The 284150-nt window shown below is 50.6% G+C and overlaps 4 protein-coding genes and 1 non-coding gene across 8 annotated transcripts; 2 read left to right on the top strand and 3 right to left on the bottom strand.

Annotated features, from left to right (window-relative positions):
* The first annotated feature begins 42181 nt into the window (after positions 1 to 42181).
* Positions 42182 to 198897, top strand: CELF6 (CUGBP Elav-like family member 6). The gene is made up of 14 exons (XM_048481863.1): positions 42182 to 42438; positions 54258 to 54340; positions 167273 to 167321; positions 176639 to 176751; positions 176801 to 176819; positions 178392 to 178471; positions 181212 to 181355; positions 182896 to 183034; positions 185639 to 185788; positions 187300 to 187362; positions 190851 to 190928; positions 191677 to 191820; positions 193509 to 193664; positions 197272 to 198897. The coding sequence occupies exons 1-13, from the start codon at positions 42255 to 42257 to the stop codon at positions 193634 to 193636; spliced, it is 1374 nt and encodes a 457-aa protein (XP_048337820.1). The 5' UTR covers positions 42182 to 42254; the 3' UTR covers positions 193637 to 193664; positions 197272 to 198897.
* A 12739-nt stretch (positions 198898 to 211636) lies between these two features.
* Positions 211637 to 251262, bottom strand: PARP6 (poly(ADP-ribose) polymerase family member 6). The gene is made up of 19 exons (XM_048482048.1): positions 251078 to 251262; positions 244762 to 245022; positions 241864 to 241941; positions 241146 to 241240; positions 240986 to 241061; positions 227008 to 227103; positions 225662 to 225740; positions 224765 to 224859; positions 224555 to 224674; positions 224301 to 224372; positions 223716 to 223783; positions 223416 to 223464; positions 222400 to 222515; positions 221083 to 221155; positions 219751 to 219820; positions 218681 to 218760; positions 214408 to 214471; positions 212717 to 212801; positions 211637 to 212205 (listed from the first exon to the last, which is right to left on the bottom strand). The coding sequence occupies exons 2-19, from the start codon at positions 244762 to 244764 to the stop codon at positions 212103 to 212105; spliced, it is 1422 nt and encodes a 473-aa protein (XP_048338005.1). The 5' UTR covers positions 244765 to 245022; positions 251078 to 251262; the 3' UTR covers positions 211637 to 212102.
* A 5160-nt stretch (positions 251263 to 256422) lies between these two features.
* Positions 256423 to 265571, bottom strand: LOC125424703 (SH2 domain-containing adapter protein F-like). Of its 2 annotated transcripts, XR_007243264.1 has the most exons (7): positions 265245 to 265571; positions 262908 to 263028; positions 262554 to 262778; positions 261942 to 262148; positions 258740 to 258869; positions 258026 to 258207; positions 256423 to 256561 (listed from the first exon to the last, which is right to left on the bottom strand). XR_007243264.1 is itself a non-coding variant. In XM_048482119.1 (6 exons), the coding sequence occupies exons 1-6, from the start codon at positions 265512 to 265514 to the stop codon at positions 258022 to 258024; spliced, it is 1077 nt and encodes a 358-aa protein (XP_048338076.1). In that variant the 5' UTR covers positions 265515 to 265571. The 2 variants fall into 2 exon arrangements, 1 of the variants encoding a protein (XP_048338076.1); XM_048482119.1 differs by lacking the exon at positions 256423 to 256561 and having other exon boundaries at positions 258022 to 258145.
* A 2088-nt stretch (positions 265572 to 267659) lies between these two features.
* Positions 267660 to 267731, bottom strand: TRNAH-GUG. Its single transcript has one exon. It is a non-coding gene; the product is annotated as a tRNA-His (tRNA).
* Positions 267732 to 268333: 602 nt separating this feature from the next.
* Positions 268334 to 283750, top strand: LOC125424534 (sodium/nucleoside cotransporter 1-like). Of its 3 annotated transcripts, XM_048481856.1 has the most exons (17): positions 268334 to 268435; positions 269301 to 269371; positions 269980 to 270068; positions 270827 to 271016; positions 272005 to 272146; positions 273144 to 273257; positions 274267 to 274344; positions 275800 to 275880; positions 276098 to 276178; positions 276662 to 276787; positions 277180 to 277310; positions 277632 to 277800; positions 279417 to 279614; positions 279844 to 279925; positions 280406 to 280504; positions 280771 to 280885; positions 283501 to 283750. In XM_048481856.1, exons 1-17 carry the CDS (start codon positions 268391 to 268393, stop codon positions 283625 to 283627), a joined length of 1938 nt encoding a protein of 645 aa, XP_048337813.1. In that variant the 5' UTR covers positions 268334 to 268390; the 3' UTR covers positions 283628 to 283750. The 3 variants fall into 3 exon arrangements, with proteins under 3 accessions (XP_048337813.1, XP_048337814.1, XP_048337815.1); XM_048481857.1 differs by lacking the exon at positions 280771 to 280885; XM_048481858.1 differs by lacking the exons at positions 279844 to 279925; positions 280406 to 280504; positions 280771 to 280885.
* The last annotated feature ends 400 nt before the right edge of the window (positions 283751 to 284150 follow it).

Genomic DNA, 284150 nt, shown 5'->3' with positions numbered 1-284150 from the left:
TTAAACCCAGTTCTCCAGATCAGAGTCCACCGCTCTTAACCGCTACACCACGCTGGCTTTTTTGGCGCCAGTTCTGCAGAGGCGTATCTAGGAAAAATGCAGTCCAGTGCAAAATCTGAGTTTTCGCGGAAGGCCCCTTGGGCAGCTGCCCTCCCCCACCACAACCAAACAACTTTTTTTTGCACCAGGTCATCAGGAAAGGAGGAGGGGTGTGGAGGCTTCCATTTTCTCCATGAGACTGGGGCGAAACGCATCGAGGATCATATAATCCCGACAGGAACCCCTGGGTGGTACTCCCTGCAGTTTTGTGGAAGACTCCGGTATTGTCTCTTAAGTAGGGCACTGCCCTGAGCCCTCTGGGGGTAGGGCAATTTATCAAATCGAATGAATGAATGAATGAATGAATGAATATGGTGTGGGGCTGCCTGCTTTTAACTGGCCTCTATAACCAGTGGCGCATTACCCTAGGCAGAAGAGAAACTGGAGCCCTAGGCAAAACTCTGAGTTTGATGCTCCCCATGGGCGGCCACCTCTCCCCACCGCGACTAAAGGCAACCATTTTTTCCACCAGGCCTCAGAAGTTTGGTTCAGGGGTCCAAAGTTATGCACCCTCGTGCTGCGTAGCCCTCATCTCTCTATTAGCTCCTCATTGGAAACAATGGGGATGGGGGATTACTCCCACTGGGGAGTCCATAACTTTGGACTCCCTAAACCAAAACCACAAATGGGTGATATCATCAGGAGATCTCCCGAAAATCCTGTACCCTGGTTACAGTGCTGTTAGCCCTAAAAATCCTCGCGCCTTCTTGCAGGCCAAAAAATGGAAAACACTGAAAATACAAAAAAATCTTACCAGCCAAACTAACTCCGTAGTTTTTTGCCGAAAATCCTTCATTACAAGTGCCTCTGGCAACTGCCCACTTTGCCCAATGGGAGGAACGCCTCTGTCTATAACCGATCCTGTTTTATCTGCCTGCCGTGGGGAACTTCCCCTGTGCGATGCTAATCAGACCTCTATGAGAGAGCAAGCCCTCTCGGATACATTTCCCCCCCTGCTCATTTAGCACCCTTGACTACACTCTTGAGATCCTTCTGTAACATTCGCTCACACTTTTCCCCCATAGTACTTCCAGCTCCACCCTGGTGGGGGGGCGGGGGGAACCAAGATACAGAACGACTTGTGGCCACACCCTTCTTGCAAACTTTGTGCGCGGCAGTGTGGGATCCGTGGTGAGATAGTCACGGACGCCCCGTTAAGTAGCGGTCGTTATAAATAGCTCGTTTTCCACACTTCGATTCTCAGAGGACTTTTGGAAGTTTAGTTTTTTTAAAAAAACAGCAACTGATGTGCTAATAAGTGCAAGTATGTGCGGAATGAGGGAGAGGGTGTCCCAGAGGAATTATCATCTGTATGATTCAGCCACCAGCGTGGGTAAACAACCCTATCGGGCATTTGCTGGAGTCTGGGCGCAGGGCTGCGTCTGTTCTGAGATGGATGTAACTTCGTCAGGGGCTGAGTCTCTCGGAGGAGACCTTTGCAGAGCCAAGGTTTTGTCTTCCTTGTTGGAAGTGAAGGACTTTACGCTGTTTCTTGCCTCAACCTACAGAGGGGGAGCTAGTGGCTAGATAGGGACCTAGGGATTTGACACACCTTTACTCTATCGAAATGCTGGATTCCTATCCCTTTGATGTTAGGATCGATACACTCAGGGACTTCCTTCCTTCCGGTTTTCTTCCTCCACCTTCTCACCACTTCTTCCTACCATGCCTAGAGAGAGGATGGATGCTCCTCGCATCCATCTCCATCCAGCTAGATTAGGATAGCATAGTGCAGTGATGGCGAACCTTTTCAAGGCTGAGTGCCCAAATTGCAACCCAAAACCCACTTATTTTATTGCAAAGCGCCAACACGGGCAATTTAACCTGAATACTGAAGGTTTCAGTTTAGAAAAAATGGATTTATCTCCACAGTAGCTGTTACTCAGGAAGTAGAAGCTTGGTGGCCTTACTTTCAGTCAGTGGCTTTGCTTTCAAGCAACCATTGCAACTCTTCCAGCTGGGAAGGCTCACAGGCTGGAGTCTGGTATTTCACTGGAGATGGATGCAACTAGGAAGAGTTTGATTCGGTGAAGACAAGCCCCTATTGCCGAGCTTGCCCCAGGCAAAGGATTGTGCTTTAGTTCTTGCATTAGTAAATCAGTGGGGTTTAACGAAGCGCTTAACACCGTGGGTTACCTACACTGCTTCCCAAAATTAGTACCTTAGATTTAATGTTATCAATCAACCCCAGCAGCCCAAGGCCGCTGGTGTAGTATGTGGGGGGGGGGTGACTCTGTTTGCGCTGCGTGCTGAGAGGGTTTCTGAGTGCCACCTCTGGCACCCGTGCCATAGGTTCGCCATCACTGGCATAGTGATCTCTATCTTCCTACTTTTCTATCCAGAACGGAGTTCACTAATAGAAATACTCTATTCGTTAGAAACTGCAACTGACTCGACTTTCTTTTGTGTAAGCTTGCGCGCGACCTGGGGATCCATCACACCTCACATGCACACGAGTAAGCGGCTTCTGCTGTGCTCTACAACCACCCGCGTCATTTGCTATTCAATTTTACAAGGGATAATCTCCAACTACCAGGAGCACTTATCCCAACATTCCTAAGGCCGTTTCCGCACAGCAAACGTAAAGCAGGTTGCAGCCATGAATCAGGCATGATCCCGGCGGCCCATTGAAGCTGGGCATCCCGGGTCAGCGAAAGTGAATTGCCCGAGGCGTATTCTCGCGACGAGGCAGTGCGATATTGTTTTTTATTTACCTCCCCACAATGTGTCGCTATGCAGACATGCACAAGTGATCTCCCCCACAGCCGTGCTGTCTGATGTCACGCCCCTTTGTGCCACCAGGGGATTTTTTTTTTTGGCAACCATTTGGCCAGAAAAAAAACTGCCTCCTCGTTCGGCCTGCCGTTCGAGTTTCATTCGAAGCGGCTGCAACCCCGGATTTCAAAAGCAATCGTATAGATGCTGATTCTTGAATAAACCATTTGAGGAGTAAATAACACAGAGGGCAGACTAAACTTTAGAGCTGATCCGCTTAACTCCCCAATGGTTTTTTTTTTTTTACCATTGTTATCCCAGGTTTATTGGCCTGAGCAGAAAGGGCCGAAGTTTGCATCGTGCTGACCCGGATAGCGCAGCGGTTCTCAACCTGGGGGTCGCGACCAGAGGTGGGATCCAACCAGTTCTCACCACTTCTCTAGAAGTGGTGACTAATTTGTTCTGAGAGCGTCGAAAGAGGGCTACTAAGAGCAACCTCCCACCTATGCCCAATAGGGACTGGAGGTATTATTATTGCAGCGGCAAGCGCCACTGTTCAAGAATCCTGCAAAAAGCCATCGGAACCTGTTATTAAAATTGCTGGATCCCACCACTGGTCGCGACCCCTTTACAGGGTCGAAACGAATTTTCACAGGGGTCGCCTAAGACTCTCTGCATCAGTGTTCTCCATCTGTAAAATAGATAGATGTTAGGGTTGGGGGTCACCACAACATGAGGAACTGTATTAAAGGGTCGCGGCATGAGGAGGAGGAGGAGGAGGAGGAGGAGGAGGAGGAGGAGGAGGAGGAGGAGGAGGAGGAGGAGGAGGAGGGAGGAGGAGGAGGAGGAGGAAGAGAGAAAGAAGAAGAAGAAGAAGAAAGAAGAAGAGAAGAAGAAGAAGAAGAAGAAGAAGAAGAAGAAGAAAGCAGCTGTTGAAAAGAAGAGAGAGGAGAGGAGGAGGAGGAGGAGGAGGAGGAGGAGGAGGAGGAGGAGGAGTTTGGATTTATATCCCCTTCCTCTCCCGCAGGAGGCACTCAAAGGGCTTACATAATCCTTGCCCTTCCCCTCACAACAAACACCCTGTAGAGGTCCGGTGCAGGGCTGAGAGAGGCTCCGGTGCTTTTCGTGACCTAGCCTAAGGTCACCTCAGCTGGTGTGTGTGGCAGGAAGTGTACAGGCTAATCTGAATTTCAGATAGAAGTTCTCCACAGTTTCAGGGCGGCAGAGCTGGGAGATCAAACCCGTTCCTCCCAGACATAGATACACTGAGCTCTTAACCTCACTGCCACGGCTGCTCCTGCGAGAACCACTGAGAACCCACTGCTTTAGTGGAAGGCGGGTTCCATGCAGATCCTGTCGCCAAATCGCCTCCGCCAGGCCAGAGCAGGAAATGCACCAGAAGTGATATGCTTTTCTTTACCGTTCCTTCTAAAAGTGACTCGCTGACGGGCTTGGCGTGCGCTCTCTCTTCAAGGTCCTCAGACCCGCTCGAAAAGTAGGGCTCCCAAGGCAGCCAAGCCCAGTTGGCAGCCCTGTTTTGTTTCAACTTGCCCACGCTGCACTGGATCGCTGAACTTGGAGAAGCCCGCCTTCCGCTCCAGATGCATGCTTCGCTAAATATGAACATCTCCCCAGCACAACGTTGCAGCCACTGTGTGTCCAACTGCCTGGTGGTTTGGCTCTGCGACCTCACGCGGAGTCCAGGGAACGAAACACCCCACCCCTCTGGTCTTTATCTCCCATTCTGCCGCTCGAAAATGACTGTTTCTAATTTCTCACATAGGGCTTGTCTGGGTAATGTGTGACTGTACAGAAAGTGTGAATCTTTCCGCGACTCTGGTGCTTAAAAAACAGGCGCTCGCTTTGTATTAGAAGAAAAAGGCAAGCATCTTTAGGAACATGGTTGCAGATTCCGTTCTCCATCACCACCATTTTTCCGCTATGCCTCCTGGTGGAGGGTAGTTTGCATGGGTAGGAAGCCGTTTTGGCAGTCGAGGCACAAGGAAGGTGTAGGACGGGTGGCTGGCCTGGGGTAGCGGTTAGAAGGAGCAGGTGCACTCTAACTGGGGAACCAGGCTTGATCTCCGCCGCCACTCTGCCATGAGCTGTGGGAGGCTTATCTGGTGAGCCAGATTAGCTTGTGCACTCCAACACATGCCAGCTGGGTGACCTTGGGCTAGTCACAGTTCTTTGGAGCTCTCTCAGCCCCACCTACCTCACAGGGTGCGTTTGTTGCTTGATAGAGGGGGAAGGGAAAGGAGATGGTAAGCCCTTTGAGACTCCTCTTACAGGAGAGAAAGGGGACATAAATCCAAATGACTCCTTTCTTTCTTCTTCTTGTTCTTCTTCTTCTTTTTCTTCTTCTTCGTCTTCTTCTTCTTCTTCTTCTTCTTCTTCTTCTTCTTCTTCTTCTTCTTCTTCTTCTTCTTCTTCTTCTTCTTCTTCTTCTTCTTCTTCTTCGTCTGGAATAGAAAGTAAACAGGAGGCCGCAGGAGCTTCCTTGGAACCCAGGGCCTGCATTAGTGACTGGCACTATTAGGCGTTTGCCAAGGCCCATGGCTCATCGAGGGGGCCCCATTGCCTACTGAGTCGGTCTCCCAGTGACAGAAGCCCTTAGTGGAGCTGGAGAAAACGCTGCAAGAGAATCGCACACCCGGCTGCCTTTTCCTCTGTGCAATGAGGCGTCACTCCACAAATCCCTGTGATATCATAGGAGCTTCTGGTAGAAGCTCCCTTTCCCCAAGGGAGCCAAGTCTTGGCTCTTGGCATGCCTTTTGAATATCAGTGGGGCTGATAGGAGTGAAAGAGAGCAGCCCCTCCCCACTGCACATAGGTGGGCTTTTGCATGTAATGTCCTGTTAGCTCCTTGGCCGTAACACCCTGACAGTTTCTCCGGCATGGCTGTGTTCCTGGGGAAATTGGGACCGCTTCTCCCACTTTGGACCGCCTCTGTCCCCCTTCCGCCTCGCAGAGAATAGTGCACTTTCGATCCCACTTTCACAGAATTTGTTTGCAGCGTGGGTGTTGCTATCTCGCACTTTGGTCAGAATCCAGCTGCAAAGTGCATTGAAAGTGGATTGAAAGTGCATTATTCTGCAGGTGCGGAATGGGCCAGAGTGACCCAGCCCTATGAGGAAAGGCTGAGGAAACTGGGAATGTTCCGTCTGGGGAAGAAGAGGCTGATGGGAAACATGATTGTTCTCTTGACGTATTCGAAGGGCTGTCACGTGACTTGGAGGAGGGCAGGAAGCTGTTTTTGTTGGCTGCAGAGGATAGGACTTGCAATAGTGGGTTTAAATTGTAGTCAGAAAGGTTCCGGCTGGATATTAGGGGGGGAATGACAGAAAGAGCTGTGTAACCGTGGAATTAGCTCCCCCAGGAAGTGGGGGAGCTCCATTCCCACTAGTAGCAGTCTTTAAGAAGCAGCTGGGCTAACATTTGTCTGGGAAGCTCTAGTCCACAGAGTGTAGAATTAGAAGCCTTCCAGGATGTTATGGACTACAGTTCCCATCATCCCCTGCCAGCATCATGCTGGGAGCTGCCGTCCATAACATCTGGAGGGCTGCGAGTTTCACACCTGTGCTCTAGGCCATAGGTGTCAAACTTGCGGCCCTCCAGCTGTTATGGACTACAGTTCCCATCATCCCCTGCCAGTGTCGTGCTGGCAGGGGATGATGGGAACTGTAGTCCATAACAGCTGGAGGGCCATGAGTTTGACCCCTGTGCTCTAGGCTGATCTGGAATTGAGCAGGGGGCTGGACTAGATGGCTTCTGTGGTCCCTTCCAACTCTACGATTCGGTTGTGTGGTTCTATGAAATCTGACTGTTCCTCCCGCACGGCCGGTTTCAGGGCAAAATCTGACCATTTTGCCGGTACAAGCCAGTCAAAAGCTGGAGCAGCTCTTCGTCTGTTTCCGTTCTGGTGGATTCTCAGTGGAGGCGTCAACCTTTTTATATTTGGGGAAGGAAAAAATCCACACGCGTCATAAATTGCCATGCTACATTTTTTTCAGTTACCGGGAAACAGAGAAAATTCAGAGGAGCAATTCCAGACATGAAAGAAACGTTCACGTGTGGGCCAGCCCTCAGACATGGGGCAGATCTCTGGGGCCGGCTAGCTCCCACCCCTCTCGTTACTAGGTGGGGGGGGGGGGACCAAAAAATCCCTTCTGCCGATGTCTCTATGGTTTTGCTTTTCATCCGGAAGACCAAAGATGAATGCCTGTTTTCAAAAGGGCAAAGGTTTACATTCCCGGATGGAGATAATCTAGGAAACTACAACAGAATGTTTTCTCCCTGCACGGATCATATTAAGAACATAAGAACAAGCCAGCTGGATCAGACCAGAGTCCATCCAGTCCAGCTCTCTGCTACTCGCAGTGGCCCACCAGGTGCCTTTGGGAGCTCACCTGCAGGATGTGAAAGCAATGGCCTTCTGCGGCTATTGCTCCCGATCACCTGGTCTGTTAAGAACATAAGAACATAAGAACGAGCCTGCTGGATCAGACCAGAGTCCATCTAGTCCAGCACTCTGCTACACGCAGTGGCCCACCAGGTGCCTTTGGCAGCATTTGCAATCTCAGATCAAAGAGGATTAATCTGGCAGTTTATAAAATCACCACAACTGGATGAATCGTTTTTAACAGGAAGAGGAAGAATCCCTTTCTTCAGAGAAGCACTTTTCTCCTCCCAAAACACATCGCCTAAAACAAAGCCCTTCCATTCTTATTTTTGGAGGCCCTCCTCTCGTTCCATTGGTTGTTGCCTAGCGATGCATCAGCTATACCTGTTCTGCCAGCTGACTCCGACTTCCGGTGATCTTCAGTGGCACGTGCCCAAATTCTCTACGTCAGTGGAATTGTAGAGGCAACGTCAGAAAGTTATCCGAGCTGGCCAATTGCCCCATGGGGGGCTGTATTCGAACTGTACTGAAATAACGGTTAATAAGGCTTTGCCGGGCTGTGTGTTTATAGCTCTAAACAGGCCCCTGGGAAGGCGCATCCCATATCTTTGTAACCATGGCATAAAATCCATAACCATACATCAGCTTAAAGTGCCCCTCTCTACTCCGCTAATGCATTTATTAATTATCAACGGGGGTTCTCTGCCTTGCTGCAAACTGTGAGTCAGATCTAGACAGTGGAGAGGGATTTCACTACCTTGACGGAATTAAAATTGGCAGCATATGCTAGACATTTCGGATGTTCCAAAATGGACAGGTTTTATGTTGTTGAGACACACTGTTTTACCTGCCTAAGCTGTGGTTGGACAAACAAAAGCAGATCTCGAGAGAAGTTTGCTTGCATACATGCCCTGATGGCTCTTACGAAACTTTGGAACATTTTATATCTGATTGTAACAAGATGAGTGAAGGACGCAAACTCCTGATTGGCCCTCTTCTCTGTAAATACCCGCCGTTTCTATTTTAACAACTGGATCCGTGGAGAGGATAACTCTAAATACGGCCAAGTTTGTGCAAGAGGATGCAAGAGGGTTTAAAATGTTTGAATTAGTGATTGTTTTAATTCAGCACAGATTTCAACTTCACTCCGTATTTTCTATTTTGTACGTTTGCCGGTTTTATCTTTAGATGATGGTTGGTCAATAACTGTACTAAACTGGTGGAACGGGCTCTCAAAGGAGATTAGGGCCCTGTGGGGCTTGCAGAGTTCTCCAGGGCCTGTAAGACGGGCCTGTTCCGCCAGGCGTTTGGCCAGCCTGGCTAAAGTACATCTGCCACCATTCCATCTGGCCTCCCGTGGGCGCAAGGGTGGGGAGGGAGGGGGAGTCCGATGCCATCTGATATTAATATATGCTATTAATATATGCTGCCACAGGAGGTGGTGATGGCCACTAACCTGGATAGTTTTAAAAGGGGCTTGGACAGATTTATGGAGGAGAAGTCGATGTATGGCTACCAATCTTGATCCTCTTTGATCTGAGATTGCAAATGCCTTAACAGACCAGGTGCTCAGGATGATGATGATGATGATGATGATGATGATGATGATGATGATGATGATGATGATGATGATGATGATGATGATGATGATGATGATGATGATGATGATGATGATGATGATGATGATGATGATGATGATGCTGCTGCTGCTGCTGCTGCTGCTGCTGCTGCTGCTGCTGCTGCTTGGGAAGTGTCCGACGTGTGATGTAATACAAAATCCAGCATATTGATCTTGTTTGCTGTGTATAACTGTTTTTGTATCAATATAATAATAATAATAATAATAATAATAATAATAATAATAATAATAATAATAATAATAATAATAATAATAATAATAATAATAATAAAAACATCTGTCAAATTCAGAAGGCAGCCCTGTCAAATTCAGAAGGGATCCGCATGAATACTACGCCGATACATTACAACTTCCTAGGCTTCTGGGTGAGGCTCGAATTGTAATGAAGGCCAACAACCAGCTAAAGATCTGGCAGCTGTGGAATCAATAACAACAACAACAACAACAACAACAATAATAATAATAACAATAATGATGATGATGATGATGATGATAATGATAATGATAATGATAATGGTGACAGCAGAATTGATGAGAAGCAACCAGAAAAACTTACACGATACGAGGATTTAAGGATTGAACTACAAAGACTCTGGCACAAACCAGTAAAGGTGGTCCCAGTGGTGATCGGCACACTGGGTGCAGTGCCTAAAGACCTTGGACGGCACTTAAAAACAATCGGCGCTGACAAAATCACCACATGTCAGCTGCAAAAGGCCACCCTAGTGTCCGACGTGTGATTTAATACAAAATCCAGCATAGTGACCTTGTTTGCTGTGTATAACTGTTTTTGTATCAATAAAATAATAATAAGCCTACTCACAGTGGAGAGCGAATTCAACCGTCCTGCGCTCTCCTCTGACTGGGATCCGTTTCCCATGCGGCAGACAACCGGAGAGCTTCCCAAGAGTTGCCTACATGCCAAACACAATTGTTTTGGAAGCGTTTGTGGGGCTGCTTTGTTTGACAGCTCCGATCGCCAGATGGCACTGTTCCCCTGTTGGGACGGGGAGCTCGCCACGGAAACAAACTCCTCGTCTTGGAAAGAAATCCACTGATGCTCTTTTAGGATGGGAGAGGTTGGCAGGGAAGCTGTAGCCATTATGGGGAGGGGGTTCCTCTCTGCGGACGACTTGTCAAGCAGTTGCAGAGATCTCGAGGGAAGCCAAATCTGGGTGGACAAATTCCTGGAGATAAGAGAGTGGAAACTGGGGAGGGTGGAGTTTGAGTAGGGAGCGACCTTAGCAGCATATAGTGCCATAGATTAAGAACATAAGAAAGAGCCAGTTGGATCAGACCAGAGTCCATCTAGTCCAGCACTCTTCTACTCGCAGTGGCCCACCAGGGGCCTTTGGGAGCTCACCTGCAGGAGGTGAAAGCAATGGCCTTCCGCTGCTGCTGCTGCTCCTGAGCACCTGGTCTGCTCAGGCATTTGCAAGCTCAGATCAAGGAGGATCAAGATTGGGAGCCATAAATCGACTTCTCCTCCATCAATCTGTCCAAGCCCCTTTTAAAGCTATCCAGGTTAGTGGCCATCACCACCTCCTGTGGCAGCATATTCCAAACACCAATTACACATTGTGTGAAGAAGTGTTTCCTTTTGTTAGTCCTAATTCTTCCCCCCAGCATTTTCAATGGATGCCCCCTGGTTCTAGTATTGTGTGTGTGAGAGAGAAATTTCTCTCTGTCAACATTTTCTACCCCATGCATAATTTTATAGACTTCAATCAGATTCCACCATTAGAAATTGTCATCCCCCCCCCCCCCCGAGGAACAGGTCTCTGTCACCTGGAAATCAGTCATGATTCCAGAAGAGCTCCTGCCCCACCTGGAGCAGGGCGACTCGACGCCCAGATGATTTTTAAAAGGCCAGTTTCCCTCTTAGGGCAACACTTGTTCTAGGCTTTGCACCTGCACTGAAGAAGAAGAGGCGGCGGCGGAGGAGGTGGAGGCTTAGCTGGTGAACCAGATGTGTTTCCACACTCCTACATTCCTGCTGGGTGACCTTGGGCTAGTCACAGTTCTCTCTGAACTCTCTCAGCCTCACCTGCCTCACAAGGTGTCTGTTATGGGGAGAGGAAGGGAAAGGAGCTTGTAGGCCACCTTGAGTCTCCTTGCAGGAGAGAAAGGTGGGGTATAAATCCAAACTCTCCTCCTCCTCCTCCTCCTCCTCCTCCTCTTCCTCCTCCTCCTCCTCCTTGGTTGCCCTGGCTACCCTACAAATCTCCTTTTGTATCCTAATCTGTGTGAGGGTTTTTTCCCCTCCCATGATCTTCAACTTTCAAAGATGGAATGTCACCATCATTCCAAGACTACCTTTGTATCAGAGGCAATACTTTGTATGGTGTAGTGGTTAAGAGAGAGTGCGCTCTAATCTGGAGAACCGGGTTTGATTCCCCACTCTGCCACTTGAACTATGGAGGCTTATCTGGTGAACCAGATTAGCTTGTGCACTCCCACACATGCCAGCTGGGTGACCTTGGGCTAGTCACAGTTCTTCGGAGCTCTCTCAGCCCCACCCATCTCACAGGGTGTTTGTTGTGAGGGGGGAAGGGCAAGGAGATTGTAAGCCCCTTTGAGTCTCCTATAGGAGAGAAAGGGGGGATATAAATCCAAACACCTCCTCCTCCTCCTCCTCCTCCTCCTCCTCCTCCTCCTCCTCTTCTTCTTCTTCTTCTTCTTCTTCTTCTTCTTCTTCTTCTTCTTCTTCTTCTTCTTCTTCTTCTTCTTCTTCTTCTTCTTCTTCTTCTTCTTCTTCTTCGTGGCGATGTCATCTACTCATCCAACAGGAGCCAGGACTTCTCTTCAGACATTATTAGGATTTATTTGTAAAATCTGTATCGGGCCTTCCTGCCCTTACAAGAGTCACCGAGGTGGGTTAACAATTTAAAATGCGCATGATAAAAATCCCATAACAGAATCACTAAAATCAAACCTGCCTCCCAAACACATTGTTAACATAATTAACAGAGTTGGAATACACCCAAAACACAGTTAAAAGACATCCAAAACTGAGTTGAAATACATACAAAACATAACATTGCTTAGGAAGGAGGGATTATTGAAGGAATGCCCAATGAAACAAAAAAAAAATTCTTCGTGCGCTGTCAGGAGACAGCAACAGGAGGGGGGTGGAATCAATCTGTCTGGGCCTTCTCATAAACTGCCACCAGCTTAATCTCAGGGGCTGAAGAATTCTGCGATCCGTCCGACGGTTGCCGCGGCTAACAGCTCGGTTGCCACCTGTAACGGGCGAGCTCTCAAAGAAAGCCGATTGAGAAGGCTCGGGCGTCCCTCTGAGCCACAGGCAGCTCAGACCCAGACGTAGGAGAGAAACTCGGAGCATCCACTTAGCAGGGTTACAGGTGGCCAGGTAACAATCGGATGCTGCAGCCAGGAGGATTCTCATTGGCGGTTGCCATGGCGACGTGCAACTGGTGGCTGGCTCCTGTTGCTGTGAATGGAATCTTGGGCTCGCCTGCACTGCTTCCAAGCCGGCGTGAAAGGATGCCGCCCTATAGATTCCTACATCCCAGCTGAGGGTTCGAGGATGCACTCTTGCCCATGTGCCACCTGCACACACAAAGACTCGCCGGTATACATACGTGTGCATGCCCAAATGCACACCGGTCGTTCAGAAAATGCCTCCCACTGAGCCTCATTTCTCTGGTTTCTGCATTTTCTAAATCTCCCTCCTCCTCTCTTCACTTTGCTCTCCTCATTTTCAGTAAGATGTTTGCTTTTCAGTGCAAGCTTATTTTTCCCCCCTCTGCCGGCCAGAAGCTGCAATTATATTTCTGTTCTTAGTTTTGTTTTTAATCCACACCACAGGCTCTTTCAGTCCGCCTAACTCACCTAATCTAATGTTTGTATAAACTACCAGTTGTTCTCCAAGGTCTTTTCGAAGAGCAGCTATTCTGGGACGTTCAACACGGGACCTCCCACACGCATGGCCCCAACGTGTGGGTTATGCTGTCTGATTCTCCCACGCCTACCCTGTTTCCAGTGGTGGGATCCAAACATTTTGGTAACAGGTTCCCTCGCCAGCCCCCCCCCCCCTCAGCAAAGGGGGCAGAGGCGTACCTAGGCAAACCTGAGCCCTGGGCAAAACCTGAGTTGGATGCCCCCTCCCCATGGGCAGCCACCCCACCACGACCCCCCCCCCATTTTTTTTTGCACCAGGTCATTTCTAAATCATCATCACATTATAGAAAATGCCCCAACTCACCAATCTGAACACAGCAATGGTGAAACACACAGGTTCTTTGATAGAGACTGGTGAGATAAAAGGTACGAAAGGCTGAGAATCAATGAATTGCAGGACCTGAAAGGGATTAACCCAGTTCAGGGAATTACATTATTAGTCGCAATTGCTATATGGAACCTTCACGTTCAAAGGCAGTATGCCTCTCGGGGAGGCGAGGGCGTGGAGACAGAAAAGCGGACCTAATTAGTAACCCCCTCTCGGCACACACAAATAATTAGTAACCCACTCTTGGGAACTGGTGAGAACCTGCTGGATCCCATCTCTGCCTGTTTCCCCAAATATAAGACATCCCCAAAAAATAAGACATAGTAGAGGTTTTGCTGAAGTGCAAAATATAAGGCATCCTCTGAAAGTAAGACATACCAAAGTTTTTGTTTGGAAGTATGCCCGGCAAACAGAACACAGAAAATTAAGACATCCCCTGAAAATAAGACATAGCGCATCTTTGGGAGCAAAAATTAATATAAGACACTGCCTTATATTCGGGGAAACATGGTATATGTACAGGTCATTCTCTAGTGGAACCTCTGACGCTCCTCTTATCTTGCTCTTGAGCCCTTCCGAAAAGTTTGATCTGAATGCACCGGTTCGTCCATTTTGGAGTTTGCCAGCCATGGAGAAAGGTCAACTGACAGGGAAGCCATTAATTTTTGCTGTCTCCCTTTTGCGCTCAAATAACTTAAAAATGGGTTTTTAAAGGCAGCAAATTTGGCTGCGGTTGGCTGTCCAATGAGGCATGCACAAAGGCATTTGGGTTAGAGAGGAAATCGCAGGCAGGAAGGCAGGCAGGATTATGGAGTGTGGTGCGGAATGGCTGGCCGCGCGATGGATCGTACCCAGACATGTGAGCACAGTTCCTGCCCAGTGACTGTGACCCCAGTTCCTTACACCAACGGAGACTAGCAAGGCGTAAAAGACAGTGAGACGTGCTTGGGGAGGATGCAGGAACCCATGATTGGACCTGACAGCGTTTTGACCGCATTGTGCCTCGACTTTCCCTTCAGTTCAAATTCATCTCCCAGCCTAATGTAGTGGCTGAGAGAGTGAAGGCCAAACCTCATGCGACACGGGGAATGTGTGCGCAGAGTGGGTCGCTGAGCCGCCAGAAGCCCCCGTTGCATCTGTGCACGTTTGAAACAGATGGCTGTCGTAATGCTGAGAAAGGTGTCTTCAAGCTACCCTGGAGGTAGAGTTGCTAACCTTCAAGTGGGACCTGGAGTTCCCCGGGAATTGCAACTGAGCTTCAGAGTACATCAGTGACTTCCTTTGGAGGAAATGGCAGCTTCAGAGGGCGGTCTCTCTGTGACATCACATCCCCAGTTATGGTTGCCAACTCTGGGTTGGGAAATTCCTGGAGATTTGGCAATGGAGCCTGGGGAGGATGGGGTTTGGGGAAGGGCCTCAGTAGGGTATGTTGCCATAGATTGGGGGAATTGAGCTCGGGGTGAGTTAGCTCCTGCTTCAGCATCATGATTCAGTGGGGTCAGGGGCGTACTGTCTAGGCCCTATGGGGACATGGGGTTTTCCATCCTTGCATGTATAGTCAAGCTGCAAAAGTGCGCCGAAGGCATACTATCTATGGGGCACACATAGACCTAGGCACTGGCACCAACTCCGGGTGGTAGACCTGGACACCACCAGCTGCTCCAAGCAGTAGACCCGGACTCTGGCATGTGTCCTGGGGCAGTAGACCTGCTCGTTGGTGTGAGCGTCGGGAAGTAGACCTGGACTCTGGCATGAGCCTCGTGCAGCAGACCTGGGCTCTGGCATGCACTTCATGCAGTAGACCTGGGCTCTGGCATGAGCTCTGTGCAGTAGACCTGGGATCTGGCATGAGCTACAGGCAGTAGACCTGGATGTTGGTGCGGGCTCCTGACAGTAGACCTGGGCACTGGGGCAGGCTCCAGGTGGTAGACCTGGGCTCTGGGCTGTAGACTGGGCACCTGCCAGGGGAGCAGAAAATTCAGATTTTGTCTCCGGGTTCCATTTTTCCTAGATCAGGGGTAGGGAACCTGCGGCTCTCCAGATGTTCAGGAACTACAATTCCCATCAGCCCCTACCAGCATGGCCAATTGGCCATGCTGACAGAGGCTGATGGGAATTGTAGTTCCTGAACATCTGGAGAGCCGCAGGTTCCCTACCCCTGTCCTAGATACACCTCTGAGCGTGGTGTAGTGGTTAAGTCAGCGTGGTGTAGGGATTAGGAGTGGTGAACTCTAATCTGGAGAACCAGGTTTGTTTCCCAACTCCTCTTATTATTGAAAAATTAAAAGATAAGGGAAAAGATAAAAATGCAGAAAATGGACCAACAAGGAGGAAAAACAAAACAAAAGTTGGAGGCTGTTTCCAAGAGCATAATTCACTCACACTTTTTCCCAGAACTAGTAGGTATAAAATGCAGACCCTTCCAGTCCCCCTCTCAAATTCAAGATTCCCAATATCTGGGCAGATTAGACATTCTTAGGGGCTTTCCCCACTACAGAAGGGAGCTAAGGTCGACTCGGTTCCCTTCAGCGGAGGGCGATTCCAAGCTGTCCCCACAGCAACTGAGTTGGCCCCCTGGAACCGAGCTAAGTGGGCGGGATCATCTTGGTGCCTCTTTCGCTCCACGATCGTGATTGGCGCTTGTGTTACGGCGGGAAACAGGAGCGTTCTTTCTTTTTTTTACAGTTTGCCCGCCAACGACTCTCCCGTCCTGCGCATGCCACAAAAGCGGCTCGTGATTGGTTGAACGGATGAGGTGTCATTTCGACGCTTCCCCACTTCGAAGCGGTATTGACCTTGTTCCAGCAGAAAAGTGTAGTTCATAACTGCGACAAGGATGTCGCAGCTCTGGGGGGGGGGGGAACTGAAACAAAACAATGTTGAGCTCGGTGGCAGTGGGGATTCGCTGAGGCGAACCTAGGTAGAAACCAGCTCAACTCTGTCAGTGGGGAAAGCCCCTTAGAGCATCATCCACAACTAACATCATATCCTCCCCAAATTGAATCTGCCCTGAGCACCACCTCCCAACCTCCCAGCATTTGCCTCGGAAGGGTTGGGAAGCTAAACATCTCACCTAAACATCAGGGGAAACTTCCTGACAGTAGGAGCTGTTCGACAGTGGAATGCACGACCTCAGAGTGTGGCAGAGTCTCCTTCTCTGGAGGTTTTTAAACAGGCTGGATGGCCATCTGTCAGGAGTGCTTTGATTGTGTGTTCCTGCATGGCAGGGGGCTGGACTGGATGGCCCTTCTTGGGGTCTCTTCCAACTCTAAGATTCTACGAACACTGCCTGCAATTGAACAGTCCCGCTAACCATCGCTGAACCACGGTTTTGCCTTACTGCTGAACGGGAACCAAAATATGTGCACCGTTTGGAACTATCTGACGTGTTACATAAAGCCTTGCCATTACGTAAGTGCTCTACACATGCTTATTGTTTCTGTCTGGAGAGAGAACTCCGGGCAGCGATGACAAATCTCAGGCGAACTCTTTCCAGAGGGCACTTTGGGCGGCTTTCCTCCTGTGAAAGACAATTTCTACTCACCTCATTGGCAATCAGAGCAGAGCTGTGGCACGGCCCAAGACCTTAATTACAACAGAATAACCTGCATCTCCTGATAAGGGGCTCAACCGCCGTGTCCTGTCTGCGTACCGAATGAGTCAGGTCTCCGATGAAAGCCCGACCCAAGGTCAGAGTTGCAGACATGGGGCAGCGTCCTTTGGGGGAGGGCGAAAGACTCTTGGTGAATCTCCAGGTGAGCGAGTCGGTGCAGAACCTGGTGGGGCCAGTCCCAGGTTCTGGAGACCCCTGACAAGCCGTTTTTCAAGCCCGGCCATTGCTGAGAAAGCAAACGGATAGCTCTTGGAGAGCAGCAGTGGCGTAGGAGGTTAAGAGCTCATGTATCTAATCTGGAGGAACCGGGTTTGATTCCCTGCTCTGCCACCTGAGCTGTGGAGGCTTATCTGGGGAATTCAGATTAGCCTGTGCACTCCCACACACACCAGCTGGGTGACCTTGGGCTAGTCACGGTTCTTCGGAGCTCTCTCGGTCCCACCTACCTCACAGGGTGTTTGTTGTGAGGGGGGAAGGGCAAGGAGATTGTAAGCCCCTTTGAGTCTCCTGCAGGAGAGAAAGGGGGGATATAAACCCAAACTCCTCCTCCTCCTCCTCCTCCTCCTCCTCCTCCTCTTCTTCTTCTTCTTCTTCTTCTTCTTCTTGCCCTTTGTTCACCTAGCAAAGATGGAGGGAAGGAAGAAGAGATGACTGGGTGCTGAGGAAAGGTGGGTGAGCCAGTCCTTCCAGGGGAGTCCTTGCTGCCACCCAGTTTTGGGGTGGGGGGAAGGCTGCAATCAATCACTTCGTTGGCACAGGAGCAAGCCCCTCCCAAGATCTCAGTGCCTTGGCAACTGCCCAATAATGTTGACCCCAGATGAAGAAGAAGAAGAGTTTGGATTTATACCCCTCCTTTCTCTCCTGCAGGAGACTCAAAGGGGCTTACAATCTCCTTGCCCTTCGCCCCTCACAACAAACACCCTGTGAGGTAGGTGGGGCTGAGAGAGCTCCAAGAAGCTGTGACTAGCCCAAGGTCACCCAGCTGGCGTGTGTGGGAGTGCACAGGCTAATCGGAATTCCACAGATAAGCCTCCACAGCTCAAGCGGCAGAGCTGGGAATCAAACCCGGTTCCTCCAGATTAGATACACAAGCTGTTAACCTCCTACGCCTCTGCTGCTCCTCCAGATGCCAGAAACCAGATCCTGGTTGACTATTGGGGTATCACACACAAGAGAGCCAGCGTAGGATTTTCTTGGAAAGTGAAGAGCAGTTGCACTCTAATCTGGAGAACTGGGTTTGATTCCCTGCTCTGCCTCTTGAGCTGTGGAGGCTTATCTGGTGAACCACATTAACTTGTGCCCTCCAACACATGCCAGCTGGGTGACCTTGGGCTAGTCACAGTTCTTCGGAGCTCTCTCAGCTCCACCCACCTCACGGGGTGTTTGTTGTGTGTGTGTGGGGGGGAGGATATTGTAAGCCCCTTTGAGGGTCCTTACAGGAGAGAAAGGGGGATATATATATCTACAGAAAATGGTGCCAAGGGCAAGCCAAGGACAGTCTTCCCCCCCCCCCCTGAATTGGACAGGTCTCCCACATTTTGGTGACCAGCCCTCTGGTGGCCAGGTCTACCCATTGCTTTCAATGGCAAGTAGACCTGCTCTCCGGAGTGCTGGGCTACCTGCCATTAAGAAGGACTGGTAGACCTGGCTCTCCAATCTACTCTACCCTCATTTGAAAGCAACAGCTAGACCAAGCTGCCTCTAGAGGCCAGGTCTATCAGTTCTTCTTAATGGCAGGTAGACTACCTCTTTGAGCAGCAGTGGGAGATGGAGGTTGCCAGGGTGTAGCCTGGAGGAGGAGGAGGAGGAGGAGGAGGAGGAGGAGGAGGAGGAGGAGGAGGAGGAGGAGGAGGAGGAGGAGGAGGAGGAGGAGAAGTGGCTGCCCGCTTTGCAAAGAGACAGCCTGGGGCTCACAACCTAGCTTGCCCCACCCTAGATACGCTAGTGTTCAAAAGGCCCTGTTTTCATTTTCCAACATTTCCAGTTGAAAGGACCACTCAGAAGGACTTTCACCTGGAGATCCTTTTTGCTGGAAATGGCAGGAATAGAACCTGGGGCCTTCTGCGTGCCAAGCTGGTGCCCTACTGTAGATATCTTGTGCTTATCCTCAGCAGAGGGAACGGCGTCACCGCCTTTGAACAGTGCAGCGCTCCTTTTAGACCCTTGCTCGGCAACTGAAAGCAAGAGGCAGGAGGCAGCTGTCATCTGCATCCGTTTGCACAGAGAGGCATCTGATCAGGACCAAAGCTCAGCGGGCTCCCCGTTTGCTCGGGCGCCAAGATCCAATTTTGGAGCGTCCCCCTCCCCTTCCCGTCTGTGCCAATGCTGCAGACTTGCATTCCCCCAAAGCCTCTTTTTTGTTTTTGCGAAGAGGAAGGCAAATGCCGCAGGCTGCCTCCCTGCCAGGCATACCTGAGCGAACGGCTGACCCGAACCGCGGGGAAGCGTGGTCCAAGAGAACATATTTATCCCACTTAATTACAGTCTCTGGGACTGCGCTGGGCAGCTGTGCCAAGGCCGAACGGTGCCAGGCACTCCAGCCGAGGGACTGTTTGTTTGACTGAATCTTCAAAACCGACGGGCCGGCAGAGCAGATGGTGCGGCCGATTCCTCTCCCCAGCCAAGTAATGACGGTCCCCAAGGAGCTGGCAATGGCTTGCCTCTTAAATGGCCAGGCGCCTCCCCATATTTCCAAGGCGGCCATTTTGTTCCTGTCTCCCCGCCGCCCCCCGCCCCCCGCCCCCCGCCCCCCACTCACCTCTCCAGAAATACCTGCAAGTGAGCTCAGCAAATACCAACAGACTCTTTCCTGCAGCGTCCAGTTCAGCATCTTGGGAGGGCTACACCTAGAAATATGTTTCTTGGGTTGCTAGATTTGAATCCGGGAGCATCTTACAGACTGAAAAATTTTGGAGATGGGGTGGAGTATGAATTTTGACTCCTGGAGGTTCGAATCTCTCAAAATTCTGTTGGTCTCTACAGTGCTACCGGACTCGAGCCCAGTTGTTCTACTGTGAACAAGCCTTTTTGTGTGTGTTTTGTGTGTTGTGGTCAGAGTATGTGTTGTTCTTTCTTGCTTTGAATGGCTCTGTAATGGCCTAGGCTAGTCCAATCTTTTATTCTATTTTACTGCATTTATATCCCACCCGTTCCTGACTCAGCCCTGGTTAGTGCTTGGATAGGAGCCCCCCCCCCCCAAAGAAGCCAGGGTGGTTGTGCAGAGGCATACAATGGCAAACCACCTCTGGTCATCTCTTGCCTTAAAAACCCTACAGGAATGCTACAAGAAGCTACACAAGGATGGTCTTGGTTAGTATTCAGATGGGGAGATCACCAAGGAATTCCAGAGTGGCTATGCAGAGGGAGGAAATGGCAAACCACCTTTCCATGTCTCTTGCTTTGAAAAACCTATAGGAATGCCATACGCTATACAAGGATGGTCTTGGTTAGCACTCGGATGGGGAGATCAACAAGGAATTCCAGAATGGTTATGCAGAGGGAGGAAATGGCAAACCACCTTTCCATGTCTCTTGCTTTGAAAAGCCTACAGGAATGCCATACGCTATACAAGGATGGTCTTGGTTAGTACTCGGATGGGAAGATCAACAAGGAATTCCAGAGTGGTTATGCAGAGGAAGGAAATGGCAAACCACCTTTCCATGTCTCTTGCTTTGAAAAACCTACAGGAATGCCATAAGCTATACAAGGATGGTCTTGGTTAGTACTCAGATGAGGAGATCAACAAGGAATTCCAGAGTGGCTATGCAGAGGGAGGAAATGGCAAACCACCTTTCCATGTCTCTTGCTTTGAAAAACCTACAGGAATGCCATAAGCTATACAAGGATGGTCTTGGTTAGTACTCGGATGAGGAGATCAACAAGGCATTCCAGAGTGGCTATGCAGAGGGAGGAAATGGCAAACTACCTTTCCATGTCTCTTGCTTTGAAAAACCTACAGGAATGCCATAAGCTATACAAGGATGGTCTTGGTTAGCACTCGGATGGGGAGATCAACAAGGAATTCCAGAGTGGCTATGCAGAGGGAGGAAATGACAAACCACCTCTGCATATCTCTTACTTTGAGAAGCCTAGAAGCTGGGTGCAATTGGACAGTGCTTCCCACCACCGAGATCCATTTCTTTGCTTTAGTTGCTTTTGATCCCTCGATTGTTCTTTTAGTTCTTTTTTTATATATGAAAAAAAAAACAGTTAACCTTTTGCGCCTGCACTTCAACACGCTGCAGTTGGATTTGCAAACTGCCTTGCAGGCTTTTTTAAACGGGCAAGATATAAAATCACACCAATAAAAAAAATCCGGAGGGATGGTTCTTTCCCTAGGAAATTTTTTGGCCATGCTGCTCCAGCTAGGCCTGTCTGACCTTTTCGTATTTCCAGACAAGGCGCAATGATTTTATACAGAAATGGGAATTAATTGATACAACCGAATCTCCGTTTAATTCACAACTAAACTCAACAGCCAACCCCCCAGCCCCCAGCCCTCGCCCTTATCTTTTATCATCTTAACCTGAGCAGGGAATTATTGATTCCTCCCGCTCGTTGCGCCGAGAAATACATTTGTCCTTCATTCCTCACTTTGGTAATTACTTTTTTAATCTCATTTTTTGACACACGAGATTTTGTACAAGCGCCGCCATCAATTTTATCCCATTTGCTTTCTCTGCCGGCTCGTCCTCACTCGGGGTAGCGCATGCGCGGCCGACCCAAACAGGCATCGCAAACAGACACCTGGCTGGTGGAAAACTCGCTCGATGCGCCTCCCTGCCACCTGGTTTCCCTTCCTTTTAATTAAGCCTCAGTGTTTTCAATTAGTGTGTGTAAATTTGCCATAGCCTTTCATTCGTCTCCTCCAAGAGATCGGGCCCTTCGTTCCTCTTTCCTGTCTTAAGAGGAGGACGGCCTCCCTCCCGACACCTGTTCGTTCACTCGGGCAGCCTCTTCAGATGTTCAAAGAGCATCGAACGAATGTGCTGAAAAGACTTGTGACAGGGGCAGCATGAACTGCCCTGACCTATTTACTTCTTTTGTGCAGGTGACGGAGTCTATGTGTGTACAGTTGCGCAGAGGTTCTGTCCTCTTTGGCATGCTCAGGAACCTGGTAAGGAGATGAATGCGCCAGATGAATACTTAACCATCAAACATCTACCTTCCACATTGGCTCAGTGGAAGAATATCTGCTTTGCACGCGGAAATGTCTTTAGGAAGGGGGTTGGCCCAGATAGGACTTTTGCCCAGCAAGGATTCTGACTTGGAGGTTTGATTGGTTGTACAGGTGTGTTTTTTAGATTTTATTGTATTTATTTTTTATTGTATTTTTTTATTTGTAGCCTGCCCTCCCCCGCAGGGCTCAGGGTATAGTATAAAACAATACGAACAGCAATCATAAAAACATAATCAGCATAAAATCAGTAATAACAGATGGCATCAACCCAACCTTCTTCTGTGTCCCCGGGAGGCCACTAACGACGAAATTAATTCAATTCAAACCCGGCTTTGTGTGTTTTTTTTAATGTTTCTTTTTTTAAAAAAAAATTTAATGTTTCTTTGGTGGCAGCTGCTACCAAAGTCCACAAATCTACACTGTGCCACTGAAGTTACGCCGTGGCAATCATTTTGTGGCTGGCTCCTACAGCAGCCATTTTGTGGCCTCCATCTTGCTGCTACGCCCACAGTTCCGTGTCCAAATTCCAAGCGCGCCCTCAGACTCCAAAAGTTTGAGGACCCTTGTGGAACTGAATTCACACCCGCCTATGATATTTCCTGTTCAAAATGCCCCCAAGGCCAAAATAACCTTTGCCCTGTTCCAGGGCTTAAAGATATCTCTGCGAAAGGCACGTCTGTTTGTAAAATCAACAGAACGAAGGAAAACAGTAGGGGGAAATCCCCCCCCCCCTTCCAGCACTGGATATTCCTGATCACTGGTACCACGTTGAAAGGACCAATTACGCACCTGGAGCTCCGGTCACATCTGGGGTAGTCTGATGCTATGACGGTAACCAAGTAGGTATGTGCGTCTGCCCCCCAGGTTGAGCCTGAGCGGCTGTGACAGATTTAAACAAGGGTCACCCAGCTAAGGAAATTAGCCCGGACACCTCTCAAGTCTAGCTAAAGGGAAGTGGCTGCAGGCCCGGTATTTTTGCAACTCCCATCAGAACCTGTCAAAACAAGGAGATTCTTTGCAACGCCGGTACCTCCATATCCTCACGGGCACCGCGGACGCCTCCCTAGCCAAGTGACAGATCGGAAGTGACTGTGTCCTCAGCTGGCCCGCCGCTACGTCCCAAAGGATACGGCCACTGTCCGGGCGAATGTCGCAATCAGAGCGGGCCGTGTAATCTTCTGCTTGGTACATCTGTCAGTCACACAGTTAGCCCCCCCCCCCACCGCCCAGCGAGGTCGGATCACATCAGCGGGCCTCCTATCAACTTGCGCTGGATGGAAAAACCACGCAATCGATAAGTGCCTCCGAACAGAACCCGAGATAACACTCCGGCAGCGGTGTGATTTCTTGCCAAACTTTAAAACGGGAGCTGGCAAGGCAAGGTCATCTTGCAAGGGCGGGGGGGAGAGAGCAATGGGGTAAATTCTTGCCTCGCAACTCCAAACTGGGGCCCAGCTAAGGCTATAGCGGACAGCCCAATTAACTCCCTGGTTGTGTTCTTTCCCTAGACACCAGGAAATGATGCACGGATGCAGGTGTTAATGCACAAGTTGCTCTCCTACCTGTACGACTCTGGTTCTCCTGTGGCTATCAGATGAAAATTTCCCTTTACAAGACTACTTGTAAGCAGCAGTGGCGTAGGAAGTTAAGAGCTCGTGTATCGAATCTGGAGGAACCGGGTTTGATTCCCAGCTCTGCCGCTTGAGCTGTGGAGGCTTACTTGGGGAATTCAGATTAGCTTGTACACTCCCACACACGCCAGCTGGGTGACCTTGGGCTAGTCACAGCTTCTCGGAGCTCTCTCAGCCCCACCTACCTCACAGGGTGTTTGTTGTGAGGGGGGAAGGGCAAGGATATTGTCAGCCCCTTTGAGTCTCCTACAGGAGAGAAAGGGGGGATATAAATCCAAACTCCTCCTCTTCTTCTTCTTCTTCTTCATTATTATTATTACTATTATTATTATTACTATTATTATTAAGTTTTATATACCGCCCTTCCCCGGACGGCTCTGAGCGGTAGAGCACAATTTAAAACATATAGGTAGAGCACAATTTAAAACATAAACAGTTTACAAATGTAAATTTTCCATGTCCAAGTGGTTGATCTGCCACTGAGCGACAATTTCTCTCCCCCCCCCCGAGCCATAATCCCCCCCACTTCTACTGCGTGAGTTCATAGAATCATAGAGTTGGAAGAGACCTCAAGGGCCATCACGTCCAACCCCCGGCAATGCAGGAACACACAATCAAAGCACTCCTGACAGATGGCCAACCAGCCTCTCTTTAAAAACCTCCAAAGTAGGAGACTCCACCACTCTCCCAAGTAGTGCATTCCACTGTTGAACGGCCCTGACTGTCAGGAAGTTTTTCCCGATGTTTAGGTGGAATCCTTCACCTTGAACCCACGACTCCTGGTCCTATGGAACAGCTGAAAAAACACTTACTCCCTCACCAACATGACATCCCTTCAAATATCTCAACAGGGCTATCCTTCTACAGCAGTGGCAGTGGTGTAGGAGGTTAAGAGCTCATGTATCTAATCTGGAGGAACCGGGTTTGATTCCCCGCTCTGCCGCCTGAGTTGTGGAGGCTTATCTGGGGAATTCAGATTAGCCTGTACACTCCCACACACGCCAGCTGGGTGACCTTGGGCCAGTCACAGCTTCTCGGAGCTCTCTCAGCCCCACCCACCTCACAGGGTGTTTGTTGTGAGGGGGGAAGGGCAAGGAGATTGTCAGCCCCTTTGAGTCTCCTGCAGGAGAGAAAGGGGGGATATAAATCCAAACTCTTCTTCTCTTCTTCTTCTTCTTCCTGTTGCAGAAGACCTAGATTTGCAAAGACCCATGTTTGCTGAGTGCCAACACAAGGACTTTGAACAAAAGGTCCCGTGCCTCCGAATTCACATACACCCTTTTCTCCTTGTGGCTGGAGTGTGCGGACAGAAGCCATTTATAATCATCCCAGGCCAGGTTCGGAGTAAGCACATGTAAACACACTAGCTCGAAAGGGCGCATCACATTGTGAAAGGCGAAGCCGAACTCCAGACAGGTGCTGAGAAATGACAAACTATTATTATTATATGAGATGGGCCCAACATGTTTTGAAAATGATCTTTGGGGTTGAAAGCGCCTTGATCCATCTTGTTCCGGGAGCAGCTGTTCAGACAGTTCATTTGAAGGATATTATCTCCAAGGATATTTTCGAAACACAGGGGTCATTCCCCGGTTCACCGTCATTTGTCATCTCTCTTGTGTTTTGCTAAAGGCGGGTCTCTTCCTCGTTCTTCGTTTCCTCTTTTGGACACAGCAAAACACCCTCTAACATCTCTTGAGATGAGAAGTCTGAGTCGTACATCTGCCCTTCGTGTTTTCGACCTGCTTGTCCTCTAAGGAACTCAGCACAGCATGTGTGTGGTTCCTTCCACTTCCATTTATGTTCACAACACCCCTGCAAGGTAGCTCAGGCTGAGCAGCAGGGACATGCCCCAGGTCAATGAGCTTCAGAGCTGAATGGAGATTTGAGTACAGCCCTTGCCTTCAGTCTGACCAGTATACCCTACAGCACAGGTGTCAAACTTGTGGCCCTCCAGATGTTATGGACTACAGTTCCCATCATCCCCTGCCAGCATCATGCTGGCAGAGGATGATGGGAACTGTAGTCCATAACAGCTGGAGGGCCACGAGTTTGACATCCATGCCCTACAGGACAGGGTACACCCTGCTCTTCCTGCCGGTTGCCCCCCCAAACAGCATCTCCAATCCGAAGATGAAGAAGAATTTGGATTTATACCCCTCCCCTTTTTTCTCTCCTGTATGGAGTCTCAAAGCAGCTTACAAACTCCTTTCCCTTCCTCTCTCCACAACAGACACCACAAAGGTAGGAGGGGCTGAGAGAGTTCGGCGAGAACTGTGACTAGCCTGAGGTCACCCAGCAGGCTTCATGTGGAGGAGTGGAGAAACAAATCCAGCTCTCCAGATCAAAGCCCACTGCTCATGGGGAATAAAACCCAGTTCTCCAGATTTGAGTCCACTGCTCTTAACCACAACATCACTTTCAAACGTATCTCCCTAAATTGAGCACGATAGATATTTTGGTTCATGCAAACCATTATATTTATTCTCTCTCTCTCTCTCTCTCTCTCTCTCTCTCTATCTATCTATCTATCTATCTATCTATCTATCTATGGATGGATGGATGGATGGATGGATGGATGGATGGATGGATGGATGGATGGATGGATGGATGGATGGATGGATGGATGGATGGATGGATGGATGGATGGATGGATGGATAGATGGATAGATGGATGGATGGATGGATAGATGGATAGATGGATAGATAGATAGATAGATAGATAGATAGATAGATAGATAGATAGATAGATAGATAGATAGATAGATAGATAGATAGATAAAAAGTCTCTCCTCATAGGGCATGGGCCATTTTGGTCGCCCTCCTCTGGACCCGTTCCAGTTTGTCAATATCATTCCTGAATTGCGGTGCCCAGAACTGTACACAACATTCCAGGTGAGGTCTAATGCAGAACAGTGAAGTACAGTACAGTTACATCCCTCGGTCTTGACACTACTCAATGTTGTGGTTTTAAATGGAAATTCACCTGGAGCAGAACTGTGAACTGTGAACAGGAGGGCACAGAGATGTTTGCTTAGAATATTGCTATGCCATCTATTCAGGGTCTAGAACAGTGGTTCTCAACATGTGGGTCGCGACCCCTTTGGGGGTCAAATGACCCTTTCACAGGGGTTGCCTAAGACTCTCTGCATCAGTGTTCTCCATCTGTAAAATGGATAAACGTTAGGGTTGGGGGTCACCACAACATGAGGAACTATATTAAAGGGTCACGGCATTAGGAAGGTTGAGAACCACTGGTCTAGAACATAAACCTATGGCATAACTATCCAGGCGAAGTGATGTCTGTTGCCAGGAGCTGTAATTCCAAAGGATCACGGAGGCTGCCATCCCTAATTCTCAGTGTCCTTACTATTGCTCAAAGACTTGTATTTCAGCATGGGGACGCTAAACACATACCTTCTTCCCTGATATTACTAAACGGGTAGCAAAATTCTGTCTATTCATTATGAAAAAGAAAAAATGATATGAATATGGCATCCCCCTTAGATATTTTTGTTTTGTCTAGTAATTTTATGCTGTTTGGTGTGTCTACAAAGTATAATGATATATAGATGGATAGTGCTGGAATACGGGAGAGAGATCTGCATTCTTGTTTTGTTGTAGATATTTTGGAGATTTGTAATATATTTGGTCATTGACTGTAAATAAAGTCGTCTTCGTCTTCGTCTTCGTCTTCTTCTTCCATTAAAAGGCTAAAAAATTGCCGCATTAAAATTAAATTAAATTAGGTAGGTAGATTAAATTAGGTAGGTAGGTAAGCGTCGTCGTAAGGTGGAGTAGATGCCAGGTAAATGGGTGGGTGGGTGGGTGGAGTTAGGTAGGTGGAGTAGATAAATGGTGGATCGTCGTGGGTAGGTGGGTGAGTGGGTGGGTGCAATTAGGTGGAGTGGGTGGGTGGGTGGGTGGGTGGGTGGGTGGGTAGGTGGAGTGGGTGGGTAGGTGGGTGGGTAAAGTGGGTGGGTGGGTGGGTGGGTGGGTGGGTGGATCGTCGTCGTCTTCTTCTTCTTCTTCTTCTTCTTCTTCTTCTTCTTCTTCTTCTTCTTCTTCTTCTTCTTCTTCTTCTTCTTCTTCTTCTTCTTCTTCTTCTTCTTCTTCTTCTTCTTCTTCTTCTTCTTCTTCTTCTTCTTCTTCTTCCCTGTGGAAGTGGACTCTCAGGAAACGGCAGAGCGGCCACACATGCAGACCCTCGTCCAAACATGCCCGCTATTTCTGGAGAGCCTGGGTTTTTTTAAATGATTAAATTCCTAATTATCTGTTTCCTTGTTAATTAGGATTGGAAGGATAACTGGTTGAGGAGGGGGGGTGCTAAAGAGGCAATTAACCAGTGAAAAAGCTTCCTCGCCCTGGTGGGTCCCTCTCTGGAGCTTGGCTTGCAAAGCCTCTCCACCGGCTTGGAGCTTCTCGTCCTTTCCCGTTTCCTGCTCAGCACCAGGTGCAGATCACGTGCAGCCAAGGCGGGGCGCTCTTCACGTGCAGCTCCTGTTGGCTGCCGGCCTATCTGCGTCTCTCGCAGAGGTGTGCTTGTCAGTCTTAGCCGAGCGTCAGATCTTGGCTGGAGTCCCATAATAGAAATGGTACTGGAACCAAGGAGCAGCAGTGATGTAGTGGTTAAGAGCAGGTGTACTGTAATCTGGAGGGACCGGGTTTGATTCCCCGCTCTGCCGCTTGAGCTGTGGAGGCTTCTCTGGGGAATTCAGATTAGCCTGTACCCTCCAACACATGCCAGCTGGGTGACCTTGGGCTAGTCACAGCTTCTCGGAGCTCTCTCAGCCCCACCCACCTCACAGGGTGTTTGTTGTGAGGGGGGAAGGGCAAGGAGATTGTCAGCCCCTTTGAGTCTCCTATAGGAGAGAAGGGGGGGATATAAATCCGACTCTTCTTCTTCTGTTTTGGTTCCTAGGAGGGAGCACAGAGAATTGATTCCCACCCTTTGCACTTTTTAACACTCTCTTTTCCATTTCCTGCAGATGAATGGGAAACTTCCACTAGCTAGAATGTGGGTCCAATTTACATAGGGTGCCTGTTTTGCGTTGGGAAACGCTTGAAGATGTTAAAAGGAGGAGCACAGCAAGAGTAGGGTTTGGGGAAGGGGGTCTTGTGGCAGCACACCACAGGAGGTACAGCGTGGTGTTGTGGTTAAGAGCAGGTGCACTCTAATCTGGAGAACCGGGTTTGATTCCCCGCTCTGTCACTTGAGCTCTGGGGGCTTATCTGGTGAACCAGATTAGCTTGTGCACTCCAACACATGCCAGCTGGGTCACAGTTCTTTCAGCCCCACCCACCTCACAGGATGTTTGTTGTGGAGGGATGGGGAGGGAAAGGAGATTGTAAGCCCCTTTGAGTCTCTTTACAGGAGAGAAAGGGGGGTATAAATCCAAACCCTTCTTCTTCTCTTCTTCTGTGTTTCTGATTTCAGAATTATTTTTGCTATCAAAATGCCTGCCTATGGTGACCCCCTGGGGTTTCTAAGGCAAGAGATGTTCCAGGTGGTTTGCCACGGCCCGTCCCTGCCTAGCAACCCAAGAAGGCCAGCGGGCAATACACAAAAAGTTTAGAAACTCAAAAATGCATAAAATATATGCACAGTATTGTATAATATCCACATGTTTTGTCAAAAAGATACACAATTTATTTTTAAAAGTCAAATAAAAGAATAAGAAAAAAAATCAGATTTCTTCTCTGGTGGGAAGGGAGGGCCAAAATGATTGTCACAGATTTCCAGATCGCAGGAGGCGCTGCACCCCTCGCCCCGACGAGCCGGAAGGAATAACTGTACTTACGTTTGCTCCGGTTCTTTTTTGAGATTTCTGGTTGGTTTCAGACCCTTACAAGTCTAATTCTATTTCATGGTTTATCGAATGTCCAAACATTGATTATGTTGATTGGCTCTGTGTGATCTGCCTTGAACTCCAGTGAGAAAGGTGGGCTATATATAACATGAATAAATAAAACCCTCTAAGGTGTGATGAATAGTAAAAGAAGAAGAAGAAGAAGAGTTTTGGATTTATATCCCCCCTTTCTCTCCTGTAAGGAGACTCAAAGGGGCTTACAATCTCCTTTCCCTTCCCCCCTCACAACAAACACCCTGTGAGGTAAGTGGGGCTGAGAGAGCTCCGAAGAACTGTGACTAGCCCAAGGTTACCCAGCTGGCGTGTGTGGGAGTGCACAGGCTAATCTGAATTCCCCAGATAAGCCTCCACAGCTCAAGTGGAAGAGCGGGGAGTCAAACCCGGTTCCTCCAGATTAGAGTGCACCTGCTCTTAACCACTACGCCACTGCTGCTCCTAAAAGAAACAAATCCAATTATTAAGATTTTTTTAAAAACCCTATACAATATAAAATATTAGACATAACAGATAAAAGCACAAAAATCGTAGTACTGAAAGACGACAACCTAACATCTAAATACTGTAAAAATGTTGATTTCTCGGCAGCAGTTGTTCAGAATGGCAGGTCATATACATGTATATTTTTAAAGCAAGACAAACGAGGTTAGAAATAGAAACAGTGATCTAGCAGATGAGAAAACCAAAAGATGCCTCAAATAAAATTAAAAAAAATTTAAAATCCAGATTATTAATTGCATAATTTCACCGGTACGGAATGTGCGACTTAAATCCAGACTCCCCTTTTTCATATTGACATGAACGTATCTGGACACCTATAGTGGCCTATCCCCGAGTAAAGAAATCTTGCAGTTTTCAAAACCGTTTCCGTTCCCCCTGCTTCTTTGCGTGTCCGTATTCAGCAAAAAAAAAACCATCCGAGCCCTGGCAAGAGCATCCAACGAAGATAGGAACGCCAGTGTTCGGAATGTTCCGCAGGCACAAAAGAGGATCAACACGTAGATGAATATTTAATATTTCATTCATAGTTTCCTACCATCCTTTCCCCCAAAACGTTCTCCTTCGAACAGAACTCTGGCGTACGTGAATTCCGATCACCTCTGGCAACGGCATTGAATCCGCTTCTCTTTTCTATATCTTAAACCGTTTCCATGGCGCCTGAAGCCACGGCAGGGCCCTGTTAAAACAATTCCCTGTAACATTCAGGCGAACGGCAGACAAAAGATTTTTCGGAGAACAGAATATGCCAGACAGCAGTCGAGATACTTTTTGCTTTTTGCTTTTTTTCGGTGTACCTGATAAATAAAGCTCTTCGCTTTCTCCCTTGTAACCACCCCTGTGTTCAGTCGAAGAACTGGGCAGGGGAAAACGCAACCGTTTCTCAAAGTACCTCTCTTCCACCAAGTTAAATATAAGATTGTTTTTGAGCAGATGGCATGTCGCTTCTATGAAGATCCAACCCATATGTATAAAGAGAGGCGATCGGGGCTTGCTCGGAAAGACGGGGCAAGAAAGATCCTTTTCAGCATATGGGGGTTGCCTGGCAGATAAGTTCAAGAATTTTGGCAGAAGGCGGTGGACAGATTGGAAAAGATGGCAGGTTATGGCAGCCTGCCCGGAGGCCCAAATTAATGTAGCTGCACAATATTTGGGGAAATGTTATCCTCCGGAATATATTTTGATTTGTTAATTGATAGTGGGATGGGGAAATGATGTGTCGTCTACCCTTGGAGCAAAAAGCTCCTGTAAACATAGTGGTGTTCATCGAGTGCTATTAAAAGAACAAGATTATTATTGTTGTTACATTATGGGGAGCTGTGAACTTGGCGATGTTCCCTTGGAGGAAGAAGAAGAAGAAGAAGAAGAAGAAGAAGAAGAAGAAGAAGAAGAAGAAGAAGAAGAAGAAGAAGAAGAAGAAGAAGAAGAAGAAGAAGAAGACGAAGACGAGGAGGAGGAGGAGGAGTTTGGATTTATATCCCCCCTTTCTCTCCTGTAGGAGACTCAAAGGGGCTTACAATCTCCTTGCCCTTCCCCCCTCACAACAAACACCCTGTGAGGTAGGTGGGGCTGAGAGAGCTCCAAGAAGCTGTGACTAGCCCAAGGTCACCCAGCTGGCATGTGTGGGAGTGCCCAGGCTAATCTGAATTCCCCAGATAAGCCTCCACAGCTCAAGCGGCAGAGCGGAGAATCAAACCCGGTTCCTCCAGATTAGATACACGAGCTCTTAACCTCCTACGCCACTGCTGCTCACCACTGCTCTTAACCTCCTACGCCACTGCTAACATTGCATTTTAACAGAAGGAACACCTGTGCTTTCGTTTAGCTTTTTGCTTGTTCTATTGGTTGGGAAATTTCTGGAGTTTTTTGGGGGCGGAGCTTGAGGAGGGCGGAGCTTGGGGAGAGGAGGGACTTCATTGGGGTATAATGCCGTAGAGTCCATTTCCCAGAGTGGTCATTTCCTCTAGGTGAACTGCACTGCATTGTTAGCACCTTCCTAAATGTTATCTAAAGGAGCCGCGTGGCGCAGTGGTTAAGTGCTTGCAGTGTTACTCACACAGTCAGGAGTTCGAGCCCCCTGTGGGTCAGATATCCTGGCAGCTGGCTCATAGTCAACTCAGCCATCCATCCATTCCTTGGTCGGTAAATGTTTACCATAGCTAGGAGGGGTAAAGAATAGCCGGGGAAAGCAATGGCAAACTACCCCACAAAAGCAGCTTGCCTATGGAAATCACTGCTTGCAGTGGTACCCCAGGGTCGGAACCGCGACTGAAGGGGAAACTTTACCTTTTAAAATGTTATCTGCACGACCCTGCTTTGCCTGTTGGCCTGAGTTCTAATTATGGCACATAAAAATACCAAGGGAAGGTAATGCGTCTGATGAGACTCAGATTCAGGTTTTTTGGGGGGGCAAGAGACTGAACTCAGCATCCAAGAGACACTGAATGGAAAAACAATTATGTGTAGAAGGACAGACATTCTACTCTCTGTGCAGCGGAAAGGCTGGACAGGTGACTCCAGGTGATTCGTGGTCTCCCATGACCACGGACGCCGGCGGAGCTGTTGGAAAAGGACGCCTAATCATGCCTATTTTGTAAGACCTCACATCCATTATTTTTTAATTCCCTTCCAATTAAGCTTTATTAAACTTTAACTTGTTAAATATTTCATTCTGTATTGCAGTAATAAACTGTTGCTGACTCTTGTAATATTTGCCCGTGTTTAATAACCCGCTTAACGGTCTCTGATGGCTGGCCAAAAATACATCCCCGGCTTCCTTCTTAGGGTAACAAACTGTGGGGTTCTCTCCTCTTTTGAGCCTTTTATGAGACTCCCCGTTTCTGGACTCGGTTTCTGAGCCAGCTCAGAGACTCCTGCTATCCTTTCCCCAAATGTTCTGTTCAAGGGACCTTGATCGGTGCTCCAGTTTACCTTGCTGCAAGAGGAGTGTCATTAAAAATGGTACAAAATGGCCCCAGAGAGTGGAAACGGGCCCAAAATCTGTGACCACCACTCTGCCCCATCCAAAAGACTTTCAAATTATAAGAAGGGTTAGACTACAATGAGCATAGCCTGGGTTCAAATTTCCACTAAGCCCAGGAAGCTCCCTGGGTGACCTTGGGACATTCTTTCTATCTCAGCCTGTCCTACTTCACAATACTGTTGTGAACATAGAAGAAGGGGATGACTCCTACTAGTTCTTCAGAGGAAGGATGGGATAAAAAATGAGATAGATAAATATTGAGGGCACACAAAAGAAGTAGAGCGCAGAAAAACAGAACAAGAGCACTGTTGTTGTTTTTTTCAAAAAAAAAAACCCTAGCCTACAGGGAGAGCGTTCTGTGGTCAGGGTGCAACCACCAAGAAGCCCCTGGTTGCCTCCATCCTGACACCATCATGGTGGCTTCTACCCAGTCATTCCATTGGCTCACCTAAGTCGTATCTGGTTTCAGCTCTTAAAGCAGATACAATTCTTTCCTGAATTTCTGCTAACTGGGGAAGAGGACTGGAGCTGTGGCTTAGTGGCAAAGCCTCTGCTTTTCATGCAGAAGATGCCAGGTTCGATCCCCGGCCACTCTCGATAAAAGGTCAGGTTGTCAATGCGAAGGACCTCTCTCTGCCTGACATCCTGGAGAGTGGCTGCCAGTAAGAGAAAGGGGGGATATAAATCCAAACACTCTTCTTCTTCTTCTTCTTGCTTCTTCTTTCTTCTTTCTTTCTTCTTCTTTCTTCTTCTTCCTTCTTTCTTCTTCTTCTTCTCCTCTTTCTCCTCCTCCTCCTCCTCCTCCTTCTCCTCCTCCTCCTCCTCAGGTGTAAGGATGGGTCCAATCCAGGATGGGTCCTCCTCCTCCTGAAGGAGATTCAGTGGGGCTAACAATCTCTTTTCCCTTCCCTTTCCCCCCCCCATGAGGTGGGTGGGGCTGAGAGAGCTCCGAAGAACTGTGACTAGCCCAAGGTCACCCAGCTGGCATGTGTTAGAGTGCACAAGCTAATCTGGTTCCCCAGATCAGCCTCCACAGCTCAAGCGGCAGAGCGGGGAATCAAACCCGGTTCTCCGGATTAGAGTGCACCTGCTCTGAACCACTGCCCCATCTGCAAGCCCCTTTGTGATTGGTCTCCCCCTCTCCCATTCCTATGGGTTAAAGAGGGAAGGGTGAGCAACTGCTACTGGGGAGCCAGCAGCAGCCAGGCTTTCAACCGACCGCCGTCTTCTCACCATCCCTCATTTTTAATGGGTTCAGTGTTCTATGCAGGAACATTAAATCCCAACCAAGCCATGCATGGAGATTCCTGGACACGCACATGGGCCGAAAGTCTGAGAAATGAGCATGTCCTTTGCCCAGCAAGAAAAGGAAAAGAGGAAAGGGGTGTTATAGAAACTGGTACAGAGCCTAGTGGACATGGGGGAGGGGGGGAATAAGAGCCAGTGTAGTATAATGCAGGGGTCCTCGACCTTAGCCCCACCCACCTCACAGGGGTGTTTGTTGTGCTGGAGGGAGAGTAAGTCTCCCCTTTGAGTCTCCTTACAGGAGAGAAAGGGGGGATATAAATCCAAACTCTTCTTCTTCTCCTCTCCTCTCACCTAGAGGTCAGAGTCAATCCCAGGAGGTCTCCATACCCCGCCTGGAAGTTGGAAACTCCGCTGAAGAGCTCCTCCGCCCGGGTCAGGCAGCCTGGTTACGCCAAAGGTCCCAGGCCTGACAGGGTGTCAATCCTAGCCTCGCGCGCAGTCGAGAAAGCTCTCCGCAGAGCCCGTTGGCTGGCTTATAACTCTGCTATTGAATTATTGACAGCCGGGATTCATTTAATGAGCTAACCAGCTTTGCTGGAGGCGAGCGGCTGTCCTGCTTCCTCCCTGTCCATCAGGGCGCGCGACGTGGAGCTGGTTCCCAGAGGTGTGTGTGTGTGCGGTGTGTGTGCTGAATGTATAGCCAACGCCAACCACAGCCGGAGAAGCTGGAAGCACGCTGGGTGCACGGCAGAACCCCGGGCCTGGCTCGGTGTTTCTGCTACTCCCCGCGGGATGTTCACGGAAAGGTCTTGTGCATTCTATCTTATAGCCGAGGTAATTCTCGGCCTTCTCATAAAGAATGCATCCGCGGGACTCGTTGAAAACAAGGGCCGGGTGTCTGTCTGATCTCGCCCCCAAAGCTTTATTTATTTAAACATTTATCGCCTGCCTTTTCTTGGGGTTCAAGTTGGCTTACAATACTTTTTTTAAAAAAAAAAAAGAATTCCAGTTAAACACAGAAGACAAGAGCAACCCCAAATCTCTTCCTCCTGCTGCTCTTAAAGGATATTTGCCATTCAAACCTTCTCAAAAAAAAAAACCCCTGGGAAATAGGCGGGGCTTGCAACCCCGCCCAAAGATCTCAAAGAAGAAGAAGAGTTTGGATTTATACCCCTTTTTCTCTCCTGTAAGGAGGCTCAAGGCGTCTTAGAACTCCTTCCCTTCCTCTCCCCACAACAGGTACCCTATGAGGTAGGTGGGGCTGAGAGAGTTCGGAGAGAACTGTGACTGGCCCAAGGTCACCCCAACAGGCTTCATGTGTAGGAGCAGGGAAACAAAACCAGTTCGTCACATTAGAATCCGCCGCTCATGTGGAGGAATTGGGAATTGAACCTGGTTCTCTGGATTAGAGTCCACTTGCTCTGAACCACTATACCACGGTGGCTGTCCCTGAATGGCCTCTTCAGAGAGGCCATTCCACTTTCTTCTTCTTCTTCTTCTTCTTCTTCTTCTTCTTCTTCTTCTTCTTCTTCTTCTTCTTCTTCTTCTTCTTCTTCTTCTTCTGAGACGCCATCCCACCTCCTCCTCCTCCTCCTCCTCCTCCTCCTCCTTCTTCTTCTTCCTCGCCATTCCACCTTCTCCTCCGCCTCCTCCTCCTCTTCCTCCTCCTCCTCCTCCTTCTTCTTCAGAGAGGCCATTCCACTTTCTTCTTCTTCTCTCTCAGCCCTCCCTCCTCTCTTCCTCCTCCTCCTCCCTCCTTCTTCAGGAGAGTAGCCATTCCACTTTTCTTTCTTCTTCTTTCTTTCTTCTTCTTCTTCTTCTTCTTCTTCTTCTTCTTCTTCTTCTCTCTTTCTTCTTCTTTCAGAGACTATTCCTCCTCCTCCCTCCTCCTCCTCCTCCTTCCTTCCTCCCTCCCTTCTTCTTCTTCAGAGAGGCTGACTCCTGACCTTCTTCTTCTTCTTCTTCTTCTTCTTCTTCTTCTTCTTCTTCTTCTTCTTCTTCTTCTTCTTCTTCTTCTTCTTCTTCTTCTTCTTCTTCTTCTTCTTCTTCTTCTTCTTCTTCTTCTTCTTCTCCTTCATAAGATGCTCTCCTTGGCTAGGTCCATCCATCAGGAGCAACCGTGTCTTCGTAATCCTTTGTCCTCTCTGCTGCAAACTCCTGGTGGTGAAAATTCCTTCGAGCCATCGCCGTCTCTTCTGCTGTGAGCAGCATTCACCCAGACTGCTTCACTGAGATAATATATATAGTGAAATATATATATATTTCATTATGTATAGTAATTATGATGTCTTTTATTAGACTTGCCAGAAAAGAGGAAGATTGCTCTGCCCTCGAGACTTCCCGTGGAGTACTTTCAGGTCTGAAATTCTCCTGAGCTTTTGGTCCTTTCTTCTCAACTAATAAGAGATGTCAGGATTGCCTTTCCCACACTCTAGTTAATTTTACAATGTGGCAGGCATCTGGAAGCCGGCAGAAAATTGACGACTGGAGCGGCGGCTGAGAGCTCTTCCAGTGGACAGAAAAATAAGGAAAGGCAGCGGGTAAATGCAAAGAGAGGGTAGGACAGGGGCGCCCAGGTTTGGACGGAGGCGCCTGCATGGCACAGAAGAGATTGGCGCATGCCTGCGCATGATCAGCGATGCTGCCTTTCAGTGGCTTGCATACTAATTTATTGGGGGGTTTACTCTGCATTCAAGAAGAAGAAGAAGAAAAAGAAGAGTTTGGATTCGTATCCCCCCCTTTCTCTTCTGTAAGGAGACTCCGAAGAAGAAGAAGGAGAAGAAGGAGAAGGAGAAGGAGAAGGAGAAGGAGAAGGAGAAGGAGAAGGAGAAGGAGAAGAAGGAGGAGAAGGAGAAGGAGGAGGAGGAGGAGGAGAAGAAGAAGAAGAAGAAGAAGAAGAAGCAGAAGAAGAAGAAGAAGAAGAAGAAGAAGAAGAAGGGAGGAGGAGGGGAGAGGGGGAGATGAGGAGGGAGGAGGAGGAGGAGGAGGAGGAGGAGGAGGAGGAGGAGGAGGAGTTTGGATTTATATCCCCCCTTTCTCTCCTGCAGGAGACTCAAAGGGGCTTACAATCTTCTTGCCCTTCCCCCCTCACAACAAACACCCTGTGAGGTAGGTGGGGCTGAGAGAGCTCCGAGAAGCTGTGACTAGCCCAAGGTCACCCAGCTGGCGTGTGTGGGAGTGTACAGGCTAATCTGAATTCCCCAGATAAGCCTCCACAGCTCAAGCGGCAGAGCTGGGAATCAAACCCGGTTCCTCCAGATTAGTTACACGAGCTCTTTAACCTCCTACGCCACTGCTGCTCCTTACAATCTCCTTTCCCTTCCCCCACCCCACAACAGCTCTCTCAGCCCCCACCCACCTTGAAGGTTGTTTGTTGTGGAGCAGGGGTCTTCAAACTATGGTCCTCCAGATGTTCAGGAACTACAACTCCCATCAGCCCTGCTACTTGGCCATGCTGGCAGAGGCTGATGGGAATTGTAGTTCCTGAACATCTGGAGGGCCATAGTTTGAAGACCTCTGTGTGGAGGGAGGAAGGAGATTGTAAGCCCCTTTGAGTCTCCTTACAGGAGAGAAAGGGGGGATATAAATCCAAACTCTTCTTCTTTCTCAAGGGCCAAAGCTCAAGAGCCCTAGTCATGTAACTTCTACCCCTCCTGGCCGCAACCCACTTCCCTTGAAACCCCACAGGGCTTTAAAACATAAGCACCAGATCCCAGACGATCTGCTTTCTTGATCCCGAGCAAGGATTTGGCCAACGCGCTTCAGCTAACTCCAGTTCGTCTTTGCACATGCCCGCGTACGTGTGCTGATATATGAATTTGGGCACGCATGCATCTGAGTCCATGACATCTCATAGCCTCAGTGCATTCCCGAATGCCATTCAGTCTTGCCTGCTGAAAACAACGGCCCCTTGTGAGGCAGGTGGGGCTGAGAGAGTTGGGAGAGAACTGTGACTAGCCCAAGATCACCCAGCAGGAATGTAGGAGGGCGGGAACACATCTGGTTCACCAGGTAAGCCTCAGCCACTCAGGTGGAGGAGTGGGGAATCAAACCTGGTTCTCCAGATGAGAGTCCACTTGCTCTTAACCGCTACACCACACTAGCTCTCTTGAAATCTCACACTTTGGAAATCTTGATGCTCTCCAAGGATCTACCAGACTTAAGAACATAAGAACTAGCCTGCTGGATCAGACCAGAGTCCATCTAGTCCAGCATTCTGCTACTTGCAGTGGCCCACCAGGTGCCATTGGGAGCTCACATGCAGGAGGTGAAAGCAATGGCCTTCTGCTGCTGCTCCTGAGCACCTGGTCTGCTAAGGCATTTGCAATCTCAGATCAAGGAGGATCAAGATTGGTAGCCATAGATTGACTTCTCCTCCATCAATCTGTCCAAGCCCTTTTTAAAGCTATCCAGGTTAGTGGCCATCACCACCTCCTGTGGCAGCATATTCCAAACACCAATCACATGTTGCGTGAAGAAGTGTTTCCTTTGATTAGTCCTAATTCTTCCCCCCAGCATTTTCAATGAATGCCCCCGGTTCTAGTATTGTGAGAAAGAGAGAAAAATTTCTCTCTGTCAACATTTTCTACCCCATGCATCATTTTATAGACTTCAATCATATCCCCGCTCAGACGTCTCCTCTCCAAACTAAAGAGTCCCAAACGCTGCAGCCTCTCCTCATAAGGAAGGTGCTACAATCCTTCAATCATCCTCGTTGCCCTTCTCTGCACTTTTTCTATCTCTTCGATATCCTTTTTGAGATGTGGCGACCAGAACTGAACACAGTACTCCAAGTGCGGTCGCACCACTGCTTTATATAAGGGCATGACAGTCCTTGCAGTTTTATTATCAACTTCTTTCCTAATTATCCCCAGCATAGAGTTTGTCTTTTTCACAGCTGCCATGCATTGAGTTGACATTCCCATGGAACTATCAATTAAGACGCCCAAATCCTTTTCCTGGTCTGTGACTGATAGCACTGACCCCTGTAGGGTGTATGTGAAGTTTGGATTTTTTGCCCCTATGTGCATCACTTTACATTTTGCTACATTGAACTGCATTTGCCATTTCTTAGCCCACTCACCTAATTTATCAAGGTCCGCTTGGAGCTCTTCGCAATCCTTTGTGGTTTTCACCACCCTACATAATTTGGTATCATCTGCAAACTTGGCCACCACGCTACCCACCCCTACTTCCAGGTCATTAATGAATAAGTTAAAGAGCACTGGTCCCAATACTTGAATCTAGCTCCTTGACCACAGAGCACTGCAGTTGGTTTCTGAAACACACACAACTAGGTGTCTTTCATTCTGCATAAGCCATCTACCTTCCCCTTGTCAGTCGGCAAGTGAAGGGAAAGAACCAGCAACGTGGCTGCCGCAGTAAAATGTACACATTTTTCCCCTAAATGGTGAAGGCAATTCCCTCCTGGGCTCTGCCGCATGAAGAAGTGGTCCTTTGAGGCCTTGAAGTGGAAGAAAAGAAGGCTCAGTGCAAAAGAAGCAAATCCACCCACCAATAACAAGATTGGCTGAAATCTAGGGTGGTGGTGGAATTAATACCTTCCTAAAGATTCTTACAGCGCCAGAGCCTATTCACCCTGTCCGTTGTTATGCATTTTGTATAGGAAACAAACTGGCAATGTTCCCCCCCCCCCCTTGGGAAGAAACTGAGTTTGACATTGTGGTTGAATTAGGATCTGAGTTCGTATCCCTGCCTCTGCCGGGGAAACGCGGGACAGCCTCCCACTTTGAGCTGAACCTACCTTGCAGGGTTCTTGTGAGGATAAAATGGAGGAAAGGGGAATAACGCAAGCCGCTTTGGGTTTGCAGTGGAGGGAAAGGTGACGTATAAATCAGGTAACATGATATAATGGTATTCTTCAGATGTGAACCTTCACTGAAAGCCAGGTTGGCGGATTAGATGGTACCCTGTTTCCCCGAATATAAGACATCCCCTGAAAATAAGACGTAGTAGAGGTTTTGCTGAAGTGCGAAATATAAGGCATCCCTCGAAAGTAAGACATAGCAAAGTTTTTGTTTGGAAGCATGCCCAACGAACAGAACACAGAAAAATAAGACATCCCCTGAAAATAAGACATAGCGCATCTTTGGGAGCAAAAATTAATATAAGACACTGTCTTATTTTCGGGGAAACACGGTAGATTAGAATAGGGATGGCCAAGTTCCAATCTCTGTTCTGTCACAAAGGTTTAAATGGCTGAAAGCACCAAGTAAGCTCTGTGGTAGTGTGGGAATTTGAACCCAGGGTCTCCCGGATGCTGGCCAAGGGACCATATGATGTAGAGGAAGACCCAACATAAAATGGATCGACACTGTCAAGGAAACCACGGCCTTCACTTTGCAAGACCTAGTGAGGCATGATAGAATGACCGGATGTGTTGGAGGATGTTCATTCCAAGTGTCGCCAGAAGTGACTCGACGGCACCCAACACAAAATGGAAACCTGGGAGGGAAATCAAAATACGCACAGTCGAGCTGTTGAGCTGAAACTCATTTCCATTGCTGTAACAACATGACACACAGCCATCATTTATGATGGAGTTAGCTTATGAAATTATACTATTTGACAAATTTGTGGGGTTTGACAAAATTGGGGATCTACCTAGAACTAAAGAGAAAGTGAGAGAGCTGAAATCGGTTGCGGATGATATGTTGGCATATTTACTTCAGTTTCCCACCATGTGAGAGACTGGGGAAAAAATTGAAAATACAAATTTTGCGATAAAAAGAAAGGCACGATTTGGGCAGCAACTGCCCCCTATATTCCAATAACATTATCCACATGTTTGGATATCGAGCTAAAGTTTGTATCAATGGACTCTTCAGTAGTGTATAATTATTGTACACATTCTACCATCTACCTATGGACAAGACGAGTCACATTTAATGAACAACCATATCCTTGGAAATAGATTGTGCGTACACACACACACACACAATATACATGAATTATGATTACCAAACACTGTGGGTGGTTTACGTTAAAATCAAATTATACATATGCTGAGATATCTGAAAAGCCATTCCCAAAGAGAAAACATTCCTAGGTTTTTTTTCTCTTTTCAGGTCTCTTCAAAATGTCCACGTTTGCTGTTGGAAAACAGGGGTGGGGAGGAGTCCTCTGAAGACACGCCCATCATTTTTTCCCCTCCTAGAGCTTCACATCTCTACTTATAAATAAGAGATTTAACGCATGCTCGGAAAGGTCGAAAGCTTGCGCGTGTGCGTTTCCTGGCATGTGTCAACTATCTTCTCGGAGTCAACAAATACACGGAGAGAGAGAGATTTCTACTTTGAGTAAACAAACAGTAAAAAAAGAAGGCACGCCCACCATCGTGCAAACAGGATACTACCCCCCCCCCCCCAACACCCACAAACTGGAAACTTTGCACGTTTGCTTGGGAATAAGCCCCGCATCACCTCCCGGGTTGTGGGAGGGTCGGTGTTCCCTCCGTGAATCAGAACCGCTGTTGCTTCGGCTTTGCACGGCCGGATCCATCCAGCACAGGGCTCTCTTTCCTCCCATTGGCCGCCTCGGACCCCCGGGAGTGGGGGGGTCCCAGCCCCCGAAGAGCCCGCTCCCCACCCTGTGTGCGCCCTGCCGGCTCCCTCGCACCCCCGCTTCGGAGAGGAGGAGGAGGAGGGGGCTGCTTCCCAGGACGCGCGCTCCCGCCTGCCCTCGGAGCCCCTCCCCTCCGCCCGGCGGCCCCCGCTGATTGGCCGCGGCCCCCTTCTTATGCAAATCGGGGCCGTCCGGCTGACGTCAGCAGGCCCAGCGGCAGGCAGGCAGGCGCGCCCAGGGCGGCGAGGGGTGCGCGCAGCGGCCGGCCCGGCCAGGGAGGCCAGGGGAGCGGGCGGGGCGGAGGGCGCGGGGCGGCCCCCTCCCCTGCTCCGGCGCAGGCGAGGCGAGGCGAGGCGGGCGAGGCAGGAGCCGGGGCGGGGCAGGGACCATCATGGCTACTCTGGCCAACGGGCTGGCAGCGCCGCCGCCGCCGCCGCAGCAGCAGCAGCAGCCTCCCCCCGGGCCGCCGCCCCCGCCGCCGCCCCCGCCGCCGCCCCAGGCGGAGAGCGCGGCGGCGTTCAGCACCGCGGACAGCGCCGGCAGGATGAACGGGCTGGCGGCCGGCCAGGGCGGCCCCATCGCCATGAAGGACCACGATGCCATCAAGCTGTTCGTGGGCCAGATCCCGCGCAACCTGGAGGAGGGCGACCTCAAGCCCCTCTTCGAGGAATTCGGCAAGATCTACGAGCTCACCGTCCTCAAGGACCGCTTCACCGGCATGCACAAAGGTACGGCCAGGTGGGGTGGGGTGGGGGTAGGGGTGGGGGGGCAACAAAAGGCCGCCCGGCCGGGCCACTGGAGGAGGGGGCCGGGGGAGGCATGCCCACCACGCCGTGCCCGGCTTCCTCTGCCAGCAGCTGCCTCCCTCTCCCAGGGCACTGGTGGCCTCTGTAAGCACGGACGAGGGGGATGCGCCTGTGCGATCCACCATCTCCTCCTCCGGTGCCAGCTCTCTTCAAAACACAGACATGTGACGAGGCACTGTGGGGGAAAGTTAGGCCACTCGGAGTGAGGGGCAAGAGGGAGTTTAGTGTCAGGAGGCGCACAAGACCTGTGGGGTGGGTGGCCAAGGTCGGGAGACCGTTCCTACAACTGTTCCAGGAAATCAGCGGTCTTCGGGATCGGGCGTGGGGTCGCCCAGTTTGGCTGGCCCCTCACGTTTCCACCTTTAAGTTATCAGGTTATTTTCACCTTTAACTTACTAGCGGTTAAGTTGTTATGTTTGTAAAGCTGGGCTGCGTGGAGAGAGCGTGCAAACAGAGGGCTTGTGAGAAAACCAACGGGGGCCCATGGAGAGTTGGGAAAAGGGGGCCTTTGAGAAACGTCCACCAAAAGTCTTTGGAAGGGGTTTCCATAAGGCCTCCTGCCCCCGTGCAAAGTTTGGTCCGCTTGGAAGGTGTGCTTATTGGTGCAGCAGGCTGGCAGGAGTGGGTATCGGCAGGTAACTCTGGTGCATGAATGTGCGCCCCAAGACTAGTCAACATGGACAAGGAAATGTAGCTCAGTTGCAGCTGGCATCTAGAGAAGGTGGAACAACCTACAGAGATCTACTCAGGCCTGTTAAATGGGTCTTCCTCCCAGAAAAACATTGTTAGGACTTAATTGACAGGGTCCCCAATCTCCATCCCTCTTGCTGGCTTCATCTGCAGGCAAAGTTGGAAAGCGAAGAGTGTCTGGGTGATTGTAGGTTTCCTGTTATCTCCAGAAAACATCCTTGAACTAACTTAATTATAGCCTCCTTCCCCTTCTAAAAGCGTGTTTTCGTTTTTTCAAATTGGATGAAGTACTTCGGATCTGAGAAATACAAACTTTTTCTTTGACTTCGGATCTGAGAAATACAAACTTTTTCTTTGCCTTCAGCCCCCAAAATCCAGTGCTGAGCAAGAGATCAGACAGGGCTGTTTGGGCATTACAGGTCCCTGAGTCTGTTGGATTTCTGAAGGCAGAGGGAAATCTGAAATGCAAAGTCCGGATAAAACAGACCCAGGAGGTATGCTTAAATGCATGAAATCTGTCCCAGTGGGAGCAGAACTGGTCTCCACACAATCGACAGCAGCAGAGGCGGGGGAAAAGAACACTTGATAATAAAACATCACTTAGGATGTGTGCTAGCATACACAGTAATAACCAGTGAGGAGCATATAAGGAATTATACTGGGGGAAGCAATTGAGAGAAGTGCCCTTCTCTTTCAGGATATAATATATCCTTAGATGTTCAACTAGGTCTTTTGTTGGTAGATCAACTGTCCCCAGTTGTTATGTGGCTCCCAGTATGCAGTAAACCAGTTCAGCCCTTACCAGGCCTCAAGGCAGACGGGGAGACAGTAACATTTTTTAAATCCTACATACCTGGAGCGTCTTCTCAAGAATGCTATCCTATTGATAAATGCATGATGAACTATCAAGTTTTCCATTAAAAGGAGCCTTCGCACCTTTTAAGATGAGCATTTTGCTTTTCGTTGAAGGTTGTGTGAATAGGTAACGGGAAATGTCCTGGAGTTACCTCAGAGGTCCGTGGTTGTTTTTTTTCAGTCAATACTAGAAAAAAACCAAGCACCCAACAAAAAGCGGATGGGTGAATGAAAAGAAGCCAGATCAGATAGGCTCTGGGTTCGAGGCCTGCGTGTTCTGGCTTGCATGCTTTTCGTACTGTGGATTCTTCTTCTCACGAGTCGCTCCACCTTTTTCCGAAACCAAACTCTTCTCCAGAGATAAAATAGCCCCTGTGTCTCCAACCAGCCCTTTCTTGTTCCAGGAGTCCAGGAGAAATTAAAATAACAACACATGCTTAGTTCTGTAGCACTTTGAGTATCCCGAGGGCTTACCCACACTTCTTTTCTCTAATCCTAAAAAGGCACCCTTTGAGAAAGGCCTATGTTATTATCACAATCCTCACCTTGCAGGCAAATACTTGAGGCAGAGTGACTTGACCAGGAATACCCTAGCAAATCAGTGGCAGAGAAGAGATTTGAATTCAGAGCCACTCACCCATACCACAATACGTTCTCTAAGCTGTATCAAATCTTACACCATGACTTTGTGCATGTTTATATGGAAGTAAATTATAACAAAATCTCTGGGACTTCCATGCAGGGGCGTACCGCCCGGGGCACATATGGGGTTAAATGTTCCCCGGGCTGCAGCCATTTAATCTTGTGGGGCAGAAAATTGCCCCCTCCTCTCCCCCCCCCCCCGGGTCCATACACTGACATCAAGACCTGGTGCAAAAAAAGTTGTTTGGTCGTGGTGGGGGAGGGCAGCTGCCCATACGGGGAGGGGGGAACTCACATTTTGCGCCGGGCTACATTTTCCCTAGATACGCCTCTGCTTCCGGGTTACTGTATTGATGATTGGGTTGTCCATTCCTTAGGAAATGCAGTCCTTCCATTCGATTCTCTTCCAGTGGTGGCAGGTGGATAGCATAGAACATTTCAGGGCAAAGCCTGCTTTTCAACCACAGAACAGCCTCAGTGCCAGCATCTTGCTTTTATAACTTTTTTCAGGCCATCTTGGAAAAAAAAAAAAGCATCCCTTCTGGATCCTGTATGAAGTGACGAGGCAGCAGATGGTTTTCTCGACTGCAAAAAAAGAAACAGTAAATAACTTGTTGTCAGAGAGAAAGCGAGACTTTCATTTCCCGTATCTCCTAAAGATGTTCCCGGAAATGCTCTTTGAAAATATCCATTCCAGTCTAGTTCAGGCATATGCACTAGAGACTGCAAACAGAGAGGAATGCAGATCGTGGCAATAAGCAGAAAATATCAAAACGTGGAAGGCTTATTTTTTTTTTTTGTGGTCTCCGAGCAAGCCACCAAACCAGTTTAAACAGTGGTGAAATTGGGAAGCGCTGTCTCAGCACAATAAAGAAACCTGTGCATCATCTTCTAAGTATCAGGCGTTAGGATTAACGGGAAGGCTTCGGGGTGAAGGCTCAAAGTGGTTTCTGAAAAGTCATATGAACGTTTGGATTAAGGGTGATGGGAAAGGGCTGTGTCCAGTGGTGGGATTCAGCTGGTTCGCACTGCTTTGGCAGAACCGGTTGTTAAAATGGTGCTTGTAAACAACCAGTTGTTAAATTATTTGAATCCCACCACCGGAACCGGTTGTTAAATTGTTGGAATCCCACCACTGGCTGGGTCTGAGAGGAAGAGGCTCTGCTTTGCACGTGGAACGTCCCGGGTTCAATCCTCAGCCTCTCCATTTGAAAGGGACCAGGCAGTAGGTCATGTGAAAACTCTTCATCTGGGACCTTGGCTCAGTGGGAGAGCTTCCGCCATGCCTGCAGAAAGCCCCAGGTTCGATTCCCGGCGTCTCCTGTTAAAAGGACCAGGCAGTTGGTGGAGTGAAGGACTTTTGCCTTAGACCCTGGAATGCTTCTTCTCATCTAAGTAGAGCATCTAAGAGAGCAGCAGTGGCATAGTGGTTAAGAGCAGGTGCACTCTAATCTGGAGGAAGCGGGTTTGATTCCCTGCTCTGCCACCTGAGCTGTGGAGGCTTCTGGGGAATTCAGATTGGCCTGTGCACTCCGACACATGCCAGCTGGGTGACCTTGGGCTAGTCCCAGTTCTTCGGAGATCTCTCAGCCCCACCTACCTCACAGGGTGTTTGTTGTAAGGGGGGAAGGGCAAGGAGATTGTAAGCCCCTTTGAGTCTCCTACAGGAGAGAAAGGGGGATATAAATCCAAACTCCTCCTCCTCCTCCTCCTCCTCCTCTTCTTGTTCTTGTTCTTCTTCCTCTTCCTCTTCTTCTTCAAGTAGGCAATAGTGAACTTGAAGGACCAAGTGTCTGGGTCAGTGCAAGGTGTCTTCATCTGTGTAAAGGTGGCTGTGATCCTTGGCATGCAAAATCATGCTGGAGACTCCTCGTCCGTGTCAACTCTTCAGACAGCACCCGTCCCTCTAAGTAAACAGGGGGAGCCGTTGCCTTTCTTGCCTTATCTCAGTTGAATTCTGTCCACGTTGCTTTCTTCTGTTGCTTAATCTTCTCTGCCCTAGATATTCGTAACTGTGCAGGCCTGAGTGGAAATTAAACGCTCCCTCTCCTTTAAATATATCGCTTGATTGGTGCAATTATGTGCCGTCGTTCATCTCATTAAAAAACGCTCCTTAATTTGGTTCATCTGTCCAAGTTCGCATCTCCCTTCTTGACAGAGGCGAGGATGTAGGCCGGACAGAACTTTTGGGATGGCCTGAAATATGTCTCAGCAGTTCTGCGTCTTTCCCCGTCTGCGTCCTGGCAGCTCGCAAGACTGCCATTTCGTCGTTCTCCAGCCCTTCCTATTTGGAAGGCGAGATGGTTGCCTCTTATTAAGAGCTATTAATACTTAATCACCTCGCAGATTTAATTGTGCCAATATTAAAAATGCATCAATGTCAAATTTCAGTCATTAAATATTTACATCCAGGAAGGGAAAACTGTTTTGCTGATGTTTTTAATATCGTTTTAAGGAAACGTTGTACGGGATGTCTCGTTTTGTTTTGTTTTTTAAAAAGGTTGCCGAAGGAAAAACAGATAGCGATGCACGTGGCGTGTTGTGAACCTCGCAAAACCGTGGCTGCTTGTGTCTCGCAGGGGGGTCGGCAACTTGTCTTCGCCTGGCTGCATTTTAGAGGCCGTAGAGGCAGGCGGCGTTTCTGTCCTGGGCGTTTGTGTGTGTGTTTTTCTCGGCAGCTTTGCACAGCTAGCGCACGAACGGTCCGGGCGAAACCACGCTAACCTGATTCATGACAATGCAGACTTATGAAACTGCCACCGAGCTCCTTCTGGGAGTAAGAACTCATGAGTGTGAGTCACGTTGCACCGTCTTCCTTTCCGTGCCTTTCGATTCACAGCATGCGCCGCGGCTCCCGGAGTGTTACTCACACACCTCGACAAGCCCAAGGCAGCCCAGAGTCACTAACCGTTGCATCAGGGCTGGTAGGCGGCAGCGCTGATAACTGCTATGTGGGGGCACTATGGGAAACAGCTATCCTTACTCTGTCATTTGGGGACTAATAGAGAGCCAGTGTAGTGTAGTAGATTGAACGGCAAGTTAGGACCGTGGGCGACCTGGTTTCGAACCCCCACTGCTGCCGTGGAAGCTTGCTGGGTAATCTCCGGCCCATCCCGAACTCTCGACTTGGCCTCCCTCGCAGGGTTGTTGTAAGAAAGTGGAGGAGAGGGATGTTCTAAAAGCCGCTTTGGATCCCAATAGGGCAGTGATGGCGAACCTTTTCTAGACCGAGTGCCCAAATTGCAACCCAAAACCCACTTATTTTTCGCAAAGTGTCAACACGTCACGTCAATTTAACCGGAATACTGAGGTTTTCCTTTAGAAAAATTGGTTGGCTCCGAGGCGGGCGTTACTCGGGAGTAAGCTTGGTGGTCGTCGGTGGCTTTGCTTTGAAGCAACCGTGCAACGCTTTGAACGGGTGAATCACAACCCTAGGAGGGTTTACTCAGAAGCAAGCCCCATTGCCAGCAGCCGAGCTTACTCCCAGGAAAAGGATCACATTTTAGTTCTTCTCATGGAAATCAGTGGGGTTTAACAGTGCTTAACAGGGTTACCTATCCTGCTTCCCCAAAACTAGGTCTTAGGTTTAATGCTATTAATCAAGCCCAGCGGCCCAGGCCAGCCTAGATGTCTCTGCGTGGGGTTATTTCCCCCCCACATGATGAACTCTGTTTGCGTGTGCCCACAGAGAGGGCTCTGAGTGCCACCTCTGGCACCCGTGCCATAGGTTCACCATCACTGCAATAGGGAATGAAAGTGGGATATAAATAAAGAAGGGAGCAAGCTTGTTTTCTGCTGCTCCAGAGACTAGGACCAGGAGGACTAATGGGTTCAAGGTGAAGGAAAAGGGATTCCACTTAGACATCAGGAAAAACTTCCTGACAGTAAGGGCTATTCAACAGTGGAATGCACTGCCTTGGAGTGTGGTGGAGTCTCCTTCCTTGGAGGTTTTTAAAGAGAGGATGGATGACCATCTGACAGGAGGGCTTTGATTGGGTGTTCCTGCATTGCAGGGGGTTGGACTTGATGGCCCTCGGGGTCTCCTCCAACTCTATGGCCCCTTCCGCATACGCGAAATAATGCCTTTTCAAACCACTTTCACAACTGTTTGCAAGTGGATTTTGCTATTCTGCACAGCTGCCAAGTGCATTGAAAACAGTTTGAAAGTGCGTTATTCTGCATGTGCGGAAGGAGCCTGTGATTCTCTGATTCTAAATGCAAACACAACGCATGATTTGGGGGCCTGATACAGCAAGTCTTCAGGGTCAGCAACCCCTGGTGCTTATGCCTACATCTGACCATTTTGCCCGGCCCCCTTGGGCTGTATCTCCCCCCAAACAACTGAGCCTTGGCACCCAGAGTCGGCTGCCCCTTCCAAGCAAACCCTTTCTCCAAATTCGAAAACTCGGAGACCCGGTGTAGTCGATGGGCAAGACGTTCAGAAGATGCAAAAGGGAATAGTTCTTGATTCAACAAGTCATTAGCTGTTCAGTTCACTGCCAGTGGGGGGGTAGTGATGGCCAGAGTTGTTGCCATCAAGTCGCAACCAACGTATGGCAACCCTGTAGAGCAGTGATGGCGAACCTATGGCACGGGTGCCAGAGGTGGCACTCAGAGCCCTCTCTGTGGGCTCGCGCAAACAGAGTGCCCTCCCCCCCCCCTACATCTAGGCTGGCCTGGGCTGCTGGGCTCAATTATTAGCATTAAACCTAAGACCAAGTTTTGGGGAAGCAGTGTAGGTAACCCTGTTAAGCGCTGTTAAACCCCACTGATTTTCATGCAAAGAACAAAAGCACAATTCTTTACCTGGGAGAAAGCTCATTTGCTGGCAATGAGGCTTGCTTCTGAGTAAACCTTCCTAGGGTCATGATTCACCCATTGGAAGAGTTGCACGGTTGCTTCAAAGCAAGGCCACCGACTACCACCAAGCTTACTCCTGAGTAACGCACCCCTCGGAGCCAACTGTTTTTTCTAAACTAAAACCTCAGTATTCAGGTTAAATTGCCGTGTTGGCACTTTGCAAGAAATAAGTGGGTTTTGGGTTGCAATTTGGGCACTCGGTCTCGAAAAGGTTCGCCATCACTGCTGTAGAGTTTTCAAAGCAACAGATGTTGAGAGGTGGTTTACCATTGCCAACCTGTGTGTAGCAACCCCGGACTTCCTTGGTGACCTCTTATCCAATTATTGACCGGGGCCAATCCTCCATAGATTCTATAATCCAATGAGATCGCACCGTCCTGGGTTATCCAGGTCAGGGTGCAAGCATGTTTCGGTGAGAAATAATTAAACTCAGCCACCTCAGGTAAATATTTGAACAACCATGCAGTTTGGGTAGAGGTAAGGATAAAAGCTTCTTATGCCGTGATTGACTCGGGCCCCTTCCGCACATGCAGAATAATGCACTTTCAATCCACTTCCACCATTGTTTGAAAGTGGATTTGCCATTCCACACAGTAAAATCCGGCTGCAAGGGGCATTATTCCGAATGTGCAGAAGGCACCTCTCTGCAATTTCGTGTTGGTTAGTAGCTAAATCATACAGGTGGAGGGAGAAAGGGATAGGATAGCTGCATAGCTGAAAATATGACATAAAAACAGTTGGTAATAATCTTTTGTTACAGTAGCCAAAACAGGCCTCTTTTCTATCACACAACACTATGCCACAGAATCTGAGTTGGTTCTGTAGGCCTTTGGCCTCTGCATAAATAATGGTTGTGAAATAATTTTCATTCAGACACACATGCCCAAAATCTATTTTAGACGCTACCATTACACAGAAAAGTGCGTTGTTTTCGTTTGCTTCAAACACGATGCTGTTCTCCGGCGATGCAGTGAATTCCGTGATTATCACCTCATGACAAGAAAGATCAGACCATATTGGCTAGGTCATTCTGTGAAGAGAACGGAAGTGTTATTTTTAAGGCAGCTTTTCTAAATTCCGGAGTTTTGGTCCAAGAGTGTGAACGAGGTGCAACCGAGTGAACTTAACACAAAATCTTGGGGCCCCATAAAACGAAACTGGGAAAACACCTCAGATGGGAAGCCTGGTTTTTGAATAACCACCTTTCCTGTTTGTTTCTTATTTATAAGGCACGCTCTTGCGATATTTTCTTGAAGGAGTTCACTCACGAGCTCCCTCACCTCCATTATATATCTCTCACACAGAGAGAGAACCTTATAGTCAGAGGTGGGATCCAGCAGGTTCTCACAGGTCCCCGAGAGTAGATTACTAATTATTTGTGTGTGCCAAGAGGGGGTTACTAATTGGTGATTTTGCCACGTGATTTTTGCCTTAGTTACGCCCCTCCTCTCAGCAGTAGCGCGCAGAACTTGAAGCAGTCTAGCAGGAGGTGCACCGGCGTGCGTGGCAGCCTGCGTGCATTCATTTCCCGCCCAAGGACTGGTGCACAGCCCTGCCCAGGAATGCCCCGGCCCCAGAATGCCCAGCCACGCCCCCATCATGCCCCGCCCAGCCCCATTGGCGCTACACTGCAGTTTGAATCCCACCACCATGGGAACCTGTTACTAAAAATTTTGGATCCCACCACTGCTTATAGTTGTCAAATGCATCCACCCACAAATGCATCCACCCACAAACTCTCTCACGCAGACCTTGCGGTTTTCTCACAGAACCTGGCACCGGGCTCCTCTCACAAACGGGACACACAGCCCCCTGTTATCCACCCTTCATTTCTTCCTGCCACAGTACCTTCACAAGCCCCACTCCCACAGAGGTATTTCTTTTTCACTCAGGCCCCTTCCGCACATGCAGAATAATGCACTTTCAATCCATGTTCACAACTGTTTGCGAGTGGATTTTGCTACGCCGCACAGTAAAATCCAGCTGCAAAGTGCATTGAAAGTGGATTGAAAGTGTATTATTCTGCATGTGCGGAAGGGGCCTCACTCTCTCACACTTCAACCCCCATGTTCTTTCACATCCAGGCACCCTCTTTCTAGAAACACCCACTTATGTCTCCACACACACACAGGTTTCCCTTCTATCACATATCACACACACATACAACACACTGGTTCCCCTTCTGCCTCACCCCATCCCTCCCGCCCTCCATGACATGTAGGATTTTGGTGTGAAGCTTTGAAGGTATATATGGCCAGTGGTGGGATCCAAAAATTTTAGTAACAGGTTCCCATGGTGGTGGGATTCAAACTGTGGTGTAGCGCCAATGGGATTGGGTGGGGCACAACGGGGGTGTGGCCAGGCATTCCGGGGGCGGGGCATTCCTGGGCGGGGCTATGGCAAGGATGCAGCCGCTGCACCGGTCCTTGGGCGGGAAACGAATGCACGCAGGCGCAGGCTGCCATGCACGCCGGTGCACCTCCTGCTAGACTGCTTCAAGTTCTGCGCGCTACTGCTGAGCGGAGGGGCGTAACTAAGGCAAAAATCACGTGGCAAAATCACCAATTAGTAACCCCCTCTCGGCACACACAAATAATTAGTAACCTACTCTCGGGAACCTGTGAGAACCTGCTGGATCCCACCTCTCTATATGGCTTAGGCCAAAGGCCCCTTCCGCGCATGCAGAATAACGCACTTTCAATCAACTTCCACAGGTGTTTGCAAGTAGATTTTGCTATTCCACACTGTAAAATCCTGCTGCGAAGTGCATTGAAAGTGGATTGAAAGTGCATTGTTCTGCATGTGCGAAAGGGGCCGTTTCCCTTCCCTGCATGTTCTCTCCCTGTGATTTAAGATCAGGGGAAAAAGGTCTAAATTGAACACCAGTATCTTCTAATCTACCTTGATAAGTACCTTTTTCACCAGCTGCCCCTCTGTTATGGAGATATACCAGAAGCGACTAAAAGGGCCAATAAGAAAGGCTCGCTTTAACACATGCTTATTTCGTGAAAGCTTTATGTCTTAATCTGCCGGAATAGTACTGTACAAATCCTCTTTGATTGCTGCTATTGCTGGGACAGATTGTTTTCAAAGTCAATTTCTTTCTCCCTGTATTGTGTTACTACGCAAGCCACCTTGAGGTCCTTTGTTGTTCTTGAAAGATATTTAAAAAATAAATGAAACACACAGGAGAGAGAGGTGGCTCTCGTCGCCTTTTGGAAACCGAAAGAGCGTCTGACATACCAAATGGAAGTAAATTTCAGAGGGCTTTGGGGCCTACCTGAGCAGGTTTACTCAGAAGTAAGTCCAATTTTGTTCAGGGGACCATAGCCTTAGGAAAGGTTCTTGGGATCACAGCTTAGTCCATTGAAGCAAAGCCAGGAAGGAGTCTGGATGTGTTTTAAAGACAGCCTGAAGAACCTTACAATCTCATGTTGGATTTGTCTGTTCAAAGATAAGAACATAAGAAAGCCTGCTGGATCAGACCAGAGTCCTTCTAGTCCAGCACTCTGCTACTCGCAGTGGCCCACCAGGTGCCTTTGGGAGCTCACATGCAGGAGGTGAAAGCAATGGCCTTCTGCTGCTGCTCCCAAGCACCTGGTCTGCTAATGCATTTGCAATCTCAGATCAAGGAGGGTCAAGATTGGTAGCCACAGATCGACTTCTCCTCCATCAATCTGTCCAAGACCCTTTTAAAGCTATCCAGGTTAGTGGCCATCAAAGATAACTGAAACCAAAGTAGAATAACCCCATGTAGAATAACCCCATGTAGATGCTCCTACTTAACTGGGAAATCGCACCCTCTGGCAACCGACAACCAGATACTAGATCAGTGGTTCTCAACCTGGGGGTCGAACGACCCTTTCACAGGGGTCGCCTAAGACTCTCTGCATCAGTGTTCTCCATCTGTAAAATGGATAAATGTTAGAGTTGGGGGTCACCACAACATGAGGAACTGTTTTAAAGGGTCGCGGCATTAGGAAGGTGGAGAACCGCTGCCCTAGAGGCCAGCACCCCTGTTTGAGCAATTTATAACATTTAACATTACAGCATGTTACACCCCCTCCGGGGATGGGCGGTATTATTAAATTGAACCAGTAAATAAAACACATAAATATTATTCCGTAAAAGCACATAAACACACAACACCAGAACCAGAGCGGAGGGCGAGGAAGAGACTCCACAGGAAGCCACACTTTATTTCCCACAATCCAACAGCTCTCCAAAAGACGACTGACCCTTTTAAACCAGCCCGGCGCAGGGCGGTCAGAGAAAGATCTGACGCTCTAATCTGGCTGCTCCTTTACTAATCCCAGTGTGTTTGCCTGGGCCGCCGATTCCAATTAACCAGACCCTGCTAATCTGGACCAATTGCCTTAAACTGAATCCCTGCTGGACCGTGCGCTGACCTCCAGCCACGGCGATGCTCCACTCCGCTCCACGAGGAGAGGCCCGGCTTCTTGTGAAGGGAGTATCCAACTTTGCAGATGGAGCAGCATCTTCTTGGGGAACGTTCTTTGTCATCGTACGTAAGCAGAGGTGGCCTTTCCTCTCTCTGCTTCCCACTCTGGAAGACGCACCGCAGATGGGGGTGAGATTGGGGCACGGCGGCCCCTCGGTGGGTGCGACTGGTTGCATATAATGACACTTGTGGGTGATAACACTCTTTCTCTCCCGTCCCTCTTTCCCTCCAGGCTGTGCCTTCCTGACATACTGTGCCAGGGATTCAGCGTTGAAAGCCCAGAGCGCGCTACACGAGCAGAAGACATTACCCGGGGTGAGTACATGGTTTCTTCTCCGGCACGGCCGGTACCATCTTCCGGCGGAGTCCCGAGCAGGGCTTTTTAAAGCACGGCACGAATCAAGCAGTGAGCGGGAAGAGTTTTACGGAGAAATGGCTCTTTCTCCTCGCTTGGATCTCTCTTTGGTTTTAGAGCACGGCCCATATTGTAGTTGAAGTCGGCCCGCGAGGGTCGCAAGGAAGAGGCGAGACGCAGCGATATCATCCGGTGGAGAGAGCCAAAGGCAGGAAGCGTGATCCGTGGATCTGGCAACTCTACCGTAGTTTGGTCCCTGGCACCTTTTATTAGGGTTTGCCGAGAGGCGGGTCGGGAGGCGGGAGAGTGGGAGAATACTGTACAGAACATGACTCATGGGGCTGCGTACGTGAGAGAGGAAACGTTCCTGTCTGGGCCTAATCCATACCTGGGGGTATGCACCCCTTTGTCCCTTTGTCCGGGACATCTTGTGACAGTGAGTCAGGCATCTCATGACCTATGACTCATGGGGGTCTTGTGACAGGTGACCGTGTGCGCCCAGAAGGGCACAGATGGCGCAGGCATTCCTGCGCTCTGTCTGAGGCTCTGCTGGGTTCACGGGGCTCACCCCTACAGTAGTCTTTGCCAACTTGCTACGAACACATCGGTTCTGGGGACTTTCGGTGAACCGAATTCACGGCCCTGTCTCTTCGTCAGGTCGTGCGCAGGCTGGTTTCTCCACTCTGCCGATGATCCACGTCTCCTCAGAGTAATTTGGACGAAACATTTCGCTCCGTGTTGTGTTTTCTTAGAGCAGAATCGGGACAGGAATTGGTTCCTAGGGCAACAGGTCCTCAAGATGTTTGGGAAACGTGCTATGTTATACATTCATTGTACTTTAGTGTGCTTCTGGTAGGATTCGCCACCCTGATTTTCTTTGAGGAACATTCATCCAGTTTTCCCCCCATTGCCCCCATCTGGGTCCACACTGGGCCTGATCTTAGCTTGCAGAAATCCACTTCGTACTACAGTTCTGGGACCACCAAGATACGCTTTCCTCCTTCTGTGAGCTTGTTTGAACATGATGCTGTCTCGGTGTCAGGTCTATAAGAACATAAGAAAGAGCCTTGCTGGATCAGACCAGAGTCCATCTAGTCCAGCACTCTGCTACTCGCAGTGGCCCACCAGGTGCCTTTGGGAGCTCACATGCAGGAGGTGAAAGCAATGGCCTTCTGCTGCTGCTGCTGCTCCCGAGCACCTGGTCTGCTAAGGCATTTGCAGTCTCAGCTCAAGGAGGATCAAGATTGGTAGCCAGAGATCGACTTCTCCTCCATCAATCTGTCCAAGCTCCTTTTAAAGCTATGATTAATTCAATGACAGACTCCGGATTTCATCAATCAGAAGCCTTTATTGGAACCAGGGGTCTGCAACCTGCGGCTCTCCAGATGTTCGTGGACTACAAATCCCACTATGCTGGCAGGGGCGGATGGGATTTGTAGTCCATGAACACCTGGAGAGCCGCAGGTTGCAGACCCCTGATTGGAACGAACATTGAACCCCTGGCTTTTGCAAAGCCAGTTCTGACCCGCTCCCCAAATGCCCATAGCTTTATTACCCCTGTTGTCCACTCCCTCCCCTGCCCCCAACTACATAAAGTTAAAGCAAGAAAAGTAGAGGGAACCGAAAGTCCATTCCCAAGGTCTAGAGAGCCATCTGGCTACCCCTCCCTTTGCAGAGAAGCCAGAGATGCCGCTGTTATCTATGGTTTCAAGCACAGAGATAAAGAAGAAATGGATGGAGAGATTCCGTAACCCAAAGAGGCCCCAGACATTAAGTGCACACTGACACTCAGTACCCTGGAGGTGTGCATATTTATCCCAGTATGCCCAGGCCTTATCGTACCAGCTTCCCAAAGCCTGCAGAGATCTCCTGCCTCTTAGCTTTCTAGGTGCAATCTAATCTGGAGGAGGGCAGGTGCAATCTAATCTGGAGGAGTCGGGGTTGATTCCCCGCTCTGCTGTCTGAGCTGTGGAGGCTTATCTGGGGAATTCAGATTCGCCTGTGCACTCCCACACACGCCAGCTGGGTGACCTTGGGCTAGTCACAGCTTCTCGGAGCTCTCTCAGCCTCACCCACCTCACAGGGGGTTTGTTGTGAGGGGGGAAAGGGCAAGGAGATTGTAAGCCCCTTTGAGTCTCCTACAGGAGAGAAAGGGGGGATATAAATCCAAACTCCTCCTCCTCCTCCTCCTCCTCCTCCTCCTCCTCCTCTTCTTCTTCTTCTTCTTCTTCTTCAGGATCACCCAAAGAGGCATACTTTGTAGAGAGGCAGGAGCCGTGAATTCCTCACCGTGGTTTGGGATTATTCCACCTCGTAGAGTAGCAGCCTGAGATGTCTCAAGAGAGGCGTTGTCCCTGGGTAGCAAGAAACAGACTGTGTTGGCGACAGGATGACAAAAGCAAAGGATACATAAAGAACCAAGCAAGCTCCTGTTTGGTTTGGAAACACATTTTTTTTTAAAAAAAAAAATGTGTCGAATCCCGTGAAGTGTTCATTTCTTCCTCAAGGTTTCCTAGATGTTATTCTGGGCCTCGAAGATAAGCTGCTAGATAAATCTGCTCTGGTTGCAGGAAAGATTGTGGGGAAAGAATAACGTTCGAACCGGTGTGGCTTCCTCTCTCATGCCCACGATGCTTTTAGCGTGTAGCTGAACAGGGTTGCTGTGCGTCAGCCGGAGCCTGATGTCGCTTTCCATGGAATTTTAGGGTTTGCCTCAAAGCCAGTGAAAACCTGTCGTGTTTCTATTTATACTCTGTTGGGCAGCCCTTTGTAACGGAGCTTTCATTCCACACCGGAAGCGAATGGCGAGCATTATTGTGAACACACTAATAAAAGGTGTAGATAACGTGACCCAAATTCATATGGCCCAGGTCACTTAGACCTGCTTGGATCGGCCAAGCTTCTCTTCAGAATCGGGGAATGATATTGCTTACCCTCTATACCAGGGGTCTGCAACCTGCGGCTCCGGAGCCGCATGCGGCTCTTTCAGCCTTATACTGTGGCTCCGCATGACCTGGAGGTCAGAGGGTAGCGTAGGCGTGTCCCTCCAGCCCTCTAGAGCAGCGCTGGAAGGAAAGGTGAGTGGAGTGACCGAACCGGAGGGGGCTCCATGCGTGAGCGCACCGCTTTTGAGTCCCCTCCACTCACCTCTACTTCCAGCGCTGCTCTGGAGGGCTGGAGGGACGCGCCCATGTTGCCCTCCAGCCACTGGAGGTTGGACAGTAGTGTGTCTGTGTCCCTCCAGAGCTGCCGCCATAACCCCTCTGCCCCACAGAGTTGGCTGCCTGCTCCATTGGGCAGAGGGGGTTTCCCTGCCCGGCGCCGCTGCCTCCCGCAGTGCGAGATGCGGCAGCACCGGGCAGGCCACAAATGCCATCCCCCCTCTGCCCCACGGAGCAGGCAACCGTCGGGCAGAGGGGGCTTCCGTCAGGCAGAGGGGGTTTCCCTGCCTGGCGCCTCCGCCTCCCAGCACTGGAAGGAAAGGTGAGTGGAGGGGCTTAACCAGCTCAGTAGATCTTCAGGGCCATGGAAAACGGGTCCAAATGGCTCTTTGGGTGGTAAAGGTTGCTGACCCCTGCTCTATACTGTGGGTCAGTGATGGCGAACCTTTTCGAGACCGAGTGCCCAAATTGCAACCCAAAACCCACTTATTTATCGCAAGGTGCCAACACGGCAATTTAACCGGAATATTGAGGTTTTAGTTTAGAAAAAACAGGTGGCTCCAAGGCATGCGTTACTCGGGAGCACACTTGGTGAAACAACCATGCAACGCTTCGAATGGGTGAATCACGACCCTAGGAGGGTTTACTCAGAGGCAAGCCCCATTGCCAGCAACCGAGCTTACTTCCAGGTAAAGGATCATGCCCAGGCCAGCCTAGGTGTGTGTGTGTGAGACGGGGTGATTTCCCTCCCTCACATGATGAACTCTGTGCACACATGCCCACAGAAAGGGCTCTGAGTGCCACCTCTGGCACCCGTGCCATAGGTTCGCCATCGCTGCTGTGGGTGGTCTAGGTTAGCCTGTTCTTGGAAGCTGAGCAGGGTTAGCCTTGGTTAGTCCCTGGATGGGAAACCACCAATGAAATTCAGTGTTGCTACATAGAGGCAGCCAATGAAGAAGAAGAATTCCCCGCTCTGAGGAAAGGCAGGCTAAAAAGGAGACAGTATTCTAGATGGTGTTGGATTGGGTTGGATTGGAGAGGCTCAGGGCGGTGAACAACAACATAATAGCAGCAGCAATAATCATGACAACATACAACAACCATCAATAAACATAGGATCAAACATAACATCATAAATATCATAAGCATAACATTGTGGATATAACTCATAAATATAGCAGCATAACAGCAGTAAACATAGCACTATAAATAGAACATGGTAAGCAGTAGTAAACATAACCTTATAAATAACAAGCATCAATGGACAAACATCATAAACTGTAAGCAACAATATTCTAACGAGCATAACATCATAAAACACCATAAAGACAGCGTCATAGACATGACATTATAAACAACATGAAACATAACATTATGAACCACAGCATTAAACCACAATAAATACGGCATTAAACGTAGCATTATAAACCACCACCACAAACATCAAAACTGTAAGCCAACGTAATCAGTATAGACAATAAACATGGATGCCGCTAAGGTGCTATTCTAGATCAGGCTTCAAGAAGAAGAGTTGGATTTATATCCCCCCTTTCTCTCCTGCAAGGAGACTCAAAGGGGCTTACAAACTCATAAGAACATAAGAACATAAGAACAAGCCAGCTGGATCAGACCAGAGTCCATCTAGTCCAGCTCTCTGCTACTCGCAGTGGCCCACCAGGTGCCTTTGGGAGCTCACATGCAGGAAGTGAAAGCAATGGCTTTCTGCGGCTGTTGCTCCCGAGCACCTGGTCTGTTAAGGCATTTGCAATCTCAAATCAAAGAGGATCAAGATTGGTAGCCATAAATCGACTTCTCCATAAATCTGTCCAAGCCCCTTTTAAAGCTATCCAGGTTAGTGGCCATCACCACCTCCTGTGGCAGCATATTCCAAACACCAATCACACGTTGCGTGAAGAAGTGTTTCCTTTTATTAGTCCTAATTCTTCCCCCCAGCATTTTCAACGAATGCCCCCTGGTTCTAGTATTGTGAGACTCCTTTCCCTTTCCCCCTCACAACAAACACCCAGTGAGGTAGGTGGGACTGAGAGAACTCCAAAGAACTGTGACCAGCCCAAGGTCACCCAGCTGGCGTGTGTGGGAGTGCACAGGCTAATCTGAATTCCCCACATAAGCCTCCACAGCTCAGGCAGCAGAGCGGGGAATCAAACCCGGTTCCTCCAGATTAGAGTGCGCCTGCTCTTAACCACCACGCCACATGCTGACAAACCACCTCTGATCATCTTTCGGCTTGAAAACTCCAAAGGATTGTCATAGCTATGACTTGATGGCCTGTTTCGCCACCAGACGAATCACAAGCCGAGGGCCAGGTTTAATAGAATCAGTGATTCAGACATGGGCCTGAATTATTCCCTTGCAATCTGTCCTGGTGTAATTTAGAGTTGAAAGAAACCCTGGAAAACTGCTGGGCGGTTTTGAATTTGTCTTCCTTGGGTCCAGCTTTTAGATCTGTTTTCTGGCAGTTTTCTCATAGCCGGCAGTATAAGGGAATGATGCAGGAATCTACCTTGAGGTTGTTGTTGTTGTTGTTATTGTTATTATTATTAATTCAATTTATTAGACCGCCCTACCCCCGAAGGGCTCAGGGCAGTTTACAGGCAACCAAACACAATACATTGCAACTAAAACAATAGAATAATCCCAATTAAAACAATAAATACAATAAAAACAGTAGCAGCAATATCCCAACCTTGCTCTTCCCTTTAAATCTTGAAGTGAAACCTGTAAACTTCTTTGGGCAAAGAAAAGCCACGGCCGGATGGTGTAGAATCTGCAATTTGGTGCCAATGATGAATTCACAACGGTTTGATTTTTGTTTTTCACGGCAAAGAATGCGTTCAAGAACCGACCTTCCCTTGCACGTGACGGCTGGATTATCTTGAGCCTAGCGCCCCGTAAATCCCATGGGCTCATTCCGCACATGCAGAATAATGCACTTTCAAACTGCTTTCAATGCTTTTGAAGCTGTGCGGAATGGCAAAATCTACTTGCAAACAGTTGTGAAAATGGTTTGAAAACGCATTATTTTGCATGTGCGGAAGGGGCCATGGATAATTTATTTGCACTTTTTTAAAAAACAAGCGATCTTTTGAGCAGTTTTGATAGGGGGTGTTGAGCACAACGCCCGACCTGGGAAGGAGCTTGCACGCACGTGCAGAATAATGCACTTTCAATCCACTTCCAATGCACTTTGCAACTGGATTTTACTGTGCGGACTAGCCAAATCCACTTGCAAGCAATTGTGAAAGTGGATTGAAAGTGTGTTATTCTGCATGTGCGGAAGGGACCTTTGTTGCCTAACTGAGCTTACAAATGTTGCAACAAGCAAACCACGCATTGTTGGTGGGTAGATGGAAGAGGGCATTGTCGGGGGTAACCCCACAACTATGGAGCAGCCTTCCCAAAGAGGCGTGCTCCCTTCCTTGCAACCTTTAGGAGACAATTAAAGAAGGTTTTATTTAGGACTGCCGTCGGTGAAGTTTAGTAGCCCTTTAAATTTTGCACTTTGCTTTTTTATCTTTTTAGAACGTATCTTATTTGATGTGGTCGATCTATATTTGTAAGCCACTGCGAGCTCTACAAAGAGAAAGGTGGCTAATAAATGTCTTAAATAAATTAATCAGATCAGCGCATGAAACCTGCGGTCCGCTTGTAGCCCGACGACTGTTTTATAGGTATCGTTTCGGGCGGCCGAACGCCGTTGCTCGCCGCGCTTGGCGGGGTCTTGGCTTGTTTCAATATTGATATACTTATAAATGGTTGTTTTTAATGAATTTACAGCGTTGTTTTTACTTAGCGAGCCACCTGAAACTAGCCTGTGGAGAGAGGCAGTGCATCAACGTTTTAGATAAATAAATGAATTGCATCTGGGGGTTTGGAAGCTGGGCTGGCGGAAAGAGGGAACTGTAAACTCTTCCACAAGCACTTCCAGTCAGTCAGTAAATCTTGGCCAGGAGGTATAGCAGGAATTGTAACATAGACTGAGAGAAACAGACTCGGGCCGTGTTTATACTGCAGCCGTAACAGGAATCCACAAAGAAATTCCGAGAATTCTAGGTCCCTCGCGGAGGAAGGGATAATTCCTGCTACTCACGAAACAACAATTCCCACGGTAACTTAGTGAAAGTTGCGGCAATTAAACCAAATTTGAACTAATTTGTGTTTGGGATGTCGACGCACTCTGGTGTATTCTCCGTGCCTCCTATTTTATTCCGTAATATTACAATTAATTAATGGTGGGAAATAGTTGGAAATGTACGTTTGTCAGGCATGTCTTGGTAATAGCTTCCATCTTGTGGAAAAACGTGCTTGAGATGGTCATAATTCCTGGAAAATTGGGGGTGGTGGCAGTGGAGTGGAGTGGAGAATTTTGGGAAGGTATTTCATGTAGGATCTAGGCTGCCAGCCTCCAGGTGGGGGCTGGAGATCTCCCAGGATTCGAATTGCTCTCCAGGCAATAGAGATCCATTTTCCTGGAGAAAATGGCTGCTGTGGAAGGCAAACACTCTGCCTGCCGCTGGCCTTTGTGATAGCCAGGTTCCCCAATAGGTCTTAATGGTGGGTAGACCAGCCCTCCAGGGAGCTAGTTCTCCCACTGTGCTAAGTGCTTGGAAGACCTGGTCTCCGCAAAAGCCAGGTCTAACAACAATCCATAAAAACGGGAAGACCAGCCCTCCAGAGGGCTACAGTGGTAGGTAGGCCTGGCCTCCTGATACGGTATGATTGTGGGTAGACCAGCCCTCCAGAGGAGATGGATCTCCCACGGTGGGAAGTGCTTGGCAGACCTGGTCTCTGCAAAAGCCAGGTCTAACAGCGATCCATAACGATGGGTAGACCGGCCTTCCAGAGGGATACAGTGGTAGGTAGGCCTGGTCTCCATGAAAGCCTGTCCTAAGACAGCGGTCTGGTGGGGTAGACCATCCCTCCAGGGAGATGGTTGTCCCACTGGGGAAAGTGCTTGGTAGACCTGGTCTCCGCAAAAGCCAGCTCTAACTGCGGTCCATAACAACGGGTAGACCAGTCCTCCATGTGGCTGCAGTAGCAGGTAGGCCTGGCCTCCATGAAAGCCCGCTCTAATGCGTCATGACGGTGGGTAGACCTGCCCCCAGGGAGATGGTTATCTCACTGTGGGAAAGTGCCTGGTAGACCTGGTCTCAACAAACGCCAGGTCTAACAATTCATGCCAGTGGGTAGACCAGCCCTCCAGATGGACACGATCCTAGGCAGACCTGGCCTCTGTGAAAGCCTGTTCTCCCAATACTTCGTAATGGTGGGTAGACCAGTCCTCCAGGGAGCTGGTTACCTGCAATTGAAGGTAATGATAGACCTGACAACTGGAGAGCTGGTCTTCCAAGATGGGGAACATCTACTGGATTGGGGGAAGGAAGGCAATTTTAGTGCTTACCCTGGGCACCATTTTCTGCAAATACGCCCCTACGTTGCCTCCTTTTCCTCCCCAAATCTTGCCCTCCCCTGGATTAACCTTCCAAATCTCCAGAAACTTCTCGATCCAGAACTGACAGCCTTTGTAACATCTCCAGGTTTGTCAGCAATGAAGGTGAACTGCATCTCTATGGGCCAAAGAGCAGAGGTGGATCTAGGAAAAATGGAGCCTGGAGACAAAATCTGAATTTTCTGCACCACCTCCCGGCAGGCGGCCAGGTCTACTGCCCAGAGCCCAGGTCTACCCGGTCTGGAACCCATGCCAGAGTCCAGGTCTACTGCTCGGAGCCACCCCGCCCCCACAGTGTCCAGGTCTACCACCCTAGCTGGTTCTGGCGGCCAGGTCTATGTGCGCCCGGGGACATGGGTCCCCATAGGCCAGTGATAGCGAACCTTTTTGACACCGAGTGCCCAAATTGCAACCCAAAACCCACTTATTTATCGCAAAGTGCCAACATTTAACCTGAGTACTGAGGTTTTCATTTAGAAAAAACGGTTGACTCTAAGGCGTGCATTACTCAGGAGTAAGCTTGGTGGTAGTCGGTGGCTTTGCTGTGAAGCAACCGTGCAACTCTTCCAAAGGGTGAATCACGGCCCTAGGAGGGTTTACTCAGAAGCAAGCCCCATTGCCAGCAACCGAGCTTACTCCCAGGCAAAGGATCATGCTTTCGTTCTTTGCATGAAAATCAATGGGGTTTAACAGCGCTTAACAGGGTTACCTACACTGCTTCCCCAAAACTAGGGCTTAGGTTTAATGCTAATAATTGAACCCAGTGGCCCAGGTCAGCCTAGATGTGTGTGGGGGGTCGACTCTGCGCGTGCCCACAGAGAGGGCTCTGAGTGCCACCTCTGGCACCCATGCCATAGGTTCGCCACCACTGCCATAGGCAGTACGCCCCTGCCAAAGAGCCATTTAAAGCAGTGGGTTTTCATGGGGAAGATGGGCTACATACGAAGCAAATAAATAAAATATCACGTGATGCTGCCTAACACTGGATCAGAACATTTGTGTGTCTTATCCAGTCTAGTCAACAATGACTGGCGAAAGTTGTCACCGAAGGGGCCTTCTCAGTACTTGCGTCTGGATATTGCAGCTCTCGAACTCTGGACTTCCAGCATGCAATGCAGATGCCCTAACACTCAGCCGAGCTGCTCCTCGCAACTGTTCCTATAACTGAGAACCCCTACAATAATTACTGCACTATTTTTCAAAGTGTTGCCATCTCAGAAACAAACAAACACACACCCTTCCAGTTTCGATTCCTTTTTGGAAGGTGCATTAAACCCAATCAGCCTATCTATTTCTGACACAAAAACGAAACTTTCTCAACCCAATCCAGGACAGGCAAAACTCTGTAGGAATTTTTCACCGTGTGGTTGCATGTTGGGAGAGTCCTTTCAATGTGCGAACACTGGTTGCCGTTCTAGCCTCATTCCTATCCCTTGTTGGCTGCCCCCCTCCCTCTCTCCCCTGGTCCTTGCTCACCTGACAATTGGAAGACATTTCATTTCTTTTCTGTCCAAACGGGTAAATCATTCCACGCTGATCCAATGATCTCATCTATTTAGTTAGCTTTATTGCTCAGATAGCCTTTTAAAATCTGGTTGCATTACAATGGTGATTTGCAGTCAAGGATGCGTGCTTCTCTGGGTCCCCCGAGGATATTCCCACAATGCATCAGACAGAAGATACTGGTAGTGACTCGCTTTCGTAGAGAACTGTCACCGTCTCTATGATTAAGGGTCTAATGCTATACCCAGCCGGGGCGATGGTTCATCTAGCGCCGTGTTATCCACACGAGTGGCAGCAGAACCAAAGCCTCAGACTTTGCCAGCTGTAAAACTTGAAATATCTTAACTGGAGAGAAATTTGAGGCTTTCAATATGCAAGCTGTGTGCTTTTGTACTGAGCGTGCCCACACAAGCTCGGGGTGATATCACACCGAGCAACAACAAAAAATGCAAACAGATAAGAGATCCAGGGACAGCATAACTGAGCGAATAAGGTCATGATATATAAATCACAGTTGTGAGCCTTGCCAATCAGAGAGTCAGTTCCTACAATGAGAGCCAGCGTGGTGTGGTGGTTAAGAGCAGGTGGATTCTAATCTGGAGAACCAGGTTTGATTCCCCACTCCTCCACTTGAGTGGCTGAGGCTTATCTGGTGAACCAGATGTGTTTCCGCACTCCTACATTCCTGCTGGGTGACCTTGGGCTAGTCACAGTTCTCTCCCAACTCTCTCAGCCCCACCTACTTCACGAAGTATCTGTTGTGGGGAGAAGAAGGGAAAGGAGCTTGTAAACCACTTTGAGTCTCCTTACAGGAGAGAAAGGTGGGATATGAATCCAAACTTTTCTTCCTCCTCCTCCTCCTCCTCCTCCTCCTCTTCTTATTGTTATTATTCTTATTATTATTTCATCCTTCTGTTGTTGCTCTCACCCATTCAGAGTCACTATATATGTTCATGTTATTCTTTACTTATTTTTTATTTCTGCCCTATATTTCTTCTGAATAAAGACCCCAAAAGGGTTATCACAGCATTCTCTCCCCCCCCCCATGTATAATCACAACAACAATCCTATGAAATAAGTTATGCTGAAAGTGTGTTTGGCCCAAGGTTGCCCTGTGTAACAGAACGTGGGTTCAAATTCAGTTATTGTAGATCCTAGTCTGATGTTCTAACCACTAGGCCATGCTGTTTTTTGAACCTGAAGGTTCTGTTTCCCTGCCATAGGAAATAGCCCTTGATGAGAGACCTCTCCTCTACAGATTTTCCAAACGCTAAGTAAGTGCCAATGAACTCAGCAAAAGTTGCCTTCAAATAAATGTGCCAAGGATTACAGGATAAAAGAAGGAACAAATACTCTACCTAGAAGATTTTTAAAATACTAGGGTGTTGAAGAGACATGGAATGGAGCAGCAGTGGCGTAGGAGGTTAAGAGCTCATGTATCTAATCTGGAGGAACCGGGTTTGATCCCCAGCTCTGCCACCTGAGCTGTGGAGGCTTATCTGGGGAATTCAGATTAGCCTGGGCACTCCCACACACGCCAGCTGGGTGACCTTGGGCTAGTCACAGCTTCTGGGAGCTCTCTCAGCCCCACCTGCCTCACAGGGTGTTTGTTGTGAGGGGGGAAGGGCAAGGAGATTGTCAGCCCCTTTGAGTGTCCTGCAGGAGAGAAAGGGGGGGATATAAATCCAAACTCTTCTTCTTCTTCCAAGTAATCTAAGATTTTAGCCATTTCGAGGCACTGAGTTCTATGCCGTCCTTGGGCATGGGGTCATTTTGTCTCCGGATCTACGGCCGATCCATTTCACTGGGCGACTCAGCCCCAAATTCGAGGGAGCTGAAAGAAAATGAGGAGAGAGAGAGAAAAAAACCCTTCTCTCCCCATTTTTCTCAGCTTAGTGTTCTCCCTGTGAGTTGTTGGGAGCACAGATGAATGAGATAAGTAGGGTAGAGCCATTTATATGCCGAAATGTGCTATGGAAGTGATGTATAATGACAATAACGTATACAATGGCGGTATTCTCTGTGGGGAGGTAACCACAGGATCCTTTTTTGAGGTGGCTATTATGAGCTCAAGCCCAGGGGGAGCAGGAGAATTTCTTCCCTTGTTGGTTTTCGACTAGGAAGGAGAACAGCACATTTGCAGGGGGAAGAAAAATGGTCCCTGACACATTCCCCCCCCCTAATTTGAATTTACTTGCAAACTCACAGATTTATATCCTCTTAGCAGCAAGTTTTTTTTGTTATGGTTCCTGTTTATGAAGGCTGTTGGATCGAGGGAGTTATAGGTGGCGGGGGCAGGGGGCGGGGGAACCGACCCAGGTGTAAAATATGCAGTTGGGCTGTTCAGTATTCCGTTTCATACACAGCTGTATCGTTTCGAGTGTGGTCTGTAATAAATGCCAGCAGAGAATTTGGAATGACTGCACCTCAGAAGGTTTCTCGGGCCCCTTCCGCACACGCAAAATAATGCGTTTTCAAACCACTTTCACAACTGTTTGCAAGTGGGTTTTGCTATTCCACACAGCGTCGAAGAGCACTGAAAGCAGTTTGAAAGTGCATTATTCTGCATGTGCGGAATGAGCCTCGGTTCTATCCATGCAAACTTCAGCCAAAAGGATTGGGTGGTCAGTGTTGGGAAAGATCTGTGCTTGAGGCCATGACTCAGTGGCAGAAGAAGAAAAAAGTTTGGAGACTCAAGGTGGCCTACAAGCTCTTTTCCCTTCCTTTCCCCACAACAGACACCTCGTGAGGCAGGCGGGGCTGAGAGAGTTGGGAGAGAACTGTGACTGGCCCAAGGTCCCCCATCAGGAACGTAGGAGTGCGGAAACACATCTGGTTCACCAGATAAGCCTCTGCCACTGAGGAGTGGGGAATCAAACCCAGTTCTCCAGATTAGAATCCACCTGCTCTTAACCAATACCCCGCACTGCCTCCCAAAGAGTGGAGCACAGGTTTGCATGAAGAAGGGCCTAGGTCCAACCCCCCAGCATGTCTGCTGCAAAGATCTCAGGGAGCAGGGGGGGTTTTTTGGGGGGGGGAATGTGTCTATGCCCAAGACTCTGGAAAGCTGCTTCCAGTCAGAGCAGGCAATTCTGTGTCAAATGGCTCATAAGTTTGGAGGTAGAGCGTGTTCAGAGAGTTCCAGCTTCTATCCCTGGCATTGATAGCTACAAGATCTCAAGTGTTGGGGAGGACCCTGGTGAGGTGCTGCCCGCCAGAGTAGACGATACTGAGCTGTGAGGAATAAGATGGCCCAAGGTTTGCCTCACATGCTTTATAGGGCAGTTTTAGGTAAAGGTCCTTGAGTAGCAAAGGTTGGAGGACTCTTTGCTTCCCAGATGCTACCAGTCAGAGCAGGAAATAAGTAGCTTTGCATAAGTAAGAACATAAGAACATAAGAACTAGCCTGCTGGATCAGACCAGAGTCCATCTAGCCCAGCACTCTGCTACTCGCAGTGGCCCACCAGGTGCCTTTGGGAGCTCACAAGCAGGAGGTGAAAGCAATGGCCTTCTGCTGCTGCTGCTCCTGGGCACCTGGTCTGCTAAGGCATTTGCAATCTGAGATCAAGGAGGATCAAGATTGGGAGCCATAGATCGACTTCTCCTCCATCAATCTGTCCAAGCCCTTTTTAAAGCTATCCAGGTGAGTGGCCATCCCCACCTCCTGTGGCAGCAAATTCCAAACACCAATCACACGTTGCGTGAAGAAGTGTTTCCTTTTATTAGTCCTAATTCTTCCCCCCAGCATTTTCAATGAATGCCCCCTGGTTCTAGCTTCGCATGTAGCTTCGCATGAGTAGCTATTTATACATAAAAACCGAGATGGTCTCTCTGTCCTGGGGTGATTTATCCCCTTTCTGCTTTTTTCAAAAAAATACAGCTCAATGTTTCAGTATAAATATTTGCACAGAATTGCGCCAGGGAAGCGAGGTTGGGGCGAGATTGATATTCTCCTACCAGGTGACTCTGAATAAATATCTTGGGGTAATTGTACTGTTTAATTTTCCCTTTGTGATTTTTGAGCGGCTCTGTGCGCCTGCCATTGGTTGAGCCGAAGTCATGCATAAATAATGTATGGTGCAGGAGTTCTTTTTTTAAAAACCGGCAAATTGCCAGAGGAAACCATTTACATGCTCCTTGGAACGGCGCCCCCGTGAAGTTGGATTTCCAAAGTACCATTTGAAATTGTCCAAAACTCTGAAGAGCAAAACCTGATTGATTTATGCGTGCCAAATTTTGAGATTTTTTTGTTTCGGATCAGGTGGAAAGTTAGACCGGTGTTTGTCCAGGGTTGTTGTTTTTGATGTGATGAACGCCGTGGGGCAGGGGGTTAGAGCTGTGGTTCTCAACCTTCCTAATGCCGCGACCCTTTAATACAGTTCCTCATGTTGTGGTGACTCCCAACCCTAACATTGATCCATTTTACAGATGGAGAACACTGATGCAGAGAGTCTTAGGCAGTGGTTCTCAACCTTCCTAATGCCACGACCCTTTAATATAGTTCCTCATGTTGTGGTGACCCCCAACCCTAACATTGATCCATTTTACAGATGGAGAACACTGATGCAGAGTCTTAGGCAGTGGTTCTCAACCTTCCTAATGCTGCGACCCTTTAACACAGTTCCTCATGTTGTGGTGACCCCCAACCCTAACATTCATCCATCTTACAGATGGAGAACACTGATGCAGAGAGTCTTAGGCAGTGGTTCTCAACCTTCCTAATGCCACGACCCTTTAATATAGTTCCTCATGTTGTGGTGACCCCCAACCCTAACATTTATCCATTTTACAGATGGAGAACACTGATGCAGAGAGTCTTAGGCAGTGGTTCTCAACCTTCCTAATGCCGCGACCCTTTAATATAGTTCCTCATTTTGTGGTGACCCCCAACCCTAACATTTACCCATTTTACAGATGGAGAACACTGATGCAAACAGTCTTAGGCGACCCCTGTGAAAGGGTCCTTCGACCCTCAAAGGGGTCCGGACCCCCAGGTTGAGAACCGCTGGTTAGAGGGGTGTCTCCGTGTCTCTGGTTAGGGAGTTTGAGGCCCACTGGTATTTTAAGAGGAACAGTATGGTCCTAGTATTCAAATACTATCTGAAAGACGACCTTCTCCCACACTATCCAGCACATTAGTTGAGATCTGCCTGCCCTGCTGTCTATTTTCCAGCCTTCAAAGGTGAGGTGGGTAGCAACTAGAGACAGGGTATTTTCGGTGGTGGCACCTTAGGACAAACTAAAGACAGGGTGTTTTCGGTGGTGGCACCTTAGGACAAACTAAAGACAGGGTGTTTTCGGTGGTGGCACCTTAGGACAAACTAAAGACAGGGTATTTTCGGTGGTGGCACCTTAGGACAAATGGCCTAGCAGAGAGGGCACCAAATAAAGGCTGTAGCCAGGGGAAGTCTTAGTCACTGGGCAATATGGGCAGGATTTATCCTGCAGGCAGGCAGGCAGGCAGGCAGGCAGGCAGGCAGGCAGGCAGGCAGGCAGGCAGGCAGGCAGGCAGGCAGGCAGGCAGGCAGGCAGGCAGGCAGGCAGGCAGGCAGGCAGGGTGTGGTCAAAGCCCAGTCTTGCAGGACAAAACAGGCGGCAGATAAGAGCGTAGTCAGAGGACAGTCCAATGAGTCAAGGGGCCGGGATTCTGCAAAGAGCTAATCCTTATCAGGTAGAAAGTTAGACAGGTGTTTGTCCAGGGGAAAGGGGCCCACTAGCCCAAGGATTAGAGCCCAGGTGTCAAACTCGCGGCCCTCCAGATGTTATGGACTACAGTTCCCATCACCCCCTGCCAGCATCATGGGAACTGTAGTCCATAACATCTGGAGGGCCGCGAGTTTGACACCTATGGATTAGAGGATAGAAGGGCTGACTTAACACGTCCCATCTGGGGCTCGGGCAGTAGGTTTCCAGTGATGGCCTCCACCCACTTCGCTCAAAACAAGACCACCCCTTGCTTTGCCATGGGGATGGGATGAAGCTCTGACGGTGGGCAGAACATCCTTTATTCACTTCATCTACACACTACCGTCCTCCCAAATGGGGACTGGAGGTAGTTTATAATTTTTCTCCCCTTCCCCATTGCATCCTTACAACGACCCTGCGAGGTAAGATTGGTGGAGAGTGTATGACTGGCCCACGGTCACCCAGCAGGGTTCTACGGCAGAGCAAGGACTTAAACCTGGGCTTCCCAGATCTTAGTATTGGTGTAGAGGGCCTGATGGAAGCGGGGAGAGGGACAGAGATCTGGGCTCACTTTCTCCTTGAGTTGCTTCTAGGTACGGGGGTGTGTGTGTGTGTTAACATTAGGGAATGTGGAGCGGCACAATTTCTCCTGCATACTTTGTGAAGTTGTCCCTTCCTAGGAGGGCTGTATTATACCACGTTTGGGCGGGTTTGTTTTCCCTTGATCTTGTAGACCGAGCGCCGGCAGCACGGATGCAATTTTATTTTTATTTTTGTGCATCGATGCTATTTTCTGTGTCGTGGTCGCAGCCTCGGCAGGGTAAATGCCACCCCTGGGACTCGACGTCTCCCGGCCCGGGGTGGCCGGGCGGTGGGGAAACTCAGCCGATGCTTCCTCTGGTTCTGTTCCCCATTGCCCCTCGCGCGGAGATCGTTGGAGGAGGCTCGCGTCCCCTCTCCAAAGAGGTTACACGCAAAGCGATTGACCCGCTGTTCTAATTGCTTGACATTCTGTTTAGTAAACCCTAATTATTGGAGCCGGGAGTTAAATGGGAGGCTGTTAAACCGGGATTGACAGCTGAGGCTGTGGATCTAATTACAGGCGTTCCTTATGCACGGAGCCCGGCTGGCGCTGACACTGTTGCCGTGGAAACAGGCACAGCATGCGCGGTGCAAAGGAAGCTTGTCACCCAGTCAGGCACACTCCAAGCTCCACCAGCTCACGTGACTCCGGTTTTCCAGCAGAGGTAGCCCAAGGCCCAGCACGACTAGGAAGACCAGGCGGATCACAGGCCTAGGCTGTGCACCTGCTCATGGTTTGAGTTGCATGAACTTCGGAAGAGCGGCCCGGATCTTCTGCCTGGGAGAAGATGCGCTGCTTAGTCCTCTGAAGGTGCATGGATGCATCCCTCCTGGGAGTATACTCTCTGTGCCCTTCTGCCCTTTGCTGATTGGCTCAGGCTAACTTGATCTTATCAGGTCTCAGAAGCTAAGCAGGATAAGCTCTGGTTAGTAATTGGATGGGAGACAACCCAGGAACGCCAGGATTGTGGTGCTGAGGAAGCCAATGGCGAAGGAGAAGGAGAGGAGGAGTAGTAGTTTGGATTTATATCCCCCTTTCTCTCCTGTAAAGAGACTCAAAGGGGCTTACAAACTCCTTTCCCATACCCCCTCACAACAAACACCCTGTGAGGTGGGTGGGGCTGAGAAAGCTCCGAAGAACTGTGACCAGCCCAAGGTCACCCAGCTGGCCTGTGTCGGAGTGCACAAGCTAATCTGGTTCCCCGGATAAGCCTCCACAGCTCCAGTGGCCGAGCGGGGAATCAAACCCGGTTCCTCCAGATTAGAGTGCACCTGCTCTTACCCGCTAAGCCACGCTGGCCCTAGATAAAGGCTGTTGATGAAATAAGATCTTGTTAGTCATGAAGAAGAAGAAGAAGAAGAAGAAGAAGAAGAAGAAGAAGAAGAAGAAGAGTTGGATTGATATCCCCCCTTTCTCTCCTATAGGAGACTCAAAGGGGCTAACAAGAGGCTGAAAGATTCCTGTTGTTAAGACTGTGAACCAGTCTGACCAGATCTTGGGTTGCAGAGCTGTGGGAAACTGACTCCGCAAATATGCTTTGAGCATGAGGAACCTCAACACGCTCACAGTGGGAACATCCTGTACTCTTGTTCGTTTTTGTAGCAGACAAATAAGATCTCATTCAAAACGGCAATTTACGGCCACGGGAATGAGCTCTTAGCAAATCCGAAAGCACTTTGACTGTGGCCTCCAATTATCTCTGTGGGTGGGACCGGTGTGCTCGATACGGCTCTCTGCTTTTTCGCTGGACTCTCTGGCCCTTGGGGTTTTATATATATCGTCCATGTTCCACGAATCCCAATCTTCCATCCTCGTCTTGACAAAATAAGGACACCAAGAACAATCAAGGAGTTGACGTATTCTCCCAAGGAGGAAATGCTGTCATTTGGCGAGTGGGAGAGCTTTTTTAGTCCAGAATAAATGACTTTTTTCTAAAGTTTTCTAAAATTAGGCCTGGTGGGGATCAAAGAGGCAAGAGACCTCTCTGATACCACCTGGACTTACTGCCCAATAACATGAATCAGTGGTTGATTTAGGATGGGTAAAAGAGCATAGTTTTCAAGTAAGGCATTGTTTCATCTGTGGAACTCACTGCCACTAGATATAGGAATATAGGGATTGGATTGGAGTAATGCAGGTGAGATTTTTTTTTTTATCCCGAAAAAGGAACCAGGAAAAATGAAAAGAACAGAGAGAAGAGGAAAAGAAAGGCATCCATTTCTTTCCTCCCTGTCTATGTGCGGTAGTTTGAGCCATGGAAATTCTACTCATTTTCCCCAGCACAGCTCCAGTGATTGGAAGTCGACCACAGAGAAGAAGAGGAGGAAAAGTTTGGATTTATATCCCCTCTTTCTCTCCTGCAAGGAGATTCAATGGGGCTTACAATCTCCTTTCCCTCCCCCCACCCCACAACCAACTGTGACTAGCCCAAGGCCACCCAGCTGGCATGTGCTGGAGTGCACAAGCTAATCTGGTTCCCCAGATAAGCCTTCACAGCTCAAGTGGCAGAGTGAGGAATCAAACCCGGTTCTCCAGATTAGAGTGCACCTGCTCTGAAGCACCACGCCACTCTGGCTCTTCATGGTCTGTGCCTCGCGATGGCTTTCTCCCTTTACGCCTCTCCCCCTTTCGAGTGGCCCATTTCGAAGGGCATTAATGAGGTCGCAAAGAACATAGGGTGGCAGGGGCAAGAGAAGGAGAGGGAGAGAATGGGCCCAGATCCATGCAATCTGCGTCATACTTTGCGCACAGCGTTGCACCTGCTTTTACTCCTCTCTGGCTCTCCCTGCTGGGTCTCTCCGGGGAGCTGTTCTTCAGCACTCTGCCCCAATCCCAGCCTCTTTCCCCCAGAAGCGCCTGACCTGCAACCCCCCCTGGCAACTGCCAAAGCCCTCCTGTTGACTCTTCCAAAGAGTGGTTCTGGTGGATTTTCCGGGCTGCGTGGCCGTGGTTTGGTGGATCTTGTTCCTGACGTTAGTATCTCGGCTGGTTGTTCAGAGGTGTATCACAGAGGGAAAAGTCTGTTAACACTGTGTTTCCAGTGAGAAGGGAGCGTTTAGTGTAGAGAAGAGTCCATAACCCAGGGTGTCCAAATCGCTAAGCGTTCGACACGATTGGTTCCCCACCCTGGGACATGGACAATATACCACACTAGACTTTCTCCTTTCTCACTTAGACACAGTGTGTACCATAATTCTCTCTGTGATATCTCCTGAAGATGCCAGCCACAGATGCAGGCGAGACGTTAGGAACAAAATCCACCAGACCACGGCCACAAAGCCCGGAAAACCCACCAGAACCAGTTGAATCCGGCCATGAAAGCCTCCAACAATACATCTTCCAAAGAGATTTGCATGAGACCCCTGTTCCTTAGGCACTTGCCTGCGTGGGCGGGATTAGGCAGAGCTGGGAGAGAAAGGGGAGGGTTGAAAAACCCCTCCCTCTGCAAGATGCAGCCAGCGTTGGAGCGTGGTGCTTTGGAAAGCGAACGGGATGGCTTGCCATGTGTTCCCCGTGGGTGGATTTATTTATTCGGCGCAATCCCCTGTTGCCTCTTCAGAGTCTTGCTTGCGGTGACAAAGTCCCCCTTGGGCCTTTGACGGGTGCCATTCGCAGGACAGCTCTTTGTAGTGGTAGTTGGCTTAGTCACCCTCTCTGGGGTTCCTCAGTTGGAGGAACCCGAACAGCTTTGACGGCTCAGACATACAGTGAAACTGCTATATCCAAACCCGGCAAAAAAATGACAACAACCCCACTGGGCTGGGAGTTTTAATGCTTTTTTAAAAAATTAATGTTTTCTTTTTATGTTCGTTATTTTTATTTTGTAAGCTTTCTCTGGCAGGCTCCCCGGAGAGGCAGCTTACAAAGTAAATCCGCGGCACATTCTTTATTCTCCATGCTGCAGATACGGGTTTTTCTACCATATTCTGAAACTATTCTTCCAATCCTTCCTTCCTTCCTTCCTTCCTTCCTTCCTTCCTTCCTTCCTTCCTTCCTTCCTTCCTTCCTTCCTTCCTTCCTTCCTTCCTTCCTTCCTTCCTTCCTTCCTTCCTTCCTTCCTTCCTTCCTTCCTTCCTTCCTTCCTTCCTTCCTTCCTTGTTTTTGTCCTGAGTATCCAGATTAGTGAATCTTTCTGAGGAACACAAAACATGCTGTTTTATAACACGCATGATGTTGTGATGTTGTCTGGGGGCTTGGTTCTCATAAGCAAGTTTTTAGACAACTTTGGGTCTGGGGCCAAGTCTCTAGCCATGAGTTGCAAGGAAATACGATCACAAAAGGGGGATGAATGCCCCTTTTAAAAGTAATATAGTTGACAATAGAGGGGCCAAAGACCCTGTAAAAATAGGTGAGATAAATAGCCTATGGTTACTGCCCTCGCATCTGTGGCTGGTTTTAAACCAACTTGCCCATTTTATATGCGTGATAACCAGGGGTGTATCTATAAAAAATAGTGCCTGGGGCAAGGAGTAGAAAGTGCGCCCCCCATGCCAGTGAAATTCTACCCCCAGCATCCTCTCTCCTGCCCCTTGCTTGCCCTGTGCTCCCCCACCCCCCACCAGAGGTTTGTGTGTGAGTGCAGTGCAGAGCTTTTCTTGGAAGAGCTACCACTGCTCCAATCGCTTCAGCTTTTCCCCCCCCCCCCCCCCCCGTGTGACTAAATGGCCGCAACCCGGGGACATTTGACCCCATTTGGTCCCCTGAGCGGTACGCCCCTGGTGATAACAACCTCCTTGTATTTTTAGCTCTACTTCCATACTCTGCAGCTGGCAACTTTCAATTAGCTGACGTCTAAGCGAATCCTCATATGTACAAACGAAAACCGCTCATTGTCTCTCTCCTCCGGGAGGTGCGGAATCCCTGATTCTTGCACGCATTTTAAAATTAAATGTTTACTTAAGTGCTTTGAGGAGCCGTAACCGTTTTTTTTTTTTTTTGCAAAACCAAGACAGCTCTTGAAAATTAGGGTTCCTGATTTTGCCTTGTGCGTCCCGAGTGAAGGTTCCGTTCTCCAGGTGCGGATGTTCCAAGACGTACAGGTACCTGTGGTCTGTTGTCGTTAGAGTTAGCAGCTGTCCCGTGCGTCCTGGAACTCTCCTCGAATTACAGCGGGTCTACAGAGATCAGTTCTGAGGAAGTGGTGGCTTTGGAAGGTGGGAGGTATATCATAGAATCTAAGGGAGACAGACATTTTCTGGTGCTATTTCCCAAATTTCCAGGAAGTCCACAAGTTAAGTCGCACCCCCCTCACCCCCCCCCCCCGGTTGCAATTTTGCCCACTCTGGACCTTAGGCTGCAGTAGTGTTCTCTGTCTGATCTCAGATACACAGTTGCGTTCACACGCTCAGTTGTTAGTCTGCAAGTTGATATGGTTTTTCTTTGGAAGAGCTTGGTCCTGCAGGTTTTCCATTCTCTGCAGGTTTTCCACATGATTGAAGTCTATAAAATCACGCACGGGGTAGAAAATGTCGACAGAGAGACATTTTTCTCTCTTTCTCACCATACTAGAACCAGGGGGCATTCATTGAAAATGCTGGGGGGAAGAATGAGGACTGACAAAAGGAAACATTTCTTCACGCCAACGCGTGATCGGTGTTTGGAATATGCCGCTACAGGAGGTGGTGATGGCCACTCACCTGGATAGCTTTAAAAAGGGCTTGGACAGATTGATGGAGGAGAAGTCGATCTATGGCTCCCAATCTTGATCCTCCTTGATCTGAGATTGCAAAGGCCTTAGCAGACCAGGTGCTCGGGAGCAGCAGCAGCAGAAGGCCATTGCTTTCACATCCTGCCTGTGAGCTCCCAAAGGCACCTGGTGGGCCACTGCGAGTAGCAGAGTGCTGGACTAGATGGACTCTGGTCTGATCCACCAAGGTTCTTTCTTATGTTCTCGGAACCCAATTTTGATCGAAACCCAGTTTTCATTGCTGGAGCAATACGCAAGCTTCAACGCTATGCAGAAACCTTCTTTAGGCCTCGGAACCATTTGGAAGCCTTTGTTGCTCACATTTGGGAATAGTGTGCTTGGCTGTGGAGTGGCACGCGAGGGTGTCCTGAGGGTGTTTTTGCTTTATCTGCTTACTTCATTTATGTCCTACCCGGAAAGGAGATAATGAAGATTGTAGAAAACAGCACGGGCCAAGCAGTATAATACCTGCAACAAAGGAATAAGTGCCTTGAATTTTTCATAGCTGCCAAGACTGCAATTGCCCTGACCTAAATAGCTCAATCTCAACAGATCTAGGGAGCTAAGCAGGGTCGCCCCTGGCTAGTATTTGGGGGGGAGCACAGAGGCGGGCTGTGGCAAACCACCTCTGAAAGTCTCTCGCCTTGAAAATCCTGTGGGGTTGCCGTACGTCAGCAGTGATCTGACAGCACTTTGCGTCACCACCAAGACTGCAACCCTATTCCCTTTATAAAAAGGCTCTCCTGAACCATCCTGTTTGGCACCTCTGATGGAAGGATAACAGCTTCTTATGCCATGATTGACTTGGGCCCCTTCCGCACAGGCAGAATAATGCACTTTCAATCACAATGGTTTGCAATCACAATCCTTAAAGTGTGCCCCTCTTGCTCCTTTTACGCCAGGGTCCCTTTCTATCGATGGGACCCGCCGTTCCCCCTCTTGGGGAGGGGTTTAAATATGGGTTTCACTGGACACCTTTTTATTTCTATTTTATTGTACTAACCGCTGTTTTGAAAGGGATTTCGGGGTCTTATTTTAAAATTGATGGAGCTTGCGTCGTTGTGATTTATGTACATGTAGTTAAACTTTGCTCCCTCTGTCTGGTTGTATTGTGGTAGACTTTTATGTTGTACACCGCCCAGAGCCCTCTGGGGATAGGGAGGTATAGAAAACCAACCAACCAACCAACCAACCAACCAACCAACCAACCAACCAACCAACCAACCAACCAACCAACCAATCAATCAATCAATCAATCAAATGGATTTTGCTATTCCGCACAGTAAAATCCAGCTGCAAAGTGCACTGAAGGTGGATTGAAAGTGCATTATTCTGCCTGTGCGGAAGGGTCCTCAGACTTGCAAAACAATGTGTGGTCTTTGTATTGTCGAAGGCTTTCACGGCCGGAATCACTGGGGTGCTGTGTGGTTTCCGGGCTGTGTGGCCGTGTTCTAGCAGCATGAAGATGCCTGCCACAGATGCAGGCGAAACGTCGGGAGAGAATGCAGCTAGAACACGGCCATACAGCCCGGAAACCACACAGCACCCCAATGTGTGGTCTGCTTTGATGGTGACTAATAAAACCTATCTTCAAAGGTCAAAAAACAAGCCAGAGTCACTGGCTGAGGTGAAGGGCATTTCCTGGACTGCAGTTTTGGCCTGTTCGGTTACCTGTAGTCCCTTACTCGAGAGGAAAGCCACAGGGGCAGAGATCCTTGCTGGGTTTTCTGGGGGGCTCCATTGGGCCATCTGTCAGAGGGGCAGATGCGCTGAAATATTCCCCAAGCCACAAACCGTGGCCATCGATCTCCTCCTGGCGTGTGTGTGCGCTGTTCTGCTTTATGTGGGTTTCGACCTCCTGGCGCTTAACAAAGTGAAAATAAATATTTAATTATTCTCCTAAATAAAAATCGATAGCGCTGCTGGTTGGCTAAGTAAATCGTGGGGCCCATAAATTTTCCCCACACGCGCCTTGCAGATCTTTCTGTTAATGGCTGTTTTAAAGGGTGCTGCACAGAAACTATAATTAAAAGTGGGAGGGAGAGGCATCACCCCCCCCCCCCCGGGGAAACTTGAGATAGGACTGGAGATTTCCTGGTCAGGATTTAGCTTGGAGTTGAATCCTGGAATAGACGGTTGTTGCTGCTTGTTCGTGATACGTTGGAATACGATGAAGACATATAGGTCAAGGGGGTGGGGAAACGTAGTAGTAGCCAACCTCCAGGGGGCAACTGAACATCTCCTGGGGTTATTACTGATCCTTTGGTGATGGAGAGCAGCTCACCAGGAGAAGGCAGACTCTACGGCACTATACTCCAATGAATTTCCTCCCCTCTCCAAACCCCACCCTCCTCAGGCTCTGCCCCCCAAAATCTCGAGGTATTTCCCCACCCACCTAGGGGAAAGGGTGGGCCACGCTCAGCCTATACCAGAGCCAGCGTGGGGTAGTGGTTAAGAGCAGGCGGATTCTAATCTGGAGAATCGGGTTTGATTCCCCCACTCCTCCACCTGAGTGGCGGAGGTTTATCTGGTGAACCGGATGTGTTTCCGCACTCCTACATTCCTGCCGGGTGACCTTGGGCTAGTCTCAGTTCTCTCAGAACTCTCTCAGCCCCACCTACCTCACAGGGTACCTGTTGTGGGGAGAGGAAGGGACAGGAGTTTGTAGACAGCCAGCGTGGTGTAGTGGTTAAGAGCAGGTGGGTTCTAATCTGGAGAACCGGGTTTGATTCCCCCACTCCTCCACCTGAGTGGCAGAGGCACTATACTCCAATGGCACTATACTCCAAGGCTTCTCTGCCACTATACTCCAAGGCTTCTCTGCCAATGGCACTATACTCCAAGGCTTCTCTGCCACTCAGATTAGAATCCACCTGCTCTTAACCACTACCATGTTAGCCAGATGCCCAGTTCGTTCTGCCACTCAGCGATGAACCTTGACAATTATATATTGCCAACTGCTCTTGCAGAGCCATTGGGTAGGAAAGTGATGTGTTTTTGGCATGGCGGTCAAGCTTTTGGGAGGGACATCTGAAAACAGGAAACAATAGATTCCCCCCCTCCCCAGTGCCTTGGTGGAGCCTAAATTAATTTTGAATGCTGCTAAGGAAGCTTTGCAAGAGAGAACGGTGGTTGTTCGACTGAAGCAATGCAGTAAAGGAGGCATCTAAGGTGCCATGGCTCAGGGCTAAAATAAATCAGATTGCAGCCTGCCATGAATACCAAAGAGCCATTGGCCTGGTTTGGCTTGAGCGGGAATAAGAAGAGTTCGTATTTATACCCCTCCCCCCCTCCTTCTGTCCTGTAAGGAGATGCAAGGCGCCTTACAAACTCCTTCCCAACAATACAGGGAACAGCACGGCACGGAGGCCCCTTCCGCACAGGGAGAATAATGCACTTTCAATCCACTTTCTGTGTACTTTGCAGCTGTGCGGAATAGCAAAATCCACTCGCAAACCATTGTAGAAGAAGAAGAGTTTGGATTTCTACCCCACCTTTATCTCCTGTAAGGAGACCTTACAAGCTCTTTTCCCTTCCTCTCCCCACAACTGACACCGGGTTTGATTCCCCGCTCTGCCACGTGAGCGCTGATCTGGTGAACTAGATTAGCTTGTGCGCTCCAACACACGTCAGCTGGGTGACCTTGGGCTAGTCACAGCTCTTCGGAGCTCTCTCAGCCCCACCCACCTCACAGGGTGTTTGTTGTGGGGGGGGGAGAAGAGAAAGAAGATTGTAAGCCCCTTTGAGTCTCCTTACAGGAGAGCAAAGGGGAGGATATAAATCCAAACTCTTCTTCCTCTTCTTTTGCATTTTATCTAGCTTGGTCCACCAGATCCATTTACTGGCAATGCCGGGGGTTGAACCCACGGACCACTGGCAAGCAAAGCTTGTACTGAATCACAGCACCACCCAGAGGCCCATCCTGGCATAGCTTCCTGGGATCCTTTTAAGTGGCAGCGCTGGGAACCAAGCTTTTCTTCCCGCAAAGAATGTGCTGTACTGCTGAGTGAGAAACCTTCTCTAAAACTGAAGCCTAGAATTAAGTATGTGTGTGTGTGTGAGAGAGAGAGAGAATAAATTACCACAGTTCACTGCAAGCTCAATTCTGTAGCTTGTATGCAAAGAAATAAAAGCAAATTTGTACATTCTTGCTTGCTTGGAAGAAAGCATTTCACTGCTACTGGTCACCAGAGACAGCAAGAGACTCTGCAGCCCTAGTCTTTGAGCATCCTCAGCTCCACCTTCTTGAGGGCTAGAAAGTTGCTGGGTTTTTAAAATGGCCATCTGAGATTCTCGGGTGGTCTGAACACTGTTGCATGAGTCGTCTCTTGGGTAGTAAGCTGGGAATAAGGCCGCGAAGCAGGGCACGTTTGGTGGTGATGCAATGGAAGTGTGGCAATGCAGCTGTTGGGTGATGATCAGAAAGTGTTTAAAAAGAGCTATATAGCATCCCAGATCAAGTTGCTATCCTTTGCATGTTGCATGCATCGGTTTGCATTTATTTTCATCTCACTTTTCTGCCCCAAATCAGCTTACAATCTCGCTGTTCCGCTCTCATAAGAACATAAGAAAGAGCCTGCTGGATCAGACCAGAGTCCATCTAGTCCAGCACTCTGCTACTCGCAGTGGCCCACCAGGTGCCTTTGGGAACTCACATGCAAGATGTGAAAGCAATGGCCTTCTGCTGCTGCTGCTGCTCCAGAGCACCTGGTCTGCTAATGCATTTGCAGTCTCAGATCAAGGAGGATCAAGATTGGTAGCCATAGATCGACTTCTCCATAATTCTGTCCAAGCCCATTTTTAAAGCTATCCAGGTTAGTGGCCATCACCACCTCCTGGGGCAGCATATTCTCAACAACACTCCAATTTGGCTGAGAGAATGTGACCACCTCAGGGGCACCCATGGTAGAGTGGAGATTCGAACTCGAGTCTCCCAGCATCCTAGTCTGGCGCTCCATCCGCATCTCTCATTTCCTGGGGGAAGGAGCTCAGTTGAAATTAGCAGGGCTTGCTTCATGTGAGCAAGGAGCCTTTGGGGCCTCTTCCTGTGACATCATATGGATGGTGCCCACCTATGGTCCAATCAGGGCAAAGATGCCACGCGTCATCTTGCCCTGTCCTTGCTTCACAGGGTTCCTCTTTTCAGGATTCCACCCACGTGCCCAGCGGCAGAACAAACCCAGAGGTTCAGATAATCCGGAGCATTTTTACATCCCTTTTGTGTCAGGATATGTAAATTTGACATTTGTATCCAAGAGTCTCCCTAAGCCCCTGAAATCCGATCAGCCAAATGGGAGCAACTCGGTGTGTCCAATGCGGGCACGTGTGGGCGGCGGCAGAATAACTGTGCTGAGTTGTGCTCGGCTCTCAAGGCTCTTTCTTAGGCGCCCAGGATAATGCCAGTCAGGAAAGAATTTTCCTTTGGGTCCAATTGGTCCTGAAATCTTTTTGCCTTCTGCTGAGCATAAACGGAGGGTATACTTGGGGGCACTGAGGGAGTAGGGAGGTGAGCTATTTGTGAATTCCTGAATTGTGGTTGGAATAGATGACCCTGGAGATCCTTCCAGCTCTATGAGAGCCAGCGTGATGTAGTGGTTAGGAGTAGGTGGATTCTAACCTGGAGAACCTGCTTTGATTCCCCACTCCTCCATCTGAATGGCAGAGGCTTATCTGGTGAACCAGATGTGTTTCCGCACTCCTACATTCCTGCTGGGGGCTGGTCACCGTCCTCTCCGAACTCTCTCGCTTTGTGATCTCAAAGTAATCACTTTGAGAGGTTTGCTTTATCCTGCAAGAATAATGGAGTTGAGAACCTTTTGTTGTTGTTTTTTGTTGATACCGCTGTTGTTCACCACCCTGAGCCCTACAGGGAAGGGTGGGATATAAGTCAAATAGTAAAATAAAAGTAAAGTAAACCTAACTATTGCAATAGGTTGTATTGCCAGGATCTGGGATTCGAATTCACATAGAAAATGTGTTTCAGTACCATGGACAGCATCTATCGCCATGGTGGATTCGGGAACTAGTGTGTTCTTCCTGAAAACTCAAAGAGTTGGTCTGTCTGTGTTTTGAGAATGTGTCCTCTTACGCACATGGGTAGGAGCATTTCAGAGGCTTGAGTTCAGTTCCTTAGTGCTATTTGCGGAAAAGTAGGTAAATGCGTTGTTCTAACTTTGCATTCTTTGTAGCATTCATTGTGCTGTTTTTACTGCATTGTGGTTAAAGTCGAACAAGGATCAGAGAGACGCTGGACTGTGCTCAAGGGGGGAGAGAGAGAGGCTGTGTTGTGACTGATGGGACTCCCCAACCCAGCCTGGGATGTTCCAGAATTCAAGATCTAGATGTGGTGTGTTTCTCCGATCCGATACGTGCCGTCCCTCAAATACATTCCTGTTGGAAGAACCCAGCAACGCCTTAGCAATCTGGATTTCTCTCCCACCTTCCCCCAACATTTTAAAATCAAGATTTAGCAGGCTGCTTGTTGTGAATTTAGAACTGATGAGTCAAAATGTTTGGGAGCTCAAATGTATGCAAAAGGTAGTAGTAACCCTGGCCCTCTCTGCTTTAATAAGCCAGCGTCATGCATGATTAAAATATTGGACAAGGATCCAGGAGACCTGGGTTCAAATTTTCACTGTGCCACGAAGCCTGTAAGATGATTCTGGACTAGTTATTCTCGCTTAGACTGGACTACTGCACAGGGTTGTTGTGTGGGGGGTATGATGAAGAATGGAGCTCCATTTTTTAATTCATTCATTCATTCATTCATTCATTCATTCATTCATTCATTCATTCGATTTGATAAACCGCCCTACTCCTGAAGGGCTCAGGGCGGTGTACAACAGCAAATAACAAGACAATAAAACAAATCGAATAGCCCCAATTAAAACAATACAAAACCTTAAAACTATAGCAGCAGTAACCTACAAAAAATGAATGATAATAAAAGTCGTCTGGGATCAAACCCCAGTGGACAAACCCTGGGTGGGAGGGGGTAGGCAGATGGTCAGATATATAGCTAGTGCGTGGGCAACAAAAGAGGGGTGGGCTCAGCGGCCGCCCCCCCCCCCAAAAGGCTAAAAAGGAGATACTATTTTAGATGGTTTGGGATTGGATTGGAGAGGCTCAGGGCAGTGCACAACATAACAGCGGCAGCAATAATCATGACATCATACAACAACCATCAATAAACATAGAATCAAACACAACATCATAGCATCATTTGAAAACACTGAAATTCTGGACCATTCAGAAGGTTCCTTTGTCAGACTGCACAGGGAGACCATTGAAATTCACAAACACCAAGACAATTTCAACAGAAAAGAAGAGACTTTGAAAATTAGCAAAGCTTGGCTACCAGTACTTAAAAACACCAAAAGCAAACCCCAAGGGCATGCTAAGTTCATGAACAATGGACTCCACCCAAGCACAGGATTTGCATTCACCAATACTACTGCTGCTGCAGGGCATGAAAATGTGAATCACTCCCTGGACTGATAAGCCCCACCCACAATACAATATTATCAACCACATCTTTGCATAACAAGTTCCACCCAAACACTTACTGATTGGTTCCCCACCCTGGGACATGGACAATATATACCCCAAACATTTCCTTCTCTCTGGACACAGTGTGTAACAGACCTCCCTCTGTGATACACCTTTGAAGATGCCAGCCACAGATGCAGGCGAAACGTTAGGAACAAGATCCACCAGACCACGGCCACACAGCCCAGAAAACCCACCAGAACTAATAACGTCATAAGTATCATTGTGGATATAACTCATAAATATAGCAGCATAACAGCAGTAAACATAGCACTATAAATATGACATTGTAATCAGTAGTAAACATAACCTTATAAATAACAAACATCAATGGACAAGCATCATAAACATAACATCATAAAACACCATAAACACAGTGTCATAGACATGACATTATAAACAACATGAAACATAACATTATGAACCACAGCATTAAACCACAATAAATACAGTATTAAACATAGCATTATAAACAACCACAAACATCAAAACTGTAAGGCAACGTAATCAGTATAAATCAGGGGTCTGCAACCTGCGGGTATCCAGATGTTCATGGACTACAATTCCCATCAGTCCCTGCCAGCATGGCCAATTGGCCCTGCTGTCAGGGGCTGATGGGAATTGTAGTCCATGAACATCTGGAGAGCCACAGGTTGCAGACCCCTGATATAAATAGACAGTAATAAACATGGATGGCGCTAAGGTGCTATTCTAGATCAGGCTTCAAGAAGAAGAAGAAGAGTTGGATTTATATTCCCCTTCTCTCCTGCAAGGAAACTCAAAGGGGCTTACAGACTCCTTTCCCTTCCCCCCTCACAACAAACACCCTGTGAGGTAGGGACTGAGAGACCTCCAAAGAACTGTGACTAGCCCAAGGCCATCCAGCTGGCATGTGTTGGAGTGCCCAAGCTAACCTAGTTCCCCAGATAAGCCTCCACAGCTCAAGCGGCAGAGCGGGGAATCAAACCCGGTTCTCCAGATTAGAGTGCCCCTGCTCTTAACCACTACACCACACTGTCTCAAAGGCCTACTCCTCCTCCTTATCAGAAACACCTTAGCAATCGGCTTGTTTTGCTCTGCATCAGGTGTCTCTGCCTTCCGCGGAACAAGGACTTTGTTCTTTGTTATTTGTTCAGTGCTCTGATACAGGATATTGCAGGTGATGGGGAAGGGAATTGATTCCCCCACCCCATCGAAAGAGAGGGAGCGGCAGGGACAGCACTAGATAAAGATGCTTGAAGCCGCTTCAGTGGGTATTCACAGATCTAATAACGGAGCCTCCACCTGAGTCCCTTCCTGTCACTCATGTCAACATCACGGGCAAATGTTATTAAAGGGAAGGTCAGAGCAATCTGGCACTTGAATTGTGTGCTCTGTGGGGAGTGGGGGAGAGGTGGTGGGAACGCCGCGTGTCGAGCCATTTCTTCGCAGCAAAGCGGCACATGAAAAGCCCTGCAGGACAGGAAACGAGGCAAGCCGCCGGGCTGAACTACGGATAATAGTCAGAACAGTCGGTAAAGAATGTGGTGTACCCCTGACCTTTTGAGATGGTTTGAAGTGAATGTCAGGTGGTCCCTTTCTATGAGAGGTGGTCTGCTCCCGCCATGCATTTATGTCGTATATGGGTGTAGAATAGCGTTATTGCCGGAGAGGGGCCAGAACGTAATGAAGTTCACTGTTTGGGTGGTATTTCCAGAAGTCTGCCGTGCAAGATACAGGAAGAAATATGACTACCCTGGCCAGTCCTGGTGAATCCCCTGTTGAAAACTGCATCCCATTTTGGAAGGAAACAGGGAGAGATTCATGTTGAGACAAAAGCCCTGTCGAATGTTCAAAGCGAGGCGCACGAAGAGTCAAGGAATTTGGTGTGTTTACTTTGCAAGATAAGTAGTTGAAGGGCAGATGGGGGGGGGGCATTTTCAATCATCTGAAAGGTTATCGCAGAGGAGACAGATCGCAATTGTTTATCAGAGCCACCAAACGAAAGCAGGTGGAAATTTCATTCTCTGGATACTAAGGAAACAAGCGTTTGGGGTGTTTTCAGGGGATTGGGAAGCCAATGTTTATCTAGAGGATCTGGGCGGATTTTTGTTTGAACTTTTTGATATGTTGACTTGAAAAGACTTGATGAGATTTCGTGGGCTGCCTGTTGCAGAACGGGTTCTGCCGCCTTGTTATTGATATGGAAAGGAAGAGTCAATGGATTTTTTTCAGGTTCATGCCGAGAGCACACCTCAAGAAAACCTATTCGATCGCAGCTGTAATTCTATTGTGAAAATTTGGCTGGCTTCGAGTCATCGGCAGTCTTCCGCGTCTCCATTGACACCTGTCCTTCGGCTTCATCGTTTTTTGGAAATGAATCTTATTAGCAAGTCTTCAGCTGTTATCGTTTGCAGTCAGAGGAAGCAATAAGGTCACTGAGGCTCTTAGGAGAGGCGCATGCCTGTTTCAAGCGAGGTTTTCTTTTTTTTAACGATGGGTTTTGGAAACACGTCGGTTTTGCATTCAGGGCGGCAGCCGCCGTTCTGTTCGCCATCTCTCATTGTATCTGCCGCAGATCTCGCATTGGAAACTGAAGCAAACATTTGCTGCAAAGTTAATAACCATCAAATTTGGCTAATTTGAATGGCTTGTATCAACACACAAAGCCCTCGGTGGATCTGCATGCTTTGCTAACAAAGGTCTCTGGAGCCTTTTGGAAGTGACGCAAGCAGAGCAGAGGTAATAAATGCAAGCCTGAATGAAGTACTGAACTGCTCACAAGTGAAAATAACAGGTTCCAATGAATGTCAGCCACTGCAGGGATTGATCTAGCAGGGGTCTGCAACCTGCAGCTCTCCAGATGTTCATAGACTGCAAATCCCATCAGCCCCTGCCACCAGCAATTGGCCATGCTGGCAGGGGCTGATGGGAATTGTAGTCCATGAACATCTGGAGAGCCGCAGGTTGCAGACCCCTGGGTTAAGGACTTCTCCTCCACACCAGTCAGTACTTTCTTAGAGTTTAGCCTTAGAGACACTATAGCCGTGGCGGCGAACCTATGGCGCTCCAGTTGTTCATGGACTAGAATTCCCATCAGCCCCTGCCATTAGTAATTGGCCATGCTGGCAGGGGCTGATGGGAATTGTAGCCCATGAACATCTGGAGAGCCGCAGGTTGCAGGCCCCTGGCACCTTCGGAGCTTGCACAGGTGGGCTGCTGGTTGAAAAAAAGGAAAAATGGGTTGTTCCAGCTGGGAGACTAATTTAGCCATCCATGACCACACACACATATACAACTGAGGAATTTGGTACTGCTAAATGGATAGTTAAGGGTAACTGTTGGATGTCTGGGTTTCCTGAGGGTTTGTGGCTCAGTGGGAGAGCATTTGCTTAGTGTGCTGAAGGTACCAGGTTCAATTCCCAGTTTCTCCCAGTAAACATACCTGGTGACGTGGAAGACCTGGGACCCTGGAGACCTATGGCCACCCTGAGTGTACAGTGCTGAGTAGACAGTACTTGGTGGACTGATGGCCTGATTCAATGTAAGGCAGCTGCATGTATTCATATACTCCTTGATATGAGTGACAATTCCCAGAGAAACATGTTAGGACCTTCCTATTCTGGGATGTGGCCTCTTCAAAGGCACACACACACAGGCACATAGAATCATAGAGTTGGAAGAGACCCCAAGGGCCCTCAAGTCCAACCCCCTTCCATGCAGAAACACATAATCAACGCATTCCCGACATATGGCCATCCAACCTCTGTTTAAAAACCTCCAAAGAAGGAGACTCCACCACTCTCCGAGGTAATGCATTCCACTGTCCAACAGCCCATACTGTCAGGAAGTTCTTCCTGATGTTTAGGTGGAATCTCTTTTCCTTCACCTTGAACCCATGACTCCTGGTCCTAGTCTCTGAGGCAGCAGAAAACAAGCTTGCTCCCTCACCAACGTGACATCCCTTCAGATATCTCAACATGGCTATCATGTCACCTCTTCACCTTCTCTTCACCAAACTAAACATCCCCAGCTCCCTAAGTCTCTCCTCATAGGGCATGGATTCCAGACCTTTTACCATTTTGGTTGCCCTCCTCTGGACCCATTCCAGCTTGTCAATACCCTTCTTGAATTGTGGTGCCCACACCCTACCACACCTTCAGGATAGCCTGGATCCTTCACAGTAAAGCTTGGAGGCCTCTCCCCAGAAAAAAAGATCCACTTCAGGGATTTCCTCGCTCCCCATGATCACCTGCAAGAATCTCTATGGAGCATGAACCTAGGCAGAGACAGATCCTCTGCCTTTCGTCCTGAGGCTGTCCCATTTAATTGCCGTACTTGGGATAAGGGAAATGAGGGCTAAAGTCTTTGGAGCCACCAACTCTTGCTGGACAGCTCCTTTGCTGTCTAGAGTGCTGCTTCCCAGAGTCCCAATCATAACTAGCACCATGGATAGCTCCTAAAGCTGCTATGTTTATCAGTGATCCCAGCCGATGGAGCTGATGAATTCTAGACTTCCATTCTACTTAAGTTTGCTCCCACCATATTTCCTGCCGCGTGCCTGCTTCCTTTCCTTCTGCAGTTTGCCAGTTTTTAGGTTTCAATCAATCAATCAATCAATCAATCAATCAATCAATCAATCAATCAATCAATCAATCAATCAATCAATCAATCAATCAATCAATCAATCAAGAGACCTTTATTAGGCATCAACAATACAAGCTAGAGAACAAACCAAAACATTTGAACCCCATTAGTTGGTTAATAGGAGCCGCGTGGCGTAGTGGTTAAGTGCTTGCACTGCCACTCACACGGTCAGGAGTTCGAGCCCCCTGTGGGTCAGATATCCTAGCAGCTGGCTCATGGTCAACTCAGCCATCCATCCATTCCTTGGTCGGTAAATGGGTACTTAGCACACAGCTAGGGGGTAAAGAATAGCCAGGGAAAGCAATGGCAAACAACCCCGCAAAAACGGCTTGCCTGTGAAATCACTGCTTGCAGTGGTACCTCCAGGGTCGAACACAACTGAAGGGGAAACTTTACCTTTAGTTGGTCAATCCATTAGTTAAAAATTCAGCTACCAGCTCTACTATCTCAGCTGACCGTTTGTCCAAAAGAAAGTGTATCCAAGATATTGTAGGACAATCCTTTACATGGGAGGGTAATATATTTGGAGAAATCTGGTCTACAACCAGCATGATTAGGACAAATGCATACAATATGTTCTACCATTTCAGTAGTATTAAAACAATTAGAACACATCCGTTCTTGATGGGATATCCTTAAAAACTGCCCATTAAGGACAGTTTTTAGGTTACCGGGCGCCAGAGTGACTTTGGCTTCTTTTTGGCCTGCTCACAGGACAATTATTGAGAATGGCTACACATTCAAAATGATACATAATCACCCCCAAGTGAACCAGGAAATGAATAGAGGGAAGCAAGACGAAAAGAAACGGAGTCTCCAGTGGTCCGGATGTGATCTCAAAAAGTTGGAGGTGGAGGGAATATTTCTCGCTCCGTCTTTTCCAGCTCCAACCCCCTCTCCCTTCCAGCTGTAATCCACACACAGCTGCTCCTGCGATGCAGTTAGTGGAAGATTTTATGACCTCGCCTGATGTTATTGGAGCAAGGCCACCCTGCTGATATTCACTTCTGTTGCTTGTTAGAGTGAGTTGAGCTAATGAAGGAAGCCAGGGCTGAGAAAACAGCTTTCTGACAGCCACATGCATCTCGGCGGAGGGTGGAGAGGAACTGTTGGTTGGTTGGGGTTCTCCTCTTCTTCTAGCTAAGTGCATGATAACAGCCGTTTAGCAAACAGCTGGGTTTCTGTATTTTTCCTGGGACCTTTGACCATTTGGCTGAGCCAGCATGATGTAGTTGTTAAGAGCAGGTGCTCTCTAATCTGGAGAACTGGGTTTGATTCCCCACTCTGCCACTTGAGCTGTGGAGGCTTATCTGGGGAACTAGATTAGCTTGTGTACTCCAACACATGCCACCTGGGTGCCCTTGGGCTACTCACAGTTCTTTGGAGCTCTCTTAGGCCCACCGACCCCACAGGGTGTTTGTTGTGGAGGGGAAGGGGAAGGAGATTGTAAGCCCCTTTGAGTCTCCTTATAGGAGAGAAAGCGGGGATATAAATCCAAACTACTACTCTTCTTCTTTTCCTCCTCCTCCTCCTCCTCCTCCTCCTCCTCCTCCTCCTCCTCCTCCTCCTTCCTTCCTTCCTTCCTTCCTTCCTTCCTTCCTTCCTTCCTTCCTTCCTTCCTTCCTTCCTTCCTTCCTTCCTTCCTTCCTTCCTTCCTTCCTTCCTTCCTTCCTTCCTTCCTTCCTTCCTTCTTCTTCTCATCAAGTTCTGTTTGGCTGTGGCAACATATCCATTGGCTCAGTAGAAATTTGCTAGCTCTGTTTGTGGTTGGATGCAAGTTTGAGTAAGTCAAGAGAGGAGAAGGTCAATCAACACAGATCTATGTTATATAAGCTAGGATTCCTGGGGCTATCCAGGTTAGGGTTCACACAACATAGCTTTTTGGATATCATAAGACTGTCACTGGCCAGGATGGGCCAGGCTAGCCTGATCTCATCAGATCTCAGAAGCGAAGCAAGGTCAACCCTACCTAGTACTTGGATGGGAGACCACCAAGGAACACCCAGATCGTTATGCAGAGGCAGGCAATGGCAAACCACCTCTGTTGGTCTCCTCTGGCTTGGATGGCAAACCACCTCTGTTGGTCTCCTCTGGCCCAAGATAGCCTATCTTATCAGATCTTGAAAGCTAAGCAGGGTCGGTGCTGGTTAGTGCTTGCATGGAAGACCACCAAGGAACCTCCGGATCATTATGCAGAGGCAGGCAGTGGCAAACCACCTCTGTTAGTCTCTTCCCTTGAAAACCGTACTGGGCTGCCATAAGTCACCTGCAACTTCACTGCACTTTGCACTAGTCCTATATAACCTTTATTAGGCATAAAAAATAAGAACAAGTGTAGAATAAATGGATATTAAAACAAGACCAAGTTCTCGTCTGCGCACTTTGCATTACAGAGCAACGTGGAACTCCAAAGCTGAGCCTCCTGGGGTTTAGTACCGGATGTCATCCACTTAATTAATTAATTATGGAAAGGTTACTGCTGCTACTGTTTTTTATTTATTTATTTAAATTTATAGACCGCCCCATCCCCGGCCCATTTATTGTTGTTATTGTTTTAATTGGGATTATTCTATTGTTTTAGCAACAATGTATTGTGTTGGGTTGCCTGTAAACCACCCTGAGCCCTTTGGGGGTAGGGGGGTCTAATAAATTGAATGAATGAATGAATGAATGAATGAATGAATGAATGAATGAATGAATGAATGAATGAATGATGATGATGATAATAATAATAATAATAATAATAATAATAATGTGTCTGATGTGTAATGTAATACAAAATCCAGCATATTGATCTTGTTTGCTGTGTATAACTGTTTTTGTATCATCATCATCATCATCATCATCATCATCATCATCAATACCCAATTGTTTCAATTCAGAATTTTCAAGGCGGCGAGCCATCATTTTAAAAGTTTTTTTAAATTTAGACGTAAAATACGACAGCACTGTCCAAGGAGGAGTAGCACAGTACACCATAAAATAAACTCAACCAAGAAACACATGAGAAACAAACAAAACAAAACCCTTTGGGAGACAGAGCATCTTCAGAGAGTGTCCCAGGTCCGAATTGAATCCACAGCTTAGCAGCCAGTATAGAAAAAAAGCTTTCTCCACCATCAGCTCCATGGCAATTGAGGTGAACAGAAGATTTCGAGCACTTGATCTTAAAGAGAGGGGAAGCATGTACGAGAGGAGATTTGTTTGCTCTCGGTGCAGCAGGCTGGGCGGCTCCTGCCCTCAGCTGAACCCCAGCTAGGGAAAGCAAGCAATATATATATATTTTTTAGAAAGAAGTCATTTGAGGGGAGCTTGAAGGTCATTCGGGGGAACGAGCAGCAGGGTTTCATCAGATGCCACCTGATGCCGAGTTCCTGGTGTGTAGTTAAGATTAATGCGTATTTTGAATTTGTTTTTTTTTTTTAGACATGACTGTTTTAAAATAACACCAGGAGCTAAAAACGGGGAGGGAGTCGATAGCCGTTCGCAGCAGTCAAAATCTTTTTTAACCGTGGATGCCGTTTGTCTACAGTGTAAGGCTAATATTAAAATTTAACACGACGAGTGAATCAAATCCCCCCGCCCATTAGCAGCTTGGCTTCAGGACCTTGGACAGCGACTGCCACAAAACACGTTGTCTGGAGAGCCCAGTTATGTTTTACAGCCAGCAGAACTACGTAATTTTGTGATCATTTTAAAGGATATTCCCCCCCCCCCTTTCGCAGATGCTGGGCCTGTATTTTCTTGGTGAGGGGGAGGGAAGGAAATCAAGGTAGAGAGGGTTTCAAAAAAATATATCTTCCCTTGATGCCATTTTCCCCTCTGAAAATCACTACCTGAATGCTGTTTTACTCTCCCTGGGGGAAAAGAATTACAGTTATGAACATTTATTTCTTGTTCCCCTCACACAACCGTATCCTGCCATTTCAATTCAGAACAATAAATACATTTCAAACCACAGCGAAGGGAACTAGACACCACACTGACCATATCACCCATGCATAAACCACAACATGTAACAGTTATGCCTTACTTAGTAAGTATGACGTGTGTGTGTGTGTGTGTGTGTGTCTGTCTGTCTGTCTGTCTGTCTGTCTGTCTGTGTCTGTGTGTCTGTGTGTCTGTGTGTCTGTGTGTCTGTGTGTGTACCCATATAATATATATAACTCTGCTCTGGGTAGCCCAGGTTATCCTAATCTAATCAAATCTCAGAAGCTAAGCAGCGTAGTTCTTGTTAGCACTTGGATGAGAGACTATCTTGGGCTAGTCACAGTTCTGTTTGAACTCTATCAGCTCCACCTACCTCATATGGTGTCTCTTGTGGGGAGAGGAAGGTAAAGAAGCTTGTAGGCCACCTTGAGTCTCCTTACAGGAGAGAAAGGTGGGGCATAAATCCAAACTACTACTACTACTACTACTACTACTACTACTACTACTACTCTCTTCTTCTTCTTCTTCTTCTTCTTCTTCTTCTTCTTCTTCTTCTTCTTGTTCTTCGTCTTCTTCTCCTCCTCCTCCTCCTTCCTTCTTCTAAGCAAGTCTTCTTCTTCTCCTCCTCCTCCTCCTCTTCTTCTTCGTCTCCTTCTTCTTCTCCTCCTCTTCTTCTTCGTCTTCGTCTTCTTCATCTTCTTTTCCTCCTCCTTCCTCCTCCTCCTCTTCTTCTTCGTCCATCTTCTTCATCTTCTTTTCCTCCTCCTCCTTCCTCCTCCTCCTCCTCCTCCCTCCTTCCTTCTTCTAAGCAAGTCTTCTTCTTCTCCTCCTCCTCCTCTTCTTCTTCGTCTCCTCCTTCTCCTTCTCCTTCTCCTTCTCCTTCTCCTTCTCCTCCTCTTCTTCTTCGTCTTCGTCTTCTTCATCTTCTTTTCCTCCTCCTTCCTCCTCCTCCTCCTCCTTCCTCCTCCTCCTCCTCTTCTTCTTCATCTTCGTCTTCATCTTCTTTTCCTCCTCCTCCTCCTCCTTCCTCCTTCCTTCTTCTAAGCAAGTCCCTGGTTGCAATGCAGAGGTAGGCAGTGGTAAACATCTGAGCATCTCTTGCCTTGAAACCCTGCAGTGTCCGCTTAAGTTGCTTGTGCCACGATAATAACGTCTGTGTGTACATGTATTTACTTTACAACAAAACAGCATAACATATAGAAATGCAACAAACACAGCATAATACAGACAGTGCAAACATTACAAATAGGACTTGCCACACCATAAGGTATGTCTCTTTGAGCAGTCTCTTCGATAAGGACCGTCATCATGGCCTCTACTGTGCCATTTTTTTTCCTGCCCTCAAAAACCTGAGTGGAAAGGGGAGGTTTATTTTGTCTCGGTTTCAGAGGCAACGTTCTCTAAGGTCAGCACAGGGTTGGAATGTTAATGGGGCAACCTTTGACTTCCGGTTAGAACCTTTGCTTGTTACTAGGGGATGGTAGAAGGATGGGGTCAGCTGGCTTGCCTGTAATTGACCACAACTTGCTTTATATCCTGTCAAGGGTGAGGGCCGTTTGCCTCATTAGATCCCGGAAGGGTGCCTGCGTCTGCTAATAGGAACATCAAGGTTCTTCGGTCAGCTGGAGACCTGGTTCATTTGTTTACATCTGCTTCCACCTGTCCCAGGTGCTTCATCGTGTGACAAAATTCTTGACAGCCTGGAGCATCCTATCCACAGCCGTGTTTGACCACAAATCAGGCATATTGAAGAAGAAAGGAGGAGGAGGAGGAGGAGGGGGGGTTGGATTGATATCCCACCTTTCTCTCCTGAAAGGAGACTCAAGGTGGCTGACAAGCTCCTTTCCCTTCCTCTCCCCACAACAGACACCTTGTGAGGTGGGTGGGGCTGAGAGAGTTCGGAGAGAACTGTGACTAGCCCAAGGTCATCCAGCAGGAATGCAGGAGTGCAGAAACACCTCTGGTTCACTAGATAAGCCTCTGCCACTCAGGTGGAGGAGTGGGGAATCAAACCCAGCTCTCCAGATTAGAATCCACCTGCTCTTCACCACTACACCATGCTGCCTCTTGCTAGATGACACTTTCCACCACTTTGGGTGCCATCCAGCAAGGCCCTTGTGGTTTCAAGGGAGTGCGCAAGACTGTGTGTTGAAGAGGCTCAGTTTCCTGATCGGGAGAGCCATGTGCCAGCAGTCGTGAATCAAGAACGAGGATTGTCGGGCCTGAGCACTTTCCTCTCTATGCCAGGCTGGCAGCAGAGAGAGGTACACCAGTCTGTTCTTGGCTGTGCTGCAGTCCCAAGACTGCAGTGCAGATGGCCGGAGAATGATCTTTGCCATCCCAAGATCAGCAGAAACGAAGTGAGGCGGAGAGACAATAGGATTCTGTTTTGCCCAATCGAGCTGGTAGAAATGGGCTGCCCCGGCCATGGATGCCCCTGGCCACAATAACCTGCATAGCCCAGGCTAGCCAAACCTCGCCAGACCTCGGAAGCTAAGCAGGGTCAACTCTGGTAAGTGCTTGGATGGGAGACCACCATGGAAGTCTGGGGTGGTGATGTCAAGGCAAGCAATGGGAAAATCACATTTGAGAGCCAGCGTGGTGTCGTGGTTAAGAGCAGGTGGACTCTAATCTGGAGAACTGGGTTTGATTCCCCACTCCTCCACCCGAGTGGCAGAGGCTTATCTGGTGAACCAGATGTGTTTCCGCATGCCTACATTCCTGCTGAGTGACCTTGGGCTAGTCACAGTTCTCTCAGAACTCTCTCAGCCCCACCTACCTCACAAGGTGTCTGTTGTGGGGAGAGGAACGGAAAAGGAGTTTGTAAGCCTCCTTGAGTCTCCTTACAGGAGAGAAAGGGGGGTATAAATCCAAACTCTTCTTTTTCTTCTGATAGTAGCTCGTCTTGAAAACCCTACGGGGCTATGACATGACAGCATGACCACCAGATTACTTTCATGAGCAGCTGTCTGCCAGGGATCAAACTCGGTGTTTATCGGGGTGTTGTGGGGTTTCCTGGTTGTATGGCCGTGTTCCAGTAGCATTTCCTCCTGACATTTTTCCTGCATCCGCGGCTGGCATCTTCAGAGGATCGGTGTTTATTTTTTCATTTCTTTTTCCCCAGTGGAACCCATTATACCCCACGGACGTCCCTCCCCTTCCTTAACCTCACTCTCTCAGGCTCCGCCCTCCTGTCTCCCGGTATTTCCAAACCCAGTGGCTTGTACTGTTCTCTGCGCCTCAACTTCTTCCCCAACAAAACCTTGCAAGGTAAGCTAAGTTGAGAGTGGGTGATGAGTCAAAGGTCAAAGGTCACCCAGCAGGCTTTCACGGCAGAGTCATAAACTGAACCTCGAGTCTTCCAGATTCCCTCATCCAGCGATGTAACCACTGCGCCACACTGGCTTTCAACATCTATGTGTGTGCAACCATCCAGTAGCCCCATGTTTTGACGCACGCTGCCTTTCCGTCACGTACCTCGGCGCCTTGCTGGAGTGAAGGGGGAGAAATGCTCATTCTCATTTGCACAAGTTCTTGAAGGGTAGGTGAACACGCACGGCCCTGCCTTTAAAGTTGCAAATTCTCGGCAAGATCAAAAAGACCTCTACACGGATCACATCTCTCTAAGTTAGACAAGAAGCGTTTTTCACCTGCTCTCCTGTAGCGAAAATGAAGTTTTCATTAGAATAGACCTTCGGAAGAGACGCCACATTTGCCTGGTTTGCAATTGTTCACAGGTTAGAAATTAAAAATATTTAGTTGCATGTAAAGAAGAAGAAGAAGAAGAAGAAGAAGAAGAAGAAGAAGAAGAAGAAGAAGAAGAAGAAGAAGAAGAAGAAGAAGAAGAAGAAGAAGAAGAAGAAGAAGAAGAACAACAACAACAACAACAACAACAACAACAACAACAACAACAACAACAACAACAACAACAACAACAACAACAACAACAGCAGCAGCAGCAGCAGCAGCAACAAGAACAAGAACAAGAACAAGAGTTTGGATTTATATCCCCCCTTTCTCTCCTGTAGGAGCCTCAAAGGGGCTGACAATCTCCTTTCCCTTCCTCTCTCACAACAAACACCCTGTGAGGTAGGTGGGGCTGAGAGAGCTCCGAGAAGCTGTGACTAGCCCAAGGTCACCCAGCTGGCGTGTGTGGGAGTGCACAGGCTAATCTGAATTCCCCAGAGAAGCCTCCACAGCTCAGGCGGCAGAGCTGGGAATCAAACCCGGTTCCTCCAGATTAGATACATGAGCTCTTAACCTCCTACGCCACTGCTGCTCCGACCCCCTCTCCCCCCCTCTCCCCCCCATTATTTTTATTGCTTTCAGATTTTAGTCTATTGTTTTGTATTTCCCGTGACTTGGGATATTGAATGTATATCTGTTTCATGATGAGTCTCGACTGGACGCTCCCTTCCCCTCTTCTTTGTTCTTAGTATTTCAATCCTTTTGGTTTACGTTTTCCTAGCGAACAATACAGTTCGTAACAAGGCCCTTACTAGTGAGTTACGCTGCGATGATGCTGTTTGCCATTTAAAAAACCCCCAATAAGTTTGTCTGTGGTCAGACTCAAAGAACAGGAATCCCTTTTCATGCCCATAAAGCGGCCTTACACCCGAGCCGCGTTCTCACACTATGGGCTATTGAGCCAATCCTCAGGGTCTGCAACCTGCGGCTCTCCGGATGTTCATGGACTACAATTCCCATCAGCCCCTGCCAGCATGGGGCTGTTATAGACCCAGCCGGGCCTTCTGCTCCCGCCTGAAATTGACCCCAGAGCAAAGACATCCACGCTCCACAGAATCCCTGCGCCACTGCCTGCCCCCTTCCCCAAGACCCCGAGAAAGGTCCTTCCAGAAACAGAGGACTGGCTACCCCCATGATACTATTGGTCTAGTTACGGGTGCTTCTGCTTGTAAGAGATTGGTGCAGAGAGAGGGGGGGGGGGAGAGAGAGAGAGAGAGAGAGAGAGAGAGAGAGAGAGAGATTACATAACAGCCAGGATTGGCTGTCCCAGTAGATTATCTGCACACAAATGCACATCTGGTGGACATTTGCCGTTAGCGTTGAGCGGGGCTGTCCTCCGCTCCATGGCCGCATGTGGTTAGGTTCAAGGCAATGCAATTGTCCTGCCCTCACTGTATCTATCAGCCTGTTTATCGGCCCCCCCTCCCTCCCTCTGACCATTTACCCATCCTTTACATGAACAAGAGGAGGACATCTAATTGCATTTCTCCGCTGTTTGGGTGTTCCTGACACCGCTCGTCACCGCGTTATCTTTCCCTGCCTGTAGCTTGGATGTATTAACTGGATCCAGGACAGGCGGACTGTCTCTTCGGTTCCACATTAAAAGCTTTGGTAGATATAAATGACTCTCGAACTGATTTTTTTCTCTCCTTTCCCTGCCCCTGGTCGGGAATTAAATATATAAAACACTTTGGCCAGAGCGCATCAGAAAGGAATCGGGGGGCAAGGATTGCATTTGCTGAAATGGTTTTTCTGGGGCGACTGTTTTCCATTTAACCAGCATGAGTTTTGGGGCATGTCTTAAAGGCGTCGTTGCTCACAGTGTACCCTTGAATTCCTCTTGTTGTAAGAGCCCTAGCTGGATCCACACACCGCTGGTGCAATCCCCCATGCCGGGAGCAGCGCACATGTATCTACATCCAGTGCCACAACAGTCTTTCTTAAACACCCCCATTCATGTTGTTTTTCTTTCGAGAGGTCACAGGAGCAGAAGCAGAGCTGCAGAGGTTCTCTCAGACACATTCCCCTACCTTGCAAGACCCATTTGGTCTGCAGTCCACCTTCTGAAGCAATCATTTCCTCCAGAACTGGAATAAATATGAAATAATCAAGGGATTCATGTCAGAGAAGAAGAGAAGAGTTTTGGATTTATACCCCACCTTTCTCTCCTATAAGGAGACTCAAGGTGGCTTGCAAGCTCCTTTCCCTTCCTAGGATCCTAGAATCATAGAGTTGGAAGAGACCAGAAGGGCCAGCAAGTCCAACCCCCTGCCATGCAGGAACACACAATCAAAGCACTCCCGACATATGCTGATCCAGCCTTTGTTTAAAAACCTCCAAAGAAGGAGACTCCACCATACTCCGAGGCAGTGAATTCCACTGTCCAACAGCCCTGACAGTCAGGAAGTTCTTCCTAATGTTTAGGTGGAATCTCTTTTCCTCACCTTGAATCCATTACTCCGTGTCCTAGTCTCTGAGGCAGCAGAAAACAAGCTTGCTCCCTCTTCGACATGACATCCCTTCAAATATTTAAACATGGTTATCATGTCACCCCTTAACCCACGCTTCTCCAGGCTAAACATCCTCAGCTCCCTAAGCCTCTCTTCATAGGGCATGGACTCTAGACCCTTTACCATTTTGGTTGCCGCTCCAGCCGGTCAATATCCCTCCTGAATTGCGGTGCCCAGAACCGTACACAATATTCCAAGTGAGGTCTAACCAATGCACAATAACCTCCCCCCCCCCCCACAACAGACACCTTGTGAGGTAGGTGGGGCTGAGAGAGCTCCAAAGAACTGGGACGAGCCCAAGGTCACCCAGCAGGGATACAGGAGTGCGGAAACACATCCGGTTCACCAGATAAGCCTCCGCCACTCAGGTGGAGGGGTGGGGAATCGAACCCGGTTCTCCAGATTAGAACCCACCTGCTTGTAACCGCTACACCACGCTGGCTCTGGAGGTCTGTTATAATTCCAAGAGATCTCAAGTTTCCCACCTGGAGGTTGGGAACGCCACCTCTGACCCTCCAGCCGCAACACTTCAGAGGGAAATCTTTTTGGAAGCAGAGATTAAAGGATTGGAATTGACTGTTAATGAATGGTCACTCATCCCAGCAGCTTGAGTGTTCTGTCTCATCTTATAGAGGAGTGAAGTCGGCTGGACTTGTGTCTTCTTGGCAACATGTCCTTCTGTTAGGAACCTTCCGCACGTGCAGAATAAAGCACTTCCAATGCACTTTGCAGCTGGATTTTACTGTGCAAAATAGCAACATCCACTTGCAAACCATTGTGAAAGGGGATTGAAAGTGCTTTATTCTGCATGGAGCAGCAGTGGCATAGGAGATTAAGAGCTCATGTATCTAATCTGGAGGAACCGGGTTTGATTCCCAGCTCTGCCGCCTGAGTTGTGGAGGCTTATCTGGGGAATTCAGATCAGCCTGTGCACTCCCACACACGCCAGCTGGGTGACCTTGGGCTAGTCACAGCTTCTCGGAGCCCTCTCAGCCCCACCCACCTCACTGGGTGTTTGTGGTGAGGGGGGAAGGGCAAGGAGATTGTCAGCCCCTTTGAGTCTCCTGCAGGAGAGAAAGGGGGAATATAAATCCAGACTCCTCCTCCTCCTCCTCCTCCTCCTCCTCCTCCTCCTCCTCCTCCTCCTCCTCCTCCTCCTCCTCCTCCTCCTCCTCCTCTTCTTCTTCTCTTCTTCTTCTTCTTCTTCTTCTTCTTCTTCTTCTTCTTTTTCTTCTTCTTCTTCTTCTTCTTCTTCTTCTTCTTCTTCTTCTTCTTCTTCTTCTTCTTCTTCTTCTTCTTCTTCTTCATGTGTGGAAGGGACCTTAGATGTAAATCCAGGGGCCCCTTGAAGACCGACAAGAGTTTCAGGGTGTAAACCTTTGAGAGTCAACACTCCCTTCTTCAGACATGAGTAAGAATGAAGATCTGAGTCTTTTTATCACAGTCAGAAGGTGGAGGAGCGTTGTGTAGAAGCAACTCAGGATGTAAAGGGACCGTGCATATTGTAAATAGCTAGTTCAGAGCGGAGGAGAAATGCTCGGGGGCAGAAAATTAGCATTGGAGAATCCTCTGTCCCTATGCAGCCCTGGGGGCGTCCGTGGTTCTGAACTTGTGAGCTCAGTTGTTCTGTGTTTATTTTCAACCTCTGCAACTAATTTAGCTGCCAGGGTTGCTCCAGCAAGCCGGGATGCCGCGAGGAGGGAAAACGTTAACCTTTGCCTCTCCTGCGATTTGTTGCTGGGTTAAAAAAAACAAAACACTCCCAGCTCCTTTTTGGCCACTGTTTCAGAAATTAAATGTCAGATTCAAGTTTTCAATATTCTCCCAGATATTCAGAAGGGAGGGTTTTTTTCGGGGGTGGGGGTGGGGGGAACAGACATTTCATTCAGACTATAGAGAGAGCCTTTGGCACAGCTGGAAGCATTATCGAGGAGAGACTCAGGGAGCTGGGGATGTTTAGTTTGGGGAAGAGAAGGCGAAGAGGTGACATGATAGCCATGTGTAGATATTTAAAGGGATGTCATGTTGGTGAGGGAGCAAGCTTGTTTTCTGCTGTTCTGGAGACTAGGACCAGGAGTCATGGGTTCAAGGGGAAGGAAAAGAGATTCCACCTAAACATCAGGAAGAAGGAGGAGGAGGAGAAGAGGAGGAGGAGGAGGAGAAGAAGAGGAGGAGGAGGAGGAGGAGAAGAGGAGGAGGAGGAGGAGGAGGAGGAGGAGGAGTTTGGATTTATATCCCCCCTTTCTCTCCTGTAGGAGACTCAAATGGGCTTACAATCTCCTTGCCCTTCCCCCCTCACAACAGACACCCTGTGAGGTGGGTGGGGCTGAGAGAGCTCTGAGAAGCTGTGACTAGCCCAAGGTCACCCAGCTGGCGTGTGTGGGAGTGTACAGGCTAATCTGAATTCCCCAGATAAGCCTCCACAGCTCAGGTGGCAGAGCTGGGAATCAAACCCGGTTCCTCCAGATTAGATACACGAGCTCTTAACCTCCTACGCCACTGCTGCTCCTGTAACTTCCTAACAGTCAGGGCTGTTCAACAGTGGAATGCACTTCCTTGGAGAGTGGTGGAGTCTCCTTCTTTAAGGTTTTGAAAGAGAGGCTGGATGGCCATCTGTCAGGAGTACTTTGAGCATGTGTTCCTGCATTCCAGTTGGTCTTGATGGCCTTTGGAGTCTCTTTTCCAACTCTATGATTCTACGGTTCTTAGGATGGGTCTAAGCCGGAGCAGCCTCCAGCTCAGGTTCTGTGCTTGGGTGCAAAGCTCAGAAAGTAGCTTCTCCCTCCTCCCTTCCCAAAGACGAAACGTTCTGGTTGGTTTCAGAGATTGGCGTGTCTCCTTTCCTGTTCTGGACCGCATCTCTCCCACACACACCGGTGCAGCCTTGCCTTTAATATGGGCTCCAGAGGTTCAGTGCATTGAACACCCTCCCGCTCCCAAAAAAACCCCCCAGAAACCTGTGTAGAACCATCTATGGAGAAACTGGAATTGCCGCCGCACGTATCAACAGCATTGCAAGAAAAAAAGGGGGGAAAACTCTGATCTAAACCAGGCAGCTTCTAACAGCAAGCTTAGAATGAAATTCCCCACCAGTATCCTAGGAAACAGAGAACATGCATAATCATCAAGACTGAGGCCAGATTAATCATTATGTTAAGCATGCGATGGTTTCAGGCCCAGCGATATAAGGACCCCCCCTCCAAAAAAACCACAGAGCTGTTACGTGGGAGATTCTATTTGTGCTGTACCCCCCTCTGTGGTCCAAAGATCCCAAACCCTGGTGGAGTTTTGTGTGTGTGTATGTTCAAATCACACCTTATGGCAGTGAGGGCGAACCTTTTCGAGACCGAGTGCCCAAATTGCATCCCAAAACCCACTTATTTATCGCAAAGTGCCGACACGACAATTTAACCTGACTACTGAGGTTTTAGTTTAGAAAAAACGGCTGGCTCCGAGGCGTGCGTTACTCAGGAGTAAGCTTGGTGGTAGGTCGGTGGCTTTGCTTTGAAGCAACCGCGCAACTCTTCCAATGGGTGAATCACGACCCTAGGAGGGTTTACTCAGAAGCAAGCCCCATTGCCAGCAACCAAGCTTACTCCCAGGTAAAGGATCACTTTACTCCCAGGTAAAGGATTTAGTTCTTCGCATAAAAATCAGTGGGTTTTAACAGGGTTACCTACACTGCTTCCCCGAAAGTAGGTCTTAGGTTTAATGCTAATAATCGAGCCCAGCGGCCCAGGCCAGCCTAGATGGGGGGGCTCTGCGTGTGCCCACAGAGAGGCCTCTGAGTGCCACCTCTGGCACCCGTGCCATAGGTTCGCCATCACTGCCTTATGGGATAGCCTTAGAGAAGTCACTCTTCCAACGGGCGCAAAGAGGCTGGCTAGCCTTGTAGGGGCGTTACAAGGACTGAGGTCAGGCGCATGAGATACTTGGAGCGTTGAAAGCGCTCTGTCCATGCAGAGGGATTGCGACCACGGTGTGCTGTTACCCGAATGAGTAAGAGGGAAATGATGTCAGGAGGGAAATGATGTCAGACCCGACGCTGCAGCCGGTGGGTTGTAAAGGTAAGCGTGTCGATTTCAACAGGGAAGAGCTGGATGTGCCACTCCGAGCTCTTTTGAGAGGATAACAGCGTGCTAGATGGCAGGATGCAGAGATTGCTTTTCGATGTCACGTTTGCTAACGGAATTAGGAGTTATTGTTGTTATAAGCTGATTCTCCTGTAGACCTCTGACTTGTTCTCTTCTTGGAGAGTCGCTGTCTTCTCAGATCAGCGTTTGGGGGGGGGGCATTATGGGCTGCAGTGAGAGGGGAGAAACAATGCACATTCAATCCAATTTCGCAATCGATTTGTTTATTCTGCACCGTGAAATCCAGCTTCGAAGTGCATTGCGATGGGATTGAAAGTGCCTTCTGAACTAGGTGTTTGTAGGACCCTGAAGAAGCTGTTGTTCTTTGGATTTGGACCGGGAGCCCACCCAAGATCATTTTCCTAATGCCGGTTAGTGCCCAGCATTCCATTCATCTGGCAATTCCGAACCCTTCGCATTGAGATGCTAAATCCGTCCTGCTAATTTAGGCAGAAGGCAGGCATTGGCCACCTATGGCATTCTCTCTCTTCTTGGGAATAAAATGCAAATGACCGAGAAGGAGGGGGAAAGCACATTTCCACTTCAAAGAACTCCCCAGCTGTTTCTGTGGGCCTTACGTGAGGAACAGTTCAGAGATTTGCCCGGACGGGGTGGATGTCCATGCCTCGCTTGGTTCCTCTGAGAGGAGTCACAGGATTTTCCTTATCTTGAAATTCCATCCCCCTCCCCCTTTTCTTCAACCTGTTTCTATACCACATTTCCCAAAAAGCTCAGAGTGGTTCCTAAGAATTCCATAGGCCATAAATAATTAAAACGTCATCGGAAACGTCAAACAAATCAGCATAAAGCCAAGATTCAGCCAGAAGATCTTCTAAATAAAATCTGCCTTTTGCTTTTCTTTAAACTGCAGAAGAGAAAGGACATCTTTGGGGGAAGGGCTGTGGCTCAATAGTAAAGCATCTGCCTAGCATGCAAAAGGTCCCGGGTTCGAATCCCGGCGTCTCCAGTCAAGAGAAGAAGAGGAAAGAGTTTGGATTTATATCCTGCCTTTCTCTCCTGCAAGAAGACTCAAAGGGGTTTACAAACTCCCTTTCCCTTCTCCCCACAACGTACACCTTGTGAGGGTAGGTGGGGCTGAGAGAGTGCCAAAAGAACTGTGGCTGGGCCAAAGTCGCCCAGCAAGAATGTAGGAGTGTGGAAACAAATCTGGCTCACCAGATAAGACTCCGCCGCTCGTGTGGAGGAGTGGGGAATCAAACCCAGTTCTCCGGATTAGAGTCCACCTGCTCTTAACTGCGACACCATGCTGATCTCAATACCTGGCAGCAGGTGATATGAAAGATCTCTGCTCAAGACCCTGGAGAGCAGTCTGAGTAGACCAGAGGTGTCAAACTCGCAGCCCTCCAGATGTTATGGACTACGGTTCCCATCACCCCTGCCAGCATGGCCACGAGTTTGACGCCTGTGGATTAGACAATGCTAAATGGGAGAGGCTGTGTCTTAGTGGCAGAGCAACTGTTCAGCATACAGAAAATCCCAGGTTCGAACCCCCGCATCTCCAGATAAAAGGACCAGACAGTAGGTGATGTGAACGCCCTCTGCTTAAGACCCCGAGGAGTTTCTGCCCATCCAAGTAGACAGTACTGGCCTCAATGCACTGATTCAGCATAAGGTGTAGTTGTTAAGAGCAGGTGGATTCTAATCTGGAGAACCGGGTTTGATTCCCCACTCCTCCACCTGAGTGGCGGAGGCTTCTCTGGTGAACCGGATGTGTTTCCGCACTCCTACGTTCCTGCTGGGTGACCTGGGGCTAGTCACAGTTCTCTCAGGACTCTCTGAGCCCCACCTACCTCACAGGGTGTTTGTTGCGGGGAGAGGAAAGGAAAGGAGCTTGTAGGCCACCTTGAGTCTCTTTACAGGAAAGAAAGGTAGGGTATCAATCCAGACTATTATTATTATTTGTTTAGTTGGGCAGTTGGGAGCTATTCTTCCACACGATATCTGCTGGATGACCTGGGACTAGTCACAGTTCTCTCTGAATTCTCTCCGTTCCGCCTATCTCACTGTCTGTTGTGGGGAGAGGAAGGGAAAAGAGCTTGTAAGCCACCTTGAGAGAAAGGTGGGATATAAATCCAAACTACTACTACTACTACTACTACTACTACTACTACTACTACTACTACTACTACTACTACTACTCTTCTTCTTCTTCTTCTTCTTCTTCTTCTTCTTCTTCTTCTTCTTCTTCTTCTTCTTCTTCTTCTTCTTCTTCTTGGCATGCATTTGCTTGGCATGGGAATCATCTCCAGTTAAAAGCCTCAGGTAGTAGGTAATGGGAAAGGCCCTGGGCAGCGGCACCCAGCCAGAGTAGACAATACTGGCCTAAACAGACTAGTCCTCTAACAGTGTAAGACAGCTTCCTGGGTCCATTTAACAGCAAGAAGGGCCCTTTCTCCACATGAAGCCGTCTTTACCTCTCTTAGGCTCATTCCACACATGCAGAATAATGCACTTTCAAACTGCTTTCAGTGCTCTTTGAAGCTGTGCGGAATGGCAAAATCCACTTGCAAACAGTTGTGAAAGTGGTTTGAAAACGTATTATTTTGCATGTGCGGAAGGGGCCTTATAGTTCTTTCCTAAATGGAGTTACACCTTTCCCCCATCTGAGAAGGGTGGTCTTTAACAACAACCACCACCTTTATTTGGCATTTAAAAATAGGTTCTAGAGCATTGCCAGACATTTTTGAAATACAAATCGAGAGTACATTCAAAGCGCAGACAGGAAGACTATATAGCACTGTACATTACTTAGAAAGTTCTGTCACTTGTAAAAGAAATTTTGCTACTTTTTCCAAGAGCACGACATCTGTGTTGTTTAACAGAAGCTCCACAACAGAACAGTCAGAGTCACGTTCAGATTTGTCTAGGGCAGGGATAGGGAACCTGCGGCTCTCCAGATGTTCAGGAACTACAATTCCCATCAGCCCCTACCAGCATGGCCAATTGGCCATGCTGACAGAGGCTGATGGGAATTGTAGTTCCTGAACATCTGGAGAGCCGCAGGTTCCCTACCCCTGGTCTAGGGCCAGCCTGGGAGAGAAATTCCTAATGGCCACATATCTCGGACAGTCAAGAATAATGTGAGCAAGAGTCTCCACTTGATTTTTACAGTGTGGACAAACCCGATCCTGGAGAGGTATGGATAAGTAGCGACCCTTTGTAATGGCCAATGGAAAGGTATTGGATCTGGCCCTTGTGATAATCCATCTCTGTTGGGGTTCAGTTAATAATTCAAGATATTTAGCTATGTGCCCCTGTTCCGGTATTATTCCAACAGAGAGGGGTGAGCATGATTTATTTGCTTGCCCCAACAAGATATGATATTCCTGTTCTAGAAGTTTACTTTTCAAGGTTTGGAAACTTTCTCTGGGTGTCAGCATACAGAGAAGGGTGGTCTTCGATGCACTGTTGGAGTGGGGAGCAAAAGCAAGTCTGATTTAAAAAGACTGTTCCATTTATCCTCCAAATTGAAGTTAAACATGACCCACTTCAGGTGCTGAACTGCGAGGCTGGCCTATGCATTCATTCATTGTCATGCAATTAAAATGTTTATTGGTGTGGAAAACTGATAAGCTCACTTTTCAACCGAACAATTCTCAAGGGAGGAGTCTGGGGGAAGAGCAGAAATGGAACGAAAATACTGTTTTTTTAAAACACAGCTCTCTGAAGAAGATGTGTAGGAAAGACCCCCCTCCCCCTCCCAGTACGTGAACTCATAGATCCAAACACTGGGGCCACCACCAAAAAAGTCCGTGACAGTCATTAATTTGATCACAGATGGAGCCATCTGGGAAATAAAAGGTTCTTTTTGCTTTCTAAATTAATCTTGTTTGCTTTCGTCCTGCAGTGTTTTGCTTGGGGTTCAAAGGACGCTAGGAAGCTTTCACTCTATGACATGGTTTCGAATCCTCCCATTTCGCAGATGGGGAAACCCAGGGTGTCTCGCCCAAAGAATGAGACCATCACGCAAATGAGACGTGAGCAATCCTAAACAGAGTTACACCCTTCTAATCTCACTGGTTTCAGTGAATATAGAAGGATGCGTAGGGTAACTAGATTCTGGTCTGTGAGCATCCTAAGAGATCAACAATATTTGGGGGGTTGGGCTTTGACTCTCAATTCCCAGTGGTGACTGAAAGTGCTGCCAAGTCATCGCTGTAGTTAGGGCTGTAGGACTTTCAGAGCAAGAGATATTTGAAGGTGGTTTGCCACTGTCGAAAGCTTTCACGGCCGGATTCAAATGGCTGTTGTGGGCTTTCCGGGCTGCGTGGCCGTGGTCTGGTGGATCTTGTTCCTAACGTCTCACCTGCCTCTGTGGCCGGCATCTTCAGAGGGGTATCACAGAGGGGAGTCTGGACACAGGGTATAACACACTTCTCTCTGCGATACACCTCTGAAGATGCCAGCCACAGATGCAGGCGAAACGTTAGGAACAAGATCAGTGGTGGGATCCAACAATTTTAGTAACAGGTTCCCATGGTGGTGGGATTCAAACTGTGGCGTAGTGCCAATGGGACTGGGCGGGGCACGACGGGCTGGGCCGGGCATTCCATGGGTGGGGCATTCCTGGGCGGGGCTGTGGCAAGGACGCAGCCACTGCACCGGTCCTTGGGCGGGAAACGAATGCACGCAGGCGCAGGCTGCCACGCACACCGGTGCACCTCCTGCTAGACTGCTTCAAGTTCTGCGTGCTACTGCTGAGAGGAGGGGCGTAACTAAGGCAAAAATCACGTGGCAAAATCACCCATTAGTAACCCCCTCTCGGCACACTCAAATAATTAGTAACCTACTCTCGCGAACCTGTGAGAACCTGCTGGATCCCACCTCTGAACAAAATCCACCAGACCATGGCCACACAGCCCGGAAAACCCACAACAGCCAGTGGTTTGCCACTGCCTACCTCCACATGGACTCAGAGAGTTCAGAGGCTTCATGTGGAGTAGTGGGGAATCGAACAGATTCCAGTCTACTGCTGTTAACCACTGCACGACACTGTCTCTCTCAAAAAGCCCTCCTTCCCAAATTTTGTCGATCCCAGCAGTCAGGGCTACGGGGCCTGAGCCGAGCTGTTCTGCATGTCTTTTGAAACTGCCTGCTTCGGATGGCTCCGCTGTTTTCTTCCTTTTATCCTCCGGAGCACGGAGGTCTGACAGCAGAGAGACAAAGCGTGAAGCTGTCAGACGGCAGCCAATGAATAGGTTGCATTGATAGGGTGTTTCCGAAGGAGAGAGGCCGTGAAGGAGAGCCCAGTTGGCTACTGGATTGACTGGGGGCCGCCAGCCTTCTCGTCTCTAGCCAACAGGGCAAGCTGCCGGTCACCGGCTATTTTGGTGTGTTGCCAAAATGGATCAGATAAACCCATCTGATAGGAATCGGTCCGAGGCTCGGCTTCGGGCTCCTTTGTGCTTCCGAGTTGGGTGTTTTTTCCCCCTAAGAGACACTGACCCAAAAGCCTGGCGTTAGATTCCTTTCTATTCCGTAATGCATCTTTGATGGGCTGATACGTTTCTCTATGGTTGCCGCGTGGGTGATTTGTTTCTTTGTCGGAAACGTCGCCAGGAGCGGAACACGACGGAAAACGGGGCCGGCCGGCTGCATTTGGACAGCGTGAAGTTAACTCGCAGCCCTCCAGATGTTATGGACTACAGTTCCCATCATCCCCTGTAGTCCATAACATCTGGAGGGCCATGAGTTTGACACCTGTGAGCTAAGAGGTAGAGTCCAGAGGTTCTTCTAGCACAGTGATGGCGAACCTGTGGCACGGGTGCCAGAGGTGGCACTCAGAACCCTCTCTGTGGGCACGTCTGCACAGAGTTTGTCATGTGGGGTGGGAATTGCCCCCCCCCCTACATCTAGGCTGGCCTGGGCCACTGAACTTGATGTCCGTGCACTTCAGTGAGCAGGGAGGACTCGGTTGGCAGGCCTGGTGCCTGTGCTCCAGGTGGCTGCTGCCTGGGGGGGGGGGGGGAGAGGCAGCAGAGATGCTAGAGAGGCGCAAAGCAGCACATGTGGGACTTGCTGGAGGCTACAGCAGGCTGACCCCTGCTTGAGGGGGTTATTCAGGTTAAATTGCCGCATTGGCACTTTGCAATAAATAAGTGGGTTTTGGGTTGCAATTTGGGCACTCGGTCTTGAAAAGGTTCACCATCACTGTTCTAGCATAAACAGCTCTGCTTTTTGCTCTATGACTAAGTCCTGTGGATGCTTACCTGGCAGTAAGTGTTCCATTGTAGTAGTAGTAGTAGTAGTAGTAGTAGTAGTAGTAGTAGTAGTAGTAGTAGTAGTAGTAGTAGTAGTAGTAGTAGTAGTAGTAGTAGTAGTAGTAGTAGTAGTAGTAGTAGTAGTAGTAGTAGTAGTAGTAGTAGAGGAGGAGGAGGAGGAGGAGGAGGAGGAGTTTGGATTTATATCCCCGCTTTCTCTCCTGCAGGAGACTCAAAGGGGCTGACAATCTCCTTGCCCTTCCCCCCTCACAACAAACACCCTGTGAGGCAGGTGGAGCTGAGAGAGCTCCGAGAAACCTTTACCTTTGAGTAAATATTCAAGGGTTTGGATGCATGCCCTCGTTCCTTCCCTTCGTCCTGTAGGTTCTTTTTTTCCCCTGTAAAAAACTCCTTGGGGCTGGGAATTCGTTCAGACGATCACTTTTAAATCTGATATCTGTAAGTGCAAGTCGTCGTCACAGTTAGGGTCAGGGAAGAGAGGTATTTTGGCTGGCTTTGGGGGTTTGCTCTCTTGCGACTCTGGCGGAAGGGCTGCACGTGTTATGGGGTGGCCCTATGACTCAGTGCGGCTTTTGCATGCAAAAGATTCCAATTCCGATCCCTGTCATCTTTTTATCTATTTACGCATTTGCTTATTTTTGGATTTATAGGCCGCCCTGCTTCTTACAGGCTCAAGGTGGGCTTGCGGTAACACTTAATATTAAAACACAGCCATTTTCAAATTTCAGGCATGATAACTCACGATTGTAAAATCAGACTAAGGAAAGGGAGAAAGGAGCAAAGCAAGATAGAACAACGGACAAGGGACTTCTGTTACAAGGCTCTTGTATAGTCCTGAGGCCCCAGAGAGCAGCTGCCAGCCAGAGTAGATGATACTTCACAAGGACGTTCACAATGGTTTGCAAGTGGATTCTGCTCTTCCGCACAGTAAAATCCAGCTGCAAAGCGCACTGAAAGCGGAGCGAAAGTGTTTTATTCTGCATGTGCGGAAGGGGCCTTCATATCCCGCCGCTTTCTAAGTTTATGGCTAAGCAAAGCAGCAGTGTGCAGGCATTTTAGTGTGTTGACATACAGACTCCCCGTCTCCAGCTGGTGTGTGAATGTGCTGTTGACTTTGTCCTCCTTATAGACCTTCTTGGTGAGATCCAGGTGAGTCCAAATCCCCTGCAACTGTGCTCCCTGAGTCGGGGGAGGGGGGGTTGCTTTGAACGTTAACAGCTCTCCTTCAAAAACTGCCTGCATCTGGTAAACAAACACATTTGGGGGAAACTTCCAGCTTAGCTTTCACCAAGATATCTTGGATATCCTACTCATGAGAACTACCGTGTTTCCCCGAAAATAAGACAGTGTCTTATATTAATTTTTGCTCCCAAAGATGCGGTATGTCTTATTTTCAGGGGATGTCTTATTTTTCTGTGTTCTGTTCGTCGGGCATGCTTCCAAACAAAAACTTTGCTACGTCTTACTTTCGGGGGATGCCTTCTATTTCGCGCTTCAGCAAAACCTCTACTACGTCTTATTTTCTGGGGATGTCTTATATTCGGGGAAACAGGGTAGCTCTTTGGGACTAGAATAGAATAGAATAGAATAGAATAGAATAGAATAGAATAGAATAGAATAGAATCTTTATTGGCCAAGTGTGATTGGACACACAAGGAATTTGTCTCCGGTGCATATGCTCTCAGTGTACATAAAAGAAAAATACATTTGTCAAGAATCATAAGGTACAGCACTTAATCATAAGGTACAGCACTTAATGATTGTCATATAGGTCTAGTAAGCAATCAGGAAACAATCAGTAGTAATGAAAACATAAAATGTAAAATCATAAAATAAAATAAAATAAAATAAAATAAAATAAAATAAAATTTCTTCTTCTTCTTCTTCTTCTTCTTCTTCTTCTTCTTCTTCTTCTTCTTCTTCTTCTTCTTCTTCTTCTTCTTCTTCTTCTTCTTCTTCTTCTTCTTCTTCTTCTTCTTCTTCTTCTTCTTCTTCTTCTTCTTCTTCTTCTTCTTCTTCTTCTTCTTCTTCTTCTTCTTCTATTGGACTAACTCCCAATAGACGTCATTGCAATAGCAGAGCCAGTGTGGCGTAGTGCTTCGAGTGTCACGCTAGGATCTGATTTGATTTGATTTGATATTTAATTTATATACCGCCCTCCCCCGGAGGGCTCAGGGCGGTGCACAAAAACAAAATAATACATAATAATACGCAATAACATAATCATTCAAAATCATAAGGCTAGCACCCACATTCAGTAGTCTCCCAGCCCAACAAATTCAGACAATAATGTCATCAGGTTAACTAGTCACAACAAGTAAAATCAACATATAATAGCACCAACATTAAACATAACATTTCATAATCGCAGCAGAATAATAATCACAAAATCCCAATAACCAAACATTTCACATAGCATCGCAAGACAACAGGATAAATCATTACATAGCAGCAATAACAGAACATTACACCGTAGCATAACTGAGAGACTTGAGTTCAACTCCTGCCACGGAAGCTTGCCGGGAGATCCCGGGCCATTCTCTCGGCCTACTCTAACTCACCTGCCTGTTGCGATGAGGGTAGAACGGAGGAGGGGAGATGGTGCTACTCATTGTGGGTAAAACTGGGGTATAAATTTCTGAGGAAATAAACTCAAAACCCCAGGCACGCTGTGCGGATTGCGCCAAGAGCCATGTAGCCCGGAGGGATGCCGGCGCCACGTCGTCGGTGTCTTTCTTTTGACTGCAGGAAACATTTAAATGTGTTGTTTACACTCATCACGCTGACAATGAATCTTCTGGGGACTGTCTGCAGATGCTTCTGTTACCCATAATAACCACAGAAAGGGTGGCGTGGCACATCGCCACCCGCCTCCTTTTATGGGTGGGTCATAGCTTGCACATGATGCCCGTGTTCCTGAGCTTTCAGAGGCTCCTCCTGGACTCAGAAGGGCCGGCTAAAGGTGCCGGTTTCCGTCCACACCTGCCTCCTCTCTGGTGATGTTTTCCGCTGGAGTTTCCAGGATCAGCTGAAGATGCCTTTGGGGGAGGCAGGGCACTTTGGACAGCATTTGTGTGTGTTCTACATGCACCCCTATGAAATCACAGGATGGGCACTGACCTTCTCAGGATGTCAGTAGAATCATAGAGTTGGAAGGGACCCCAAGGGCCATCAAGTCCAACCCCCTGCAATTCAGGAACACACAATCAAAGCACTCCTATCAGAGGGCCATCCAGCAGTGGCGTAGTGGCTAAGAGCAGGTGCACTCTGATCTGGAGGAACTGGGTTTGATTCCCCGCTCTGCCGCCTGAGCTGTGGAGGCTTATCTGGGGAACTAGATTAGCCTGTGCACTCCCACACACGCCAGCTGGGTGACCTTGGGCTAGTCACAGCTTCTCAGAGCTCTCTCAGCCCCACCTACCTCACAGGGTGTTTGTTGTGAGGGGGGAAGGGCAAGGAGATTGTAAGCCCCTTTGAGTCTCCTGCAGGAGAGAAAGGGGGATATAAATCCCAACTCCTCTTCTACTCTTCTTCTTTAAAATCCTCCAAAGAAGGAAACTCCACCACACTCCGAGGTAGTGCATTTCACTGTCGAACAGCCCTGACAGTCGTGAAGTTTTTCCTGATATTTAGGTGGAATCTCTTTTCCTTCATCTTGAACCCATGACTTCTGGTCTTGGTCTCCTGAGCCGCAGAAATCAAGCTTGCTCCCTCACCAACACGACATCCCTTCAGATATCTCAACATGGCTATCATGTCACCTCTTCACCTTCTATTCCCCAAACTAAACATCCCCAGCTCCCTAAGCCTCTCTTCATAGGAGCAGCAGTGGCGTAGGAGGTTAAGAGCTCGTGTATCTAATCCGGAGGAACCGGGCTTGATTCCCTGCTCTGCCGCCTGAGCTGTGGAGGCTTATCTGGGGAATTCAGATTAGCCTGTACACTCCCACACACGCCAGCTGGGTGACCTTGGGCTAGTCACAGCTTCTCGGAGCTCTCTCAGCCCCACCCACCTCACAGGGTGTTTGTTGTGAGGGGGGAAGGCCAAGGAGATTGTAAGCCCCTTTGAGTCTCCTACAGGAGAGAAAGGGGGGATATTAATCCAAACTCCACTTCTTCTTCTTCTTCTTCTTCTTCTTCTTCTTCTTCTTCTTCTTCTTCTTCTTCTTCTTCTTCTTCTTCTTCTTCTTCTTCTTCTTCTTCTTCTTCTTCTTCTTCTTCTTCTTCTTCTTCTTCTTCTTCATAGGGCATGGATTCCAGACCTTTGACCATTTTGGGTCGCCCGTTCCAGCCTGTCAGTGTCCTTCTTGAATTGCTGTTTTTGTTTTGTAAAACCCCAAGTAGGTAGTCCTCACTGCTCAAGAGAACGGGGAATTCTTACTCAGCATTATCTGCCCAGAGGCTTCCAGTGGTCCTTGGGTATTTTTGCAAGCCGACTCCTCCGGTTCCCCTCTTTGCTGGCCTACCACCCTCCCTCGCTCTGCCAGCCGCTCAGTCGCCATATCCTAACCCCTTTTCTCCCCCCGCCCGGTGCCCGTTCCCTTCTTCCTTCGCCATCTGCTGCTCCGACGCTTCCCAAAGACATCTCGGTTTAAAAATGGAACAGCACAAATCCCGACGTACATCTTTTCCGTTCTGCTTCCAGAACTGGAGTTTCCCCGGTCTGAGGTTTGGGGGCTGGGGAGCCTGCCAAGTAGACCCCCACTGGGGTGAAGGCCCAAGCCGTCCCTGGCACTCTTGTCGTCAGGCACAAATTCGACGATTTGGGGAGGGGGAGTGTTGAACATTGGCCAAGGGGGGAGCAATAAGCGGGGAAGGGGGGGTGTTGGAAGAGATGGCGAGCCGGCCGAGCCAGCTTTCCTTGGCGAGGCACCGTTCCCCACGCCCACCCATCCCCCATCCCTGCCAGTGGCTGACACTGTGATGTATTCAACAGCACAGCCTGCTCGGGGTGTGTGAGTGTGTGTGTGTGTTTGAGTGGGTGTGCGTGTGTGTGTGTCTGTGTGTCTGTGCGCCTATGTGCCTCTGCCTTCCTCCCTCGGCAAAGCAGCAGTGGCAGCCGCCGCCGGAGGAGCCGGGGACCATGCAACTCTCTCAGCTGGCGGGCCCCCTCCCCAGCCGGGCACCCCTTCTCTGGATGCCAGCTGGCTCCAAGTTCCTCTGCATCGAGGTAGGCGGCAGCTTCGCGTCTCTTCTTTTGCCCCCCCCCCCCCCGTCTTTGTCTGGCTCTTTCTCTGGCCTTTGTCTGGAATCAAGCTGAGGCTCGGTTAGCCCAACCCGCCAGACCCGGGACTGGCGACCGCTGGGACCTCCTGGCCCCCATGCCTGGCTGACCAGGTAGACTCCTCCCTGGGGGGGGGGGGGACTGAGGCTGGAGCAGAGCATCTGTTGTGTGTCAGAGATCCCTGGGGGGTTCCCGCTGAGAGAGGGGGGTGGGACTGAGACCCAAAACATCTGGGATTGGGGAAGGGAGATGTCTTTTGCTCTGTTTTGGGGGGGGGGGATCTTGTTTGGAGGGGGGATTTGCTGGTATTTCTAGCAGCGCATGCCCCTCCAAGGGGGGGGGGGGGTTGTCCAGATATCTCCTTGGGTTTTTGCCTCCCCCCCCCCCCCCCAATCCCTGTCTGTGTGTTCTCTGGAGCGCCAAGGGACAGTTGTCTCTGACCTGCCGGCGATTCTCAGTGTGATGTTTGAGGGCACGGGTGTTGAACGGGACACATGGGCAAATGTGTATTTGGGGAGTTTGCGTTAGCCGGAGGAGGCCCCTCTGTGCGGGTGTGGTGTGTGCACAACTAATATTGTGCGAGTCGAAATGGAAAGGGTTGTATTTTTTTGGGGGGGGGGGAGGGGGGAGTAGCCAGCTTTTGGTTCTCTGTTTCCTAGGTGCCCTTTTTAAAAAATAAATAAAAACAAAACAGTGATCCAGTTTCGGTGCCTTTCCTGTTGTGGCGGTAGGGAAGCCAGGAGTGAAGGTGTGGTTTTGGGGAGGGGTGGGGGTAGCAGAGGGAGAATGCAGGAAAGGGAGGGGCCAGCACAGGAAATCCCCTCTTCCTCACCTGCCCTCTGACAACAGAGAGGTCTACGCTGGAGTAGAGCTTTAGTGGCCAGGAGGCCAGAGATCAGTGGCAAAGCGGGCGGGAGAGCCGAGTTGGGAATGTCCTGTGCCCAACAATCTTCCTCCATCATAGTCTTGATCCCCCAATTGACCCTTTGGGCTGGCCTTCTGCTCTGCCACAGGGACGTGCCCCCTCCACTGCATGAGGGCGGGCGACATCTTGTTTGTAATTTTTATTTTTACAAAAATTGCCAAGCTTCTCCTTCATTCACGTTCCTCCCCATCTTGTTATTCAGCTGGCAACGCTGCATTAATCTGGTTTGGGGTTCACATAGTCAAGAAAGTCACTGGGGGGACCTCGTCCAGACGTTGAGACGAGGCTGTCCCTTTGTCCTGCTGTTGCCCAGGTAGCCGTCTCAAACAGGTACTGAGATCGCACGGCGTTTACAACCTTGCGGTGGTCCAGGACTTCACTGGTTCCACATTCCCCAGAGGATAACTTCTTCATCCTCGTCATCTTTGCCCAAAATTTCACTGATGGCTCTTGTGGACACTCCTACAGCACCCCCCCCCTCAAATTCAGAAGCTGTTCCCGCAAGACTCCTTTCTCTTTTCTTGCTGCCCAGAGGTGACAAACCCAGCGTGACAGGGGCTTCAAAGTCGGGTTCTTTCTTAAGGTGAAGGATAGCTTCGAGGCAGAATAATCCTCGCAGGGAGTCATAGCTTTGGGAATCGTGGCTTCCGGGGAGGAGAGTATAGGGTTGCAAGAAGGCCACTGCAAAGGTTTAGAAAGGGGTTCCCAAAATATGTGCTGCTTCTTTGGTTCTCCTCAACGGGGTGTGGTCTTATGTTTCTGATTTTAGAGAAGGTTACTTGGGTTGATGGTGTGTGGACTGCCCCAAGAGAGGTGGCATATGCATGGTTCGAAGAAATAAAACAGGTAGGCCGGTTGGAGGCTTTTAAAATGGAACTTCAATGTGCAAGAGCAGTATACCTCTGAAGAGCAAAGGCTGGGCGCAGATAACAGGGGAATGCTGTCTTCTTACTAGGGGAAAAGGCAGGGTATAAATGAAGTCAATAAATACATATTCAGACCAACTGTTCATCTAGGAGCAGCAGTGGCGTAGGAGGTTAAGAGCTCGTGTATCTAATCTGGAGGAACCAGGTTTGATTCCCAGCTCTGCTGCCTGAGCTGTGGAGGCTTATCTGGGGAATTCAGATTAGCCTGTACACTCCCACACACGCCAGCTGGGTGACTTTGGGCTAGTCACAGCTTCTCGGAGCTCTCTCAGCCCCACCCACCTCACAGGGTGTTTGTTGTGAGGGGGGAAGGGCAAGGAGATTGTAAGCCCCTTTGAGTCTCCTGCAGGAGAGAAAGGGGGGATATAAATCCAAACTCTTCTTCTAGTTGTCAATTCTTCTGCCATGCAAGTGGAAAAAACAAACAGGAGGCTGACTTGATCATAAAATGTCTGTCCTAAAATTTGTGAAGTTGATGCCCAACATTGAAGCAGCATGAGAACAGGAACATTTGGTATGTAAAGCAGGGAGGTCTAGTGTATGAGATGTTAGGGTGCAAAAAAATGTGATATATTGGGATTCTTTAAAGGAAGAAGGCAAGTATGAGGAAAATTGGGATTCTCTAGTGGGAGGGTAGATGGGAAGGAGGCTACAGGCATGTTGAGATTCTCTAGTGGGAGGATGGATGGGGAGATGATAAGGATGTTGAGATTCTCTAATGGTAGAAGTGTTGAGAATGAGATTACAGGGATGTTGAGAGATTACAGGGATGTTGAGAATCTCTAATAGGAGGAATGTTGAGGAGAAGATTACAAGAATATTGAGATTCTCTAATGGTAGGAGTGTTGAGAATGAGATTACAGGAATTTTGAGAGATTACAGGAATGTTGAGAATCTCTAATAGGAGGAATGTTGAGGAGGAGACTACAAGAGTATTGAGATTCTCTTATGGTAGGAGTGTTGAGAATGAGATTACAGGAATGTTGAGAGATTACAGGAATGTTGAGAATCTCTAATAGGAGGAATGTTGAGGAGAAGACTACAAGAGTATTGAGATTCTCTAATGGTAGGAGTGTTGAGAATGAGATTACAGGAATGTTGAGAGATTACAGGAATGTTGAGAATCTCTAATAGGAGGAATGTTGAGGAGAAGACTACAAGAGTATTGAGATTCTCTAATGGTAGGAGTGTTGAGAATGAGATTGCAGGAATGTTGGGAGATTACAGGAATGTTGAGAATCTCTAATAGGAGGAATGTTGAGGAGAAGACTACAAGAGTATTGAGATTTTCTAACTGAAAGGTTGGTGAGGAGGAAATATAAGCATTGTTGGCTTGGATTATTAGAGAATAGGGGTGTGCATCTGGCTAAAGCTGAACCCAAAAAAACCTGAGATCATGTTGAACCTTTTCAACATGATTCAGGCTGCTTTGGACCTTCTGCCAATGCTGTTGCCTCCCAGCTGCATGTGGAGCTCAGAGGCAGCAGGAATTCATCAGATTCATGTTTAATAGACCTGAAAATTAAATGCCAATAAAGGTTGTTGAAGTTGACCTAAAATTTAAAAAAAACAAAATTCTGAAAAAGCTTTTTTACTTTTGGGGGTTTTTTTGGAAAATTTTGGGGACTACTAAACCCCAAATTACTGGGGAAAACCAGTGCATATCCCTAGCTAGGAGGTTTTGGAAATCCGTAGAGCAGGTGGGAGAAATGGACTTTGGGAGGCCCATATTGAGTTTGTGGATATCTGTGGCCCGATATGCATAGATGTGCCAGGCCCATTCCAACAATACCTTCCTTGTCTTGCAAAAGTCAAGCTTATAATGCCAGAGCAAGTTGCTTATACATCTTTGAAGCCCAATTTCCAGAGCTGCTGTTCCTTCTCCATACAGACTCCCAACCCTGACTTTGGGTTGTTTTTGCTCAAGGAGACCTGGAATTAAGGTTATGATAACTGAGATATTCTTGTCCCAGGGAACGCATGACTGTATGTAATGGGGATTGGTGCTGATGAACCTCAGACACAGGAGAAACTGGGCTGGGTGTTCCACCTCTTAGGGGTAGCGGTGCTTTGACAGCTAATTTCAGTCATCAGCCTTGGTCAATAAGAGCCGGATCTTATGGCAAAATCCCTCTAAAGCGATCTTTCCTACAAAACCCAGGGTAAAAACCTGATTCTCCTTCCACCAAGGAACCCAGGCCTAAGTACATGAATCTGGAAAAGGCCCCTGTTCTTCCCCAACATCCAGTGGCACCTTAAAGACTAATGGATTTACGGTGGCATAAGCTTTCCGTAGCCATAGTCTATCATAGGCTCATTCCGCACATGCAGAATAATGCACTTTCAAACTGCTTTCAGTGCTCTTTGAAGCTGTGCGGAATAGCAACGTCCACTTGCAAACAGTTGTGAAAGTGGTTTGAAAATGCATTATTTTGCATGTGTGGAAGGGGCCATAGTCAGAGATTTAAAGTGTTTGCTTCCCTGGTCCACTCACTTTCTCCTTCTGTCATCAAAGTTGTGCGGAACTCAGGCCCCTTCCACACATGCAGGATAAAGCACATTCAATCCCACAATTGTTTGAAAGTGGATTGTGATATTCCGCACAGTGAAAATCCAGCTGCAAAGAGGATTGGAAGTGGATTGAAAGTGCATTATTCTGCATGTGCAGAAGGGGCCTTAGATAGCAGAATAAATGCTTAAAAGCAGCAGTGGCGTAGGAGGTTAAGAGCTCGTGCATCTAATCTGGAGGAACCGGGTTTGATTCCCTGCTCTGCCACCTGAGCTGTGGAGGCTTATTTGGGGAATTCAGATTAGCTTGTACACTCCCACACACGCCAGCTGGGTGACCTTGGGCTAGTCACAACTCTACGGAGCTCTCTCAGCCACACCCACCTCACAGGGGGTTTGTTGTGAGGGGGGAAGGGCAAGGAGATTGTAAGCCCCTTTGAGTCTCCTGCAGGAGAGAAAGGGGGATATAAATCCAAACTCCTCCTCCTCCTCCTCCTCCTCCTCCTCCTCTTCTTCTTCTTCTTCTTCTTCTTCTTCTTCTTCTTCTTCTTCTTCTTCTTCAAAAAATCATATCAGATCATAGATTTAATGTATATACCACCCTCCCCCGAAGGGCTCAGGGCGGTGTACAAGAAGAGTGACAATATCAATAGCCATAGCATAAACATCAGTTAGGCATAGTCAATCAACAACATCCAATAAGCATAACATTATGAATAGCCAGATATCAGGCAAAAACATCATGAGCAATTAGCAATAATCATAACATGACACATTATAAAAATATCGTAAGCATACTATCCCAAAATGGAAAACATCGATAAACATGGCATATTAGAATATAATGTAACAATGTAAACCACAAGGTAACAATAATCATAACAGTACACATAGCAAAGAACATACCGGCATAACGGTACCGGCATTTAGCATCGTTTAACAAAAATATCAATAGTCCTAACCTAACAAATGATGAATGTAGGGAACCTGCTCCATTTTCACCGGTGTGAGATTCTTGCATTTTACATTCGAAGGAAAAGTAGGGAAGGGGATTCTTTTGCAGTAGGGTGCGTTAGGAAGTTGGTCTCTCTGCAGAAAGTTCAAGAGCTGCTTCTCTAAAGTAAATGCTTGGGAAACAGGTAGGTGGGTCTATGACCTGCCAAGGTAAGCAGTGGAAGAGAACCACTGAGGACACCCAGCCAGAACTGCTGAGTCGGGCCGCGTTGGGCTTGAGCAGTGAATACAGCTGCCTTCTGCTGAGTCATCTTTGGCTCCATGCAGCTATCTTCTGTTTACTCTGACTGGCTGTGTTTCTTCGTGGTTTTTGGTAGAGAAAGGACTCTCCCCCCCCCCCCCCCCAGCGTGGGATCCATCAGAGCCCCTTTAACTGGAGATGCCAAGGATTGAACTTAGGAACTTCTGGCTGCCGGAAAAGACAGTTTGTTCTGCCCACCTGGATACACATACAAACCAACTGAATTTATTTCAGTCGCACCCAAAAGAACCACATTCAGATCCTTGTTGTCTAAATCCTTGTTATACGAGTATAGATCAACCGTATCGTTTTTCGGCAGTTTCACCTTATTCCAGTAAATAGCGAAAGGTCTTCGTCACTGAACTTAGCTCAGTCGGCAAAAGTAACCTTTTAGGATTCTTCTTACATAGTCGTACGCTGAAATTTTTATCCATAAGCATATTAAACCAACATTTCCTTAAGCATACCTCTATGGGGGCTCTTCCTTTGTGTCCAGTATTCCTCGGTAAATTTCACATGGGTGGCCACGCGGGTGTGTAATTTTTGAGCGCAGTAGCATTGGAAAGACAGGGTTTAAGCTCTGGAGAGTCAACTCCCTTCATTGCATGTATATCTGAAATCTGAAGAAGAGAGCTTTAACTCTTGAAAGTTTATACTTCAGAAACCTTGTTGGTTTTTAAGTGCTCCTAAGCTCCAATCTTGCATTTCGCTGTAAGTAACCTCATAACTGTTGCTTACCATATAGCTCAAGATGGGCTGTGTTTGGCTATATTAGCTTGAGAAAGGTATCAGAGGTGGTAAAAATTGCCAATCTTTGAGGTTTTGAGTTTGCTTCTCCTTTTATTAGTTGGGGATCAAAGCCCACCAATCCTGGTGTTGTGGTTAAGAGCAGGTGTACTGTAATCTGGAGGAATTCCCCACTCTGCCGCCTGAGCTGTGGAGGCTTATCTGGGGAATACAGATTAGCTTGTGCACTCCAACACACGCCAGCTGGGTGACCTTGGGCTAGTCACAGTTCTTTGGAGCTCTCTCAGCCCCACCTACCTCACAGGGTGTTGGGGGGGGGGGGAGGGAAAGGAGTATATAAGCCCCTTTGAGACTCCTACTGGAGAGAAAGGGAGGATATAAATCCAACTCTTCTTCTTCTTTTTATCTATATCATATCTGTGGAGGAGAATATCAGTAACAAACATGACATAGTCTGTATCTATCAGATTATTCACATCTGTCCCCTCTTCTGTTTTATTCTCACAACAACCCTTTCGGGTAGGAATTGGCTCAAGTGGAGACTGATACTCCAATGGGGGATTCGCACTCAAGCCTTCCCATTCCTGCTGAGGTTCTCCAACCATCACGCGCGCTCGTAGAAGCTCATCTATTGATACGCCAATACTTCTGGTAAATGATTGTCATTAGATGAGTTTGTGCGAAGGATTTGTGTGCCCTGCAGGGCTGTCGTCGTGACATCTGTCAATTAATTGCACACAGTCGATCAAATCAATTAAACCCAGCTTATGCTCGCATTTACACAGGTTTGAAAAGATGCACTTCCTTTGTTTTGCGATTGTGTCATACAGAGGCATTCCTTCCCATGTGCGAGAGAAGGAAAGATGCTCCTAAAATTGCGCCTGTCACGTTAACAAAATACTTTTTTTCCTAAAAGTGTCGCTGCCCAATTAGTCGGAGGCACCTTCTTAATTGATCACCAAAATAAGCATTATGAATCTAACAGATGAACTGATAAAATGCTGCCATCCTAACGCATCCCTGTTTCTCTGTGTTAATTCATTAGCATGTCTGTTAGTGGAGTGAAAATAGTCTGGGCCGACAACATTTTTAGCCGTTTTTCCCTCCAACGTGTTGCCTACCTTACAACAGTTTTGTGAGGTAGGCGATACCTGTCGCACATGCCTTAGGATCAGTGGTGGGATCCAAAAATTTTTGTAACAGGTTCCCATGGTGGTGGGATTCAAACTGTGGCGTAGCGCCAATGGGACTGGGGGGGGCACGACGGGGGCGTGGCCAGGCATTCCGGGGGCGGGGCTGTGGCAAGGACGCAGCCGCTGCGCCAGTCCTTGGGCGGGAAACGAATGCACGCAGGCGCAGGCTGCCACGCACGCCGGCGCACCTCCTGCTAGACTGCTTCAAGTTCTGCGCGCTACTGCTGAGAGGAGGGGCATAACTAAGGCAAAAATCACGTGGCAAAATCACCAATTAGTAACCCCCTCTCGGCACACACAAATCATTAGCAGCCTACTCTCGGGAACCTGTGAGAACCTGATGGATCCCACCTCTGCTTAGGATACAATGGAAGGGGCAGCGTCCTTTGAATGCCGAGTCAATTCATGTCTTATAACGGGCTTTGTGATGGTGCCTGAGAACTGGTTATAGGTCTCTGTCACTGGTACACATTGCAAATTACTTAATGCAGATGAATTACTCATAAACACCATTTAACCATATTGTTATGCATAATTAGGGTCGTTAGACACACACACACACAAATAGCAAAGTGGTTTTTATTTCCTATCCGTGCTTGCAAGAGAAGTGGGTATTAAAAATCTTTTTTTAAAAAAAGGGGAGAACAGAATGTCTTAGTTGCACAGTGCCAGTTCAGAGATGTGTGCGTGGCACGTGGTATATAGGCTTTCTTGGACTGTACCATGTAGGAATATGGGAGGTTGCTCCTGCCTCTACCAAATGTGCCAACATGGGTAATTGTCTCATGTCGCCTTGTTATAGATGGATGAACCAGCTATGAAAGCAAGGCAGACTGGTTCTCATAAATGTGAAGCAGAGGAGTCTGGTTTCATGATATGTTGCAAAAGAGGACAGATGTTGATGGAAATATGGCCGAAATTGTTCCCGCAACTGCTGGGGCTCGTAGGAGTCAACTCTGAGTCTGGGGATAATGCATGGTCCTTAATTGCTGATTTTTTTTTTGGTTTAAGTGAGCAGCAGTGGCGTAGGAGGTTAAGTGCTCGTGTATCTAATCTGGAGGAACCGGGTTTGATTCCCCGCTCTGCCGCCTGAGCTGTGGAGGCTTATCTGGGGAATTCAGATTAGCCTGTGCACTCCCACACATGCCAGCTGGGTGACCTTGGGCTAGTCACAGCTTCTCAGAGCTCTCTCAGCCCCACCTACCTCACAGGGTGTTTGTCGTGAGGGGGGAAGGGCAAGGAGATTGTAAGCCCCTTTGAGTCTCCTACATGAGAGAAAGGGGAGATATAAATCCAACTCTTCTTCTTCTTTTTATCTATATCATATCTGTGGAGGAGGATATCAGTAGCAAACATGACATAGTCTGTATCTATCAGAATATTCACACTTGTCCCCTCATCTGTTTTATTCTCACAACAACCTCTTCTTCTTCTTCTTCTTCTTCTTCTTCTTCTTCTTCTTCTTCTTCTTCTTCTTCTTCTTCTTCTTCTTCTTCTTCTTCTTCTTCTTCTTCTTCTTCTTCTTCTTCTTCTTCTAATTTGGGCAATTATTTCATGTAGAAGACTGGTGAATCAAACTACCAGTTCTGTTGCGATCTCCTTTGACTGAGAATGGCTGTCCAGGAAAGGACCTTTTGCTTCCCGGAGCTGGCAGGAATTGAACCTGCATACAAAGCAGGGACACTGAGCTACAGGGGCCCTGCTGTGCTTCCAATCCAAAATACAGCTTGTTGTTCTGAATGCCCATCCCACCTTTCGCTCCGAACTATCTGGGAGACCACCCATTGTGGGTTGATTCTACTTCTCTCCTGGCCTCCTTGCCCACAGATGTGTGTTGAGCTGGGATTGTATGTGGAACACGGATTGTTGTGCTGAAGGTGTAAAAGAACTTCCCTTACAATGTACCCGCCTTCCAGGGAGATCCCAGAACATGTGGTGTGGTTGTTTTGCGTTGCATTTGAGATCAAGTGGGCCTTCAAGTTAAGCCGCTGTGCGGTTTGGAGCTGTGTGGCTGCGGCCCGCCCCTCATTTCAATTCTGAAAAATTCTAATGTTCAAGAGAGTTATCGTGTTACCTTTGAATCTATGGCATGGCAAAATGGCAGGTTGACCCCAAGACCACCATTTTTTCCCTTCTACAGGTCAAATGACTCAGACTCGCAAAAATTACGCTTGAATAAAATGTTGCACAAAGCGTAAGGACTTCTGCTTAATTTTGTGGCAACACACCAGTGTGACAACCCACCTGAAATTTTTATCCAGGTGTAATGACCGTATACGGTGCCTGGGGTCTGGAAGCATCCTTTCATGGTGTTCTGTAGACCTGGGTGTGGACGGTACAGTTTCCTGTGAAGAGCTCTGCTGGATCAGACCAGTGGTCCATCTAGTCCAGCACTCTGGCTCACACAGTGGCCAACTAGTATCTCTGGAGGGCCAACAACAGGGCCTAGAGGCTGAGACCTTCATAAGAATATCAAAAGAGCTCTTCTGGATCAGACCAGTGGTCCATCTAGTCCAGCATTCTGGCTCACACAGTGGCCAACTAGTATCTCTGGAGGGCCAACAACAGGGCCTAGAGGCTGAGACCTTCATACGAACATTAGAAGAGCCCTACTGGATCAGACCAGTGGTCCATCTAGTCCAGCATTCTGGCTCACACAGTGGCCAACTAGTATCTCTGGAGGGCCAACAACAGGGCCTAGAGGCTGAGACCTTCATACGAACATTAGAAGAGCCCTACTGGATCAGACCAGTGGTCCATCTAGTCCAGCATTCTGGCTCACACAGTGGCCAACTAGTATCTCTGGAGGGCCAACAACAGGACTTAAGAGGCTGAAGCCTTCATAAGAACATCAAAAGAGCTCTTCTGGATCAGACCAGTGGTCCATCTAGTCCAGCATCCTGTCTCATAGTGGCCAACCAGTTGCCCTGGATGGTCAACAAAGAAGACCTAGATGCCAAGTCTTCCTTCAGATATTGCTTCCTACGTCGTATCAGAAACTGCCCATAGGGCTGTGCATCCAAAAGCTGAGCTAAAAATAAACCCAAGAAAGCCATGTTGGCTTTTTGGGGTGAATTTCAGCCGGGGGTGGGGGTAGGGTGGCCATATAAGAGACCCAAAAGGCGGATCCTGAAAAATGGGGAATATTTTCAGCATTTTTGGACCTCTTATGCCCCATTGCCATTAAGAACAAAAAAGAGGGGGGAAAACCCCTTCCCCCTCCCTCCTATTTACCTGTAGCAGCAGCATAGTGCTGAACGCTAGACTCTGGGAACGTGGAGTGGAACTCAGTCCCTGAGTCCCTGTTGAACTCAGAGGCGCTAAATGCAATATTTTTCGGGTTTTTTGGAAATTTCCAAGACTATTCAACCCGAACTGAAACCATACCAGACAAAATGGCGTGTGCCCCCCGGCTGGCTGTGAGCGAAGAGGTCCCCTTTAGTCGCAGACAGATTAATTAAATAAACAACGTCCAGTAGCCACTGAGGGATCTCTCTTTTGTGAATCCGTCTAACCCCCCTGGTAAAGACACCCATGCTCGTGGCCATTACCGCAGCCAACGTCCCACAGTTTAATTACTCATCAAGTAACGGGGTAGCTACGGCATCCTATCGCCCAGCCAAATAAAGCAGAAGTTTCGGACAGTCACAGGATTCGTTTCGCATGCTGTTTTTGTGAGCCAGAGCATCTGAACGGAGCCGCGCGCCGTTCTGTCTCCTGCCTTTGAGCTGGCATCTGCCCATTTGGGTGTGGCAGAGCTGAGGCAAAGGGATCTGATCGACACCGTGGGGTGCCCCCCCATCGCTCCCCCCCTCCCCTTCCATTGCTCCCAGCCATGCTTGATTTTCCCTCTCTCCCCTCACCCCTCCCAGTGAGATCACCGCCCTGTGCCAGCGACGATCCAAACAGGCTGCCTCTCTTTCCGCCTCCCCCTGCATTCCCCTCAGCCCGTTCTCGGCTCCCCGCTAGCGGAGGCGGCTATTAATAGAGCACTGGATTTATCGAAACAGGCAAGCCGACTGCAGCACTTTCCTCTCAAGAGAGGGTGCCCCGAGCGAACGGGCAGCATCTATCGGGCAGCGTCGGGAAAGCGCATGGCCCGGCAGGGGTGCGGAGGGCAGGCCGACGTGGCAGGCAACCACGGGTCGGGGGAATCTGCGCAGGATGGCGTGACAAGTTGTAGCCACACCGCCGGGGAATAAGCACAGTTGGCGTTAAGGTACCGCGTGCGGAGGGACGGGACCTGACGTTCATGGATAGCGCCAGCGTGCCAAGGTAAACACCACAAATCCTCCCTCTCGACCCAGGGGAAAGCCCCTATTTTCTGGTATCCGTCACTGGCGAAGCATTGTCTCCGTTTAGCCAGGACGCTTGTCCGTTGCGAAGGCGCTCTGTTTGAAAGGTCAGTGTCAAAGGTCAGCTTGTCAAAAGGTCAGCGCTAAAGGTTTAGCTCCTTCCTGAAGGTCTCCAGGACGTGAAACTCTGAGCGGGGTGGGGTCGGATGCATTTTATCTGTCGGTCACGTGCGTGGAAATGCATGTGCACGAACGCTACGGCACAGTGCAGAACGTGCCCTTTTGTACACGACTGGGGTATACACTGAGCTACTCATAGCATATTGTAAGGCAATTTTGTGTGTAGAGGACAGACTAAGGAGAATGAACCAACACCACTGACAGAAATTGGAGTGGAACCTGTGATATGTCTCTGTGCGAGCATGTTCTCGTTTTCATGCGCAGAAGGTTGGAAGTTTACAACCATCAGGAACAAAGTACTACTGAATGACATGCTGTGAGAAGTTACAGTTTGGGGTGACAATTTGAAAGTCTTTCCCTTTCCAGGATTGTATCAGCGCCCCGATCTCTTTTCCCCCTTCTTTCTAAATAGCTCTCAACATTCCCTCTATTTGGGGGCATATTTAGTCTTCATCGGCCCTGACTTTTTTGGGGAGAGGGGTAGGTGAGCGGGGGAGCTTGCCAATTAACAGGTAATATTTCCCTGCACATTCGCAGAGTTTACTGAGTGTTTAGGTTTCCGTTCCCTGGTCCCTGAAGGGCCCCATTGCATGGAATTTGTGGGGCAGCCGACCGGTTTACTATTAGAGTGATTCATAAGCAGCAGTAGGTGGCCTTTTTCTCAGAAGCGCTGTCGTCTGTAAAAATGCAAGCAGCCCCAGGTAGCAATGCTACCTTTCTCGGCCGGGACTAGAATTTACATGCAGGCCTCAAAGTCCTAGGCAGGATCAAGGACCGGCCACCACCAGCCGTTTTTCAACAGCGTCGCCGTAAGTCGTTCGCAACGGGTGGTGAGCGCTAGACAGGCGCCGAGCATTTCTATTTAGCACCGTGGACAGATCTGAATTTACAACTCTCCTTGTCCCCGCGACTCCAGTGGGGAACAGCCAATTTGGAACGCCGGAGTGAAACGTCTTGTTAAAAATCCAGCCCGGTGGCTCAGATTATCGACGTGTCGGTGCTTTGTTTGCAGGCCGCGAGTGACTTCTTGAAGGGTCAAGCAGAAGGGACGTGGCGGTCGGTCTTTTAGTAGGAGCTTAGTTATGCGGCAAGCTGGGGCGGTACTCTGTCCGCCAAGCAGGGAATTGGTGGCCCCCGACCCCAGTATGTTGGCACTCACCTTGAACTCTTAGTCCAAGTTTAGGAAAGAGGCAGGCCTCAAAGAGGGTTTGGAGGCCTGGATGTCTCCACTGGCGATCACATCCAGCCCCTCTTTCGCTTCTGAGTTCTAGCCTTGGTGTGGTGAAGAAGAAGAAGAAGAAGAAGAAGAAGAAGAAGAAGAAGAAGAAGAAGAAGAAGAAGAAGAAGAAGAAGAAGAAGAAGAAGAAGACGAAGACGAAGACGAAGACGAAGACGAAGACGAAGAGTAGTTTTGAATGTATACCCCACCTTTCTCTCCTGTAAGGAGACTCAATGTGGCTTACAAGTTCCTTTCCCTTCCTCTCCCCACAACAGACACCTTGTGAGGCAAGTGGGGCTGAGAGAGTTCAGAGAGAATTGTGACTAGCCCAAGGTCACCCAGCAGGAATGTAGGAGGGCGGAAACACCTCTGGTTCACCAGATAAGCCTCTGCCACTCAGGTGGAGGAGTGGGGAATCAAACCCAATTCTCCAGATTAGAATGCACCTGCTCTTAGCCGCTGCACCACACTGGCTCTCTTCTGGAATCTTCTATAGCCTTTGTCCAATCACTGCAAACTGACTGCTTCTAAAAAAAACAACAGCGTTTCTCAGGTGCTCAAGGGTAGAACATTGATGAACCTCCAAGGTGAGGAATTGTTCTCCACGTGCCCTTTGCTAGAGCATGGATGGTGTGTTTAAGATGCTCCTCCCTAATAGGCTCTAAAGATGGCGTTTGAGCATGGAAGTGTGGTGTAGTGGCTAGATCAGAAGACCCAGTTTCAACATGCTGACTGGGCCATGAAGCCATGTGACCTTGTCATGCTCTCTCAGCCTAACCTGCCACGCGTGCTCCTGAGAATAAAATGGAGGGCAAGAAGGAGGAGGGTTTGGATTTATCCCCCGCTTTTCTCAACCGTAAGGAGCCTCCAAGTGGCTTACAAACTCTTTCCCTTCTCCCCACAACAGACACCTTCGATGGGGTTGAGAGAGTTCCGAGAAAACGGTGTCTGGCTCATGGGCACCCAGCAGGCTTCATGTGCAGGAGAGAGGAATCAAGCCTGATTCTCCACAGTCTACCATGCTGAACCATTGCATCACACTGACTCTGTGTATGTGTCCCGGAGCTTTTTTTGGAGAAGGGGCAGGCATAATTGTCGGGCCATCTGACACTCAGCCAACAGGGCATTTTGAGATTGTGTGACTAGTTTGTGGGCATGATCCCAAAAGTTCCTCTGGCTGGTTTAGGAAAAGATCGAACGTAGCCCCCTTGTCAGAATAGAAGTATCTTGGGGGGGGGGGGGAATCCTGTCCTGCTAAGAAACTCCAAGCACCACACGTATTCCTCCACTCCCATTTTGTGCTCACAACACCCCCGTGAGGCTGCTTCGAGCCAGCGTGGTGCAGTGGCTAAGAGCAGGTGCATTCTAATCTGGAGAACCGGGTTTGGGTCCCTGCTCTGCCACGTGAACTGTGGAGGCTTATCTGGGGGACCAGATTTGCTTGTGCACTCCCACACACGCCAGCTGGGTGACCTTGGGCTAATCTGAGTTCTTCGGAGCTCTCTCAGCCCCACCCACCTCACAGGGTGTTTGCTGTGGCGGGTGGGGGGGGGAGGAAAGGAGATTGTAAGCCCCTTTGAGCCTCCTTGCAGGAGAGAAAGGGGCGATGTAAATAAAAACTCCTCTTCCTCCTCCTCTCCTCCTCTCCTCCTCTCCTCCTCCTCTCCTCCTCCTCCTCCTCCTCCTCCTCCTCCTCCTCCTCCTCCTCCTCCTCCTCTTCTTCTTCTTCTTCTTCTTCTTCTTCTTCTTCTTCTTCTTCTTTGGCTGAGAGAAAGTAACTAACCCAAGGGTATCCAAGGAGCTTCAGAACATAATGAGACTTGAACCCAAATCTTTTAGGTCCAGCTGTCACTTTCAAAGCACTGCCCCACACTTGACACGGAATGGAATGAGTTTCACGGTTGTAATTTTTTTCTTCAAGGAGCAGCAGTGGCGTAGGAGGTTAAGAGCTCGTGTATCTAATCTGGAGGAACCGGGTTTGATTCCCCGCTCTGCCGCCTGAGCTGTGGAGGCTTCTCTGGGGAATTCAGATTAGCCTGTGCACTCCCACACACGCCAGCTGGGTGACCTTGGGCTAGTCACAGTTCTTCGGAGCTCTCTCAGCCCCACCTACCTCACAGGGTGTCTGTTGTGAGGGGGGGGGGAGGGAAAGGAGTTTGTCAGCCCCTTTGAGTCTCCTGCAGGAGAGAAAGGGGGGATATAAATCCGAACTCCTCCTCCTCCTCCTCCTCCTCCTCCTCCTCCTCCTCCTCCTCCTCTTCTTCTTCTTCTTCTTCTTCTTCTTCTTCTTCTTCTTCTTCTTCTTCTTCTTCTTCTTCTTCTTCTTCTTCTTCTTCTTCTTCTTCTTCTTCTTCTTCTTCTTCTTCTTCTTCTTCTTCTTCTTCTTCTGACCAAAACAGCCTGTGAAGCGGCCTCTAGTCTGGGTGAGATCAGAGTGGGATCCTCTATCCTTCCTGATGTCTGTTGTTGTCTCGGGGTCATCAGTCGTTGTCCAGAACGTTTGCCGCACCTGACTTCAATGGAATTCAATGCAACATCAATGGTAGCTGTTTCAAACACTTGGCAGGAGCGATAGCAGCCGGCAGGCCATTCGCTGAAATGTGACCGGCCCTGCCTCGGTGTTAAATGGCTTCCTTTCGCAAGAGCCGGAAGCAGCTTTTTTTAATGGGATTGGAAATGAGCCATTTGAGTCAACAGCTTTGTTTTTAAGTCTAGTCAAGATAGGTATCGGACTACAGATTCTCCAACTTGGGCGTCTCGAGCGCCCATAAATCAAGGGGAAATGTTTGCCTCTCTCCAGATAGAGCTAATATAAAGCAAAGACATGTTCTACTCGGTAATAATATTTAAATAGAGCATGTTGGAGGGTTTTTTTTATATTTTTGCCCCTTGCCCTGAAGGTTTTGCGTGAATACAGCTGAAAAGATGGGCGCTTGGAAGGGACCTAGAATTTCATGAGACGTTCAGAGTGATAGTTGACCCGATGGACGAAGCGTTCGTACCTCAGCTGCAACAATATCCTGTTTCCCCTAATATAAGACATCCCAAAAAAAAATAAGACATAGTAGAGGTTTTGCTGAAGTGCGAAATATAAGGCATCCTCCAAAAGTAAGACATAGCAAAGTTTTTATTTGGAAGAATGCCCGTCGACCAGAGCATGCAGCTGTGGAGCGGAAAAATAAGACATCCCCTGAAAATAAGACATAGCGCATCTTTGGGAGCAAAAATTAATATAAAACACTGTCTTATATTTGGGGAAACACGGTAGGAGCCAACTCTGCATTCCAAAAGTACACAACATAACAATGAGCACATAGGTAATATACACAAGTGCCGATCGTTTCCTGTTCTGTAGAGACGTGTGTGCCAGAAGGCTGCTAAATGGGGCAACCAGCAGCCAAGATTGGGCATACTGGGGGGAATATGCATAAGGCAGAAAAATGTTACCTTGAGAATCAGAAAACCAACCCCCCCCCCCCCCAAGGTCTAAAGAGAACAAACTTGTTGATTGTCCTCTGGGAGGTACGCAATTCTTTGGGCAGTTGTCCATCAGTTGAAGAAGGGGGAAGAATTAGGACTAATAGGAGTTTAGGAGAATTAGGAGCAGCAGTGGTGTAGGAGGTTAAGAGCTCGTGCATCTAATCTGGAGGAACCGGGTTTGATTCCCAGCACTGCCGCCTAAACTGTGGAGGCTTATCTGGGGAATTCAGATTAGCCTGTACACTCCCACAAACGCCAGCTGGGTGACCTTGGGCTAGTCACAGCTTCTTGGAGCTCTCTCAGCCCCACCCACCTCACAGGGTGTTTGTTGTGAGGGGGGAAGGGCAAGGAGATTGTAAGCCCCTTTGAGTCTCCTGCAGGAGAGAAAGGCGGGATATAAATCCAAACTCCTCTTCTTCTTCTTCTTTATTTATTTATTTATTTTTTAAGCTTTTATACCGCCCCATCCCCGGAGGGCTTCTTCTTCTTCTTCTTCTTCTTCTTCTTCTTCTTCTTCTTCTTCTTCTTCTTCTTCTTCTTCTTCTTCTTCTTCTTCTTCTTCTTCTTCTTCTTCTTCTTCTTCTTCTTCTTCTTCTTCTTCTTCTTCTTCTTCTTCTTCTTCTTCTTCTTCTTCTTCTTCTTCTTCTTCTTCTCTCTTCTCTCTTCTCTCTTCTCTCTTCTAATAAAAGGAACCATTTCTCCACGCAACGTATGATTGGTGTTTGGAATATGCTGCCACAGGAGGTGGTGATGGCCACTAACCTGGATAGCTTTAAAAGGGGTTTGGACAGATTTCTGGAGGAGAAGTCGATCTGTGGCTACCAGTCTTGATCCTCCTTGCTCTGAGGTTGCAAATGCCTTAGCAGACCAGGTGCTCAGGAGCAGCAGCAGCAGAAGGCCATTGCTTTCACCTCCTGCAGGTGAGCTCCCAAAGGCACCTGGTGGGCCACTGCGAGTAGCAGAGTGCTGGACGGGATGGACTCTGGTCTGATCCAGCAGGCTCGTTCTTATCTTTTTATGTTCTTAAGGCAGGGCAAAAATAAGAAAAGTTTGGGTTTATATCCCCCTTTTTTCTCAATCGTAAAAAGTCTCCAAGCGACTTACAAACTCCTTCCTGTCCCACAACAGACACCTTGTGAGGCAGGTGGGGCTGGGAGAGTTCTGAGAGAACTGTGACTAGCCCAACATTGCCCAACAGGCTTCATGAGGAGCAGAGAGGAATCAAAACCAGCTCTCCAGATTAGAAACTGCTGCTCAAGTGGAGGAGTGGGGAATCAAACCCGGTTTCCCAGATTAGAGTTTGCCCTTCTTAACCACTACACTGCAGGGGAGAGGAAATTGTCTTGCTCTGAGAATTTATAGTGGCCTCAGACCTTGTAGTAACTTAATAGTTACCCAGTGCTTACTCTGAGAGTGTGGGGAAGATTTGGGTTGGACGGAAATCTGTCAATCATATATCACCAATGCCTTCTCTGTCATCTCAACCAGGTTTTTTTAAAAGATGCTTTTATTTCTGTCCTTTCTTTCCCATGATCTTCTCTGCTCTGATCCCTCAATTGTTTCCTTCCCCTGTTGCTGATCAATGAGGTTGTCATTTTTCAGCTAGTAATGAATGCACTCTCAATGTGGCTGGACACTTCACAGCGGTGACGGTGACCCTGCTAGCTACCGAAACATCCCTCTCAGTCAGTCAGGTCTACTGTTTGTTATCCTCAGTTTTAGTCTGGTTCGCTTCATAGAGAGATGGTCGCGGTTTCCTTCCACCCGGCTCTCGGGAGTTTAGGATGGGCTCGCCCGTGGGTCTCCGCGCCGCCATTTTGTCTTCAGAAGAACCCACTGAGGTCAGTTAGGCCCAGATAAATTCCTAGTGAGCTTCATCTCTGAGGAAAAATTGGAACATAAAGTTCCCTATTCTTAATCTGACACTATGACCATTATTTGCACCGAGTGCTGTCAAGTCACAGATGACTTCTGTCAACCCAGTAAGAAACGAACATAAGTTGCTTGCCACTGCCTTTCCCTCAGAGGCGTATCTAGGAAAAAGAGAGCCCAGAGACAAAAATCTGAATTTTCTGCCCCGGTGCTCTGGTCTACTTCTCAGAGCCCAGGTCTACTTCCAGAAGCCCATGCCGGTATCCAGGTCTACTGCCCACAGCCAGTGCTGGCGGCCAGGTCTGCTGCTGCGCCCCATGCTGGTGGCCAGGTCTACCGCCCCCACGTGCCATGCCGGGGGTGTCCAGGTCTACTGCTGAATCCCATGCTGGGGTGTCCAGGTCTACTGCTGGAATCCCTTTTTTGCTGGTGTCCAGGTCTACTGCCCCCTGAAGCCCACGCTGGTGGCCAGTCTGTAGCCCGCAGCCCGTGCTGGTGTCCAGGTCCACAGCTGCACCCCCCCCCCGTCCTGGTGGCCAGGTCTACCGCCTGCAGCAACCGTGCTGGTGGCCAGGTCTATTGCATGGGGGGGGGGCATGCTGGTGTCCAGGTCTACTGCCCGGAGCCCAAGCCAGCATCCAGGTCTACTGCCTGGAGCTCGTGTTTGGCATCCAGGTCTACTGCTCTGAGCTCACGCCAGCGTCCAGGTCTACCGACCGGAGCTGATGCCAGCTCCCAGGTCTATGTGCACCCAGGGACAAGGCCCTGCTTTCCCATCATAACAACTCTGTTGTTCTTGGGTGGTCTCCCATCCAAGTAGTAACCAAGGCTGATTCTGCTTAGCTTCTGAGATTTGGCACGTTCTGGGTAATTTGGCCCATCTAAGCCAGGGCCCAACACTTCCTAGAAAAACTGTGGTAATGGGGTCCAGGGACAATTCCTGAGGAGAATGGGGACGTTAGTCAGCTGAAGCTGAAACACGTAGGAGTCTTGTGTTATCTTATCATAGGTTGGAGGGGAAGTTGGGTTGTCTTCTCAACGTGTGTCTTTCAAGTGCCCCAAAACTCCTACGCTTGGGGGAGAAAATAGAGGTTCCAGCCAACAGGAGTCTTGTGTGTAACTTGTGCCATCCCTCACAAGTGTGTAACTTGTGCCATCCCCCACAGATAGCTGAGGTAGCTATCTGGCCTCACTTCCATCATGGGACTTCACCTTTCCATGAGTCCAGGAGCATTCCACCCAAACCTACTTAGCTTCAGCACTCTAGAGGGACGTTTAGACGTTGGGGTAGTGAACCCAAACTTTGGCCCCTTCCGCACATGCAGAATAATCCACTTTCAATCCACTTTCACGATTGTTCGCAAGAGGGTTTTGCTAATCCGCACAGTAAAATCCAGCTGCAAAGTGCACTGAAAGTGGATTGAAAGTGGATTATTCTGCATGTGCGGAAGGGGCCTTTATCTGCCATCTGCCTTGTTCAGAGAAACAGTAGAGGAAGAGGGGTTTTAATAAACTCTCTTTTTGGGCATGCCAGTCCAAACTGAGATGATGGTTCCCAATTTGGAATGCTCCCCTGTACAGAGAATCAAACATTTCTGGCAGAAAAGATCAGTCACAGACCAGGAAAGGGATTTGGGCGTCTTAGTTGATAGTTCCATGGGAATGTCAACTCAATGCATGGCAGCTGTGAAAAAGGCAAACTCTATGCTGGGGATCATTAGGAAAGGAATTGAGAATAAAACTGCAAAGATTGTCATGCCCTTATATAAAGCAGTGGTGCGACCGCACTTGGAGTACTGTGTCCAGTTCTGGTCGCCGCATCTCAAAAAGGATATTGAGGAGATAGAAAAAGTGCAGAGAAGGGCAACAAGGATGATTGAGGGACTGGAGCACCTTCCTTATGAGGAGAGGCTGCAGCATTTGGGACTCTTTAGTTTGGAGAGGAGACGGCTGAGGGGGGATATGATTGAAGTCTGTAAAATTATGCAAGGGGTAGAAAATGTTTTCTCTCTTTCTCTCTTTCTCACAATACTAGAACCAGGGGGCATTCATTGAAAATGCTGGGGGGAAGAATTAGGACTAATAAAAGGAAATACTTCTTCACGCAACGTGTGATTGGTGTTTGGAATATGCTGCCACAGGAGGTGGTGACAGCCACTCACCGGGATAGCTTTAAAAGGGGCTTGGACAGATTTATGGAGGAGAAGTCGATGTATGGCTACCAATCTTGATCCTCTTTGATCTGAGATTGCAAATGCCTTAACAGACCAGGTGATCGGGAGCAACAGCCGCAGAAGGCCATTGCTTTCACCTCCTGCATGTGAGCTCCCAAAGGCACCTGGTGGGCCACTGCGAGTGGCAGAGAGCTGGACTAGATGGACTCTGGTTTGATCCAGCTGGCTTGTTCTTATGTTCTTATGTTCTTAAGAGCTGGACATTAGTCCAAGCAGCCATTCAGAGACCATCGGTAAATTGTTCGAGAGGATAGGAACTACTTTCAGCACCAAAGAAAGAAAACCAACGGGGTAAAATTCGTGTCAAGCCACAAACTCATCTGAGCTGCTTGCTCCCTTGGCCAAAGTTTTTTTTTTTGCCCGCTTGCTGCGTTGCATTGTGGGAAAACCCCAGGGCTGCAAGAGGCAGGTTTCTTAGGACAGGCTCCCAAACCCAGTTTCGTGACGCTAGAACATCTGATAACCTGTTGTCATCAACCATGTGGGAGTTTCTACAAGCAGGATCGCTTGTCGATCTTGTCAGATATCTTCGCTTCCCCCAAGGAACTGGACCTGGAGATGATTATGGGACCGGTTTGAGTCGGAAGAGTCCCCAACTGCCACCACGACAGGGGTCGTCTGGCCCAGTTCTCTCCCTTTGAAGGAAAGTCCCCGGTGTGTGGTTTTTTTTCCAGACAAGAACCTCTCCAGTATCTTGTCTGACAACGCTCAGATTTCCGGCTGCTTGCACAAGGCCTCTTTGTCACGTACGCACTTTCCCTTTGTCACAGGCAGGGAGGGAAGGAACAGTGCCGTTTAATTCAGACCACGAGGCCAGAACAAACTGTTAGGAACACTGTCTGAGGGAGATCGGGATAACAAGATGGCCAGATGTCTGGGTGGCTGTTTTTAAAAGACACACACACACACACACACACACACACACACAGTGACAATGCCCTTTCCTCTTGCTCGCTGCACTTGAGGTGAAACCCTCACTGAGGCAGAGGAGGGGATATACTTGGAGTACTGAAGACCCCCCCCCCCCCCCGAGTACTGAAGAAACATTTCAGGGGTTTGATTTTAATTCGTATCCAAAGAATTAGCTGGTTTTGAGAACAGGGACAATTTCTGAGTCCATACAAAATGGGTGGCCTTTCATCCTCCTTCGAAGGTGGCGGTGGGCGGTGCCATCGAGTCTAAGATGGTGGCGGGCGGTGCCATCGAGTCACAAGTTTCATTTGGGAGGAAGTGGCTGCGTTCCCCTTCCTTTTATTCCGGGAAATATATCAGGTGTCCCACTGAAGAAGAAGAAGAAGAAGAAGAAGAAGAAGAAGAAGAAGAAGAAGAAGAAGAAGAAGAAGAAGAAGAAGAAGAAGAAGAAGAAGAAGAAGAAGAAGAAGAGGAGGAGGAGGAGGAGGAGGAGGAGGAGGAGGAGGAGGAGGAGGAGGAGGAGGAGGAGTTTGGATTTATATCCTCCCTTTCTCTCCTGTAGGAGACTCAAAGGGGCTGACAATCTCCTTGCCCTTCCCCCCTCACAACAAACACCCTGTGAGGTAGGTGGGGCTGAGAGAGCTCCGAGAAGCTGTGACTTGCCCAAGGTCACCCAGCTGGCATGAATTCCCCAGATAAGCCTCCACAGCTCAGGCGGCAGAGCGGGGAATCAAACCCGGTTCCTCCAGGTTAGAATGCACCTGCTCTTAACCTACAACTAGGAAGATAGACTGCTGTCCAAGCGTTCTACACAGCTTCTATTTTGACTTATATTTGTACCCTACCTTTCTCTTCAAGGGAGATCCAAGCAGCTTACGACAGTGTTCTCCTTTCCACCACCTTATCTGCACAACAGTCTTGTGAGGTAGATTAGTCTGAGAGTGTGTGACTCGCCCAAGGTCATCCAGCAAGCTTCCCTGACCCTGTCCTCTCCAATCTGGCCCCCCAGATCTTAGTATTTTGCTTTAACCACTACACGACAGCGTTGTGTAATAGTACAGATTTGTTGGCTGAACGGCACGGTTTTGGAGTCTCTGTTTTTTGATCTGACACGCTTCCAAGATTTATCCCTTTGTCACATGGAAGGCAGAACATAAAACTTGGCTGAGTCTGTTGGAACAGTCATGCGATTCCTCTGTGACTGATGGGTTGCGCGAAGAAAGTCCTTTGGTTGAATTCGGTCATTTGGCGTTACGTTGATTCGTAAAGAGGTGGTGACGCGGTACCTCCTCTGAACTCTCGGATATCGGTGTGGAATTTGGTGCACCTGTTCAGGCGGCAATTCCACGTTCCAAGTGTGAATCAAAGGCCCCTCCCGCACGTGCAGAATAATGTAGTTTCACTCCACATTCACAATTGTTTGCAAGAGGATTTGGCTGTTCTGCACAGCTGCAAAGCACGTTGAAAGCGGATTGAAGGTGCATTATTCGGCATGTGCGGAAGGGGCCGAAGCCTGACCTTCGCTCCTTGTTCTCAGAGGCCAGGAAGACATAAAATTCATGTGAGACCTCTTCCTTGAAGTATTGGAAGGGAAGATGATATGCAGGTTCAAAACACTGTTCTGAGTTTCAAGTCCTCATGCCGTGTTTCCCCAAAAATAAGACAGTGTCTTATATTAATTTTTGCTCCCAAAGATGCGCTATGTCTTATTTTCAGGCGATGTCTTATATTTCTGTGTTCTGTTCGTTGGGCATGCTTCCAAACAAAAACTTTGCTACATCTTACTTTTGGGGGATGCCTTATATTTCACTTCTGCAAAACCTCTACTACGTCTTATTTTCAGAGGATGTCTTATATTCGGGGAAACGGGGTATAAAGCAGTGGTGCGACCGCACTTGGAGTACTGTGTTCAGTCCCAGTTGCCACATCTCAAAAAGGATATCGAAGAGATAGAAAAAGTGCAGAGAAGGGCAACGGGGATGATTGAGGGACTGGAGCACCTTCCTTATGAGGAGAGGCTGCAGCGTTTGGGACTCTTTAGTTTGGAGAGGAGACGTCTGAGGGGGGATAGGATTGAAGTCTATAAAATCTTGATCCTCCTGGATCTGAGATTGCAAATGCCTTAGCAGACCAGGTGCTCGGCAGCAGCGGCAGCAGCAGCAGCAGAAGGCCATTGCTTTCACATCCTGCATGTGAGTGTAACCTCTATCTGTGGGTTCTGTGGGGCAGAACTTGGAATGAGTTTGCAACAACAAATTTTAAAAACAAAATGGTTTACTTTCTTAACATATAACATCAAACATCAACATTTAACATCACACTTCAAGGTCCTGTTCAGGTTGCATTTTCAAGTCCTTCTAGTTACCGTCTTGTAATGCCAAGTCCATTTCTTCTTTGCAAGTGGGTTGGCTCCTGAAGACTCCAAGGGCTTGATGAACAGGATTCAACATGATGAAGGTTTCCAGGAGAACTCCCACCCATTACAAACATAAAAAGAAACCCTGAAACAATAAACTCCAACATTTACAACATAGCAAAAATAAACTACCACCTTTCCAGTAGTTCCCAACAATATTGCAGTTTACCTTAACAAGGTGTTTAAGGGCTTATACAACCAAGGTCCGAGTCTGGTAGCCTTGTCTCCTCCAAACTACATGAGCTCTGCAGCCTCTTGCTGCTTTTGGTCTCCACCCCTTTCTGGGTCAACCCATTCTGAGCATGGGGGTTACATGAGCTCCCAAAGGCATCTAGTGGGCCACTGCGAGTAGCAGAGCGCTGGACTATAAAAAGTCTATAAAATTATGCATGGGGTAGAAAATGTTGACAGAGAGAATTTTTTCTCTCTTTCTCACAATACTAGGACCAGGGGGCATAAATTGAAAATGCTGGGGGGAAGAATTAGGACTAATAAAAGGAAACACTTCTTCACGCAACGTGTGATTGGTGTTTGAAATATGCTGCCACAGGAGGTGGTGATGGCCACTGACCTGGATAGCTTTAAAAGGGGCTTGGACAGATTTATGGAGGAGAAGTCGATTTATGGCTACCAATCTTGATCCTCTTTGATCTGAGATTGCAAATGCCTTATCAGTCCAGGTGCCCGGGAGCAACAGCCGCAGAAGGCCATTGCTTTCACCTCCTGCAGGTGAGCTCCCAAAGGCACCTGGTGGGCCACTGCAAGTAGCAGAGAGCTGGACTAGATGGACTCTGGTCTGATCCAGCTGGCTTGTTCTTATGTTCTTATGTTCTTATGGACTAGATGGACTCTGGTCTGATCCAGCAGGCTAGTTCTTATGTTCTTCAGTTTCTCCCAAGGAATTCCCAAGAAGCAAAGCTGCAAGGCAAAAAAAAAATGTTACCCTCTCAAAGGTCGGTTTGCTTGGAAGCAGGCCTCCCTGAGTTTGGTGGGACATACTCCCAAGCAAGCATGCAAAAGACTCAGGCCTTTCTTCTTCTTTTCCTTGTTTGCATGTTGATACGCTACGCTTGGTGCATGCACGCGGCCCCCACAAACAGCTTACAAAGCAAACGAAAGCATGCCGTGAGATAGGCATCCTAATAAAAAGCGCCTTTGCGAGGAGAACAGCCGTCCAACAGCCAGATACGTTTCCAATTAAAAACCGCGCTGCCAACTGCTCCGTCACCAGCAGAGAAAGGCGAGTCTCTGGACAGGATTCGCCAGGCAGGGCTCGCCATCTGCTATTTTGGGCTACGGTTCCCAGCCTCTCGCGGAGAGCGGTGCCAGGAATTGGCGACTCGGAGCGCAGATTGGCAGGCTTCATTGTATATCTAAAGGGAAGCAGGAGGGGGCCAAAGTTTGGGCCAGGGCAAAGGGTGAAAGCTCGGGTCGACAACTTTGAAGTGGGAGCTCGGAGATCCCCAGAATTATAACTCAGCTCCGGAGCTGGGGGAAATGGCTGTTTTGGAGGTTCACCTCTGTAGCATTACCCTCTAAGGCAGTGATGGCGAATCTTTTCGAGACCGAGTGCCCAAACTGCAACCCAAAACCCACTTATTTGTCGCAAAGAGCCAACACGGCAATTTAATCTGAAGATTGAGGCTTCACTTTAGAAAAAATGGCTGGCTCCGAGGCGTGCATTACTCGGGAGTAAACTTGGTGGTAGTCGGTGGCTTTGCTTTGAAGCAACCATGCAACTCTTCCAATGGGTGAATCGTGACCCTAGGAGGGTTTACTCAGAAGCAAGCCCCATTGCCAGCAACTGAGCTTACTCCCAGGGAAAGGATCACACTTTAGTTCTTCGTATGACAATCAGTGGGGTTTAACAGCGCTTAACAGGGTTACCTACACTGCTTCCCCAAAACTAGGTCTTAGGTTTAATGCTAATAATCAAGCCCAGCGGCCCAGGCCAGCCTAGATGTGTGTGGGGGGGACTCTGTTTGCACGTGCCCACAGAGAGGGCTCTGAGTGCCACCTCTGGCACCCGTGCCATAGGTTCGCCACCACTGCTCTAAGGTCCCACCTTTTCTCAAACTCTGCCCATGCCTGCCTCCACGCCCAAAACACCAGGAATTTCCCAACCTTGAGTTGGCATCCCTAGATGAACCCAAGGCCGAGAGGAGGACCCAGAAACAGGGAAGCCGTTTTTTCACAGGGCTCACCTGTCGTCAGCCACCCAACCCCCCTTTTCCCAATATGGCCAACCTGAGAAATGACTAGATCAATCAATCAGTCAGCATTTATTACAATCAAGAGATCAGTCAGCAACAGTTTGACAGCACAATTTGCATATAAATATTAAGAGAAATGAATATAGCTCTTGAGCAAAACTAGGCTGAGTGTCCTCAACGGGGAAAGGGGGCTATTCAGATCAGCCCAGTAATGGCTCACCTGTTGTGTAGGAGGCGGCATTGACTTACCAGCTCAGGATGGGGAAATGCCTCGAGATTGAGGGGTGGGGGTGGAGCCTGCAGAGGGCGGGGTTTAGAGGGAGGAGGATCCTAAGCAGGATAAAATGCCATAGAGTCCGCCCTCCAGAGCAGCCATTTTCTCCAGCGAAACTGGCTCCAGTCATCTGGAGATCACAGCAGGAGAGCCAGCGTGTTGTAGTGGTTAAGAGCAGGTGCACTCCAATCTGGAGAACCGGGGTTGATTCCCCGCTCTGCTGCTTGAGCTGTGGAGGCTTATCTGGGGAGCCAGATTAGCTTGAGCACTCCAGCACGTACCAGCTGGGTGACCTTGGGCTAGTCAAAATTCTTTGGAGCTCTCTCAGCCCCACCCACCACACAGGGTGTTTGTTGTGGGGGTGGGGAGTGGAAGGGAAAGGAGATTTGTAAACCCCTTTGAGTCTCCGGACAGGAGAGAAAGCGGAGATATAAATCCAAACTACTTCTCCTCCTCTTCTTCTTCTTCTCCTTCTCCTTCTTCTTCTTCCCCCTCCTCCTCTTCTCCTTCTCCTTCTCCTTCTCCTTCCCCTTCCCCTTCCCCTTCCTCTTCCTCTTCCTCTTCCTCTTCCTCCTCCTCCTCCTCCTTCTACTTTTTCTTGTTCTTCTTCTTGTTCTTCTTCTTCTTCTTGTTCTTCTTCTTCTTCTTGTTCTTCTTCTTCTTCTTCTTCCAGGCCCTACCTGGAAGTTGACAACTCTAATGAGACAGGAGTGAGACAGTGTCCCTTGCTGGTCCCTAGCCAAGTCTGTGCTCCATAGTCCTCGCAATGGGTTGAGGGAGCTTCTGGGGTTCAGCACAGCTGATTCCTATCTGCCAGCAACCCACTGAGAGCTCCCCCTTTGAGTTAGTCCCTCCAGCCAGTGGTGGGATTCAAATTATTTAACCACTGTTTGTTTACAAGCATCATTTTAACAACCGGTTCTGCCGAAGTGATGCAAACCGGCTGAATCCCAGCACAGCTACCATCCCTGTTTTCCAGTATCACCATCTCTCTTTTTCTTGATCTTGAGGGCCAGTACGGTGTACTGCTTAGAGCCCTGTGCCAGAATACAGAGGATGCAGGTTCGAATCCCCACTCTGCCACGAAAGCTTGTTGAATGACTCTTTGGGCCAGCCATGTGCTCTCAGCCTGGCCCACTTCACAGGGCTGTTGTGAAGATAAAATGGACGTAAGCGGCTTTCAGTCCCCATTGGGAAGAAAGGCAGGCTACAAACGGAGTAAACAAATGGAAATCTGAGCAGGTGGAGGGCAGGTGCCGGGATTCGGTCTGGCTGTCCTCTTCCGATCCTCGTTGTGACAGATGGTTGAGAGAGGAGCATGACCGGTGGCTGAACCCAGTTGCTGAGTTTCAAAATTGCATTAGCTGGCTCGTGTGCCCTTAAAAAAGCAAGCAGGGAAGTTGAACTGTCAAGCGGCACCTCTGCTGAGGCAGGAACACACACAGTGGTGGGATCCAAAAATTTTAGTAACAGGTTCCCATGGTGGTAGGATTCAAACTGTGGCGTAGCGCCAATGGGGCTGGGCCGGGCATTCCGGGGACGGGGCATTCCTGGACGGGGCTGTGGCAAGGACACAGCCGCTGCGCCAGTCCTTGGGCGGAAAACAAATGCACACAGGCGCAGGCTGCCACGCACGCCGGCGCACCTCCTGCTAGACTGCTTCAAGTTCTGCGCGCTACTGCTGAGAGGAGGGGCGTAACTAAGGCAAAAATCACGTGGCAAAATCACCAATTAGTAACTCCCTCTCGGCACACACAAATAATTAGTAACCTACTCTCGGGAACCTGTGAGAACCTGCTGGATCCCACCTCTGAACACACACATCTAAAATCACCGTCTTGGCGCCTGGGGCTGATACCAGCAGATGCCCCCTCCTGTGAAGAGCAGGTTGCAACCAACAGTCCTCTATTGGTGACTCACTCGGCCCTGGTTTGGTCAAAGGGCGTCCAAAGATCTTTTGCCCAATGGATGGCTTCCTTGTTGGCTAGATGAGAGCCAGTGTACGGATAAGAGATTACAATGTCGGACTAAGGCCCCTTCCACACATGCAGAATAAGGCACTTTCAATCCACTTTCAATGCACTTCAAAAATACACTTCCAAATGATTGTGAAATGAAAGCGCTTTATTCTGCATGTGCGGAAGGGGCCTAAAACTTGGGAGGCCGAGATTCGTCTCCCCACTCAGCTCACAGACGGACCTCGGGAGAAATTGTGGGCTAGCCTACACCGCAAGGTGGTGGTAGTGAAAATAGAACAAGGGGGAAGAGAACGCAGGTACGCTGAACTCTTTGGAGGACAATGGGGGAAAATGATGCCCTGTGCCACTCTTAGATTTTTCTCAAAGAGAATACTGTTGGTTTTAAAGACATGATTTTTACCGCGACGCAATTCTGCCCATATCTCTTCCTAATGGGGCACTGGAGACAGTATAGTGTAACGGTTAGAGCCCAGGTGTCAAACTCGCGGCCCTCCAGATGTTGTGGACTACAGTTCCCATCATCCCCTGCCAGCATGGTGGCCCTGCTCTGCCATGGAAGCTCTTTAGATGACCTTGGGCCCATCACACAATCTCAGCCTAGCCTACCTCGCCAGATCGTTATGAGGAGAAAACAGAGAAAAGAAAAACGACGCCAGCCATTTTGGGGTCCCGTTGGGGAGAAAGGCGAGATATAAATGAAGGTAAATAATAAATGAAGCTGGTTGTGTGAAGCCAAGAGCAGGGGAAACAAAAATATTTATGTATTTTGGAGCGTACTCTGCTTTGGGGGGAGAGGAGGAAACGGAGCCAGATTCCGTGCCAAGAGAAACAAAGTTCTGTGATCGGAATAGATTATGTAAATGCGCACCGCGGGACTGCATAGGGAACGAGAGAGTCTAATCCTAAATCAATGCCGTTCTTCCTCTGGAAACGCTTTGTCTAGACCAGGGGTAGGGAACCTGCGGCTCTCCAGATGTTCAGGAACTACAATTCCCATCAGCCCCTACCAGCATGGCCAATTGGCCATGCTGACAGAGGCTGATGGGAATTGTAGTTCCTGAACCTATCTAAGGTTCCTAATCCCTGAAGCTTAACCTTCTGTGCAAACGGGCCTGGGCGGTTTCTTAGCAGAAGGCCAGAGGCCTTTGACTTCAGCTAGATCTTTAAAGGAGGCTCCGTTTCGTTTAGGTCAAGTAACGGGTTGGGCAATTCTCAGTGGTTTACGGGTGGAGGGATGGGATGCTATGGAGTCCGTCCTCCGAAGCTGCTGTTTTCTCCAGGGAACGGTTCTCTGTTGTCCGGAGATAATGCAGGGGGAACTCTAGGCCCCAACTGGAAGGTGGGGACTCTCAATACCAATGGCGTAACTAGGGGACGTGCAGGGGGGCTGGAACACCAGGCACCACTTCCTTGGGGCGCATTGCAGGCCCACGCCCCCCATGCAACTGCACCCTCGTCCCAGCTCCCTCTGGGGTTCAGGGCAGGGGCGCAGTTGAATGCTGGTGAGTGGGGCTCTTCCCATCTCCATCTCCATGAAGAGATTGGGGGCAGAGCGAATCCCACTCACCAGTATTCAACTGAACCCCAGTCCTGAACTCCAGGGGCCTTTTGATAAAGCCATACCCCTTGCCTTACAGGTTCCCCACCATTTAAACAGTGTCCACTTCCTGACTCACTCCATCAAGACCAAACTGGATGACGATGGAGCCCAGGATTAGAAGATCCCGGGCTGCTTTCACAACGGGTGGGGAAATGGGGCTATTTGCTTGGAGAACCAGCGTGGTGTAGTGTCAAGAGCAGGTGCGCTCTAATCTGGAGAACTGGGTTTGATTCCCCGCTCTGCCGCTAGAGCTGTGGAGGCTGATCTGGGGAGCCAGATTCGCTTGTGCACTCCAACACATGCCAGCTGGGTGACCTTGGGCTAGTCACAGTTCTTCGGAGCTCCCTCAGCCCCACCCACCACAAAAGGTGTTTGTTGGGGGGGGGAAGGAGCTTGTAAGCCCCTTTGAGTCTCCTACAGGAGAGAAAGGGGGGGTATAAATCTCTGCCGCCTGAGCTGTGGAGGCTTATCTGGGGAATTCAGATTAGCCTGTACACTCCCACACACGCCAGCTGGGTGACCTTGGGCTAGTCACAGTTTCTCGGAGCTCTCTCAGCCCCACCCACCTCACAGGGTGTTTGTTGTGAGGGGGGAAGGGCAAGGAGCTTGTCAGCCCCTTTGAGTCTCCTGCAGGAGAGAAAGGGGGGATATAAATCCAAACTCTTCTTCTTCTTCTTCTTCTTCTTCTTCTTCTTCTTCTTCTTCTTCTTCTTCTTCTTCTTCTTCTTCTTCTTCTTCTTCTTCCTCTTCTTCTTCTTCTTCTTCTTCTTCCTGTTCTTCTTCCTGTTCTTCCTCTTCTTCTTCTTCTTCTTCTTCTTCTTGTTTTTCTGATGCTTTTTCATAAGGTATCTTCTGGTCTATCCAAACTCCTCCTCCTCCTCCTCCTCCTCCTCCTCCTCCTCCTCCTCTTCTTCTTCTTCTTCTTCTTCTTCTTCTTCTTCTTCTTCTTCTTCTTCTTCTTCTTCTTCTTCTTCTTCTTCTTCTTCTTCTTCTTCTTCCTGTTCTTCTTCTTCTTCTTCTTCTTCTTCTTCTTCTTCTTCTTCTTCTTCTTGTTTTTCTGATGCTTTTTCATAAGGTATCTTCTGGTCTACCTTTTTGATGTCACCTGTGGAAGGTGCAGGGCCCTCCAACAGGGAGGGGAAAGGAAACGACAGCATCACTTATTTGCAATATGATCCCTACCCGTTGTAACGTTGTCCCTATCCCCAAGTTTCCCCTGAAGCCAAACAGTTGAACGAGCGAAAGAGCAGCTCGAAAGCCTCCGCCCAGCTCGCCGACTGTGCAACAAAGCAGCCTGCGCTTTCTCATTCCGGACTCCGAAGTGGGAGCGGAGGGAGGGAACGGCAAACAGCGATGACTCAAACTTGCAGCCGCCTCTGCTGCAGTGGAGAGAAGCAAAGCCTCCGGGCGACGGCCCCGGCCTCCCCGGGAAAAGCTTCCCTTTGGCTCCACTGTGGCTGGGATCCCAGCCAAGGGGCTGGCCGGTGGCAACAGACTGGAGGGGAATGGTTTCTCTCGGCTTCCGTGGCTGCTTGTACGATGGGCCGGCGTGGTGTGGTGGTTAAGAGCAGGTGGATTCTAATCTGGAAAACCAGGTTTGATTCTCCACCTGAGTGGCAGAGGCTTACCTGGTGAACTAGATGTGTTTCCGCATTCCTATATTCCTACTTGGGCTAGTCACAGTTCTCTCAGAACTCGCTCAGCCCCACCTACCTCACAAGGTGTCTGTTGTGGGGAGAGGAAGGGAAAAGAGCTTGTAAGCCACCTTGAGTCTTCTTACAGGAGAGAAAGGTGGGAGATAAACCCGAAACTCTCTCTCCTCTTCTTCTTCTTCTTCTTCTTCTTCTTCTTCTTCTTCTTCTTCTTCTTCTTCTTCTTCTTCTTCTTCTTCTTCTTCTTCTTCTCCTCCTCCTCCTCCTCCTCCTCCTCCTCCTCATGTGGTTGGCTGCATTTCGAGTTTCTTGGGAGACAAGGAGAGAAGAAACGTAATCCGCTTGAGTTCCCGGATGGAACCAACCTCCAGGTGGGGCCGGGGGGGGGGGTGGTTCTCCGAGAAGTCCAACTGACCTCCAGACAGAGATCAGCTCCCCTGGGATTAATGGTTGTTTCTGAGGGTTGATCTCTGCCACTGCAACCTTGCTGAGCTCCGTCCTCAGACCCTGCTCCTGGAATTTTGCAGGCTGGAGTTGGCAACGCTGACGAAGGTGACAAAGCTGCTTGGATGGCAGCTCCTGGAAGTCCCTCACGTCACCCGTTGTTGAGCAGTTGTCAATTTCTCAAGCCGTGGGCCAAACCGAGCCCCAGGATTGCGGGTCTTACCTTGCCCCAGCCCACTCCGTGGTTACAAGTAGGGCTTTACTTGGGTTGCCTACTCTGACTTGGGGGTGGAGCTTAGGGAGGGAGGGGCTGGGGGAGGGAGGACCTCAGGGGGATATAAAACCATAGAGTAAACCCTCCAAAGTTTCCATGATCTCCAGGGGAAGTGATTTATCACAGAGATAGAAAAAGTGCAGAGAAGGGCAACGAGGATGATTGAGGGACTGGAGCACCTTCCCTATGAGGAGAGGCTGCAGCGTTTGGGACTCTTTAGTTTGGAGAGGAGACGTCTGAGGGGGGATATGATTGGAGTCCATAAAATTATGCATGGGGTAGAAAATGTCGACAGAGAGAAATTTTTCTCTCTTTCTCACAATACTAGAACCAGGGGTAATACATTGAAAATGCTGGGGGGAAGAATTAGGACTAATAAAAGGAAACACTTCTTCACACAACGTGTGATTGGTGTTTCAGGGAATATGCTGCCACAGTGAGGTGGTGATGGCCACTTTAACCTGGATAGTTTCTTTAAAAGCGGGCGTAATGGACAGATTTCTATGGCAGCTTCCAAGTGCGATCTATGGCTACCAATCTTGATCCTCCTTGATCTCAGATTGCAAATGCCTTAACAGACCAGGTGATCGGGAGCAGCAGCAGCAGAAGGCCATTGCTTTCACATCCTGCATGTCAGCTCCCGAAGGCACCTGGTGGGCCACTGTGAGTAGCAGAGATCTGGTCTGATCCAGCTGGCTTGTTCTTATGTTCTTATGATTTCTATCGACTGGAGATAAGCTGTAATTCTGAGATATCTCTAATGCCACCTAGAAATGGGAAACTCTCAGAAATGGCGTTTTAAGTGCTGCGAGAGGTGGGTGGAGGCTGGAGCGCGTTGCTAGGAAATGGATTTTAAGCTGGAAGAAGGAAGATGCCCTTCTTGGCACAGTGGTTAGGGCTAGGCCCATTGGCACGAACTGGCATTTGCCTCCAGCATTTGGCTACCTTGCCCGTAATGAGCAGCAAGTCTGCGCGGTGGTGATGGGAGAGAAAGCCCTGGGCTAGGCCTGCAAGAAGACCAATGAGCCCGCCAGAAGAAGGATGGCATACAAGTGTCATCATTCAAATCAAACCAATGAGAGACTTCCCTGCAAACGGACCCCAATGTTCAGAGATGGTCTATGGCGCAGACCAGGGGTGGCCAACCTGTGGCATTCCAGATGTTCATGGACTACTGTTCCCATCAGCCCCTGCCAGCATGAACATCTGGAGTGCCATAGGTTGGCCACCCCTGGCATAGACCCTTTCTGGGCCGTACCACTTTTCATCTGCCAAGGCAGGGAGGGGAGAACCACACGCTTGAACATTCTCCTGCGTGTAAACACAAGGAACTATCTGGAATGGGTTGGAGGCTGGCGCTGTGTAAATTAGGATCCCGCCGTGCGTATCTCCCGCGTCTTGGTGTCCGCAGCAGTTGCAGCCTCGTGCCCCACCGTCTTTCCTCTCCCCCCCCCCTCGTGTTCTCATATAGGTTAGTTGGTCCCCCTCGGTTTGGCTTACATAAGACGGCCTGACATTTATAAACATCAGACAGTCCCAGAGAATCAATAGAGTTTAATAACCAGCGAGCAAAGCCAAGAGAGACACATCAGAATGACACCGGCCTGTTCAGTAAATGTTATTCTAAATCATACTCACTGGAGTTTTATTACATTAAGCATATAGCAACCAGGGGCCGAGGAAATAGATTCCATCAAAGGCCATTTCACTCAGCAAGATGATTGGCAGCTCAGCGACGGGCCTCACCTGCTCTCCCTCCCTCCCCACGACAGAAAATGCACTTTCTGAGGTGCTGTGTGGTTTCCAGGCTGTATGGCCATGTTCTAGCAGCATTCTCTCCTGACGTTCCACCTGCATCTGTGGCTGGCATCTTCAGAGGATCTGATAGGAGGAAAGGAAAGCAAGTGGAGTATATATACCTGTGAGTAACAATTAAGTTAGCAAGGTCAATAGGTGAGGGCATCTGAATAGAAGTAGCCTGGCAAATGAGTAACAATGAAGTATGTAGCATGTGAGTAACAATGAAGAATAGCAAGGTCAGTAGGTGAGGGCATCTGAATAGAAGTAGCCTGGCAAATGAGTAACAATGAAGTATGTATCATGTGAGTAACAATGAAGAATAGCAAGGTCAGTAGGTGAGGGCATATGAATAGAAGTGGCCTGGCCTTTGTTCCCTTTGATTGTATATTGTCTATAGTCATACTGTGTTTGTGTGGAGCTGATTAGTCGCTGTCTTGACTCTAGTGTTTTTCAACACTGGCAGCCAAGTTCTGTTCATTTTCATGGTTTCTTCCTTTCTGTTGAAATGGTCCACGTGCTTGTGGATTTCAATGGCTTCTCTGTGTAGTCTGACAGAGTGGTTGTCAGAGTGGTCCAGAATTTCTGTGTTTTCAGATAATACTCTGTGTCCAGGTTGGTTTATCATGTGTTCTGCTATTGCTGATTTTTTTTCTTTCTGTCCACCACTTTCTGTCCACTAGGAAGATTCCCCACAGAACTGCTGAAGCCCACAGCACCATTGGGAAACTTTGCTCCCAAATACCAATAAATACCAATATAGCCAGTGTGGGGTAGTGGTTAAGAGCAGGCGCACTCTAATCTGGAGAACCGGGTTTGATTCCCCGCTCTGAGCTGTGGAGGCTTATCTGGTGAACTAGATTAGCTTGTGCACTCCGACACATGCCAGCTGGGCGACCTTGGGCTAGTAAAATATATATATAGTGAGCCAGAGACAGTATCTTGTTTAAAGAAAGGAAAAGAACCTGTTTGGCTCTAGTGCGAACTATACGAATCTATTTGGATGAAAATAATTTAAACATTTATATACCAGAACCACAGCTCTTAATCAACAACAACAAAACTTTTTGTTTTATAATATAAATGTTTAAATGACCTTGGGCTAGTCACAGTTCATCGGAGCTCTCTCAGCCCCACCCACCTCACAGGGTGTTTGTTGTGGGGGGGGGGGAGAGGGAAAGGAGATTGTAAGCCCCTTTGAGTCTCCTTACAGGAGAGAAAAGGGGGGATATAAATCCAAACTCTTCTTCTCTTTCTTCATCCGCTGTAGCTGTCCTGTGTTCTTTGACAGAGCTCTTTAATATGATTTTCTATCACAGTTGGCTTAGGGCGCCCCCTGTAGGGTTTTCAAGGCAAGAGTAATTCAGAGGTGGTTTGCCATTGCATGTCTGTGCTTCATACCCCGGTATCCCATATCCCATCCAAATACTTGCCCAAGTCAAGGCTGAGTGTGTGTGATAGGGCAGTCAAAGAAAGGGGGGAAATATCCAAACCCAACCTGAAAAACCAGCTAGGAACCAAAGAGGTGGAGAAATCCAAAAGAGACCTCTTCAAATATATTAAATATGCAGTTATTGCACCGTGCTTCACTCTTAATAATCAAAGGCTAGACATAAACATCTGAATGAAATCTATCTGTATCTAGGAGCAGCAGTGGCTTAGTGGCTAAGAGCAGGTGCACTCTGATCTGGAGGAACCGGGTTTGATTCCCCGCTCTGCCACCTGAGCTGTGGAGGCTTATCTGGGGAATTCAGATTAGCCTGTGCACTCCCACACACCTCCACTGTTGAGAAATGGCTTGGAGGTTCTTTTCATGCCAAATGCCAGGACAGGTAAAGAGACCGGCCAGTCTTAACAATACAGAGGCCCCTTCCGCACGTGCAGAATAATGCACTTTCAATCCACTTTCACAGTTGTTTGCAAGTGATTTTGCTATCCCACATGGCAAAATCCAGCTGCATTGAAAGTGGATTGAAAGTGCATTATTCTGCACGTGCGGAAGAGGCCGGAGGACTGGCATTTATGGACTAATGCAGGGTTGGCAAATCCAAGCACGTTTGTGTTTAGCCCCCATTCCTCAGCCCCTTCCGCACGTGCAAAATAATGCACTTTCAATCCACTTTCACAATTGTTAGTGCAAGTGGATTTTGCTATTCTGCACAGTTGCCAAGTGCATTGAAAGTGGATTGAAAGCACGTTGTTCGGCATGTGCGGAAGGGGCCCTAGTTGTGCAAATGCCTTAGCAGACCAGGTGCTAAGGAGCAGCAGCAGCAGCAGAAGGCCATTGCTTTCACCTCCTGCCTGTGAGCTCCCAAAGGCACCTGGTGGGCCACTGCGAGGAGCAGAGTGCTGGACTAGATGGACTCTGGTCTGATCCAGCAGGCTTGTTCTTATGTTCTTATGTAAATATGGGCCACAGCTGTTTCGAGAGAGGCCTTCTCCAACTGGGGTGTCTGTCAAAGTAGATATTTGGGCATCTGAAAAGGGTGTTAGTGTATGTTTTGGTTTTCCCTCCCCAACCAAATTTCCCAGTGCCTGCTTTCCACTCCACCTGGGTCCTTCCCCATCACCGTTTTCCCCTACTCCGCCCCATCGTGATTATCGCCTGGCAAAGTAAATTGTTCATCTGTGACTGCCGACCCAGTTGCCATGGCTACCCTATCAAGCACACGGACCCGTCTCCCGGGCAACGCAGGGGAAGCACCGGCTGTTGCCCGGGCAACGCTTATAATTGTAGTGCTCATAGGAAGGGGAGGGAGGGGAAGAAAAGCAGGCCAGCAAAGCATGAAATTGCTCAGTGGGTTTGGCGGAGGGAACAATGAAACAGCAAAACAGCCCCGTCCCCGTCGGGCGTGCACAAGAGGAGCCGGGGGCAGCCCCTCTGTGTGTGCGCGCAGGCACGCGTGATGCTCTCGAATCGGGCCTTGTTACGAGGGCGCGTCTTGTGCGACCGAAATCGAAATATTTTTCTCTGCAGTGAGCTGTGGATCGGCAGGGCAGAGGTTCCCGACACCAGCTCCCTTCCGAATTCATCGCAGTCCAGCGGTGCCTTCGTGTCCCGCCGCCGGAGTATCGGGCCCAGCTGCCAAAGCTGGGATTTCTCCGGGTTTCGGGGACGTCATTCTGAGTCACGGATGCCATTTTGGTCAGAGAACCAGAGCAGCGCCGTGATGAGAGCGTCGCTGTAGGGCTGTCAGCCTTCAGGTGGCAGCTGGATCGTTTCCTGAGCTTGTAGCTTATCTCCACGTGACAGTGACAGTGGCGTACCGCCCGCGGGGACAGGCGGGGTCAAATGACCCCAGGTGCAATGGTGGGAGGGGGCGCAAAATCGCACCCCACCCACCCTCCTCCCTGGCACCAACTGAGAAAAGCTGGGTCGGCATGGGGGAGGCACCTAAAGACAGAGCCGGCCTGCTGCCGCGGCGCCCATCCAAGCCGCCTCCTTCCCTCTCCAGGCCCTCGGGGGCAGAGCTCGGGGGCACTGCCAGCCTGCTGCCACTGCAGTGCCCCCCCGAGCCCCCTAATAACCCACCCCCGAGCTCAAGGATATGGGAAGGCGCTCAGAGCAGGTTTTGTCCCCGAGCGGCATTTTCCCCAATACGCTTCTGGATAGCAATCAGTTCAAATAAAGCAGTGATGGCGAACCTATGGCATGGGTGCCAGAGGTGGCACTCAGAGCCCTCTCTGTGGGCACGCACACACAGAGTTCGTCATGTGATAATAGTGTAATTATTTCAGGGAGATTATTAGCATTAAACCTAAGACCTAGTTTTGGGGAAGCAGTGTAGGTAACCCTGTTAAGCGCTGTTAAACCCTACTGATTTTCATGGGAAGAACGAAAGCATGATCCTTTACCTGGGAGTAAGCTCGGTTGCTGGCAATGGGGTTTGCTTCTGAGTAAACCCTCCTAGGGTCGTGATTCACCCGTTCGAAGCGTTGCACAGTTGCTTCAACGTAAAGCCACCGACTACCACCAAGCTTACTCCTGAGTAACGGATGCCTTGGAGCCAACCGGTTTTTCTATACTAAAACCTCAGTATTCAGGTTAAATTGCCGTGTTGGCACTTTGTGATAAATAAGTGGGTTTGGGGTTGCAGTTTGGGCACTCGGTCTCGAAAAGGTTCGCCATCACTGAAATAAAGGAACTGACCACTTTGAAAGGTGGATTCTTCTGGCAATCTACCCCACGAAGACCACGCCTCCCCAAATCCCACCTTCCTCAGCCCCCACCCCCCAAAATCTCCAGGAATTTTCCAACCCGGAGGTGGCAACCTTTCTTCTGCTGCCGAACATGCCACTGGGAACCGGCTGGGTCCCTTCAACCTGCCTGACTCCTGAGTAGATTTCCCCGAGGCCATATCATATATGTGAATTGTATGAGGTTAGATCCTGGCAAGGTTTTGTCGCTTCCCAAACGCCAGCATCCCCGACCCCAAATCTCCAAGAATCTAGTTTTGACAACTGTCTGAAGCCAGCAAGGCACTTCTTCTCTTCTTAAACAGGAGTACAAAAAGAGGTCTGCTTAACACTGGTTATTCGTGGAGAGGTGTCGCGGCTCAGGGGCAGAATCATAGAGTTGGAAGGGGGCATGCAGTCCATCAGCCTAGAGCAGGGGTCTGCAACCTGCGGCTCTCCAGATGTTTGTGGACTACAAATCCCATCAGCCCATTTGGCCATGCTGGCAGGGGCTGATGGGGTTTGTAGTCCAGGAACATCTGGAGAGCCACAGGTTGCAGACCCCTGGCCTAGAGCATCCCAGAAAAGTGTCTGTCCAGGCGCTGCTTGAAGAGAATCTACTTGGCTTGCAGAAGATCCCAGATTTAATCCCTGGAATCTCTAGTTCAAAGGGTGAGGCAGTAGGTGAAGGAAATGCCTTGGCTTAAGATGTTGGAGAGCTACTGCCAGGATGGGTGAACTTACTTGGCCAATGGTCTGAAGCATGTTCTTGTGCTGTTTTTTACAAATAATTCATGCATTCCGTTTTGCCACAGACACTGAGTGCATACCAGCTAAAAACTAAAACACATCAGTGCATTATGTAGTGGTATAGTGGTTAAGAGCAGGTGGACCTTGGGCCAGTCACAGTTCTCTCTGAACTATCTCAGCCCCACCTACCTCACAAGGTGTCTATTGCGGGGATAGGAAGGGAAAGGAGCTTGTAGGCCACCTTGAGTCTCCTTACAGGAGAGAAAGGTGGGGTATAAATACAAACTCCTCCACCACTCCTCCTCCTCCTCCTCCTCCTCCTCCTCCTCCTACTCCTTCTTCTTCTGGGGAATTCAGATTAGCCTGTACACTCCAACACACGCCAGCTGGGTGACCTTGGGCTAGTCACAGCTTTTTGGAGCTTTCTCAGCCACCTCACAGGGTGTTTGTTGTGAGGGGGGAAGGGCAAGGAGATTGTAAGCCCCTTTGAGTCTCCTGCAGGAGAGAAAGGGGGGGATATAAATCCAAACTCCTCCTCTTCCTCCTCCTCCTCCTTCTCCTCCTACTCCTCTCTTCTTCTTCCTCCTCCTCCTCCTCCTCCTCCTCCTCTCTTCTTCTTCTTCTTCTTCTTCTTCTTCTTCTTCTTCTTCTTCTTCTTCTTCTTCTTCTTCTTCTTCTTCTTCTTCTTCTTCTTTTTCTTCTTCTTCTTCTTCTTCTTCATGGGGAATTCTGAAAAACAAAGCTGTCCAAACAAGGATGAAGTCAGTCCCTCTCCGGCCTACAAAACTTGTAGACCGTCTCTCCTGCGCTGATTCTTTCCCCATCTCTGTATTCTCAGGAACTCTTTTGGGTTCATCCAGGGACCAATCATCAATTCCCGTGTTGTCCTGCACTGGCCCCCCAATTCACAGGGAGCAAAGATGGATAGTGTCTGCTTTGGAGAATCTTTCCAACTGCGCTGGCTCATTTGAGAGTCATTTATCTAATTTCATGCAGGGCCTGTAGGGTTCTGCAGAGGCCCATGCGGCAAGTGGTCCGGAAAAACACGCAGGAGAGATACATGGATCATGCCAGGAACTGTCTGGCTTGAGCAGCCTATTGTTAGGTTGGCGCCATGCCCTGGAAAGATCCCGTTGGAAGGGCACAAACAGACCCATCGGCGAAAAGGTTATCTTAGGAAGGTTGCAGCCGGGCTATCGAGAGCCAGAGCCGTGTGCTGCTGTCAGGTTCTATGACTGGAGTCAATGACGGACTCTGGATCCTGGATCAGAAGTCTTTATTGATAACGACGACACAGACCTGGTTTCCGAAAGGCGGTTCTGATCACTTTTGCAAAGGCCCCGGCTTCATCCCCGTGCAACGACCATAAACTTCCCCTCCTGGGAGAAAGATACAGCGGAAAGAAAGAACCACTGGGGAAGCATTAAAGTGAAAGGAAATGAAAGGTCCATTAACACAGAAGAGGAGATTCCTTTCTTCCAAGGAGGCGTGAGTGCCCACACTTGAGATCATCCCTTGGATGGAAGGAGGAAACACATCCTGACAGCTACCCACAATTTATGCTGGCATCCGCAGTGGCGTAGCGGTTAAGAGCAGGTGCGCTCTAATCTGGGGGAACCGGGTTTGATTCCCTGCTCTGCCGCCTGAGCTGTGGAGGCTTATCTGGGGAATTCAGAGTAGCCTGTGCGCTCCCACACATGCCAGCTGGGTGACCTTGGGCTAGTCACAGTTCTTTGGAGCTCTCTCAGCCCCACCTACCTCACAAGGTGTTTGTTGTGAGGGGGGAAGGAAAGGAGACTGTAAGCACCTTTGAGTCTCCTACAGGACAGAAAGGGGGGATATAAATCCAAACTCCTCCTCCTCCTCCTCCTCCTCCTCCTCTTCTTCTTCTTCTTCTTCTTCTTCTTCTTCTTCTTCTTCTTCTTCTTCTTCTTCTTCTTCTTCTTCTTCTTCTTCTTCTTCTTCTTCTTCTTCATGTTACACAACTAGATTGCCTGATTATGAACAAGTTGAAAGGCCCAGATACCTTGAAGCAACATTGCCATTAAAGTATTCCTGGCTGACCCAAACTGAAGGCTTGTGGCTCAGTGGTAGAACCTCGGCCTGGCATGCAAAAGGTCCTGGGTTCAATTCCCGGCATCTCCAGTTAAAAGAACCAGGTAGGACATGATGTGAAATGCCTCTGCTTGAGACCTTGGGGAACCATTGCCAGTCTGAGTAGACAATAATGACTTTGTTGTTGTGGGTTTTCCGGGCTGTGTGGCCGTGGTCTGGTGGATCTTGTTCCTGACGTTTCGCCTGCATCTGTGGCTGGCATCTTCAGAGGTGATTCACAGAGGGAAGTCTGTTTCACACTGTGGAAGGTCTGAGTCAGTATAATGTACTATCATTCATTCATTTTTTAAGCTCCAGATGTTTGCACTGCCTAGCTAAGATGGGAAGGAAATAGGGTTGAAGAAGAAGAAGAAGAAGAAGAAGAAGAAGAAGAAGAAGAAGAAGAAGAAGAAGAAGAAGAAGAAGAAGAAGAAGAAGAAGAAGAAGAAGAAGAATTGAATTTATATCCCTCCTTTCTCTCCTGTAAGGAGACTCAAAGGGGCTTACGAACTCCTTGCCCTTCCCCCCCTCACAACAAACACCCTGTGAGGTAGGTAGCCAAGCCTTGAAAACACAGCACTTCAGTCAGCCTTAAAAATGTCTCACAAAAACAAGGGAGTTCTCATCTTCTTCCTATCGGACTTCAGTCTTTTGGGGAGGACACCTTTGCATCCATAAAGAAGAGTTTGAGGAAGAAGAGTTTGAATTTATACCCCCACCTTTCTCTCCTGTAAGGAGACTCAAGGTGGCTTACAAGCTCCTTTCCCTTCCTCTCCCCACAACAGGCACCTTGTGAGGCAAGTGGGACTGAGAGAGTTCTGAGAAAACTGTGACTGGCCCAAGGTCACCCAGCAGGAATGCAGGAGTGCGGAAACACATCTGGTTCACCAGATAAGCCTCTGCCACTCAGGTGGAGGAGTGGGGAATCAAACCCGGTTCTCCAGATTAGAATCCACCTGCTCTTAACCACTACACCACGCTGGCTCTCGAAATGGTTGCGGCATGTTTACAGAGGGTTGCCAAACATTTCCCAGAGCTTTAGGGGTGGAGCTTAGCGACAGTGGGATTTGAAGTGGAGAGGGATGAGATACCATAGAGCTGTGGTGGCGAACCTTTGGCACTCCAGATGTTATGGACTACAATTCACCATGCTGGCAATTGACCATGCTGGCAGGGGCTGATGGGAATTGTAGTCCATAACATCTGGAGTGCCAAAGGTTCGCCACCACTGCCCTAGAGTCTATCTTCTGAAGCTGCCATTTTCTCCAGAAGAACAGATCTCTATGGTCTAGAAATCAATAGCAATTCTGGGAGAAATTGAGGATTAAAAACAACAACAGAGTCGTAGAAGTATCTACTTCAGCATTTAACTTCCTGTCACTGGCAGGACAGTTACAGCCGAAGGATTATTTTTGTATAGCGTGAAGAAAAGACACAGAGGTTTGTTCCTGCGTGACTACCCACGCATGCATCTTTTTGTCAGAAAGAACCGGCGCGTGTTCACTAGACATGTTCCGCTGCGCACGCTTTTTATGGAACGGCTCAGTGTTCATGCTAAGAAAAATGAAGCGTGCCCAGACTGTACGCACATTCACTGTAATGTGTATGCACAGTTGGTACCGTGTTTCCCCGAATATAAGGCAGTGTCTTATATTAATTTTTGCTCCCAAAGATGTGCTATGTCTTATTTTCAGGGGATGTCTTATATTTCTGTATTCTGTTCGTCAGGCATGCTTCCAAACAAAAACTTTGCTATGTCTTACTTTTGGGGGAATGCCTTATATTTCGCACTTCAGCAAAACCTCTACTACGTCTTATTTTCCGGGGATGTCTTATATTCGGGGAAACAGGGTAGCAGGGGCGTACTGCCCGGGAGGCAAATAGGGTCAAATGTCCCTGGGCTACAGCCATTTAGTCACATGGGAGGGGCGGAAAATCGCCCCCACACCCCTCCTCCTTCCCCCTGGGTCCTAGTGCAGAAAAATTTCTTCAGTTGTGGTGAGGGAGGGTGGCCGCCCATATGGGGGGGGGGGGGGGGAGAAAGCTCAGATTTTGCACCAGACTACATTTTCCTTAGATACGCCTTTGGTTGGCAGGGAGGAAAAGAATCGGAGACACTTGGAAGGCATTTAATTCAGGGAATTGTTTCCCCATCCTGCCTTCGCAGCAGAGTATTTCACCGGCTCGTGAAATGAAGTCGCAAACTCAGCTTGGGGCTGGGGTGGGGGCCCCTGCGACAGGTGGTTCCGTGATTCAGTGTTTCGCCTTTAGAAACTGCAGCTGCGGAGACCCGTTTGTCAGGGCTTTTTAACTCTCTCCCCTCTCTGCCCGTCTTCCTAGCATAAGCCGTACTGCCAAACCGGTTTTACGCCCACTTGCGAAGGAGAAAATAAAGATACCCATATGGTTTCCTCGGCAGGTGTAAAAGCAGCTTAGTGGGAATGATTTTTCGGCAGGAAAACAACTCGGGTGGGGGGGGGAAGTACTAAAGTCTCCGTTCTCCCACCCACGCTGGTCTCGGCCTTCAAACCGGGAGGCAGCGTGGTCTAGTGGTTAAAATAGGGCCAGCCTGACGTAAGGACGCCAGCCTCCAGGGGGGAATTTGGAGATCCCCCAGAATTACAGCTTTTCTTCAGACAACAGAGATTGGTTCCTCTGGAGAAAATGGACACAGACCTCCCAATGCCAGGAAAGGACACAGACCTCCCAATGCCATAGAGTCCACTCTCCAACATAGCCATGAACTGATCTCTATGGTCTAGAAATCAATCATGCTTTGGAGACTGGGAAATCGATAATGCTTTGGAGAGTTTACTCTATGGCATTGGGAGGTCCTTGTCCTTCCCCGACTCCATTCCCAGAAACTCTAGGAGTTTCCCAACCTGAATGTGGCAACCCTATTCCTTCTCCCAGCAGCAGTGGCATAGTGATTAAGAGCAGGTGCATTCTCATCTGGAGGAACCGGGGTTGATTCCCTGCTCTGCCGCTTGAGCTGTGGAGGCTTATCTGGGGAATTCAGATTAGCCTGTGCACTTTCAACACATGCCAGCTGGGTGACCTTGGGCTAGTCACAGTTCTTCGGAGCTCTCTCAGCCCCACCCACCTCACAGGGTGTTTGTTGTGGGGGGGGAGGGAAAGGAGTTTGTAAGCCCCTTTGAGTCTCCTATAGGAGAGAAAGGGGGGATATGAATCCAAACTCCTCCTCCTCCTCCTCCTTCTCCTCCACCTTCTCCACCTTCTCCTCCTCCTCCTCCTCCTCCTCCTCCTCCTCCTCCTGCTCCTCCTCCTCCTCCTCCTTCTTCTTCTTCTTCTTCTTCTTCTTCTTCTTCTTCTTCTTCTTCTTCTTCTTCTTCTTCTTCTTCTTCTTCTTCTTCTTCTTCTTCTTCTTCTTCTTCCGAATTGTTAGCAGTACCCTGCTTCCCCGCTGTTTCAAAGCGACATTTTTGAGTTGAATGAAGTTGACCGGGGTTTGGGACTGATATTCGTGATTTACGTTATGAACAGTGAGAGAAGTCAGACATTCTCGAAATGCACGACGTCCGGGAGGGACGCGGTTGAATTGTGTACAGCATTTCCTTTTGGGGAGGGGGCGGGAATAGCCTCAATTGATTTCGCTGCTGTAACAATATGAAATAAGTTTTTCCGTGTGGAAGAAAATGAGACTGTTTGGCATAGTTATAAACAAGGATGCCAGCTCGAGGTTGGAAAATACCTGGAGATTTTTGGGGATAGAGGCTGAAGGGGGTGGATTTTGGGGAAAGGTGAGGCTTAATGGCATATAATGCCATAAAGTCCGCCTTCTAAAGCAGCCGTTTCCCCCAGGTAAACTCGTCTCTGCACCCTGGAGATAAATTGTAATAGCAAGAGACCGCCAGCTGCCACCTGCAGAAGAATCGCCAATGGTTCTAATATTTCCTTAACCCAGGCATGAATGTATCACGTCAGCTCAGATCAATTCAGATAATACTGTGCAGGTCCAAAAACGGGCAATTAGGGAATCAATATATGCTGAAATCATTGGGAGTTGTTTTTAGTGCGTCCCGTTGCCTCAAACCTCAGTGTTTTCCTACTATATCAGGAAGAAATGTCTCTATTTCATTTTTTTATCCCACCTTTCCTCTAATAAGCTTGGGAAGTGTTCACAGCTGGGTGTCTAGAACCTAGTTCCTTGCTCTAACCACTGCACCATGTGGCCTGCAGATCTTTTACATTTTTCTTTATATTAAATCCCAGACGCTTTCCTTAGCATTTGCCGGAGTTTACATACTCTGATCTGTACATAATGGATTAAAGAACCATGCCCTTTCACTTGGGTTAAGAGCAGGTGCACTCTAATCTGGAGGACTGGGTTTGATTCCCTGCACTGCCACTTGAGCTGTGGAGGCTTTTCTGGTGAGCCAGATTAGCTTGTGCATTCCAACACATGCCAGCTGGGTGACCTTCGGCTAGTCACAGTTCTTTGGAGCTCTCTCAGCCCCACCTGGTTCCTCCAGATTAGATACACGAGCTCTTAACCTCCTACACCACTGCTGCTCTCAGTGGTCACAACCTAGTTGTGTTCACAACCTAGTTCCTTGCTCTAACCACTGCACCATATGGCCTGCAGATCTTTTACATTTATTTTAAATCTCAGACACTCTCCTTAGCATTTGCCGGAGTTTGCATGCGCTGATCTGTACATAATGGATGTACACAACCTAGTTCCTTGCTCTAACCACTGCACCATATGGCCTGCAGATCTTTTACATTTATTTTAAATCTCAGACACTTTCCTTAGCGTTTGCCGGAGTTTGCATGCGCTGATCTGTACATAATGGATGACAGAACTATGCCTTTCCCCCTTCTTTCAGTTTCCCAGGAATCGCCCCCTGCTTTCCGGAGACATATAACTTGCAAAAGGCTCTATTCGGTGTTAAGTATGAGAAGGCCGTCCAAGTCACAGCGCCCAGTTCTGCGTGGACCGCCTCTCTGCCCCGTCGCTTCCTGGAGCAGAGTTGGCAGGGAACACGCCAGAGCCCGGGCTGGTAAAAATCCCCCTCCGTGTCAGTTTGACTAATTCGTTAGTCTTATCGCTGGCAGGATCCGACGTGGCCATCATAGGCGCAGGGCCATAAAACTAATGTAGTGAGGAGACACCCTGAGGAATGACGGATCCAGCCCGCTACTCGGAACAAGCATTAGCTTTATGAACCGGGGGTAATTGAAAGGAGAGATTCGTCATTGGTCTCCGGCGGACGAGCCGTTCGTGGCAAAACGTTGCAGCTGCCGGTCTGTTGGTCAGGGGTGCCCATCCCAATGGATTGGGGGGGGTAGGAGGAGGGGGTTTAAAGCACTGGGGGGGTCGCAGGCATGGGGAGCGGAAATGCTCTTTACCACCCACCCCGTGGGGTGAGTGGCTCCACTAGCTTTTAAGCCCAGCTCTTAGTCATGACTTTTTCCACAGCATTCCTCCCAAACAGCCGTTCTTTGGACAAACGGCTGTGCTCTTTTACACCCTGGCCCCTAAATAGGTTCTTGATCTTGCTCTCTTCCTGCGACACCACTGGATTATGTGAGTTAATCTCTGGGGTGCGATCTTGCTTAAACCGACGGTATTTTGACGGACAGGAGCAACAGTCTGGGCCCTTCCAGCCCTATACAGTTGTGTGCATGGAAAGTAGGGTTCAGAGACACTCAGAGATTTGACGGTGCAGCCTGAGAAAGCAGGGTTTAGGGAGCGAAGGGACGTTGGTAGGGTATAAGGCCACTGCACTCCAGGGGATTTACCAGGGGGAGACCCTAATTAGGACATAGGAGATTGTAGCCAAATCATAGGGCAGTGGTGGCAAACCTATGGCACGGGTGCTAGAAGTGGCACTCAGAGCCCTCTCTGTGGGCACGCGTGCATAGAGTTCATCATGTGGGGGGGGCGAAAATTCCCCACACACACACACACACATCTAGGCTGGCCTGGGCCATTGGGCACGACATGTAGGTAACCCTGTTAAGTGCTGTTAAACCCCACTGATTTTCATGGGAAGAACTAAAGCACAATCGCTTACCTGGGAGTAAGCTCAGTTGCTGGCAGTGGGCCTTACTTCTAAACCCTCCTAGGGTCGTGATTCACCCATTCGAAGCGTTGCACGATTGCTTCAAAGCAAAGCCACCGACTACCACCAAGCTTACTCCCAAGTAATGCGCCTTGGAGCCAACCGTTTTTTCTAAATTAAAACCTCAGTATTCCGGTTAAATTGCTGTGTTGGCACTTTATTTAAGTGGGTTTTGGGTTGCAGTTTGGGCACTCAGTCTTGAAAAGGTTCGCCATCACTGTCATAGGGGATTTGGAATGGTGCTGTCCAAGTTAGACTCCAGGTCATTTGCTTTGGAGAGTCCCCATCAGACTGTAGGAGACTCCACCCTCTCTATTCTGCATTGGTTGTTAGACCTCACCTGGAATATTGTGTACAGTTCTGGGCACCTCAATTCAAGAAGGATATGGACAAGATGGAACGAGTCCAGAGGAGGGCAACCAAAATGGTCAAAGGTCTGGAGTCCATTCCCTACGAGGAGAGACTCAGGGAGCTGGTGATGTTTCATTTGGTGAAGAGAAGGTTAAGAGGTGACATGGTAGCCATGTTTAGATTTTTGAAGGGATGTCATGTTGGTGAGGGAGCAAGCTTGTTTTCTGCTGTTCTGGAGACTAGGGCCAGGAGTCATGGGTTCAAGGTGAAGGAAAAGGGATTCCACCTAAACATCAGGAAGAATTTCCTGACTGTCAGGGCTGTTCAACAGCGGAATGCACTCCCTCACAGTGTGGTAGAGTCTCCTTCTTTGGAGGTTTTTAAAGAGAGGCTGGATGGCCATCTGTCAGGAGTGCTTTGATTGTGCGTTCCTGCATTGCAGGGGGTTGGACTGGATGGCCCTTGGGGTCTCTTCCAACTGTATGATTCTACTGAGATTATAGGGGTTTTGTCATGGATGGCATTTGCTGTGGAGAAACCCGAGTCACACTTTAAGGGACTTGTCATGGGGGTGTCTTAATCAGAATTCAGGGGATCAGAAATGGAGGAGCATAGCTTGACTTTGTTCAGTTTTAGAGAACATAGTCAGCCTTGACGGACTCAGCAGTCTCCGGTATACTTTGCCTGTGTAAGGCCCTAGTTTCACCCGTTTTTATATCCAGTGAGAGATAAACTGTGGGGGCTGCTCCAGCACAGAGCAGCTGACTTTGGGTAACAGAGAACTCAGTGGCGGGACCTGGATTTGGCCGAAGAGCCGGCCCAGAGGATTTCGCCTTGCTGAGTCAACATGGCCGTGAGTCTGGAATTCCCTGCGCTCCTGCATTTGATCTCTCCCGACACCTGCGCCACCTGCAAACAAGCTGATTATTTCAAGGATGTCATGATCGTTATTTTAAACAAGAAACTGTTCGGTCTCCGGCGATCTCGCCTCCAGGTTCTATCAAGGCCGCGGTGAACTTCCTGCTGCTTGGGGAGGAACTTCCTGTTTGGCTGGAGCCTTGTGAAGCGGTCCCTTGGAAAATGAGATGCGGTTCTTGGCAGGGGATCTTTTCTGTGCATCGACTCTGCTCTTAGGCATCTTCTACATCTGTTGCGTGGGTGGGCAGGGAACTGAGGCAGTTCGCCATGAGCAAAGCATTCCTGCAGGTCGCAAGAACACCAGAGAAGCAAATTGATTCATGAAAGTCTTTTTAAGCCAAAGGGCCTCTCCTTAGGTCATGGCTCAATGGTAGAGCATATTCTTGGCTTGAAGAAGGGCCTAGTGATGGTGAACCTTTTCAAGACCGAGTGCCCAAACTGCAACCCAAAACCCACTTATTTATTGCAAAGCGCCAACATGGCAATTTAACCTGAATACTGAGGTTTCAGGTTAGAAAAAACAGTTGGCTCCAAGTCGCGCGTTACTCAGGAGTAAGCTTGGTGGTAGTCGGTGGCTTTGCTTTGAAGCAACTGGGCAACGCTTTGAACGGGTGAATCGTGACCCTAAGAGGGTTTACTCAGAAGCAAGTCCCATTGCCAGCAACCAAGCTTGCTCCCAGGTAAAGGATCACACTTTCGTTCTTCCCATGAAAATCAGTAGGGTTTAACAGCGCTTAACAGGGTAACCTACACTGCTTCCCCAAAACTAGGTCTTAGGTTTAATGCTAATAATCTCTCTGAAATAATTACACTATTATCACATGATGAACTCTGTGCCCACGTGCCCACAGAGAGGACTCTGAATGTACCCGTGCCATAGGTTCGTATCTCCTGTTAAAGATCAGGACCCTGGAGAGCAGCTTCCAGTCTGAATAGACAACGCTGGCCCTCGAGGGACCATCGCAACAATTCACTATAAGTCAGCTTCCTGTGTTCATGTGCTATAGTGGAGGGGCCATGACTCAGTGGCAAAGCATTCGCTTGAGCCAGTGTGGTGTAGTGGTTAAGAGCAGGTGCACTCTTATCTGGAGAACCGGGTTTGATTCCCTGCTCTGCCACTTGAGCTGTGGAGGCTTATCTGATGAACCTGATTAGCTTGTGCACTCCAACACATGCCAGCTGGGTGACCTTGGGCTAGTCACAGTTCTTCAGAGCTCTCTCAGCCCCAAGTACCTCACAGGGTGTTTGTGGTGAGGGGCGAAGGGAAAGGAGTTTGTACGCCCCTTTGAGTCTCCTTACAGGAGAGAAAGGGAGGATATAAATCCAACTCTTCTTCTTGACACGCAGAAGGTCCCGGGTTCAATTCCTGGCATCTCCTGTTAAGGATTAGGCAGCAGGTGGTGTGAGAGACCTCCGCCCGAGACCTTGGAGAGTGTCTGCCAGTCTGAGCAAGCAACAGTGGCCTTGAAGGGCCCACAGTTGAATTCACATGTCCTGGTATTCAGTTCACATCTTCAAGACCAAACGTCCATTCACTGCTTGGAGAACCTTAGCATTATCTGCCACACAATCTACCTGCACTGTCTCTGAAGGGCTTCTTAAGGGACCGAACACACTCCCTTGGAAACCCACAAGAGCACTTCAAACAGCACACCTGGTTGAATTCCCATCCTCCTCCGTCTTCCTCAGGCTTGCCGGTCCAGATGTTTTGTAGTTTCCAGACAGAATTTGGTCATCTGCTCCAAGCAAGTGTAACCCCTCTGTTCAGAATGGGTTGACCCAGAAAGGGGTGGAGACTCAAAACAGCAGAAGGCTGCAAAAACTGGTGAAGTTGGAGGAAGCAAGGCTACCAGGCTGGGACCTTGATTTAATTCTTTATAAGCTCTTAAAGCCTTGTTTAGGGTAACTGCAAAGTTGTTGGGAACTAGTGGGAAGGGAGTTGTTTATTTTTGCTATATTTGTAAATGTTAGAATTTATTGTTTCGGGGCTTGCTATGTATGTAATTGATGGGAATTCGTTTGGGGACCTTCATAATCTTGGATCCTATTCACCAAGCCTCTGAAGTCTTCATAAGCCAACCACCAGCAGGAAGAATTGGACTTGGCATTTATCAGTAGATTGTCAAGATAAGGACTTGAAATGCAACCTAGAAGGACTGTAAATTGTTAATGCTAGATGTTAATGTTAAAAGTGTTATTTGTTAAGGAAGTAAACCATTTTGTTTTAAAATTTAGTTCTTTGCAACTCCTTCCAAGTTCTGCCCCACAGAACCTACAGTTAGAGGTTACACAAGCCCAGGACAGGGCAAGAGAGGGTGTGCACGATCGTGGCATTGTGCGTGTGTGTGTGTATACATCCAGGATTGCGTGCGTGTACGTGTCAGCGAGGAGATGAAGGATGGGCTACGCCAGTCGCCTTTCATCCGTCATCCCGATGAAGCAAAGGCGCTTTAATTGACTTTAATAGCCAACAAACGACACCAACAAGTTCTGCTAATATGCAAATCAATTAGCAGGATTGATTGGCAGGAGCAGAGAGTGGTCAGGTGGCTCTGGGAGGCGGTGGGGAAGAGCGGTTGAGCCAGCCAAGGAGCTGTAGAGGAAGCATTTTTCCCCATCAAAACAATGGAGGAGTCTTGGGGAAATGTGTTGTCTTGTGATGCTGCAAGTCTGGGCGCTCCCTGCATTGTGCTCTTTGCTTGGGGCCTCAAGACACAACTGCTGCATTAGTCACCGGGAATCCTGTTCCTTTAGAAGAGAGTTGAGAATCCCCCAATGAAAATCATATCCTTTGCTTTTTTTGTAAGTTACACCAGAGGGTACGCCATGCTGGATTATTACTGCTGATACCAGGTTGGGAAAATGATCCTCCTGTAAAGTTAGTAAGGATTCCCCTAGAGCACGCGTGCCAAAGGTGGCACTCAGAGCCCTCTTTGTGGGCAAACGCACCATCACCCCAGTTAGTTCACTCGGCAGTGGCATAGCAGCAAGGGGACAAGGGGTGCGCAATGCACTGGGGGCGTGCCCCTGTGGGGGCGTGGTGAGGACATTCCAGGGGTGTGACAGGGGGGTTGGGGCATTCCAGTGCAGGGTGGGGGCAGATGTGGGATCCAAAAATTTTAGTAACAGGTTCCCATGGTGGTGGGATTCAAACTGTGGCATAGTGCCAATGGGGCTGGGCGGGGCACGACGGGGGTGTGGCCGGGCATTCTGGGGCGGGGCATTCCTGGGCAGGGCTGTGGCAAGGACGCAGCCGCTGTGCCGGTCCTTGGGCGGGAAACGAATGCACGCAGGCGCAGGCTGCCACGCACGCCGGTGCACCTCCTGCTAGACTGCTTCAAGTTCTGCGCACTACTGCTGAGAGGAGGGGTGTAACTAAGGCAAAAATCGCTTGGCAAAATCACCAATTAGTAACCCCCTCTCGGCACACACAAATAATTAGTAACCTACTCTCAGGAGCTGGGAGAACCTGCTGGATCCCACCTCTGGTTGTGGGACGCACAGATGCAATTTCCCCTTGCTCCGTCCCTGACACTCGGTTTCTAACAGGTCCACCATCACTGTCCTAGCGGATAAGCGTAATAATATCACTTTTGCGGTCGCTCAATTTCTGTCTGTGGCAGCAAGGATTAGGGCTTCCGCTTTTAACTTGGATTGCGAGATGAATTTGCTGGTTTTAATTTGCCTGATTTTAAAATCTGCATATTTCCAATTTGTTTTTTATTTGTAGGATGTATATTTTGTCTTTTAAACTTGTTCAAAAAATTTGAATACTCTTAATGTATGACTATGGATCTATTGATTGTGAAAATACCACTACTAGACCTATGATGCTGTTTTTATGATGTTTTATGATGTTATATTGTTGAAGTTTCATTGTATGATATGTTTATTGATATTATTATATTGATGTACACCGCCCTGAGCCTTTCGGGGGATGGCAGTATATAAATTAAACATAACATTACATACTACCACTACTAAATTCCTAAGATTTTAACTGCCAGGTGGGTCTGAGATAGGACTTTCTGAGCTTGATTCTAACCGAGGATCCTCTCGTTTTGTTTGACAGATGAATCGCCCAATCCAAGTGAAGCCAGCTGACAGCGAGGGCCGAGGAGGTGGGTAACTCTTTATGTCTGAAAGACGTTGACCCACGCTGACCCGGTTTTCCCTGCAGGTAGATTGTAAGAGTGGAGTGGGCCAGTGATTGTATTGCCAGTGGGCTTTTTGAAAACAAAAGGTGTGCTTGGGAGATTTGTGACTGGGTCTTCCTAGAGCTCTGGAAAAGCTCCTTGCTGCTGACCCGATTCAGATCAGGGCAGCAGGGAGAGAAGGTTGAAGGGGGAGAAGTGTTTAATTCCTGCGTAATTTCATTAAATGAAGCCAATCTTCTGTGCTATTTTCCCCCCCTTTCCAGAGCTTCCAAGATAGGCATTCCCTCCCGGCCTGTCACTTTCCCTTCCCTCAGCTTCCAAGGGAAAATGCAATTGTGGACCTCCCCAAGGCATACTTCTGGACTTTTACATTTCAGTCCCATGCAGAGTTACGCCCATCTGAGCCCTTCAAGGTCGATGGGTTTACACTGGAGTAACTCCTAATAGGATTGTGAAGTTAGTCCAAGCTTCTAAGACAGGCATTCGCTCCTGACCTGTCTTTTTCCCTTTCCACAATTTCCAAGGCAGCATTCTCTCCTGAACTGTCTTTTTCCCTTTCCACCTTTTCTGAGACAGGCATTCTCTCCTGACCTGTCTTTTTCCCTTTCCACAATTTCCAAGACAGCATTCTCTCCTGAACTGTCTTTTTCCCTTTCCACCTTTTCTGAGACAGGCATTCTCTCCTGACCTGTCTTTTTCCCTTTCCACCTTTTCTGAGACAGGCATTCTCTCCTGACCTGTCTTTTTCCCTTTCCACAATTTCCAAGACAGCATTCTCTCCTGAACTGTCTTTTTCCCTTTCCACTTTTTCTGAGACAGGCATTCTCTCCTGACCTGTCTTTTTCCCTTTCCACCTTTTCTGAGACAGGCATTCTCTCCTGACCTGTCTTTTTCCCTTTCCACAATTTCCAAGACAGCATTCTCTCCTGAACTGTCTTTTTCCCTTTCCACTTTTTCTGAGACAGGCATTCTCTCCTGACCTGTCTTTTTCCCTTTCCACAATTTCCAAGACAGCATTCTCTCCTGAACTGTCTTTCCACTTTTTCTGAGACAGCATTCTCTCCTGAACTGTCTTTTTCCCTTTCCACTTTTTCTGAGACAGGCATTCTCTCTTGACCTGTCTTTTTCCCTTTCCACAATTTCCAAGACAGCATTCTCTCCTGAACTGTCTTTTTCCCTTTCCACCTTTTCTGAGACAGGCATTCTCTCCTGACCTGTCTTTTTCCTATTCCACAATTTCCAAAGCAGGCATTCTCTGCTGACCTGTGGTTTTTTTTCCCTTTCCACCTTTTCTGAGACAGGCATTCTCTCCTGACCTGTCTTTTTCCTATTCCACAATTTCCAAAGCAGGCATTCTCTGCTGACCTGTGGTTTTTTCCCTTTCCACCTTTTCTGAGACAGGCATTCTCTCCTGACCTGTCTTTTTCCTATTCCACAATTTCCAAAGCAGGCATTCTCTGCTGACCTGTGTTTTTTTCCCTTTCCACAATTTCCAAGACAGGCATCCTTTCATGGCCTGTCTTTTTCCGCTTTCCACAGCTGCCAAGACATTCTCTCCTGATCCTTTCCCCCTTTCCCACAGCTTCCAAGGTAGGCATTCTTCCCTGACTTGTCTTTTCCCCCTTTCTAATAAGCAAGTGACGAGGCTGATATTGAGAAGCAAAACTGGACAGGATCAAAGAATTAAACCCCTCCTCCCACCCGCGTCACATCCCTGCTACAAATGTGAGCCCTGAGTGGCAGCCATTAGCCTATTTACAAAGCAGGAGGGATTGTGCATCTCCCAGAGTCAATCCCTCTGGGCTTTCACACTGCAGTCCTGCGGAGTCAATGGGCTGAAACTGGAGTAAATCCCCCCCAGGTCGCACTGTTAATCCACATTCCCGTTAGGGTTCTGTTTTGTTAACAATTCTTGAGCTGATAAAACAACTTGCTGCGTGAGCTTCTGGCTTTCCCCTCCAGTCCCGTCTCTTCCAAACCTGCAGCTGCCGGTTCTATGGATTTCCCCAAGTGGCTCTTGAAGGAAAAGAGTTAGAGAAGTTTGTTGTGATAGGGGGGTTAGTTAGTTGACATCTGCTCACTTTGGATACTGTTTTTCCCCCAGGGTTTTGATTTGATGTTGACATAGGTACTTGGGGGGAGGGAGGTGTTTCTGGAGCTCTCTGCGCCGTTTTCACTTAAGAGCTGACCCTGGCCTTATAGTAACAACAAACAAACAGAGGCAACCTTGGCTGGCATTACAACAGTATATACATAAGATCCCTTAATAACCCAATAGGGAAGCTAAATTCGTCATTGGACAGGTAGAAGGCTGATGTTTAGGATTTGCTCCTAAAGCGTTGTTTTATATCACAAGGTCAAAAATTTGGTGACTGCATGCGTTTTACATCACTACTGGAGCCATCCAGCAGAAAGATGTACGCAAGTCAGATGCATAGCTCTTTTTTTTGAGTAACCCAGAGGTGGCAGGTGTTTGACTCTAGGTCATATGTGAAAGTAATGGACAATAAAGTAGGAATATGATCTATAGAGTCTACACAGTTCCCATTGCATATCATAGCGCTTAGGTGGTAGGGGTTTTAATGTATCTCCCTGTCGTCACACGGCTGATGGAGGGCATTGCAACGGAGCCAGCATCATTGCTCCTCTGCAGACCAGACGCAAGACTTGATTTATCTGGTGCAGGTATTGAGCCTTATTGCAATTAATAGGTGGTAACACTAGAGCTAAGGAGAGCAAGTCCTGGAAACCTTTTAGGAATAGGGTCTGACGTTCCTGGTCAAAACAACCCTTCTCCTCAGAAGCTGGAAAGTCTCTTTAGAAGGTAGCATGGCCCAGATAATCCAAAGAGTAGCCTAATTTGTTGATTTTTTGTTTCTATAATGCCCCCCCACCATTCCGGTGACAAGAAGTCTTGAGGGCTTTTGCTATATGACAAGGAGGCTGCCACATCAGCAGTTGAAACAGATGTTGACTAATATTTGGCATTAACCAGAAACCATGCTTGTCTCTAAAGATGTTGCCCGGTTTAAAGGGCACAGGGGTGGCGTAAAGGCATGACAGAGCATGCCCAAAGTTTAAATAAGAAGCGGAGTGTACTTTCAGGCTCAGCTGTGTTGGACCAGGAGCCTATCAAAGTGGGACTCCATATAATAGTTGCTGGGTACCTTGAATTGTTAAAGACTTTTAATGCTGCAGGCGGAAATTGATGATGGCCCGCTTATTTATGGAAAAAAAAGCGTGGGATTGCTTTGATGCACTGAGCCATGGAGTTTGTAACAGCATGGTGTCTATGTGGCTAACCAACCCCCCTCTATAATGGAGGTGCACTCCTAAATATTTAAAACATTTGACCTGTTCCAATTAAGTATCTTCCTAGCACCTTGAGATGGCTTCCAAGATTTTTGAAAACACTACAACCTTGGATTTTTTTGAGAGTTGAGTGTCAGGCCATTGGTTGTGCAGTATTACGTTGCAGGTTGCTAGAAGTGCGGCTTCATGCGATTTTTTGGTGTCTGACAGCAGCAAAACTTCTGCGTCGTCGACATATAGCAATAGGGGGGATTAAGGGCATAGTATTATTATTGATGGAAGAAGAGGAATGTTCCTATCTATCTACTGGCCCCTTCCGCACATGCAGAATAATGCACTTTCAATCCACTTGCACAATTGTTTGCAAGTGGGTTTTGCTCTTCCGCACCGCTTCAAAGTGCACTGAAAGTGGATTGGAAATTATTCTACTTGCGTCTTGGAAGAGGCCGCTAATCTCCACCGTGCGTTTTGTTAGACCTTTACCCCATCACATTTCAGTCTCCTTTTTTCTAAGCGAACAAACCCTAGAAGCTTTAGTCTTGTTTTGTGTCGGAGGCTCTCCATTTTGGTTCCTCTTTCCGGCACTTTCCCCCACTCCTCGATATCCTTCTTGAGATTTAGTGGCCAGAACAGGGCTCGAGTTTGCGGCGTGTGACAGGGCGGCTCTCCTGGGATTCTGGAGGAATTTTCTCCATCTCAGCAGTGGCGTAGTGGTTAAGAGCAGGTGCATTCTAATCTGGAGGAACCGGGTTTGATTCCCCGCTCCGCCGCCTGAGCTGTGGAGGATTATCTGGGGAATTCAGATTAGCCTGTGCATTCCCACGTACCAGCTGGGTGACCTTGGGCTGATCACAGCTTCGGGCTCTCTCAGCCCCACCTACCTCACAGGGTGTTTATTGTGAAGGGGGGAAGGGCAAGGAGATTGTAAGCCCCTTTGAGTCTCCTGCAGGAGAGAAAGAGGGGATATAAAACCAAAACTCTTCTTCTTCTCTTGCTCTACCCCAGTGATGGTGAACCGAGTGCCCAAATTGCAACCCAAAACCCACTTATTTATCGCAAAGTGCCAACACGGCAATTTAACCTGCCTGAATACTGAGGTTTTTAGTTTAGAAAAAAACAGTTGGCTCAAAGGCGTGCGTTACTCAGGAGGGTAAGCTTGGTGGTGAGTCAGGTGGCTTTGCTTTGAAACTCCAACCATCCATCTCTTCCAATGGGTGAATCACGACCCTAGGAGGGTTTACTCAGGAGCAAGCCCTTTTGCCAGTAACCAAGCTTACTCCCCAGGTAAAGGATTGTGCTTTTGTTCTTTGCATGAAAATCAGTGGGGTTTAACAGGCGGCTTAACAGAGTTCACCTACACTGCTTCCCCAAAACTATAGGTGTAGGGTTTGTGCTAATGTCGAGCCCAGCTTGGCCCAGGCCAGCCCTGGATGTAGGGGAGGGGAGGCTTTGTTTGCGCGTGCCCATAGAGAGGGCTCTGAGTGCCACCTCTGGCACCCGTGCCATAGGTTCGCCACCACTACTCTACCCCAACCATTGGGCCTCGTCATTATGGTGATGAGCTTAACGCGAGATCACTTGGCGACCTCGAAGACTGCTACACCTTCACGGGCGCTTCCAGAGGGCTCCATCCCTTCCACCCACAGGCGAGGCCGGATTCCTTTCCGCCAAATGCCAGGAGCCACCCGCAATGATTGCGTTTGATGCACAGCGAATGGGGAGATAAACGCCCCGAGAATCAATAAGGAGCTAGCCTCGGCCTGGTTCTCCACTGATTGATGAGGTCTCTCCGTCCTCTGCATCAAATGCAATTACTCCCGAGCAAAAAAAAAGTTGCTTGGGGCCAAGAGCGCTGCATTGCTTTTTCTGTCAGTCTGTGGCGGATGGCGTCCAGACAGGGGCTTGCATGTGCGATTGGGGCACGCCTGGGGCCCTCCCTGTACCCTGCCTAGGACAGAAGGAGCAGCAGTGGCGTAGGAGGTTAAGAGCTTGTGTATCTAATCTGGAGGAACCGGGTTTGATTCCCAGCTCTGCCGCCCTGAGCTATGGAGAGGCTTATCTGGGGAATTCAGATTAGCCTGTACCTCCCACACACACACACCAGCTGGGTGACCTTGGGCTAGATCACAGCTTCACCGGGCTCTCTCAGCCCACCTACCTCACAGGGTGTTTGTTGTGAGGGGAAGGGCAAGGAGATTGTAAGCCCCTTTGAGTCTCCTACAGGAGAGAAAGGGGGGATATAAATCCAAACTCTTCTTCTTCTTCTAAATAGGGGGAAGCATTTGGAAAGGCATAAGGATTTGGGGCAGCAGCTGATCGGTGTGTCAGAAAGCCCCTGGTTTGAATCCTGCTTCTGCCAAGGACTTAGTTACACCCTCCCCTCTATTTGTATTGTGGGACTAAATGACCTACCTTATAGGGCTGTTGTGAAGATTGCAATCAGCTAATATCTAACTACCAGATTTTTTTTTAAAAATCACACCCTCCTTCTAAGTCCCACAAACCTGGGCCAAGGTACAAATATACTTAGGTCCAACACAGTTCTGTCTTTGCTGGAGAGAAAAAGAAGAAGAAGAAGAGTTTGTAGTTTATGTCCCTTTCTCTACGAGAAAAGACTTTCAAAGAAACTTAATCTCACTTGCCCTTCCCCACAGCGCTCTAATGAGTAGAATGAAGACTGAAACTCCATATAGATCACCAACAGGTGGCTGTCAGATAATGAGAGGTGTGCTGAGGCTTATTCCCCTGATAACCCTCACAGCTTCAAGCTGACAGAGCTAAAGAGAATCCAAACCTGATTCCTCAGATTAGGCCACATAAGCTCTTAATATCGCTACGCCCACTCATCCCTGCTCCCTGAAAGCAGGTTGTGATTTATGTATCTGATATGTTGTGATTTATGTATCCGATATGTCTGATACTGTTTTTTATATGGAGTTGTCAATGAGTTCCATTCAAACTGGGGTGTCTTGTTTGGGTACTGAGTTGTCCTCAACTTTTTGTGCACCCTCCTAAGGGATAGATCCCAAAATTGCTCAAAGGCTTGAACTGTTGTGAACAGGATTAGGTGTGGCACCACAGGGATCTTTGTCCATAATCTCAGACGCCCAGATTGCTCGTCCTGAGTCGGCGTTAAATCTCCTCACGTGTAAAGGCACATGGGATGAAGAGGCAAGCTGAGTAGCTAAGACGCAGGAAAAGAAAACATGTCTCGAGAAGCGACTCTTCGCTTAGAAGAAGCACACGCATCCTGGTTCATAAAAACAGCGAGCATTTTGGGAAATTAACCATCGTTTACGGGAAGGTTCCGAGCGCGGTCTGATGATGCGCGTCACAGGCAGTGAGACGCATCTAAGCCTTGAGCAACTGTCATACTTATTTAAAAAATAAAGCAGAACGTGATGTAGTTGTTGCCACATTCCGGGAGATTGGGAGGGGCGAGTTTGGGGACAGACGTTTGCTCAGTGGGTTTGGAAGTCATAATTGTACCCATTATTTGGCCCTGACTTGTTTGAGAGGAACACCAGGTGATTGGCCTTCTGTTGTGTTCTGCGTTCTTGAGACAGCTGTCAGGAAAGGAGCAGGTAGCTGTCTGGCGCCCTCTAGGGGAACTGGCAAGCCCTTCCGGTTTCAGTAAAGAGTCTTCCTCTAGGAGCAATGTGTACCTCCAAAAAAGCATCTTTCTTTCTTTCTTTCTTTCTTTCTTTCTTTCTTTCTTTCTTTCTTTCTTTCTTTCTTTCTTTCTTTCTTTCTTTCTTTCTTTCTTCCTTTCTTCCTTCCTTTCTTTCTTTCTTTCTTTCTACTTCCTTCTACTTCTCTCTTTCTACTTCCAGCATGGTGTAGTGGTCAAGAGCAGGTGGATTCTAATCTGGAGATCCGGGTTTGATTCCCCACTCCTCCACCCGAGTGGCGGAGGCTTATCTGGTGAACCAGATGTGTTTCTGCACTCCAACACGTGCCAGCTGGGTGACCTTGGGCTAGTCACAGTTCTTCAGAGCTCTCTCAGCCCCACCTACCTCACAGGGTGTTTGTTGTGGTGGGGGGGAGAGGGAAAGGAGCTTGTGTAAGCCCCTTTGAGTCTCCTTACAGGAGAAAGGAGGGATATAAATCCAACTCTTCTTCTTCTTCTTCTTCTTCTTCTTCTTCTTCTTCTTCTTCTTCTTCTTCTTCTTCTTCTTCTTCTTCTTCTTCTTCTTCTTCTTCTCCTCCTCCCTCCTCCCTGATGTTTTTGATGCTCCTGCCACACGAAAGCGAGAAACAGGTCGATTCTGAACAAACTCTTGCCTTTTTCTATAGACTCTCTCCCTACTCCCTAAGGCGCCTGTCACTAGCCAATATGGTCTTGGAGGATCAGTACTTTAAAACCCAGTGATGTTTTATTCCCAGCGTTCGGTTGCTCGAGCAGGGTAAATAACAGTGTATTCGGAGAGAGATGTAGCTATTAAACACGACCCGCTCGTTGCCAGCAGAAGTGTTGGGCATCCCAAAGGGATCTGGGAAATAAATTACCCACTTACAGAATGTAATTGTTGAGGGATTAAAAATCAATAGACAGGCAAAGAACGAGAAAGCTGCCACAGCTGGGCTTAAAGGAAGAGAAATCCTTTCACTGGAGGACAGCGTCCTCAGAGCCCGGATAACCCACCTGGCCCGTGTTTGCTGCGGAAGGGAATCCTATTGTCTTTATAAGAGATCCATGTCAGGAAAGAAGTTTGGCAAAGAACGTCCAGCTTTTCTTCCCTGGGGTGGGGGGGAAGCGTGCAATAATTCTGAGTTTGGCCCCTTCCCTCCCCAGAGAAATGAAAAATTCATTAACAATTTTTTTAAAAAATAGATATTCCCTTTTATCGTTTTTTTAAAAAAGATCACACTAATAATCCCCATGGCATTTTGGCAGTCATGCCTTGGGAATTTTCAAAGTCAGATGCCCGCAGCTTCTAATCTGGAGGAACCCGGTTTGATTTCCCGCTCCTCCACCTGAGGGGCAGAGGCTTATCTGGTGAAACGTCAGGAGAAAATGCGGACTGGAACACGGCCGCACAACCTGGAAAACCCACAACACCCCAGTGATTCCGGCCGTGAAAGCCTTCAACAATACAAAACCGGATTTATTTGTTGGCTATATTTTTCCCCTAAAGATGGTCTATATCACAGGTGTCAAACTCGCGGCAAACGGCAAACTACAGTTCCCATCATGCTGGCAGGGGATGATGGGAACTGTAGTCCATAACATCTGGAGGGCCGCAAGTTTGACACCTGTGGTCTATATGTAAGTATTCAGTCTAGGTGCCTGGATCCTTTACCCAATTTTCCCTCATCCTCTTCACTGACACAGGTCCTGGTGTTATTTTTTTATTTACACACACACACACGCACAACCTCATGTTCATGACAGGCAGTCTCATTTCAATTGTCAAATGCTGTTAGAAACTCAGCAGCTGCCATAAGGGCTTCGGAAGACAAATGCAGGCAATAATGGTGAAACGTTCATTATTTACCATCAAACCTCCCGGTGTTTAAAGTTATTTATGTTTCCTGGGCAGGAACGGGCAACTCAGGGGTTTATTCGGGTAGTCAGTCATTACTCCACAAGACTGGTCGGCCTTCCTGTTAGTGGTATAGTGGTTAAGAGCAGGTGCACAATAATCTAGAGAACCGGGTTTGATTCCCTGCTCGGCTGCCTGAGCTGCGGAGGCTTATCTGGGGAACCAGATTAGCCTGTGCACTCCAACACAGGCCAGCTGGGTGTCCTTGGGCTCGTCACAGTTCTTCAGAGCTCTCTCAGCCCCACCCGCCTCAATAATGCATTTTCAATCCACTTTCAATGCACTTGGCAGCTGGATTTGACTGTGCGGAAGAGCAAAACCCACTTTCAAACAATTGTGAAAGTGGATTGAATGCGCATTGTTCTGCGTGCACGGAAGGGGCCTACGTCTCCCCCTTGCTAACAAGGTGTGGCTTGTTTTTAGAAGACAGGAAGCTCTTTGTGGGCATGTTGGGGAAGCAACAGAGCGAAGACGACGTCCGGAGACTCTTTGAGCCCTTTGGCCAGATCGAAGAATGCACCATCCTCCGAGGCCCGGCCAGACCTCAGTAAAAGGTGAGAAGGCAAAGGACGGGGCCTTGGCGAGGGGGGAGCCGTATCGAGGGGTTCCAACTTCGAGGAGATTTGGGGGTGCGGAGCCAAAGGTGGGCAGAGGAGTTTGGGGGGAGCTGAGGAGGGACGCATTACTGATATCCTTGTATTTATTCCATGTATGCTTCCCGAGATATTTCCAGGGGAGCAGCAGTGGTAGTGATAGGAGGTTAAGAGCTTCGTGTATCTAATCTGGAGGGAACGGGTTTGATTCCCCAGCTCTGCCGCCCTGAGCTGTGGAGGTTTATCTAAGAATTCCAGATTAGCCTGTACACTCCCACCGCGCCAGCTGGGTGACCTTGGAGCTAGTCACAGTTCTTCGAACTCTCTCAGCCCCACCTACCTCACAGGGTGTTTGTTGTGAGGGGAAGGGCAGGAGATTGATTAATAAGCCCTTTGGAGTCTCCTGCAGAGAGAAAGGGGGGAAGGTCTACAAATCCAAACTCTTCTTCTTCTTCTTCTACTTCATGCTGTTTTCACAACAACCCTGTAGAGTTGGGTAGGCTGAAGGTGGTTGGCCCAGGGAGTCACTACTATCCACTGAGTCATCCCCTGAGTCACTACTATCAGATGACATGTCTGAAAGGCAAAATGAGTCGGTTTTCAGTGTGCGCTTTGGTTCTCCTGCAATATACGCAGAAGACTGGGAAAAGGCCCTGCTCTGTTTCATTGTTTAATATAGGGGGGATTTGGCGATTTAAACATACTTGCTGTGTTTGTACCTGGAGGGCTGTGCATTCATTTTGTAATTAAAACCAGGGTTTGTTTATTCAACCCTGGTTTAGAAGATTGAACTGTGAACTGATTCCTCAGATTAACAACACGGAGGAAGGGATGCAAGAAGGAGTCAAGGTGGTGTAATAGTGAGAGGGTTGGACTAGGATTTAGGAGAGCTGAGTTCGAATCCCCCCTCTGCCACGATGCTCACTGGGGCGGATCATTGTCTCTCAGCTTCCCTCACAGGGTGGTTGTGAGGATAAAACGAGGAAAGGGGGGGTCACGTATACCAGCTTGAGCTCCTTGGGAAAAGGGCAGGATAAAAATGTATGAAATAGACAGCCTAGAGTCTAGACCAGACCTGGGCATTATACGGCCCGCGGGCCACATCCCGGCCAGCGGGGATGACCACAAACTGGCCCCCTGCCTTGCTGGGGGAGCGAGGGCACCTTTGAAAGCCCATAGAAGCTGGTTGCCTTGGCTGCCGGGCTTCTGCGGGGCTTTCAACGCCTAACCCACTGCTAACTGGCTTGGCCCTCCACCAATATTTTTCTGTTTCTTATGCGGCCCCATGGAAAAAAATAATTGCCCACCCCTGATCTAGAGCACAGGTGTCAAACTCGCGGCCCTCCAGATGTTATGGACTACAGTTCCCATCATCCCCTGCCAGCATGATGCTGGCAGGGATGATACGAGAACTATAGTCGCTATCTGGAGAGACACCAAAGTTGTACCACCCTATATTCTACCTAACTGATAATAGATAAAGAATATCATCTTTCTGGCTACCACATACACCATCCCATGCCGCTCTTGGTCATTTCCCACCAAGCCTCTGAGCTTTCTGTTGCTCTCCTCTCTCCTTCTAGGGTGTGCCTTTGTGAAGTACGGGAGCCACGCGGAGGCGCAAGCAGCTATCAGCAGCCTTCACGGCAGCCAAACCATGCCGGTAAGCGCTGGACCAAACGGTCGCACCTGCATATTAAAGTCTGTACAATGTCCCTGATAGTTCTTTCCATTCCATTAGGTCAGGGGGGAAAGGGTGGCCATGGAAACACTGTTAGGGAAGGAGAAACTGGGGGTCCGTTTTGGGACAGCGTAGTCAAGTGCCAGATTTTTTATGCAATCTGAAAGCATTTCCCCCCCAAGCCAATCATGAAAGCAGCAAAACTAGACCTCCAACAGACGAGGAGGAACCTCTAAAGCAGGGGTCTTCAAACTATGGCCCTCCAGATGTTCAGGAACTACAGTTCCCATCAGCCCTGCTACTTGGCCATGCTGGCAGAGGCTGATGGGAGTATGGATTCCTGAACATGGAAGGCTTATAGTTTGAGAAAGACCATGCTCGAATTGTAACTCATAGGTGATGTCAAGCTCACGGCCCTCCAGATGTTATGGACTACAGTTCCCATCATCCCCTGCCAGCATCACACGTGGTTTTGTGTATCCACCCCTCCAAAGAAAGAAAGAAAAAACGATAGCCTAAAAATGGGCACAAGAAATGTGACCTGGGAGCCGAGGGGCCGGCAGCCCGAAAAGGTTTGGGAACCACCGGTTTAAACCCTTAGCAGATCTCCTGAACGCCCCTTCGGCACATGCAGAATAATCTACTTCCACAACTGTTTGCAAGTGGATTTTGCTCTTCCTCCCAGTAAAACCAGGCTGCAAAGTCCATTGAAAGTGGATTGAAAGTGCATTATTCTTCATGTGCGGAAGGGGCCTTGGACAATCTGTTTCTCTAAGAATGCAGCCCTGCCCACTGACAGAGCCCTTTTTCGAGTTTTGCTTTGTTTTTCAAACTCCGCAAAAGCAATCTCCGTCCGGCAATAACGCAGGGTCTTGGGAGAAGCTAGACAGGTTACAAGCAAAACAGGCTCTTCCCCCCCCTCCGCCCACCTTCTCCCACTAAGGCAGTGTTCCCTCCTTAATCCAATCATCGGCTAATTTATCCTCCCTTTGATTGGATCAGAATCTCAGAGATCAAATCACTCGCTGTAAAAATAACGCCGGGCCCACCGGTTTCATTCCGATCAGCCGCTGTGCTCTCCGGGCAGGTGTTAGGAGGTAATTCAATCAGCGGCTTGAGAAAGCTGCCGTTTAATTAACAATGAAGGTCACAGTTCCAAATGAGAAAGAGGCGGGGCGAGCGCCCATGGCTGACCCAGGGGGTTATCGACAAGCCCGGTGGCTGGTCAGAGGTGGCTCCTGATAGCCCGCGAGGAATCCTGGGGGGCCGATCTCTGCCCTATGGCCCTGGGTCCTGGACAAGCAGCAGCTTTGGGGACGGACAGCTGTCCCCTGCTAATGGGGAAAGAAGAGACCCGGCTCTCGAGGGATTCAAAGGGTGAAGCTGAGAAGCCTTCATGCTTTTCTTTGGCTCACCCGCGCCTTTTCGAGTCAATCAAAGGTGACAGGGAATTAAAGCGAGAAAGGAGGCTAACGCAGCGAGAGCCGTTCCTCTGCCGCAAAATCTCATCAACTCAACCACCCTTCCTTCCTGAGCAGAAACGATGGTTTTTAAAATGTCGATCGGGTCACCGACGTGCGTGGCACTTTGCGGATGGAAAGATCCCTGGCCGGAGGAGATAGAATCATAGAATCACAGAGTTGGAAGAGACTCCCAAGGGCCATCCAGTCCAACCCCCTGAAATGCAGGAACACACAATCAAAGCACTCCTGATAGACGACCACCCAGCCTCTGTTTAAAAACCTCCAAAGAAGGAGACTCCACCACTCTCCGAGGCAGTGCATTCCACCGTCGAACAGCCCTTACGGTCAGGAAGTTTTTCCTGATGTTTAGGTGGAATCTCTTTTCCTTCACCTTGAACCCATTCGTCCTCCTGGTCCTAATCTCTGGGGGACCCTTCCTGAATTGCGGTGCCCAGAACTGTACACAATATTCCAGGGGAGGCCTAACCAGTGCAGAATAGAGAGGTACAATCACATCCATCGATCGATCCTCCTTGATCTCAGATTGCAAATGCCTTAGCAGACCAGGTGCTCGGGAGCAGCAGCAGCAGCAGCAGAAGGCCCTTGCTTTCACATCCTGCATGTGAGCTCCCAAAGGCACCTGGTGGGCCACTACGAGTAGCAGAGTGCTGGACGAGATGGACTCTGGTCTGATCCAGCAGGCTCTTTCTTATGTTCTTAAGGCCATTGCTTTCATCTCCTGCATGTGAGCTCCCAAAGGCATCTGGTGGGCTACTGTGAGTAGCAGAGTGCTGGACTAGATGGACTCTGGTCTGATCCAGCTGGCTCTTTGTTATGTTCTTAAAGCCATTACTTTTACATCCTGCATGTGAGCTCCCAAAGGCATCTGGTGGGCTACTGTGAGTAGCAGAGTGCTGGACTAGATGGACTCTGGTCTGATCCAGCAGGCTCGTTCTTATGTTCTTCTTATGAGACACTATACCTCTATCGATAACAATCTAACCCTTTATAACTGGAGGTACCGGGGCTGGCATCTGGGACCTTCTGCATGCAACACACATCCTGTACCATCAAGCCAAGGGCCCTCGACATCCATCTTCTCACCACGTCTGTTCAGTTTTGTAGCCCCCGTTTGCCCATTCATCAGTATCGATCATCCTTCGCACCCTGTGCCAGCAGCAAGGAGCCATGAAGGCAACGTACCCCACTCTTCTGTTTCCGCTTCTCTTTCTCTCCTCCCCCCCCCCCACCCTCGCCAGGGAGCCTCCTCCAGCCTGGTTGTGAAGTTTGCTGACACAGATAAAGAAAGAACCCTGCGGCGGATGCATCAGATGGCCGGGCAGCTGGGGATCTTCAATCCTATGACGATCCAGTTCGGAGCCTACGGGGCGTACACGCAGGCGGTAGGGGAGGCGGCCTGCCCGGATGCCAGGGCACCTTAGAAGGGGGAAGGCAGCGGGACTGGAGATGCCAAGAGGGGTTGGCCAGTGGAGATGGGTGGCTGCCCAGAGCCCGTCTCGGGTGGCGGGAGGGCGAGGAACTTCCTGTTGACCTTAGCGAACTGGGATGTAATTTTGGCTCAGGTTCTCATGGTATTTAGGCAGGCAGAGGGGAGCCAGCTGGCATGAATGTGCTGTGCAGGATATTATTATTATTATTATTATTATTATTATTATTATTATTATTATTATTATTATTATAGTAATATTAATAGTAATATTAATAGTAATATTACTATTATTACTACTAATTACTATTATTACTACTAATTACTAGTAATATTAGTAACTAATATTATTACTAGTAATTATTATTATTATTATTATTATTATTATTATTATTATTATTATTATTATTATTATTTATTACATTTGTAGGCTGCCTCGTCCCCGAAGGGCTCGAGGCGGCTCCCAACATGGCTGTTCCCAACAGCAAATAATACAACATAAAATTAAGCCATTAAAACTCAGCAGCAATTCATAAATAAATTAAATATGAGATAAGCAAGCAGGTTGGGGGTTTTTTTTAAAGAGAGCCAGCGTGGTGTAGGGGTGAAGAGCAGGTGGATTCTAATCTGGAGAACCGGGTTTGATTCCCCACTCCTCCACTTGAGTGGCAGGGACCTATCTGGTGAACCAGATGTGTCTGGTTCTGCACTCCTACATTCCTGCCGGGTGACCTTGGGCTAGTCACAGTTCTCTCTGAACTCTCTCGGCCCCACCTACTACCGCACAAGGTGTCCGTTGTGGGGAGAGGAAGGGAAAGGAGTTTGTCAGCCACCTTGAGTCTCCTTGCAGGAGAGAAAAGAGGGATATAAATCCAAAATCATCATCACCTTCTTAAGAGTTTTGTTGTTATTAACTGCAAATGCGAAATGTTTTATCCAAAGCATTTTGTACCAGCCTGATTAGACCACCGAATCTTCTTGCTTCTGAGAGATAATACGATTTTTTAACAAACACTATGCGATCATAACAGACTTCATTCATGACAAAGATAAGCAGTGTCACAAGGACACCATACGCCAGTTATACTACCTTCCGAGCCCATAGGCTTCGGTGGGCTGAGAAGAGCATAGCTCACACGGTTGTGACAATAAATGGTAGCCCAGGAGCGGGGCCCGACGTGAGTTGGCAGGAGTGGGGTCCAGGTATAAATGGAAACTGAAAAATAAAATAAAAACAGCCACCCCGTGCAGAATCATAGCTGTTGCAAGAGTCTTTTCACATGTCATGTTTATGTCAATTGATCAGGAGATATTCCACGGAGTTTTAGACGGACACAAACCAGGGAGAGGAAATCTAACTCACCTTTGCCCTCTGTCCCCATCCCCGCCGCCTTCTCTGCCTCTTCTTTTGCCTTCTCTTCCCCTGCCTATTCACCCCCCTCCCCCCCGCCTGTCTTTCCCTTCTCTCTCCCCACTTCTGCCTTTCTTTACTTAAGATAATGCAGCAGCAAGCGGCTCTCATGGCCCCTTTAAATTACCTCAACCCCATGGCGGCCATCGCAGCAGCTCAGATGCAACAGATGGCCGCCTTCAACGTCAGCGGGCTCGTCGCTGCTCCCATGACACCTTCATCAGGTACGTGGGGCTCGGGGCTCGCTCCGGGGGCTGCAGAAATACACCCAGGTGCCCCCCTCCAGGTGCCCCCACACTGACACAGTGTGAAACAGACTTCTCTCTGTGATACACCTCTGAAGATGCCAGCCACAGATGCAGGCGAAACGTTAGGAACAAGATCCACCAGCCGCACAGCCCAGAAAACCCACCAGAACCAGTTGAATCCGTGAAAGCCTTCGACAATACATTGCGGTAGAGCTGTCTTTGGTCCTCGGTGAACTGGGATCACAGGGGCTCAGCGACGGCAGAATGGGCTAAAGTTAAGAGCTCGCGGTTGACCGATCGCAATCCTGACCAACCCAGCCCGCCAGTTGGTTGCCGGCCTCCAAGTGAGGCCAGGAGATCTCCCAAAATTACGACTGATCCCACGAAGGTAGAGATCGATTCTCCTGGGTGAAATGACTGTTTTGCAGAGTGAACTCTATGGCGTGGGGCTCCGCTGAGGTTCCTTCCCTCCCCAAGTCCACCCTTCTCCCCCAAATCCAGACATTCCTCAACCCTGTTCAGAGCCAGCGTGGTGTGGTGGTTAAGAGCAGGTGCGCTCTAATCTGGAGAACCGGGTTTGATTCCCCGCTCTGCCACTTGAGCTGTGGAGGCTTATCTGGGGAACTAGATTAACTCGTGCACTCCAACACACACCAGCTGAGTGACCTTGGGCTAGCTAGTCACAGTTCTTCAGAGCTCTCTCAGCCCCACCCACCTCACAGGGTGTTTGTTGTTGGCGGGGGAAAGGGGAAGGAGATTGTAAGCCCCTTTGAGTCTCCCTACAGGAGAGAAGGGGGGGGTATGAATCCAAACTCTTCTCTTCTTCCTCTTCATTTATTTTCCCCATCTTTCCTGCCATCTTCCCCATCTCTGCTTCGCCGCAACATTTTGGGGGAGATTGCAGCAACGCTGAAGCTGTAGAGAAGTCCACATTTTCCCGTTCCTACCAAGATCAGCTCCGTTTTATGTCCCCCAGTCCCGATCAGCTGCCATTTCCCACCATTTCCACCAGAACCAGCATGGCATAGTGGTTAAGTCAGTGGACGCTAATCTGCAGAACCGGGTTCGATTCCTCACTGCTTCACATGACAGCTGCAGGGTGACCTTTGGCCAATCCCAGTTCTCTCAGAACTCTAGCAGAGGCAGGCAATGGCAAACCGCCTCCAAATGTCTCTCGCCTCGAAAACCCGGTGGGGTTGCCGTCAGGTAGCTGTGACTTCACAGCGCACACAAACGCACGCACACGTCACCCCCCGTTTTGGGTTTGTTTTTATTTTTTAAGTCGCGGCTTTCATATCACTCTAACGTTACAATCATCTATCAGGCTCTCTTAACCCCCATTTTTCTTTTTTTTTTCTTTTTAAAAAAAGTTAGTCTCCATCCCCTTCACTGAAAGTACATGAAACCAACACTGGATGTAGAACCAAATGTGCCACCGAGTCAAGAGTTGACTCGCGGCAACTCCATCTCATGGGGTTTTCAAGGCATGAGTACCGAATGGTAAATCTTACCATAGGGGTGCTGTGTGGTTTCCGGGCTGTATGGCCGTGTTTTAGCAGCATTCTCTCCTGATGTAGAAAATGTTGACAGAGAGAAATTTTTCTCTCTTTCTCACAATACTAGAAACAGGGGGCATTCATTGAAAATGCTTGGGGGAAGAATTAGGACTAATAAAAGGAAACACTTCTTCACGCAACGTGTGATTGGTGTTTGGAATATGCTGCCACAGGAGGTGGTGATGGCCACTAACCTGGATAGCTTTAAAAGGGGCTTGGACAGATTTATGGAGGAGAAGTCGATTCATGGTTACCAATCTTGATCCTGCTTGATCTGAGATTGCAAATGCCTTAACAGACCAGGTGATCGGGAGCAACAGCCGCAGAAGGCCATTGCTTTCACATCCTGCAGATGAGCTCCCAAAGGCACCTGGTGGGCCACTGCGAGTAGCAGAGAGCTGGACTAGATGGACTCTGGTCTGATCCAGCTGGCTTGTTCTTATGTTCTTATGACGTTTCGCCTGCATCTGTGGCTGGCATCTTCAGAGGATTCAGATCCTCTGAAGATGCCAGCCACAGATGCAGGCGAAACGTCAGGAGAGAATGCTGCTAGAACACGGCCATACAGCCCGGAAACCACACAGCACCTCAGTGATTCCGGCCGTGAAAGCCTTCGACAATACAAATCTTACCATCGTTTCTACAAGATTAACAGTGACCAGAATTAGGAGAACGCACCGAAACGCACCAGAACCGGTCTCCTTCCGTCCTGGAGAATTCCTTTTCTTCACCCTTCGTTTCATCAGCACGGGTATCATGCTATTAACGTGGGTGCCACAGAAACAGTAGGGGAATTGAATACGCCTGCCCACATTGATCCACAGGGATTAGCACCTCCTAGACACCGCGGCTGGTGTGATATTAATGTGAAGGAATGCCTGCAAAAGCCGAGAACGTTTCCAGGGCTGTTTGCGCCTCAATCGCCGAGCTTGCAAAAATCCGCCTCCGCCTGCACAGCCTCAGATGCTCAAGCTGCGGTCTGGTGGGATTGCCAGTATGATAATGTGTACCTCTCTCCTGTCAGGTACAAGCACACCTCCAGGGATCAGCACAGCCCCCGTCCCCAGCATAGCCACACCCATCGGGGTGAACGGATTCAGCCCTCTCCCGCCACAGACAAACGGGCAGCCGGCGTCGGAGACGATTTACACCAACGGCATTCATCCTTACCCAGGTAAGTCTTTGCAAAAGGGCTGGGATAAGGGGGAGGTCATCCTTTCACTTTCAACTGGAGGGGACGGGGGTGGAACCGGGAACGTTTCTGCACGCAAAGCAAGTGCTGTGCCATTTTGCCACGGCAGCTCTGTTTTGCGGGGGGGGGGGGGGTTGTGGCAGCCATTCTCAGCAGCAGAGGCGTATCTAGGGAAATCGTAGCCCGGTGCATATTCTGAGTTTTCCACCCCATTCCCCCCCCCCGTATGGGCAGCTGCCCTCCCCCACCACGACCAAACAACTTTTTTTTGCACCAGGAAGTCAGTGTATGGACCCAGGGGGAAGGAGGAGGGGGGCACCTCCAGACTTCCTGTCACTCGGAATGGTGGGGCATTATAGAAACAAAAAATAACAAATTAGACTATTCTTTGGATTATCTGGCCATGCTACCATCAAAAGAGACTTTCCAACTTCTGAGGAGAAGGCAGTTTGACCAGGAACATCAGATCCTACTCGAAAAGGCTTCCAGGACTTGCTCTCCTTTAGCTCTAGGTATCACCTACATTGGTAATAAGGGGGCTCAATACCTGCACCAGATAACCGTGCCCAGGCTCCGTAGAGCAATGATGTCGGCCCGTTGCAATGCCCTTCCATCAGCCGTATCCACAGGGAGATTCACTAAAACCCCTTACCGCCCAAGGCTATGCATATGCAACGGGAATTGTGTTGACTCTATAGACCCGTGGTGGCGAACCTTTGGCACTCCAGATGTGATGGACTACAATTCCCATCAGCCCCTGCCAGCATTGCCAATTGGCCATGCTGGCAGGGGCTGATGGGAATTGTAGTCCATCACATCTGGAGTGCCAAAGGTTCACCACCACTGCTACAGACCATATTTTACTTTATTGTCCACTTTACACAGTACCCAGAGTCAAATACTTGTCACCTCTGCTACTCAAAAAAGAGCATGCATCTGACTTGCAAAAGATTACCTTTCTGTTGGACAGCCCCAGTAGTGATGCAAACGATGCAGTCACCAAATTTTTGGATTTGTATATAAAACAGCACTTTAGGAGCAAACCCTGAACATCAGCCTTCTCTACCTGTACATTTATTTTAGTTTCCCTCTACTTGGTTAAGTGGATCTATGTATATAATGTTGTTATGCCAATAAAGGTTCTTTGTTGTTATTAGAGGAGGGGGCAATTTTCCGCCCCCCACGTGGCTAAATGGCCACAGCCCAGGGACATTTGACCCTATTTGTCCCCCTGCCTGATACGCCACTGCTCAACAGGCAAAAGCTCTTTCCGGATGGGTGGCGCTCTTATTAGCGAGCGTAACGCCCAGCCAGTCTCTGAGCGGCGACGGAGAGGAGGACCCAAAGCCAAACTGAACATCAAGGACGCGTCTGTGGAGTTTCGCCATCTGCGCCCCTCCCTGACTGCAGGCGGCTCTGACCGGCGTGGTCTTCTGGTTCTCCTGCCTTACTTTTTTTCTTCTCTCCTTTCTTCCCTTCTTTTCTCTCCCCAGCTCAAAGTCCCACTGTGGCAGACCCCCTCCAACAAGCCTACGCAGGCATGCAGCACTACGCAGGTCTCAAACTTTGCTTTGCTTCTCCCTCCCCCCCACCACCATCCAACCCCCCCCCCCCCGCGCGCTCTGTCCGTCTCTCCCTCTTTCCCCACATCTCTCTGTCTCCATATTTCCCCTGCATGCTCAAAAGCCATTTTGCTGCATTTTTTTCGCGGTTGGAGGAAGGGAACGGGGAATTCCTCTGCGATGAGGCGCAATTTCCCGTTGGGAGCTTCTCCAGAGGGGCAGTTTTGGTCTGGAGACATTCGTTAGGTCTGGTTTGAAGACGTTGACAAATGATGCTTTGTGCCGGGCTGTGAAGATGGGATGTTTGGAAGCGCTGGGGGTTGTCCGTGCTGGGGTCCGTAGGGATGGCCAATTTGCTGCGGACGGTGCGTGCTATGCCTTTGGGAGCCTGCAATCATTGTGGGTAGCCAGTGGGATCTCAGAGGAGGGAGTGGGTGTCCCCAGGAAGCAAGAGGGTACGGCTTTACCCTCTTGCGTACTTCTTTGTTGCACCACGACACACACACACACACACACACACACAAACGCACGTGGCTAGCAGAAATACGACATTCTCTGTACTTAGAATCATAGAGTTGGAAGACACCCCAAGGGCCATCCAGTCCAACCCCCTGCCATGCAGGAACACACAATCAAAGCACTCTCGACATATGTTCATCCAGCCCCTGTTTGAAAACCTCCAAAGAAGGAGACTCCGCCACACTCCGAGGCAGCGTATTCCACAATTGAACAGCTCTGATAGTGAAAAAGTTTTTCCTAATGTTTAGGTGGAATCTCTTTTCCTGCACCTTGAATCCATGACTCCGTGTCCTGGTCTCTGAGGCAGCAGAAAACAAGCTTGCTCCCTCTTCGACATGGCATCCCTTCAAATATTTAAACATAGCTATCATATCCCCCCTTAACCTTCACTTCTCCACACTAAACATCCCCAGCTCCCTAAGCCTCTTTTCGTAGGGCATGGATTCCAGACCTTTTACCGTTTTGGTTGCCCTCCTCTGGACACATTCCAGCTTGTCAGTATCCTTTTTAAATTGCGGTGCCCAGAACTGAACACAGGACTCTAGGTGATGTCTGACCAATGCAGAGTAGAGTGGTACAATTACTTTCCTCGATCTAGACCAGGGGCGGGCAATTATTTTTTCCATGGGGCTGTATAAGAAACAGAAAATATTGTGGAGGGCCGGGCCAAAAGGCAGGGGGGCGAGGCACTTTTGAAAGCCCCGCAGAAGCCAGCAGCCAAGGCAACCAGCTTCTGCGGGGCTTTCAAAGACGCCTCGCTCCCCAGCAAGACAGGGGAGCCAGTCAGGGTCATCCAGCGGGCCGGATGTGGCCCGCGGGCCAGATGTGGCCCACGGGCCATATAATGCCCAGGTCTGATCTAGACACTATACTCTTATTGATGCATCCCAGAATTGCATTGGCTTTCTTAGCTTCCTTGGCTGCCATTTATTAATTCATGCATTATTTTAGTAAATACAGTCATAGATCAGCAAAGAGACTAAGATACAAGCGCAGCGATCATGTTAGCGAACAGTTAACCAGCAGTTTCGCACGACACCAATTATCTCTGTATTCCGCTAGCAACGGATCAGAACTTTGACCCTGCGTACGAAATGGTGGGGTCCTTATCTTCCAGTAAAAAGTTAACAAGTCACCGGAGTTACTAGAATGACTGGAATATCCAAATGGCCTCATCAGCAAGGGCACGATTAAATGGTTTCTAATGTCCTGGCAGAATTCACAATGCAACAGAACATGGGCGATCATCTCCACTGCATTTGCATTACAAGGACGTAAACGCGCCTCCGCGGGCCAGTGCTGGAATCTCCCGCAAAGCTGGGCAGATGCGCGTTCTCTGCTAATGGCAGCAGTTTTGCTTGGCTAACATAATGCCTGTCAATCGGAGCCAGATCGGTCCTTTGACTTGCCAGGAAAGTTCCTGGTGGACCGTTGCCTGGAGCGAGTCAGGAGGAATTCGAATTGTGCTCTTTGCCTCAGACCCAACCGTCGTTAAAATGGTGGCGTCACAAGCATGAGCCAGTCAGCCCCTGCATGACATATGCAGGGTTTTTTTTATTTAGCATGGTTTGCTCTTGATCTGTCTTCACATCCCAGCATCCCTCTGATGCAGGCTGGAGAACAGAAATAAACATCAAAGACCGTGACCAATTATGCACGGGCATTCCGCCCCGCCACAAATGTATAGTTCCTGCAGGGCAGAGATTCTTGTACTGATGCCATTGGAGTTGTGTTGCCATAGAGTTCCACCACTCTAGTCTGGAGGAACCGGGTTAGATTCCCCGCTCTGCCACTTGAACTGTGGAGGCTTATCTGGGGAACCAGATTAGCTCGTGCACTCCAACACTTCCCTGCTGGGTGACCTTGGGTTAGTAAAAAAATATATATATAGCGAGCCAGAGACAGTATTTTGTTTAAAGAAAGGAAAAAAACTTGTCTGGCTCTAGTGCGAACTATACAAATCTATTTTAATGAAAATAATTTAAACATTTATATACCGCAACCACAACTCTTAATCAACAACATTTTATAAATAACAACGATAAAACAATCAACAATACATACACAGAGGATCCCAAATAAAATTATATCAAGTCTCTGTAATGGAGTAAGAGATCCACTAATGGTGTAGAAGGATACCAATGTCTGATGCTTTTAAAAAAACTCAACTTCCATTGATAAGTTTCATGTATATATAGATCAGGGGTCTGCAACCTGCGGCTCTCCAGATGTTCATGAATATATACACATATACACACACACATATACACACATACATACATACATACATACATACATACATACATACATCCAGACAGACAGACAGACAGGCAGGCAGGCAGGCAGGCAGGCAGGCAGGCAGGCAGGCAGGCAGGCAGGCAGGCAGGCAGGCAGGCGGGCAGGCGGGCAGGCGGGCGGGCAGGCGGGCAGGCGGGCAGGCAGGCAGGCAGGCAGGCAGGCAGGCAGGCAGGCAGGCAGGCAGGCAGACAGACAGACAGATAGATAGATAGATAGATAGATAGATAGATAGATAGATAGATAGATAGATATAGAGAGAGTATACTGACAAAAGTAAAATATACAAATATATTTGTATATTTAGGAACCAGAATAATCTGGTTCACACATACCAAAAAACCTTGGGCTAGTCACGGTTCTCTCCTAACTCTCTCAGCCCCACCTACCTCACAAGGTGTTTGTTGTGAGGGAGGAAGGGCAAGGAGATTGTAAGCCCCTTTGAGTCTCCTTAAGGAGAGAAAAGAGGGGGATATAAATCCAAACTCTTCTTCTTCTGAACCACCAGACCATTGTAGCAAATGTAGACCATCACGTAGACCAACTTCTGCGTTGGGCAAGCGGGATCGGACGAGGTTGCGACTTTGTCGCGTCACAAGGGAACGTTGTCTAAGACGAAGGTGAGCGCCGCGTGTTGCCCTGACCACTCTGCTTTTCTGTTCCAGCAGCATATCCAGCCGCCTATGCACCTATCAGCCAGGCCTTCCACCAGCAAGCACCCATCATCCCCCAGCAGCAGAGAGAAGGTGAGGAGGAGCGATCAGGACAGGGTGGGTGGCAATCACTGTAATGGTTTTGATTTGATCGTGTAAGAAATTGCTTCTCACCTAATCGAGAGAGCCAGCGTGGCGTAGTGGTTAAGAGCAGGTGCACTCTCATCTGGAGAACCGGGTTTGATTCCCCACTCTGCCACTTGAGCTGCAGAGGCTGATCTGGTGAACCAGATTAGCTTGTGCACTCCCAATACGTGCCTCTTTCTTATGTTCTTAAACTCGGTCTTCCAATAAAAATCTTGTAAAAATCCCCCTCTCCGGGGGAGGGTGGCTAATAAATCCAATGAATGAATGAATGAATGAATGAATGAATGAATGAATGAATGAATGAATGAATGAATGAATGAATGAATGAATGAATGAATGAATGAAAATCAGAGTCAATTGCAATTGAATTAGTATAACAAATTAACAGTGGTTGAATCAGAGGCTTCCATTCCCCTTTATGGACCCCACAATGCAGTCGGATGTGGGACGTAGAGTCTACTTTCCCCAAGTTGCAGACACCTACCCTCCTTTGCCGCGGGATTTTTTGAAATCTTCCTGCTAAATTGACTGATGGAAAAGCGTCAAAACAAGCCCCTAGAAAAGGCCCAGCTGCATTTTTGCGGATGTGATATTAGATAAATAGGGGGCGGCGCGTGTTATGAGAATGGGGTGGGAAAGAACATCTGTGGTCTGTTTTGGTGACCTGCCTTTTGTGATCACGCCCCTGCCCTAGGTCCTGAAGGCTGCAACCTCTTCATTTATCACCTGCCCCAGGAGTTCGGGGACGCAGAACTCATGCAGATGTTCTTGCCATTTGGCAACGTCATCTCTGCCAAAGTCTTCGTTGACCGTGCCACCAACCAAAGTAAATGCTTTGGTAAGTACCTAGACTCTGGGAGATGAGATGTTCCCCAGAGAAGTTCCTGCGATTGACTCACGAGGCAATGAACGCTGGCCGGCTGGCCTCCACTAGGGCCAGGGCCTTTACGGTCCTGGCCCCCCTCTGGTGGAACAGGATCCCTAGAGAGACCAGGGCCCTTCAGGACTCAGTGAGCTTCCGCAGGGCCTGCAAAACGGACCTGTTCCGCCAGGCATTTGGCCAGCCGGGCTGAGTTTGGTTACATCGTCCCGGCCTCCGGTGGGCTTGGGTTGGGGTTGGGGGTGGGGGGGGGATTTTATGTTGTGGATCTTACTCCGGTTTTTGATTATTTCTTTGTCTGATTTTAATAACAATGACTCCAGGAAATGGACTATTGATGATTGTTTTATTATGTTGTAAGCCACCTGAGCCCTTCGGGGGAGGGCGGCCAATAAGTCAAAAATGTGGATGGATGGATGGATGGATGGATGGATGGATGGATGGATGGATGGATGGATGGATGGATGGATGGATGGATGGATGGATGGATGGATGGATGGATGGATGGATGGATGGATGGATGATGGATGGATGGATGATGGATGGATGGATGGATGGATGGATGGATGGATGGATGGATGGATGGATGGATGGATGGATGGATGGATGGATGGATGGATGGATAAAGGATGGATGGATGGATGGATGGATGGATGGATGGATGGATGGATGGATGGATGGATGGATGGATGGATGGATGGATGGATGGATGGATGGATGGATGGATGGATGGATGGATGGATGGAAGATCGATAGATCAATCAGGGCCAAGTGAACTTTGGGTTTCCCAACAGCAAGTTGAATTGTGGGCAACTGGTTTAGAAAAATGATGGAGAGGCAGAAGGTTGAGGTTTTGAAAACATTTATGCGAAGAATATTTGACTGTCTTGAATGAATGGCCCTTGGTAGGGAAGAAAGGCACTTTAGGATGCCGGAAGGGATTCTGGAGCCACAAGGCCATCGTTTTCAGAGAAACCAAGCATGGCAGGTGGCTTTCTGGTGGAACTGGGCGGGGGGGGGAGGAATAGAGAGCTTTACAAGGTGGGATTTATAGGGACACTTCTATCCTCAGGAAGTTATTAGGGCAGATCATAAAGCAATGGACTCTTATTTGGTGAGCTGGAATTATTTTTCCACTGCTACATTCCTACTGGGTGATCTTGGGATAGTCACAGTTCTCTATGAACTCACAAGGTGTCTGTTATGTGGAGAGTAGGAGAAAGGAGTTTGTGAGCCCCTTTGGGTCTCCTCACAGGAGAGAAAGGCGGAGTATAAATCCAAACTCTTTTTCTCTTTTTAGTTTTTTTCTTTTTTACAAAAATGAACTCAGCAAGACAGGTTGTTTCTTCTTGTGCTTCTCAGAACACCCCAAGGGCCAACAGCCAAAGCTGGACTGGATAGATATAATCCAATGGATTTTTAAAATGTCGCTGAAGAAGAGCCTTGTGAGATCTGAAAGCTTGCACTGCTACTGAGCAACCAGCCAGCTTGGAAAAATGCCATTTCTCTTAAAAAGCCATGATCTGTGAGCTGTTTGCAATGAGACAGCCATGATGCTAAGCCGACAGGGGGTCTCTTGGGTGCTAAACCTGTCTCCCGTCTTCTTTGTCTGTTCCCCCCCCCCCCCAACTTCTTCTCTCCCCCAGGTTTTGTCAGTTTTGACAATCCAACTAGCGCTCAGGCCGCCATTCAGGCTATGAACGGCTTCCAAATCGGCATGAAGAGGCTAAAGGTCCAACTAAAACGGCCAAAAGATGCCAACAGACCGTATTGACCCCTGCTCACCTTGGCCCTGAAAACAGGTACGGCCAGATCGAATGGGCTCATTTCCAGAAAAAACCGTCTGCACTTATTCAGCCAGGCCACTAGGGGGCAGGACGGCCATCGGATGGTGCTTTGTTCATTCCCGTGCTCATCACCCCTGTCCTAGGTCCTGAAGGCTGTGTGTGGTTCTTTGTGTACCAGTCCACTTTTATCCCATCCCTTCTTCCAAATTACTCAAAGGAATATACAAGTTTCTACCTACCTAGAATGGACTTATTGCTTTGGTGGTCATTCAGCTAGTAGCGAGTGACCTGTTTGTTGCCTTTCCTTTTCAAGAACCTTCAGAGTTTTGACCCAAAGACTCCAGCTTTGTGGAGGCAATCGGGTAGCCATGATTCCTCCATGGCGGATCACGGCCCTGTTGTGCATGCAAACCTGTATCCGGTTCTGGTGGGTTTTCCGGGCTGTGTGGCCGTGGTCTGGTGGATCTTGTTCCTGACGTTTCACCAGCATCTGTGGCCAGCAGGCAAAAGGTTAGGAACAAGATCCACCAGACCACAGCCACACAGCCCGGAAAACCCACCAGAACCAGTTGAATCCGGCCGCGAAAGCCTTCGACAATACATCAAACCTGTATCGTTCAAGGCGTATGAATCCTCGTTGCCTCTAATCCAAAATGCATGTTATGGGGAAGTCCTGAAAGAACTAGTGAAATATGTCCAATTGAAATATGGCTGGAAGTTAAAAGACTTGACCACTTTCATAGCACCGTATGGGATTTTTTAACAAGCTTTTATTTTGCACGGAAACGACCTTTTCTCAGGGATTTCTTTGGCACGCCTCGCCAACGTTCAGCCACGCTTTGAATTTCCCAGACTGCATTTGTGCTCCCTGTATGGTGTGCCCAAACCTGCGTGGCACCCTATCGTTTTGATTTTGCGACGCCCACTTTTATCTTTCGGTGACGTTGACGCCTTATGCGTCACAGCGCGTCGTCCCGTTAGTTGTCGGCGGCGTCTGATTAGTCATTTACTCCCAAGTATTCTTGGTTTATTTGTTGACTTTCTTTTTGGCCGAGACAAGATTTCAGGGAACGAGGTGATGCCCAATGGTAATAGTAACCCGTCAACATTTCTGCCAGACGCTTTGTTCAACAAGATGCATATTGTTTCAAACTATTTGCTTGCACATGTAGCATTTATCAGAGGTCCTGCCAGGCAAAAGCCATGTGCATTTTTTAAACACCAGATGAGCGTCGGCACGTGTGTCTGGGAGCCCACACGAACCCTGTTGGGCAGTGGTAGCGAACCTATGGCACGAGTGCCAGAGGTGGCACTAGGATCCCTCTCTGTGGGCATGTGCAAACAGAGTGCCCCACACACACACACACATCCAGGCTGGCCTGGGCCGCTGGGCTCGATTATTATAATTAAACCTAAGACCTACTTTTGGGGAAGCAGTGTAGGTAACCCTGTTAAACGCTGTTAAACCCCACTGATTTTCATGCAAAGAACTAAAGCGCGATCCTATACCTGGGAGTAAGCTCGGTTGCTGGCAGTGGGGCTTGCTTCTGAGCAAACCCTCCTAGGGTCGTGATTCATCTGTTGGAAGAGTTGCACGGTTGCTCCAAATCAAAGCCACCGACTTCCACCAAGCTTACTCCTGAGTAACGCACGCCTCGGAGTCGACTGTTTTTTCTAAACTGAAACCTCAATATTCAGGTTAAATTGCCATGTAGGCGCTTTGCAATAAATAAGTGGGTTTGGGGTTGCAATTTGGGCACTTGGTCTCGAAAAGGTTCGCCATCACTGCTGTTGGGGATCTCTGGAGTAGGTTACAATCATTGCCGAAGAACAAAGATGCGAGCTCGAAAAGTCTGTTTGGTTTTTACACAACAGAGAAAAAATAATGACCCAACTGGTATAGAAAAACAAGCCCTTCCCAGCGTTCAGGTTCCTGAACTCAGACGCCAGGACAAGTCCGAGGCCTCATTTTTGTTCAAGCCGGGCGCAGAGCGGGGAAGCGGGGAACACGACAGATCACCCAACCGATTCACCTTTTCTTTTATGTTTTGCTCCCTCCGACCCATCCACGTTGTGTCTGTAACCAAACCCAGCCAATCATAGCTCCAGGCTGTTATGGGAGGCCCAAACAAATGCTCTCCCTCCCAAATTATCTTCAACTGTAAGTGACTCTCTCATGTTGTCATCGCGCTCTTCGATGACGCCATGTGGCCGGTTGTGACCTTGTTGCATGATTTGACGTGGATCTTTCTCTCTCTGTTTGTTTGCTCTTTTTTAAAAACAAAAACAAAACAGTTCTCTACCCCCCACCCTCTCTTTTGGCGGTTGTGCCGTGCCATACTGACGCCCATGGCGGATAGATTCTTGGAGTGCCGGTCGGTCGGTCTTTCTTAGTTGTGGACTTTCCGAGCGCCTACATCTTCAACTTCCCCCCCTTCTCTTGTGCTCTTTGTTTGTGGTGTGACAATGAAGTATATTTCCTTGTGTGTTTGCTGTGAGATTTGCGGAAAGGGGGAGGAACCGAGGGGGAGGCCTTCAGAAACAAGTCCCTGTGCGAGAAACAGAAGACTGGAGGGTCCGTCTTTTCCAACGGGGACCCCCAACTTTGTGGAAATGGGTGGGTGCTTTTGGAGTTCTGAGGTCAGGTAGTCAGCACCATCACAAAATGGCTGCCGTGGGGGAGAGCGTCAGCCGCAGGCTAACCAAACTCCTGATTATAACTTCTGAGGTTGCATCTATACATCTTTGGCTATCACACTGTACCTAGAGCAGTCTTTCACAACTAGGATTCCTGCCTGGACTGACCCGATCCAGATGTGAACGATAGCTATCATTCAACAATAGCGCAACGTGCAAAGATTTGTGGGTTCTGCCTAAATTAGCAAATAGGGGGCTCCAGAGCATTCGAGCCTTGGTCTGGCAGTTGGGATCAACAGAACTCAAGGGCCTTTATAGATATTGACTGAAAGAACCAGTTAAAGACCTTAGAGAACAATAGGATCGGCAGGGAGTAAGCTTTAGAGACTCGCAGCTCCCTTCCTCGGTCTGCTTGTGTCTGACAAAAGAACTTGTGACTTGAAAGTTCATATCCTGAAAATCTTGTTGGTTTTGAAGGCGATATTGGACTCCTGACATTTCTGGAACATGGCCACACAACCCGGAAAACCCACAACGCCCTATTAGTCTATTAGTCACTATTAACCAAGGTGACTAAAGGAAACCTCTATATACAGAGACAGTAAACCTCTGGATCCCAGCGCCAAGGGGCACCAAACCCCCAGGGAATGCCCCAGCTATGCCCTATTGCTGGCCCTCCAGGTGAACTGGTTGGTCGCTGAGACACATGCTAAATTAGACGAGCCCCCAGCGTGATCTAGCAGGGCTCTTTGTATGTTCTTAATCCTAGCTGAGAATTTCTCCCTTAGTCACGTGGAATAAAACTCTGTATCAAAATGTGTTTGAGTCACATCACTCTTGACATTGCAGGATTTAGCGCAAAAGAATGTTAGGTTTTTAAAGCAGCGAATGTACGCATCCTTGATTGTACTTCCAGACCGCACTTTCTAAGTGGAACACCTCTCCGACCCATCATTTCTGACCCTGCTCTCTTCTTGCCTTGCAGATGGGACGCCACTCGGCGGTGTATGAAGAGTATTCCCCTTGCCCCGAGTTCAGTATCCAAACTTGTAACTCTCTTTCTTTGCAACATATCACGGAAGAAGAGGAGGAAAACGCGGAAGAGGACGGAAGATGCTCGTGTCAAAGAGAGCCTGTTTGGTTGTAACTTTTTTGTTTTGTTTCCCTTTCCAAAATCAGTTGGGGGTTTTTTGTCTCTTTCAAGGCGGGCGGCGACCTGCGAAGGGCGACGTGACGATATTGGATGGAAGGGAACGAGGATTTTTTGAGGCTCCGGGTCTCCAGGACAGAAGAGGCCCCCCCGGAGAAGACTTTTTAAAACAAACATCCTTCGTGACTCTTAGAAGCTCTTGACCAATACTAGAGACTTCAGAAGAGCACGGCCAACAGATCTAAACCAAAGCTGGTGGATTTGGACAAGGCTTATTCTGTTTCACCTGGGAAATGCTTTGTTTTTTTTAAAAAAAGGAAGGGTAAGCAGAAACAGAACAGGGGAGTGGGTTTTTTTTCTCTCTTCGCATCTGTTTGGGAAAGAAAATCAAAAATGCTAAGAGGATGTTGAACTGAACAGAAGATTATATATATAAATAGGTCTATATATCTATATCCCACGGATCGCGGGGCGGGGGGGGGAGGCCGGGGAGTTTCTTTCCCCCTTTCTCGCCCGGCTGGGGAGACTGGATTAACTTCTTTCAAAGTCATATCATTCCTTAGTGTTTAGGGACCAAAGGACTAACGCTTTTTTAATATATAAATATAAATTAATTAATTTAAAAAACAAAATGACAAAAAAAAAGAGAGAGAACCGCGACGCGAAACTCAAAGAGGTTTTAAAAGAGCAAAACGGGGCTGGGGTGGGTGGGGGGGCGGGGGGGGAGCTTCATGTCAAAGCCGCGAGTGTTCCAAGAGGAACGGCATTCTCGAGCAAAAGCAGATTTCGCTTGGTACGCAGCGTAGCCAGATCCAGTGGCCTCGTGACCGCATTGCATTTCTTATTGGAAAGGGGGAGTCCAGGAGGGTGAAGGTGATCGGAGGGTGGGCCGAATGCTTTGGGTGGGCCGAATCTCTCTGGGCCGAATCTCTCCTTCCCTCTCTCCCGAAAGATGCGCAATTTTCAGGAAATGCAGCAGAAGGCAAGAGAACGAAATCACAACCTTTGATCGGCTCCTCCCAGATGTTGAAAGTCAAAAGCACCGGCCTGGGAAGAGAGACAGGATCGTAACCCTTGGCTTGTAGAACCACTCCTGACTTACTGGCTGTGCCAGGATAAACAAATCGCTCGATCCGTAGTGACTGCCTGCTGTCTATGTGATATTCCTTTTCTTTTTCGGGGGGCTTGGACCAAACATTTCAAGCGCAGATCACAAATGAGGAGCTCTTCTTGGCCTACCTCACCCCTCCCACCCTCCCCCAGATGACCCCTTCAATTAATTTTGGCCATCTCTACACTTTTTACTTTAGAGAGTTTCATTTTTCCATGGGACAGTGGTCTCCCTGGTCACGACCTTCTAGGATGAAGAGAAGAAGAGAAGAGTTTGGATTTATATCCCCCCCTTTCTCTCCTGAAAGGAGACTCAAAGGGGCTTACAATCTCCTTGCCCTTCCCCCCTTCACAACAAACACCCTGTGAGGTAGGTGGGGCTGAGAGAGCTCTGTAGAGCTGTGACTAGCCCAAGGTCACCCAGCTAGCTTGTGCACAGGCTAATCTGAATTCCCCAGATCAGCCTCCACAGCTCAGGCGGCAGAGCGGGGAATCAAACCTGGTTCCTCCAGATTAGAATGCACCTGCTCTTAACCACTACGCCACTGCTGCTCCATCAATGTACATTCCAGCTTCTTTTGTGTGCCTTTAGAAGATATATTTTTCTTGCAGGAGGCTTTTATTGCTTAATGTTACACAGGATGCTTCCATCATCTTAAAACTACTTGTGCTTCAGTGGAGTTTGTAGATCAAGGATTTAAAGAAAAAACCCTACAGTGTACAAAATGCTCAGTGGCCTCCTGTTACGCCCCATGTAAACAATCGGACAGTCATTCAACAAGAGTGGAAGAGCGCCTCAAAGGTGAGTGGGATTCTGAGGCAACAGGGTGGCTTTTTGTCTGATCAGGGATGGAGAGAGAGAAGGAAGACATTTCTAATGCCAATGAACATTCTGGCCAGGGTGGATTTGCTCGGTGTTTTATTTCACTTTTCCTTTCCAAACAATTCTCCAGTGTTCAAACAACTCTCAGTCCGCTGAGCCATGCATAGTTTCTGGATCAGATCCAGAAGCTTTATTTGTTGATACAGCTGTTCCTCCTTCGAATCTCAGACTGCACCAAGGAAACCACGGCCTTCTCTTTGCAAAACCGGAGCCAGGCTGTTATCAACATTTTGGAGGCCATTCATTCAAAGGGTTGCCATCAGACGGAAGAGACTTGGCTGCACTCAACGTACAAACAGAGGTCCAATAAAGCTTGAACGCTCACTGGAAGCTACAGTGGCCCAACCGAGGCTACTATGTTTTGGTCGTGTTGTGAGAATACAGAGCTCACTGGAAAAGGCAACACTGCCAGGAAAGGTGGAAGGCAGCAGGCAAAGAGGAAGACCCAACGTGAGATGGATCGACCCCATCAAGGAATCCACAGTCTTCTGTTTGCTGGACCTGAACAAAGCTGTTCATAAAAGGATGCTTTGGAGGGCATTAACTCATAGGGTTGCCATAAGTTGGAAGTAACTCGAGTGAATTCCTGGCAGCAATCACGTGGGCCAATGAGGAAGGGAGTCACACACAGCAACAAGGTGGGCAGCCATGCCCCCAGCCGCAGCTGTGAGGGCGCCCCCCCTCTGCCTGCCACCCAGGGTCACTGCCCCCCTTGCCCCTCCAGATCCTTGTTGCTGTTTTTTTAACTGGAGTGGACAAGGGAGTATATTGGTAGGTGTCACTTGTAGAAAGAAGAGGAGGAGAATTCTCTGTCCCGGACCTTTATCAAAGACTCAGATGCCCTGTCGTCAGTGGCGTACCTAGGCAAACTGGAGCCCTGGGCAAAACCTAAGTTTGATGCCCCCCCCAACAACAACAACAACCTTTATTAGGCATTGAAAGAATAAAAGAAAGAAAGAAAACAAGCATTGGCAGGAAGGGGGTGGATTTAAAAGGAGAATCTGGGGAAATATTTAGGGTGTGCCTGCTGTCAGGGGTGCAATTATTAAGATAGCAGCACCAAAATTTCAGAGTATCTTCATGAGCCCCTACTGATGATACCACCCAGGTTTGGTGAAGTTTGGTTCAGGGGGTCCAAAGTTATGGACCCTCAAAGGTGTAGCCCCCATCTCCTATTAGCTCCCGTTGGAAACAATGGGGGATGGGGACACTCCCTATGGGAGTCCATAACTTTGGACTCCCTAAACCAAACCTCACCAAACTTGGGTGATATCATTAGGATAGTCTCCTGAAAAATCCCTGAAAATTTGGTGCTGCTAGCCTAAAAACTGTGCCCCCTGCAGGCCAAAAACAGAAAAAAACACTGAAAATTCAAAAAAATCCCACCTGCATTTTTGGCACCCCCCACAAGGTGGCGCCTTGGGCAACTGCCCACTTTGCCCAATGGGAACAACTGCCCACTTTGCCCAATGGGAACAATGGGAACAAGCCTCTGCTTGTCGTTCATATATTAGTTTCCTGGATGGGAAGGAGTTAGCACTGGTTTACACTCACAGTAAAATGCGGTAATAGATGTCAGTCCCTCCTACACTTTTTAACTTCAGGGAGACTTTTTAAGTGGCCGGGGAAGGAACTTTCCAAATTAAAATCTCCCCACTGGCGGTCTGGAATGGGCCAATCCGTTCCACCACCTTGTTCCACTGTCTGTAATCTTGGGGCTTCAGCAACAGCTAGAAGCCTCTCTAGGAACCCGTAACCCACCTCTATAGCTCAGACCATAGAATTTGCCCTGTGAATCCAATTGCTTCTCTCTTTCTTTGCGCTGGTGTGACTTTCATGCAGGTGCAGGTGTGACTTTCATGAATCTGAGGAGGAAGAGATCAAAGGGGTGGGACGGGGGGGAGCAGGCTTGAAGGGGTGTCAAATAGAAGATGGAAAAGACCCATGAAGGGAGACGGGATTTCCTTGCCTTTTTTCACGGCTCACGTTCCCTGACGCGGTCACTCGGCCACTGGATCTTCTTTTTCTTTTCTTTTTTTCTCCTTTCTTTCTCTTCTGATATTTTTTTCAATGCGCTTCATTGTTACATTTCCTAGCAGTTTAGAACAGAATGCTTTTGTAGAGCGGTTTAGCGTTGAACCTAGGAGAGCCCTCCATTTGGAACGAAAACAAACCCTAAAAGGAAAAAAAGAGACAATCGACTTTAGAGACCTTGTGAAAGTGACTTTTTTTTCTAAAAAACAAAACAAAAAAAGGCAAAACAAAAAAAATAATCGTGACACAGAGACCCAAATTGGGGGTGGGAGGGTGGGTGGGAAACGGAGGGTACCGACTCGCTAGTGATATTTCCAAATCACAGGATGCTGTGTGGAAGGAGGCAAAGAGGGGTTATTGGAACGGCCGACCGTGTAAGAAAAGTTATGGCAGACAAGAAGGACATGAGCACGATCCAATCACCTGTTTGCATGCAGCCAGCATGCAGTTGAGTTCTCACAAGCTGTCTTTGGAAAACTGGAAAGGGTGTCACATTTGGAGGAAGGGACTTGGACTGTTGTGGAATTTCAGCAAACGCTGTAATTTGTTTTTTCGCTCCAAGATGCTCTGGCCCTACATTCCTGCCTTGGGTAAGAGATTTTAATTCCCTGTTCGCTCACATGTCACCAACAAAGCGGCTGGGTAAACTGAGAATAACCCGCTCTCTTGGGGCAGACAACCTTGTTCGATCCTCGTTGCAAATCAGGCAGAGAGACTTTCCCCACCTTGGCCTTTTTCGCACACACGGTTTGTTCCAGATTTAATATGTGAGGTAGTCACTGTTTCTGTCTTTTTTTCGCACACACTTGAGCCGTAACATGTGCCAACCCCCAATCTGTACCTCATTTCAGCCTTTGTCCCACATTTTTCCTGTCGCTCGATAATTGTGCAACTTTCTTGGATAAAACGGATCCCTCCCCCCACAATCTGGTGACTAGGTGCAAAACACAACTGGAGCAAGCGACTGTGAGGGGTCACGCCCACCGTGTGATGCGATTTTCTGCAACCAATCAGGATGTGATTGAGCTTGCCAGTTGGACCCTGGACGGCACAACAGCCAATTGGAATCGTCGTTTGCACCGCATTCCAGGGCAATGCAAAAAAACAGGAGTTGCGAAACAACCAGAAGATCCATAACAACCTGGTGATGTGTGAATGCTATCGAGCGACAAAACAGCAACAAAAAGGTCAGGATGTCGATGCGGGTTGCTTTAATTCTAGAACAAACCATGTGTGCGAAAAAGGCCCTTGTTGGCTGGTGTCAGGGAAGAAACTTCCCTTGTGTCAGGGAAGAAACCGTGTCCTAAAGAAACTGCCTTCTCTGTGCTGCTAACTGGTTGTGGCTTCTTTCCAGAAACGTGCAGTTGTGTGAGGATGCTCAGATCCATTGTGGATGGTGTCGAGGCTTGAAACTCAGGTGGTCTGGAGGTAGCCAGGATCTCCAGAAGGTGTACAAACGCCCACTAATTTAGCAAAGCTTTGGACCCAACTCAAAATTATTTTTTAATGATGTTACCTAGAAAAAGCTATGGGAGGTTTGGCCAACAGGAGCAGGTGTATCATCTCATGGGTGAAGTTCTTCTGTGTATGGAAGGACTGCTTCCAGTTAGGACTAATAAAAGGAAACATTTCTTCACGCAACGCGTGGGAGGTGTTTGGAAGATGCTGCCACAGGAGGTGGTGATGGCCGCTAACCTGGATAGCTTTAAAAGGGGCTTGGACAGATTGATCTATGGCTACCAATCTTGATCCTCCTTGATCTCAGATTGCAAATGCCTTAGCAGACCAGGTGCTCAGGAGCAGCAGCAGCAGAAGGCCATTGCTTTCACATCCTGCCTGTGAGCTCCCAAAGGCACCTGGTGGGCCACTGCGAGTAGCAGAGTGCTGGACTAGATGGACTCTGGTCTGATCCAGCAGGCTCGTTCTTATGTTCTTAATTTTGGAAGATTTGTCCTTTGTGCTGGAAGGCACCTGCAGATCCAACTCTAGATGAAGAACTGCGAGTTCAAATCTGCTTATGGACCATTCATAGAAGAACGCTTTCTGCGAACCAAAGGAATCATTCCAAAGAATGGCCGATGCTTTCCTTGGTACCTTTGGATCCAACCTTAGATGACTGTCTCCCCTTAAGTCTGTTGGTCTGGGGGATATTCCATGGGGCTTCATGCTAAATGTCTCCCCGCTGTCTCCAGACCCAAATGTGACACCCTTTCTCTTGCGTCTTCCTTTGACGTCTGCGCTTTGTGACTGCCAGCTACCTGCAGCAGCCGTATACAACGAGATAGCTTTTTAAAAACAACTGGATCCACTTAGTTTACAAAGGGCGAGTTGTTCCGTTGGGTTTGCGGAACCCAATGGAAACTAGCAATGGTTGGAAGGAGGAGAACGCCTTTCGGATCCGTTCCAAACTACAGATGTGTTTGGCGCTTGCTGAGTGATATGGGAATGGGGGGGGGAGGTTGATTGGGGTGGGGGCCACAATGCCGGAGCTATTCCTGTGTTATTCCTGCTCATACCGCAACTCCTGAACAGTGACCAAGAGCGGTGTCTTCTCTCTAAGAGGAGGGCACCAGAGCTCAGCCCTATCCCAAAAAAGAAATTTTAAAAAAAATAGTTCTGCAGATCACATTCCTTTCACAGAGAGTTGGGGGCGAGTAGACACAGCAGTCTGCTGGACGGGGTCGTGAGTTGGCCAAGAGTTGGCCTTCCCACCTGTGTTGGTGTAGAAGGAAGGTGGGGAAGACAACAGGTGGCGCCAGCCCCGTTCCCGCCCCACCTGGTCCCCGTTCCCCCGTTCCAGCTCGATTGGCTTTCCCTCTCATTTGCAACCCTAACTCCCGTAGAGCACAAACAGCCAACAGCATTGACTGCCGTCTCGAAGGGCTACTTTTTTCGCTGCCGTAGTGTAGAGCTACCTTGGGAAGGATGCGCGGGGTGAAAGACTGTGAGAGTGTTTTTATTGCAAAGCTACCTCGGACCTGGCCCACCCTTCTTGCTCACCGTACCGATCCTCGCTTAGGCCTTTTGCCTTTCTTTGCTTCCCGGAAAGAGAAATTCTCACGAGGACCTTTTGTGGGCTTCTGTCCCTCCCCCGGTTCAGGCTGTGTCCACGCCGCTTCTTCCCCTTTGGCACGAGCCTTCGGACGTCCTTGATGCCTAGAGCTTGATCGCTACCCTACACACTTTCCCCCTGATTCTCTAAAAGGGAGAAAAGTTTGGAAGGTCTGAACTGTGTATGTGGTGAGAAAAGAAGCCAGGGGCTGATGGAGGGTTGGCCCCATGAATTGTTTTGAAAAGCAACATTGGCTGTGAATAGCATGTATCTGTCAGGAGTGTTTTGTTCTTGTCTGGATTGAGGGCACGGGGGGAGGGGTTGCGGCAAGGCCGTTCCCTTCGGGCTGGCGCATGGCTGCCGCCTCTCGCCTCTCTGAGGTTTCGGGAGTTGATACTGTGGACAAGAGAAGCCAGATCTCCAGGTAACTGTTTTCACAAACCAGGCCTCGGTGCCCAACCGGTTGCCACTTCTCCGTGAAAAGAACGGCTGTTTTGGGTTCTTAGATCTTTCACGGGGGCGTAGAGAACAAACTTACAAGGATCACTATGTCTACAGCAGCCTAACTTATCCCTCCTTTTTTCAACCACTGCTTTAATACGCGTGGCACCAGCTCAGCCCTGCGACACGGGGAGACCGTGTGGCTGAACTGTCCCCCATCGTCACCAAAGTGAGAACTGCCTCCTCATCTTTCTGCTCTTAAAAGGGGCCGGGAACCACGTCTATCTTTGCTGAGAAGTGGCAGCCGTGGGCGAGGAACATTGGCCATTTTAAAACCTTGCCTTTCCTGTTCAACTCTAAGTCCAAGGGAGCACAGAGAGGTAACCGTAGTCCTCAAAAAGAGTTCTAGCAGGTGAACCTACCTGGCCTTCAAGATCTTCCAGCGCGCTCCTTCTAGAAGGATATGCCAAAAAAGTCCCCGGCCTTTCTTGACAGACAAGAATGTCTGGTTGGGTGCGCCAGTGGTATCTCCCTAGCACAGAAGGGTGATTCTCCTTTCTGCTTCGGGCATTATAAGCAAGCCCTGCAGACAGTCGTGGAACACCTAAATGCCTCCAAAGAAAGATGTCCTTTGGAGCAGATGCAACCACTTCCAGGGGTCGTTGCGCTGGCATGGGTAGCAGGGTAATTTCGGAGGGGTGGTCATAGCAGAGTAGGTCAGATCCCAGCTTAATTGCTTTGCAGATACCTGTAAATGCCCCTCCCCATTTGTACGTCTCGGAATTGACCTTGAGGGCAGGAAGATAGACCAGGTGCTCAGGAGCAGCAGCAGCAGAAGGCCATTGCTTTCACCTCCTGCACATGAGCTCCCAAAGGCACCTGGTGGGCCACTGCGAGTAGCAGAGTGCTGGACGAGATGGACTCTGGTCTGATCCAGCAGGCTAGTTCTTATGTTCTTACGTTAAGATGCTCTTTGCTCGAAGTCCTGCAAAAACTACTTTCCAGGGCGTTTCCATCGTAGTTTCCCCTCTTCCAAACCTGGCCTCCAGCAAAAGGCCGTTCAAGGAGGCACCAGGTGTGAATCCAGTTATCCTGCCCAGAGGAAGAAGTTTCCCAGTGTCTACCTGCTGCACACCTCTCTCGACAAGGGTCTTAGGGGTGGGTGGATATTTTTGACTTTCAACCTCCCCTGTCTCACAGTTCAATTTTCGAAAGGGGATTTTTCTCCGCGGTCTCGGCCGCAGCCTGAAACTGTGATTCCGGCAGGAGGTCAGCGACCCAGTCGGGTCTAAAATGTGCAATGTGCCTAGCTTTAAAAAAAACAAAACAAAAAGATAAAGAAGAACTTGACCAGGGGGCATGGGGAGGTAAGTATTCCTCTAGAACAGGGGTAGGGAACCTTTAACACTCAAAGAGCCATTTGGACCCGTTTTCCACGGGAAAAGAAAACACTTGGAGCCGCAAATCATTTTTGACATTTAAAATAAAGATAACACTGTATATATTGGGTTTTTTTTAACCTTTTACTCCGCTCGTTCTGAAAAGCGCATGGATGCGTCCGCCCTGCTGCCTGCAGGGTGGGCAAGGATGGGGCCAGCGGCTCGGCTCGTGGAGCCACAGTGCAAGGGCAGAAGAGCCGCATGCGGCTCTCGAGCTGCAAGGTTCCCTACCCCTGCCCTAGAAAAACAGCCATGCGTTGAAACCAGGATGGAGGTAAAACCTGAGTATTACTCTCTGCCCAAGAGCCACCTGCAAAGGGTATTGTTGAGCGAATGCACAACGGCGGCTCATCCAGTAGAAACTCCTTTGATCTGGTGTCCCCGTGCCGGCCAAGTGGGTCTACGTACCCAAGAAGATTCCATATGGGTCTGGGAGGACGATGCCCAGTTGAGGCCTCCGCAGTACAAAACACAACACCTTTTGACCCATTGTTTCTCTCCTTCGGTCAGAACCCCTGTTGGAAGACATTGTGGGAGGGTTGCACCTTGCCCTATATCCCCCCACCCCCAAATTGGGTATTCTGTTTCTGTCATTCCAAAAAAAAAATAGAAAGCAACCACCGCCTCCCCGCTGTGGGGAGAGGTTCCGGCATTCCAATGAATCCTGATTCTTTTTTTGAGACTGATCCTTCTTATCATTTTCTTGTAGTATAATAAAGAAAGACGAATGGACATTGTTATCTCTGTAGCTCTGTAGTTAATGATATTCTGCTTAGACTGAAATAAAGCACAGTCCAGTGGGAATTTGCCCCGACGGTTCACGTGTGAGTCTCTTGTTGAGGTTGGCGTGGACAGATGGATGGAGGGATGGAGAAGCCGATCGATGGCTCCCAATCTTGATCCTCCTTGAGCTGAGGTTGCAAACGCCTGAGCAGACCAGGTGATCGGGAGCAGCAGCAGCAGAAGGCCATTGCTTTCCCATCCTGCAGGTGAGCTCCCAAAGGCACCTGGTGGGCCACTGCGAGTAGCAGAGTGCTGGACTGGATAAACTCTGGTCTGATCCAGCAGGCTCATTCTTATGTTCTTAAGGCCATTGCTTTCACATCCTGCCGGTGAGCTCCCAAAGGCACCTGGTGGGCCACTGCGAGTAGCAGAGTGCTGGACTAGATGGACTCTGGTCTGATCCAGCAGGCTCATATGTTCTTAAGGCCATTGCTTTCACATCCTGCAGGTGAGCTCCCAAAGGCACCTGGTGGGCCACTGCAAGTAGCAGAGTGCTGGACTAGATGGACTCTGGTCTGATCCAGCAGGCTCTTTCTTATGTTCTTCTGAGGGGACCGAAGGGGACGCGGATGGAGGTGGGACCCAGAAGAAAGCCTCATTCTGGCTGTTAAACCCAAAAAACCTTGCTCCTGTCTCTAGAAAAGGGCTACCTGCCTTTGATCCTGGAGAATCCAATGATGAAACAGATAGGTTAGAGCTTCCAATCTGTCCTGTTGTGGTGCCCAGATAGGGTGGAGGATGTGTTACTTATAACTTCTGGGGAGGGGGCCTTAGCAGGGGCAGCTTATAACTCATAGTTTGAGTAGAGAAGGTGAATATCCGGTGCATTTTCTCACCTATGCTGTTGCAGAGAAGAGCTGTGAAGCAGCCGTCTCCTCCCAGAAAGCTTCTGAGCTCTTCTGGCGCGAGGAAGGCTTAGACCCCTTCCGCACATGCAGAACAATCGACTTTCAATCCACTTTGAATGCACTTTGCAGCTGTGCGGAATAGCCAAATCCGCTTGCAAACAATTGTGAAAGTGTATTGTCGAAGGCTTTCACGGCCGGAATCACTGGGGTGCCGTGTGGTTTCCGGGCTGTATGGCCGTGTTCTAGCAGCATTCTCTCCTGACGTTCCGCCTGCATCTGTGGCTGGCATCTTCAGAGGATCTGATGGTAGGAATGGAAAGCAAGTGGAGAGAGAGAGAGAGAGAGAGAGAGAGAGAGTGTGTGTATTTTTCACAGATGCAGGCGAAACGTCAGGAGAGAATGCTGCGAGAATACGGCCATACAGCCCGGAAACCACAGCACCCCAATTGTCAAAGTGACTTGAAAGTGCATTATTCTGCATGTGCGGAAGGAGCCTTCGTTGTCAACGTTGGATGTGTTGATCGTCTCTTTTTGAGCCACCTATGAAGTTCAAGGGATGCACTGGACATTCCCCAAGGAGACACTAGCCCAGGGGTCTGCAACCTGCGGCTCTCCAGATGTTCATGGACTACAAAGCCCATCAGCCCCTGACAGCATGCTGGCAGGAGCTGATGGGAGTTGTAGTCCATGAACATCTGGAGAGCCGCAGGTTGCAGACCCCTGCACTAGCCCAAGGATGCACACCTTGAGCTGCTAGATAAGTCTAAGGGATCTTGCCTGGAATTTACTGGGCTGCCCCAAGCCGGGAGCTGGCTGCCTTATGCCCTTCAGAACTCTTTTTGTGAAAAGATTTTCTATCCCACCAGCATAGTGTAGTGGTTAAGAGCAGGCGGATTCTAATCTGGAGAACCAGGTTTGATTCCCCGCTCCTCCACCTGAGTGGCAGAGGCTTATCTGGTGAACCAGATGTGTTTCTGCACTCCTACATTCCTTGGGCTAGTCATAATTCTCTCAGAGCTCTCTCAGCCCCACCTGCCTCACAAGGTGTCTGTTGCGGGGAGAGGAGGGGAAAGGAGCTTGTCAGCCCCTTTGAGTCTCCTTACAGGAGAGAAAGGTGAGATATAAACCCAAACTCTTCTTCTTCATCATCATCATCATCAACCAAACGGGAGACCGCGAGCAAGAAATCAGGATGTTGAATTGGGAAACAGCAGCCGAGGATGTGCTGTACCTTATTCCACAAAAAGATCCAAGGGCAATTGTGAATTAAGACGCCCCCATTTCCTTCTGGGTCTTCGTCGTAAAGTAATGCTCCGTGGGGGTTTGAGTGTCTAACCCAGTTCCTGATTTCAGCCCTGCTTAGCATGAGGTGTTTTTTTTTAAGTGTGCCTATCAAACAGTGAGGGAATAAAAAGTGAGAGAGCGGACATTCACTAGTACAGGGGTCTGCAACCTGCGGCTCTCCAGATCTTCATAAACTACAATTCCCATCACCCCATGCCAGCATGGCCAATTGGCTCTCCAGATGTTCATAAACTACAATTCCCATCATCCCATGCCAGCATGGCCAATTGGCCATGCTGGCAGGGGCTGATGGGAATTGTAGTTTATGAACATCTGGAGAGCCGCAGGTTGCAGACCTCTGCACTAGTATTTCCAGTGACATCTGATTGGAGCCCAGCAAAGGAACTTTCTGCTATGGGAATCATCTTCCAACCACCCAAAGGCTGGTAAGGAAACCACGCCAGCCCCATAGGCAGCCTCTGAAACACTGCAAGGCAGAGCATTGGCCGTCTTTGTTGCTTGGGGGCAGCTGGGATGAGGACCCCCACGTTGTAACGGCTTGGCTTCCTGATGCCCATATTAACCAAGCCGGCAGCATCCATGCAGGACACACAAAATGCTGGCGAAAGTATAGGAGCAAAAGACAAACGAGGAGGAGGAGAAGAGGAGATGGGATGTATATCCCCCCTTTCTCTCCTGTAAAGAGACTCAAAGATGCTTACAGTCTCCTTTTCCTCCCCCCGCCCCCACAACAAACACCCTGTGAGGTGGGGGGGGCTGAGAGAGCACCGAACAACTGTGACTAGCCCAAGGTCACAGGAGACGGCTGAGGGGGGATATGATTGAAGTCTATAAAATTATGCATGGGGTAGAAAATGTTGACAGAGAGAAATCTTTCTCTCTTTCACACAATACTAGAACCAGGGGGCATCCATTGAAAATGCTGGGGGGAAGAATTAGGACTAATAAAAGGAAACACTTCTTCACGCAACGTGTGGTTGGCGTTTGAAATATGCTGCCGCAGGAGGTGGTGATGGCCACTAACCTGGATAGCTTTAAAAAGGGCTTGGACAGATTTATGGAGGAGAAGGCGATCTGTGGCTACCAATCTTGATCCTCCTTGATCTCAGAGTGCAAATGCCTTAGCAGACCAGGTGCTCAGGAGCAGAAGCAGCAGAAGGCCATTGCTTTCACCTCCTGCATGTGAGCTCCCAAAGGCACCTGGTGGGCCACTGCGAGTAGCAGAGTGCTGGACTAGATAGTCTCTGGTCTGATCCAGCAGGCTAGTTCTTATGTTCTTATGTTCTTATGTCACCCAGCAGGCATGTGTCGGAGTGCACAAGCGAATCTGGTACATCAGGTAAAGCCTCCACAACTCAAGTGGCAGAGTGGGGAATCAACCCCAGTTCTCCAGATTAGAGTGCACCTGCTCTTAACCACTACACCACGCTGGCTCTCAACAGGGGGTGGATGTTAGAGCCATTGAGTCTCTAAGCACAGTGCGTGGATTAAGCAGGCAAGCAAGTCAGCACTCCCAAGGAGTGGGGACGAAGGGTAGAAAATTCCAGGGGGTTAGGGAAGCTGTTTCCAGTCCCCACTCTGTCCCGAAGCTCCCCAGTTGTCCTTCTTCAGCCTAGCCTACCCCGTAAGGTTGTTGTGAGGATAAAAACAAGGATGTTGTAAGTCACGTTGAGGTCCGCAGAGGGTTAATATGGCAGAGATCCATTAAAGAGTGATTTACACCCACACAACACAGGGAAACAGTGACGGGAGTGGAGGCGGGGCAGCGCTTGGCACATCTCAGGAGCAGCAGTGGCGTAGTGGTTAAGAGCAGGTGCATTCTAATCTGGAGGAACCGGGTTTGATTCCCCGCTCTGCCGCCTGAGCTGTGGAGGCTTATCTGGGGAATTCAGATTAGCCTGGGCACTCCCACACACGCCAGCTGGGCGACCTTGGGCTAGTCACAGCTTCTCAGAGCTCTCTCAGCCCCACCCACCTCACAGGGTGTTTGTTGTGAGGGGGGAAGGGCAAGGAGATTGTCAACCCCTTTGAGTCTCCTGCAGGAGAGAAAGGGGGGATTTAAATCCAAACTCCTCCTCCTTCTTCTCTTCTCCTTCTTTTCTTCTTCTTTTCTTCTTCTCCTTCTTCTATCCTGGTATCCAGACTGTCAAGGGAAAATACCCAGACTGTAATAATACCAGAGGCAATACCAGCGAAAGAGGGTCAAAACCTGGAAAAAGTCTTTGGGACCACAGTCCACAATAAAAAAACACAGCTTTCCCCAAACACAGGTTCTAGCCGGGCACACAGCAGCATTCCGCTCCGGTTTCTTTTTAAAAGAGAATTTTAATAAGCTAAATCCATTGGCTCGCTCTTTTTTTATTTTACCTCCCCCGCCCCTCTTATTTGTTTTTTGTTTTTTGCTTATTTCCGTCGCTTAAAAATGTCGCCGCTGTAAACGCAGGTGCGCAGGGTCGGCCGCCCCGACAGTTCCAGGGACCCGCGACACAAGTTCGCCCCTCGGAATATCTCAGAAGAACTCTACACAGAGGCCCAGGGGGGAAGGGCCGGTGCCGCCTTCCCAGAGGCGCTCCCGGGGTCTCCGCCATCCAGCTGCGACGTCGGGCGCCCCCTTTGCCCTCCCCCCTCCCCCGCGGCTCTCGGTCCTCATCCGGCCAGGGTGATCATCGCTTCTCCGGCCGCCTCCAACGCCCGGCGTCTCTTCTGCCCGAGTGGAGGCGGTGGAACCCTTGGCAAAGGTTGAAGGAAAGGGGTGCTCTGTGTCCCCCCCCTCAGTTTGTATAGACCTGAGTGCCAATCACACGCATGATCTCCTTTTGGATTTTAGGGTCCTGAGTATTGATGTTGGCATCTCCGACTTGGCCGTCCTCATACCTGTTGGCGGAAAAGGAAGAAGAGAAGAAGAAGAGTTTGGATTTCTATCCCCCCCTTTCTCTCCTATAAGGAGACTCAAAGGGGCTAACAATCTCCTTGCCCTCCCCCCCCCCCGCCCCCACAACAAACACCCTGTGAGGCTGGGAGAGCTCAGAAGAACTGTGACTAGCCCATGGCCACGCAGCTGACGTGTGTTGGAGTGCACAAGCTAATCTGGTTCACCAGATAGGCCTCCACAGCTCAAGAGGCAGAGCGGGGAATCAAACCCGGTTCTCCGGATTAGAGTGCACCTGCTCTTAACCACGACACCACGCTGGCGCTCAAAAAAAGGAGACTTTTTTGAGCGCCAGGTCAGGTCACGGACAATGTGTCATCAGCAACACGACCGTCTCTTCCCCTGTGGATACATGTGGGAAGTGGGCTACTGTCAGCCCCAGGGGACTAGAGATGACGCTGTTCTGAAAATGAGAACAGCCCCCCCCCCCCCCCCCGGGGAACTGAGGCTACTCACACAAAGAAAAAGCGCGTGCAGACGTGGTCAGACACCGGGCACACCCAGATGTTGCCGTGTTTCTGGAGATCCTTCGACGTGATCACTGCAAAAGACAGAAGAAGAGTTTAGGATTTAGACCCCGCCTTTCTCTCCTGTAGGGAGACTCAAGGTGGCTTACAAGCTCCTCTCCCTTCCTCTTTCCACAACAGACACCTTGTGTGGTCAGTAGGGCTGAGAGAGTTCGGAAAGAACTGTGACTAGCCCAAGGTCACCCAGCAGGAATGTAGGAGTGTGGAAACGCATCCGGTCCACCAGATAAGCCTCAGCCACTTGGGTGGAGGAGTGGGGAATCAAACCCGGTTCTCCAGATTAGAGTCCACCTGCTCTTAACCACCACACCAGTGGCCAGCCGCACTGCAAATGGATCTTGAGGTTTGCTTTCACTCCCATGGCCTCGTTTCTGTGGCTAGAGATGCCAAGTGCCCTCTTTGGGCAGGCGGTCCCTCAGTGAAGGAGCCACCCAGCCTGCCCTTTGCTTCTTGGGCCCATCATCAAACACAAAAAAGCATGGTGAGGGGTTGTGCAACTAAATGGACTATAGAAGGAATAGCTCAGAAATTCAGCCCTTGACTATAAATGGAGATCAAGTAGAGCGGGTGGCTAGTTTTAAATTTCTGGGCGTCATGATTAAAGAGGACCTGACCTGGGGCGTACGGACTGCCGCGGTGGTTAAGAAGGCCCAGCAAAGACTGTACTATCTGAGACTTTTAAGGAAACAACAACTGGATGGAAAACTCCTGGTGTCCTTTTACCGCTCTGCTATAGAGAGTGTCTTAACCAACTGCATCTGTGTATGGTTCTCCAGTTGCACAGTGGCAGATAGGAAGGCGCTCCAAAGGGTGATCACTACTGCACAGAGGATTATCGGCTGCCCTCTCCCCTCCTTGGAAGAACTCTATAATTCCCGAAGCCTAAATTAGGAAAGAAAGCCCAAAATATTCTGAGAGACCCGTCTCATCCAGCACACTCTCTTTTTGAACTGTTACCATCCGGCAGACGATACAGGTCTATCAAAACTAGGACAAAGAGGCTTAGAGACAGCTTCTGCTCTAGAGCTGTGGCTATGCTAAACTCTGCGGCTTCACGTTGATGTGTTTGGGGCTGTGTAGGGATGGGTGGAGGAAGGGGAAAATGAGGATGGGGTATGAGTCTGGAATTGTGTGCATCGAGGAATGCTGCTGTAAATTTCGTTGTGCGTGCACAATGACAATAAAATGCTTATGCTTATGCTTATGCTTAAATCTGGAATAGTAAACACGATTGCATAAATGTGGCTAGCAGTACAGTTGACTGGCTACTGTCACACTTTTACTAAACGACTGAAGTTTACAAAAAGTACAACAGAGCTCCACGGACGAGCTTCGTTCCAAAATCAATTCATTCCAAAAATCGAATCATTACAAAATCAACAATTCTCTTAGACTGGTAACAAGTTTTCAAACAGTCTGAATTGTTCAGCTAAGTGTAACACCGAGTCTTTCATATTGAAAACCCACAAGCACCCCGGTTTCCGGTATTGTCACTGGCTGTGGAGACTGGTGATATTTTCAGAGGGACTCAACTGTCCTCTCGGTAAACTACTTCCAACGTTCATCAGGGACGACGCCAGACACCGGCCTGCTTGCCCACGCCCTTCTCTTATCGCTCACCTTCACAAAGTGCGATGCAATTCAAATTGCGACTCTGCAGGAACCTGGATTGGATGGACCGAGTCTGCAAAGCGAAGCAGAGAAACTGGAGTTACAATCCCCTTTATTTGGGGCTGTGGTATCGCTCGTTCCTTCAAGCCTATCTGCACCATTACGGACCTTTGGGACGAACCAAACCCAAGGTGGAGTAACTGCTTTGTTTTGTTGTTGATAATCAATGTTGTGCGCCCCCCTAAGGCCATGTCGGGAAGGGCGGCTTATGAAACAAATTTACAAACACGAAGAAGAAAAGTTTGGATTTATATTCCCCCTTTCTCTCCTGTAAGGAGACTCAAAGGGGCTTACAAGCTCCTTTCGCTCCCCTCCCCACAACAAACACCCTGTGATATGGGTAAGGCTGAGAGAGCTCTGAAGAACTGTGCCTAGCCCAAGGTCACCCAGCTGACATGTGTTGGAGTGCACAAGCAAATCTGGTTCCCCAGATAAGCCTCCACAGCTCAAGTGGCGGAGTGGGGAATCAAACCCGGTTCTCCAGATTAGAGTGCACCTGCTCTTAACCACTACCCCATGTTGGCTCTCACCTAGCTACATTAAATCCCAGCCATGCTAAGGATGCGCTCTGGTGGGTTTTAAAACACACTTTTCCAAACTATAATCGCCAGCACTTGGGAAAGCTGTAATTTTGCTCTCTGGCAGAGAAAGTAAGAATGGCTCCCTGGATGAAAAATCTGGGCTGGATTTGTCAAAGAGTTCTGCTTCGCCTTTTGCTTTCTGAAAGCAAGGAGATGTATTTGGGTGCTGTGTGGTTTCCGGGCTGTATGGCCGTGTTCCATACAGCCCGGAAACCACACAGCACCCAAGTGATTCCGGCCGTGAAAGCCTTCGACAATACAAGGAAATGTATGTTCGATCATCAATTTTTATTTTTTACTAAACGCAGCTGGTCAGGCGGGGATGAGAGACGCTCAGTGGATCAGGAAAGCAGGAAAGACATTTACTCCTTCCCTCCCGTGTGCCATTTCCCTGGTCTAAATGCCACTAAAAATGCCCGCCATTTTCTCTCTAAACAGCCAATACTAACTGGGGGAGGAGAGAAGGCTTGATAGATCAGGAAAAAAGTCACAATGTTAAAATATTCTATTCCCTTGGTCTCTGTGCCGCGTCTCCCAACCAAATCAGAAGCTGCCACTAAAACTGGCAAAATTTAGTTATATTTTTAAATGTTGAGAGATCAGTTCCTAACAGTACAGTCCTATGCAGACTCAATCCCGTCTGAGCCCACTGAAATAAACAGTCTTAGATGGGAGTAACTCTCCTTAGGATTACATTGTAAGTCTCCTTAGGTCAGTGATGGCGAACCTTTTCAAGACCGAGTGCCCAAATTGCAACACAAAACCCACTTATTTATCGCAAAGTGCCAACACGGCAATTTAACCTGAATACTGAGGTTTTAGTTTAGAAAAAAAGGGTTGGCTCTGAGGTGCGCGTTACTCGGGAGTAAGCTTGGTGGTAGTTGGTGGCTTGGCTTTGAAGCAACCATGCAACTCTTCCAACGGGGTGAATCATGACCCCTAGGAGGGTTTACTCAGAAGCAGGCCCCATTACCAGCAACTGAGCTTACTCCCAGGTAAAGGATCGCGCTTCAGTTCTTCGCATGAAAATCACTGGGGTTTAACAGTGCTTAACAGGGTTACCTACACTGCTTCCCCAAAACTAGATCTTAGGTTTAATGCTAATAATCGAGCCCAGTGGCCCAGGCCAGCCTAGATGGGGGGGGGGGTTTACCCTGTTTGTGCATGCCCACAGAGAGGGCTCTGAGTGTCACCTCTGGCACCCGTGCCATAGGTTCGCCACCACTGCCTTAGGTAATGTGTTGTTTGATCCTGAACTCTCACACAGAGCATCAGCGCCGACCACTCTGTCTGTCTTAGAACCATAGAGTTGGAAGAGACCCCAAAGGCCATCAAGTCCAACCCCCTGCAATGCAGGAACACACAATCAAAGCACTTCCGTCATATGTTCATCCAGCCTCTCTTTAAAAACCTCCAGAGAAGGAGACTCCATCACACTCCGAGGTAGTGCATCCCACTGTCCAACAGCCCTTACTGTCAGGAGGTTTTTCCTGATGTTTAGGTGGGATCTCTTTCCCTCCCCCTTGAACCCACCAACATGACATCCCTTCAAATATCTCAACATGGCTATCATGTCCCCTCTTAACCTTCTGTTCACCAAAGTAAACATCCCCAGCTCCCTCAGTCTCTCCTCGTAGGGCAGGGGTAGGGAACCTGCGGCTCGAGAGCCGCATGCGGCTCTTCTGCCCTTCACTGCGGCTCCACGAGCTGGAGGCTGCGGGCTACTTATCCTAGCTCCTCGCCTGTGCAGGCAGCATGGCGTATGGCAGGACCAACTGCCTGCAGCTGGCTGGGCCGCGCTGTGGGCTTCCCTTCGTTCCGTTGGAGCGGGGCGGATGCTTTCCCGGCGGCAGGCAAGGCCGAGCTGCTGGCCCCATCCTTGCCTCGCCCTGCAGGCAGCAGGGCGGACGCATCCATGCGCTTCTCAGAATGAGCGGAGTAAAAGGTTAAAAAACCCCAATATATACAGTGTTATCTTCATTTTAAATGTCAAAAATTATTTGCGGCTCCAAGTGTTTTCTTTTCCCATGGAAAACGGGTCCAAATGGCTCTTTGAGTGTTAAAGGTTCCCTACCCCTGTCGTAGGGCATGGATTCCAGGCCTTTGACCATTTTGGCCGCCCTCCTCTGGACCCGTTCCAGAATCAGACATCTGGCATCCAAGAATCAACAAAGCAATCACAATACTAGAACCAGGGGGCATTCATTGAAAATGCTGGGGAGAAGAATCAGGACTAATAAAAGGAAACACTTCTCCACGCAACGTGTGATCGGTGTTTGGAAGATGCTGCCACAGGAGGTGGTGATGGCCACTAACCTGGATAGCTTTAAAAAGGGCTTGGGCAGATTGATGGAGGAGAAGTCGATCTATGGCTACCAATCTTGATCCTCCTTGATCTGAGATTGCAAAGGCCTTAGCAGACCAGGTGCTCGGGAGCAGCAGCAGCAGCAGAAGGCCATTGCTTTCACATCCTGCCTGTGAGCTCCCAAAGGCACCTGCGAGTAGCAGAGTGCTGGACTAGATGGACTCTGGTCTGATCCAGCAGGCTCGTTCTTATGAGTAAAAAACAAATTTCCAGAGGGGTAGCTGTACTAGCCAAAATAGCACCCCGGCAGCAACCTTAGCCATAAATGAATTGATTGCAGCATAAATTTTTGATGAGTTCACTGCTTCGGACGCTTGAAAACAACAGGTGTGATGAGGTGAGGAATGCTTGCAAAATTCAGAGGTCGCCAACTCAGGTAAGGGCAAGAAGCGAAGCAGCTGGCCTCACCGAAAAACAATTACCGTATATACTCGCATGTAAGTCGAACTTTTCAGCACAATTTTTGTGCTGAAAAAGCCCCTCTTGACCCCATAATGGAACAGGTGCATTTTAGCAAAAATATTTTTAAAGTTTTTATTTTGTCGGTTGCCAGGGGGCATAATAATTTATGCTAGCGCAACCAAAATTTCAGGGATTTTTCAAGACATCCTCCTGGTGATACCTCAACCGCAGTTTGGTAAAGCCTATTCATGGAGTCCAAAGTTATGGAATCATTGCCCCATCCCCCATTGTTTCCAATGGGAGCTAATAGTAGATGGGGCTAAATTTTGAGGGTCCATAACTTTGACCCTCTTGAAATCAAACTTCAATTAAACCTATTGGTATCATCAGGAGGGTCTCCTAAAGATACTCTGAAATGTTGGTACCGCTAACATAAACATTCCTCCCCTGACCAACAATCCAGTTTTGAAGGATTTTTGACCTCCTTGTGTTTATAGCTAAGGTGTTTTGTTTGTTTATGCCTTTGTACCTCTAAAGTTATTATTGTGGAGACCAAGTATTACTTTTTGTTGACCCTCTTTTTCCACTTTACAGGTTTCAGTTTTCTTACTGTTTTTTCTTTGAAATAAAATATTCCAAAAAACATTTAACCTACTGATGCCTCAATTAATGTAATTTTATTGGTATCTATTTTTATTTTTGAAATTTACCAGCCGCTGCTGCATTTCTCACCCTCGACTTATACGCGAGTCAATAAGTTTTCCCAGTTTTTTGTGGTAAAATGAAAGCTCTCGAATTTATATGCAGGCCTAATTTACACACGCAGTATGCCGTATATGCAGGCTCCATCTATACACTCCAGTATATACGGTACCTGGGGAATGGTGTTCATCCGGTTGTACCGTTGCACCAGCTCATCCTTGGACGGCATCCGATGCTGCCCTTTCCCCATCCCTGCAAGAACAAGACAAAAGGAGACACACCCAGTGAGGCCGGCGCTGGAGGGAAGCGGTTCCCGAATGGGTGAGCCAAACGTTCTAGTTGCTTTGTGGGGAATGATGCCGTGAAGTCAGACAACGATAACACACACACACCCCCAACAAACTGCAACAGGTAGATGTGTTAAAACAAGACAGGAAAAAAAAGCTGTTTTGTGTTACTCTTTCCCCAGGTTAAGAGCAGGTGGATTCTAATCTGGAGAACCGGGTTTGATTCCCCACTCCTCCACCTGAGTGGCAGAGGCTTATCTGGTGGACCAGATGTGTTTCCGCACTCCTACATTCCTGCTGGGTGACCTTGGGCTAGTCACAGTTCTCTCTGAACTCTCTCAGCCCCACCTGCCTCCTGTTGTGGGGACAGGAAGGGAAAGAAGCTCATAAGCCACCTTGAGTCTCCTTACAGGAGAGAAAGGTGGGCTCTAAATCCAAACTCTTCTTCATCACCAGGGGGAGCAGAGTTCTTTTTTGCTGAACCTTCCCACAGCTACTGAGCTCAGGCAAGACGGACAGCAGAAACCACCCATTCCTGACTCCCAGTTGAAGCGACTCCCACCTATCCCATGCAATGGAAAAGGACACACTTCTTGGTATGGACCGAACACCAGATGGTCATTGGCAGTCACCATGCGGAGTCTGAATGCGCAGCGATGAAATGAGGCAAAAGGTGGTAAAGGTTTACATGACTCGCAGTTCCAGGTCTGGGCCAAGACCAATGCTCAGCAGGCCGACCAGAGAGTATCAAATGTCACAGAAGCACAGAGAACACCCCTCGGGCCCCACACGGAGCATCGGGAGGCTTCTCCGAGACCCGGCGCATGGATGAAAAAAACACACACAGTGGGAATGGGACGAGTGAGTGACTCTCAGATGCCAAGCAAGCATGTCTGAAGAACGGAGAGGTTCGTCGACAGATGGAAGGGGAGGGGGCAAAGAGAGGGCTGCTTACCTGAATATCCAAAGGAAATACTGGAGATGGGGCTCAAATAGATTCCTTTGCCGTAGGCTGCTCCGTGCAGCTTGCGGGAAAACACCAGCGTGAGCCACAAAAGTTTTTAGAAGCGCGCAGGCCGGAGGAGATGGGGACAGAGCTGACAAGCTCGTGGCCTGCGACTGCCTGCCTTCCATTCAAAGTCTCTCTAACTAGTAGCTAGCCTGGTGTAGCGGTTAAGAGCAGGTGGACTCTAATCTGGAGAACCGGGGTTGATTCCCCGCTCGGCCACTGGAGCTGCGGAGGCTTATCTAGGGAACCAGATTGGCTTGTGCACTCCAACACATGCCAGCTGGGTGACCTTGGGGGAGCCACAGTTCTTTCGGAGCTCTCTCAGCCCCACTCACCTCACAGGGTGTTTGTTGTGGGGAGGGGGGGAAGGGAAAGGAGACTGTAAGCCCAGAGGTGGGATCCAGCAGGTACTCACAGGTTCCCGAGAGTAGGTTACTAATTATTTGTGTGTGCCGAGAGGGGGTTACTAATTGGTGATTTTGCCATGTGATTTTTGCCTTAGTTATGCCCCTCCTCTCAGCAGTAGCGCGCAGAACTTGAAGCAGTCTAGCAGGAGGTGCACCGGCGTGCGTGGCAGCCTGCACCTGCGTGCATTTGTTTCCCGCACAAGGACCGGTGCAGCGGCTGCGTCCTTGCCACAGCCCCGCTCAGGAATGCCCCGCCCTGGAATGCCTGGCCACGCCCCCGTTGCGCCCCGTCCAGCCCCATTGGCGCTACGCCACAGTTTGAATCCCACCACCATGGGAACCTGTTACTAAAATTTTTGGATCCCACCACTGTGTAAGCCCCTTTGAGTCTCCTTGCAGGAGAGAAAGGGGGATATAAATCCAAACTCTTCTTCTTCTTCTAGTACACAATTGACCATTTAGCGAGGGTTCGACCAAATCTCCTTCAATTAGAGGATATTGACATCTGGAAGAACAGCTGGGCCCAAAACAGTCATGGCTGACCCGCAATGTCTCAGAGTTGGACTTCTCAAGGCAGGTGTCTGGAGTTATTTCTCAAACAGCCCGCTGTAGAGCTATGCTGTGGTTAACCAATGGTAGGTCAGTGCTCAAACTGCGTCACGCCGGTCCAAAGTGGGACCAGGTTGGAAACGGCTTTTGTTGTGCGTTAGGCTGAACCCAACTGGCTGGAAGATTACTCCAATCCATCCATGAAGGAGTTCAGCGCTTGCCCGCCACCAAGCAGATCTGCCCAACGATGAACGGCGAGGAGTCAAGACTCCCAACAGGCTCTCCTGGTTGGCCACGAAGGTTCCCACCGCCGCCCCCTTACCTGCAATTTGGTGTAGGACGCGTTGACCAGCCCGTTGCGCAGAATGGAATGCCAGTTCTCAATGTGAGAGCCACTGCAGGGGGAGAAAAGACGGGTCAGCTCACGAGGCCAGCTCTAATCCTGCACGTGGGCCGGAAGCGATGCTCTTCCTCAGAGGGGCGCTTCGTTTCTTCGCTTCTCTTTTCCCGAGAGCGTGCAACCCACGTTGAAAAGGGAGGCCAAATCAGGTGCATCGCAAAATTAACAAGGCACCAAGGGAAACAGGTGGGACCAGGAAACTGACTAATCTGATAATCCAGGGAAGGCTCCAGCCCTGATTTTGGAGAAGAGGCGTAAAGGAAACGAGCTGGTATTGTGCTTGTGACTTCTGGCTGTACCCCAGGTGCATGCGGCCAGATTGTGATGCGTTCTTCTCAGTGACTCCACCCCATCCAGAATCCCTCTTCCTGTGACTCCACCCCATCCAGAATCCCTCCTCTTCCTGTGACTCCGCCCCATCCAGATTCCCTCCTCTTCCTGTGACTCCACCCCTATTCAGAATTCCTCCTCTTCCGGTGACTCCACCCCATCCAGAATCCCTCCTCTTCCTGTGACTCCGCCCCTATGCAGAATCCCTCCTCTTCCAGTGACCCCACCCCATCCAGAATCCCTCCTCTTCCAGTGACCCCACCCCATCCAGAATCCCTCCTCTTCCTGTGACTCCACCCCATCCAGATTCCCTCCTCTTCCAGTGACTTCGCCCCTATCCAGAATCCCTCCTCTTCCTGTGACTCCACCCCATCCAGAATCCCTCCTCTTCCGGTGCGTCTGCCCCATCCAGATTCCCTCCTCTTCCAGTGACTCCGTCCCTATCCAGAATCCCTCCTCTTCGTGACTCCGCCCCTATCCAGAATTCCTCCTCTTCCTGTGACTCCACCCCATCCAGAATCCCTCCTCTTCCTGTGACTCCGCCCCATCCAGATTCCCTCCTCTTCCTGTGACTCCGCCCCTATTCAGAATTCCTCCTCTTCTGGTGACTCCACCCCATCCAGAATCCCCCCTCTTCCAGTGACTTTGCCCCTATGCAGAATTCCGGTGACTCCACCCCATCCAGATTCCCTCCTCTTCCTGTGACTCCGCCCCATCCAGAATCCTTCTACTTCCCACTCAGTCCACTCTTAAAGAAAGGCCCTTTACCTCCTTTGTTTGCTACACAAACGCAATACACATGAGCAGAAACCCGTGTCTTCCACGGTCACATCTATGTCTTGTTCCAACCTTGAGGGAAGCAAAAGGGGGGGGGGTACCAAACCGGGGAAGAGGAGCGGCCAGACTTACTGGAAGGCGAACGTGCTGCCATACAGCTTCTTGGCCGTTCGGGAGGCTGCAGCCTCCTTGGCAGGGGGGCTGCTCAGCAGGAGGAACTGGTGTGAGGTGTGCATAAATTTCAGCTGCTACCAAGGGAAGCAGGTCCGCATGGAAGGGAGAGAGGAGAGAAGAGAGGGCCAAAAGCAGAGAGAGAGAGAGAGAGGGCCATCATGCAAGGAAGTTTTCCCAACCGTTTGCCTTTTCTCCGTGCTTATCTTCTATTTTAAATCTAGGATGGATAGAACCTCCACGCTTAGGAGCAGTCTATATCTGAATACCAGTTGCTGGGAGGCAACGGTAGGGGGAAGGTTTCGGCCTCCACACCCTGTCTGCAATACCCAGGGGCCTCTGATTGGCCATTGTACGGATTAGGATGCCGGACAAGACAGACCATGGGTCTGAGCCCGAAAAACAGCCCAAGTGCATTAAGGGCAGGTGCGCGTTACAGGTGAAGCAGCACCCGCAGGACTTCTCCTTAACGTCTTAATGGCACAGGAGCATACTTTCCATAAGCCTACAGCAGGGGTCTGCAACCTACGGCTCTCCAGATGTTCATGGACTACAATTCCCATCAGCCAATCGGCCATGCTGGCATGGGCCGATGGGATTTGTAGTCCCTGAACATCTGGAGAGCCGCAGGTTGCAGACCCCTGGCCTACAGCATCGTTTGCTCTGAAGTTCATACCCTTTTTCTCCAGCTGACTATATGCCACGCTTCCGTTGTTTATTGGCTTTAGTTTATGGTACATTATACAGCGTATTTCCCAAAATCGTAAGGCAATTGGTAATTCCAGTGCTTAATCTTGCTGGCCACGGGGCATCCAAGTTTGGAAGGGGCCGGGTGGAACATTAACGCACATAAATCAGTTTCATCAGAAGCTTAGGTTATATGCTGGCATCGGTATCCGCTTCGTTCCGTGATGTCTCCTTCAGTTTCGGCGTAAGTGCGTGATCAGCTGTGAGGAACGGAGGAGCGGATCACTTACCCTGCTGAGAGGTAGCTTGACAATATGGGATCTGTTGCTGGAGATTATCCTAAGGAAGGCAAAGAACCAGTTAGAAGAGAAGAGTTTGGATTCATATCCCACTTTCCTCTCCTGTAAGGAGACTCCAAGGGGCTTGCAAGCTCCTTTCCCTTCCTCTCCCCACAACAGACACCTTTTGAGGTAGGTGGGGCTGAGAGAGCTCCCAAGAACTGTGACTAGCCCAAGGTCACCCAGCAGGAACATAGGAGTGCGAAAGACCTCATAGAAATCTCTGCACTATAATGTCACTGGCTGCCTTACCACTGAAGGAGAGGGTGTGCCAAAGGGTCCAACTTGTCCATTTGCTTCTTGATCTCCAAGTAGGAACCCTGTAAGAAATAGTGCAGTAGCATCGGAATCACAACCAGCACGCAGGCCTAAGACACTCACACCAGCATGGTAGAATCATAGAGTTGGAAGAGCATCCAGTGGCTATCATCGTTCAATCCTCCTGTTATATGCAGGAACACATAATCAAAGCGATTCCCTCGACAGATGGCCATTACCTATGGCGTCTCTTTAAAAAAAACCTCCAAAGAAGGAGATTGTACCAGTTGTAGGGTGGTAGAACACTATGGCTTTGCAAAACCACGCCTCATCCTGATTCCTTTGGATCAATTTCACGCACACCCATGGACGGGTGCCAAATGAGGCCAGAGGTTCACATGTTCTGATTTGAGGCTTCTCCGTCCTTTTGGAGTGACGCGTCAAAACGGCAACATCGAGGAGCAAGAGATAAAGCGACGAGTGTTTACAGATCGGGTTTCCGCCACCCCGAATGCAAAGATAGAACATGCAGGCCCCGAGAAGGCACGTCAAGTTTGGAGTGGATTTGGTGGCACGTACTTGGGTCATTTCGCGGATCGACATGACGCTGTCCAGAGCCTTCTGCAATCGCTCGTAGTTCTTCTTCTGCGGAGCAAAAGAAGGAGACCAAGGCACCCGTCAGACCTAGAAGTCATCTGACGGGCCATTTTGCTGGTCTGTCTCCATAAATTTCCACCGTGGTTCTCTACCGGTCCAGCACTGATCAGCAAACCCTGATTGGGTCCTGGCAACGCTCTACTGCCTCAAAGGAGTCAACTCACATACATCTTAGCGTTGAAGGCAAGGGTCTTAGGATCGCTGGGATCGACCACGGAGGGGTAAGGCTCGAAGATGATGCTCTTCCGTGGAGACTCCAAGGCTGCTCGGCACATGGCCACGAGGAGGTCCACCACCTGGGCGAAGGGGGCGGAGTGAACGAGAGGTCATAACGGAAGGAACCAGAATGGCATCATCACAGTCCAATAATTGATTCAGGGCCCCGCCTCCAAGTTGACGATCCAGCGTTGAAACGACTGGGCAATTGATCCTCCACAAAAGGCCCGGAGAATCTGCCTGTTGGCTATGGCACGCCTCATTGCTGCAGGTGGAAATCCTGGTTTCGTTGTATCAACCCAGTATTTTATTGTGCTTGGTTTTAAATTGCATTGAGTGTTCGTTTTATACATAAATCATTGTAGACTGTGTATCATTCCTATGTTTACTCGTTGATCTTGGATGGTAATAAAGACATACAATCTGTTCTGAGAATCCCGAGGATTCTCCAAATGAGAAAAAGTATGGAAAGGGTCACAAGTCATCTTATTCCATGGGTGGAATTTCCCAAGTGGCTCTGAACGGACATGAAGCTGGCTTAAACTGAAGACGAAGAGGAGGAGGAGGAGGAGGAGGAGGAGTTTGGAATTATATCCTCCCTTCCTCTCCTGTAGGGAGACTCAAAGGGGCTTACAATCTCCTTTCCTTCCCCACCCCTAACAAACACCCTGTGAGGTGGGTGGGGCTGAGAGAGCTCCAAAGAACTGTGACTAGCCCAGAAGGTCACTCCAGAGTTGGTATGTAAGCCGGGAGCGTGCTTAAATCTGGTTCCCTGACAAGCCTCCCTACTGTGCCTGGCGGCAGAGCGGGGAATCCAATCCAATTAGAGTGCACCTGCTCTTAACCACCACACAACACTGGCTGTCAGACCCCATCAAAGTCAGCATTGCCTACTAAGTCTGGCGGCTGTTTCCAGGGCTTTCGCATCACCTCCTGCCTGGTCCTTTTAGCTGGAGACGCCGGGGACTCTAAACCATGTCCCTTTATGCATACCAAGGCGTATGTTCTCCTCGCTAAGTGCTCTTGGTTACTTCCTCTTTGTTCCCAAGTGGGCTACTCCCTCCTGCGGAAAGTAATTCCGGACATTCGCCAATCTAGAGCGTAGAAGGAGTAGCACTTTATAGCCTTTCGCGTACACACAGCCGGCTGCAGGAAGACCAAAGGTACCACCGTTAGCCAGAGGGTCTGATCCACTTGGCGAGGCAAGCCAAGTTCCCCTCAGACAGCCCACTAGAACAGTGATAGCGAACCTTTTTGACATCTGGTTAAAAATGGCAAACCCAAACCTTAATTTATTTATCAAGTAAAGTGCCAACACAGCAATTTAAAATCGAATACTGAGGTTTTAGCTTAGAAATTACCGATTGGCTCTGAGGCGTGCAAGTTACTCAGGGTGTAAAAGTTTTGGTGCCAGTCGGTGGCTTTGTCTGAAGCAATTGTGCAACTTCTTCCAATCTGGTGAATTCGACCCTAGCAGGGCCAGCTCAGAAGCAAGCCCCATTGCCAGCAAACTGCTTACTCCCAGCAAAGGATCGCCGCTTTTAGTTCTTTTCACGAAAATCAGCGGGGTTTAACAGCTTTGGTCAGGGCAAATTCTATACTGCTTCCCCAAACACCAGGTCTTAGGTTTAATGCTAATAATTCAGCCCCATGCCCGAGCGCCAGCCTAGATGTGTGGGGGGGGGGGGGCTACTTCCCTCCCACATGACTTAACTCTTATTATGCGTGCTCACAGAGGGGGCTCTGAGTGCCCCCTCTGGCGCCCGTGCCATCGGTTGCCCACCATTGCATCATAGAAGGTCCAAGTTCTACCAATTAACATATGCATCATTTGCCGTGCAGGGCGTTCCGCAACCTGCGGCTCTCCAGATGTTCATGGACTACAAATCCCATCAGCCCCTGCCAGCATGGCCAATTGCAGGTTGCAGATCCCTGGGCTTCAATTGCTAGTTGGGGTGAAGGACATTTCTAAGAAGGAACGTCATAAGCCGATTAATTAACACGGGAAAGCAATTCCGCACTGAAATTCGATGAAGCCCAGTTCAAGGGGTCATATAAGTGCCATGTAAGTGCAACCTTTACGCAAACTCTGAACAATTAGCATTTGGTCGCTGGTCTGCTCTGTTCTGCGGCGGAGGAATGTACAACCTTACTAACGTTTTGTTTAGCTTTATGGAAGAATTTATTTTCTTGAACAATAATAATAATGTGACAGATCGCGTTTACAATGATCCTTAAATCGTAAAAAAGGGGGAAAATGTGCATATACATTTGAAAGATTAATGCAGGGAAAAAATGAGGTTAAAAAAAGGGGTTAAAAAAGGATTTTTAAAAAGGGACAACCTTACTAACATTTTACGTGGAACAGGGTATAGTCAGAGAGACCAGTGCGCAAAAAGTGCGAAGAAAATACCTTCAGCATGGAACCGTTCTGGAAGACGTGCTGTTCGTCACACACCACACAGTATTCGTTCAGGGTAGGAATCCTCTGTTCTGCGTACTTCATGATCTGGGGAGGAACACAAGAACACACGGGGGTGAGATCACGTGCGAACTCACCCCCTTCCTGGTCTCGCCATTTCGCACCAGCCTCATCTAAGGGGCCGCTGTTATGGCGGCTTTCCCAAAGGTCCATCTTGTGTTGAAGAGCTAAACCGCACAGATGTCTTTGTTCCAGGGAGCGGGTGGGAGGGCATAAAACAGATTCGATTAGAAGTTCTGCACAACTTTCACTGTTCTACTTTGTTTTAGCACAGCAAGGAGGAGGAGGGGGCGGTGAAGGAGACTGGATTTATACCCCCCTTTCTCTCCTGTAAGGAGACTCTAGGTCCGTGGTGGCGAACCTTTGGCACTCCAGATGTTATAGACTACAATTCCCATCAGCCCCTTCCAGCATGGCCAATTGGCCATGCTGGCAGGGGCTGATGGGAATTGTAGTCCATAACATCTGGATGGGGGGGGGGGGGGGTGGGGGGGGGGGGGGGAGGGGGGCGGGGGGGGTTGGGGGGGGGGGGGGCGGGGGGGGGGGGGGGGGGGGGGGGGGGGGGGAGGGGGGGAGGGGGGGTGGGGGGGGGGGGGGGTTTGGGGGGGGGGGGGGGGGGGGGGGAGGGGGTGGTGGGGGGGGGGGTTGGTGGGGGGGGGGGGGTGGGGGGGTGGGTGGGGGTGGGGGGGGGGGGGGGTGGGGGGGGGGGGGGGTGGGGGGGGGGGGGGGTGGGGGGGGGGGGGGGTGGGGGGGGGGGGGGGTGGGGGGGGGGGGGGGTGGGGGGGGGGGGGGGTGGGGGGGGGGGGGGGTGGGGGGGGGGGGGGGTGGGGGGGGGGGGGGGTGGGGGGGGGGGGGGGTGGGGGGGGGGGGGGGTGGGGGGGGGGGGGGGTGGGGGGGGGGGGGGGTGGGGGGGGGGGGGGGTGGGGGGGGGGGGGGGTGGGGGGGGGGGGGGGTGGGGGGGGGGGGGGGTGGGGGGGGGGGGGGGTGGGGGGGGGGGGGGGTGGGGGGGGGGGGGGGTGGGGGGGGGGGGGGGTGGGGGGGGGGGGGGGTGGGGGGGGGGGGGGGTGGGGGGGGGGGGGGGTGGGGGGGGGGGGGGGTGGGGGGGGGGGGGGGTGGGGGGGGGGGGGGGTGGGGGGGGGGGGGGGTGGGGGGGGGGGGGGGTGGGGGGGGGGGGGGGTGGGGGGGGGGGGGGGTGGGGGGGGGGGGGGGTGGGGGGGGGGGGGGGTGGGGGGGGGGGGGGGTGGGGGGGGGGGGGGGTGGGGGGGGGGGGGGGTGGGGGGGGGGGGGGGTGGGGGGGGGGGGGGGTGGGGGGGGGGGGGGGTGGGGGGGGGGGGGGGTGGGGGGGGGGGGGGGTGGGGGGGGGGGGGGGTGGGGGGGGGGGGGGGTGGGGGGGGGGGGGGGTGGGGGGGGGGGGGGGTGGGGGGGGGGGGGGGTGGGGGGGGGGGGGGGTGGGGGGGGGGGGGGGTGGGGGGGGGGGGGGGTGGGGGGGGGGGGGGGTGGGGGGGGGGGGGGGTGGGGGGGGGGGGGGGTGGGGGGGGGGGGGGGTGGGGGGGGGGGGGGGTGGGGGGGGGGGGGGGTGGGGGGGGGGGGGGGTGGGGGGGGGGGGGGGTGGGGGGGGGGGGGGGTGGGGGGGGGGGGGGGTGGGGGGGGGGGGGGGTGGGGGGGGGGGGGGGTGGGGGGGGGGGGGGGTGGGGGGGGGGGGGGGTGGGGGGGGGGGGGGGTGGGGGGGGGGGGGGGTGGGGGGGGGGGGGGGTGGGGGGGGGGGGGGGTGGGGGGGGGGGGGGGTGGGGGGGGGGGGGGGTGGGGGGGGGGGGGGGTGGGGGGGGGGGGGGGTGGGGGGGGGGGGGGGTGGGGGGGGGGGGGGGTGGGGGGGGGGGGGGGTGGGGGGGGGGGGGGGTGGGGGGGGGGGGGGGTGGGGGGGGGGGGGGGTGGGGGGGGGGGGGGGTGGGGGGGGGGGGGGGTGGGGGGGGGGGGGGGTGGGGGGGGGGGGGGGTGGGGGGGGGGGGGGGTGGGGGGGGGGGGGGGTGGGGGGGGGGGGGGGTGGGGGGGGGGGGGGGTGGGGGGGGGGGGGGGTGGGGGGGGGGGGGGGTGGGGGGGGGGGGGGGTGGGGGGGGGGGGGGGTGGGGGGGGGGGGGGGTGGGGGGGGGGGGGGGTGGGGGGGGGGGGGGGTGGGGGGGGGGGGGGGTGGGGGGGGGGGGGGGTGGGGGGGGGGGGGGGTGGGGGGGGGGGGGGGTGGGGGGGGGGGGGGGTGGGGGGGGGGGGGGGTGGGGGGGGGGGGGGGTGGGGGGGGGGGGGGGTGGGGGGGGGGGGGGGTGGGGGGGGGGGGGGGTGGGGGGGGGGGGGGGTGGGGGGGGGGGGGGGTGGGGGGGGGGGGGGGTGGGGGGGGGGGGGGGTGGGGGGGGGGGGGGGTGGGGGGGGGGGGGGGTGGGGGGGGGGGGGGGTGGGGGGGGGGGGGGGTGGGGGGGGGGGGGGGTGGGGGGGGGGGGGGGTGGGGGGGGGGGGGGGTGGGGGGGGGGGGGGGTGGGGGGGGGGGGGGGTGGGGGGGGGGGGGGGTGGGGGGGGGGGGGGGTGGGGGGGGGGGGGGGTGGGGGGGGGGGGGGGTGGGGGGGGGGGGGGGTGGGGGGGGGGGGGGGTGGGGGGGGGGGGGGGTGGGGGGGGGGGGGGGTGGGGGGGGGGGGGGGTGGGGGGGGGGGGGGGTGGGGGGGGGGGGGGGTGGGGGGGGGGGGGGGTGGGGGGGGGGGGGGGTGGGGGGGGGGGGGGGTGGGGGGGGGGGGGGGTGGGGGGGGGGGGGGGTGGGGGGGGGGGGGGGTGGGGGGGGGGGGGGGTGGGGGGGGGGGGGGGTGGGGGGGGGGGGGGGTGGGGGGGGGGGGGGGTGGGGGGGGGGGGGGGTGGGGGGGGGGGGGGGTGGGGGGGGGGGGGGGTGGGGGGGGGGGGGGGTGGGGGGGGGGGGGGGTGGGGGGGGGGGGGGGTGGGGGGGGGGGGGGGTGGGGGGGGGGGGGGGTGGGGGGGGGGGGGGGTGGGGGGGGGGGGGGGTGGGGGGGGGGGGGGGTGGGGGGGGGGGGGGGTGGGGGGGGGGGGGGGTGGGGGGGGGGGGGGGTGGGGGGGGGGGGGGGTGGGGGGGGGGGGGGGTGGGGGGGGGGGGGGGTGGGGGGGGGGGGGGGTGGGGGGGGGGGGGGGTGGGGGGGGGGGGGGGTGGGGGGGGGGGGGGGTGGGGGGGGGGGGGGGTGGGGGGGGGGGGGGGTGGGGGGGGGGGGGGGTGGGGGGGGGGGGGGGTGGGGGGGGGGGGGGGTGGGGGGGGGGGGGGGTGGGGGGGGGGGGGGGTGGGGGGGGGGGGGGGTGGGGGGGGGGGGGGGTGGGGGGGGGGGGGGGTGGGGGGGGGGGGGGGTGGGGGGGGGGGGGGGTGGGGGGGGGGGGGGGTGGGGGGGGGGGGGGGTGGGGGGGGGGGGGGGTGGGGGGGGGGGGGGGTGGGGGGGGGGGGGGGTGGGGGGGGGGGGGGGTGGGGGGGGGGGGGGGTGGGGGGGGGGGGGGGTGGGGGGGGGGGGGGGTGGGGGGGGGGGGGGGTGGGGGGGGGGGGGGGTGGGGGGGGGGGGGGGTGGGGGGGGGGGGGGGTGGGGGGGGGGGGGGGTGGGGGGGGGGGGGGGTGGGGGGGGGGGGGGGTGGGGGGGGGGGGGGGTGGGGGGGGGGGGGGGTGGGGGGGGGGGGGGGTGGGGGGGGGGGGGGGTGGGGGGGGGGGGGGGTGGGGGGGGGGGGGGGTGGGGGGGGGGGGGGGTGGGGGGGGGGGGGGGTGGGGGGGGGGGGGGGTGGGGGGGGGGGGGGGTGGGGGGGGGGGGGGGTGGGGGGGGGGGGGGGTGGGGGGGGGGGGGGGTGGGGGGGGGGGGGGGTGGGGGGGGGGGGGGGTGGGGGGGGGGGGGGGTGGGGGGGGGGGGGGGTGGGGGGGGGGGGGGGTGGGGGGGGGGGGGGGTGGGGGGGGGGGGGGGTGGGGGGGGGGGGGGGTGGGGGGGGGGGGGGGTGGGGGGGGGGGGGGGTGGGGGGGGGGGGGGGTGGGGGGGGGGGGGGGTGGGGGGGGGGGGGGGTGGGGGGGGGGGGGGGTGGGGGGGGGGGGGGGTGGGGGGGGGGGGGGGTGGGGGGGGGGGGGGGTGGGGGGGGGGGGGGGTGGGGGGGGGGGGGGGTGGGGGGGGGGGGGGGTGGGGGGGGGGGGGGGTGGGGGGGGGGGGGGGTGGGGGGGGGGGGGGGTGGGGGGGGGGGGGGGTGGGGGGGGGGGGGGGTGGGGGGGGGGGGGGGTGGGGGGGGGGGGGGGTGGGGGGGGGGGGGGGTGGGGGGGGGGGGGGGTGGGGGGGGGGGGGGGTGGGGGGGGGGGGGGGTGGGGGGGGGGGGGGGTGGGGGGGGGGGGGGGTGGGGGGGGGGGGGGGTGGGGGGGGGGGGGGGTGGGGGGGGGGGGGGGTGGGGGGGGGGGGGGGTGGGGGGGGGGGGGGGTGGGGGGGGGGGGGGGTGGGGGGGGGGGGGGGTGGGGGGGGGGGGGGGTGGGGGGGGGGGGGGGTGGGGGGGGGGGGGGGTGGGGGGGGGGGGGGGTGGGGGGGGGGGGGGGTGGGGGGGGGGGGGGGTGGGGGGGGGGGGGGGTGGGGGGGGGGGGGGGTGGGGGGGGGGGGGGGTGGGGGGGGGGGGGGGTGGGGGGGGGGGGGGGTGGGGGGGGGGGGGGGTGGGGGGGGGGGGGGGTGGGGGGGGGGGGGGGTGGGGGGGGGGGGGGGTGGGGGGGGGGGGGGGTGGGGGGGGGGGGGGGTGGGGGGGGGGGGGGGTGGGGGGGGGGGGGGGTGGGGGGGGGGGGGGGTGGGGGGGGGGGGGGGTGGGGGGGGGGGGGGGTGGGGGGGGGGGGGGGTGGGGGGGGGGGGGGGTGGGGGGGGGGGGGGGTGGGGGGGGGGGGGGGTGGGGGGGGGGGGGGGTGGGGGGGGGGGGGGGTGGGGGGGGGGGGGGGTGGGGGGGGGGGGGGGTGGGGGGGGGGGGGGGTGGGGGGGGGGGGGGGTGGGGGGGGGGGGGGGTGGGGGGGGGGGGGGGTGGGGGGGGGGGGGGGTGGGGGGGGGGGGGGGTGGGGGGGGGGGGGGGTGGGGGGGGGGGGGGGTGGGGGGGGGGGGGGGTGGGGGGGGGGGGGGGTGGGGGGGGGGGGGGGTGGGGGGGGGGGGGGGTGGGGGGGGGGGGGGGTGGGGGGGGGGGGGGGTGGGGGGGGGGGGGGGTGGGGGGGGGGGGGGGTGGGGGGGGGGGGGGGTGGGGGGGGGGGGGGGTGGGGGGGGGGGGGGGTGGGGGGGGGGGGGGGTGGGGGGGGGGGGGGGTGGGGGGGGGGGGGGGTGGGGGGGGGGGGGGGTGGGGGGGGGGGGGGGTGGGGGGGGGGGGGGGTGGGGGGGGGGGGGGGTGGGGGGGGGGGGGGGTGGGGGGGGGGGGGGGTGGGGGGGGGGGGGGGTGGGGGGGGGGGGGGGTGGGGGGGGGGGGGGGTGGGGGGGGGGGGGGGTGGGGGGGGGGGGGGGTGGGGGGGGGGGGGGGTGGGGGGGGGGGGGGGTGGGGGGGGGGGGGGGTGGGGGGGGGGGGGGGTGGGGGGGGGGGGGGGTGGGGGGGGGGGGGGGTGGGGGGGGGGGGGGGTGGGGGGGGGGGGGGGTGGGGGGGGGGGGGGGTGGGGGGGGGGGGGGGTGGGGGGGGGGGGGGGTGGGGGGGGGGGGGGGTGGGGGGGGGGGGGGGTGGGGGGGGGGGGGGGTGGGGGGGGGGGGGGGTGGGGGGGGGGGGGGGTGGGGGGGGGGGGGGGTGGGGGGGGGGGGGGGTGGGGGGGGGGGGGGGTGGGGGGGGGGGGGGGTGGGGGGGGGGGGGGGTGGGGGGGGGGGGGGGTGGGGGGGGGGGGGGGTGGGGGGGGGGGGGGGTGGGGGGGGGGGGGGGTGGGGGGGGGGGGGGGTGGGGGGGGGGGGGGGTGGGGGGGGGGGGGGGTGGGGGGGGGGGGGGGTGGGGGGGGGGGGGGGTGGGGGGGGGGGGGGGTGGGGGGGGGGGGGGGTGGGGGGGGGGGGGGGTGGGGGGGGGGGGGGGTGGGGGGGGGGGGGGGTGGGGGGGGGGGGGGGTGGGGGGGGGGGGGGGTGGGGGGGGGGGGGGGTGGGGGGGGGGGGGGGTGGGGGGGGGGGGGGGTGGGGGGGGGGGGGGGTGGGGGGGGGGGGGGGTGGGGGGGGGGGGGGGTGGGGGGGGGGGGGGGTGGGGGGGGGGGGGGGTGGGGGGGGGGGGGGGTGGGGGGGGGGGGGGGTGGGGGGGGGGGGGGGTGGGGGGGGGGGGGGGTGGGGGGGGGGGGGGGTGGGGGGGGGGGGGGGTGGGGGGGGGGGGGGGTGGGGGGGGGGGGGGGTGGGGGGGGGGGGGGGTGGGGGGGGGGGGGGGTGGGGGGGGGGGGGGGTGGGGGGGGGGGGGGGTGGGGGGGGGGGGGGGTGGGGGGGGGGGGGGGTGGGGGGGGGGGGGGGTGGGGGGGGGGGGGGGTGGGGGGGGGGGGGGGTGGGGGGGGGGGGGGGTGGGGGGGGGGGGGGGTGGGGGGGGGGGGGGGTGGGGGGGGGGGGGGGTGGGGGGGGGGGGGGGTGGGGGGGGGGGGGGGTGGGGGGGGGGGGGGGTGGGGGGGGGGGGGGGTGGGGGGGGGGGGGGGTGGGGGGGGGGGGGGGTGGGGGGGGGGGGGGGTGGGGGGGGGGGGGGGTGGGGGGGGGGGGGGGTGGGGGGGGGGGGGGGTGGGGGGGGGGGGGGGTGGGGGGGGGGGGGGGTGGGGGGGGGGGGGGGTGGGGGGGGGGGGGGGTGGGGGGGGGGGGGGGTGGGGGGGGGGGGGGGTGGGGGGGGGGGGGGGTGGGGGGGGGGGGGGGTGGGGGGGGGGGGGGGTGGGGGGGGGGGGGGGTGGGGGGGGGGGGGGGTGGGGGGGGGGGGGGGTGGGGGGGGGGGGGGGTGGGGGGGGGGGGGGGTGGGGGGGGGGGGGGGTGGGGGGGGGGGGGGGTGGGGGGGGGGGGGGGTGGGGGGGGGGGGGGGTGGGGGGGGGGGGGGGTGGGGGGGGGGGGGGGTGGGGGGGGGGGGGGGTGGGGGGGGGGGGGGGTGGGGGGGGGGGGGGGTGGGGGGGGGGGGGGGTGGGGGGGGGGGGGGGTGGGGGGGGGGGGGGGTGGGGGGGGGGGGGGGTGGGGGGGGGGGGGGGTGGGGGGGGGGGGGGGTGGGGGGGGGGGGGGGTGGGGGGGGGGGGGGGTGGGGGGGGGGGGGGGTGGGGGGGGGGGGGGGTGGGGGGGGGGGGGGGTGGGGGGGGGGGGGGGTGGGGGGGGGGGGGGGTGGGGGGGGGGGGGGGTGGGGGGGGGGGGGGGTGGGGGGGGGGGGGGGTGGGGGGGGGGGGGGGTGGGGGGGGGGGGGGGTGGGGGGGGGGGGGGGTGGGGGGGGGGGGGGGTGGGGGGGGGGGGGGGTGGGGGGGGGGGGGGGTGGGGGGGGGGGGGGGTGGGGGGGGGGGGGGGTGGGGGGGGGGGGGGGTGGGGGGGGGGGGGGGTGGGGGGGGGGGGGGGTGGGGGGGGGGGGGGGTGGGGGGGGGGGGGGGTGGGGGGGGGGGGGGGTGGGGGGGGGGGGGGGTGGGGGGGGGGGGGGGTGGGGGGGGGGGGGGGTGGGGGGGGGGGGGGGTGGGGGGGGGGGGGGGTGGGGGGGGGGGGGGGTGGGGGGGGGGGGGGGTGGGGGGGGGGGGGGGTGGGGGGGGGGGGGGGTGGGGGGGGGGGGGGGTGGGGGGGGGGGGGGGTGGGGGGGGGGGGGGGTGGGGGGGGGGGGGGGTGGGGGGGGGGGGGGGTGGGGGGGGGGGGGGGTGGGGGGGGGGGGGGGTGGGGGGGGGGGGGGGTGGGGGGGGGGGGGGGTGGGGGGGGGGGGGGGTGGGGGGGGGGGGGGGTGGGGGGGGGGGGGGGTGGGGGGGGGGGGGGGTGGGGGGGGGGGGGGGTGGGGGGGGGGGGGGGTGGGGGGGGGGGGGGGTGGGGGGGGGGGGGGGTGGGGGGGGGGGGGGGTGGGGGGGGGGGGGGGTGGGGGGGGGGGGGGGTGGGGGGGGGGGGGGGTGGGGGGGGGGGGGGGTGGGGGGGGGGGGGGGTGGGGGGGGGGGGGGGTGGGGGGGGGGGGGGGTGGGGGGGGGGGGGGGTGGGGGGGGGGGGGGGTGGGGGGGGGGGGGGGTGGGGGGGGGGGGGGGTGGGGGGGGGGGGGGGTGGGGGGGGGGGGGGGTGGGGGGGGGGGGGGGTGGGGGGGGGGGGGGGTGGGGGGGGGGGGGGGTGGGGGGGGGGGGGGGTGGGGGGGGGGGGGGGTGGGGGGGGGGGGGGGTGGGGGGGGGGGGGGGTGGGGGGGGGGGGGGGTGGGGGGGGGGGGGGGTGGGGGGGGGGGGGGGTGGGGGGGGGGGGGGGTGGGGGGGGGGGGGGGTGGGGGGGGGGGGGGGTGGGGGGGGGGGGGGGTGGGGGGGGGGGGGGGTGGGGGGGGGGGGGGGTGGGGGGGGGGGGGGGTGGGGGGGGGGGGGGGTGGGGGGGGGGGGGGGTGGGGGGGGGGGGGGGTGGGGGGGGGGGGGGGTGGGGGGGGGGGGGGGTGGGGGGGGGGGGGGGTGGGGGGGGGGGGGGGTGGGGGGGGGGGGGGGTGGGGGGGGGGGGGGGTGGGGGGGGGGGGGGGTGGGGGGGGGGGGGGGTGGGGGGGGGGGGGGGTGGGGGGGGGGGGGGGTGGGGGGGGGGGGGGGTGGGGGGGGGGGGGGGTGGGGGGGGGGGGGGGTGGGGGGGGGGGGGGGTGGGGGGGGGGGGGGGTGGGGGGGGGGGGGGGTGGGGGGGGGGGGGGGTGGGGGGGGGGGGGGGTGGGGGGGGGGGGGGGTGGGGGGGGGGGGGGGTGGGGGGGGGGGGGGGTGGGGGGGGGGGGGGGTGGGGGGGGGGGGGGGTGGGGGGGGGGGGGGGTGGGGGGGGGGGGGGGTGGGGGGGGGGGGGGGTGGGGGGGGGGGGGGGTGGGGGGGGGGGGGGGTGGGGGGGGGGGGGGGTGGGGGGGGGGGGGGGTGGGGGGGGGGGGGGGTGGGGGGGGGGGGGGGTGGGGGGGGGGGGGGGTGGGGGGGGGGGGGGGTGGGGGGGGGGGGGGGTGGGGGGGGGGGGGGGTGGGGGGGGGGGGGGGTGGGGGGGGGGGGGGGTGGGGGGGGGGGGGGGTGGGGGGGGGGGGGGGTGGGGGGGGGGGGGGGTGGGGGGGGGGGGGGGTGGGGGGGGGGGGGGGTGGGGGGGGGGGGGGGTGGGGGGGGGGGGGGGTGGGGGGGGGGGGGGGTGGGGGGGGGGGGGGGTGGGGGGGGGGGGGGGTGGGGGGGGGGGGGGGTGGGGGGGGGGGGGGGTGGGGGGGGGGGGGGGTGGGGGGGGGGGGGGGTGGGGGGGGGGGGGGGTGGGGGGGGGGGGGGGTGGGGGGGGGGGGGGGTGGGGGGGGGGGGGGGTGGGGGGGGGGGGGGGTGGGGGGGGGGGGGGGTGGGGGGGGGGGGGGGTGGGGGGGGGGGGGGGTGGGGGGGGGGGGGGGTGGGGGGGGGGGGGGGTGGGGGGGGGGGGGGGTGGGGGGGGGGGGGGGTGGGGGGGGGGGGGGGTGGGGGGGGGGGGGGGTGGGGGGGGGGGGGGGTGGGGGGGGGGGGGGGTGGGGGGGGGGGGGGGTGGGGGGGGGGGGGGGTGGGGGGGGGGGGGGGTGGGGGGGGGGGGGGGTGGGGGGGGGGGGGGGTGGGGGGGGGGGGGGGTGGGGGGGGGGGGGGGTGGGGGGGGGGGGGGGTGGGGGGGGGGGGGGGTGGGGGGGGGGGGGGGTGGGGGGGGGGGGGGGTGGGGGGGGGGGGGGGTGGGGGGGGGGGGGGGTGGGGGGGGGGGGGGGTGGGGGGGGGGGGGGGTGGGGGGGGGGGGGGGTGGGGGGGGGGGGGGGTGGGGGGGGGGGGGGGTGGGGGGGGGGGGGGGTGGGGGGGGGGGGGGGTGGGGGGGGGGGGGGGTGGGGGGGGGGGGGGGTGGGGGGGGGGGGGGGTGGGGGGGGGGGGGGGTGGGGGGGGGGGGGGGTGGGGGGGGGGGGGGGTGGGGGGGGGGGGGGGTGGGGGGGGGGGGGGGTGGGGGGGGGGGGGGGTGGGGGGGGGGGGGGGTGGGGGGGGGGGGGGGTGGGGGGGGGGGGGGGTGGGGGGGGGGGGGGGTGGGGGGGGGGGGGGGTGGGGGGGGGGGGGGGTGGGGGGGGGGGGGGGTGGGGGGGGGGGGGGGTGGGGGGGGGGGGGGGTGGGGGGGGGGGGGGGTGGGGGGGGGGGGGGGTGGGGGGGGGGGGGGGTGGGGGGGGGGGGGGGGGGGGGGGGGGGGGGGTGGGGGGGGGGGGGGGGGGGGGGGGGGGTTTGGGGGGGGGGGGGGGGGGGGGGGGGGGGGGTGTGTGGGGGGGGGGGGGCGGGGGTGGGGGGGGGGGGGGGGGGGGGGTGGGGGGGGGGGCGGGTGGGGGTGGGGGGGGGTGCGTGGGGGGGGGGGGGGGTCTGGGGAATTCAGATTAGCCTGTGCACTCCCACACACGCCAGCTGGGTGACCTTGGGCTAGTCACAGCTTCTCGGAACTCTCTCAGCCCCACCCACCTCACAGGGTGTTTGTTGTGAGGGGGGAAGGGAAAGGAGATTGTCAGCCCCTTTGAGTCTCCTGCAGGAGAGAAAGGGGGGATATCAATCCAAACTCTTCGTCTCTTCTTCTTCTAAGCGCACGGCCTGTCAGCCTTAGCTTCAGAGCGCTAGCCACAAACCACCTCCGGCTTCTCTCTCCAGGCACGGCCTCCCTGCTGTGGCTGCTCTTGCTAATTGGTGATTCTGCTTCAGAAAGCAGGAAGAGAGGTAATTTGCCCCAGGGCAGCAGCCACTCACCAATGTGAATGTGTGTGCGTGCGTGCGCACACACACACACACACACACACACAAAGGCACATGGTCTGCAAACGCTTCTTTGCAGGAGTCAGAGCAGGGCCTTTGCAAAACATTACAATGTCCTTTTGATGCAACTGTATTTAGAAAGGGAAAGAAAGGTTCTTTTCCAGCCAGAGAACTACCGTGTTTCCCCGAATATAAGACAGTGTCTTATATAAGACATATAAGACAGTGTCTTATATTAATTTTTGCTCCCAAAGATGCGCTATGTCTTATTTTCAGGGGATGTCTTATATTTCTGTATTCTGTTCGTCAGGCATGCATCCAAACAAAAACTTTGCTACGTCTTACTTTTGGGGGATGCCTTATATTTCGCACTTCAGCAAAACCTCTACTATGTCTTATTTTCCGGGGATGTCTTATATTCAGGGAAACAGGGTAAGGCACTCAAACATGCTCACCAATAAATGCATCCGTTGTAGGGGAGAGAGGTTGTATGTCACCATATAGCCAAATATTAAAAGATCCACATCAGAGACGTGCACTAGCTATGGCCAGATTGAATGTAATTCCATCGGTTCTGTTACAAGGAAGGTATCAAAAGAAACCAACAGACGAGATAACTTGCTCATGTGAAGGAGGTCAAATAGAAACTTTAGTGCATTCTCCTTTTTTTATTGCCCCAAAAAGGCCTCCGTAAGAAGGAAACGTTGGCATCGAGTGTTGTCAAAGTGTGAGGGGCTATCCATGGTTCTCAACCTTCCTAATGCCGCGACCCTTTAATACAGTTCCTCATGTTGTGGTAACCCCCAACTCTAACATTTATCCATTTTACAGATGTAAAACACTGATGCCGAGAGTCTATGAAAGGGTAATTAGACCCCTAAAGGGGTCACGACCCACAGGTTGAGAACCACTGGGCTAGCGGATGACCAAAAATTTTACTTTCTTTTAAAACAATTCAAATGAAACTTTCTGTGAAATGGTAGCCAAATTTCCCTTTGATGTAATTAACGCTCCGGAAGGAAATAACGGGTATACGACCATTAAACATCAGTGAGAGTCTGATTGATTTTATGTAAAATTATATATTTTAGGCTGCGATTGAATACTCTGATCCTAAAGAAGTTCTTCACATATTGTCTTTGCGGGTGGGGATAATTAATACAACTGAATGAAGATCTCAAAAAGGATATCGAAGAGATAGAAAAACTGCAGAGAAGGGCAACGAAGATGATTGAAGGATTGGAGCACCTTCCTTATGAGGAGAGGCTGCAGCGTTTGGGACTCTTTAGTTTGGAGAGGAGACGTCTGAGGGGGGATATGATTGAAGTCTATAAAATTATGCACGGGGTAGAAAATGTTGACAGAGAGAAATTTTTCTCTCTTTCTCACAAGACTAGAACCAGGGGGCATACATTGAAAATGCTGGGGGGAAGAATTAGGACTAATAAAAGGAAACACTTCTTCACACAACGTGTGATTGGTGTTTGGAATATGCTGCCACAGGAGGTGGTGATGGACACTAACCTGGCTAGCTTTAAAAGGGGCTTGGACAGATTTATGGAGGAGAAGTCGATCTATGGCTACCAATCTTGATCCTCCTTGATCTGAGATGGCAAATGCCTTAGCAGACCAGGTGCTCAGGAGCAGCAGCAGCAGAAGGCCATTGCTTTCACATCCTGCATGTGAGCTCCCAAAGGCACCTGGTGGGCCACTGCGAGTAGCAGAGAGCTGGACTAGATGGATTCTGGTCTGATCCAGCAGGCTAGTTCTTATGTTCTTATGTTCAAGGAGGTTGCACTATGCAGGGGAGCTTGGGAGGTCTGTTGAGCTTGGATCTATAAGAAGGGGAGTCACACACTTCCCACGTTCAGGTCTGAGGGGGTTATAGCAGAGGTGGGATCCAGCAGGTTCTCACCAGTTCCCGAGAGTGGGTTACTAATTATGTGTGTGTGCCGAGAGGGGGTTACTCATTGGGTCTGCTTTTCCTAATTCCATTAGGTCCCAAAATCATAAAGTCCCGTTGTTTCCTATGTGGCTGGTTAGCGAAGGTAGAAAACGGGATAATTCTCCCTGTTGGGCTGTTGTAAAAACATGTTTTAGAAATATGGTCAAGTTCCTTGTTTAAGGAACGTATCCTTCTTTTGATTTCTAGAAACAAAATAAAGTATTTGAAAGTATTAAGTATTTGGCAGGCAGTCAATTAGAGGAGAAGTAGTTGTTTCTGTTGGCAGTAGACGATAGGACTTGCTATAATGAGTTTAAATTATGGACAGAAAGATACCAGCTGGAAATTAGGAACTTTTTTTTACAGTAGGAGTTTTTTACAGTAACAGAGAAATTATTAATGCCCAGCCCCTGGAATGCCTGGCCACGCCCCCGTCGTGCCCCACCCTGCCCCAATGGCGCTACGCCACTTTTTGAATCCCACCACCATGGGAACCTGTTACTAAAATTGTTGGGTCCCACCACTGGGTTATAGGAAAAAATTCTGCAGAGCCAGTTCAAAGTCACTCTTGGCAAGATATAACCCATTACTGACGGGGCCAAGCCAAGCTCTGATGGGTTTAAAAACAGTCTTGCATGCCTCAATCCAAATCAAGAGATGCGATTTAGAAGAAAAACAAGAAGAGTTTGGATTTATACCCCACCTTTCTCTCCAGTAAAGAGACTCAAGGTGGCCTACAAGCTCCTTTCCATTCCTCTCCCCACAACAGACACCTTGGGAGGCAGGTGGGGCTGAGAGAGTTCCCAAGGTCTAGCCCAAGGTCACCCAGCAGCAATGTAGGAGTGTGGAAACACATCTGGTTCACCAGATAAGCCTCTGCCACTCAGGTGGAGGAGCAGGGAAACAAACCCGATTCTCCAGATTAGAGTGCACCTGCTCTTAACCACTACACCATGCTGGATCTCTGTGGCAAACCAACTCTGCTCATCTCTTGCCTTGAAAAATCCCACGGGGTCACCATAAGTCAGCTGTGACTCACTTTCCACCACAATTTACAAAGAGGAGGGATAAACACTGGTGATCCAAGTTCCAGGCCTTCCTGTATCTACTGAGACCTGGAATTCATTTTGCGCAATGGGATCCGCATTAAACCGGGTTGCAGAGGCATGCATGCTATTACTGCAGCTATTACGACAATGCAAGGGACAAGACAAGACAAATGAATGCAAGGCCACCAGAGCAATCCCAGGTTTAGACTTTCGTACTCACCGGACAGACACAGAATTCTCGCTGTACAGCTCCTTCACCGCCTCAATGTCTGCATCCAACTGTGGGTGGCGATACAGGTCCGCCGCACAGGTCCCCTGTGGAAACGTACACAAAACTGCTTCAGGGATACAGAATTCTCACTGGTTACTTATTGACAGGTTCAGTCTGACCTCGGTAGAACAAGACTGGCCAGAAACCAGGCAGCTAACAGCTAAAATTGGAATGCAAGTCCTTAAATGCACAGTTTTCCCTTGAGAAACTATTCTTCATCAGTAGGGAAATGGCAGTCCTAATCCTGGTTTTTTAAGAAGCCCTCCTTGCGGGTGCAACAGCTGACAGCAACAAAGAGAACAGAAACATATTAATTCGAGTCTCTTTGGTGGTGACACTGATCAATTCTGCTGGTTGGTCAACGTCCCTCTCAGCTACGTCCCACTCACAACATCCTTCACCCTCTCCTGCTTCTTTCGCTGGACTCAGACCCCCCTCAGTGAAATACCAGCATGCCAAAGATTAAAGATCATCTTTAATGGTTTCCAAACACCACTCGCCCCTACATTTCAATAATACAAAGGAGATGCATTCAGTCTGGGTTTTAACTGCATGCTCCTTCTGTTGCTTGCCCCAGAACTGCACAGGAAATTTTGCACCTTCCTACCGAGACGCAGCAAGTCAACCCCTGGCTGGTTATGCACTCTGAGGATACCAAGGATCTCACCTGTACCCCGTACAGGAATTCCTCTGATTCATTTTCTCCCTCGGAATCATCATCAGTCCAGTATTGGCCTTTGATGTCCTGAAAGACAAGAAAAGGCCGGGAGGAGGCCGGCAGTCGGCAATGCCACAGAAACATCTGCATAACTGAGTTTTGAAGCTGCTGGTACTCACTTTGGAAAATAAAATATAGCTTTGGATCAGACACGGGCCTTGTTGACTACAGGGAACACAGAACGTTTTCCAAGCAAAGAAAGGGGGGGAAATCCAAACCCAACACGAAAAACAAGCCAGGAGCCAAAACAGTTGAGAATGACTTTCTAACGACTCTCCATCAATATATAGAAAATATATATTTCATTGCAGTGTGCTATATTCTCAACAGTAAAACACGGAATTGTAGGCCCTCTATGAAACACACTGGGCTGTAAATAAAATTGTGTGAATCGACAGTAGTTCTGTGTGCGGGTGGATTGTTTACTGACCTCGGAAGAAGATCCAGTAGGATCGAAACACGTCGGGTCTTTTTTATTATTTATTGTTATTTGTTATTTATTAGATTTAATCGACCGCCCCGCCCCCGGAGTGGAACATTCTGAGATACGGCGTATTTGATCTTTTCAAATGAGGCTTGGTGGTTGATTGAGACATATTTATACATGTTTTTAGATAGCAACAAATATTTTCTATTGACATTTTAACGTCTAACGTTTTATTGTCAAGACAGCACAGTGCAATAAAATAGATATGTAATATGTATTAATGGATAGGCTTCTCAACCTTTTTGGTTCCCAGCACAAAAGATTTTCCCCAGTTCACTCTGACCTGATTCAACAGCCCTCCATTTGAAAGGTGAGCGTGTGCAGAGGCTGCTACGGTTAAGAAGTCCTGAGTTTATTTATTAAAACATTTATATCCCATTTTTCCTGAAGGTTCAAGGCGGCTTGCAATATTATTTTTTAAATAATAATAAGCCTTTATTTGGCATAACAATAATCATAACACAATAAAAATAAACTGAGATAAAAGGTACACAAATACAAAGGTTTAAGATAGAATATAAATTATTGATTGTGCATCCCCTCCAGTAAAAATCGTGCTACCAATTCACAAGTTTCATTGTCAGAATTGTCCAGAAGGAAAGGAAGTCTACCTGATTCTCCCATTTCACTAGGTATCCTAGAAAGAATATTGGAATATTTTGATCTGATATTAGCAGATTTAGGGCAGCAAAGCCGTTGATGTGCCAATGTTTCAATTTGTTGTTCACCACAAGAGCATACCTTTTTGCTCATTTCCAAGTTGTTATATCTACCACGCAATAAAGCGGAGGGGAAAACATTGAAGCGAGCAAGTGTGAGGGCTCTTCTCTGCATTGGATTAGTCAAAAAATACAAATAGGGAGCCATCCTGTTTTGATAGAGGGGTATTGAAAGATGTAAGGGTGAACAAGTTTTCATAGCAGCCCTCAATAAATTAATCCATTCGCTTTCCAACAATTCTTGTTTTAACGAGTTGGAGGATTCTGAACTAGATAGCCGGAAAAGCGAGTCGAGAGATATACCAAGTGATTCAATCTTTCTTTCGATCAGAGAGAACCATGGATTAGCCTGAGTATCAGACAAAAGTAGGTGAGTCAGCGAGTGCTCATCATGCGAGAAATGCAGGCGAAGCCAAAATTTAAAGCAATATGATTATTATTATTGTAGATTTCACAGCTGCCAGATCTTTAGCTGGTTGTTGGCCTTCATTACAATTTGAGCCTCATCCATTATTATTATTATTATTATTATTATTATTATTATTATTATTATTATTATTATTATTATTATTATTAAATCATCATCATCATCAATATTATCATTATTATCATTATTATACACATACCAACACAGCACAAGTGTCTGGAATTCATCTCTGAATATCGGGTCCTTCCCAAGGACTAAGGATATTAGAGGTATTTGCGTAGAATGTGTGCAGTTCCTAAAATTTTATTATTGTTGTTGTTGTTATTGATATTGTTGTTGTTCTTCTTATTATTATTATTTAGTTTTGTATACCGCCCTCCCCCAAAGGTCTCTGGGCGGTTAACTTCATATAAGTAGAGCACAATTTAAAACATCAATAATTTAAAGTAGAAACTTACGGCTCTATTAGAATTAAAACAACAACAACAAAAACCATTAAACACAGTGTTCCAAAATACAGTTCCTTGAGTCCAGTCGCTAAAACCTCCCCCCGGAGTGGGGCAGTAGGTCCCTCAGATGTTATGGGGACCACCAGAAGGGGGACTACTATCTTAACTAACTAATAGTTCAGATGCCCACGGCAACAACCAAAGATAGATAGTAAACTCCAAATCCGTCTCCACTTAAAAGATGCCTGCTCAAACCAACTGGCAGAGATACGCAGGGTTTCTTGCAGGTCTCCAGCAAGGCCCCCCCGAGAACAAGTCTGATTGTTTTTTCTTTTTCTTTTCTTTCAACTTTTAAAAAGAAATGATGCGCATTTATGGTATTAAAAGACAAAATATGTTGATATTGCACAATACCAGACATCTACTTCATGCATTGCTGAGTTCCTAACCTTTTTCAGTGTTGTCCACTGGCTCCCACAGAACTCCGGAAAAAAACGCTCATTTAAGTTCTTACACCGACCCACGGTATGTCAAAACCGTGATGGGGAAAGTCGGGATGGGGAAGGGATAACTGTATGGTGGTTATTCCCCATTTCCTGACAATGCCCGTCAAATCCATCTCTTGGCTTGGGACGTCTGGAGCCGGGTAGTGTGCACACGAGCATCACCGTTGCCCCCCAGACAAAGGCAGCATCTCCGAATCTCCTAGCTGATTGTCCCTCCAAGGGCCCCCCCCCCCCCCCCGGCCGGCCACTCTGTACTTACCATTTGCTTTGTGGATTCACAGCTGCTCCTTCTCCAGGGCTAGGCCAAGCCACTCCATGCTACCTGCCGGCCAGACGGGAGCAGCAAGACAGACATCCAGGCAGCGGAAGGGCCTCAATGTCAGGGTGGGGTTTCAGTTCAGGGAGTATGTTCTTCCGTCGCCCTGGCAACCGAGTCACTGTCCTCTAGACGGCTGAGAGCATCGCGGGGGTGACGTCAGCGCCCTGTACCGGCCTGCTCATTGGCCATCGGGAACGCTGCCTGCCGAAAAGGGAAACCCAAGACACTTTTTGGCATCTCCATTCAAACAGATAGTAAACACAGCACCGGAGAAGGAAGCGCAAACCCGGCAAACGGCGGGAGAATCATTCCTCCGCTGGTGCACACCTCGAGTGAGCGAACTCCACAGCCAAAATACCTCCAATTGCAATCAAAAGCAAGTGACTGTCACACACCCAGATCTCTATGGTTGCCCAACTCCGGGGGGGGGGGGGAGGGGAGGGGGCAGAGTTATCCTTGAATTAAAACAGATCTCCAGACAGCAAGGATCACTTCTGGACAAAACAGTTATCTGGAGAAAAATCTGGAGGGCAGACACTGTAGTATATCATAGATCCTAGGTAAAATCCCTCCCCAAATTCCCCCCTCCACTGACACCACCCCCAAAACTCCAGGCTGGAGTTAACAAACCTACATACCGTGTTTCCCCGAATATAAGACAGTGTCTTATATTAATTTTTGCTCCCAAAGATGCGCTATGTCTTATTTTCAGGGGATGTCTTATATTTCTGTATTCTGTTTGTCAGACATGCTTCCAAACAAAAACTTTGCTACGTCTTACTTTTGGGGGATGCCTTATATTTCGCACTTCAGCAAAACCTCTACTACGCCTTATTTTCCGGGGATGTCTTATATTCGGGGAAACAGGGTAAATGCAAACCTTTTTTAAGTTGGGGGAATAGGACAAGAATGTCTTGCAGACAAGTGGGTTGAGTGACAATCAACTATGGCTTATGTTATTTTGATTAGTCCCTCCCACACACACACTGTTTAATTAGGAGCCGCGTGGCGTAGTGGTTCAGTGCTTGCACTGCCACTCACACGGTCGGGAGTTCGAGCCCCCAGTGGGTCAGATATCCTGGTAGCTGGTTCACGGTCAACTCAGCCATCCGTCCATTTCTTGGTTGGTAAATGAGTACCTAGCACCTAGCTAGGGGGTAAAGAATAGCCGGGGAGAGCAATGGCAAACTACCCCACAAAAACGGCTTGCCTATAAAACCACTGCTTGCAGTGGTACCCCAGGGTCGAACACGACTGAAGGGGAAACTTTACCTTTTTATTGTTTAATTATTCATCCTGGCCTTTTGGGTTTGAGATTTCCTTCTAAAGCATGAACTGTTTTAAGTCTCGGGAATCCGTACGGCCAAAAGGGAGGACTGCCAATAAAGAGATTCTAACATTTCGAGACATAAACTGGACCTATCAAAGAGGAGTTATGAAATGAAGAAAATGGAAATGCTATTTTAAAAAATCAAATATAGATATATTTCAGCACAGTGCAGGTTCTTTAAGAATCACTTGGGGGGTGTAAACAAACAAACCAAGAAGTCAGCAGCTGCATTGCTCCACAACAAAACCCAAAAACCAGAAGTCAAATCCCAAATACAGCAACTCTCAAAACTTCACAGAGGCCCCTTCCGCACCTGCAGAATAATGCACATTCAATCCACTTTCACAAGTGTTCGCAAGTGGATGTTGCTATTTTGCACAGTAAAACCCAGCTTCAAAGTGCATTGAAAGTGGATTGAAAGCGCATTATTCTGCAGGTGCGGAAGGGGCCAAAAGCAAAGTATTTTACTGCCACAGTCAACAAACTTTTTTTTTGCTAGGGAAAAAATAGGTGTGAAAACACCCTAGGACAGTGGTGGCGAACCTTTGGGCACTCCAGATGTTGTGGACTACAATTCCCATCAGCCCCTTCCAGCATGGCCAATTGGCTGATGGGAATTGTAGTCCATAACATCTGGAGTGCCAAAGGTTTACCACCACAGCCCTAGGACATCATTGTGACAAATGAACCAACACCCAAATGCCAGGAAAAGCATGGGTGTATTTACAGCAGCACAGCCAACAAATATGGGTACATTCAGACTTAAGTCTAAAGAGGGCTTGCTCAAGATGTTTTCCCCTGAGAAGGAGCTCAGACCCCTTGCCCTCACAGTATAGGCATATTTAACCTGTCAAACACCGCTTTCGGTTACCCACAGTGCAGCCCTCCAAATCTACAGGTGAACTGCCCACATTTTTAAAAATCTGCTCATTAGTTCTTTTTTCCCCCCAAAAGGAAATTCATTTCTAAAAGCTGCCAAACCGCTTTGAAGACGGGGATGGGGTGGTGATGTCACAAGCACCAGCCAGTCAGCACTGTGTACAGCCAGTTTCTTCTGCAAACAGGCAGTTTCTGTTGCAAACTGGCGGACCCAGCTTTCACTGAGCTTAACCTGGGCAAAGAACCGCTCTTCTATATACAATCCTGTAAACTGCACTCCACAGCAGCACAAGGGAAATCTGAACACACCCCGAAATTTGCCAATCATCCATAAAAGACTTGCACGGGTTTCTCCACCCTTTCAAATTTGCCTCGTTGTTCTTTGAGAATTTGGCCAAAGGAGGAAATCTCTCAGCAGATTAGCAAAGCTAAAGATCTCATTTTGTAGCCAAGGAATTCATTCATGGCTCGCGATAAACACTGTCAGCAGTCAAGCCCTGGTTAGAACAATCCCCACCATCTTGTAGCAGACCACAGATTCCATAGATTTGTATGGGATTCGTACGGCGTTGCCCCAAAACATCCTGAGGACAAAATAAATAACAGCCATCGGAAACTGACATGTAGTGTAGTTAAACAGCAGAGTAAACTAGAGCCCTACTTGGGAGCAGAACAAGAAGGGATCCAGACAGGGAGTCCCTTTCCACCTTAAATCTAGAAAACCCCACAATTGGAAAGCAAAGTTGTTCCTCGTGAGGAATCATCACACATGACTCACGTGAATCCAGCACATTCATCTCTGTGTGTGATCAGCTCCGTCCTGGAACGGCGCCTGGAATCTAAGTATTTTGCTTACACAATCGAGACACGGGCAGATGTCACACAAAAACGAAGCCCAAAAACTGTTCGTGACAAATGAGTTTGAAGTCCTCAGCCCCGCTACGCTCCTGCCTCCTTCTCACCGTACACAGGAGAGATTGGAAACTTCCTGCTTCGAGGAGTCTTCAATCTCTTCAACGATCCCAGTTCAAGAGTTACCGCAAACAGGGTTTTGCGCACAGACTGGGATACCGAAAGCATAACTTCTTGCGGTTCAAATCAGAACAGGGACTGAAGCTCTCCCATTATTACAATTGATTTCCAATCTACAAATATCAATTCCATTGGGGAAAATAGCTGCTTTGGAAGATGGATTGCATTATAACACCCTGAGGTGCCTGCCCGACCCAGGTTGGATCCCCCAAAATCTCCAGGAACTTTCGAACACAGAGCTAGTAACCCTAAATCAGCAGGTGAACTGGTTGAGCGGCGTGGTGTAGTGGTTGAGAGCAAGTGCACTCTAATCCGGAGAACAGGGTTTGAGTCCCCGCTCTGCCACTTGAGCTGTGGAGGCTTGTCTGGGGAACCAGGTTAGCTTGTGCGCCCCAACACGTGCCAGCTGGGCAGCGGTGGGATTCAGCCGGTTCGCACCGCTTCGGCAGAACCGGTGGTTAAAATGGTGCTTGCAAGCAACCGGTGGTTAAGTTATTTGAATCCCACCACCGGAACCGGTTGTTACATTATTTGAGTCCCACCACTGCAACTGGGTGACCAGTTCTTCACAGCTCTCTCAGCCCCACCCACCTCACAGGGTGTTTGTTGTGGGAAGAGGAAGGGAAAGGAGTTTGTAAGCCCCTTGGAGTCTCCTAACAGGAGAGGAAGGGGGGATATAAATCCCACTCTTCTTCAAAAAAAATGACCACCTGCCAGCAGCTGTACATCAAATTAGAATTAAAGGACAGGATCACAAAGATCTCTCTGCTCACCCGAGGATCCCGAGCATGTGTTGCAAAAAGGAAGCGAAGGAGGAAAACTCTCAGCCTCACCGGGGCCAAGGGAAAAGCTGTGAACGATCAAGGCCGTGTTATTGATGCATAACCGTACAGGAAGCAACTCTCAGTTCATGCAGAGAGAAAAGCTGGTTGAGCTGAGCAGCGGAAGGTGGCGAAGAGAGTTTACACACACAAAGAGATTTCCAGGGATCAGCTCCTTAAGATTTCATTCCTCCTCCAGAGTGGAGAGACGGAGACCAGAACCGTTGCCCGGTGACGTCAAATGCCTGTTCGTGGAACAATGGCAAGGAAGGCGGTTCTGCCCTTTTGGAAAACCCCACTCGGCTCTCTTCCTCCCCCCAATTTACACCTCTGTAGGGCAGGGAAGGCCAGTGAAATGACAGCAAGACCCTACAACAGTCAATCTTAGACAAAGCCCATTCAGGGGTCATAGATAGATCAATCTGAAGCAAGCCCACCTCCGCATTCTCTGTACAGAAGCATCCCAAGAAGAAGATGATGATGAAGATGATGGTGAAGATGATTTTAGATTCATATTCCACCTTTCTCTCCTGTAAGGAGACTCAAGGTGGCTTATAAGCTCCTTTCCCTTCCCCCCTCCCCACAACAAACACCCTATGAGATGGGTGGGGCTGAGAGAACTCCAAAGAACAGTGACTAGCCCAAGGGTCAGCCAGCTGGCATGTGTTGGAGTGCACACACTAATCTAGTTCCCCAGATAAGCCTCCACAGCTCAAGTGGCAGAGCGGGGAATCAAACCTGGTTCTCCAGATTAGAGTGCACCTGCTCTTAAGCACTACACCACGCCGGCTCTAAGATCCCCTACGCCTAAGCTGCTCTTTATTTATTTGTGAGGGAGGTGGGGCTGAGAGAGTTCAGAGAGAACTGTGACCGGCCCAAAGTCCCCCAGCAGGAATGCAGGAGTGAGGAAACACATCTGGTTCACCAGATAAGCCTCTGCCACTCAGGTGGAGGAGTGGGGAATCAAACCCGGATCTCCAGATTAGAATCCACCTGCTTTTAACCACCACACCACACAGGATACACCCTGGCATGCAGGCGCTACATCCTAGCTCAGGGGTCTGCAACCTGCGGCTCTCCGGATGTTCATGGACTACAAATCCCATCAGCCCCTTCCAGCATGGCCAATTGGGGCTGATGGGATTTGTAGTCCATGAACATCCGGAGAGCCGCAGGTTGCAGACCCCTGCCCTAGCTGTATCTTGGGAGGCCACACTTCATGTGGATTAGTCACCCTTTGGATACTCTTTGGTTCAATACAGTCTCCAGTTTATTTTATTTATTATTTAGGCTTATATACCGCCCTATCCCAAAAGGGCTCAGTTCCCAAACATTCAAAAGCGAAGGTTCTGATGGATCAAAAAAGGCCATGAAAACGCATGTAAAAAAACCCACACAGATGGAAATAATCCCATCCAATGTTGACTCCCTTTTCAAAAAGAAATACTCAGGGCCAAATGGGAATCAAGGACCTCCACGGCATCTTGTGGGCCGCACAACATATAAAACCCAGGCGTGGCCAGAGGTACGAGGTGAAGGGCTCTCCCCCCCACCTCGCCCCGGCCGCCAACCCACGGCTCTCAGCCTGTGACCACTGAGCCAGCCAGCCGCCAGCCCAAAAACCTGCACAGTGTTAGGTTTTGTGCGTTTTCAAATGTCATCCTTTGAGTGGCTGCCCCCAAGGAAGAACCCCCACATTTCACTCAGCACAAGGGGCCAAATATGGGGACGGGGGACCCCTAAGAAATATAAAGCAACTGGGGACAGAGGGCGATGGAAAGTCCAAGCGGGCCGGTCCAAAGTGCCTATAGACATCATCTCCACCAAGTCGGCTGCCCTCCTCCGGCTAGGCATGTTTTCTCCTGGCCACAGGGGTGCCAACCTCCAGGTGGGGCCCAGAGACATCCCAGCATCCCACCGGCCTCTAGACAACAGAGACCTCTCCCCTTGGAGAAAATGGCAGCCGTGGCCGGTGGCCTCTGTGGCATCCCAGCACCCCTCCCCTCCCCAAAAGATGCCCTCCCCCGGAACATCTGCAGGTATTTCCCAGCCCTACTGCTGAGCAACCTGCAGAAAGGGAGGGAGCGGGCATCCCGACGAGGATGCAGGCATCGGGACCCACCTGGCCCGGGCAGCCCTGCCTCTCTTCCTCCTCTTCCTCCTCCTCCCTCCGCCGGCCCCGATTCAGACTTACGGCACTCGCCTCGGCCGCTGGGGAGAGCCTGGCCAGGATGGCGCGCCGGGAGGGCAGCGATGCCCGCCGGGGCTGCAGACAAAAGGCTCCCGGGAGGGCTTTGTTGTGCTCAGAACCGAGCACGGCGGCGGCCCAGATGCTCCCCTCGCCCATGCTCAGTGCGGCTCCGGGCTGGCATCATGTGACTCTCGGCGGCTGCCTGCACGGCGAGCGAGAGCGGCTGCCGGGCGGAGGACGCGCGCGCCCAAGAGGAAGCGCGCGCACGCCCCGCGCGTGCAAAGCCGGGCGAGCGCGTCCCCGGGCCCGATGCAAAAATGCGCGAGCCGAGCCCGCCTCACGCCTTTGCATTAGCGCGAGATATGTCCACGGCACCAAACTGTGCAAGCTTGCAGGCTGGACAGAGGTCCGCCTCACGCCTTTGCATTAGAACAAGATATGTCCACGGCACCCAACTGTGCAAGCTTGCAGGCTAGACAGAGGTCCGCCTCATGCCTTTGCATTAGAGTAAGATATGTCCACGGCACCAAACTGTGCAAGCTTGCAGGCTAGACAGAGGTCCGCCTCACGCCTTTGCATTAGAGCAAGATATGTTCACGGCACCAAACTGTGCAAGCTTGCAGGCTAGATAGAGGTCCACCTCACGCTTTTGCATTAGCGCAAGATATGTTCACCGCACCAAACTGGGCAAGCTTGCGGGCTAGACAGAGGTCCGCCTCACGCCTTTGCATTAGCACGAGATATGTTCACCGCACCAAACTGTGCAAGCTTGCAGGCTAGACAGAGGTCCGCCTAACGCCTTTGCATTAGCACGAGATATGTTCACGGCACCAAACTGTGCAAGCTTGCAGGCTAGACAGAGGTCTTGCCAGCTGCACGGAGATCCTCGTCCAGTTTCCAACGCGCCTTTTGCATTAGCACGAAATACGGTCGGCGCCAGCTTTGCTGGCTAGACCGAGGTCTTTGTCAGGTTTCCAACGCTGGGTGAGGAAATTGCTGGAGCTTCAGGGTGGGTGGGTGGAGGATTTGGAGTGGGGAGGCGATTCAGTGGGGTTTGAGGGCCCCCGCCAGAGCAGCCCAGGGGAGAGATGAGGTTACCAATTGCAAGGGGTGGTTTGGAGATTTGGAATTCCAACTGATCACCATGCCAGATAATAAAGATCATTTCCCCTGGAGAAAACGGAGGCATTAAAGCCCACAGAGGTCTTTCCCCTCTCCAAACTAGACTCCCCGGGTTCCATCTCCCCAAATCTCCAGAAATTTGCCAACCTGGAGTTGGCAACCCTGAAGGTAAATAATTTGTAATTGATATCCAGTTCTGCTTGCAAGCTGGAGATCCTAAGACGCAAATGGTCTAAAATGTTAAAACATGGACGTTTGGAAGGCAGGGCACTCTCATGCCATGATCTTAAGGGCTTAGCTTGCGCGTTAGATCAAACCTTCAGGATATGCCCCGAGGATTCGGCCTCTTACCTCCCTAAAGGATGCTGGGAAACTGATTCAGCCTGGCAAGCAGGATGTCTTCAGATCCTAAAGGTCTCTTGGTCCCTCACACAACTGCCCTTTCTGCTTTCTCCCTCCATCCCTAGAAAACCCGCAGGACTCCTAAGCGTACACATTGTTTTGTAAGAGGGGGTCCGTTGCCTGCTTTTTAACCAGCGTGGTGTCGTGGTAAACAGCAGGTGCACTCTAATCTGGAGAACCGGGTTTGAGTCCCCGCTCTGCCACTTGAGCTGTGGAGGCTTATCTGGGGAACCAGATTAGCTTGTGCACTCCCAACACCACCTGGATGACCTTGGGCTAGTCACAGTTCTTCGGAGCTCTCTCAGCCCCACCCACCTCACAGGGTGTTTGTTGTGGGGGGGGAGGAAGGAAGGGAAAGGAGATTGTAATCCCCTTTGAGTCTCCTTACAGGAGAGAAAGGGGGGATATAAATCCAAACTCCTCCTCGCCTTACTCTTCTTGATGCTGCTCAAAGCAATAACCCCCTTCCTCACCCTACCGGGTCACAAAACAGAGGCACGCTTCCGAAATCTCTGGGATCCTAAGAGATCCCTTTGCAATTCAACACTCTTGTCTTCAGCAGTCAAAGAAAACAAGGCAGTGCTTGCCTATCCACACACACACACACACAAAATCGTTTTCAAAATGTTCCCTTTTTATTGTACAAGGCGGTGACAGGCTTCCAAAACACTCACAAGACTTCTCTCCAGCCCCCACACACCAGCGGGTGAGCAGCTGAGTCGTGACAGGGGCTGGCTGGCTGCCTAGAAGACGGGGCGTGTTCACAGGAAGCTCCTCCCCAAGAAAAGCCTGCTGGCAGGACTCCAGTTCCAAGAAACACTTTCCTGAGCTGCTAGGGAAGCTGCATCCCGGCAAGACAGAGGGAAACCTAGAAAGCCAGCGTGGCGTCGTGGTTAAGAGCAGGGGCACTCTAATCTGGAGAACCAGGTTTGATTCCCTGCTCTGCCACTTGAGCTGTGGAGGCCTATCTGGGGAACCAGATTAGCTTGTGCACTCCCAACACATGCCAGCTGGGTGACCTTGGGCTAGTCACAGTTCTTCGGAGCTCTCTCAGCCCCACCCACCTCACAGGATGTTTGTTGTGGGGAAGGGGGAAGGGAAAGGAGCTTGTCAGCCACCTTGAGTCTCCTTACAGGAGAGGAAGGTGGGATGTGAATCTAAAATCATCTTCTTCATCATCTTCTTCTTGGGATGCTTCTGTACAGAGAATGCGGAGGTGGGCTTGCTTCAGATTGATCTATGACCCCTGAATGGGCTTTGTCTAAGATTGACTGTTGTAGGGTCTTGCTGTCATTTCACTGGCCTTCACTGCCCTACAGAGGTGTAAATTGGGGGGAGGAAGAGAGCTGAGTAGGGTTTTCAAAAAGGGCAGAACATGCCAGCTGGGTGACCTTGGGCTAGTCCCAGTTCTTCAGAGCTCGCTCAACTCCACCCACCCCACAGGGTGTTTGTTGCGAGGGGGAAATGGAAGAGAGTTTGTAAGCCCCTTTGAGTCTCCTTACATGAGAGAAAGGGGGATATAAATCTTTTTTCTTCTTCTTCACAGGGGCTGGGTATGTATCCCGTCAAGAAGGGTTACAGTATTTTGATAACTGAGGCCGTCTGGAATAGCATCCAGTGTCGCTAAAAATATAATAAACGAAAAAGCGGTTGCTCTTAACTGTGACTCCAAAGTCTGCTGTTTGGAACAAGGCAGCCTCACCCTACTTAGTGGTAAGGTTGACTCCTGTTTACCACTTATCACTCAAGCCTCAGTTCTGCACAGATCCCCGAAAACATTTGCGAAACGTTTGCAATACCTTTCGTGTCCCCCACGGTTTGTCCGCACTCACCTCCCCGAAATGATTCCTGGCCATTTTGTGGTCGTGCCAGGTTTTTCTAAGGCCCCTTCTGCACATGCAGAATAATGCACTTTCGATCCACATTGCAGCTGTGCAGGATAGCAAAATCAACTTGCAAATAATTGTGAAAGTGGATTGAAAGTGCATTATTCTGCATGTGTGGAAGGGGCCTAAGAGATCTGTAGCTCCGATGCTACGAAGCTTCGAAGCCTCGTCCCGCGATTCTCTAGGGGTCGTGTCTTTAAAGCGATTACAGTTTTAAAAACTGACAAAAATGCACGCACCTTGCACGGCAACCATAGCTGTTTTTCATGGACAACGGCAAAGAATATCAGATCCAAGTGTCACATATTTTTTATTATTATTATTTAGTGGAAAAAGTCAGACACAAAAAGACCAGCTGACGAGTACCCAGGAAGGGCTTCACAAAGCATCTTGGGTAAATTCATAATAAGGAGGCTACAGATACATGCAAAACATTCCTTTTTTGATTGGAGGTCTGTTGCTCTCTAAATCCTCACCTTTTTAAGGTCTGCGCTGAATCATTCCCTGGAGGGTTAGCTGGCAGGAGGCCCTGCAAGTCCTTCACGAAAAGGTTCCGGGCATCGGAAAGCAGATGAGTCAAGATTGGTGCTGGGGAAATACTGCCTGGAATCGCCGCGTGCAGTAAAGTCACGAGACGCACCTCAGCTAACTTCATTTCCTCGGCCAAGGAAAGAACCGTGGCAGCCAATCAACTCACCCGCCTGCACAAAACCCTACCAGACTCATTTAATACCCCGCCCTACACTAAAGTCCCTGGGCGGCTTACATAATGGGGTTAAAAGCCCGGTTAAAACATACAATCCTAAAGCTGGGTGGATTTCCTCTGGAGAGTTCAAAATGCCAACAGGAGACTTTTAGGATCCTCAAGCCAGGCCCAGATCAGCGGCAAATGGGAAACTAAGGCCCCTTCCGCACACGCAAAATAATGCGTTTTCAAACCACTTTCACAACTGTTTGCAAGTGGATTTTGCCATTCTGCACAGCTTCAAAGAGCACTGAAAGCAGTTTGAAAGTGCATTATTCTGCATGTGCGGAATGAGCCTAAGTTTGAGAGAAAAGAAGCAACCGTAAACCGGACACGCTTTTATAGAAGACCTGGTTGGCTCGTGCCGCGTTTATCACCTGATACTCTCACAGGTCGATGCCGTGGAGTCTTTTGTGTAAGCTATTTCTGTCGGGAAACCTTGGGCTGGACTTGGCTTTAAATGATCTGCCTGGTTCAACCACCAGGCCTCATTCATACAAGCAAGTCATCTACCGCTGCTACAGCCAGTCCCTGATGTGTGAACCGGCCCAGAATTGAATCTGGCCAAAGAAAAAAAATTCTACATTGGTTCAGATTTGGTAACAGTAAAAATATGTAGCGCCCCGGCCTGCATTAAATCGAACCCCCAATCTCAGATTGGCATGGATTGGCCTTATTGGCTGCAGTATTGAGATTCTGTGCTTCGATCTCCCAAAGTCTGTATTTGAGTTCCAATCTATTTATCATGCAGTACTCAGTCAAACCTGATATGACTGAGAAACTGGGAAAGGGTAGAGGGGTTCTGATCGAGGACCCTTCCAAGACGCCATACGACTCCGTAATCCCCTCCCACCTCACTGAGGGGACCTTTGCCCTCAACATGCCACACCTTTAACCGGCTCCCCAAAACGGGTACAACATGCAAAGAACAGCTCCTCCCGCAGCGAAAGCCCACAGCGAAGGCTGGACAGAGCAGGCGTTGTTGGTCCAGCTCTGTTTTGGCTGCTGGCAACTTCCAAGTCCGTGTGAACAAACGCGGTCTGGAGCCCCCCGAACGTTCCAGTCTCGTCCAGGGCTCAAACGCCGCCCGACAGCCAGAAGCGTGTCCGTTTTGTCTCCCCGAGTCACTGCTCCGCTGCCAGGCAACTGGAAGACCGGGTGATGACCGGGTACAGCAAGGTCATATGCTCCGCCCCCTGGATGGGCAGCTTGTGGCTGGCGTAGTGATGGATAATCTCGGGGACGTTGTCGAAGGGGGGGCTGTGCTGGCCCAGGACAAACTTGTTATCTTCTGTCGGCAAGAGTTTCATATGCAGGAAGCCCTGACTGCTCCTAAATCAAGGGACAGGCAGTTCAGCAAGCAGCAACCCCTTCCGCACAGGCAGAATAATGCACTTTCGATCCACTTTCACAACCGTTTGCAAGTGTGTTTTGCTATTTGCTGCAACTCGACAGCACTCCCCACTCCCATATATGCTACAAAAATTTCTGCCTCACACCAAGTGAAATCTTCTGAGGGAACTGTTTTTCCTACCCTGTTTCCCCGAATATAAGACATCCCCTAAAAATAAGACATAGTAGAGGTTTTGCTGAAGTGCGAAATATAAGGCATACCCCGAAAGTAAGACATAGCAAAGTTTTTGTTTGGAAGCATGCCCGACGAACAGAACACAGAAAAATAAGACATCCCCTGAAAATAAGACATAGCACATCTTTGGGAGCAAAAATTAATATAAGACATTGTCTTATTTTCAGGGAAACGCGGTATATTCTTCTCAGCATTACACATATTCCCCTCTGAAGAAGGGAATTTTGACTCTCGAAAGCGTCTGCTCCAAAGATCCTGTTTGTCTCTAAGCTGCCACCGGACTCAAATTGGTCAGACCGACAAGATGACCCCCTGAAAATATTCTCCTGACTCCGACAATCACCCCCCCTCAGCTACCCAGTCCTGTTCTATCCCCTCCACCCCGCACCAAAACACAATCCAAGAAAGTCACCTAGGCCCCTTCCACATATGCAGAATAATTTATTTATTTATTGAATTTGTATACCGCCCTCCCCCAAAGGGCTCCAAGCAGTGTCCAACAATCATATATCTAACATTTAAAATCAGCTAAAAACAATCAATCCCCAATAATTAAGGAACCATAATTGCATAAATTACACATAATTGCATAATGCACTTTCAATCGACTTTGCAGCTGGATTTTACTGTGCGGAACAGCAAAATCCACTTGCAAACAATTGTGAAAGTGGATTCAAAGTGGATTATTTTGCATTTGCAGAAGAGGCCCTAGAACAGTGGTGGCGAACGTATGGCACGTGTGCCAGAGGTGGCACTCAGAGCCCTCTCTGTGGGCATGCACGCACGGAGTTCGTCATGTGGGGGGAGTGGAAAATCACCCCCCCACACACACACACACATATCTAGGCTGGCCTTGCTTCTGAGTAAACCCTCCTAGGATCATGATTTACCCATTCGAAGCATTGTACGGTTGCTTCACCAAGCTTACTCCCAAGTAACGCGTGCCTCAGAGCAAACTGTTTTTTTCTAAACCTCAGTATTCAGGTTAAATTGTCATGTTGGCACTTTGCGATAAATAAGTGGGTTTTGGGTTGCAATTAGGGCACTCGGTCTCAAAAAGGTTTGCCATCACTGCCCTAGAGTTTGGGAAATGAGAAACCCAAATACAGAGGAGCAAGGCAAGTGCAGCTCATGACTCCTAAGAGGCCTCTGACCCCCGTGGTACCCCCAAGCGTTCACCATAGGTCGAGACCAGGCCCCTCACTCACTTGAGGGAGAGGGAGAAAGCGTTGTGGCTGCTCTCGCTGTTCCGCACCAAGTAGCTGGCTTCGCGGCACAGCCGCAGCAACCCTTCGGCGTCCACCCGACTCAGGGTCCCGTGATACCACCTGTTGAGGGGGGAGGCAAGCGTTCAGTCAGGCCTCTGCAAGGCCGCTTCGGGAGCCCTCGGCTGGAGAAGCGGAATACAAATCCAATACAAAAAAAAAAGAAATTAAAAGAGAAACAAATAAATAAAGAGCCAGAGGCCGGCGCAGCTCAGGCGTCGGGGCTCTGAGAGCCGGCGTGGTGTCGTGGGTTAAGAGCAGGTGCTCTCTAATCTGGAGAACCGGGTTTGACTCCCCACTCTGCCACTTGAGCTATGGAGGCCTATCTGGCAAGCCAGATTAGCTTGTGCACTCCAACACATGCCAGCTGGGTGACCTTGGGCTTGTCACAGTTCTTTGGAGCTCTCAGCCCCACCCACCTCACAGGGTGTTTGTTGTGGGGAGTGGAGGGAAGAGAAAGGAGATTGTAAGCCCCTTTGAGTCTTCTTACAGGAGAGAAGGGGGGGTATAAATCCAAACTCTTCTTCTTCTACATTTGGTATCAAGGACAGAATGCGACGAGGGTTTCCTAAGGACCGTGTGACTTGTTTTGCAACGGAGATGGCCACTGCGCCCAGCTGAGCAATGTGATTGTAAACCAACCCCCAAGTTACTCACGCCTGGCTCTCCAGGGGCAAAGTGGGGTTGACCCGTTCGCCAAACATCAACCCAGATTCCACGTTCAGCCAGCACAAACTGTTCCTCTTCTCTGTGCCCGAGGGTGGCTGGCTCCTCACGGTCCCCTTGCCTTGGGGGAGAAACATACAGCCATGAGTAAATGAAAACGTGAACAATGGTGAATGCAGTGGCAAGTGAGGGCCAGTATGGTCTCAAGTGGTGGCCACGCAGGGTAACAGTGGCTCATTCCGCACATGCAGAATAATGCACTTTCAAACTGCTTTCAATGCTCTTTGAAGCTGTGCAGGTTGGCAAAATCCACTTGCAAACAGTTGTGAAAGTGGTTTGAAAACGCATTATTTTGCGTGTGCGGAAGGGGCCAGTGTCTCGTAAAACAGGACAACCGATTGGGGAAGAAAGGCAAGGAACATGTACCTTCCTTTGCAACGACTAGAAAAGGGATCAAACTGGGCCACGGAATACCAGCTTATAATGAGACAGTAAAGCCGGGGGGGGGGGGGGGGGCTACATTTCAGCTGGAACACAAATTGTTTAGGGCAACATACCAGGAGCCTTTCGAATATGAAAGGGCTACATTATGCCAATGACTATTAGTATTTTTAGTAGGTATATAACAGTGATGGCGAACCTTTTTGAGACTGAGTGCCCAAATTGCAAACCAAAACCCACTTAATTATCACAACGTGCCAACAGGTCAATTTAACCTGAATACTGAGGTTTTAGTTTAGAAAAAATGGCTGGCTCCGAGGCGCACGTTACTTGGGAGTAAGCTTGGTGAAGCAACTGTGCAACTCTTCAAATGGGTGAATCACGACCCTAGGAGGGTTTACTCAGAAGAAAGCCCCATTGCCAGCAACCGAGCTTACTCCCAGGTAAAGGATCATGCTTTAGTTCTCTGCATGAAAATCAGTGGGGTTTAACAGCGCTTAACAGGGTTACCTACACTGCTTCCCCAAATCTAGGTCTTAGGTTTAATGCTAATAATCGAGCCCAGCAGCCCAGGCCAGCCTAGATGTGGGGGGGGGGGGGAGGCACTCTGCACGTGCCCACAGAGAGGGCTCTGAGTGCCACCTCTGGCACCCGTGCCATAGGTTCGCCACCACTGGTATATAAGAATATGCTCTTAGTCACTTCAGAATACTTTTCTCTTATGTTTTGTTACCAGCATGTTTGCATCAAGGTTACTGGCAACATTCGTACTGAATTTGACTAGAATCAGACAGAGTCAAAGACTGCACTTGCGTTCCGAGTCAGAGAAACCACTGGCAGAATTGAAACTTCTGAAACTACTAACACAGAGCCATCCCATAGAACTCAGATTTAGGAAGGGCGCAGCTCTACTTATGATTGTGGTGTTAGACAATCTGGAAGGTTGGCTGGCTGGCAAAGAAGGAGTTAAACAGCCCATTCCCCCCCCACCCCACCCCCAATACACCCTTGAAGCCACCCCTGTGACTGCCTTGTAGGAAAAGCAAAACACTCACTCTAGTACCGGTAGCTATCATGGAACCACAGATAACATAGGGGTGCTGTGTGGTTTCCGGGCTGTATGGCCGTGTTCTAGCAGCATTCTCTCCTGACGTTTCACCTGCATCTGTGGCTGGCATCTTCAGAGGATCTGAGGATCTGATGCCAGCCACAGATGCAGGCGAAACGTCAGGAGAGAATGCTGCTAGAACATGGCCATATAGCCCGGAAACTACACAGCACCCCAAGTGATTCCGGCTGTGAAAGCCTTCGACAATACAGATAACATAGTTTGGCCTTTGGTCTTGAATGATGCCCCTGTCCGTTTTCAAGTTCTGACGCCACAAGGACCAGGAGTTTGATTTACCATTAGCTCTTTTGAAAGGGAGATGTACACATATCCCTTATGCTGAACGTATTTGCCCCTGTCAACTGGACACGGCTAAACAGTCCTTCGTGTGTTATTGTACTGTCTTTTGCACAGGGCCATTGGGTCTCCCTACCTAACTCCAATCTTATCAAATCTTTCAAGCAGACTAGATTTTATATTACCCTCCTCTCGGACGGTTCTAACTAAACCGCCTTTAAGGTGGCCCCAAATTGAGCCCAGGTCCGCTCGCCAAGAAAGCAGGTAGTTAAGTCTGTTTATTAATTTTCTTCTCGACTGAAAACCAACCCTGAAATTGTATGGCATGTTTAGGCACTGACGACTCTCCTCGGGCGTCAATTTCAGCTGATCTACAATCCTGACAAATGAAAGACAGACCGATTTCTAAATGTAAAGGAACGGACTGAATTTTTCCATTTGTGGCACAGCCATCATCATGGCAGGACATAAGAACATAAGAACATAAGAACAAGCCAGCTGGATCAGACCAGAGTCCATCTAGTCCAGCTCTCTGCTACTCACAGTGGCCCACCAGGTGCCTTTGGGAGCTCACGTGCAGCATGTGAGAGCAATGGCCTTCTGCGGCTGTTGCTCCCGAGCACCTGGACTGTTAAGGCATTTGCAATCTCAGATCAAAGAGGATCAAGATTGGTAGCCATAGATCGACTTCTCCTCCATAAATCTGTCCAAGCCCCTTTTAAAACTACCCAGGTTAGTGGCCATCACCACCTCCTGTGGCAGCATATTCCAAACACCAATCACACGTTGCGTGAAGAAGTGTTTCCTTTTATTAGTCCTAATTCTTCCCCCCAGCATTTTCTCATTTCAATTGAATGCTGCCCCCTGGTTCTAGTATTGTGAGAAAGAGAGAAAGCATTTCTCTCTGTCAACATATTCTACCCCATGCATAATTTTATAGGACTTCAATCATAGCCCCCCTCTCCCAAACTAAAGGGAGTCCCAAAGCGCCTGCAGCCCTCTCCTAGCATTAAGGAGGTGCTCCACGATCCCTCAATCATCCTTGTGCTGCCCTTCTCTGCACTTTTCCTATCTCTTCAATATACTTCTTTGGAGATGTGGCGCTTACTCAGAACTGAACAACACAGGACTCAAAGTGCCCGGTACGCACCACTGCTTTATATAAGGGCATGACAATCCTTGCAGTTTTATTCTCAATTCCTTTCCTAATGATCCCCAGCATAGAGTTTGCCTTTTTCACAGCTGCCATGCATTGAGTTGACATTGCCATGGACCCCTAAGCCTTCTTCTGGTTACGTTACATCTGAACAGCAGCAACATCTCGTTCCAGATTTTGAAGTTACCCACCGCCGACATCCAGGGGAGCAGACAGAGCCAGCGAGTCTAGAAAGCTGGTGCTGGCGTCCGGGATGCTTGGTGGGCTGTCTCCAGGCAGGTCCCTGGCACCGGCGCTCTGGGGAGTGGGGGGTCCCTCTGCGTCCCCGCGATTAGCCATGTTGTCAAGCTGTCCGACAGGGGGCGGCCACGGCAGCTCCTGGATCCCTTCGATCTCCACTGACGGAGCCGTCAGGAGAGAAAGGAAAGAACGCTGGAGAAAGGCGGCCTGGCATCTTGCCTCGCGGACGCCACGTTTGCCAAGCGCGGTCATGCTTTGAGGAGGGAAGGACAGCCCCGGGGAATAAAGGCCGTCACACACAGATGGCGTCTCTTTGCCTGTCATCTGGCCGAGAGAACAGGCCAGATTTATTCTCGGCAAGGGAAGCCCGCAAGCGAGCTGATTTGCAGTCAGTTGGAAGGAACAAGCAGGAGTCCGAGTCTGCGTCCGCAGCATGACCAACGGGCAGAGCAGACTTTTTTGATTAAGGTGAAGGGGGGGGGGGTTGTTACGTTCAGCCACTTTTGAGTCCTGTCGATTAGCAGGAAAGAAACATCTGTGCATTTCAAACAGACCAGACTTACCCGCAAACACTCTAGAGATGCGGTCCTTTTTCCATTCCCAGGGCTGGTCATATTCCTCGGGCGGCCGTTCGTCATCCTCCGGCAACCACGAGTAGCGGAACGGGACGTCTGGTGGGCGCTCGCTCTCTGCGTCCGCGTCGCCCTCGCACTCTTCGTAGGGGACGTCATACAAATGCAGAGGTTTAGCAGCGCCTGGCCCACCGTCGCTACCTCTCTTCTGAATCTCTGGGACCACAGAAAGAAAGAAGCCGTGTTACATGCTTTTCCCTTTCCCGTGTCACGTTTCTGAGAGTTCAGTTCTGATCAGTACTTATTTCCAGACTACCGGTTGAAAGCAGAAAATGGGTACTTTACCAGCCAGCAACTTCTGAGCTTCGTAAGGTTCCATGTAGCCTTCATTTTTCACCTTTTCCTGCTCTCCGCCTGCTGCTGCTTCGCTATCAAACGGATCCGCATAATCGTCCAAATCCACCATCTGAAAAGAAGATGAAGAGTTTGGATTTATGCCTTTCCTTTCTCTCCTGTAAGGAGACTCAAGGTGGCTTACAAGCTCCTTTTCCTTCCTCTCCCCACAACAGACACCTGGTGAGGTAGGTGGGGCTGAGAGAGTTGGGAGAGAACTGTGACTAGCGCAAGGTCACCCAGCAGGAACATAGGAGTGCGAAACACATCTGGTTCACCAGATAAGCCTCTGCCATTCAAGGAGACAATCCAAACAGAGGACAACTCTGGATCAGAGACAAACTTCTCCATCTCCCTGCAGAATTTCTGAATACACTGCCAGATACAACGCCAGGTGCAAAGGAGGTTGGTACACACACTGACAACGAGACTGGATTCAGGGAGCCACCGGGACCGTACAGTACAATCCCAACTAAAGTGACACCCTTCCAAGTCCAGCAATGTCAACGGTATTAGAAAGATGTCAATTATGCTTAGGATGGCAATGTTAACAAATAGCAATTGTATCCTATTCACTTATTTATAATATCTATTAGTGGCAGAGGGACCCATCAGCTAACCTTCTTTTTAAAAAGCTCAGACTAAACAAAACATGGCATCAATAAGAGCTGTTTTCAAAGGAAGAGTTCATCGTGAAACTGCTGGATCAGACTTCATCAACTAGTTTAGTTGTTCCAACGGGGCTCTTTCTTGCGCCAGAAAATAATGCTACTAGAAAATAGTACAAGTCATATAATAAGTAATGTGAAAAACCGAATTACAGTAACGAAGAGAGAATTCAGTAAATATATACAACAATACAACCCTGCTTCCCTTTACAAAAAGGAAAGCCTGCACAGTTCCGTTCTATACCTTCTGCAGAACAAAGGGAATGTAGGAGCCTTCCTAACCTTATAAAGCAGGCCATTTTGCCAGGTAGGAACCATAGCAGAAATGGCTCAGGTACAGGCAGATGCTGATTGCACCTCTATTTAAAGCCCCATTGGAACAACTAAACTAGTTGATGAGGTCAGCAGTTTCACCATGAACTCTCCCTTTGAAAACAGTTCTTATTGATGCAATGTTTTGCTTAGTCTGAGCTTTTTAAAAAGGTTAGCTGATGGGTCCCACCTAGTTTCAGGGGGACACCTTTGCTCAGATGAGTACACCTAAGACAATGAGGAGTATTGGGAAAGAAGCAGTGGCATACCTAAGGGGAACAAGGGGGGGCTGTGCCCCAGGGGCCACTCGCAAAGGTGACAGGGGGGCACATTTGGTTGCTCCTTTGGAGTCTGTTGTGTGGTGAACACAAGGAGAGCGCTGGCCCCATCTATCCAGAACCCTACTGAAGTCTTCTCAATGGGGCTTACTCAGTGGTGGGATCCAAAAATTTTAATAACAGGTTCCGATGGTGGTGGGATTCAAACAGTGGTGCCACCGCACTCACGCACCTCCAGTCCCTATTGGGCAGGGAGGTTGCTTTAGTAACCCCTTCTCGGCACTCAGAAAAAATTAGTAACCACTTCTAGAAAAGTGGTGAGAACTGGTTGGATCCCACCTCTGGGCTTACTCCAGGAAATGGATCTTAATGTTTTGCACTGTTAGTGACCCTAAACCAGCCTTTGCTCCTCATACAAGGGTGACTGTCCTACCTTATAAGGTTGTTGTTACAGTATTTCGCAAGGAAAACAATCTGAGCAGGCAAAAACACTACCAGTAATTTCGTTTTAGGGAGGAACAAGGCATAGTGCATTATTCGGCACGACCACCCAGAAATAACATAACCCCTTCATGGCCTAGGACCGTGGTGGCGAACCTTTGGCACTCCAGATGTTATGGACTACAATTCCCATCAGCCCCTGCCAGCATGGCCAATTCAGCAAAGCCTCAAGTAGTCCAACGGGTCTCAGCAGACTCTCTCCTGCCCCTCCCTCCCTCCAACATGGGGCAATCATTAAATGTGCCTACCCCGCAAGGCTGTTGTAACACAACCCCCTGTGGAAAGCCTGTTGAGCAGAAAGGGGTAAAAACGCTACCCACGACCTGTTTGATTCCACCCTGCAGGCACGTTTACTCAGAGGTAAACCACCCAGTTGCCTGGCGGGGCAGATCCTCCTCTCCCGGGCGCCCCTCAATAAGCGCGCCTCCCTGGAAACAAAGGCGCTGACTCGCGAGTAGCCCTATAGGGCTGAGCATCCCCTGCGCAAAAGAGACCCCCGGGGCATTGCAGGGCTGGGGGGCGGGGCAGACCTTCTCTTGCTCGGGGGCTTCCACGCGGATCAGGCGGCGGCGGGGCGAGGGGGCGCCGGTGCGGCTGGGGGGCGGCGAGGGGTCGCCCCTTCCTCCTCCTCCTCCTCCTCCTCCGCCGCCGCCGCCGTAGGGGTCCTCGAAGTCGCGGTCCCGCTGCAGCCGGTAGGCGGCCACCAGGTCGGGCTGCTCCGGCTCCGGTGCGTAATCGGGCTGCGGGGGTGCCGGCTTGGCGCTGCGGAAGAGCAGCCGCTCCCGGAGCCAGCGGGCCATGGCCGGGGAGCCGACGCAGCCCCCGCCCAGGTGGGTGGGTGGGCGGGCGGGCGGGGAGGTGGGCCGGCCGGCTCGGCTCCCCCTGCGCCCGCCCAGCGCTCCCCCAGCGCCCGCCCCCCTCTCCCTCCGGCGCGCTGGCCCGGTGGCACGTGGGAATGCCTCTCCCGTGTTGGGCAACAGCCCCCCACCCCCCCACCCACAAAGCCACTGGACGGGCGGGGAGCGGCCCCCGTCATGCCTATTGGGTCAAATGTCCGGGGCACGTTTGGGTGCTTCTCCCCTTGCCAAAGCAGCCCCGAGCACTTGTGCAATGAAATAAATTGAATAAAAGATGAATAAAGCCAGTTTGAGGGCTTTGAAATATGATACAGGAGGCACAGGAAGGGTGAACAATATAGATCAGCAAATAATAATAATAATAATAATAATAATAATAATAATAATAATAATAATAATAATAATAATAATAATAATAATAATGGTGGTGGTGGTGCACTGGAACCTTTGCAAAAAGTACGGCCTGCCCTGTAGCAAGACCTGGTACGAGCACAAGCCAGAGAAGACCACAGGAAATGAAGAAGCAAAAATACTCTGGGACTTTAGAATACAGACAGACAGACACCTGGCACACAACACCCCAGACATAACAGTGGTAGAGAAAAAACATGTTTGGATCATAGATGCTGCTGTGCCAGTTGACAGCAGGGTAGAGGACAAAGAGCTGGAAAAGATCACAAAATACAAGGACCTACAAATTGAAGTTGAACGATTGTGGCAAAAGAACAACAGTAATCCCACTAGTAATTGTCGAAGGCTTTCACGGCTGGAATCGCGGAGCAATGTGGTTTCCGGGCTGTATGGCCGTGTTCTAGCAGCATTCTCTCCTGACGTTTTGCCTGCATCTGTGGCTGGCATCTTCAGAGGATCTTCATGATCCTCTGAAGATGCCAACCACAAACCATCAGGAAACGCTTTCTAGAACAAGCCCTTTCATCCCACAAGTAGTCGGTGCTCTGGAGGAATCCCAAGAAATCTTAGAAAAAACATCTGGAAAGCCTAAACTTGGACAGAACATCCAGTCCCACATGCTGCAGAAAGCAGCGCTTCTAAGGAAACTGCTGCATATTCTCACGCCAAAATACCTCCTAATATCCTACCAAGGTCCTTAGGGAAGGACTTTCGATGATTCAGAGATAAGGATAGATTCAGACACTTGTGCTGTGTTGTTATGTGTAGTATAATAATAATAATAATAATAATAATAATAATAATAATAATAATAATAATAATAATACCTTTGGGTGCTGTGTGGTTTCCGGGCTGTATGGCCGTGTTCTAGCAGCATTCTCTCCTGACGTTCGCCTGCATCTGTGGCTGGCATCTTCAGAGGATCTTCTGATGCCAGCCACAGATGCAATACAGAATGCGAAGCCCGAAACGATCAGGAGAGAATGCTACTAGAACTAAATGCCCTAGATATCCGGCCATGAAAGCCTTCGACAATACAATAATAAAATACAGTCCGGCTGTGTTGTTTCTGAAATGTTTTCACCCCCACGGGGCCTTTGGCAAACACCCAGGCCTTTGGTGAGAAAGTATGAATTGCTGAAGTGTAAAATATCATTATTTATTTTGTGAGATTATTTATCGTGCACCTTGCCCACTGTCATCCAAGGCAGATTACACAGAGTGAGATAATTAATTGAACAGGATTGGGGCCTGCAACAAAATGTTAATATTTTTGCATTGTTTTTATACTATTGTATTTTATTCTGTTGATATTGTAAGCTGCCTCGAGCCCCCTGGGAAATTGGCGGGGTAGAAATGCAAAATATAAAAATAAATAAAACAAATAAATAAAACAGATGGGATGGGTTTGCATTGCAGATCGCTATCCAGGGCAAAATAATTCCTGCGTGCACTCAGTCCCTACCTGGCGATGTGTTTTGATGTAAACTTGGGGTACAGAAAGCACATGTATTTTTGTACTTAGGGTACAATAATGGGTTTGCTGCCAGTAGCTTCCATTTATAAAGTAATCATTTTCTGAACTGAGTTTAATTTGATCTCGACTGCAGAAGTGCCTAGATGAAAAATTAATATTTAACATTTACTGAAATTTGGAAAAAAAACAGACCCCGCTCTTGCCGTGACTCGGATTCGAACCGAGGTTGCTGCGGCCACAACGCAGAGTACTAACCACTATACGATCACGGCGAGCCACTGTGGTGCTGGAAAAAACTGTTGGCAGGCACTCTATTCACGACGATCAGTCAGTGATGTCAACGCTAGACTAACGAGGATTGGTCGGGTGACCTTTCTTTGTTCCTCCTTTCCGCTGCCTGTTCCTAGGCCGCGCCTGCGCTCTGCGGTAGTTATCTTGGGATTCCGCTTGGCACATTCGACGGAAATTTTTGAAAAGTAATCAACCGCGCAACGTATCGGGTTTTTTTTTAATCGGCAACAAAATTAGACTGAGCACCTAGCGAAGCGCAGGCTGGATTTGTGGCAACAATTAAAAATTTATGAGAGAAAAACAGCGTCGCTCTATTCCTGGAAACCTCTATGATTCGCGTCCCTCCCCTTCATCTCAGACCCAGCATTTTCAACCACACCGGAAGTTCCTGCGAGAGCTTCCGATGACGAACTCAAGGCGGGATCTAATATTGGAACGAGATGCAACTCTATGGCACCCCCTAGGATCGCGTGCGCATCAAAACCCGATAAGGCCGTGTGCGAGCGCGCATGCGCATTAGAGCCCCTCTGTGTCCACTCGCAGCGCAGCCGTTAGATGAAGGGGCAGGGCTAGGAGGAGAGGGAGAGTGATTTCAAGGGCGCATGCGCGTTCTCTCCAACTGTTTTCTGACTCCGGAGTGATGCAAGAAATTAAAATTTCACCCGGGGAAACTGAAAAAGGATTGGTAACTGTCTGTTCCTTCTGGGTCTACTCCTCAAGGACAGAGTAGCAAATTGAACACTCCTTCCCTGAGGTGGTACAGTCCTCTCAAGTGAAGGGACCACACTGCAAGGCTAGTTTGTATATTCAGCAGAATATGATCACACTCACGTTTTTCACAGGCTGTGGCATATTCACACTATAGGAAAGGGTGCTTTAAAGTCATATAGGACTTATATATATATAAGTCCTATATATATATGTTCTAAAGTCCTCTATATATATGTTTTCAGGGTTGAGAGAGAAAATACACACTTCCCTGCAAGGAGAAATTGATGTCTCAGGGTTAGGGGTAGTTACTTGTCATGATGGCTAAAGTGAACCTCCTGATCTTGAGGTGCACTCAAGTCTCATGATTTTAGGGCAAAGCTACACAGCTCACACTGATGTATGTGGTTGCCCCCTTTCATCCTCACAACAACCTTGTGAGGTATGATCAGGCTGAAAGTTACTGACTCTCCCAACCAATTAAGGTCACCCAATTAGCTTCAAGGCAGAATGAGGTTTAGGGTAGCTTTGGGTTGTGTTCAGGGGAGACCCCACATCACAACCTGCCCCTTTGAAAGCCAGAGATTGTTTGGATCTTCTCTGTACACGTGAAACTGGCACACCATGTGGAGCCAAGCCAAAAGAAGGCATTCCCTGTGGCTTCCACAGCCTGGCAAATAACAAGCACAGCTTTGATGTCTGCATCTTCACTTGGGAGATGGTTTTTCGTGTGAACGATGAACGCCTTCCACACTCTTAAGACAAACTGGTACAGTCTTCTAGGGGGGCCGAATAACTTCAAAAAGTGACCTTACATCTTTGCCGTGACTGCATTTTGACAGGATGCAGAGGGGAATCCTGAGGGGACTGAAAAACCGCCGTCCGAAGGAGACAGCAGTGCATTTCTGGCCAGGTAGGGCAAGTTATTCCCAATGTGAAGCTGACCTACGTTTCCTCCTTTCTTTACCAAAATACTTCTTCCCCGAAGCAAAATGAGTCCTGGTTTTCTTCCATGTCACCAGAGTAGGAAGTGCTTCGGAAAACCTTGAGAATCATCACCTTTGGGTCTGCGGGGAGCTTCCATTTGGAAATAGATAACAACACCACCACTTCACCCCAATTCCAGGAGAATGCTTGGCTTACAACTGAGGTCTTCGCACCAGTGGTGGGATTCAAATAATTTAACCACCGGTTCCAGTGGTGGGATTCAAATAATTTAACAACTGGTTCTGCCGAAGTGGTGCGAACCGGCTGAATCCCACCACAGCCTTCGACCATTTTGAGGCTGTGGGCACCTTTGGAATTTTGATGCAGATTGGCAGGCGCAACTACAAATTTCCACCATGCAAGGTGGAGCCGACCACAGGTCATCTTCCTGCTCTTCCTCCTTTTTTCAAAGAGGAAGGCCACCACCTCTTTAGCATTTCACCCTGAATGTCCAGATCTTCCTGACAGCCCCTTCCCCAAAGCAACCCTTGAGCTCCATGCAACCATTGACACTTTTGTGTGATTCGCCTTCAGGATCTGCAGTCCTGTTACCACGGTATGCGGTGTTTGTAGATCCCACTATGAGCTACTGCGTAAGATCTTCTTGGGCCTTCTTGGTGCAGGTGAGATTCTCCCCTTGCTATGTTCTGGGAGGTACCAGAGTTTTGTTTTGGATTTATATCCCCCCTTTCTCTCCTGTAAGGAGACTCAAAGGGGTTTACAATCTAAACCCCCCCACCCCCCCAACATCTGAGTTTATAGAATTTGGCATTGTACTACTGAAGAAAAACTTTCTCCCGAGCACGGATAAACTGTAAACAAATTGTCTTGAGGCTTGATATTTCACAATCCTACTTGAATCCCACCAATTTACTTCACAAACAGCGGGGCTCTCTTGGCATTTTACTGCTGCTTTTAAAGGTTTTAGTTGTTTTTAGCTGTACACGATGGTTATTGTGTTGTACACCGCCCAGAGCCCCTAGGGGATGGAGCGGTCTAAAAATCTGAAAAATAAATTTTGCATCCACCTGATTGCATCTACCTGTTTGATTGGTTATCTGTGCTATTCTGCAAACGTGGGGGTCTTAGTTTGGCACCTGGCAGGTAAATCGCACACTCCTTTGTTTGTAACTATTTATCCCTTTAGACACAGGTGTCAAACTCACGGCCCTCCGAGTTTGACACCGATGTCTTAAGAGGAAGCAAACTGAACAATGTGTTCTAAACGTTGCTTTCCCAGCCTCTTGCTTTTTATTCATATTTCCTTGGAAGCGACTCTTACTGAGTTACTTGGTATAGGCCTAATTTCCAAGTGAAGGGGCACAGCATGCTGACAGCGGAATTTGTCCTCCATTCATGGTCTTATGTCTCCTCTCTCTAGCTTTCTTGGCCTTCTTCATCGCAGCCTGTTGGCTGAACTTCCAGCAGGCCTTGGCTTTGGTCATTTTAACTTGCCTGGCGCTCCTTCTTGTGACCTGTAGCTTTGTGCAGGATCAGTGGGGGGCGCAGATCACCCAGTCGCTGAGCCCCGTCGGAAGGTGCTTCCAGAGTTCCTGGCGCTGGTTGAAATGGTGAGTCAGGAACTCATTCGCCTCACAGGTCTGCCACGCATGGCGGTGGCGGTGAAGAGCAGGTGGAGTCTCATCTGGAAGACCGGGTTTGATTCCCCACTCCTCCACCTGAGTGGCAGAGGATTATCTGGTGAACCAGATGTGTTTCCGCACTCCTACATTCCTGCTGGGTGACCTTCGGCTAGTCACAGTTCTCTCAGAAGTCTCTCAGCCCCACCTCTCAGCCTCTCAAGGTGTCTGTTGTGGGGAGAGGAAGGGAAAGGAGCTTGTAAGCCACCGTGGGTCTCCTTACAGGAGGGAAAGGTGGAGTATAAATCCAAACTCTTCTTCTTTAGCACACAGCTGATGCAACATTGCTTCGTTCAGACTGCAAGCTGGCTCTTAATTGCAGGGTTATCCTGCCGTCACCAGCTGCAATTTTGGGTTAAAGATGGGGCTGAGGGCATTGCAGAGGTTTAACATCTGGGCACTTCCAGAATAAAATCCTGTTGCCAAAACATTCCAATGCTGCTCCCACGATGGTGGCCACTGGAGTAACACCCTCTGCAGCAGTGGCGTAGGAGGTTAAGAGCTCGTGTATCTAATCTGGAGGAACCGGGTTTGATTCCCAGCTCTGCCGCCTGAGCTGTGGAGGCTTATCTGGGGAATTCAGATTAGCCTGTACACTCCCACACACGCCAGCTGGGTGACCTTGGGCTAGTCACAGCTTCTCGGAGCTCTCTCAGCCCCACCTACCTCACAGGGTGTTTGTTGTGAGGGGGAAAGGGCAAGGAGATTGTAAGCCCCTTTGAGTCTCCTGTAGGAGAGAAAGGGGGGATATAAATCCAAACTCTTCTTCTGGAGTAACAGAGACCTGAGCATCTTGCTACTGATCACTGTTGGACGCTGGCGTGTTTTCTTGGTGCCCTCTTCCTGCCACGCGACGCCCGTTCCGTGGCTGTGTGCGTCCAAGTGTCCTAAACGCCCCCCCTTTTTTTTTCTTTCCCAGGGTGCTTTATCTCCTCATCCCAGCCAGCATTGCCATCTTCCTGGTTCTCGACCTGTCCCAAAGGAAAGAGCAGTTCGTATCCCTCGGTGGCTTCATTGTACTGGTGCTGGGGCTCTTCCTCTGCTCCAGACAGCATAACGCTGTAAGTGGAAGCACGGGGAAGCAGGCAGCCCTTTGATGTCGGCAGACCCAGGTTTACCTTGGGGCAGATTCTTTCGATGCAGAATATCAGTTTGCCCTATTCACCCAGTGGGCCACCGCTGTGCCCTTGGGTTCCACAGACGGGCAATGCGCCACCTCTCGTCTCCTCCCCATCCCAGCTGTTCTGCCAAGCCGTTTAGCTCAGAGGTCCCTAAACTTCTTCAGCCTGCAGACACCTGGGGAATTTGGGCGCAGGGGGATGGGCGCAGCCTCAAAATGGCGGCCACGGGAGGCAAAGCCAATCACAAAACGTCAGGGACTCAGGTTACCCATAACTCTGACAGTAGGCCTTAAACATTTCAGGCAGAAGGTCCAATGAGACGCTTCTTAAAATTAGCATATTGTTGCATAAGCGCGACATAAGTTTATTTATTGTGCTAACTAAGAAATCCTCTTCTGGCAGTCTCTGCATTTTGCAGATACCTAACGTACTAAAGCAGCAGTGACGTAGTGGTTAAGAGCAGGTGCACTCTAATCTGGAGAACCGGGTTTGATTCCCCGCTCTGCCACTTGAGCTGTGGAAGCTTATCTGGAGAACTAGATTAGCCTGTGTGCTCCAACACGTGCCAGCTGGATGAACATGAACTAGTCACAGTTCTTCGGAGCTCTCTCAGCCCCACTCACCTCACAGGGTGTTTGTTGGGGGGGGGGGAAGGGAAAGGTGATTGTAATCCCCTTTGAGTCTCCTTACAGGAGAGAAGGGGGGATATGAATCTAAACTCTTCTTCTTACACAAAAGTAAACAAATGATACCTTACATTAAAAAAACACTGTTGTGTTATAGCACAGACATCTAAAACACTTTGTAGAAATACTCAACGGGGCCAGCAAAATTGCAGAGAGGCACCATGGTGTCCCAGGGTGCCATATTGGGGACCCCCGATCTTGTGGCTTTTGTCCAGAGTTTCCTGTTCTCTCGTGTGTGTGCTGGATCACAGGTGTCCTGGAGAACCGTGTTCTGGGGACTCACTCTGGAGTTTCTCCTTGGAATCTTCATCATCCGGACGGAGCCTGGATTCGTGATCTTCCAGTGGCTTGGCAAACAGATCACGGTACGGGAGCATCATGACCTGTTAAACGCTTCAGACTTCAGGGAGGCGGAGTATTTGAGAGGGACGGCTTCAGTCCGAGGGTTGTCTTGGGTGAGGGTTGGAGGGGTGAAGATGAGAGATCCAGACAAATGCATAAACAGCCGAGGAGGCTGCAGCACAAGGTTACTCCAGGCATCGCTACCGTTGTCGCCTTGGAGTTTATGTGTCGGTGCCGTCTGGGACCGTCTCCTTGTTATCTTTGGACAGAGTGTCGGAGAACATGGATTCAGAATCCAGCTAAGGGCTGCGGTTGGCTCCGTAGTGAAACTTACATGCAGCCATGTGATTTTAAAAGAGCGGGGGGAACAACTTAACGCTCTGTGGGCCAGTTTGCAAGCGCGACAACAGCAGGGGGGAGCGGCTGTTTTCTGTGCTTCCAACCCAAGCTGCGCAGAACCAGTGAGCCAATGTGGTATAGGGGTAAGGGCAGGCAGATTCTAATCTGGAGAACTGGATTTAATTCCCCACTCTTCCACCTGAGTGGCAGAGGCTTATCTGGTGAACCAGATGTGTTTCCTCACTCCTACATTCCTGCTGCGTGACCTTGGGCTAATCACAGTTCTCTCAGAATTCTCTCAGCCCCACCTACCTCATAAGGTGTCTGTTGTGGGGAGAGGAAGGGAAAGGAGCTTGTAAGCCCCTTTGAGTCTTCTTACAGGAGAGATAGGTGGGGTATCAATCCAAAATCATCATCTTCTTCATGTGTGGGAGAGGCTGAAAACTCTGGCTCTTGTCCTACACAGAATCATCCTGTTTTTACCCAACAAGCATGAGGTCTTTGTAATGAGTGAGCCCTAATACGTGAACTCGTGTCATGCAGCTTTTGGCAAAACCCTGTAATGTATCCTTTACCATTAAATGCAGATGCATCGGTCATTCCCCCTGCACAGAAAGGCTGGTTCTCTGCACCACCCTAAATCAGACTAAATCAGACTTTTAAGTTCATTCAGCGCCCGTTTTTCTTTTGCAGATATTCCTAAATTATACCCGGGCGGGTTCCAGCTTCGTCTTTGGGATAAAACTGATTGAAGAATCCTTTGCCTTTCTGGTCAGTTTCAAGAGCGGGTTGGACGACGCTGTTCTCGACTCTTCCTGATGGTCGCGTCTGTAACTGGACCCCTCAGACCAGAGGCTGACTTTTCCCAGCTGGGCTGGAGCAGAGGTGTATCTAGGGAAAGTGCAGCCCGGTGCAAAATCCGAGTGTCCCACCCCGCTCCCCTCCCCCACCACGACCAAACAACTTTTTTCGCACCAGGTCTTGAAGTCAGTGTATGGAGCCGGGGAGGAGGAGAAGGGGTGTGTGGGGCAATTTTCCGCCCACAGTGACTAAATGGCCGCAGCCCGGGGACATTTGACTCCATAGGTCAGTGACGGCGAACCTTTTCGAGGCCGAGCGCCCAAACTGCAACCCAGAACCCACTTATTTATTGCAAAGTGCCAACACGGCAATTTAACCTGAATACTGAGGTTTTAGTTTAGGAAAAATGGTTGGCTGTGAGGCGTGTGTTACTTGGGAGTAAGCTTGGAGGTAATCGGTGGCTTTGCTTTGAAGCAACCGTGCAACTCTTCGAACGGGTGAATCACGACCCTAGGAGGGTTTACTCAGAAGCAAGCCACATTGCCAGCAACCGAGCTTACTCCCAGGTAAAGGATCACGCTTTAATTCTTCGCATGAAAAACAGTGGGGTTTAACAGCGCTTAACAGGGTTACCTATACTGCTTCCCCAAAACTAGGTCTTAGGTTTAATGCTAATAATCGAGCCCAGAGGCCAAGGCCAGTCTAGATGTGTGTGTGTGTGTGGGGGGGTGATTCCCCCCCCCCATGATGAACTCTGTTTGTGTGTGCCCACAGAGAGGGCTCTGAGTGCCACCTCTGGCACCCGTGCCATAGGTTTGCCATCACTGCCATAGGTCCCCATGAGTGGTATGCCCCTGGCTGGGGTGAACCTTCTGGGCAAAGAACATGTACTAAATCTGTCCCAAAAATGGGGCAAAGGAACAGATTGAGTAGTAGATACTTGGGCGTCGTCTATCGGACGATACAAAATCCACTTCACTTTGCAAGTGCAGGCAATTGGGTCAGTTCGTAGCACCCAGGAGTTATCCCCCGTTTTGCCTCTGGGATCCTTTTCTGCCCCCCCCCCCCCCCCCGTGCCATGCTTCCTTCCCAGAACCAGTAACGCATGCACTGCTGGCACGGAGCTGGCATATTACGATTTGTTTATTTGTTTGTTCAATTTATATACCGCCCTCCCCCAAAGGACTCAGGGCGGTTCACATCCATAAATACATTAAAACAATAACAACTATCAGAGTCACTAAAACAGGGGTCTGCAACCTGCGGCTCTCCAGATATTCGTGGACTACAATTCCCAATTGGCCGTGCTGGCAGGGGCTGATGGGATTTGTAGTCCATGAACATCTGGAGAGCCGCAGATTGCAGACCCCTGCACTAAAACAGTCCACCCACACAGAAAATATACCGGGCCTTTTCTGTCGGCAGGCTTTGCCCATCATCGTCTTCTTCAGCTGCGTGACGTCAATTCTCTACTACCTGGGAGTCATCCCGTGGGTGGTCTTTAAGGTAACGCTTGGCAGGAGCCTTCAAATGCCGGAAGAGCTGCTGTCCAGCCCTTGCTGAGCGTCCGAGAGCTCTTCCAGGCCGGGTGGTTAAAAGGAGCTTGGGGTGAGAGGGTTCTCTGTGGGGAAGTGGGGGTCACTAAGCCAGAGGCCAGATAAGAATGATATCCTGAGAGATGGGCTTGTTCCACTGGCAAATGACTTCTGGCTGAACCCCGCAGATCTCCTGGCTGCTGCAGATGACCATGAACACCACCACCGTGGAGTCCCTGAGCGTGGCAGGGAATGTGTTTTTGGGCATGGTAAGATGTTTTTCGCAGCCCCTTACTCCAGGCATCAACCGATGAAGGCCACAGATGAAGGCATGAGAGTCAGCATGGTGCAGTGGTGAAGAGCAGGTGGACTCTAATCTGGGGAACTGGGAACCACTCCTCCACCTGAGGGGCAGAGGCTTATCTGGTGAACCAGATGTGTTTCCGCACTGCTACATTCCTGCTGGGTGACCTTGGGCTAGTCACAGTTCTCTCTGAACTCTCTCAGCCCCACCTACCTCACAAGGTGTCTGTTGTGGGGAGAGGAAGGGAAAGGAGCTTGTCAGCCGCCTTGAGTCTCCTTAGAGGAGAGAAAGGTGGGGTATAAATCCAAACTCTTCTTCATTTTCTGTGCCACCCTGGTACAGCAAGGAACTGCTCCGTGGCCATTGCTTCCGAGCGCTGTTTCTGCAAACGTGTCAAGCAACGGCCGTACCTTCTTCTGAAACGTGACAACCTTTCTCTGCCCCTCAGACAGAGGCGCTGGTGCTTATCCATCCCTACTTGCCAGAGCTGACCAGTTCAGAAATCCACGCTGTGATGACCGGCGGCTTCGCCACTATCGCGGGCAGCGTGCTGGGAGCCTACGTTTCGTTTGGGGTGAGTGAGCGTGCTGCTCAGGGTTCAGGAAACGGCACCGTCTAGCCCTAGGGGAAACTCTCCCGGCAAACGGTAGTCTTATTCTTTTCTGTTGCTGTGTTCGTTTTTTACAACACATCCAATGTCCAAAAATGTCACAAACAGGCAGGGTGGCAAATCCCCCTCACTCTGCTTACTATGGGCTTGCTGGTACCCATGTTCCTCTCGTGCAGTCACACTGAGGCCCATTTGCTCATCCCAACTACTCGTCCATCTCAGCAACTCCCCGTCTCTGCACTGAGGTCAGCTTTGCTTCCATAGAGCATCCCCCACCTGCACCCCTTCAGTACCCCAAAGCCTGGGAGACAGAGCAGCTCTGTCTTTTGTCCATGTGCCTTTGCCTCCTGCCACAGATAGACGCCGCGTCCTTGATCGCAGCCTCGGTGATGGCCGCCCCCTGCGCTTTGGCCATGGCGAAGCTCGTCTACCCCGAAGTGGAACAGTCCAAGTTTTGGAATATGGAGAGTGTGAAAATTTCCTCTGGGTGAGCGCAGGAGGGCGTCGAGGGGAGGCAGGGAGGAGCGTACGGGTCTTGAGCTGTGGAGGCTTATCTGGGGAACCAGATTAGCTTGTACACTCCAGCTGGGTGACCTTGGGCTAGTCACAGTTCTTCGGAGCTTTCTCAGCCCCACCCACATAAGGTGTTTATTGGTGGGGGGGGGAGGGAAAGGAGATTGTAAGCCCCTTTGAGTCTCCTTGCAGGAGAGAAAGGGGGGATAGAAATCCAAACTACTATCCTCCCCCTCCTCTTCTCCTCCTCCTCCTCCCCCCCCCCCCCGCGGGCCTCTTTCTTCTCTTCTCACAGGGAGGAGCAGAACATTCTAGAAGCTGCCAGCAACGGGGCTTCAATTTCTGTGGGGATAGTCGGCAGCATCGCAGCCAACCTGATAGCCTTCCTGGCTCTGCTAGCTTTCGTCAACGCCATCCTGGCTTGGCTGGGGAACATGGTGAACGTGCCGGGACTCTCTTTCGAGGTACACCCCCCCTCCCAACCCAGCCGGGTGTCTCTTGAGGAGGGACTGGCTGCCAACTGGTGTCATTTGAACAAACCCAAAGGGACGTCTAACTTTCTCTAAACGTATTTCTTTGCCCACTTTCCACGGCCTGGGTTTTATTTCTTTATCACTGACTGCAAATGTTTGTTTGCTGGGACATTTATTGGCTCCGCATTCAATCAGATGCCCAAAGCAGAATTTAAACGGAGGCGCGTTTCTTTGGAAGCCCGTCTGAAGTCGGCCCACGAGGGTCGCAAGGAAGAGGCGAGACACAGCGATATCATCTGGTGGAGAGAAGCCAGTGGCAGGAAGCGTGATCCGTGGATCTGGCTAATCTGCCGTAGTCTGGTCCCTGGCACCTTTTATTAGGGTTTTCCAAGAGGCGGGTCGGGAGGCGGGAGAGCGGGAGAATGCTGTACAGTACATGACTCATGGGGCTGCGTACATGAGAGAGGAAACGTTCCTGTCCGGGCCTAATCCATACCTGGGGGTATGCACCCCTTTGTCCCTTTGTCTGGGGCATCTTGTGACAGTGAGTCAGGCATCTCATGACCTATGACTCACGGGGGTCTTGTGACAGGTGAGCGTGTGCGCCCAGAAGGGCACAGATGGCGCAGGTGTGCCCGCACTCTTTCTGAGGCTCTGCTGGGTTCGCGGGCTCACCCCAACACCCATCCCAGTGCTCAGGAGAGGGTTGTTTTAAAGCAGTGGCTGCAGCCCCTATGTAGAAAGCCATATTAACAGCGTCCAACATGCATGCAAAAAACCTGCCATCCCGCTGGGTGGATTAATGAGAGCAGAGCGCGGGTGCCGTGCCTCAGTCACAGAGCCTCTTGGAACGCAGACGGTGCCAGGTTCGATCCCCAGCGTCTCCAGTTAAAGGTTTCAGGTAGCGGATGATGTGAAAGATCTCAGCTTGTGACTCTGGAGAGCCGCCGCCTCTCTCGAGTAGACAGTAGTGACTTGCACAGAGTTCTGATTCAATAGAAGGCAGCATCGCGTGTGTGAACCCCAGGTTCACCCAGAATTACGAATGGAAGGAAACAGCGGTGGTGACGAAGGAGGAGAGAAGAGTTTTGGACTTATACGCCACCTTTCACTCCTGTAAGGAGACTCAAGGCGGCTGACAAGTTTTTTTCCCTTCCTCTCCGCACAACAGACACCTTGGGAGGTGGACGGGTTCTGAGAAAGTTAAAAGAGAACTGTGACTGAGAATGCCCAGCAGGAATGTTGGAGTGTGGAAGCACATCTGGTTCACCAGACAAGCCTCCACCACTCAGGTGGAGGAGTGGGGAATCAAACCCAGTTCTCCACATTAGAATCCACCTGCTCTTCACCACTACACCGCACTGGCTCTCTGGAAGATACCCTTTCGCTTTTCTTATATCTCCCATTTTCCTGTACACTATCACTAGTGGGAATACCTTACTCTGAATTTCAAGCCCATTTTGGGAAGGGGTTGAACAGGAATGCAGGTACACATTGCTCTATGATGGGTCTGTGATATAGAAGACAGGGGCCTGAGTTGTCCTGCGTTAGCCAGAGCCGGGAGGCAGCCGGGGAGCTGGGTTCCAAACCTCCTCTCCGCTTTCCAGATGATTTGCTCGTACGTGCTGGTGCCCCTTGCTGTCTTGTTAGGGGCCAGCTGGGAGGACGCGCCCGTCGTGGCCGAGCTGCTGGGGATCAAGTTCTTCCTGAACGAGTTTGTGGCCTACCAGCACCTGTCTACTTACAAAAAGCGGCGGCTTGACGGACTGCCGGAGTGGGCCGGAGCAAGGAAGCAGTGGATTTCCGTAAGTGAGCCAGGAGATAGATGCGGATGCAGACGTGTTTCTTGTGGGGAAACCGCCTCCCAAACGCAGCGGTTGCACAGAACCACTTCTCCACCGTGCACGTGGCTGTGGGATTAGTGGTCAGATGGTTGATGAGGAGCATGGAACGGCCACATTCAGTGGCAAAACGATGTGACCTCAGCACCGATCTTCCTGGCTTTGGCTCACAGCCTCTCTCTCATTGACCTAGATGAGATCTGAAACCATCACGACGTTCGCCCTCTGTGGATTTGCCAATCTGGGTTCCACTGGAATCATGCTGGGCGCCTTAAGTGAGTCATAGACCCAGTGGTCACCACACTGGTTAGGACAGTGGTTCTCAACCTGTGGGTCGCGACCCCTTTGAGGGTCGAACAACCCTTTCCCAGGGGTCGCCTAAGACTCTCTGCATCAGTGTTCTCCATCTGTCAAATGGGTAAACGTTAGGGTTGGGGGTCACCACAGCATGAGGAACTGTATTAAAGGGTCGCGACATTAGCAAGGTGGAGAACCACTGGGTTAGGATGAGGGAGAGGCTCAGGGGAAGACCCCCACCCCAGACTCAGGGTCTTAGGCCAGGCCAAAAATCCCCTGGCCCATAACTAAGGCCCGTTCTGCTATAGCTGCCCGTAGCTGCCCGCGATTCCCAGCTACAACACTTCAGAGCATTGGAGCTTTGACCTGACAGACACAAACCAAGAATATACCCCCAAATGCCACACACACACCCCTAACTCTTGTCTTTTTTCCTAATCTTCTTTGTTGTTGTTAAGCGTCCCTGCTGCCACAGCGCAAGAGTGAATTTTCTAACATCATCCTGTCGGCTTTGCTCACCGGAGCTTTCGTCTCTCTCATCAATGCATGCATTGCAGGTACAGTCAGGGCATTCCGGTCAGGGAAAACCCCGGAGATTTGGAGAAACAGGCCCTGATTTTGGAAATCTCAAGTCTGACATGTGAGAGAAGGCAGGGAGACAGAGGCGGGTTTGTCTCTTCTTTGGTTTCCCCCGGAATAATCCGATTGGAATGAGGAGGAAAAGCAAGGTTGTCCCCCAGTTCTGCTGTCCCCCTGCAGGCCTGAACCTCCCCCGGCTTTTACAAGATTCCCCCCACCCCCCGGCCCCTGCATCCCCCCACAGGGATCCTCTACGTGCCCAGAGGAGCCATGATCGACTGCCCAGCTTTCTTCCAAACGGCCAACCTCAATTCCACCAGCTACTCGATCTATCTTTGCTGCACATCTTTGTTTGCCAGGTGAGCCAAAAAAGCATCCTGCCTCGTCAGTAGATTGCAGGGAGCAAAACAAATCCATTCACGTCTCCAATGCAAGCCTTTTACCTCTTCTCGGGCCGAGTGCAACATGGTGCAATGCTGTCTTGGGACTGCACAGTAGGTGCAGGAGGTGGCAGGCAGGTGCCGTGGTTCCGAGCAGTGGACTCTAATCCGAAGAACCGGGTTTGACACCCCACTCTGCCATGCGAGCCGCAGACTCTTATCTGTCGAACCGATTGGTTTGTCCGGTCCTACGCCTGACCTTGAGCCAGTCACAGTTCTTTCTGAATTCTCTCGACCCCACCTGCCCCACAAAGTATCTGTTGTGCGGAGAGGAAGGGAAAGGAGTTTGTAAGTTGCTTTGAGGCTCCTTGCAGGAGAGAAAGGCAGGTTATAAATCCAAACTCTTATTTCTGCTTCTTGGGGGCGGGTTTCTCCATGCATCGCAACAAAGACAGACAGCGGGGCGTCGTGGTTAGAGCGCCCGACTAGAATTTGTGAGACCTGGGTTCAAATCCGTACTCTGCCACAGACGTTCGCTGGGTGACCTGATTGTTGTGAAAATAAAATAGAGAGGAGAATGACGTTAAGCCATTTTGGAGAGAAAGGTGGGGTGTATATGAAGTCAAAGGAGCCGTGTGGCGTAGCGGTTAAGTGCTTGCACACGGTCAGGAGTTCGAGCCTCCTATGGGTCAGACATCCTGGCAGCTGGCTCATGGTCAACTCAGCCATCCATCCATTTCTTGGTCGGTAAATGAGTACCTAGCTCATCGCTAGGGGGTAAAGACTAGCCGGGGAAAACAATGGCAAACTACCTCACAAAAGTGGCTTGCCTATAAAATCACTGCTCGCAGTGGTACCCCAGGGTCGGACACGACTGAAGGAGAAACTTTATATGAGGTCAGTGAATAAACAGAGAGGCATTATCAGTGAAAGGGGCTTCCTCTTCCATTTCTTCTGGTGTTATCACATGAGAAAGAACTCGCCTAGGTAGTGCAACCTTTTTCCGACCTGGTTACTGTATGGTTTCCTGTGAAAATGTTAGCCACCAGCAGATGGCCCTCGTTTCCCTCCAAATGTGTTATCGGGAGCCCTTTAAAAACAAAAAGATGGCCCTGAGCACGGAGCTGACGCTTGATTTCCCAAAAATAGTCAGTGTGATCAGGCACTCGACAAGGGATGTCGCAGGGAGAGATGTCTAGGTCAGTGATGGCGAACCTTTTCGAGGCCGAGTGCCCAAACTGCAACCCAAAACCCACTTATTTATCACAAAGTGCCAACACTGCAATTTAACCTGAATACTGAGGTTTTAGAATAGAAAAAACGGTTGGCTCCGAGGCGCGCGTTACTCGGGAGTAAGCTTGGTGGTAGTCGGTGGCTTTGCTTTGAAGCAACTGTGCAACGCTTTGAACAGGTGACTCACGACCCTAGGAGGGTTTACTCAGAAGCAAGCCCCATTACTCAGAAGCAAGCCACATTGCCAGCAACCAAGCTTACTCCCACGTCAAGGATCACTCTTTTGTTCTTCCCATGAAAATCAGTAGGGTTTAACAGCGCTTAACAGGGGGACTTTCCCCACTTACCTACCCGCTTTTCCGGGGAGGCGAGATTCCCAGTAGCATTATTAGCATCCCTGGCGTAGCGCCCGAGGAAATCTGCATTCGACCCCGCGCTTTGCACGGGGTCATCAAAAGGCGCCCTTTGAAAGAGCGCCAGGAATGCCTCGCGCTGAGGGGCGCGACAGCAGCAGCGTCGGGGCGGCTGCGCTGTCGCCGCCCCTCTCAGTGGGGAGTGCCGAGGGCTTAAGGTAAGTGGGGAAAGGGCCAGGGTTACCTACACTGCTTCCCCAGGTTTAATGCTAATAATCTCCCTGAAATAATTACACTTTTATCACATGACAAACTCTGTGCACGTGTGGCCACAGAGAGGGCTCTGAGTGCCACCTCTGGCACCCGTGCCATAGGTTCGCCCCCACTGGTCTAGGTAATATCCAATGTCGGTTTTATCTCCTTAATGAAATAACTTTGGGTGTTTCCTTCCTGCTTTATTTCTGGGAACGTTCCACTTTTGCTTCTGGCATGGCACAACTTTACAGAAAACATGGGGAAAGTTCAGTGAATGTTTCTAAGATAAATCATTTAATTATAACGTGCGCCAGACTTTTCCGTGTGGATATACTTCTAAAGGATCGCTTCAGTAAGTCAGCCATCTCCCATGAACCCTGTACCCATTCAGAAAAGTCTGGTGTGTGTTATACATTTTCCCAGGAGGCTTATCTTGTGAGTAGAAATCCTACGGTAGAGGCATCCCCCCACCCCACCCCTCCCCGTGGGTTGATTCAAGTTACAGAGCCCTCGTGGTCACAAGATCTGTTGACAATACGTGGGACTTAATTCCCAGGCGTTCACAGACCCAGTTCACTGTGAGCAGACGGGGCTTCATCCTTTCCTCCCCGTGCCCTTTTCAGATATGAAACAGCCCCAAGGAGACAATAATTGACCCATCAGGGAAACTGACAGATGCTTAGCAGTCCCCTGCTTAGGAAAAGGGGAAATTCTGCTGCAGCTGAGGCTCTCAAATTTTCTTTTTCTCCACAGCACCTCCAAGAGAACCAACAGCTATGCTTTTTCCAGCCCTTGGCAAAGCCAGGATGTCAACACCACAGTGACATACCTCCGGCAATGCTGCCAACACTATGACGCCCCAGCCTGCAGGAATCCTTGACCACCTACCACCGGATCAGGCTAGTGCAAGAGGGCATCTTTACAGGGGCCCCACCACTGATGGAGTAGCCCAAAAAGTCAAATTTGTTTTCATACTGGAAAAAAATAAAACTGTGTGAGCAGACTCCAGTGTGGTTCTTGGGAAAGTATCACGGGGGAAAATATCACTCTGAAAGTAGCCCTTTCCAAAGGGCCTCCCAAGAGTATGTAAAACACTTGGCATACATCTGGACTGTTGAAGGCATTCATGGCCGGAATCACTGGGGTGCTGTGTGGTTTCCGGGCTGTATGGCCATGTCCTAGCAGCATTCTCTCCTGGCGTTTCGCCTGCATCTGTGGCTGGCATCTTCAGAGATGCAGGCAAAACATCAGGAGAGAATGCTGCTAGAACACGGCCATACAGCCCAGAAACCACACAGCACCACATACATCTGGACTGTTTGAAACTTACTGGGGTGATGTGCTTAAGACAACTTAGCAAGCTCGCGAGAGCTGTGCTTCTGTGGCTCATCTGCAAAACGGAA

Source organism: Sphaerodactylus townsendi, linkage group LG17 (genome assembly GCF_021028975.2).
Source record: "Sphaerodactylus townsendi isolate TG3544 linkage group LG17, MPM_Stown_v2.3, whole genome shotgun sequence".
In the NCBI taxonomy this organism is placed as follows: Eukaryota; Metazoa; Chordata; class Lepidosauria; order Squamata; family Sphaerodactylidae; genus Sphaerodactylus; species Sphaerodactylus townsendi.
The sequence above is the reverse complement of the archived record's forward strand: the minus strand, read 5'-3'. Positions and strand labels throughout refer to the sequence as shown.

Coding starts and splice junctions, on each gene's coding strand:
- PARP6 (XM_048482048.1), bottom strand. Junction 224,373..224,554: donor CTAAGACCCTTGCCTTCAAC/GCTAAGATGTAT, acceptor CCTTCTTTTGCT/CCGCAGAAGAAGAACTACGA. Junction 222,516..223,415: donor TCAAGCTACCTCTCAGCAGG/GTAAGTGATCCG, acceptor TTCCCTTGGTAG/CAGCTGAAATTTATGCACAC.
- LOC125424534 (XM_048481856.1), top strand. CDS start 268,391: ATGCAAGAAATTAAAATTTCACCCGGGGAAACTGAAAAAGGATTG. Junction 274,345..275,799: donor AAGAATCCTTTGCCTTTCTG/GTCAGTTTCAAG, acceptor TTCTGTCGGCAG/GCTTTGCCCATCATCGTCTT. Junction 277,801..279,416: donor TGCCGGGACTCTCTTTCGAG/GTACACCCCCCC, acceptor TCCGCTTTCCAG/ATGATTTGCTCGTACGTGCT.
- CELF6 (XM_048481863.1), top strand. CDS start 42,255: ATGAACGGGCTGGCGGCCGGCCAGGGCGGCCCCATCGCCATGAAGGAC. Junction 183,035..185,638: donor TCCCATGACACCTTCATCAG/GTACGTGGGGCT, acceptor CTCTCCTGTCAG/GTACAAGCACACCTCCAGGG. Junction 187,363..190,850: donor AGGCATGCAGCACTACGCAG/GTCTCAAACTTT, acceptor CTGTTCCAGCAG/CATATCCAGCCGCCTATGCA.
- LOC125424703 (XM_048482119.1), bottom strand. CDS start 265,514: ATGGCCCGCTGGCTCCGGGAGCGGCTGCTCTTCCGCAGCGCCAAGCCG. Junction 262,779..262,907: donor AGCTCAGAAGTTGCTGGCTG/GTAAAGTACCCA, acceptor CTGTGGTCCCAG/AGATTCAGAAGAGAGGTAGC. Junction 258,870..261,941: donor TGCTCCCCTGGATGTCGGCG/GTGGGTAACTTC, acceptor TTCTCCCCCAAG/GCAAGGGGACCGTGAGGAGC.